At 37.9% G+C, this 288,358-nt stretch overlaps 2 protein-coding genes and 1 long non-coding RNA gene across 3 annotated transcripts; 1 reads left to right on the plus strand and 2 right to left on the minus strand.

Annotated features, from left to right (window-relative positions):
• Window positions 1-87,428: 87,428 nt before the first annotated feature.
• Window positions 87,429-94,625, minus strand: LOC122198740. Its single transcript, XR_006193127.1, has 2 exons — window positions 94,520-94,625; window positions 87,429-87,691 (listed from the first exon to the last, which is right to left on the minus strand). It is a non-coding gene; the product is annotated as an uncharacterized LOC122198740 (long non-coding RNA).
• A 25,417-nt stretch (window positions 94,626-120,042) lies between these two features.
• Window positions 120,043-128,989, minus strand: RAP2B (RAP2B, member of RAS oncogene family). Its single transcript, XM_042955307.1, has one exon. It carries the CDS (start codon window positions 128,832-128,834, stop codon window positions 128,283-128,285), a length of 552 nt encoding a protein of 183 aa, XP_042811241.1. The 5' UTR covers window positions 128,835-128,989; the 3' UTR covers window positions 120,043-128,282.
• Window positions 128,833-187,408, plus strand: LOC122229327 (translation initiation factor IF-2-like). Its single transcript, XM_042954373.1, has 4 exons — window positions 128,833-128,896; window positions 128,941-129,550; window positions 140,304-140,364; window positions 187,241-187,408. Exons 1-2 carry the CDS (start codon window positions 128,833-128,835, stop codon window positions 129,450-129,452), a joined length of 576 nt encoding a protein of 191 aa, XP_042810307.1. The 3' UTR covers window positions 129,453-129,550; window positions 140,304-140,364; window positions 187,241-187,408.
• The last annotated feature ends 100,950 nt before the right edge of the window (window positions 187,409-288,358 follow it).

Consider the following 288,358-nt stretch of genomic DNA (forward strand, 5'->3'; position numbering starts at 1 on the left):
TTGGTAAATTTTAAAAACTTAGGAAGGCACACTAGCATGGACAATTTGCCCCACTTATTTTGTGAATGAAGAGGTGCACTAATACCATCAAAAGGGGGGACAAAACAGTGGAAAAGATCAGGAAAAATGGAACTTCCTAAGAAAACCTCTTGAAAAAGTGAAATCGTGGGTTATTCATTCACCATCAGAGCATGGAACCTCATCACCCAAATGGACTACTCTTTATATATTATTTATATATTATATTTATATATTATATATATATATATATATATATATATATATATATATATATATATATATTATATATATTATATATATTATTCATGTATGTTTACAACCCACTTCCTTTATAGGTGAAGAAACCAATGCAGGTAAGTGACTTGCCTGAATTTATTAAGCTAATACGCAGCAAGTGAGATTCGAATTCAGACAGTCCAACACCACTGACCGCAAGGTTGGTCACAAGCTTCACCACATGTGAAGCGCTCTGAAAGGGGACTTCACCGGAGTGTGGGGGTGAAGTTTGTTGAAGATAGTAAATGTCTAAAGTATATTACTCACCTTGATCTTAATGTAATGCCTACCCACACAGTGGTGAAAAGACCATCAATGTTTCTGCTTCTTTTTCTTGATGGAGTGATTTGGAATAAATATTCCTATTTTAACTTGTTGAAGCTGTGCCTTTGAGTGAAGTAATTTGGTTTTAGTCTATGTAGCCATTGAACGCAGTTTGAAATAGAAGGGTTGCATTTCTCAACAAACTATCAATGTCTTTCAGGGGGTTATGCAGTTAGATGGAGTCTTTTTAACTAGTGAATTTCCTTCAGCAAATTAATTCATTTGTATTGACTTTCTATTGCTGTCAACAAATTACCCCAAAATGTAATGGGTTAAAACAATAAACATTACCTCATAATTTTTTGCGTCAGGAATCAAAATGCAGTTTAATAGGGGCACCTGGGTGGCTCAGTCGGTAAAGCGTCTGACTTCAGCTCAGGTCATGATCTCACAGTTTGTGAGTGTGAGCCCCGAGTCTGGCTCTGCTGACAGCTCGGAGCCTGGAGCCTGCTTCAGATTCTGTCTCCCTTTCTCTCTGGCCCTCCCCCACTCACACTCTTTGTCTCTCTCAAAAATAAACATTAAAAAAATGCAGTTTAATAGTGTGTCTCTGACCCAAGTTCTCTCACAGGGCCACAGTCATCTGAAAGTTCAACTGCAGAGGGTCTGTTTCCAAGACCTGTAATGTTGGAGGGCTCAGGGAGGGCTCAGGGCTCTTGGATCCTGACAAAGGGAATCATCTCTTAGCTGCCTGTGCCTCTCCATTGGGCCACTCACTCCATGGCAACTTGCCTCCCCCAGAATGAGGGCTCTGAGTAGGGCTGATCACAGCAAGACACAAGTCATAGTGATTTCATCAGCTTCACTCAGATGTCATATACCATCACATTTGCTATTCAAGTCACTAGATCCAGCCCACAGTCAAAGAGAAAATATTACAAAAGGCATAAATACAAGGAGGCAGAGGTCATTTGGGCCAGTCTAGAGACTGACTGCCACAACAACATTCAACATTTTGCCCTTTAAAAATATGCAATTTCTTTTTTCATGCATTTATCCATCAGTATTTACTGAGTATGAACTTTGTGCCAAGCCCTAGAAATCTGGGGAAAAAAACAAGCATTCTCATAACCTTCCTAAAACCTACAAGCCAGTGTCCTCGACATTAAACATCTCAATTTTGCTTTGATTAAACAGCAAGAAAGACGTCAGGAGCCTCTCAGTACTTTTTCTCAACTATCGTGCTTATAAATCAAATACTGATGACCTTTTGGTAAATATGAAGAATTACCCTGGTCTTCCTAGGTCATAATTATGTTATAGCCCTTTACTCAGATCTCTAGACTTCCTACCTCAGTCAGAACCCGAGTGATTTACTTTAATTTCTGTAGTGACAATATAATGTAAGGCCTGCAGATCAGAAGTTTGAGCTCCTCCAGATGTAGAAAGAAATGCTGCTTAAGAATTTAGTTCTTTGACTCTCTCTCTAAACTATAAACTGACAGAAAAATCTATGAGGTCAGTGAGGTTCTATTCAGATCCCATGACCACTCTTTGTCCTCTAACAAAAAACTGAAGTTTTTCACAAAAACTGAAACCAGGATGATTTCAGTGATTGCAAAATAAACATATTACCGGTGATTAAAGGAGCCTGTGAATTTTATTTCTGGAATTCTTGAAGTTCTTTCTGTTATCCTTATCAGTCTCTCCCCTCAGTGGATATTTCATCCAGTCCCAAGTACCCATTTCTCACACTTCAGTCTGTTTCTCAAGGGAGTGCACTTAATGGGTTTTATTTTCATTGTAGAGTTGATAATGTTTTCAGATTTTTTAAGTCACCACTGTGAGTAGATAAACAGCAGCGCCCCCCCACCCCACACACACACACACGCGCGCGCGCACACACACATATACCTTGCTCCTTGCTCTTTACTCCTTGCGCTCTGCTCTCTCCTCACCAAAGAGAGGTTGTATGAAAAATGTCTCAACAGGACTTATTTTCTACTTAGTTGGGTTTAAATAATCTGAGTATTTCAAGGTGGCACAAAGTCTGCCTCATAAAAAATTAAAATAGATCATTAAGCTTTGAATAACACCACTGGATATATGTGAAACAAGTTTATGTTGTAAATCATTTAGCTTAAATGCAAATCAGAATGCTGCATACCTCATAAAAAGAGCTATACCATATATTTATGATGTACATGATTTATAGAAGCAAACTGACCAGATATCTGTGCATTTAGAACTTATAAAATTCTCAGGATCCTCCTGCCCCAAACTCTAGCAGTAGCTTCAATTCTGAATGGCTTTCTGACCTGCTACTCTGTTCCAGCTTCGAAAGTTGCCACCAAAATAGTACACATATTGTTCACAGCTCAGCAATTTACTTTTACAGATCTAATCCATGAACAATAATTTCTGCTACGGGAGCAATTTTAAATGTTTTTCTCCACTTCAGTTAAAAGTATAAAGGGGCGGCTGGGTGGCCCAGCTGGTTAAGCGTCGACTTCAGCTCAGGTCATGATCTTGCAGTCTGTGGATTCGAGCCCCGTGTTGGGCTCTGTGCTGACAGCTCAGAGCCTGGAGCCTGCTTCGGATTCTGTGTCTCCCTCTTTCTCTGCCCCTCCCCCACTTGTGCTCTGTCTCTCTCTGTGTCTCAAAAATAAATAAAAAACATTTTTAAAAAGTATACCTTAAAGACACACGTTCTTTTCCCCAAATTAGTGGGACACTGTCAGTCCCATGCTCAAGATATGCTGATAATGAGCCCTGAAATGTGAGAATTCAATTTACACTGATTTGTTAAGAATAAACATGGTTTCTAGAATCATGTCACTTGTTTCTTAAAATTAATGGTCAGATAATTCATATAATTTCATGAAAGCACTTGTAGCAAATGTGGGTTCCGAACCAAATGTATGGAAGCAAAATAATACAGAACTCTGTGAACTCGAAAGATGGGGTACCCTGGAAGTTTATCTGGTAATGACCTGAGAATGGTGAGTTGGCAAATATTTGTATAAAAAACTAGAATAGAAGGCAGGATGACTTCAATAATGAATAAATACAAGATTGGTGGTTGAAGAAGCCTGCAAAATTTTATTTTTAGGATTCTGTCTTCTTCAGAAATTCACATACTGCACAAAGATATATGTGCAAAGATATTTACCACTGTGTTTATTTGCACAAGCAAAAGGCATATAAAAAAGTGGAAAACTTGAAAAAAAAAACTAAACTTCTAGGGAAATGCTTATGATGGTTAAACTCCTATGGGTAGGAGAATAATTATAGCTATGGAATACTTTGCAGCTCTTAACGGAATATGAAGCAAGCCCATATGTAGTGACCAAGGAGAATATATTATGAACAGAAAAAAAAAAAACACATGTTGCATAACCATGTGTATAAATGTAGCATTATCTTATCAAAAATAAGTATGCTATAATACAATCTTACTAAAGTATGTATGGCAGAAAAATATTAAAGACATGTTGATATCTAACAACCTCCAATTTCAGTGATATTAAATGGCAGTGCAATAGCTAAACTGCACATTAAAATAGTTTCAAGTGTACAGTGTAACATTATGTATATATTATTTGGTTTATGCAATAATCCTGAGGCTGCAAATTGTTCAAGAATGAATAGTCTGTGGCTTGGTCCACTAGGCTTCTAATCAGGGAGACTCTTCCTCAAAGGTACATACTACTGGGGCACCTGGGTGGCTCAGTCGGTTAAGTGTCTGACTTCAGCTCAGGTCATGATCTCCCACAACTTGGGAGTTTGAGCCCCATATCAGGCTCTCTGCTGTGAACGTGGAGCCGGATTCGGATCCTCTATCTCCCAGTCTCTGCCTCTCTCTCTATATATCAATAGTTCCCTACAAATCTGGGCTTGATATATTGTTTTATTGTCTTAAGAAATTGTTGTGAATAATGTTAATAGTGCAGATTAAGTCTACATATTTGTTACATCAGTAGCCATTACACTACTGCACATAGTCCAAACTATGTGCAACGGCCCAAAATATGAACCGTTCTTTCAGTATTTAACGTCTCATCTGATTCAGTAAAGTTACATATGTCATTGGTGGTCAAAGTTGCAACATAAGTCTTCAATGTATTACTTCTTATTAATAAAAGCAAAAATATTAACTAATAGTCCTATAGGACCTACTCATTCATGAATTGCAGTCATAAGGCCGATATCAATGAGGCATTCCATGTGAATCAATTGCCTACGTGGAACACACAATAATGAATATTTATACATTTTATTGTTTATAAACAGTGCGCTTCACATCTTTGATATAACACACATGCATGCACACACACACACTTTTTTTTCAGAACCGATTGTTTAACATTTATTAACATACTGCTGAGTTATAGTTGTGTAGTAATGCTCATCCAGCCTGAAACTTCATTAGTAGATACTGTTGATGTATCTGTTCAAAAGAACTCATGCGTTGTGTGTGACCAAATTGGTATAGGTAAATTCAAAACAGAGAAATGGTGGCCAAAGCCTGCATTTTAAGCCTAGCTCCAAATTTTCTGTTTGGCTGCATGGTTTTTAGGACTAGATGCTTAAAATGAAATTATTTTACAAAGGCCAGGAATAGGCATACTTGTACAGTAATTAATTAAAATTTCATACCCACCCACCAAAAACTCTTTGGAAAATATGCCTGAGGAAAATGGTTTTTTCCATAATCACAAATAATTTCTCCATGTTAAAAGAAGTGAACTTTATTGACTTAGGTTTGAACTCCAGAAAATAAAAATTCGACACACACACACTTCTGCAAATAAAACACCATGGACCTGGGGTTAGCCACGGGAAAGCATATTGGGATTTTGCAGCACAAATTTGAGGAGAAGCAAGTATTGAGGGACAGAGATAAACTCTGGCAGAGTAAAAACATTTTGATTTAAAATTTTGGGGGGTGGGGTGGAGTAGGTAAGCACAATAGATTTATTGGATTATCTTTCATTATCTTGGTTGAAATGTCACAAGTTTCTAGGAATTCTTTTTGTCAATTGTGAACATACACAAAAAAATGGCTAAAAATGGAGACCTGTATAATCAATAATAATAAAATAGAATGCAATTCATTACTTATCACATTTAATATTTAGCTCTGTTCTTGCACGTTATTTGGTCCAGAATATATTCAAGACCAATCAGTGGCTCGCTAAACTCCTCTCCTGTATAAACCCCAGAGACTCAGCATGAACAGCACGCCCAATCCACTTTGTTCACAAGCTGGGCTTCCTAGTCCTGCCTTCAGCTACTCTTTAATACCAGCTGTTTGTTCTCTCCAGTCCTCCCCCTTCTCTACCTCCTCCAGGTCTCGTTTTTAAAAACCTACCCCATAGATACCCAATTCCATCCTCTGAGTTGCCTTGGCAACTCTCAAAGATAGGATAGTTCACAGCTTCCCAAACTAATTCTATCACATCCCTCAATTAGTTCAGTCTTTTATGAGCAGTCAGCTATTCCTTAGAACTATAATCAGGAATTGGCTCACTCTGAATTTGTAGATTCTCAAAGGGTGAATTCCTATGCACATCCTCTGTGTTCTCTTCTTACAGGGTCCATTTTCCTAAGACCATAAACCCTGGCCAGATAATTATACAGCCTATTTCCATGCTTCCCTCCACTCTCTGTTGACTTTTCCTTGAAGATTTACTCTTTTAGTCTTTTGGCTGCCCTGCCCTTTGGCATCTACGAAAGGTTGGCAGGGTTCTTGGTTGGCAGTAATTACTAAGGTTGTTATGTGTTCAACTTCAGGTCCTCATCTGAAAATCAAAATGTTCATGTTTTAAGCCAAATATTCCATTGTATACGATGTTTGCAAAGCACACAGACATAGGTCTTTCTTTCCTTATATTGTGAGAAGAGAAAAATCACCTCTGGCTCACCTTTTCACCAAAGTAGTATTGCCACACAACACTACCTGCCAAAGAAGGTCAATCAATCCAAATTATTTCCAACTTTGCTGAAGCTGCCCAGATGGAATTACTTGGCTCTTCAGATCTTTAGAAAATTATGCTAACTTTGAAAAAAATTCAGGTGGGAACAAATTGTTGTCATGAGAATTTGACAGCACTCCTTTGAAAATCCAGTTCTGGTCATTAAATGCATTTAACATAATAAGGCACAGCAACAACTAAGAAGGTGGTTTATTTTAATTCATTGCATGAAATGTATGAATTAATTAAGCATTTAACACCACACTAAAGATGGCAGAATATAAAGAAACATAATCTTGAGCTGGCTTACTGTCTTAAATAAGCAAATGGAATTAGATTTTTATACAGTAATTTATGTTCAATTAAGCCAAGAGTTTGCTATTATACATTTACAGTGAATATAAAAGCAAGGCAACAAACACAAAGTTGTTATAAAGTAATAAATCACACTGAGATGGAGATGAATGGGAACATTTTCTGGAGTATTAATTCAATTTGGAGTGGCTATTTTGGGGATCATGCAATGTTGAAGTGCAGCTAAGATTGCCTCTTCTAGTCTGATGAGAGCTATGAATTCATGCATCACAGAAAGTAAACCTGAGTTTCCAAACTGACTTGGCCAGTGGACATTTAGGAAAACTGAAATCACAATTTGTGGCAGTATCCCCCGTTGCTGAGAACATTTCCCAGTAAAAAACCACTTTGTCTCATTGTTATACTTCTCTCCCTTCAAAATATGTGTACGCTACATATTTTTGACCAAACCTAAGCGAAGGTGATCTGATCAACGTTTACTGCCTGCAATAAATTTAGAGAAAAACAGCAGATTTTCTGTCTTCAGTCCTTGAGGTGGTCAAGGCAACTTGAAAACAACTCACATCCTATTATGGATTCAGGACTTACTCAACTTATTTTTAAAGCAATGAGCCCATGAAAAGTTATTTTTATTGTATGATGGCCTGTGAGGGGTAGTTATATATCAAAACGTCATGAAACTAAAAAAAAAATATTAACACTTACATTGATCTGGAAAAGCTACCAAAGATTGTTTAGTCCATTTCTTAAGTCAAAACACTTCAATTTATTAGTTTAATCATAGGAGGGGCATTCAAAGCATATCCTGGAAAAGAGGTGCTAAAATTTGTTTATATACTAAGCAATCTTCATATATAGTGCCTTAGAAATTGTTTCAACAAATGGCCCTCAAACATTGTCATGAAGCTGTCCGCATTACTAAGGAAAGTTTGCTTGTACTTTCAGATAAATAGAATTATTCCCTGTTCTTTGCCTATGTAATAGTGAGTGCAGGACCAGAGTCCTTAGGAGATAAAATCAAGTTTATTGATTTTAAAAATCAGCCTGCCATATAAAAAATGTTTCATTATAATCCAGTTTAGGTAGTTCTTGCTTTCATCTGCTTGTTTGTAAGACAGATTTACTGCCAAAAACTCTTTCTCTGTGCCTAACTCCAGTCACTATTTTTATAATTTGTTCTTGTTATGTTTCCAGTGAAAAGAGAGGTTAGCAAGTTATTCTTCCTCACATATAACTCAGTGTGAATAAGCCTCCTCTTATTTTTTAAAGGAAAGGAACACTCCCTAGCTGCTGATTTATTTTTTCTATTGTGCATCCATGGAGGGAAATAGAATTTTTAAACTGTAAGTAAATTCTTTTGTATTTATTGAAAACCACTATCCAATTTAGCTTGTTGAGAAGAATATGCACAAAAGACCATGAAGTCTTCTTGGTCCTAAGAAAATAAATCTATATCTTGTTATGAAGTATTTAGTCCTTCTTGCTTATGTTCCCAAAGTAATAAAAATCTTTGTAAATGGCAGCTTCTAACCCGAATGTGCATTTTTGCTACCTGTTATTCCGATAAAGACATTTATCATAATTAAAGACTGAAATCTAGTGGGGTTTCTTTATCAAAATGAATTAACTTTACAAAAACATCCTTAAGGAACTTGTAGGGACTCCTGAATTGCATTAATAGATCATTTTTCTTTTAACATTTGGCATGGAACTTTTATATTAGCCTTCCCCATTTCTACCTTGTTGACCAAGTTGTGCAGACCCAAAAGACCCATAATCCTTGGTTGCTCTTCTTCCCTCAGGCCTCCTCTCAGAATCCACCAGCTAGGCCTGTCTCCTCTTACCGCCAAAGTAGATCCCAAGTCTGATCACTTCTCACTGCCATCACCATTACCATGTTGGACCATGCCAACATCCTCTCTCTCTGGGCTTTCCTACTCTCCAGTCTCCACTCAGCACTCAAAGGGCTTTTCAAAAAATGTAAGTCAGATCTTGCCTCTTCCTCTGCTTAAGCCTGGCCAATGGCTTCCTATCAAGCTTAGAACAAACTCTGATTTCTTAACCATGGCCATCGTGTCCTTTCCCTGCCTACCTCCCCAGCTTCACCTTTTGCCACACCCCTGTGTGCACAGTTAAGCTCAGCCACAATGGTTTCTTCTTATTCTTCACACACCTAAAGATTATGGGTCTCTGAGCCTTTTCCCCTGCTCTCTTTTCTGCCAAGAAGGCTCTTTCCTTTCAACTTCTTATTGTTATACCTCATAATTCAGGTCTCTGCACAAATATTACCTCCTCAGAGAGGATGTTCCTGAATACCTTCTCTACCTTTCTCACTTACCCTGCTTAACTGTTTGCACTTATTACTATAGAAACTACCTTTTCTTTTTCCTTGTCTGCTTCCAAGGAAGTCTCATGAGCACATGGATTTCATATACTTCACTGCTATGTCCTCCAAGTCTGTCTATTACATGGTAAGCATTCAGTAAGTATTTGTTGATTGAATAAACAAATGGGAAGAACTCTTTCAAACATGAGTTCCACTTTTAAAATCCCACTCACTTGTAGTGTGAGTCTTCCTTATTTACCTTATGTCTCTTAGAAACACATAAAATGCACTGATTTTCCTTAAAACACTACTTTAAGATTGCTAAAACAGAAATAATAGGGTTCAGAAAATCCTACCTAATCTGTAGTGTGAAACAAAGTAACGTAAAATCATAAAACAGTCACAAAATTTCTCATGTTAATAGGTTAATTTCCATTGTTCAGATAAGTCTTAACCTCAAAATTACTCACTTGAAGTTAGTGTTTAAAAACATCTCCTCCCTTTGACAGTGGCTTGAAGGCCATTTCTCTCTTTAGCAGTTTAAATTCAATAATTATGTCATTTGTCATTACCAAGAGTGTTCTGAACTAAATATTCTATTAGTAATATGCCAATCTAAAAATTGATGAATGTTAGTCACAAATATTTCTCATGTCATTTTCTCTTTAATATACTCAACAGGGACCATCTGTAAATCCTAGAGGATGGCTCAGATAAGCCCCCAGATGTAGTATATTCTCCCCTAATGTCAAAATAGCTGATAGAAATTCTAGGCAGGTTGAATCTTATTTTTCCTTTATCTAAATCCATCAGTCTATTATTGTGAACTTAAATCAAGGCACTTTATTAAAAGTTTTTATTAAAAGCACTTTATTGAGTTTTCCAACACAATCATTATTGTAAACTTAATATACAGAAAATGATGGGAGGTGACAGTAACTAAGGTAAGTATAATCTTACAGACTCAAAGCTCTGGTTTATTAAGAATTTAAATTGTGATAATAACAATGACAATAAATGAAAGTAATAATAGGTTTAGTTCTTGGGAATAATTAGGAAGAGAAAATACTACCTGTAGTGGTTACTCTAGTACTTCTGGGTCCCTTAGTTATATTTTTCACCCCCTAATAACTTAATGACCTAACCTGAAGTATTTTCTTTTCACCAGTGCATCTGGCTTGCTACTATAAATCAGTATCTCCCCAAGTGTATTCTATAGAACACTAATCTTAGAATGTTAAAAGGCACTTTGCAGGGTGCCTGGGTGCTCAGGCACCTGCTCGGTTAAGCGTCCAACATTGGCTCAGGTCATGATCTCCTGATTTGTGAGCTTGAGTCCTGCCTCAGGCTCTGTGTTGACAGCTCAGGGCCTGGAGCCTGCTTCAAATTCTGTGTCTCCCTCTCTCTCTGTCTCTCCCCTGCTCAGGCTTGCTTGCTCTCTCTCTCTCTCAAAAATAAAAAAACATTAAAAATGTTTTTTTAAAAAAGATACTTTGCAGATGATGATGATGATGATAGTAATAATGAGGTTCTTTGGTCAATGTGTTTAAGAAAGATTGAGCTAATCAAAATGTAGTATCTTTGTGTCAGGACTTCTCAGAGCCTTGAATATGCTAAAATGAATTTTAAATTTCCAAAAGAAATGAAATATCAGTTTCCTAAATCATCTGACCCCTGAACCATTATTTTAAGGAATATCTTTTGGGTGTATATTGTGGAAAATTCTTTTGTAATTCATCATCAACAAACATTTGACACATTGTTGTGACCCTTCTCTGATAGTAAGACATATAGAACTTTCCTTTTTTCTTTTAAGCTGAATGGAGTTTTTATTCATTAATTTATTCATTTAACAAATTTTTACTGAGTGCATTTCTGTGCTAAGGGTATTCTCTAGATATAATAATAATGAATATGGGGTGCCTGGGTGGCTCAGACATTTAGGCATCCGACTCTTGATTTCAGCTCAGGTCATGATCTCATGGTTGGTGGGATTGAGCCCTGCATTGGGTTCTGCACTGACAGTCCAGAGTCTGCTTGGGATTCTCTCTTCCCTTTTCTCTGCCCCTCCCCTGCTTACGTTCTCTCTGTCTCTCACTCAAAATAAATAAATGAACATTAAAAAAATAATAATGTAATACAAAGAGAAATACAGACAGTGGGAGATTCTGTTTACACATTTGGGGTGAAACATAGGTTTGCAAATAGAGATTATGAGTGGAAAACTCACATCAGTTTATAAATTTAATTTTTTAAATTTTGGTTTCAAGTTTCTATTTAAATTATGGTTAGTTTAACATTTGGTGTATGATTTCAGAAGTAGAATTTAGTAATTCATCGCTTACATATGACACCCAGTGCTTATCACAATCATAGAGCTTTCCCATTGATGTAGTGGCCATCAATGGTGGTGATCATAAGTAGCCTCTTCTCCTTTTTGCTTGATCCCTGAAATTCCAATACTTAATGTTTATTATTAACTATTAAAAATTGTTCATTATCCAACAACAACTCAACTCTGTAGTCTTATGACCTTTTCAGAGAGAAATCCAGTGGCTTTTTTACTCCTTATCTCATGTAATGATGTTATTGATCACTCACTAATACTTAAAATTCTTGAATTCTTTTGTTTCTTCTACCTCTTTGACTCTCTCTCTCTGCAGTTTTCTCTATGATTCCACTTGCTCTGTTTACTCTTAGGTTGTGCCCATTTTTTTGCTAGCTTTCTTTTCTCTTTACATTCTCTTGTTATTGTATCCCATCCATATTTATTGTTTCAAATGCCATTATAGGCTGATGACTCACAAAGCTACATCTCAAAGATCTTCTTTCTCATCGGTTGACAGTGAGGCTGTGGGAAAAACATTTAGCTTGGAGATGGGTTTCTTGAGTTTGGGTTGCATGGCTGCCTAATAACTTACATAACTCTGAGTAGGTCAGTTCACAATTCTGGACTTCAGATCCCTCATGTATAAAATATTAGATAATCCAATACTTCTTTGTTGCCTCCTTTCACTGACTATATTATTTCCCTTCATTCTTGGAAGATTTTGGGTCCTAGCTCAATAGCACTCTGTCCAATGGTATCTGTTAGTGCTTCACTTTGTTTGTATTACCTTCCCAACGTCTTTAACACGTAATTCTCAGAATTCCTCTGCTCCAGTGGTCATGTCTTCTATAATACCTCAGCCACTTGTTCCCATTGTTGAATTGTAGACCTTGTCACTACAAATAAAGCAATCCCTCAAAAATCCTAATTCCTAGCACCCATTCAAGCATTTTACTCCCTCAGTCCTTCAACTGTACTGGGATCTACAATGCATTGATCTAAATATTTTTCCTCTGGCATTCTTCCCTCCTAAAATTATTTACTCCTCGCCTGAAAAGATTAAATTCTATGGGCAAGCCTTATGGTACGATCTTGCATACACCCTGAATTATCTTACCTTTGTCTTCTTGGTATTCATGTGGTAGAACTCCTACTCTGGTTACATTCAGTTACATTCTTTGACTGACTCATAACTCCTTTGATGCAGTTAACAAGCCCAGAAGAAAACATACAATTATCTAATATATTAATCATCGATCTTCTCTTATTGGAATGGAAGTTCCATGTGCAGAAGATTTTTTTTGTTGTTGTTTGGCTCACTAATATATCCATAGGATCTAGCAAAGTGCTTTGCATACACTAATTACTTAATAAATATTTGTTGAATATATAAATAAAACGTGCTCATAATTCATGCAATATTTCATTGACTCAACCTATGCCCATATGACTTGGGAAAGGCATGTTTAACTCAGAAGGACAGATGAGTAAATTCTTTGTGGTTATCTTCAAGGCAGCCATAAGCATATTTGTAATTATTGAATCCAAAGTTAATATTTTCACTTTGACTATGGAGCTTTTATATCAAATATGTGATGATTTGCAGCAACTGTGGCATTTTCCTGCCTCAAAGCTTTAAAATAATTTTATCTTTAATTTATTATTGTACCAGGGTAAGTTTAGACTAGAATGTTATAATATTGGTGGTTTAATGATGAGAGAAAGCCAGCAAGACTTTGGTATCCATAGCAACATGGAATTCTTCTTTCCATCTTTCAAGTGACTAAAGGTGAGATTGTTTCTTTACATTATCATATCAGAGTGTTGTCACGGAAGTAAAGAACGTGTTCTAACATTCAAGTAAGGTGAGGTATTAAGGGCAGAAGTAGATACAACTACCATTGGACTCCCCACAGGATTCTTCCCCTCCCCCAAATGAAGGAATTTATATTTCTATTAGAAGAAAAGGGGTTATAAACAAGACTTAAAATATTACTTGTCAATTAAAACTTTCAACTAGTTTGGGTAGAAAATAACTATGGTATGAAATCTTAACCATTAAAATGATGTCATAAAACCTTAGGGAAGTAGAAGGAGTATCAGTGAGATCCATACAAGTCCTAAGAAGTTCAGCCTCTTGAAATAAGACCAAAGTACTTTAGGCAGCAGAATTTACAAGAGATAGAAAGAGAGAGAGACAATGATAGAGATAGAGACATAAAGACAATATGGCAAAAGTTAATATGAGAATGAAAGATTTTAAAAGAGGGAAGTTGGGGCGCCTGGGTGGCTCAGTCGGTTAAGCGGCCGACTTCGGCTCAGGTCACGATCTCGCGGTCCGTGAGTTCGAGCCCCGCGTCGGGCTCTGTGCTGACAGCTCAGAGCGTAGAGCCTGTTTCCGATTCTGTGGCTCCCTCTCTCTGACCCTCCCCCATTCATGCTCTATCTCTCTCTGTCTCAAAAATAAATAAATGTTAAAAGAGGGAAGTTATATTATTTTCACTATTTCATGTACATTTGAAATATTTCATAATTAAAATAACTTTAAGGTTAAAAGAGAAATAATAAGATGGATTTAATTTTTTTTTTAACGTTTATTTATTTATTTTTTTTGAGACAGAGAGAGACAGAGCATGAACGGGGGAGGGTCAGAGAGAGGGAGACACAGAATCTGAAACAGGCTCCAGGCTCCGAGCTGTCAGCACAGAGCCTGACGCGGGGCTCGAACTCACAGACTGCGAGACCGTGACCTGAGCCGAAGTCGGACGCCTAACCGACTGAGCCACCCAGGCACCCCAAGATGGATTTAAAGAAACAGAAAATTGTAGGATTAAAGGGCCCGAAAGCTAAGTTACTCTTGAAACTGTCTTTGTCCTATATGACTTGTTAGTTATGTTAGTTAATAGATGATTGGGGAAAAGTTTATCACATAATGTATAAAACTAGTTTTATCTATTTTTAAAGAATTGACCCAAACCGGGGCACCTGGGTGGTTCAGTCAGTTAAGCATGTGACTTTGGCTCAGGTCATGATCTTGCGGTTCTTGTGTTCAAGCCCTGTGTCGGGCTCTGTGCTGACAGCTCAGAGTCTGGAACCTGCTTCCAGTTCTGTGTTTCCCTCTCTCTCCGCCTCTCCCCCGTTTGTACTCTATCTCTCTTTCTCAAAAAATAAACAAACATTAAAAAAAATAATAGGGGCGCCTGGGTGGCTCAGTCGGTTGAGCATCCGACTTCGGCTCAGGTCACGATCTTGCGGTTTGTGAGTTCGAGCCCCGCGTTGGGCTCTGGGCTGATGGCTCGGAGCCTGGAGCCTGCTTCCGATTCTGTGTCTCCCTCTCTCTCTGCCCCTCCCCCATTCATGCTCTGTCTCTCTCTGTCCCAAAAATAAATAAACGTTAAAAAAAAATTAAAAAAATAATAATAAATAAAAAAAAAAAGAATTGATCAAACCAATTCTTCCATGCGATGAGATACCAAATACTTATGGACGCCTGTCTTTTATTTTCTAGGAACCAGTAGTAGATTAATATGTTTAGGTCCATGATAGACTCACCAAACTTGCAGTTTCCATTTCCCCTTTTATTCTGCCAAAACGATGATTAGAAGAGCAACATCAGCACATATCCTGCCAAGTACACATCATATTTAATTTGATTAGTCCTCACATCACCCTTATGAAGTAGATACTCTTTAGTATCCTATTTTTACAGATCAGGAAACTGACTTACAGAGAGATAAGAAACCTGCCCAGGATCATAGCGGTGTTCTTAAACATTAGTCCATACTGCCTCTTGATCATGGCTCTGGGAAGTTAAGGAGCTTTTATTAATCATACACTATAATTTATTTCATGCCATACATGGTTATTCTATTTCAATCTCCTAGGTTCTAGGGATCTTAGTGAATGAGGAAAGTTCCATCCCTAATCCCAGGAAGAGAGAATTAAATAAACAGTAACAACATGAGATAAGAATGATGGTGCTGAAGCCGTTAGTAATAGCGAGAGCAGCTGAAACTTTGTAAGGAAAATGTGACTTCTTGCCAAAGAATTCATACAAATTAGAAAAGGCAACCAGAGCATCGTTCCATGCGGGTGGCAGTGAGCTCTGAATGAGTGAAGCAAGTGGCCAAAGGGTGATTATGCACCAAGCTACACCCAAAGAAAATTCACCAAGTTTACAAGGTCAGCTAAGAGCATGCCACTTTGCCAGGGTCCCTGCTAGAAGACAGGGAGGGCAGGTTCGGATTTCTTATTGCAGGAGACACAGAGACGCGCTGCCCAGAATTCCCTCCCTGGAAGGACTTGCTGCCCAACTGTGTGAGGTCAGCAACAGACTCCAGATGTTAACTCCAGGTTTGCCCCAGCTGTAAAGGATGACCTTCCCTAAATCCCCTCCTTCCTAGGGTAGCCTACAAGTTAATGTCACGATAAAGGAGTTCAGATAGTTACCTCAAGATAAAAAAATACGTGTGATTTTTATTTTATATTAAAAGCATGTTCACTTATGTAAGTTCCTTCACATCCTGGGTTTTGATTCAGGCAAATTATTTGGATAAGGTTATATTATGTAGTGTCCATAAAAAAGTATCCAAAGAGCAAGTGTAGGTGAAATACTTCAAAGTCTGATGTTCAATGATTATTTTGACATTTTTATAAAGAAAAAAAAAATCTCAATGTTGAGATTTTGTTTCTGTGCTTGCAAAATTGGAATTGGTTTGTGAACGTTCACGTACAATTTACCTGAACACAAATCCCCAAGGCTCCCACTGAAAACAATTCAGATTTGTTTGTCGCACTTATCTTTTCTTCCACCCTGTTTACAAGATCAAGGCCGCCTGCTTCCTTTGTGCCTCATTTTCAATAGCTTTCCTCAACCCATCTTACCCTCATTCTAAATTGTTCCCCTTGAATTCACTTTTATGAAACCAGCATTATATCTATCTAAACTTACCAAAGAATGGAAAAAAATGAAAGAAGACAGAAAATAAATGAATAGAAAACCAGGAAATTGCTCCCCAAAGAACAAGTAAAAGAGACTAGTAAAAAGTAAAAAGCGGATAGATGTTAAATATATCTAGTTCTTTTTGGAGCAGTTCAAGAATAAATCAAAACTCAAAAAAAATCTTCAGGATATATTATAATTTACAACAATTATTTTCTGAGTGCAAACAAAAAGCAATCGCTTATGTTTACAGCCAGACTTCTGGTTTCAATACATTTGGATTTTTCCCATTTGCCTCTCAGAAATCACCCAAAACCCACAAGGAGAACAAGAAACAAAAGCAAACTCCATGCTTGATGATTCTAGAAAATAAATAAACTACAAATCAGGACATAAGGAAAAGGGCTACCAAAATCAGTGAAGGTCCAACAGGCGAGCGTGTAGGAAAATGTGGAAGGAATATTCCTGCAGCTACACATTCTCAGAAAATGATGACAGGGTACTCTTCGAGGAAGGAAGGGAAGGAAAAGAAAAGAGAGCAGAGGGGAGGAGAAGAGAGAGGGGAGGAGAGGAGAGGAAGTAAAAAGATTTCAAAACGAGCAACCTCCTGATCATGACATTAGGAAAAAGGTGAGAACTTGGCTGGTGGCTCTGAGGAGCGGAGGAGGCAGGGCTAAGGGATAAGTCACCTAGCATCAGATGTACAGGAAAGACGTCATCAGTGAGGCAAGGGTAGTAGAGGTCCTCTGCCTTATCATTAGCCCCGTAATGCTAATCCTGGTTGGTCTTGGGGGAAAAAATGTTAAAAGAATTCACATGTGCCAATCTGGAGAGATAACAGAAAATTTCTGTTGCCATAATATAATGGCCTGGCCCCTCCCTTACATGAACTTCTAGCAACTAAATGATCTAGAGAGAATGTACCTAATTTAAAGATTAATAAAAATTAAAAGGAACCAACACAGACATTACACAGGATAATGTTTAAAAAAAAGGCGGGTGTGTGTGTGGGGGTGGGGAGTAATGGGAATAACGAAAATAGAGAGTAAGTAAACTAGAAAGATAGTTGCCTGGAAACAAATTAAAATACAATCAAACTCATTGGTGCGTTTTTGTTTTTTTTTTTTTAATTAAGAGTAGTAAATGATGTATCAGAGTTTAGGATGGTGAGATAAAAAAATGAGATGAAACATAATAAGCTAGCAGGGCTCAAAAAAAGAAAACATAAAATATTAGAGAAATGAAGGCCAAGAAAAAATAGAAGGCAGGTGAAAGAAAATAGAGTAAATCATATAAAGAATATAAAGAATAGAACCAAGATCCCCGGCCCTACCCGCGGGGCATGCCCCGCTGGGGGTCAGGACCCAGACCCGACAGGGAGGGGTGCGGAGAGCTCCTCACTGGAAAACGGGGCGCGGCCAGAAAGGGAGCTGCCCCCTAGCCCTTCACGCAACACACATTCGTGGGGTGGGGAACCTGGTGCTAAGCCATTCGTAAATGACCTGCTTCTGAGTCAGGGTTCCATAGGTAGGGGAGCAGCTCCCTGGCTACCATCTATTGAAAGACCTGTACACAAGGGTTTTTAAAAAAAAAATAGAACCAAGAAAACAAATGACGTAAAATGTGAATGAATAAAATGTTTTAAAAGATTTTTTGAAGAAAAACAATCTGCGGAATGGGCAAAGGATGGGCAGTATGTACATAATTGGTGTTCACAATAAAGGGAACGAAAATAATAACAAATACATAAGAGTTAACCTCAAGAAAATTTTCTAGAAAGAAAAGAAGAATTGAATCTGTTGATTTAAAGAATATAGTGCATCCCAAACCAAAAAATAACCCAAAACACAAAATGGTAAACTGAGATATATGCTGGTAAAATTTGGGGGCTCTAATATAAAGACTCTTCTAAATCTGCAGATATAGTAATCATATCATCTATAATAAGAACACAAGCAGGCTGGCCTCAGATATCTACAAAGAGATAGTTGACTGTAAGTAACATTGGAGCCACACCCTCAAAAGCCACAAAGAAAGTGTGACCCAAACACTGTCTTCTTAGCCAAACCATTGTGCAAGTATAAAGGTCATTGGAAAAATTTCTGAATATGTGGGAATCCATCTTTTATTCAAAACTGTTAGACTGCAATATATGTGTATTAAATCATCCCATCATACACCTTAATTGTACATAAAGTTATAGATCTATTATATTTCAATAAAACTAAGAAAATTAATAAAAATATTGATAGAGGACAAACTTCAGTCAATGAAGAGGTGACAGGAAACACCATGGCAAACTGACTGGAAATGAGTATGAATTCGTTTTATCAGTAGCTGGAAAAATAAAAAAAAAAAGTGGGATTATAGAATATAATACAGAAATGATTAAAAAAATAGCAATAGCCCAAAGTAAAAAGGAAAAGGGGAGAGACAGTAAAAGTATGCTGATTCCCTCATCTATAAGTATCATTGAAGAGTGATGGTCTTTCATATACATAGATCTATCATTTACATTTATCACCAGTTCAAATGTAAATATCAAATATTCAACTTAAGAAATAATTTTATATCTCCTGCAGTAAAATGTCCAAGTGGAATACAGAGCAATAATTGTATTCAACTTATATTTGTCTAGTATTTACCAGACTTCCATAATGATTGCAGATTTTCACCTATAATATTCACCAGATTTCCCTGCAATAAACTTTATTATGCCTATTGTTTAGATTGGGAAATTAATGTTCTACATAAGTGAAATAATCAGGGTCAAGCAGCTAATAAGTTGTATATGACCTTGTATGTGAAGACAAGTGCTCTGATTACCAAATCCTGTTTACTTGCTGGGTTTGGATATTTTTCAACCCAGCACATATGGTACATAGCATGAGAGTAAAGAGTACAGGCTCTGGTGGGGATTCCAGCTCTACCATTACTTGCTGTGTGATCTTGGAAGAGTTACTTAACCTTTCTGTGACTTACCTTCATCATATATTCATCTATAAAATGAGGATTAAAAAGTACCAATGTCATGGATTTGTTGTTATTGGCGTTGCTTCTTTTTTATAACAATTTAGGAAACATTTGAAAATAGAATTCTGTGTTCATAGCTACACAAATAGGGAACTGAAGACTTAAAGTCATTGAACTAACAAAGTATTTTCAATGGATTTTTATTATAAAAGGAATTCAGACATTGTATAATTTAGAGAAATTATATAATTGTGAGTTTATGTAATTATCTAAATTATATAGTTTTTGAAGTATGTCCTCCCAAAATAACTTCAAGGTAGCTATTTTTAAGTTTGTATTTTTCTTTCCAAAACCTTTCTATGCTTTATTTTTCACAGTTGTGATCAAATTATATGACATTTTACATTACATTATGTAAAATTTCCCACACTATTCAATATCTTAAAAGTGATTTTAATAGGTATATAAAAGATGATTTAAAAAATTTTTTTGATGTTTATTTTTGAGAGAGACACACAGAGTACAAACAAGGGAGAGGTAGAGAGAGAGGGAGACACAGAATCTGAAGCAGGCTCCAGGCTCTGAGCAGTCAGCACAGAAGCCGACGCAGGGCTCAAACCCAGAAACCAGGAGATCATGACCTGAGCCAAAGTCGGATGCTTACCGACTGAGCCACCCACATACCCCAAAGCTGATTCTTTAAATATGCTCTCATGTCTAACTATTCCTCTTTTTGGTGTAATATATTTTTAGAATAAATGTTTTTCTTCATTTGTAATTATTTACTTAGAGCCCCAGAAATGCAATTACATGGTTAAAACTGATTAATATTTTTAAGGCTTTTGATATATATTTACAAATAGCTATGTGATAAATGATTTATTTAAAATAGTGCTGGAGGCATAGAAAAATGTAGCAAGGATATTTTTAACTGTTTATTTGTTTTAAACATTTCCCTTTTGGTGGTTTGTTTTTTAAATATACATGTGGTCTCTTTTAAATGTAAAATTTTACATTTTAATTACATCCATTGATCCTTTTGTTTATAATTTCCTTTAATGCTTTTTCATCTAATGAAATTCTCCCCCAGATAGATATCTAATATTTTCTTCAATTTCCTCATTTAATAGCTTAAACCAAAGACTTTATTTATAATCCCACATGATTTAACTACATTTTTCTTTAACATTCTACTTATGCTAATGAGTCTTATGATCTGGATGAAAATCAAAGTTATTAAAATTAGTTTAGACTTAATCAAAATTTGCTATATGTTCAACTCAGAACAAAACATATTTCAGATATAACTTAGAAAGCAGCGTTTCAAGGTTATTCTGGCTCTGTTTTTATTTATTTTTTCTAATCAGCAAATGTTCTCCAAAACTACAAGAGATATGAAATCCTTGGGGCGCCTCGGTGACTCAGTCGGTTAAGTGTCCGCCTTCGGCTAAGGTCACTATCTTGTCGGTCCCGAGTTCGAACCCCGAGTCAGCTCTGTGCTGACAGCTTGGAGCTTGGAGCCTGCCTCAGATCCTGTGTCTCCCTCTCTCTCTGCCCCTACCTCACTCGTGCACGTGCACACGCTCTTGCTCTCTCTCGCTCTCTCTCTCTCAAAAAAATGGATATATAAAAAAGGAGATATGAAATCCTAGGAAAATAGTAAGTTAGATTGCTTTTAGATTATTAGTCTTTAACTCTTGCATTTAAGAGATGAGAAGTAGGGCCTCACTGTTTTGTAAAAAAAAAAAAAAAATCTGATAGGTGTTAAGGTTTATTTATTCCATTGGTTGGAGGATCATCTTGATAGAAATCGTTGCAATTAGAAGGCATCGTCAGTTATCTACTCAGCCACCTACTGTTACCTCCTTGTAATACAGTTAAACATTTGAGTTCAAGGCCTGAATGTGCCAAGAAACTTAATACAAAGAAAAGATTTTCTTATATCCAAACTAAGCAACGAGGTCAGACATTTCATAAACTAGCAATCAAATGAAATTGGATAAATATCATTGTTTCTATAGAGTGAATCCATATAACAACAACCATAAAAATTAGGCTGATAATAATGGTTAGAATATTGCCCCTGGGAAGAAACCTTGGTCTGATTCCAATTTTGTTGTATTAATGAGTCCCCTCAAGAAAGGAGAGTAAGATGATAAGTTAGCTTGCCAGTCACTCTCCTACCGCTTTTGTGGTATATATTTGAAATATGGTTAGTTTGTCAACAAAATGCCCATTTTATTTCCAAAAAATATTACATTAAAATGAAGAGCTTGTAAACCAAGAATATTAAATAATTTTTCAGAGCCCTTAAGCAACGATGCTTTTAGGATTTATATTACATCACATATCCGGCAACCATATCATAATAACCAGCACTTTAGAAACAAGAGATCAACATGTATGTATTTGAAAAGAATTATATTTATAAATATATTTTAACAATAACCAAAAGAACCCCCACTTGAGTATGGCTTTAAGTTACTTGGTACCCCAAAGCTGATAATATTTTTATCTAAGTTCTATTACAAAAATAACTTGACCTATTAGACAAATATTTATTGAGCACTCACTATATGCCAGACCACTGGAATACATCAATGAATTAAACAAACAAAAATTCCTACCCTGATTCTTGTGAGGGACCTATATACGTACACAAATGGATTCGCGTAAAATCATGAAACCTGAATAAGGTGGATGAAGTGCATCAATGTCAATTTTCTGGTTGTGATAGTGTACTATTTTTTGGTAAGATGTTACCATTGGAGGAAACTGGGTGACTGGTATATAAGATCTTTGTACCGTATCTGCCAACTGCTTGTGAATCCACGACCATCTGAAAATGAAAATTAAAAAAAAAAAAAAAATCTTACCCTCAGAGCTTAAATTCTAGTGGCTGAAGACAGACAAAAAATAGCAAACGTAGTAAATAAATTGTATAGTAAGTTAACGAGTTATTAAATGTTACAGAAAAAATAGGGCATGAGAAGGAGATATATTATGGAGTATCCTAGATGTATTATGAAGATGATATCTGAGCAAATACTTAGGAGGTTGGAGTTTGCCTGTGGGAAAAGCATTCAGTGGAGGGAACAGCCACTGTAAAGCCTCTAGGGTAGGAATGAACTTGAGTGCTTAAAGAGCTACAAGTGGCCAGCTGGCTAGAGCAGAGGGAGAGCAGCAGATGATGAAGTCAGAGAATGACGAAGCACCAAAGGATAGAACGCTTAGGAGGCCATTGTAGGGACTTCGGCTTTTTCTCTGAGTTGAGAAGTCTTCAAAGGGGTCTTTGAATAGAGTGACTTATTTGTAAAGGATCACTCTGGCTCCCATGTCAAAAACGGTGTCTAGGGCAATAAAAGTGAAGGCACAGAGACCGGTCAGGAGGCTAATGCAGGCATCCAGATAAGAGGAAATAGTGGTGGATAGGGAACTTAATGAGAACTATAACAAAATCTAGCAATTTACTGATTCTACACACTAACTCACACATCAGTGCCTAATACGGCACTTACGGTTTCCACAAACTCACAATGTATTTCCAAGGAGAACTGTATATAAGTAGATTATGTAATGCCTAATTTGCATCATTACAAATTTTGCTTTTTATAATGAGAAATCATAAAGATCCTATTTGTAAATGGTAAGTCTTTTCTCTACGAAATACAGAAACACGTAATAAAAGTCTTGCCATATCTGATTCAGAAAACTTCTGCTACCCTCTCTGCCCCTATTCCAATTGTTTCGAACACAAAGGAAACTCTGGCTACAATGTTCTTGTCTGATTGAAGCATGCTAGGTCAGGGCCACTGGCTAGGTAACTTTGGCTCCCTCTGCTGACTCGAAAAGAAGGCCAACAAGAAACCAGATTCATCAGCCCCATATAATAAGAAAGCAAAATCAAAAGAAGTTTTTCTGTATGTTATCCAGGTACAGTTTCATCCAAGATAAACATGTTTAAAGCTTTTGAAGAACACAGATGTCTGCATTGCCTATTGTTTAGAAACTGAACATACCTATAAGCCGAATACCACAGATACTGAGCCCCTTCTGTACCATGCAGCCTATTGTTTCTCTCTGTCATTTTATTCTGAGTATATAACAGGTGTCTTATTAACTGTGTATATGGCCCATAAACAATGTCTCTTTAAAATCATGAAAATATACATGCTTGCTACATAACACATGACATTTTGAAACAATTCAGTCTCTTTGGTAGTCAGAAGCAGATGTTCTTTTGAAAATGTGGTTTATCCTGAAGTTCTGCCAGCCAGGTGGAAAAGTTTTAATACAATTAAATGTGCCTAAACTTGAAGAAAAGAAAAATGTACAATGTGGTAGAATAAAATAAAAAGCAACAGTCTACTTAAAGAACTCTTGAAAGTAACAAAAAAGCTGCATATTCATGTATTAAAGATTGCTTCTCTTTTTTTCTTTTCTTTTCTTTTTTTTTTTAGCAACATGATATTGACAATGAAAGTTTTTACCTGTCCTGGACATTAAAAGAAAGTAATCTCAGCGCCATTAATTCTATGAAAACCTCCACATTTTAACATCTCTCAACCATAGCCTCTGTTTTCCTGTTCCTAGACAACACAGCAGGGGGAGTTGCCTCCTGCAAGAAGGTTTCCTGCAGCTTAAAGGTGTTTCATAGGCTAGAATTTTCTTTATGCTTTTCTAGATGTCATAATCTTTAAGAAGTGAAGCTAAGTGAAGATTTTTAAATTTCCATACTTCCCATCCTGCTCACAAATTAATCTATAAAAGTAGATCATAAATCTGACTTAAAAATATACTAAGAAGGAAAAAGCATTTATAACTCAAAGGTACAGATCCCACAAGTTCAGTTTTTTACATAGTAACAAATAAGCTGGTTTTGCATCATTTGTTTATTTGCATACTCATTTTGTAAATTATTAATTTAAAACACATCGGACACTTAACCAACTGAGCCACCCAGGCACCCCGATTATTTATTCATTTAAAACACCGTCATTCTACATCACATTAAGAGTGATACAGGCTGAGACTTTAAATTTGGATCAATAGAATATTTTACCCTTTGGACACATTCATTATATTCGTCAATATTGACAATAGGTCTTCAAAACCTTTTAAACTTTCTGGACATAATGCTTTATTTAAAAACTGTTATAACAAGTTCTTTCCTTGGCTTATTCAGTACCTGATATTTATAGCATAATCAAAAATTCTCCTGTGCTTTTTCTTTCTATCGTATTTCTTCTCAGAGAAGGAAACATGCCTTTATTATGTCTATATCTGAATAAATCTTTTACAATTAACTACCCCAGACCCTGCCATTTAACTCCATTTCTGAAGAAAAAAATGCTTTGGTCTCTATAGTTTAAAAATGTATTTCCTCTCCCTCGTTGCTGATCTCCAAGGGAGTTAACACATCACAGCAACCTGCTGCTAACTCTTCTCCCACAACCACTGTATTCAAACTAAATGAATTCCATGCATTTCCTGCTGCCAGTCACCCTTCTCGCCTGCAGTCAGCATCACATGATGTTTTTCAGTGGTCCCTGAAATGACTCCATTTTCCAGAATCCACTTGAGAAGTCTTTACCCACGCACTCACTCTTCTCTCAGCCTCTTGTATTGGTCACTGTACCACCCCCTGCTGCCTGCAGTCTTACTGCAAACATTATCCTCACCAGCTGCAAACAAAACCTTGTTTCCCTTCAATTTCCTAGTAAACCAAATCCATATGCCGTCCTTGAGAGCCTCTGTTCTTCCCATCCACCAATCTACCCTCTCACTCTGCTTCTCAAATAGAACTTTTGCTAATTCGCCTCTCTCAAACATGGAGGCAGGAGGTCAGGAACCCATGGGGCTACAGTGTTGAGACAGATACAGGAGAGTGTGCAGAACTGACCAAGGGCTTTAGTACTGTCTGATCAGCAATATTTCCTCTCCCCCACAGTTCTCCACATATTCTGAAATCACACTGGGAACCAAAGCAAAACATGAAGTGTCAATAGTTGATATGGTAAATTCCCTTTGACTGCCATACAAAGTAATTACTCTGCTCTACTAATGGGAGAACAACTAGAGAAGCAGCATGTAAATAGCTGTTGCATTACCCTTCTTGGAAATCAGCAGGAGTGAAACAACAATAAAGTTCAAGGGAGCACGAGTTAAGAACTGACTCATGAGTTGGTAGATATGAAAGTATGCTCAGTCGGATTTTCTTGTCCAATTTTAAATGAAGACATAATTGCAGAGGCCACTTTTATGCCACAGGCTTGAGCAATGGAAACTTCAGCAAGGCAAAAGGGCCCACAGTGACCAGAAGCTGAATGCAAACAAGGCTTATTAAGTGACCCACCTCAAAATGGCCATAGGCCCTAACTAGCCAATGGGCTACTTACAACCAGGCACTGTTACCAAAAAGGGAAAATTCCATAGTTCCCATACTTCCTCACTCTACCCTGTAATTATAGCCCCTCACCACACCCTCATGGCAGACAGTCTCTCCTTTGCTCTCCTGCCCTCTGCGCCTTTGCTGTGTAGTTAATAAATTTCTAGCCCCTTCGTCCTACCTTGGGTGAATTCTTTCACCTCCCATTCAACTAGCCCCAACCCAATCGGAATGCACCAATAATTTCTCAAGGGAAACTAAAATTATGAATACTTTCATTTTTGTATTAAGGATCCTCAAAGAAGAAGAAGCAAAACCATAGCCCCTCGGTTTATTCATACTCCGTTGACTCTTTTCAGTATTTATCCTTCCTTGAGAATTGTTAGCAGTGACTCTTTGTCATTTCATCTCAAGCTGCTGCTTAGTGTCACTTACTTTCTGGAAACACAATACTGACAATGAAAATACTTACTCATTTGTTTCTCTGTCTTTGTCACTTTACTCTGAGCGTATTAGAGGTGTCTTAATACTGTATTAAATATAGTCATGTTGTTATAATAGAGGTAACGTTCCATGTGTCAATACCATGCTAGGAAAGAGCTGTTGTTGACTTTACCTCTTGGGAATCCCTCAACACAGTGTTCTGAATGTAATAAACTTATGCTGAATGATAGTGTGCTGTGCACCTGCCAATCATGGGATTTTGGTCCTCGAATCCATCAGTCCATGTCTTCATGTGATTATCATTAAATCATTATTTTGCATATAACTCCTCCAATCCAAAACAATATGTGCATGCGTGTGCACGTGTGTGCATGCGCGCACACATACACACACTTTTTTTTTTTTTTTGTAATTTTTCTCAGGTTCAAGGTTCTCCACACCCAGTTCCTTGTGGATTTCTCTGATCTCATCTCTGCAGATCTCTACACAAATGAGCAGTACTAGCAGCAGGCATGAGGAGTGTGGCTTTTCACCTTTGCCCCATCCAGAGTTTTAAAATTCTAGGACTTCTTTAAATATCAAAGCCAGAGGAGACTAGATAGGACAATATGGATAAAATTCTCCAATTTTATGTACCCAACAATGATACCATCTAAAGCCAGCCACAGAAACAACAGGTCAACAGTGCCTGGAAATTCTCTCTTCTTTGCCCCAGGTCTTATTTACTTTATTTGCTTTTAATGCCACTGCTACAAAGCAGAGATCCTATTGGTGGGGCAAAAAGGAAAATGTGCAAGGCAGTTCTGGCAAAGACTTAACTAGACCTTGTCAAAAGCCCACTGTCTTAGGCTATACTCACTCTTAAAGGAATGCAAACCAGAACAGACTTCTGCATGTTTACTCCACTGTTTTGTCTCTCCTTTCCCATAAAGTCTGGCTGACCTGTAGGTAGTTTTTTTTCTAAATCTATTGGCTTAACTTCTACTAGCTAAACTAGACATCTTTTATCTCACCTTGTGCAATAGATTCATATCATGATAAAAATATCCCATTAACCTATGTATTAGTCCGGGTTCTCCATAAAAACAGAATCAATAGGGAATACATATATATAAAATGTATATATTTGTACTTATATGTAACATTTATAGTATATACAATGTATAATATTTTTATGCACATGGTTATGTGTAGAGAGACGTTTATTATACTATAAGGAATTGGTTCATGAGCCAGTTAAATATAGATGCTGCAGTAAGCAAGATGGAGACCCAGGAGAGGTGAAAGCCCTGAGACATCAGGAGAACCAGTGGTGTAAGTTCCAGCCCAAGCCCAGGTCTAAAGCCTGAGACAGATGTCCCAGATCAAAGACAGGCAGCGAGAGCAATTTCTTCCTCACTTTGCCTATTCAGGCCGTCCATGACTGAGGCTCACCCACACTAGGGTGGATAATCTACTCAGTCTACCAATGTATATGCTAATCTCATCAAGAATCACCCTCACACACCAAGAATAATGTGTAACTAAATATCTGGGCATCCTGTGGCCCTGTCAAGTTGACACATAAAATTAACCATCACAATACATGACATGTTTTCATCTCTACACATTCACTCAAATTCATATACACGTGAAAGGGTGTTGCCCATTATTTCTATTTAAGAGTCCTGCTTTCTTCAAGGTGAAGCCCATGACTCTGTGTTTCATGAAAGTCTTCTCAACCACACCCAACCCCTGGTGATTCTTTTTTCTATTGAATTCTTATAGCATTGATGTGTAGACTCATAGTATACACATGTAAAATGAAAAAAAAAAATATATCCTATAAGATGGCATGTGCTAAATCCCAACAGAACATACATATTAAATAACTACCATATGCATATTCTTCAGACTGAACTACTCTGAGGGCATCAGGTAAGGTCAGACCAAATATATGTTGAACTCATAGCTCCTACAAAATACACTTGTATATTATTTCCTGGAATCAGGCTTTCTTTCAAAGCTACAGACGTTTAATGCTACAGAGCTAACTCAATATTTCTATACTCTGACTCACTATACCAGGGAGTCTGAATGTGAGCATTACAGACTCCAAACTCAATTGGCATTAAAGCATCTGTAAGCTCCATGTAACTCTATACAAAGTATTGTGTTTGTAATATACTTGTGAGAGTTCAGGGCTCTGCTCATATTCTCTAAAGTCCCTGACCCCAAGAGGTTAAGAACGAGTATCATTGGTCATTTCCTATAGTATCTGTTGTGGACATCAAACTTTTTTACCCTAGTATTTTTAATGAATCATTTTTTTTTCTCCTTGGTAGACTGTATGTGCTTGTATTGAATTATTTTTCTATTATAATGAAACAGTTTGATTTAAAACCTATTGAAACATGGCTATTAACCACTGTATCTCTCGGCCATTGCTGTATAATAACCACAAAATCTTGCAGGGTCAGAATAACAGAGGGTATGTATTTTACTCAAGAGCCTGTGAGTCCCCTGGGGCAGCTCTGCTCAGCATGTCTTATATCCTCCTGAGTCCATCCGGGCTGGGTTCTTCTTGGGGGCAATGGCAGAGTACAAGAAAGCAAACCCTATCATGTAAGTCCCATTCAAGCCTCTGCTTGTGGTGAGTCTTTTAGCAACCCATGGCCAAAATAAGTCATGTGGCCAAGTTCAAAGTCAGAGGAGGTCAGGGGTGATGCTGGAAAATATCCACTCTTAGAGGGAGAAACTGCAAAGCTGTAGGCAAAGGAGAGGAATACAGGAAAGGATTTAGACTTGAGCCCAAGAACTTACCACATTTTCTAACTCTAACTGTAAATTAGAGCTACAATTAAAGTATGCCACAGATAATAATAAGAGCAGGTACAATTTAGAGACACAGAGTAATGCATTTTACATACAGCATCTTATTTAACTCACACAACCACCCATAAATAAATCATTGTGAATAAATCTTATCCTTATGACAGATGACAAACTGAATAGAGAGTTTAAATAACTTGCCAAGGACACACAGCTAGGAAGTGATAGAACAGGAATTCTAATCTATATCTACTTCTGTGTTAGAAATAAAGTATTGTGTATGGTAATTAAGACATGATTGTTTAATTTGCAAATAACAAAAACAAACCAGTTTACACAAAAATGTGGGAGGGAAGTGATTACTGGCTACATGTTCAAAATATGGGAAAGGAAAGGGGAAGAGTTGCAGGGTCAGCAGGACTGGGGGCTCTTATCCTGTTGGGCATTTCCCTCTTTAGGTTTCTTTTCCACCTCTCTCAGCAAGTGGGCTGTATTTTCTCAGATAGGCTTTTCTGAGAAGTAGATCTGGCTTCCAGAAGCTTAAGATTTATACTTTACCTAAATGTGTCCAAAGAAGAAGCAAATATTTATCCACAACCCCAACTATAGTCACTTTCTGGAAGGATTTTCTTGGCTGGACTGAGTCACAGGTCCACCTCTAGACCAATTACTGTGCTGGGGAATGTGGGAGAACTATGATTGGACCGGCCTGCCTCCCCACCAATCACCGTAGTCAAGGATCTCATTAGAATGAGGCTCTCATTACAATCCCATGGGCTTTGGGCAATGATGGGGAAGGGAGTAGGAATGCTATTCCTAAAAGAAGAGACAAACAAAACAAGTAATGATAATGATCACTAAATTGCAATAATTATTTAACATCTTTAAAAATTGTTTTGATGTTTATCATTTTTGAGAGAGAGCATGAGTGGGGGAAGAGCAGAGAGAGAGGGAGACACAGAATCTGATGCAGGCTCCAGGCTCTTAGCTGTCAGCACAGAGCCCAGTGTGGGGCTTGAACTCACAGACTGTGAGATCATGACCTGAGCTGAAGTGTGATGCTTAACCCCCTGAGCCACCCAGATGCCCCTAATTATTTAACATCTTATTTCAAACTGTTCTCAAACGGTCAATTGTCCCTTCTCCAGTGTTAAAAAATTATGTTTTCTTCTTCATGTAACAACCACATTCCAGTGCTAATTTGATTAAGAGCAGTCCTGCTTTTGAGAAATGTCATAATCTCAATTTGCACTTATTCTGAGTGTTCCACTAATCAATTCTGAATCTGTAATGTGAATCAAGTGTTCTGATGTTCATCAATAGTAATACAATACAAAACTGTCATTGAAAATAGAAATGGCAAAATTAATTCTTTTAGGGATAAGCTTTATCAGTATAGTGGGAAGAGAAAAATAAGGAAAGATTACACATTTCTAAAAATCAAGTGACTTTGTTTTAACAAATTATATATCCTATAGATATTTAAGAACATAATTTTACTCAAAGCCGAAGGAAGAGAATGTTACATTGAACAAGAAATTCCTTTTAGGAGATGATTTTTCTGCAGGGAAGAGAGGTGTTTATTTGATTCCACCTTCTGACCCTGGTAACGCTACTAGCCTAGCTTTGTAAGCTGTGTCATAAGGCATGTATGTGCATGGTGTAAAACAAACAAACAAACAAACAAACAAAAATGTGTGGAGCATCAGCAGCCTCATCAGGTTAAAAATGTGGAACACATTCTCATTTTTACCCTTCCACTTTACCTAGGGGTCTGAAAGTTTGATCATACAAAATATGGCTATCTTTGCAGATGAGAAATAATGGAAGGATTCATAGAAAAACAGTGCGATTAGGTGAAATGGGCCCAGAGATTTGGTGGTTAACTCAGACCTTATAGTTTCTTTTACCTCTCTGACCTATGGCTCCTCTTGTTTAAAATGGAGATAAGTCTGATAATAATCAGTTTTTAGTATTGTAAAGAATTAAATTATCATTTTGAGGGTATTTGAGGTTGCAAAGTACAAAATACCCCAGAAGTTATGGAGTGAAAGAATATTACCAGATGACACTGCTAATATGAATTCTCTCCTCATCAGACTTGAGAAATACAGGGTGTCCTTTTTTTGCCCACTGATAAGAAGAAAGGGTGTCCTGAACAAATTAATACCATTGATGAGACCACAGAAGGCTTCTTTAATCTTCTTAAAGGAATACATTTTTATCATCTGTTTTTCTTGAATGATAAATTATCAATTTCAAATGATCCATCCCCTTATGGAAACAAATCAGGATCTGCTATTCTAAATGAAAAATTAACTTCATTAGTAAATTCAAGTTACTAAATAGAACTATAAAAGTAAATTTCACAAAATAAAAATAAACTATATAAGTATAAAAGTAAATTTCATAAAAGTAAATTTAACAAAAATAGTGACACGCTTATTGTGGTCATATTTTTTTTAAAAATTTTTTTTTAACGTTTATTTATTTTTGAGACAGAGAGAGACACAGCATGAACGGGGGAGGGGCAGAGAGAGAGGGGAACACAGAATCAGAAGCAGGCTCCAGGCTCTGAGCCATCAGCCCAGAGCCCGACGCGGGGCTCGAACTCGCGGACCGCGAGATCGTGACCTGAGCGAAGTCGGACGCTTAACCAACTGAGCCACCCAGGCGCCCCTTGTGGTCATATTTTTAAAAAGTCTTTATCTTATACATAAAGAAAGATTTACAATTAATTAAATGAAGTCTAGGTTTTCCATAAAAATTTGAGGAGTGAGTAAATGAGTGAGGGTATAAGTAATAGAAGATTACCCATGAGTTGATAATCACTGAAGTACCAGGGCTCATTCTCTGCACATCTGTATTTGCAAATTTTACATTTAAAAAAATGTAATAAACATCCAGCGATAGCATTTTCTTAAATTTGAAATGGCTAATCAGTTTTTATGTGTGTGTATTATTTTATATATAAATGACTTAAGTTTTGATAGGTACTTTTCCCAGTAATTGACATCATAGATAATTTTATATAGGCTAAAATATCTGGCAGTAATCCTACCATTATATCAAAAATTTTTTAAATGTATATATATATATGTACATTTACACACACACACACACACACATATATATATATATATATATATGAGAGAGAGAGAGAGAGAGAAAAGAGAAGGAAGGAGAAAAGGAGGGAAGGAGGGAAATTGAGAAGAAAGGAGGGAGGGAAAGGTAGGGGACAGGAGACAACATTAAACAGGTAGCCTTCATGATACCCCAGGCTTTAGGCCTTAGGTTTCCTAACATTTTGTAGCTCTATAGAACACATTTGTTTTGGTCTCTAGAAAGACTTCTATTAGTTATACCTCCACTAGGGTAGCTAACTCCTCCCTTTAAGCTGGTCTTACAAACAGTATACATGGTATATGGGGACAAAAGTAGGGGGATGTTTTCAGACAGTCCAGCAGAATTGCCATCTGTCCACTCTGCCCCCAACCAGGGACATTTCTTCTTTCCACATTTTTACTCTCCCCTTCCACAGTCTACCTCAGCATACAAAAAGATTCCCCACTGCAGATCTGCCATGTGTGATGTTCCTACTTTTAAGACAATTCCATACAGCGAATGTGTTGAACGCCCACAGCATGTCAGGCACTAAGCCATTTGCGTGGGGTATGATGAAACACAAGATGGATGGATGCCATCCCTACCCTCAGAGAGTGCATTCTCTTGGGAAATGAGTAATTTTTGAGTGTGCTGAGTTTTAAGAAGGTGAGGTGCAGGAAACTATGGGGAGTATACAGCAAAAGTTAAGCTCTGCCGTGTGTTAGACTACAGAGATTTGTTTGGGCCCAAAGAACCCCATGACAAATCTTGGTTTTAGACATTTAGTAAACATTAGTAAACTTGTGATTTGTGAAACTTCAAGTTGCACTATTTCTGATGACATAAACTTTTCAAATCATTCACTAATCAAAATTTTAATTTCATTTGATGATCAAGTTAATGCAGTTTTTGAGTGCATAGCAACCTGAGCTGGTATTTTGGGGGGTGTTGGTACTTCTGGATATTACATTCTGAGAGTCTCAGATTCTATCTAAAGAATGCTACTCCTTTCAGAAAACTTGGCTGACTCCATCCAGCATAGCCTTATCCTTCCAGGTTAGGACTCTGAATCTGTGATTGCATAATGTCCACGGGTGTTCTTTCCTGTATTATATTATTGTGTTAGTCTGAACTCCCGGATGTTCAAGGAAGCAAGAGTAGGAATGCTTGGATATAAGTGATCAAATCATGTCATAATGATAATGTCTCTTTCCGTGTGCTACTTTTAGTTCCCTCTGTCTGTTGTTCACATCCTCAGACTAGCCCTCTCTAAATGGGAGGGTTCTGGTTGTCCCAAACTTGCAGTCCAAAAGGAAGAGAGATATCCTGATACTCATATATCAAATTTTATAAAAGGGCCCTGGGTGAAATTTTTCAGCTCGTGTTTTTACCATTGGACCAGTCTATGAGTTTTGTGAAATAAACATGGAGTGATGGAGGACTTGTTTCTCAAAGGCACATTTGCTGTTCAGACAAAAATGACACTTTATGTATTTTATGACTTTTTGACTGTGTGTCTGTCTCCCCTAATGGACTACATGATAGAATAATGACTGTGTCTTATTAATCTTTATATACTCAGTAACTAGTACAGGACTTCAGTCATAAAAAGTATTCAATAAATACTACTTAAATAAATATGCTATAAAAGAATGTAAATAAGCATCTAAGAAGAGAAGAGAGAAAGGATAGACTGTGCTGAAATAAGTCCTTAAGCACATCAGAGTGTGTGAGTGCCCAGATTGCCAATGCCAGGCAATGTGTAGAGGATCAGAACTATTAAGAATAAGTACCTCTTAACCTTTAAATCACTTTCAAAATGTTTCTGAGAGGATGTACTCCCTTATTACTCAGCTGACATCAGTCACAGAGAGGCTTCATTTATATCTTAATGTCTCTCTTTTTAATAACAACAAGAATGCTCAGGGGATGATTAAAATTGTTCCATGTCCCTATAGCTTTGTGCCAACTCTGCCTCTGTGTCATTGAATATTCTAGTCTGTGATAGTTTAGGGATTGGGGGCCCAAGGTACCACCTGCGAAGCCAGAAGCCTTGCTGACTTCAACTTAACTTTTGGGAACTATGAAATGAAAGCATTCAAAAGCAGAAAATTCTATGCCATTTTTATTATACCCTGATGTTTCTGTTCACATAACTAAATTATTAATTTTCCTAAGTGATGAGCTAGAGTCTAGATGAATATGTCATATTATGTAGGGGGCAGTGGTGATGATTCAAAGTGGTCGAGCAATCGTAAACAGGACCACAATACTATAGTCCAAAGAAAACAGCATTTCGGAAAATTCTAGTCCCTTCAGGAACTAGAAAAGCAAAAAACAAAAAACAAACAAACAAAAAAACTTAGCCAAAAGTTAGCAGAAGAAAGGAAATAATAAAAATCAGAGCAGAAATAAATGAAACAGAGAACAGAAAAACAATAGAAAAGATTAAGAGTTGGTTCTTTTAAAGGATAAACAGAATTGACAAATGCTTAGGTAGACTAACAAAGGAAGAAAAAAGAGGTCCTAAATCAACAAAATTATAAATAAGAAGGGAGACATTACTACTGATACCACAGAAATTCAAAGGATCATAAGAGGATACTATGAACAACGATATAACAACAAACTGGACAACCTAGAAGAAATGGAAAAATTCTTAGAAATGTATGACTTACCAAGACTGAGTTAGGAAGAAATAAAAAGTCTGAATAGACCAATTACTAGTTAGGAGGTTGAATCAGTAATCAAAAATCTTCCAATGAAGAAAAGTTCAAGATCAGATAGCGTCACAGGTGAATTTTATTAAACATTTAGAGAAAAATTAACACCGATCCTCCTCAAACTCTTCCAAAAAAATTGAAGAGGAGAGAATACTCTCAAACTCATTTTAAAAAGCCAGTAATGAGGTACATGGGTGGTTTAGTTGTTTAAGCATCCAACTCTTGATTTTTGGCTCAGATTATGATCTCATGGTAGTGAGAATGGGCTGTGTTGGTTGTGGAATGTGCTTAAGATTCTTTCTTTCTTTCTTCTTTCTTTCTCTCTCTCTCTCTCCCCCCCTTCCCCCTCCCCCTCTCCCTCTCTTCCTGCCCCTGCCTCTCTCTCTCTAAAAAAAAAAAAAAAAAAAACAAAAGGTCAGCATTATCTTCATACCAAGACCAGAAAAAGACACAACTAGAAAACCATAGACAATATCCCTAATGAATATAGATGCAAAAATTTTTAATAAAATACTAGCAAGCTGAATTTGGCAGTACATTAAAAGGATCATTCACCATAATCAAGTGGGATTTATTCCTGGGATGCAAAGATGGCTCAAAACACTCAAACCAATCAATGTGATATATCACTTTAATAGAATTAAAGAAAATAATCACATGATCATCTCAATAGATGCAGAAAAAGCACTTGACAAAATTCAGTATTCATTAATAATAAGGCAGAGACGGAACATATCGCAAAATAATAAAGGTCATAGATGACAAACCCATAGCGTATATCATTCTCAATGGTGAAAAGTTGAAAGCTTTTCCTTTAAGACCAGGAATAAGACAAGGGTGCCCACTCTTACCACTCCTATTCAACATAGCAATGGAAGTCCTCAGTATAGCAATAAGATAAGAAAAAGAAATAACATGTATCATAATTGAAAAGGAATACCTGAAAGTGTCTCTATTTGCAGATGAAATGTTCTTATATATAGAAAACCCTGAAAACTTAACCAAAAAGCTGTTAGATCTGATCCATGAATTCAGTAAAATTGCAGGATACAAAACTAGCATACAAAAATCAGCTTTTCTATACACTAACAATGAAATTTTTGGAAAATAATCTCCAATAGCATCAAAAACAATATAATACTTAGGAGGTAAAAGATCTCTACACTGAAAACTCTAAGACACTGATGAAAGAAATCAAAGAAAACACAATGGAAAAATATCCCATGTTCATGGATTAGAAGAATTAGTATTGCTAAAATGTCAATACTACCAAAAGCTATGTATAGATTCAAAGAAATCCCTATCAAGTTTCCAACAATATTTTTTATAGAAGTAGGAAAAGAGTTTCTCAAAAAAATTTTAAAGTATTTATTTATTTTGAGAGTGTGCACATGGGGGAGGGGCAGAGAGAGAGAAGGAGAGAAATAATCTTAAGTGGTATCTGCGATCAGCACAGAGCCTGATGTGGGCTTGATCTCACAGCATCAAGATCATGACAGGAACCAATATCAAGAGTTAGATGTTTAATTGACTGAGCCACCCAGGTGCCCAAATAGGAAAAACACTCTTAAAATTTGTATGAAACAACAAAATAAACTGGGTAGCCAAAGAAGAATGAAGCAGGAGGCATCACACCTCCTGATTTCAGGCTATAGTCATCAAAACGGTATGGCACTGGCATAAGAACAGACAAATAGACCAATAGAATAGAACCAAGAACCAAGAAATAAACCCAAGCATATATGGTCAACTAATATTTGACATGCGAGCAAAGAAGCCTCAATGGAGAAAAGACTGTCTCTTGAATAAATGATGCTAGGATAATTGGATATTCACATCTTACAAATAAAAGAAATTTGACTCATATTTTACACCGCTTACAAAAATAACTCAAGGTGCATTAGAGACTTGAATGTAAAACCTGAAACCATTAAACTCCTAGAAGAAAATCGAAGAACAAAGCTCCTTGGCATGCGTCTTGGGAATGATTTTTTGGATATGACACCTAAAGCACAAGCAACAAAATAAACAAATAAACAGGTAGGACTACATCAATCAAATAGCTTCTGTGCAGTAAAAGAAACCATCAACAAAGTGAAAAGATTATCTATGGAATGGGAAAAGTATTTGTAAAACATGTATCTGATAAAAGATTAATATCCAAAATACACGAAGAACCCATACCATTCAACAGCAATAACAAATGATCCAAGTAGGAATGGGCTTGAATAGACATTTCTTTAAAAAAAAGACATATGTAAGGCTGATAATTACATGGAAAGATGCTCAACATCACTAGTCATTAGGGAAATGCAAATTAAAGCCACAATGAGATATCACCTCACACCTGTTAGAATAGCCATCATCAAAAAAACAAAAGATAACAAATGCTCTTGAGGATGTGGAGAAAAGGGAACCCTTGTGCACTATTGAGCTTGTAAATTGGTGTAGCCACTGTGGAAAACAATATGGAGAGTCCTCAAAAACTTAAAACTAGAACTACCATATGATCCAGCAATTCTAGTTCTGGGAATATATCCAAAGAAAACTAAAACACTACCTTGAAATGATATCTGCACCCCCCATCATAGCACCATTATTTACAATGGTCATGGAAACAACCTAACTGTCCATTGATGGATACAAGGGCAAAGAATTTGCGATATACATACATACACACACACACACACACACACACACACACACAAAAACATGCATATATAAAAAATGGTATATTTATCCATTAAAAATGAGAAAATTCTACCATTTGTGACAACATGGATTGACTTTGAAGGCATTGTGCTAAACAAAATAATCTCAGAAAAGACAAATACTACATAATGTTACTTATATTAACTGTATGTGGACTCTAAAACAAAAACAGAAACAAAAAACCTTATAGAAAAAGAAATCAAATTTGTGTTTATAAGAGTTGGAGAGTGGAGGGGAGAGGAATTAGAGGAAAGTGGTCAAAAGGTACAAACTTCCAGGGTACCTGGCCGGTTCAGTTAGTAAAGCATGCAACTCTTGATCTTGGGGTTGTAAGTTCAAGCCCCATGTTGGGTGTAGAGATTACTTAAAAATAAAACCTTTTTTAAAAAAGGTACAAATTTCAGCATGGTGACTATAGCTAACAAGGCTGGAAGATATACAGGAAAGTTGTTAAGAGCGTATACTGATCCTAAGAGTTCTCATCACATGGAGAAAAATTTTTCTTTTTTCTTCTTTTTTTTATTGTATCTATATAAGATGATGGATGTTAACCTATTGTGGTAATCCTTTCACAATATATGTAAATCAGACCACCATGATGTATGCCTTAAGCTAATGCAGTGATGAATGTCTATTATTTCTCAATAAAACTTGGCCTGGTGGGGGGTGGGAGGACTCAGATTACAATGGAAAAATTCACTAATAAAAATAGTTCCTTCTAATTAGAACGTAATGAAATGAAAAGGATAATATAAATATAAAATGCACATATATGGAAAAATTAAAATTAAAATATTAGGAAAATTAAATAAGCAGACTATTCAAAAGTGGAATAATTCAGGATATTCAGAGTCAATGCCCTCAGAAACAAAAATACAATATAAAATTATATTAGAACAAAAGTCACTCATAGACATCTGTATTTGTTATTGTGCTGTGGGGAATATTTATTTTTTTAATATTTATTTGTGGGACAGTGCAAGCAGGGGAGGGGCAGAGAGAGGGGGACAGGGAATCTGAAGTGGACACTGCACTGACAGGCTGACAGCAGCGAGTAGGGCTCCATCCAGCTCATGAAGCGAGGAATCATGACCTGAGCGGAAGTCGGAGGCTCAACTGACTGAGCCACCCAGGTGCCCCAGGGATAAAACATTTAAAATAACTTAGTGCCTTTGTTTAGGAAAGTGAATCCTATGCATGTATACACATACACACACACACACAAATGTAGAAAGGCAGGGGGGAAAAACCCCACTTTCTATTAATGTTTTATAAGGGAACAGCCTATCCATACCAAAAACATGGAGAAGGATGGGGGAGGGGAAGGAATCCATTATTCACCCTGGGAAGGTGCATCAGTTCTTTGGGATCAGCTGAGTTTTTCTATAAATTGACTTATTCAGAGCACTCATGCAAACGTCCTTTTCAGTCCAAAGGTTAAACACCAAAACAATACATGAAGGTAGTAATTTGTCTTTAACCCTTATGATGAAGCACAAGTAAATTGAAGGTTTTCTCTGAGAACCAACAAAATATGAAACCATCCGTAGAACAAATAATGCATAACTACTTATGGCAGTTCTTTCTATTTTTATTTCTGTGTTGGAAAAGGTTTTGGTTATATAACATAATAAAAATAAATCAGACAGACATGATAATATTAAAGTGAGAGCATGAGCTAATCAGTCAAAAATGTGCTCTAGTTATTTTCAAACTGGCTCCACACCTGGAAGCAAACTTAGTCATCATCCCCATCTTGTCATCACTATGAGAATTTTTGAGTGACTGCCTAAGACAGGAGCCACAGGATTTCAAAAGACCAAGATTCAGACTGATAAACTGCTAAACCCTACTATTTGATAAAGGGCTTGGCATTTTTTAGAATCAATTAACTTGGAGAAACTACTGAAGATTAACTGTGACTGAATCTTACCCATTTCAAAAGTTGCTGAGTCCATTAAACAAATAAATTCTTGGAATTATCATTTTCCACATATAATTACTGCCAGCCCATGTATTAAGTTCCTCCTGCCGCACCAGTCTGGAGATAAACTGAGGTCACATAACGAAAATTCCTTCCTAACAGAGGTCTCTCCCCAGTATTCTGGGTAGTCCTCAGGGCAACTCTCCATATATACCCACGCCCCTCCAAAAATCAACTCAAGTTCTTCCTCTGCAGCCTCTTGGTGACACCTGTCATTCAAGAAGCCATTTGGAGGACTTTGAGCACCACTGCCTAGGCAGCGCACGAGGTGCCCAAATGTCTCATGAGCCTTCTGACATCAGAGGTGCACAGCACTTGTTCACCAAGAAGCGAATCTCTCCTACCTTACTCTGGGTTGAGGGTGAATATGTCATTTCCTTTAATATGAACAACTCCTTTAAGAGTGAAACAGGACTCTAATGAATAGTGACCCCAAGACAGGTGATTAAGCCGGGTCTGTCCCAGGCAAACCAGGACAAACAGTCAACAAACATATGGTTCCTTTTTCATCCAGAGCTCACAGTTCCATGGGCCTGCTTCCTAGTTCCTCACAGGTGTTGGGTCAAAACTGCACCTTTGGCTTCTTCTTTTTCTTCATAGGCCTCAGACTGAGTCCCCAGGGCTCCGTAGAGGGGAACGCTATCCTGTCCTGTCCAGTGTCCCCCAGGCTTGCTCCAGCTGACCACACATCAACCTCTGTTTCACAGGCTCCCCCTCCCCCAAGACACACCTCAGCTGAGGTGCCCAAAATAAATTTTAAAAGACACCACAGGGTGGCAAGTCCAGTCTCAGCTCAGTGTTACCAACTTACTATCCTGATGGAAATGCAACAAAACAAAGCAAGAGAGGATAACCTTTTCTCTGCCAAGGCTAATTAATAACTTTGCCTATATTGAATGTATAGAAAGAAATCTTGATCATTACCCTTCACTTTGTCATTAAATATTGATAATTGCATCTGCCCTGTATCTGAAAAAATTTGCAGTGAAGCAATATTAGTGAAATAATATCTATATAGCATTATTGAACCCTGGGAAAAGAGAATTACATTAATAGCAATAATCATGTTGTCTTCAAAAGAGAAGTTGAGATTGGCAATAACATATTCCTACCAGAAAATCATCCATGAAATGTCTTTAGTATTGATTATTTAAAAAGAATATACCAGCCACATTTATTAACATTTACTGACTGTGGGTAATCCATAAAAAACTAATGATCACAGTCTAATAGTCAAGTGTGTATGTTCAATAAAAGACTCATATCTTTGAAGAGCATTTTTAATAATGGACTACACAACAGTCTTCTGAAGCAGAAAGCTTTTAGGGACAGATCATGACACAATCATACATACAACTTAAAAAGAAAATAGTTCTAGTGGAAAACTTAACAAAGACCATACTTTACTTTCTATTTGCATTCAAAGCAATTCCACTATATTTGGTCAAACATTAAAGAATCAGACTACCAAGTTAAAGTTTGTTCTATTAATGTGGATTGCCCCTAAAGGTCAGAGAAAATAATGACATTAGGCAAACATTAAGCATGGGACTGCACATTTTGGTTGCTCAATGGATGTTTCTTGATTTGATAACCTTGAAGTATCCTCAACCAGACAGGCAATGTCACATCTCTTGAGATAAGATCCTGAATTTAGGCTAAAAACTAAGGATATCATTTCTGCGAATGGAGGAGTCATGCAATTTCTGAGACTGTTTTTCTAGGCTCAACAAGAAGTTTCACAGGGAAAGAGCTCAGCTCTGAAGCGGGGGAGAGGAGGGACAAGTGATAACATGAAGTCTGTGAATAATAGAACAATTCAGCTTGAATCCAAATCAGAACAGCATGCTGCAGAATTGGAGCTCTTAATGTGAGCTTCCATGGGGTTGGTGAAAGGGTCAGTGTTATCAGGCAGGATACATCAGGCTCCTGCCAAAACAGTCTCTCCTCCTCTTCCTAACTTTTCTGACTTTCTCAGTGCCTGAAATTCCACCATTAGAGTGTCACCCGTGTAGATCATGAGGCCTTTTTGGTCTTCTAGAATTTCCCGTCAAAATGAAAAGCACTCCTGGGAAGATTAGATATTTAATCCCACGTGTCTAAAGGTATATGTATTTCTAGTACCTCAAGATGCTTCATGCTTTAAAAAAAAAGAAATTTGGTAAATTCTCCATATTTTGGTAACTTTTTAAGATTCATAATGCCAGGAGCATATTAAATAAGGGCTCTGAAATATATTGCAGAAAAAAAAATCATAGTGGTTTAAACAAGTATTTGCAAAAGTATTTTGTCGAGAAGATAATTTGAAATACTATTTAGCATCCATAATACTGTAATATCAACTCACAATGAGTCACCAAGGTCTGAAAACATGGACAATGTGATCAGCAGCCGGGGAGCCAGGAATTGTTTCTGGTGACTGGACTCATTGTCATTGCAGGTATTCATTGTTATTATTGAATAATAGCATCAGCCTCAGCGTGTTTTCTAAGTTCTTTGGCTCCATAGAATAGCATATATCATGGCCCATATATTTAAAAATTTACCATCTCCAGGGGCGCTTGGGTGGTTCAGTCAGTTAAGCGTCTGACTTCGGCTCAGGTCATGAACTCGCGGTTTGTGGGTTCAAGCCCCGAGTCAGGCTCTGTGCTAACAGCTCAGAGCCTGGAACCTGCTTCGTATTCTGTGTCTCTCTCTCTCTCTCTCTCTCTCTCTCTCTCTCTCTCTCTCTTCCCTTCCCTTCCCTTCCCTTCCCTTCCCTTCCCTTCCCTTCCCTTCCCCCAATAGTGCTCTCTCTCTCTCTCTCTCTCTCTCTCTGTCTTTCAAAAATAAATAAATGTTAAATTTTTTTTAATTTACCGTATCCATTATTAGAGAAATAAGACAGGCCCCACAAGAGAAATGAATGAGCATATATGCACATATACACAGCATTTTACATGTAGTTTCAGAACTCCTGAGGAGTTAAGGTACATCCTTTAAACTTAAATTAAGTTCAAATTATCTGTGAAGAAAAAAAAAAAAAAAATTATCTGTGAAGACTTTATGCTGAATTAAGCTGAATGAATCACCCACTCGATTTTTTTTTTTTTAATATATGAAATTTACTGTCAAATTGGTTTCCATACAACACCCAGTGCTCATCCCAAAAGGTGCCCTCCTCAATACCCATCACCCACCCTGCCCTCCCTCCCACCCTGCCCTCCCTCCCACCCCCCATCAACCCTCAGTTTGTTCTCAGTTTTTAACAGTCTCTTATGCTTTGGCTCTCTCCCACTCTAACCTCTTTTTTTTTTTTTTTTTTTCCTTCCCCTCCCCCATGGGTTTCTGTTATGTTTCTCAGGATCCACATAAGAGTGAAACCATATGGTATCTGTCTTTCTCTATATGGCTTATTTCACTTAGCATCACACTCTCCAGTTCCATCCATGTTGCTACAAAAGGCCATATTTCATTTTTTCTCATTGCCACGTAGTATTCCATTGTGTATATAAACCACAATTTCTTTATCCATTCATCACTTGATGGACATTTAGGCTCTTTCCATAATTTGGCTATTGTTGAGAGTGCCGCTATAAACATTGGGGTACAGGTGCCCCTATGCATCAGTACTCCTGTATCCCTTGGATAAATTCCTAGCAGTGCTATTGCTGGGTCATAGGGTAGGTCTATTTTTAATTTTCTGAGGAACCTCCACACTGCTTTCCAGAGCGGCTGCACCAATTTGCATTCCCACCAACAGTGCAAGAGGGTTCCTGTTTCTCCACATCCTCTCCAGCATCTATAGTCTCCTGATTTCTTCATTTTGGCCACTCTGACTGGCGTGAGGTGGTATCTGAGTACCCACTCAATTTTTTGATAGCACTTAATTTATATCTCATCTTTGTTACTGTAATGATTGCATTTCTCTCTTCTTTATTAGATAGTGACCTCTGAACCAATGTACTTTGTATTTAGGAATTGATTAAATAATTGAATGAATTAGACTGGACTGGAAAATTCCATGGGAATAAGGGTCATTTCTGTTTTTACTAGTTACTGTATGCCCAGCTCTTAACACAATGCCTGCCATGTAGGGATTTTGTCAATATCTGTTGCATAAACATTGGATGACTTGGTTCTGTTTATTGGAAGTACCTGGTGTTTAGATCTCTCATGAAACTATGTGAACAAATATTGTGTATTTTATGTCAACTTATTCTTGGATGCAAAAATGTCAATAGATGCTCCTACCTATTCTAACCTTGTATCACTGGCCTGGCTGAACATTTCAGGAAACTGTGCAAAAGCCTGAGACTCTTCCTATCCAACTTTTCCCTTTTCTGTCTCCTTCACAGGAGTCAGACCAGTATTTTGATCTGTGGGTCTTCCTTGCCTTTTCCAGATCTTTCTCTTTATCCTTCCCTTTATCTTTCTCAGACATTTCTCCTGATACATTTCCTGCACATCTAATCCTGATTTGGTGTCTTCTCAGAGGACCCCAACTAACACAGATAGCCAACTATGACACAATCCATTCCGACATTCCATTCTTTTGAGCTTTTAGGTGAAATCTTTCTCTCTCACAAGCATCCAAACCCTCCACAATCATACAAAGATCACTCTCTTGATATTGAATTTCAGGGTTAAATCTTCCCTTCCTCCTGAAGGAGATTTGATTTGGAAAGGATTTTGTTTGATAAATGCAAAGGAAAGGAAATTAACTCTGTAAAATTGTCTACTTAAATAGAAGGAAAGAGGATTTACATGTGGAATAGAAGAACTTGTCCAAAATTATCTCTTGAAAAGCCTAATAAAAGGTGCCACTGATTTTTCAGTGAGTGAGAAGTTACTATTTTTTCCATTCTTAGTGTATTAGATTCCTAGGACTGTGTGACAAAGCACCACTAATGAATAGTGCTGAACGACAGAAATGTGTTCTGTCACAGTTCTGGAAGCTAGAAGTCTGGAATCAAAGTTTGGCAGGGCCCTGCTGTCTCTGAAGTCTCTAGAGAAGCATCTGTTTCATGCTTTCCTCTTAGCTTTTGGTGTTGCAGACAACCCTTGGTGTTTCTTGGTTTATCAATGCATCAATTCAATCCCTGAATTGGTAGTCATGTGATTTTCTCCTTGCATGTGTCTGGGTCTCTTCTATTCTCATAAGGACACAAGTCATAATGAAGGGCCCACCCTAAGACGTCATTTTTACTTGATTACATCTGCAGACACTATTTCCAAATAAGGTCACCAGAAGCTAGGATTAGGACTTCCGTATGTCTTTTTGAGACAGACAATTTAGGCCAAACACTTGGGTAAGGATACATTTCTTTGAAGAGAAAAATGGAAAACTGCATAATTAAACAAAATTTCTCAGAGTCTTGGTAAATAATGAAACAGAGAGTTTTAGTTAGTGAATTGTGCTACTTCTTGTTCTGTGTCCTTCATGTATGTATGATGTGTCCATGCCCTTTACCTCCTCAGATGCACTTAGCTCTTTACATCACTGCTGAATATTGCTGGATGGGAAATGAAACCAACTAGACTCTTCTAAATGTCAGCCTGTGAATGATATGAATTGATCGGCATATTTATTACCACTGGTAAAGAACTGCTGGTTTAAGTAGTGACCTTTCCAGCTGAAATTAATTGGGTCTTTTCAATGACACTACTTGTATATGAATACATTTTCCTGATTTAGAGAAAACAGAATAAAGACATCAGCAAATCAATCAGCTAGAGAGGATTTCATGAAGTGCTTTCTAGATAATAAATCAAAGCACACAAAAACTTCACATATATATGAGAAAACATTTTTAGCAGCTTCCAAATTCTTGCCCATCCCATCTGCCACAAGAAAGTGGCTGAACTAGGATGGGAAGCTTAGCCAATATAGTGAATGGGCTATTCAAAAACCATTCAGAACAACTCTTCTCCCTGACATTATGATAGAGACTGAAAGCTGAGCTAAGCCACCTTTTCTTCATGACTAGAGGCAGCCATGTGACACACTTCTGGCCAATAATATGTAGGTAGAGCCACTGGGGATGGCATTTCTTCTCAAGAAAATGCTTGCTGGGAGAGGGAGAGAGAGAATTTTAAGCAGGCTACACACCCAACATGAAGCCCCAAGGCTTGGTCTCAGAACTTTGAGCCCAAATCAAGAGTCACTGGCTTAACTGACTGAACCACCCAGGCACCCCAAATATTACCTCTTTAAGAGGACTGTTCTTGTATGTTATTTGCCAGTCTCCCATCATCCTGTCAGGAATGTATATGTGATACCTGGGATGCAGCAACCATCTTACCACCATGAGTTGAAAAGTTCTTATTGAAATGGTGGAGTAAGGGGCACCTGAGTGGCTCATAGGTTAAGCATCCAACTCTTGATACTGGCTCAGGTTGTAATCTCAGGTCCTGAGGTTGAGCCCCACATAGAGCTCTGCTGCACTGAGTGCAGAGATTACTTGGGATTCTCTCTCTCCCTCTCTCTGTGCCCTTCCCCTGCTCTCTTGCACTCTCTTTCTCTCCCCACCAAAATAAATAAATGAACATTAAAAAAAAAAAAAAAGAAAGAAATGGCGGGGCGCCTGGGTGGCTCAGTCGGTGAAGCGTCTGACTTCAGCTCAGGTCATGAATTCACTGCTCATGAGTTCGAGCCCCACATCAGGCTCTATGCTGACAGATGGCAGCCTAGAGCCCACTTGGGATTCTGTATCTGTCTCTCTGCCCCTCCCCCACCCAAGGGCTTGCACACGCGGCTCTCTCTCTCTCTCTGTCAAATATAAATAAACATAAAAAAGTTAAAAAAAAGAAAAGAAATGGTGGAATAAGGCTACTGAAGGTGGAATAAAAAGCACTGATGTTGAATTTTAATATCGGAGGGTCCAATTATTGAACTTGAACTTGAACTTCTGTGGCAGTGATTATCAAAAAGGACTGACTTTCCATGCCAGGTGACAAATGGCAATGTCTGCAAAAATTTTTGGTGCCACAACTGTATGAGAGAGAAGCTACTAGCATCTAATTAGGTAGAAACCAGATATGCTGCTAAACATTCTACAGTGTACCAAGACAGCCCCCAACAACAAAGTATTATCTGACCCAAAGAGTCAACGGTGCTGAGATTCAGAAACTCTAGGCTATCAGTCCCAATTTCTTTAATGTTAAGTAAAGGAGTTTTTAAAATATTTTTTAAAACATTTTTACTTATTTTTGAGAGACAAAGACAGAACATGAGCGGGGGAGGGGCAGGGAGAGAGGGAGACACAGAATGGGAAGCAGGCTCCAGGCTCAGATGGGTCAGCACAGAGCCCGACTCGGGGCTCGAACCCACAAACTGTGAGATCATGCTCTGAGCTGAAGTTGGACGCTCAACAGACTGAACCACCCAGGTGCCCCAATAAGGAAGTTTTTAAAAGATGACATCTATGGGTGCCTTAAAAAAATAGAAGGTAGTCTGCATAGTTCTGACAAGAGAATACTTGAGTAATCGTTTACCCACTCGATAGTAATTTAAACTATCTTTTAAAATAATACTTATAAAGACTACATAAGAATAGCAAAAGTTGCACACTAAGTGAAAAAAATCAATATGTTAAAGTATAGGTGTTGAATGATTACCTCCATTAAAAAGAAAGTGTAGGGGCGCCTGGGTAGCTCAGTCGGTTAAGCATCCGATGTCGGCTCAGATCATGATCTCACAGTTTGTGGGCTGGAGCCCCCAGGCTCTGTGCTGACAGCTCAGAGCCTAGAGCCTGCTTCAGATTCTGTGTCTCCTTCTCTCTTTGCCTTTATCCTGCTCATGCTCTGTCTCTCAAGAATAAATAAATGTTAAAAAGGAAAAGAAGGAAAAGAAAAAGGAAGTATAAGTGATTATATCAGAGTGATGATAGTAGTTGTATTGAAGATTTTGAGTTGGTTCTTTCCTGTTTTACAAAGTTATTCAATATGATTATGCTGTTTTTATAATTTGAAAAATATTTTTAAGTAATGAATGGGAGGAAAGATTAAAATACTCGAGTGGTGTTGATTTTTCTGACATTTATGAAATTTCCTCCTAGCCTTACAAAAACACTATGTAGGCTAATGAAATATTTTATGCAATTGAATACCATTTACATGGATTCTTTCATGTCAGCAACATTCTTTTTAGTTCTTTATATGTCCCTATATATGGAATTACTGGAATTTAACTCATAGGACTATTCCCCTCCAGGGTTTTATAAAGATGTCAGAAGCACCTGCAACATTAAAATGATTGTGTGAAAAATTGTCACTGCAGTCTTATGTTTGTTTTAGATTCCAATGGCTGCTGAAACAAATGACCACACATGGGGGACTTAAGACAGCAGAAATACATTCTTTTACAGTTCTGGAGGCCAGAAGTCCAAAGCAAACATCATTGAGCTACAATTAAGGAGTCATCAGTGCTGTCCCCTCTCTGGAGGCTAGAGGGAGAAATCCTTGCCTCTTCCAGCTTTGGGTGCCTGCAGGCACGCTTTGGCTTGTGGCCCCTTCACTCCAATCTCTGTCTCTGCCTTCATATGTTTTTCTCCTTTGTGTGTTTCTCAAGCTTCCTCTTGAGCATCTTTTCTATAAAGATACATGTCATGACATTTAGAGCCTATACAGACAATACAGGATAATCCCTTCATCTCAAATTGTTAATACAATGACATGTTAAAGGCCCATTCTCTAAATAAAAGTTCCAGAGATTAGGATATAATATTTTTGGAAGCCATTATCCAAGCCACTAGTATATGATATAAAGAAAAGATAAAGCTCATTGCTAATCTCATCTGAAAATCTGAATTTCTATTTATATCTAGCTAGGATTTAAAATCTGGCACAATTATCCAGGATCTTAATCCTAGGAAAGTAGAGTGGGAGTAAAGAACCTGTTATTCCCTATTAAATGAAAGAAGCCTGAGATGATAAAATTTAGGGAAACTAATTTTTTAAACACATTAATGTAAAATGTTTTTTAATGTGAATTGACCAATGAAATTTGTTTCAGCTATATCAACATTTGAATACATAATGGCCTCTTATATCTAAAAATAAAATGCTTAACATTATTTCACTGTATTTCAACAACTGTGCAGTGTTCTGAAAACTAATTTGAGGATTTAACTTTAACATCACAGTTCAGTAAATATAAGGCTGTGAAATTACTAAAAAGGCAGGACTGTACTTACTTAGCTTGAGTTGTCTAAGAAGCTGAACATACCTTTAACTCTCCAATTAAAAGATATTTTAGCAAAATTATGAGAGTACACAAATAATTAAAGCCTTAGAGCTTTCATTTCTCTTCCCCATTTGGTTATTTTAATTCTTTAGATTTAATTTAAGAATAATTCTGCCAAAGTCTTGAATTTGGAGGTAATCACATGTGATCATTGTTTTTACATTTCTGTTTTCGGCCAGGAATATTCCTAAATCTAAACATTAATTTTCATATTACTCGGAATTTTTTGATCTTGGAGTTTAAGAGCCTTTCACAATACTCACTTAGATGCAATTAATCAGTAAAACCTACTCCAGTTATTTCCAAAGTCAATATTAAGGAAGCTACCTGCTGAACTTTAAATAAGCCAATAGAATTATCCCCAAAGTTAGGCACATCATGATCCAACTTTATTACAGTTAAGACTGTGAGAAGGGCACCTAGATGGCTCAGTGGGTTAAGTGTCCAACTTCAGCTCAGGTCATGATCTCACAGTTTGTGAGTTCAAGCCCTGCGTTGGGCTCTGTGCTGTCAGTTCAGAGCCTGGAGCTTGCTTTGGATTCTGTGTCTCCCTCTTTCTCTGCCCCTCCCCTGCTCACGCTCTGTCTCTCTGTCTCTCAAAAAATGAATAAACGTTAAAAAAAAAATACTGTGAATATGCCACCTAACAGGAGAAACATTCCCTTGGTACAAGATGGTCTTAGTGTAAAGCTAGGTTTATGTCTTTTATCTCTTTGAAGCAAAGACAAATGGCTTAAATGATGTTGTTTTTTTAAAGGTGTATTTAATATTTTATTTCCATGAAATAAAGGTTCAGCAATTAGAAGTTTCAAAAACAAACTTTCAGATCCCCTAAGTGGTAAGAGACTATAAAGGTTAATATATGTCTATCCCCAAACTCCTCCCTGTTTCCAAGCCCCTCCCTCAGGACTACATCCTATGTTCTGTCCCCATACACTTGCTGAGTGATAGATTTCAGTCACTGATTTTTTTTTCCATGTCTCCCATTTATTCTTTAAACCTTCTATAATCAACCTTACATGAGATAATACCTTCATAACAGTTTGTTAAACCTTAGTTTAGTATGTTTTTTTTTTACTGTGGTAAAATGTATATTTTTATACATAACATGAAAGTTTATTATTTTCACCATTTTTAAGTGTACAGTTTTGTGGCATTAAGTACATTCATATTGCTGTGCAACCATCACTACCATCCATTCCCCAAAACTTTTTCATCTCCTTGAACTGAAACTCTGTATCCATTAAACAATAATCCCCTATCTCCTCTATTCCCAGCTCTCCCTCCACACACTCACCCAGTCCCTGGAAACTACTAACCTACTGCCTCTGTGAATTTGACTCATCCTGGTACTTCCCATAACTGAAATCGTACAATATTTGTCCTTTTGTGTCTGGCTTATTTTTCATTTAGCATAATGTTTTCAAAGTTTATGTTGTACCATCTGTCAGAACTTCCTTGCCTTTTAAGGCTGAATGATATTCCATTATGTATATACCACAATTTGTTTATTTATCCATCTGTTGATGGACACTTGCATTGCTTCCACTTTTTGGCTCTTGTAAACAATGCCACTATGAATATGAGTGTACAAATATCTGTTCAAGTCCTGGTTTTCACTTATTTTGGGTACATACCCAGAAGCAGAATTGCCAGATCATTTGGTATTTCTATTTTTTTTTTCTTTTTTCTTTTTTAAAAAATGTTTATTTAATTATTTTATTTTGTTTTATTTTATTTATTTATTTATGTTTTTTTTTTTTTTTGAGAGAGAGAGAGAGAGTGCAAGCAGGGTAGGGGCAGAGAGAGAGGGAGACACAGGATCTGAAGCAGGCTTCAGGCTCTGAGGTGTCAGCACAGAGCCTGATGTGGGGCTTGAACTCATGAACAGTGAGATCAATACCTGAACTGAAGTTGGAAGCTCAACCAACTGAGCTGCCCAGGAGCCCCTATGTTTAGTTTTGAGTGATACAGAGACAGAATGTGAGCAGGGGAGGGACAGAGAGAGATGAAGACACCAAATCTGAAGCAGGCTCCAGGCTCTGAGCTTTCAGCACAGAGCCCGACACAGGGCTTGAACTCGAGAACCATGAGATCAAGTCAGACGATCAACTGACTGAGCCACCGAAGTGCCCCCATTTTTTGCTTTTTTTTGAGTAATTCCTATACTGTTTTCACCAGTAGCTGCTCATTTTACATTCCTACCACCAATATGCAAGGATTCCAAGTTGTCCACATCCTCACCAACACTTGTTATTATTATTATTTTTATAATAACTACCCTAAGGGGCATGAAGTGGTGTATCATTATGGTTTTGATTTAGTGATACTGAGCATTTTTTATGTGCTTATTGGCCATTCATTTGTCTTCTTTGATGAAATGTCTATTCAAGCCCTTGGCCCATTGTTTAATTAAGTCTTTTAATGAAGTCATTCAGTCAAGTTGATGTTGACTCATAGGAGTTATTTGTATATTCTGTGTTCTTTATATATGTTCTCACCAGATATATGATTTGTAAATATTTTCTCCCTTTCCATGTGTTGTCTTTCACTCTGTTGATAGTGTTTTTGGTACATAAAAGTAACATGACACTATTTTAAGCACAATGTATTTAATATTCATAACTATGAGGTAGGTACTATTTTTATTATCCTCATTTTACTTATAAGGATATTGAGACATAGAGGGTTTAAGTATTGTACCAACATCCTATGATAATGAGTGAGCTTAGACTTGAGTCTGTGATGAACTGAATACTTTTGTCCCCCCTAAATTCATATATTTGAAAGCCCATCCCTCCGTATGGATGGTTTTAGGAGAGGGGCCTTTGGGAAGTAATTAGGATTAGACAAAATCTTGAGGGTGGGTCCTCATGAGTGGAATGAATGCCCACATAAGAGTTACAAGAGATAGCTTGCCATCTCTGTTCTCCACAGGTGAGGGTATAATGTGAATTTAGCAACCTATAAACTGGAAGCAGCCTCTCACCAGAACCCTGTCATGCTGACACACTGATCTTGAACCTCCAGCTTCCAGAGCTTGAGAAATAAATTCCTGTTGTCTATAAGCCAATCTATGACACTTTGTTATAGCAGCCCACACTGACTAAAATCGAGCCCATGGTGGTTGTCTCAGAAACACTAGGTCATAGACATGTCTTATAATGGACATCAGTGGCCTTCTAATTACCAAATCCAATTATCTTTTCTCAGTCCTCGTTCTATATTTCCTTTTTATCTATCACTTAAATTCATTATTCTTCCTCTGAGGAACTCTCCTTCCCTTGGCTACTGCACTTTTCTCTTTCTTCTTCTATTTCTGAGAGATCGTTGCACCTCTTTCTTCAGTCTTCTGTGCCTTTCCTCATGCTCACAACTTCAAAGGTCTTACTCCAACTTCTGTCTTGGTTTGTTCTACAGACTTCAAGAGCCATCTTTCTTTTATCTTAAGGGCTGAATTGTGTCCTGCAAAAAGATGTTGAAGTCTTAACTCCTAGTACCTGTGAATGTAATCTTATGTGAAAATAGGGTCTTTGCAAATAATCAAATTAAGGTGAAGTCATTTGTGCAGGTCCTAATTCAATATAACTATATCCTTATAACAGGGAGAAATTTGCATAAATTTGAATATATAATTTTATATTATAAAATTATAATATAAAATATTATAAAATAATCCTTATAACAGGGAGAAAATTGCATAAATTTGAATAAAGGGTAGACTATGATAATGTACAAAGAGAATGAAATCTACAAACCAAAGAACATCTGAGGTTACCAGAAGCTAGGAAAGAGTAATGTAATAGATTCTCCCTTAAAGCTCTCAGGAAGGAACCAACCCTGCTTATACCTTGATTTCAGACATGTAGCCTCCACAACTTAGAGACAGTAAATTTCTGTTGTTTAAGCTACCCAGTTTGTAGTACTTTGTTGCAGCAGTCCCAGGAAACGAAACACTTTCCAAGGGCTTAGAGACAAGGATTCTGTGAACACTTTCTCATACTCCTACCTCTGGTCCTAATTTTCCTTCTGAGTTCTAGGCCTCCAATATCAATAGCATCTCATGACTACCCAACCATGATCCTGCCTTTTGAGAATACTACTCTTCTCCCATGTCCCTTCTTTCTTGCCTTTGGCCCCCACCCTGCAACCTTTGTAAATGAGATATCTGTGGCCCCAGTCACTCTGGCTGAAAACCACAAAGTCACCTTTGAGTCCTCATTTTCCACCCCCTCAAAGCTGTCTCCATTTTTGTAATCCAAGAATCACGTGTGGTCCATTAGTTTAGGAGACTAGTATCAGGTTCCCAGATTTGGCAGCCCATATATCCCAAGGCCAGAGCCCTATCTGCAGCCTCAACCCTCCCTATTTAGTCAAAAAGATTTAAAGCTCTGTAGTCCAAATATTGGGAATCCTTGCTGTTCTCCCAGATAATATTATGACCCAGTGTCTGGACACTGGCCTTGTTTCTCCTTGTTTAAATAACCAAAGTTTTGCCTAACCTCTTAACATTTAAAACTGGGGCTTTCTGCCTGAACCTAGCCCAATGGCTAGAGTTCTGGTAACTGCTCACAGATGTCCTTGAGATCTAAGATTCCAGCTATTGCTTGGATCTGGATTACTCATCACGAATCTTGACCACTGACTAATACACCACTATAATCTCACATCAGAGATTCAGACTCAGCTTGTTTGCCTAATTTACTGTTCACCATCCATCTGTTTTTTTAAATGAGCTTAAATGTATTTAATAATTTATAGTTCACAGAGCATATTTACATCTACTCCCTTATTTAATCCTAGTAGCCTCAAAGAAATCCAGAAATCTGAGAAGTTAAATAAGTCACATGAGCTCATGGAGTTAGCATTTGTAGCACCAGTGCTTAGATCCAGGCCTCCTGGCTCTGAATCCCATGTTCTTTTCACTTCACAACATTGCATGCTCCTGTGTTCCTGGAATCTACCGGTTAGACAAAACTTTGTTCCAGCCCGTGTCAGCCCCATGGGGCCCTCTAGCTCCAGATCCCTCTCTTGCTTCTTCTGCCCTCCCTGCTCTAGATATCTGATCCATATTCTGTCGTATCCTAAGATTTGACAGATGGCTGCTTTTGAAGTGACCTTAAGACTAATGATCCCCTTTCTCAAAAGGCTGAAAGCAGTTTAAGGAATTGCAAAACTACATACTACTATAAACAAGTATGTAAGCTCTCAAGTGTAAGATAACCATGATATCTCTAACATGAAGAAGGCATATTTTCTGAGAAATTAAGATGAGATAATGAGGTTCCATGCAGTGTCAGTGTATGCTGTAATTGCAAGAGGAAGGAGCACAAATACTGACTCTTGAATAAGCGATCGCATAGGACTGATTTCTTTCCCCCATTTTTTCCCCCACTTTTCCATGTCAAGATGATGAATGTGAATCCTTCATTAGTCCTCTCTCTCTTACTTCATACTGGAAGACAGCATGTTGCATTGTGTATTTTCACTTCCTGCCTTGGCGTCTAAGATGCCTGACATGTAGGAAAAAGCAACAGTGGTGAAGAACATGGGCTCTGGAGCAAGACTGCCCAAATGGGAATCCTGGCCTCACCATTATCAGCAGTAACCTTGACCAAGTTGTTTAACCTCTCTACACCTCATTTTCCTGACTGTGAAATGGAGCTATTAATAGTACACTTGCCTCAGTGTTGTTGGAAAGATTAAATTATTAATATAAGTAAAGTGCCTAGAACAGCACTTTGCCGTAGAACTTGCTATTTAACTATTTGTTATTCTGCATGTACAGGAATGAGAAAGTAACATGCCCAAATCCCTGGAGGAATCATTACTGCTGGATAGTCAGAGGAGATTTAAAAATGAAGACTTTAGAAAACTCTATTAGTTGCTAAGGAATGTCTCTGTACTTCTTCCTCCCACACAACAAATGTAAATAATTAGTTTTTTATATGAGACAATCTTTTCAACCTAATAAATATGTATGACCCTCATAGTAGTAGTTTGAAGATGCCAGCCACCTGACTTGATATAGAGTGAGCAAACACTATTGCAGAATAAATAGTTTTTGGTCATTAGGAGAAAAGCTGGCAAAGGGTATAGGGTCAGAGCAACTTGCCAAATAGTTTCTTGAAAAAGGGGAGGTGAGAGCCCATCATAATTTGTCTCTAGTGCCTACTTATAATTGTTAACAAATTAAAGATCTGCGATGAGTTATATCTTCCTGTGTTTTCTTTGAATACTCTTAAAATTTACAACCCGAGTTAATTAGTGCAGAAGTAAAGAAAATTAATCAAAATACAATAGCATAATAGCACCATATCTTGTGCTTCTGAATTACTTCTTTACAAAGAAAAAAATAATATTTTCTATGACTGTGTCAGGCTGTACAGACTCCTTAATAATATACATAGAATTATCCTTATTGTTCTATCTACTCATTTCTGCATTTGGAAACATCTTAACAAACTATATTATATTATTTCTGTGGATTGCAATGTACCTTTTAAAAATTAAAATATGAACACTTTAGATATATGAAGTAATCGTCTATAAATAAAAACTGACATACCAATTATAATGGAAAAATTAAATTGTTAAGGAAAAGAAAGAGCAAAAGAAATATATTAAGTCATCTATATTTCTAGGCATAGAGGAGCTATAGTTTTTTACAATACTCCTTATATATGTACTTTTAAAAAAATTTATGATTGAAAATGGGTGTGCCACTTCTTCAAACCTTCTACACAAAAGGTTTTCTTCTCAAAAAATGTGTAGAGTTACATTACAGGAGAAGCAACCACCATAATATAAACAAAGACCAGGAATAAGAATTTATTTAAAGAGAGAAACAGGAGATATTGCTCATATGAAGTTTCATTGTCTTAATGAATCAATTTCAAAGTTTTCTTTTTGATCTTGACCTACAGAATATTGCAGTACATCATTACCACATGAAGTGCCCTACACATACCATATAGTAATTCCAAGAAAGACCAATTAAACTGGTTCTTTTTGGATTTTTAAAAGCTAGATTGAATATCCAATGGTAAAACTCCCATCCTGATAAACTCCTCTTTATCTACATACCTGCCTTTCTCCTAATCTCCATTGACTCCACCAGCCCTGAAGATAGCAGCCATGCCATCTGATAGAAGATAAACCCTTGTGCCTGTTTTTCACTCTCATTGAAGAAAACTTTGAATTTGTAACTTGGGCCGAAGATACTTATCACACAATCTTCAGTTGCCAGGAATTCAAAAGTGGGCCATGGCGGCTAATGCTGGAATCTGGCCTCTCTGCTTCTATTTGTTTAAAAAAAAAAAAAAAAAAGGCTCAGCCCAGAATACTTAACTGAATTTTAGTGCACTTAACCAGAAAGATCTTACAATACCTTCTGGAGGAGTTTATTTAAACTATGTGGCAGGTCTGCTGAAGAAAAGCTATTCAAATGTTACTGATAGTGCCCTAGATCTCATTACAGTTCTAATTTCATTCAGGCTCTGGATTCTTTTAAAATACTAGGTGTTAATACAGTTTCTAACCCAATGTGACACAAAATAGGCTTGGCTTTGAGAAGTCAACTCAAAGGAGAACCAAGACAGAAGCTAAACTAACATCTGAAGTTAATCTAATCAAAATCTGGTTAGGCTTTCACCTCCCTCCCCAAGTTTTTAAAAAGCAAAATAAGTCAATCAGAGAAAGACAATGCCGTATGATTTCACTCATATGTGGAATTTAAGGAACAAAACAGAGGAACAAACAGGAAGGGAGGTAAACCACAAGAAGCTCAAAGGTAGAGAACAAACTGAGGGTTGATGGAAGGAGGTGGGTGGGGGATGGGCTAGATGGGGGATGGGCATTAAGGAGGGCACTTGGGATGAGCCCTGGGTGTCGTATGTATGTGATGAATCACTGAATTCTACTCCAGAAAACAATATTGCACTGTATGTTAACTAAAATTTAAATGATCAATCAAAAAGTCCAAGTCATAAAAAAAATAAAATAAAATGTGTTGGCTATCACAGGAAGTGTTTTCCAAAATTTTATTAGTATACTAGCATTATTTCCATTGAAATAAGTTAGTAAAAAAGGAAAGGTTTTGTTTCCATGTCCCAAAGACCCAAAAATGCTGGAATTTGAGTGTACCCTCAGGCAAATGTATCCAGTGCAGAATTATTTTCAGCAACTTTTTTTCTCCAAATTTTGCTCTTACCTGCTACTTATTCCCGTTAGGTTACTGTCCTGCTCTCTCTTCCTTCATATGTACATTCCCTTGGCTTGGGACACCAAACTAACCTAATAAATAAATCCAGGCTGATATGTGAAGGAGCCTCAGAAATAAGAATGGACCTGACTTTTTCTTAACTTAATACTTTTCCCCTGTGCTATCAAATCCAACTCTTTCCTCAAATAAGAACTACCCATATTGGCAGTCTATGGGAACTAACATGTCCGCTGGCTTTATTTTTAGTTCACTGGTGACCACCTACATTTATGATGTATTTTCTTCCCAGCATTTTAAAATGCTTGATTTTCTTCCTTTATTTAATATTCACCCAATGTTTATTGAGAACCAAACTTAATACAAAGTGTTGAGGGCTGAATAATTCAGAAATGATATCCAAATAGATCAACAGTATAAATAATGCAGAGAAATAAATGGGAACCACATCTGGTTGTCTTTTGGCTGCTTTGAGGTACCACGGTTCTCATCATTGATCCCCTGTTTTAGACCCATTTAAAAATGAATTTGTAGTACCTGCAATGAGAAGATGAAATGAGTCCACAATGTCCTGTTTAGTAAACTGAAATAAGACCAGGTTTGGAAAGTTGTTATAATCCATAGATAATCAAATCTCTATTTCTCAATTTCAAGGACTTCTGTCAAAATGAAAATAGTAATCAAAATGAAACTATTTTGCTAACCAGAATTAAAAAAAAAATACGAATTCATGAATTACAAATAACCTTTTAAAAAATATCTAATGAGATTTGCATTTGTTGGTTTTAGTTTTACTTTTCTTTTTTCTTGAAATTCAGATTGAATGTGTCTCACAGGTTGAGGAGTTTCCAAGGACAGATCAGAGAAGTTTTAAAATTGTATCCTTCTGATAGGAGCTTCGCTGAACCATTGGCATTTATTTTATGCTAAAAGCTATTTGTTTATCTTTACAAGTGTTTTGCATTCAATGAAATGGTTTAGCTTGAAGTGATACATTTCAGAGTCTGTGTCACTCTCCTTGAAACCCTTCTCTGCTCCCCACATGTGGTAGATACAGAAACATGGTTGCACCAGGTACTACCTCTTAGTCATTAACTTTCAAACAATTGCAATTGACTTGTAGTTGGGCAGTTTCTCTTGCACCTGCTTCCCTCCTCAGACCTGAAGCCTCACTGACGGTGGGCACGAAAATGTTGGACGTGATAGTGAGCCTCTGGGTCCAGAAAGAAGCAAGAGCTGTAAACCATGGGATCCCCTTGGCGAGGGTGACTCTGAGGACAAATGGGGGGGGGGGGGAGGGGGCAGTCGCTCGGTTGTGATGATGGTCCCTGTACTCTAAAATAGCAACTATTTATTTTTTTCTTCCCAAATTCATTCACTTTATTTTACTAGAGGCTGAAACTCTGTCAATTAGAAATTTACGTGAATTCACAAATACATACTTCTTTTTTTTTAATATATCTACAGAATTTATTGAGATTTCCCCCCATTTCACAGGCACTCATTTGTGTGTGTATATAGCTTCATATAACCACCATTTTCTTTATAGCCACAACCTTTTCATCCTACCCCAGTTCTTAACCTCTGGCAACCACTAGTCAAACATATACTTCTAAAAGTGAAAACACCTTGGGAGGATTACATTTAAACCATTTATAGGAACATACTGCAGTCCAGCCTCTGTGCTAAGGTCTGCCGTTAGAATGAAGGTGTCTGTGAAAAAAATCCAATCCCTGTCCACCTAAAACCACAATCTGTTAGGGAGAAAAGGTGAATGAACAGATAGTTCTACAACACTGTCTTGCATGATAGAATAGAAGTAGGTTCTAGGGTTTTTTAAAAGTGATTTCCCGGGGCGCATGGGTGGCTCAGTCAGGTAGGCATCCAACTTCGGCTCGGGTGGTGATCTCATGGTTCACAAGCTTGAGCCCCGCGTCAGGCTCTGTGCTGACAGCTGGAAGCCTGGAGCCTGCTTGGGATTCTGTGTCTCCCTCTCTCTGCCCCTCCCCCACTTGCGCGTGCTCTCTCTCTCTCTCTCTCTCTCAAAAATAAACATTCAAAGAATATTTTTTTAAGTTATTTCCTGAGGTATTCGCAAAGGAGTCCCTGTGAATGTGACTGTGCCTACAGGGAATCAGAATTTGTCAGGAACAAGATCTGATGGGTAGATGATAGCTGGGTTGCAAAGGATCTAACGTGCTAAATTAAAAACATCAAATGGTTTCTTTTAGCCAAAGGAAAGATATGAAAATGCTGAAACTTGGGTGATGGGTCCAGATTTGTATTTTCAAAAGATAATTGTAGTAGTAGTTCTGCTGCTGTTGCTGCTGCTGCTTAATTTTTCTTAAAAGCTAGGTGGGAAGCTATACCCAGGATTCGAGAAAGGCAGAAGGAAAGGTTAGACACATCCAAGCAAGAGATAATTCGGCATAACGTCCTCCTGTAGGGGATTTAGAGCAAAATAAGAGTATAGGGCACATGAGGGAGTTAGACTAGTAGGCAGACAGAGATTTAGCAAATTTGAAGTTAGTATGAGTTGTTTTACAGCAGGGTTGGCAAACTGTGGCGTATGGGCCAACTCCAGCCTTCGGTCTGTTTTTACACAGCACAGCAAAGAATGTTTCTCCATTTTTAACTGGTTGAGTAAAATTGAAAGAAGAAGAATATTTTGACCTGTGAAAATTCCATAAAACTCAGTTTTCAGTATTTGTTAATAAAGTTTTATTGTAACACAGTTGTGCTCATTTACTTATGTATTGCCTATGGCTTCTTTCACACTGTACCAGCAGAGTTGAGTACTCGTGACAGACTGCATGGCCTGAGAAAGCCTAAAATATTTACTATTTAGTTCTCCGTAGAAAAAGTTGTCAGGGATGACTAAAACAAGCTATAAGTCTAGAAATAGGAAAAAACAACTCTCTTCCTTCATCCTGCCATTGGGGGGCAAGGTGCAGTGCAAACCAGGAGCAGTGCAAACGTTTGTGCTCTATATGGTGCTACACAGAATTTGCAGACAGGAGGCTTTGCTCCACTGGTCTATTCAGGCACTCAGGGACACTTGTCCTTCTCTGACAACGTTATCACCGCTCCCCAGTTTCCTACACCAAGGCCTGCAACCTACGGTCCATAACTTTGAATGTAACTATTAGCATGATGATTCAACTACTTTTTAAAAAAGTTTTAAAAAGGACTTGGTGGGCTGATTTGGGAACTTAGGAAAGTGTTCCCCAAGTTGCAGGCACTGATGTGAAAACAGACTTCTAAATACATATAGCCCCTTCGTATATTGTAGACCTGCATATGGTGGCAGAAAGTATCGTGGAATTTTCATTCATGTGGTTGAGCCTAAGTCATTGTGACTTAACAGTGTTAAGGCTCATAAAAGATGACTAGGACTTGGAAGCACGCCAGCAAAGGTTTCCTGATTCCTACACGCTGACTACTTCAGATTATTGTTGGAAAGCTAGTGAATGAGGCAGACAGGATGTAACACTAGAGATTAGTTTTATGAATTGGAATTTATCACTGACTTCAAATTATGTCTGGAAGAAAAGATCCTGGAGTGGGGATCTAAGAAGGTACAGATTAGTTCCTAGGGCTCAAAGTGCCTTTATTTTTTAAAGATTTTTTTTTTAATGTTTATTTATTTTTGAGACAGAGAGAGACAGAGCATGAATGGGGGAGGGTCAGAGAGAGAGGGAGACACAGAATCTGAAACAGGCTCCAAGCTCTGAGCTGTCAGCACAGAGCCCGACGCGGGGCTCGAACTCACAGACCGTGAGATCATGACCTGAGCAGAAGTCGGACACTTAACCGACTGAGCCACCCAGGCGCCCCTAAAGTGCCTTTATTGATAAAATTTATATATAACCACTCTACAAAATCATTTCTAGTTTTTCACATTAAAAGCACTATATTAAGTGTTTTATAGGAATTTTTCTTTATCCATTGCAGAAACGTGGAGTGCTAATGAGGTGCATGGAGCCATGTCAGGGTTTGGTGATACAAAAATAGATAAGATATATTACCTTTCCTCAAAAATCTTACTCTTGGGGCGCCTGGGTGGCTCAGTCAGTTAAGCATCCGACTTCAGCTCAGGTCACGATCTCGCTGTCCGTGAGTTCGAGCCCCGCGTCAGGCTCTGGGCTGATGGCTCAGAGCCTGGAGCCTGCTTCCGATTCTGTGTCTCCCCCTCTCTCTGCCCCTCCCCCGTTCATGCTCTGTCTCTCTCTGTCTCAAAAATAAATGAACGTTAAAAAAAAAAAAACCTTACTCTTACAGAGAGAAAACCAGAAGAGTGAATAAAATCTAATAATAAGGCAATAAAGAATTCATACATGAAAGTATTGTTAAGCTCAGTTTTGACACAAAGAGAACAGTCATTTCAAGATAAGTACATTAATATCTGTAAAGCATCTGGAGTTTCTTGCCAGAAAGGCTCTAAACAAAAACAAAATTATCAAAGATGAAGTCAATCTCTATTTTTAATTCCAGACACAGTAGAAGGGAAAAGACTTAGATGGTCCATGGACTATGGATTTGGTCCATCCTGAAGTTGCGAGGGCAATTATTATTCAAGATATGATGCCAATGTTTGAAATCCTCACTTAGTTAAATCTGTATCCCCATAAGTTAACACCATGCAGCATATACAAAATATGTATAGGTTTGTTGAGTAAATGGATTTCACTACTTTTTGGGAACCCAAATTTTGGATGTGTTAAAAAAATAGAACTGAAATAGGTTTTAGGAAATTCTAGCTTATAGTCAAAATAATAGTATTTTGGCTACATTGAATTACAAAACATTGTGAGGCAAGAAGCTTGCCCCTAGCAATTATTAACTCTCTGGATTGAGCAGGACAAGAGAAGGGAAGTTCCCAGCCCGACCTATCATTTGACTTTATTCTGCACCTCCTTGATAAGCTTAATGGGACTTTCTGAGATTCTTGGGCTTGTGAAAAGAACCTGTTTTAAAATATCCAGCAAGAGCATTATTTACTATCTGTAAAATGGAAAGAAAATAACAAAAGTCATAATAATAATAAACTCTACCTAATATATTAATAGGTATAATGTAATACAACATATCATAGCATATACAAGAGGAGGATTAGTGTATAAAGTTTTGAATGTGCTTACACAATGTCGGAGACATAACAATTGTTCATTATGTGTTTTATTATTGCTATCCACACTTACTGGGAAGAACAATAGTATAAATAGACCAAAACAATTTGGGATTAATTGCATAAATTTTCATTCGACAATAGATTTTCACTCCTCAAATTAAATCTGCCCTGGTTGGTTTTTTACTTGCTCATTCATTCATAAATTTGTTCAATAGAAACCACTCATTCAAACAAACATTTAGTGAGCTTAATCAATGCTGTCTTCCCTTATATTTTGAGGGCTGGACTGAACCTTTAAATACATCCTGGTTCCTGCCCTCAAGGAAATCACAGTTTACTAAGAGAGTCAGACCAACAAATCAAGGATTAAGGTGACTGCCATGACATAGGTATGCTTGAGTACAGTGAAGTAGAACTTCCAGTTCACAATTCAATGTTAGGAAGAGAGACTCTTAGATACAGAGAACAAACTGAGGTTTGTGGGAGGGGAGATGGATGGGAGAAATGGTTAAATCGGTGATGGGCATTATGGAGGGCACTTGTTGGAATGAGCACTGGGTGTTCTATGTACATGATGAATCACTAAATTCTGCTGAAACCAATAGTATGCTATATGTTAACTGAACTTCAATGAATTTAAATATATAAATTAAAGAAGGAAGGAAGGAAGGAAGGAAGGAAGGAAGGAAGGAAGGATCCTCCCTTAAAGAGGCAGTGCTTGGGCATAATTTTAAGAAATGGGTAAAATTTAGCCAGGTTAGGGAGACGGGAGCCAGAATCATCCCATGCAGAGGAAACATGGGAAAATATAATGCTTTAAAAAAACAAATAAATTGTATTGTTTTCTGGGCCAAAACAAAGAATACATATTGGGTGTCTTAGCTTCCTCAAATCAGATGCAGGGCCATGGATTCAGTGTATGGGTGAGGTGTCCCAGGAAACATGGAGAGGACTGTGGAAAAGTAAGCTGGGAAAGGAAAGGCAGTCACCAAGACTACTTTATCAAGCCTGTTTCCACTGTGGGGAAATGGAAATCAGCTACACTGGGGAACCCTAGAAGTTATACAAGACAAAGGCCTCAGAGCTATCCACAGGGAGGTAAGAAAGTTGGAATATTCGTTTATTCAGCAACTTTTGAAATGTGTTGGTGGAAGACTTCTACTCAGTCAGTAGGAAGTCAGCCTCACTGCCTGGTAAGGCCCCAGTGGGGGGTGAGGGGGGTGATGAGGGGGTGGAGGCATCAATAGTACTTCCTGTTTGGGGCTTATCTGGAAGCTGGATTGTAATGGGCATGGGGAGATTTTATGTAATGTGAAGGAACTTGAACTTTATCCTTAATATTACAGGAACTTTTGAAATATTTTTTTAAAGAAGTGAGAGAAATTGGTTGTTTTATAAAGTCAACTCCCACTATCTCTCTGGAAGATGGATCTTAAGGGGCTAGAGTAGGGGTAGATAAGTGGCTCTGGTCTAGAAGCTGCTAAAATCCTCCTGACAAAAATCTTGGTGGTCTGAGGTAGGGCAAGTGTCAGGGGGAAGGTAGAAGAGCAGGCGGGCAGAGTAGAAAGAAAGTAAGGTGGAAAGAAGTGCAAAGCTTGAATTCCGAATTTATACGGAAGGAGGAGAAGGGGAGTCCGGGAGATTGCAGGTTTCTGTCTTGGAAAACTAGGTAGAAGGCAGAACCTTTCACCCAGATTGAGTATTCCAATAGGAGGAAACAAGTGAAGGAGTAATCAGTGAGATCAGATTTGGAAATTCTTTGTTTGCAGCAGCTGTATAAATCCAGAAATGAACAGACATTTCTGAGATGGGGACATAACTTGGAGCATTCTCAGAATGTAAATGCTGGTGGAAACCACGTGTAAGAGACTAAGAAGGTCCTAGGTTCTTAAAAGATAAAAAAGGGAGGTGATGAAAGTCTAATGGGGAGCAAAGCAGGTAGGCAACTACAGGATGTAAGTATTGGCATGAAATGTCACAGGAAAGTTTTACGTTTCCAGGGGAAGCCAAAGAAAACCATACTTAGAGTCTTTGGATCTCAAACAGGAAGAATGAGTTGATGTTCATTAGGTGGATAAGTGGGGGTGGGGGGGTGGGGTGGAACATTGGTGGCAGGGCAACATGTGCAAAGACCAGTAGAAAAGGGCTAATCATGGAATTTGTGATATGTTAATATAAAGCCAGACTGCAGTGTGCCTCTCCATTATCTCTAAAGAAAATAACTCCCTGAAAATGAATGTGAGCTCCCTGAATGCAGGAATAATTTTTTTCTCCCCAATGTCTAGCACATATTAGGTGCTCAATAAAAGTGGGTTGAAATGATAGGGTCTGTTCAAATAAATAATTTAATATAACAATTTGAGAGCACTACTTGCCTACTTGAGAGAAAACCTTGTGATCAGATAAATTTATTTACTTAATAACTGTTTAATTACTATATAAATTGCAAGCCTCCATATCTATTCCCCAAGGAAAGCCCCATAAGAACACCCAGCAAGCAAAGCAATGTTTACCAGACTGTCCTTAGTGAATGGAAACAACAGTCCATTTACACAGGCTCTTCCCTACTTAGTCCTGATTAGAGAAGTTCTATTATAAACATATTCCATCTCAACTAACCCACTTACCATTTGCTTTAATTTGTGGCTCTTGATCTCTAGTAACTTCCTTATTATATCCCTAAAGCCCAATATGGCACCAGACACAGAATACTAGGTGCTATATAGGGTTGATGTATTTTGGGGGTGCTAAGTATTTGTTGATTAACTCTCAGGAATTAGTTGACTTCTGAAGAAAATGAGGACTTTGTATTCAGCCTTCTAAAGTTTTATGTTTTATGGTGAACCTACTATTTTTGACTGTACAGAAATCTTCCTCTACTCTTCTTGTAATGGCACTGCTATTTTGTTTTGGATATCTACGCCTTGGTCACTAGATATAGTTCTAGAAGTTGCCCCTAAGTCACACACCCTCCTCTGGTCAAGTTATGGGCAGATGGCCAAGCTAGGCAAAGCTTGTGCTGTCCCAATGTAATTTGAAATTTGAATAAAATGACATAGGAACTGAATACAACCAGACCCTCCTACTCTTCATATCTGGGGCTCCTCTAGGTCTGATCTGTTCCTAACAGTGAGTCTTAAGATTTATGAGTTACCCCCAGAAAATGTAGTAAACTTTGTTTTAGCCTAACTCATTCAGAATTAGCTTCGGTTGCTTATAACCAAAGAATTCCAATCACCTATACTTCAAAAATTCTATGAGACTTAGCAAGAGGAGAGAGCAGACAAAGAGAGCAGGAAATGACACAGAAGTATACTGATTGGAGAGGCTTAATGAAATATAAATATTTTTTCCCAAAATATGAGTTGTATATTTTTAAGTTGTTATGTATGAGCCTACGTGGTTTGAAAATTTGGCGATCACAATAATCACTTGGGATACTATTTTAAATGTAGATGTCCAGGTCCTGCAAAAGAGGCTCTGGTTCTGTTGGTCTGTGTGGGGCCTGGGAATCTGTATGATTGACACATTTCCTAGATGATTCTCAGGCCGTGTTTTGGGAGACAGTGTTTTCGGTTCTACTGTATATGAAAAATGGCAGGTAATCAGATCTGTGAACACAACAGAATACGCCTGCTCCCTGCTCAGTTTTGCTAAACAGTCCCAAACTTCTAGTTATGACTGTCTCATATAATACCCTAGTTTTGCCAGTGATAATGGCGGCCTTTGAAATAAAGGTAAAAAATTCATTATTAAAGACTATCCCTTAAAATGGAGGTGCCAAGACACGAATACGTTACTAGACCAGTTCCAAGGTAAGATCACACGACAGATCCTGTGTGCTGGTAACAAGCAAGGTCATCTCTATAGGGTCAACATCTAGCACATACCATGTAATTTCCATAGCATTATTTAAAGGATTGAGTTTATTTTTCAAAAGCCAATGTAACAGAAATTAAGGATCCCATATGGTTCACCCAAGCATTTCTACATAACAACAAATTCCAAATACTTTTTTTAAATGTAGTTAATGCTTTTACAGATATATCTTTATATAAAAAGTATGACAGATATGTTACAGGAAACAGCCAAGGCCTGACTGTGTTTGTATGCAATGCCCACTTTTGGTTAACTGCTATTTTTCCTAACAATTTTATGATATTTTATAATATTTAATTTATAATAATTATCCAGTTATAGTATTGTTCTATAGATACCATGCAGCACTTTCCTCCTAGAAACAAAATGTAGTAGTTCAAAATTTCTTTTACATTTTAGCGGCCTATGGGTAGCTCAGTTGGGTAATCGTCTGACTCCTGATTTAGGTTCAAATCATGATCTGTAGGTCATGAGACGGAGCCCTGAGTTGGGCTCTGCACTGACATTGGCGAGCCTGCTTAGGATTATCTCTCCCGCATTCTCTGCCCCTCCCCACCGCTCAAAAATAAATGAATAAACATTTGCAAAATAAAAAGAAAATTTCCTTTTTTAAAAAAAAATTTTTTAACATTTATTTATTTTTGAGACAGAGAGAGACAGAGCATGAATGGGGGAGGGGCAAAGAGAGAGGGAGACACAGAATCAGAAGCAGGCTCCAGGCTCTGAGCCATCAGCCCAGAGCCCGACGTGGGGCTCGAACTCACGGTCCGTGAGATCGTGACCTGAGCTGAAGTCAGACGCTTAACCGACTGAGCCACCCAGGCGCCCCCAAAAGAAAATTTCCTTTAAATTTTAAATTCAACTTAGAGAATTTCAATTCTATATTGAAAATCCACAATTTGCTCATTATTCCACTAGACCCTGGGAGGGATGGGGAAAAAATGGATAAAGTGAAAGATTTTATAGTATAAATATAAAAACCAGGAGATTCAAAAGTAGCTTTTAAAAACCAGCAGCTAGGGGCGCCTGGGTGGCTTGGTCGGTTAAGCAGCCGACTTTGGCTCAGGTCATGATCTCACGGTCTGTGAGTTCGAGTCCCGCATAGGGCTCTGTGCTGACAGCTCAGAGCCTGGAGCCTGTTTCAGATTCTGTGTCTCCCTCTCTCTCTGCTCCTCCCCTGTTCATGCTCTGTCTCTCTCTGTCTCAAGGAATAAATAAACGTTAAAAAAAATAAAAATAAAAACCAGCAGCTATTCAGGGCATCATATAGAGGGATATGAGGTCATGGTTGTAGCATCTGGAGCCCAAGCACACAGAACTGTAGCAAGCCCATGTGATAGTTCTCAAGTGAACAGAAAACCTCTGTGTGCTGTCTGTGTGTCTTACTTCCTGCACATGACACTCACAAGGTTTACAATAGGGGAGAATGTGCATAAAAACTAATGTCTGAGTTAATATTAGGAATTAGTCATGGGCTTGGAGAAATCCTTTTCATCATTTATATACCAGTTTACTAGTCCCAAAGTCAAAGAAATAATATGAAATAAGCATGGGACCTTTTCTTATAACTTCAAGCTTAACCACAACCCCTCCCCCCCCCCCAAAAAATCTCTTTTCCTTCATTCTCCTGGTACATGTGCCAATCACATGATACCATGTTTGTTGTAACTTTTACCAAACATTTACCAAACGTCTTCTGTCTGCAGCAGAGACGGGACTAGGTTAAAAAGAAATCATTTTCCTTCTAATCCTTTTTTTGTACTAGTTTGCATTGGTCTTTGGCTTTTTCTTCCCAGCAATCTTTGTTTACCTTCCTTTCGAGGACAGCTCTCAGACTGTGGAGAGCAAGACATATTCGGCTGCTTCCTTCATTAGCACAAGAAATATGCAGATATTTAATTCAGTATTCAACATGACACCACAATTGCTCATTGAATACCCACGTGTCGCTCAATACACTAGTGGACGCTAGGAAGGATGCAAAAATGGATGACAGGATCCCTGCCCTGTGAGAGCAGAAGATCCTGTTGGCAGGTGGATGGACAAGGAGTAGATGGAGTACTGGGACACTATAGGTGAAGCTCTGGGGATGATGGTGCTGCTGGTGGCACTGTGCCCCTAGCAAAGAGTGGTCTTGCGTGTACTACACTTTTTTTTAATACTCAGGAGAATAACAGTAGGAATACTCAAGCAAATGAGTATCTGCAGAGTAGAAATTTACAAATTATCAGTTGATGGTTGTCTCCTAGTGCTAGGAGACGGCCGGCTTACATAAAGCAGATGTGGATAATAAAGGAAAGGAATTCCATATCTGTTGAAAAGTGCATCTGGAAGATTCCTCTGTCAAAGAACAGTGATCTCTTTTAAGCCTGAAGCAATTTCAAATGAAAATAATACATGGTTGGCCATTTCAAAATCTTGCCCAACCAGTGTCAAACACAGAATTATCAGCAATGAGTAATAAACTGAGAAATGAAATTTGAAGGAGAAGTATAAAATGGAATTGAGTTCCAGGGAAGTGAAATTTTTTTCTTCAGAGCTAAGGCAGCCTTCAGTCCCTTCTGGATTTTGTCTATTTTTTTTGCAAAGACTAAGCATAATGTTGTAACCTACTTTTCCTCTGCTAAAAGTGATTGATTGACTAACTGGAAGTGAAAATCAGTTTGGTACTACTAGAAAAATGGTAAATTTTTATGAATTAATTTTATTCATGCTGCGTGAGAACCATTTTGGCTCTAATATAAAATACTACAGAGCTTTACTGTAGTTTCTCATGCTGCGGGAGGCAATTGGTCTTGGAGAACAGCTCTCTAAGGAGCTCAGGGGTCAGCTTTAACTATTTTGTAAGCAATAAATTAGACAACATTTTAGCAAGCAGAAAGGCTGTGAAAATCTATATAAAAGGAGGGTGACAAACATGTGAAGGCTCATTAGCAATCAAGATAACAGAATACAGTTTTTCTAAAAACAATCAGGAAGTAAATCACCTAGAAAACGAGTTGTAGCAAGCTGATGAGGTAGAACTGGTTAGAATAATGAGTTGGCTCCGTTTCGAGAGTAAAATACTTCCTTCTATTCCATGCTATTTCCCATTTTAGGGCTCCTTCTATATGCTGTGTAAATAATATAGGCTCCCAGACAGTAGAGGTCCCTTGTCAAGCCTTTCAAAGCCGTGTTCTGAGCACCCGTTTTGCTCCAAGAACTACTCTAGTCTCTGAGGATACGGTGGGATATGATGTAATCCATCCAGGGTTCTATGGAATTTTCAGTGAAGATGCAGATCCAGGTGGCAGATTTGCCTGCACTTTCGGGAAATGTGAAAGACTTACCCAAGGACTTAACCATTCCCTGCTCTCCATCCTTGAACTACAGCCACAGCACATGCACATGCTTGTACAGGGGCCTCCGCTTTTGTTAACGGTGGTGTTTTGATTCTTTGTTATGCACCGGGCAAAGCCCAGGGTGCAGCTGGAGGATGCCACACAAAAGATGCAGCTCCAGACTGGAGAGCTCTAGCGCAGGTGGCTTCAGGGAAATCAAATCATCTCTTCCATACCCTGTCAACTTTCTGTATCAAAGTGAAACGTATCAATAATGATGGCAGTGTTCCAGCTCACATTTTTTTTAAAAATTAGCATACCACAATCAGACTTTTTTTTTCACATAGCTGCCCTTATTCCCTCATTAATGTAAAATGTCAGATCTACAGAACAGGTAAAGGAACAAAGCAACATAAATTTTTTTAATGTTTATTTTTGAGAGAGAGAGAGAGAGAGAGAGAGAGAGATGGAGGGGGCAGAGAGAGAGGGAGACAGAATCCGAAGCAGGCTCCAGGCTCTGAGCTGTCAGCCCAGAGCCCGACAGGAGACTCAAAGTCACAAACTGCGAGACCATGACCGGAGTTGCAGATGGACATTTAACTGACTGAGCCACCCAGGCGCCCCACGATTTTATGTAACAGTGCTTCCCAAACTCTATCATACCATGGTACACAAAAAGTCACGATACTTGAATGGCGTACTAGGGTAAAGGAATACCTTTGAAGATGGACTGCTGGGGGGCTCTGATGCCTCAGGTCCAAGGGAACCAATATCTCAGTATACCTGTAACCCCTCATAAACATCATTTGGGAAGCTCTGATCTAAGAATTTAATTGTGAAGTATTTGATTTCATATTCAGAAATAACTGAGGTGCTTTTTTTTTCTTTTTTTTTTTAAGTTTCTTTGTTTTGAGAGGGAGCAAGTGGGGGAGGAGCAGAGAGAGGGAGAGCCAGAATCCCAAGCAGGCTCCACACTGTCAGCACAGAACCCAACACGGGGCTCAAACTCAAGAACCATGAGATCATGACTTGAGCCAAAATCAAGAGTTAGATGCTTAACCAACTGAGCCACCCAGGTGCCCCCCAACGTGCTTTTTCCAACCTCTTCCTCCACCCAATACTTTCAACAAAACTAGAATATGTTGTCAGAGAAGAGGTTCACAGTTTGAAATGGCTGTTGGAATGAGTCTTTTATACCGATGGGACTGTGCCATAAATTTTCAGGTGAGGTAGACAGAAAAAATGAGAAGTACTGAGCAAGAATTTACCAACTCAACCCTTTTTATTTTACAAATGAAGAAACAACGCACAAAAACCATACTTTAGTGTTTTAGTGGAGGGAAGATAGAAAATCAGATGAAGGCAAGATTTCATAGCTTTCGACCACAGGCTCTTTGCTCCACAGCAGTGGTGCTTAAGGGTGCTTTCCAGACTGGAAGCATCAGCATCACCTGAGAACTGGTTAAAGATGCCACTTGTCAGGCACCACCCCAGATCTAATGGATCAGAAGCTCCAGGACTGAGACCCAGTAGACTGTTTCAACACGCCCTCTTGGTGGTTCTGACGTACACTGAAGTGTGAGAAATGACGCACCCCAATGTGACTCTGTCATATGTGGCTGATTGGAACCAAGACTACACCTGTGTGGTCAGAAAGCCAAGCACGAAGATGCAGCATTTGCACATGGAGTGCAGGCTCACTCTGAGAGGGGAGATGGACTTTGGAATAAAAGGTAGAAGTAGAAGGTTACTAGTAGAAGGGAGATCCCGAATTCAGGATCAAAGTGGGATCTCCAGTTCTCTAAATGCTACCAGGTCTGTTATGGCCCAGGCCTTGCCGCCATCTTAACTCCTTCGGAAAAAGTGTCAACTCTGCATATTTGGGAAACTTAAAAGGAAAACCAGTAGAAGAAAACAATTGTACTTTTCACAGTTGCCCTTTGTGGCTTCTTGTGTTAAACATAATTATTTTGAAAATGACAAACCTCTCTAGATTTAGCTTCTAGGTGTTTATTGATTTATTTTGAGAGAGGGAGAGAGAGAATCCCAAGAAGACTTTGTGCTGCCAGCACGGAGCCCAATGTGGGGCTCCAACTCATGAACCATGAGATTATGACCTGGACTGAAATTAAAAAAAAAAAAAAAAATCAGACGCTTAACCGACTGAGCCACCTAGGTGCCCCTAGATTTAGTTTTTATAACATGTGGAAGATTAAAAGGAAGAGAGGAAAAAGAGTATTTCTTAGAGGTGAGGCCAAGTTGAGTTAGCCTATTTTATATCACCACTCTTAAATTTCTTTGCCCTTAAAAACATTCAAGTGATGGGGCACCTGGGTGGCTCAGTCTGTTGAGCGTCCGACTTCAGCTCAGGCCATGATCTCACGGTTCATGGGTTCAAGCCCCATGTCGGGCTCTGTGCTGTGCTTCTGTGCTACAGCTCTGAGCCTGTAGCCTGCTTTGGATTCTGTGTATCCCTCTCTCTCCGCCCCTCCGTAACTAGCACTCTGTCTGTCTCTGTCTTTCAAAAAATAAAATAAAATAACGATAAAAAAAATTTAAAAAAAAACATTCAAATGCCTTTTTCCATGTGACTCACTACCAAATCTCTATTCCTCAGATGTGGGTCCTACATCGTGTGGATCAAGGATATCAAATAACTAAAGTAAAAAAAAAAATGTACAGCTTATTTTTTAGTCTAAGAATAATTCTATCACAAGGAACTAACGAGTAGAAAATCCCCTTTTCATGATTGAAAACTCATGTTAAGCTCAGCAATATTAGTAGCATTAAAATACTTTCATGTTGTATCCTCAGGACATCCATGAATAATAAAAGCTACAACCAACACTGTTGTCATTAGTTAAGATCTTATAAACTGTTCCTTAAAGAGGAAGACACTACATCTCATTCTTTTACCCTCCTTTTCTAAAGACACGGACTCATACTCCTGGACAATGCCTTTTAAACTCTTTGTCAAATACTTACTGAGTAAATGTCAACTACTATAAAAAAAAAAATGCAACTCTCACAGCCCCTGAAACAATAATATACAAGATAATTATCAGGACTGTGTACTCATTGTCAGATAGTTTTTTATTTAGCAGCCATCATTGGAGCCATTTCAGTGGGAGAGGTTACAGGTACAGACAGAGTAAGAATTTTGTTAGGAGATGCAGTGAAATAAAAAAAACAAACCTTGTAGTAAAAAGTTTATTATTATTTAAGGATGTTTATTCTGGCCTTTTGTGTCTTTCCTTTGCAAAGTATATCTTATTTTTAGTCATGCAGATATAATTAGAACCCAGTGTTCGAGGTTTCCAAAATGGTAGAAAAGAATGGTACTTATTTACTAGGTCTTGAGGCCTAACACAACAACCCAGTGCTCCCGTCAACACAAAGCTTGCCTGAAAGGAAACTGTAATGCTTCAGCATATACCAGGTGGTGCCAGTGTTTGCTGAGATAGCTCTTAAGATTGCTGAGCACAAGCAGCCTTTTCAATGCACTAATAAACTCTACATTCATAAAATTTTCCACCAAAAGTACAGAATTTCATGAAGTTTATTGAAAGTGCACTGATAAATATATTTAAAAAAAAAAGGCACTACTATCATTTCCTGCACTCAAATGTGAAATTAGGAAGAGACTGAGAAAAGGGGCTCTTTTTACCAAAATAATTATTTTGCAAGCTGCCCCAGCTTTTATAGATAAAAAGTTTGATTTTGTGAACAAAGTAAAATATTGTAAGTATCTAATTCTTTAATGCACTGTGGTGACCACTGTGCAAATTAATCTCTGTCCTTTAATGAATAACCTGATATATGAGGCTGGGTTTCTGTTTTTCTCAGGCTGCCACTTACTGGCACGTGATTGAAATTCATTTGTATTACCAGTGAGTTCATTGCAAGCCCTAGAATCTACCTCTACCAAGCCTAGAATCAACTGATATTGTTGTGATCGGATGATGAAAAGGAAAAGAATATGCATTTTTAATGGTTTCTCTTCTTTCACAACATTTTTTGAAGTCCCTAACACAAACACTTTATGAGAACAACCAGACTATTTTCCAAATGGGCCACAGACTCGTTCTTCCGTTATATTCTGTGATTCCTCATTCTTATACCTGCTCTTCTTCCTCCTCAGTATTTCTGCAGGCACTTAGAAAAAATGATCAAATACCTAACTAATGATCCTAAAGATCTTTGTCTAGGTTCTATTATCTCTAATAAAAATGGAAAAGAGAAGGGAGTCCATATTTGTGGTGAACCTACTATGTAGCAAACACAGAGTTGTAGAATTTTTAAACATAATCTTTGGGGGGATTTTGGGTTTTCTTTTTTTTGTTTGCTTTAAATATTTACTTATTTTGAGAAAGACTCAGAGAGAGAGTGCACAAGCAAGAAGAGGAGCAGAAAGAAAGGAGAGAGAGAATCCCAAGCAGGCTCTGAGCCCGATGTGGGGCTTGATCTCACAAACCATGAGATCATGACCTGAGCCGAAATCAAGAGTTGGATGCTTAACCAACTGAGCCACCCAGGTGTCCCCAACATAATCCTTGTTAATGCTATAATGCTAAGAGTTAGGCTATTGTACCCATTTTACAGGGGAGGAAATTGAGGCTCAGACTTAGCAATAGTCCTACAGATACTATGGGGCAAAAATATTATTTGAACCTTATTGTGTGTAACTCCAAAGCTCATGATCTTTGTAAATTAAAAATAATATTCCTGGAATTTTTATTAAGGTTAACTATAGTTATACCTTTATATAAAATTAACTTTGTTTAATGACTAATATTTTCAAAGCACTGTCACATACATGATCACATACATGATCCATTTCAAGACAGCTGGTAGAATGGAGGACATGTGGGGGTTGTTGTAAGGATTAGCAATAATGTCTAATGTATAATGTCAGTGTAAAACAACTCAGTAGTTGTTGTTGTTATTATTATTGTTATTATTATTCCCAGCAGGCTTAGAAGTTGTATAGCTTAGCTATTATCACTCCTTCTTGACAGACTTTCTCTACAAAGATTAATCCCTTTCACATTATGCTTCACAAGCAAATATAACTTTAAAGTTTTTATTTACAAGGCATTTACTTACAAGAATTTCAAAACCCCATATTCAACTTCAGTTTGTTTGCGATGCTGGCAGGCAGGGGATGGAAGGGGAGTAGGTGTGAGACGGGCTTACAATCTTTGCCAGCCCAGACAGAATTGGAAATTATGCCTTCAGTCTCCAAAATGAGTGTCCTTTTTCACTGCACCTAGGTGCTCCATACGATGTTCTTTATCAGAGACTTCATTATCTTCTTTCAAGGCACAATGAAGAGCCTTTGTTTCTTGCCTCCACAGTGAGGGGAGTGCATGCTGAAGCGGTACATGCAGACCCTGCTTGGGGTTGCTTATGGGGGGAGAGCAGTTATCAATCACAATGCACAGAGATGCTTGGGGTTGGACTCTGAAGCACATTCCTGCTCTCTGATTAGTAGGCAATGAAGTGCAAGAAGTGCTCGGTATCAGTGACTCACAGTGAGACAGGAAATCTCAAGCGATCCGCCCTTCCTTCCTGCCCTCCAGACCAGCTGGGTTGCAGAACCACAGGCCTCAGCCAGCCTAGAGCATTGGGGAGAAGGGAAGGGCCAGAGTGGGCAGACCCTGGGCCAGTGCACTAGGCTCCCTTAATGGATCAAAAAGGCAGGACCCCCCACAGTCACACTGCTGCAGGGAAGGTACACTCTCTTTATCCTCAAGGATGCTTTTTCTGTTGAGATTTCTCTTTTCCCCTTTACCCCACATCTCCCTGGTATATTCTCGCCTTTGTATTGTTTTTAAATATAAATACAAAGTTTGGCACAACTCAGTTGAGTGGTTTTCATTTACACTATGTTTTAAAAGCATGCAAGAAATGACATTAGTCATCATTACAAGCAATGTCTTCACAGTGGCAAAATGGCAGAATGTGTCTCTCCAGCAAGATGTAAACACATTACAGTAGGCTTTTGAACCCAGTGTAAAATTCTTTCAATAAAGTTATACCATGTTTCTTGTCATGAGAGCAGCAAATAATCCTAATGATGGTAAAGGCTAACAGTTATGCCAAGAACTGCTTTGAGCACCTTATACCTTTTGAGTCATTGAACTGTTCCCACTACCCTTTGAGATAAGCATTGTTGTTGTTCCCAATTTCCAGATGAGAATGCTATCACAGCAAATAAAATCCTCTTCCCTGTCTCCAAAAATTGCTTTTAAACCTCACAAATAGTGAACAAATGAAGCTGAAACATACAATATCATAAATGAATAAAAAATATCATAAATATCATAAATTAAGCTGCCTCTTGCAGGGATTTGTTATAAGAGTCAAATGAATAAATGACACAAAATGGTGATATACATGTTTCCCATATTTGGCCGAGTTCAGCAATATACTTCCAACTCATTCATTAAACTGTAAAATCATTATCCTAAAAAACATCCAAAGTCAAAACTCTGAAATGAGTTGTTACAGCAGACCAATTTTAGCAGTTATCTTTTTTTTTTAGAGCAAAGTTTTCATATTTTATTGGAATGAAGTGATAACATCTGATAAATTCTGATAAAGATACATTTTTTTAAATATGAAATTTATTGTCAAATAGGTTTCCATACAACACCCAGTGCTCATCCCAAAATGCAGTTATCTTTTTCAAGACCACTTCCCTCTCTTCCTACAGGGCAGCAATGTCAGAAAGTGTCAGAAGTATGCATTCCTGTGTGTTCATGCAGAAACTAGGTCTCAGGTTGAAAAACCATTTATTGGGGTGTGGAGATACACACACACACACACACATATATATATATATATATATACACACACACACACATACATATATATACACACACACACACACATATATATACACACACATATATATACATATATATAACCTTTCAATTCACCTCCTTTTATTTTCCTGCTCTCTCCAAGCTCAGCTCACACCCTGTGTTGCAGCCACGCCAAAATACTTCTAATGAATTGTTCATTGTTGTATGCCTTTGAATAAGTGGCTGCTTTCTCTGTTTGAAAAGCCATTGCTCCCCCATTCCACCCAGTGAATCCTCCAACATTCAGAATTCTGTCCATCTTTTCGTACATTCGAATAGTATTTACTGAACACCTCTTGCAAGGCAGACACCAGGTGGGGTAGGAAGGAGGTTCTGACTGTTTTTATTCTAGTGCATAGAGACAGAGTTGAAAGAGAGAGAGAGAGAGCGGGAGGGAAGGAGGGAGGGAGGAAGGAAGGAAAGCAAAAAAAACAAAGGAAGGAAAGAAGAAAAATGAAGAAGAGAAGGAAAGGAGCAAGGGAAAGGAGGAAAAGGGGAAAGGCAGAGGGAAGGAGGGAGGTACCTACCTACCTTGGTTTGTGTTATGCAGAGCTATATGACATTAGGTGATAAGTGGTTACTTATATCAGGTGTCAGGGATCCAGCCACAAGCTCTGAATGGCAAGAAGGAGACAGTCAGACAGAGGTAGACACAACCAGTTCCAAGGTGCTAAGCTCTCGAGAGCAAGCCCGGTTTCCCAACCAACTGAAAGGAGCTGGCGTGACTGAGGTGCAGTCACAGAGAAAGGCAGCCACCATATTCCATTGGTTTTGTAATACCTGCCAGTAGTTCAAAGTGAAAATTTAAAGCAGAGAATTGATATGATCTAATATATTCTAATAAATCCCTCTGGCTATTGAGAGCACATTGGAGTTTAGGAGGTCAAATGTGGAAGCAGGAAGACAAGGGAGGATACAGGTAAATGAGTCAAAGCAATTCTTTCTTCTCTTTCTTTGTGCTCACACAGCATTTTGTAAAGACTCAATGTTACATGTATTTTAAAAACTGATGTATGTGTTTTCTCCTCTACTTAGACAATAAGATCCTTGAAAGTAGGAATGAACCATCATTACACAAAAATAACAAAGAAAAAATTAATAAATTAAGCCTCTGAAGCTTAAAGTTTCTGAAGACAACAGTCATCTATTCAAATGACCGGATTGCAAAGTAGGTTATTTACATTGCAGAAGAAATAGAAAGCATTACAGTCCAGAGCAGAGGAGGGAAAAAGCATATTATCCAACTGAGGGTATAATACGGAACCAGAACATTAGGGTCTGGTGTTCTTTAACATAGTAGGATGTTAAAACAAGGTGACAGAAGTTTGACAGAGAACAAATCGAGTCAGCTTTCCCTTCTGATGTTTCAGTTTCAGATAATGGCTGTATTTAGACTCAGGGTTCTAGGTCAAGATGAAACTCAATGAATATATTGAGAAATTATTTATCTGTGCTGGACTATTAAATAAGAAGTAAACAAAAGTGTCCGATCGCTTTTGGATTGTTCAAATTACAGCAAAACCCTAACACCGAAAAAAAGTGCTGACATTCTAAATGTTTCTTTTTGGAGCTATAAAAAGATCAATCATGAGGAAGGGTGAAGCTTGTTTTTAATGTATTCCCTTCCTCCTTTTCTGTATGTCACTCTCCTCAAGGGATCCTCTGCCTCTACCCATTCAGAGCCCTCAGGGGTGCACAAATTTAATCAAGGCCTTTTTCCTTCAGTCTTTCCCTTGGTGTCTCATGCCCTTTCCCCAACCTACTTCAACTCTAGATCTAGATCTAGATCTAGATCAATCTGTATATCTATAATTTATCCATAAAACATATATATAACTACAAAACAATATGATTATATATGTGGTATAATATATAATATATAACTATATGTAATATATATGACTATCTTTATACATACAATCAGTTAGCAGTTGCCTCATAATAAAATGCCACAGAACTTAGTGACTTGAAACAGCCACCATTTCTGTCTCACAATCCTGTAAATGATCTAGCTAGTTCTTTTGCATTAAGCTAGCTCATTTGGGGCTCAGTGATCTAAAATGGTCTCCTCCCCTTGTCGGAGGCTACAGCAAGAACAGCTAGGACACCAAAGGCCTTTTTTCACATAGCCTCTCATCTTCAAGGACGCTTCTTCACATGGGAGCAGAAGGGTTCCCTGCAGCAGTAGGCAAATTCTAGTTGCAAGCACTTTTATGTCCTCTGCACTACATTTTTCTAATGTCCTACTGGCCAAAGGAAACTACCTGGCCAAGTTCAGTTTCAAGGTAGAGAGAAATAAACTCAGCCTTTTGATGAGAGGCATGGTAAAAGTCTCCTTGTAAAGGGACATGCCTATGGGGACATAAGTAATTTGTGACCATTTTGTGATACATTGCACTATCATTTTGAAGAAATCCCATAATTTCATTCACACTAAGGTAGGTGATAAGGGCTCCTAACAAGGTCCTGTGCTTCTTAATGTGGCAAAATATTTCACCTCAAGAGTGTGAACCTTGAGTCAGAATTGCAGACCCAGTAGCAGAGGAGGAATTCTTCTGCAAAGGACTCTTCCCTAGCATTTCCAGGCCTGATCTAGAGGCAGTCACCCACCTGAGCATAGATCCCATACCTGGTCCCCATATTCCCTAGGCAGTTACATCATGGTGTGCTTGAGAGGCATGATTTGACATATGGAAGGGAGTATGTCAATCATGTGACTGTACCAAATAACCTAGTACATAACTGTCCAATAAGTATTAGTTGAATTGGTTAATTCATATGTGCGTGTGTGTTTATGTGTGTGTGTGTGTGTGTGTATGAGTGTATTGAGAGAGAAGGAGGGAGGGTGAACATGCACAAACACCAGTTCCATTCCAAATACTCAGGCGTCAAGAGAAAACATGACAGAATGGAGCTGACACAGACTTTAAAGCTAGATGCACATACTACCTGTGTAACCTTGGGCAAATGTCTTAATCTCTCTAAGCCTTCGTGTCCTAATCTATAACACTGCCATAATAATACCTTTGCTGCAGGGTTATCATAAAAATTAGATAGAATGATAGATGTAGAATACCTAGAGCAACACATGACATATTAGGGGCATTCAGTCATTAGGGAACAGGAGCCAAGCCTAGCTTCCCACACAAATTCCATTTCTCATTCCTGCCTTCCTTCCGCTCTCGTGCTACTTTCCCTTGGTGATCGGCCTTCTGCCTGCCAGGCCTAGACCAGACCAATCAGAGAAATGAGCAGGGCCAGGAGTAAGGAAATTCTTCTGCATCTTTAGGTTCTGTCAACACGAGGTTTTTCCAGCCATGACAGAAGAGGGTAGTTAAAGCAATGGGAATGAGTGACCAAAGCAGTGTTCCCTCTAGAAGTAAGCCTCTGGCTACCCCTTGTCCGCCATTGTGGTGCTACATAAACTCCCAGCCAGAGCAACTGTACAGACCCAGATCGGCCAGCAGGGTTTGTATAGTTAGCATTTCAGGAAGTATGGATAGATTTCAATTAAAGGTTGCAGACGGAACACATGCCTTCTCTTTGAGGCCTTCACCTCTCACATTCCACAGAAATGCCTATTTTTAAAACTATGTGAAAGAAAAGTTCATAATAAATCCCAGGATCAGGGACTCAAAGATTTCTATATATTTCTCCAAGATGTGTGGGGGATGGGATCACAGACTGTCTGGATTCAAATGTCATCTCGGTCAGTCATAATCTGTATGAATTTGAACAAGTCTGTTTCCTCATTATAAAATGTAGATAATTATAGGACCTCCCTTATACGGTTGTTGTGTGGATTGGCCAAGTCATGTGAAGCACCTACAACACTTCCAGAAACACAGCTCAGTAACAGTTAAATTGTTATAAACCGAAGCCAAGGAATTTACAACTAAGAAATTGCACGGAAGAAAGTTGGAAGTTCAAGCTGGGAATTGGCAAGAATCCAGAAGAAAGTGAAGCAGAAATCAAGGGTATTGGTTTAATATCTACAGAAAAGCTATTCAGTCCGTCTTCCAAAATTCTCTACTCCCACATCCACGTGCAGGGGTGATGTGTACCCTAAGTTAGCTCAAACCAAAGCTGTTCTCTCTAAAGAAGTTGAATAACTCACCTCTGAGGGGCTAAGGCTCCTGTTGTGGCTGCTTGGTACATAAAGGTAGTCTCTCTACTTTGCTGACTAAATGAATGGTTTAACTTAAAAGGATCACCAAGTGATGAAAAATCAGAGATCCCCACACAGGCACCATTTCTGAAACTTAACCATGTCAAAAAATAAGAGCCAAACATTTTCTGAGAGAAGAAACAGGTTATCTATAAAGAAATGAGAATCAGACTGGTATCAGTCTTCTCCCCAACAAAATCAGTTGCTAGAAGATAATGGAAAATGCCTTAAAAGTTCTGAGGAAAAATTCGTTTGAAACTAGAATTATATACCTGTCTAAATTATTTTTCCAGCCCAAAGACATTTTCAAGCATGCGAGAGCTTAAAAAATTTTATCTCCTCTGCATACTTTCTGGGGGAAAAATATTGGGAGATATATATTAGAGCAAAAGAAAAAGTAATCCCAGAAAAATAAGGTCATGGCAGCCAAGAAAAAAATGAACTTGACTTAGAAATTTATGAAAAATAATTATTGGATGAAAGCTGTTCAGCAAGCTTAGAAAATCAACAATCCAAATAGTAACAGGAAATCTGAAGGTTCTAAAGAATAAGTCCTCAAGTGGAAAATATTACTGTAGGAAATATTCTTACTGATAAACTGTATGATATTTGACAAGATTAAACATATTCTAATTCTATCCACAAGAAAAAGAAAATTAATTAGAAATTTCAAATAACTGACATGATGCATGAAGAAATCATGGTCTAAATAGGAAACAAACTATAATATTGTGTGATATTTAGTAAATTGAAAAAGAAGAATCAATTTGACCTTAATACTTGGAATATTCTTCTTCAAAGAATACAGATTTATTAACACAAAGTTAGATCTCCATGTATCCTTTTAATTTCTAAATGTAAATTTATTGAAAAACAAAAAGAATGCATTTGAAAGACAAATTTCAGACTTATTCAATAAATATTGAGCATCGTCTATGTGCCAGTTATATCCACCATGTTTGTGATGTTTTTTTTTTTATTTTTTATTTGAAATGTTCATTTGACAAATGTGCTTTATTTTGTATATTGGCCTTGTTTCCCAGCCCCCACACTGTATTAGACAGGAATGTTTATTTCACAACATATAAACTACTAGCCCTTGTGGTTTACTCCAAAGGGGGAAAAATACAAATGTTCTAGAAACAAATGAGACAAATTATGCCCTGGCATATTAAAGGATATCAGAATTCCTATATTGAAGTCACTTATTTACTTTATTCTAATTCACTGTTACCAAATATAAGCATAACCCCCCCGCCAACACACATACACAAATGGAATATATTGTGGGAATTGGAGATTTATGCTAAGGGATTTTACAAAGCATAAATAATAAAAAATGCTGGATGATTTAGGATAGTTTTTTTTTTCAAAGTGGCATTTGCAGATATTTAGGGGGTATGAATACATTCTCAGTAGTCCATAATTTCTCTGGAGAATTTTGAAATAATGTGACTTTAATTAAATAAATCTCAAATATTAATATAAACACATTCCTGATCGTGTTGATGAACACTTTTGAACACAGTAATGCTATATGACTTCTCTTAAGATTGGCTTGTAATTGTCTTACAGTGATTTTTTAAAAAATTATTGAATTTATTGAAACAAACAAAAATCACCCATTTCTTCAGATCTCCTTTATAGGCCAAAGCATGCTACTTTCTGCCTTAGGTGATAATACTCACATTATTATAGCATTCCAAAAGCTTTTTACTTTAAAAAAAATGTTTTTGACTGAACCTATTGGCAAAACACAGAGTAATCAACCATGTAGAAGAACGCAAGTGATACAAACATTGACAATGTAAAAAGATGGGGTATGTAATTGGGCAGAGATGGAGGGAAGTATATGGGGCATTAATTGTCTCATTTTATGTGAATCCAAATTTCTAAAGTTGATAAACCAAGAAAGAAATATTAATATTATTTACAGATATAAAGGTCACCTCTCAGGGCCTGTTTTGTTTCCTGAAAAATTGGATTGATGAAATATGCCTTATGTATCTCACAGCAGCTTTCCCATGAATGTCATATAAAATTAAAGGTATGGGAGCACTTGGAAAAATAAAAGTGTTTTTAGCATCAAAATGAGTAACTTCTATAGAAGTCTGACCATTTGCTTTTGCGTTCTAACTTCAGATTATCAAAGGATATTTAATATATCCAGTATTTTCATCAGCCCTTTTAGTTTCCATTCTGTGTAGAATCATAGGCCTTTCAAGGTGAAAAGGCTTTCAGCAATCCTAAAGTTCACCTTCCTCCTTTCACAGGTGAGGAAACGGAGGCCACACACAGTTAACTGACTTGATTAAGTCAAACAGCTCTTAAATGACAGAACTCATCCAAAAATTAAGTGTCACGAGCTCTAGGGCAATGTTTTCCTACTACATAGATACATGGCCTAATACAGTAATAATAAGTCCAGATAATAAATCTGATTCTTCAGGACTTTAGGAAAAACTTAGAACCCTGTAGTTTCATATGATCAGAGAATGTCCATGGTATAAATAAATGTGCCTTCCTATCTTATGAAGGTTTATTACATAACTTGAATACAGACCTTACTATATTATTACATAAAAGTTACTTGATTAATAATTTTATGTGCTAAGGTAGTATACTTTACTCACGTTTGATTTAAAAATTCTAATGGAGACTTTGATGTTTCTTAGTTCCTCTGTTTTTTAGAGTAATGGGGCTATCGTAAGCATTCTATAAAAATGGGTTGGCTTATTGTTTCTCTTCTGTTTGTTTTCCTTTTAAGTTTGTGTTTGAAATCATTTCAAACTTATAGGAAAGTTGCAAAAACACTACAAAAACACCTGATTACTCATTACTGAGATTTACCAACTTTTAACATGTTCTTGATCTCTTTCACCCATCTACATTACATACTAAACCTTTAAAAAATATACATATTTTTTCTGACTCTTGTGAGAGTAGGTCACATGTCTTGCCCCTTTATTCTCAATATCCTATATACTTTTTACATAATCACAGTACAATTATTATATTTAAGACTCTTGATATCGATACAACATTTTAAAACCCACATTTCAATTTTATCAATTGTTTCAATATCCTTTATACATTTTTTTTTCCCTTGAGGATATTGTCTAGGATAACATACAGTGTTTAGTTGTAATGTCTCTTTATTCTCATATAATTTAGAAATATTCCTCAGCCTCTTTTTGTCTTTCACGTCATTGGCATTTCTGATGAATACAGCCCAGTTATTTCATTTAATATACTGATTAAGGATTTGGTTTTCTGATGATTGAATTCAGGTTAGCCATTTTTGGTTGGATAGCTACACGAGTGATGTGTCTTTCTCATGGTTTCACATTTGGAAACACTGGATGTAACTTTGCCTCCTATTGGTGTTGTTAATGTCAATCCACTTGATTAAGATGGCATCCTGTTTCCCCACTATACACTGTTTTATTCCTTTATAATTATTAAGTAATTTGTGGAGAGATATTTTGAGACTATGTAAATATCTCGTTCTTCATCAAATTTCCTTCCCTTAGATTTAATCTATTGATTATCCTAGCTTGAATCAATTTTACTGGGAAGGTTACAAAATTGGCAAGTTTTTAACTCTGTTTTATTTATTAGTCTTCTCTGTTTACCAGGTAGTAAGGAATAGCATTGTATTTTTCCTTATGTATTTATTATCAGTTTGGACCTATGAATTCTTGTTTTATTCAATTTAATGCACCTCTGGCTTTCTTTTTCTTTTTTTTTTTTTAATGTTTACTTATTTTTGAGAGACAGAGACAGAGAGAAAGAGATAGGGCGAGAGTGGGGGAGGGGCAGAGAGAGAAAGAGAGACCCAGAATCTGAAGCAGGCTCCAGGCTCTGAGCTGTCAGCACAGAGCCCGTTGCGGGGTTCAAACTCGTGAACTGGGAGATCATGACCCCTTGAGCTGAAATCCAGTATCAGACACTTAACTGACTGAGCCACCCAAGCACCCCTCTTTTTTTTAATGCCCAAATTGTCCTCGATGCCGCCTGTGGGAACTCATTCAGACTGTCTTTTTGTACCTTTGACATATTCTCATCATTTTTTGAGAATTTCCCTATTTCTGGCATAAAAAAATCTCCTGTTCATCTTGTACCTTTACTGCTGCTGCTGTCAAGGAATCAGCGATTCTCAAAAAGCCCTCATTTCTTTTAATGGGGAATGGTATTTGGCCTGATTGATTTTTGAAGTTGACATCATGGAGGTCAATCATGTCCTTTAACAACTCATCTCCTGGTTTAAGTAAAAAAAGCTAGAACTTAAAAAGTATTAGGTTTCATCCAGAATGGAAATACTCTGGGCTTGATTTTTAATTTTTTTTTCTTAGGCTTAGGAAGTAAATGTGAGAAATGAATCCATAGCAACAAAATGTACTGAAGTGTGTATCAAAGAAACATTTTAATTACCACATAAAATACTACAAAACAAATCAATTTGATTAGAAACCTAGCATTTTGAGTTGGAAATCACTGATTCCATTGAATACTGCAAATAAAAATATAAGCTGTATTTTGGAATTCTTCAAGAAAGTCAAGATTGCTCAGCTTGAAAATAGTACATAAACACAAACTCAAAATATGATTTTAAATACACAATATGAAAGTCAATAAGAAAAAAACAATTATGAGATATGAAATTTAAAACTCTAGTATCTGGCATATTATAGCTGCCAACATTTTTATTGAATGAATTTAAGAGATTTAAGAAAAAGATAGCCACTCATAAGAATCCAAATAAAACCATGCATATGAAAAGTATAAAACTGCATAAGTATTTGTAGTAGAATGCTACATATGTCCTCCCTACCTGAATACTGTGTGGTCAATTTCCGATGTAAATACCATTTCTTTTAAATTTTGAGGTGTGTGTGTGTGTGTGTGTGTGTGTGTGTGTGTGTGTGTGTGTGTTTTAACAGGCAGTGGAGAAAGCAAAAAATACAGATGATGCCCAACATGGTATTACAAAAGCAGACTGGACTTCACGTTGTCTTTGCTCAAGAAAAGGAGGCCAGCCTAAACCAGAGCATCCGGGCAGTGGCTTTTCTTTGTGAAACCAGCCTGTGGCAATACCTATTCTCCAGCCGTGAGGCAATTAAATATCTAAGAATGGACCATCCTTCAATTGCTTCGCAAGTGTGAAATCAGCGCTGAGCATGTTCTAACTCACCATATGTGGTAATTAAATGTAGGAACTCACACTTCTGTGTGGCCATAAAACCTCTATTTGGGGAGGGAGGCCGCAAGATCTGCAGTTAGCCAGCCTGAGATCAGATAGCGATATGGGAGACATACCTAGCTTCACGCACTTACAAACACGTCCTCATACACTCCCTCGGTTTATTTCAGAGTCCCCAGGCTTCTCAGCTACTGCATGTAATAGTGAGAAAGAAATTTAGATCAAAAGAGACCGCAGGGCAAGACAGGAGTCCAAGAGCATGACTGGACTGGAGTTTCCAGGTCCTGCTATTTCCTTTCAAGTAATGAAATAAGTGAACATAAAAGAAGAGACCAGGTTAAAAAACAGAAAGGAGGCTGGGCAAGAAGCAGCAATAAGACACCAGCTAGGAAGGATCAAGGTTAGCTCTGCCAGACCTGCTGAGTCTTGCTCATTTAGAGGGAGGCTTCCTCCTATCGGTAAAACTACAGAGCTTTAAAAAAAGTTGTTTTTTTTTTTTTTTTCTAGTGCTCAAGGAGACCGTAGCATACGACAGGAAAATATTTCAGGATCCAATTGTGACTGATGGAAATATCCCTCAGACAAATGGTCTCAGCTGGAGGAGCTATTTATTAACTGGACTCACTGTGAGCAGCACCTCTCATCAGGCATTCAGCAGGAAATGAAGCCTTCCAGGAGGACTCAACCCAGCAGGAAGCTGCAGCTTGTGAGAAGAAATACCTGATTTACCTGCCCCCAAAAAGTGGTAATTCTGGCAACACAGCCGATAAACCCTAACTGCATTTTGAAACGGAATGGGGAGGAATCAACCCAGAGCAAAGCGGGGCCCAGAAGCTGCAAGGCTGGCTCTCCCCTCTATACTTGGGGATCTAGTTGAGGCCCCTGGGTGGCTCAGTTGGTTGGGTGTCCGACTTCGGCTCAGGTCATGATATCACGGTCCGTGGGTTCGAGCCCCGAGTCAGGCTCTGTGCTGACAGCTCAGAGCCTGGAGCCTTTTTCGGATTCTGTGTCTCCCTCTCTCTCTGACCCTCCCCCATTCATGCTCTGTCTCTCTCTGTCTCAAAAAATAAATAAACATTAAAAAAAATTATACTTGGGGATCTAGAGAAGGGAAACCTTGCCACACTGGCTCATCGCCTGCCACGTTCCCAAGAGAATCAGCGGGCCTGAAGGGAAGCTGGGGATGACTCAAGATGACCTGACACCCTGCACCATAGCCCTGCAAAGTGTCTATCTTTGCATAGTCTAGCCAGCACGAAATTCCAAGGGAGGCAGGGAATCCCTGTGGGGTGGAAGGAAGTGACAAGAGAGATCAAGTTAACCGTCAAGTCATGACCTGGTGAGTAAGCTTGAGAGTCTTCCATTTATTGTTTGACTTGAACTCCCTAGGAAAGAAGAGAACAAGTTGGCATTGTCTCATCACAGAGACCATATAACACGACTCACTGTCACGCTTTCTGTCCCTGCCTCTGATTACATTTATGGTGGATACTTGTGGAGGCTGGCTCCTGTCGCTATTTCTTTTATACTTGTAATACATTTACAAAATAAAATCTACATCCCACACACCCATCGCCCTCAGCTCATCATCTACCAATTCCTCACTCCCCTATGTCTTCCCCTACATATGAGACAAGTAAATGAGTGAGAGAAGCGTTCCATTTTTCAAACAACTTGCGGAGTATTAAAGGACGAAGGCTGTTTCAGTCCATTTCCTATATTTTTTATAGCTACAACATAATTATCCTTGATGTTCATAATGGAGGTCTGCACAACTGCAAATTCTACATCACGAAGGACTAAATTATATTCATTGTAGATGTATTGCTATTCATTTTATTGCATTCAAATTTTTGACAATCCATGTGTAACATATTCGGTGGTAGTGATAATAGAGTGGAAAACCCCATTCTTCAAGTAAGCTTCCTGAATCAATTACTGAAGAAACAGGGGAGAACAATGATGGTCTGGAGTTCCTTTGGGAGGGCTATTTTACACATAGGATGAATACAGAGCAGCTCTTCTTAAGGTCTTTGTGTGGATGAGCAAGGCCAGAATTCTCATTCTTTGCTTGAATCTTTAACTTTAGAAGAAAGGTAAAGAACGATCATTTTGAAAATGCTGTTCCAAGGGTAAGTACTCTCTGTAATTATAAACCTCAATTCTTGCTGCCATTATTAATTTTTGTATATATTCTCATGAGACAGGGACGGGATGAGAGTCAACCGTAGCATTTGAAAATAATTGAGTAAACTGAGGGATCACCAAATATGCTTTTTCAAAGTAAGGGAAGAGAAGGCTAAACTTGTCTGGCTTGATTGCCTGGCTTGGAATGGGAAGTGAAAACTGGATTTAATTACAAAAATAGTCAATATTGGCATCAGAAAGTAATGAAAATTTAACGTTAAGCCTAGTGCATAGAATTACAGACCTGCGCTTTTCTTAAATAGCTACCAATTGCATGAAAACCTTTAAGAGAACCTCCAAGCAAATTTTCAATCACAGAATTAGTGCAACAAAGGCTAATTACGCTTTTACCTCTTCTTTGAGTCTTGTGTATACATAGGCACTTAACACCAACAACCATGCAAGCTGTTCTAGAAGTCAATATGTGAAGAGGTGCAAGTTTTTAGTTGATTCAACCAAGCAGATCTTACCAGGGGGGAACCAAATTTAGAATGTTAAAGGTACATATGTGTTGTTGAAAAGTCAAAGGCAAGATTTTCCTTCTCATAATTTACTATTGTTGGAAAAACTATAGGTGATATTTAAATTTTGACAACAGGATTTAAAAAATGTTTACAAATGCTAGTGGAGAGGGCTGGAGTCACAGCTCAACCTCTCCTTGCCCTGGGAAGTCTTCATAAACTTTCAAAGCAATGCTCTCAAATTCAACCTATTATTGGCCACAGAGTTCCTTAGGGCAAAGTTTTCACACATCTCTGAGACAGTTGGTGAATCCCAGTTACCTTTGAAGTGAGATGCCCGAAGTCAATAACCAGGTTGACCTGGTGTGGTCCTGTCTTCACATTCACAAGCAGGTGAAAGGAAGAGTGACACCACTTGTGTAGACAGAGATTTTGTGCTAAAAGCTGGGAGCCGAGCAAGTGAAGCTTTGCTGTCCTGTCCGTTGCCTTCTGTTTCTTTTCTATGGCAGAGGGATTCTAGACTTCAATTCAAGGTTAGGAATGATTGAAAACTGAAACCAGTCCTCCAGATAAATAGGCTCAAAGTATTAGGCAACTTCATAATTCATAAAAATAATAGTTTAGTAAGTAGTGTTAATATGGACTTGAAGAAATTATAAATAAGATACTGTTAAATGTTACTGTTTATTAAAAACATTAGTCAATCCTTTGAAAACTTTGGGTTCTCAAGAATTCTGTTTGCTTTAAAACTGCCCAAATTTCCATTTTGAATTTTCTGCTAAACTTCATTTTGTCTCACTAATGCTAAAACGTGAATTTCAAAATGTGGATTTAATGTAGCCAGCTCTCATATATTTGTCCCTAAAAGTAGTCATGTAGGGATATGATGTTAAACTTCAGGTCCTGATTTTGCTTAAAAATCATGTCTATGTTAAAGTAGTTACAACACTGAGAACTGTGACTGTAGATTATTTTTAAACTCTTATTTGTTCTTCCTTGTGTTTTATCATCATACATTTATAATTTGTATAGTCACATAAAAATATGTTAATAAAAAATGTCCAGTGCTGAGCCAAATCCTGAAAAGAGGCTTTACCCTGCCCATGAGCACATTTAGAGGTTCCCCGTGCAAAGAACAGCAGACATGGAATATACACATTATTTAGCAAGTATTTCCTAAGAGCCCTGTTGTATGTCAGATGCTGCGTGAAGTCCTAGGTAGTTATGGAGCCACCTTAACTACATCTCCTCTTTCGAAAACACTCTCTTTCCACAGCTTTTCCCCTTCAGAAGAGGAACAACATCAGTAATTACTACCTAGACCCAAACTTCAAATCTATGAAAGCCTCTACCAAAATATAAAATAAGATCTCCAAAGGAATTGAACGCTAGATCAAAACTAGGGCAAAGCAAAGTAAAAATAATCTAAAATAAGTATGTATCCAGAAGTGTTGTGTTTATTAGTGTTACTTTTTTAAGGAAGAACTAAAAAAAGGAGAACAGTTTTTATTAAGTATCAACTTTCTGCCAGGCATTAAGCATTGCAATTTATAAATTGAAAATAATTTAATCCTCACGATAGTTGTGTAATATACATCATTACTTATTTTTCTAATGAAAAAACGGTCCCAGAAAGCTTAAGAAACTTGCCCACATCACCGAGCTGATGAAAACAGAGCTAGGATTATAATCTACTTGTTCTGATTTCAAAAGCAAACTGAATTGGTCAGTTTCTTAAACTAATAAAATGAGGAGTAAGAGGGTCATGATCTAAGAAACTTGCCCACATCACCAAGCTGATGAAAACAGAGCTAGGATTATAATCTACTTGTTCTGATTTCAAAAGCAAACTGAATTGGTCAGTTTCTTAAACTAATAAAATGAGGAGTAAGAGGGTCATGATCTAAGAAACTTGCCCACATCACCAAGCTGATGAAAACAGAGCTAGGATTATAATCTACTTGTTCTGATTTCAAAAGCGAACTGAATTGGTCAGTTTCTTAAACTAATAAAATGAGGAGTAAGAGGGTCATGATATAAAGTACTAAATACTAGATAAGTAGAAACGATAATCATTAGGGAAAAGTTTCTGGTTTAAAATTTTTTCCTCAATCACTTCTTTTACCAAGGCAACCAAAGAAACAGAAACTAAGTGAGTAGTTTTGGCCTTTCTCTGTCCTTTGGTAAATAATGTCTTAGGGATCTTGAACCCACAATACTAGAGCAGAACAGAGGCTGGAGTTTAAGCTCCCAGCTAACTAGCTAACTCACACACACACACACACACACACACACACACACACAGATAGATTAAGAGTGTTGCATGATAAAATTGCATAAAATATTAACACCTCTTGCTTTAATTAATAATCCCTTCTGATAGTCACTTCAACTTAAAAAGCTGGGCTTTATAAGACACTGAAACTAAAAAACAACAGCAACAAAACTTGAGCTTCACTCATATAAGTTCTCAATAATTAAGAAGTATTATGTGACTCAAATGTTAAAATGCAGATAAATTCCAAATATCTGGTCCAGCCATACTCTTTTAAACTCCAATTGTTTGTTTTTATTGGGAATCCATTTCATTTGGCCACTAAGTATGTGATTCCCTTTTTGGAATCTATTCCAAAGTCTGTTCCCTTTCTGGAATATAAATTTCCTATTTTAAAACAATGTGGATTGTTTTAAGATAAATAAATAAGTAAATAAATAAATAAAATTCAATGAATCTGAAAACAGTAAGCCTATCTCTTTTATTCTGATTTTCTATGTCAGTGTATGGAAAAAAAAAATAAGAGTTTCATTTGTTCCAGAACTTTGTTCATACTGCATTCTATTGCATGATCAAGAAACATAAGTACAATATCTTTTGGAACGTTTAATTCAGTTATATTATCACATATTTGAAAATGGACTTTATCATCTTGATATACTACCCAGAGCTTGGGGTGGAGAAAGGCCTCAAGGAAGGCCTGGTGTTCTCACAAATGCCATCAATCTCGCCTCCTGCCATTCTCAACTCTTCTACCATCAAGGACAGAGAGCGAGCTCAGGCTCATCCATTTAGCACATATCCCTCTAGCAACATGTTGTCATTTCCCTTCTCCTTTGACACAACACTTACTGTTCCTTAAAATGTATTCCACCTGGAGGAGTAAGGCATTTGCCATTTGACTATAGAAAGCTACAGTGTTTCTCTCAAAGATGGTATCATCGTTATTGGCATTTGGGACTTATTTAAGCAGGACTCACTGGCTGGGAAGTCATTTAGCAACCCTGACCCTGGGGTACTGAATGCCAGCGATCCCCCTTCCCAACTGCAACAACAAATTCAGTAGAATAAAATGCCACAATATATATATTTGCACAAACCCCTCAGGAGACAGTATTTCCCTAACTGCCAATCACTAATTTAAGCCAACTGCCTCACTAAGCCACAGATAAATGAGCAACTTGCTCAAGATCATAGAGATAATGAATATTTTTTAAAAATGTACTCTTCTTCATATCAAGAAAAGATTTTCAGTGCATAACTGGACAGTTATTTGAAGTACTTCTTCCAGTTATGCATATGGTTTTGAAAGTAAATATTAACTTTTATGACAGTAAGTGAAAGGCAGAAAAGTAGGCACTGTTGTAATGTTTACTTAAAGGAATTAATATCAAATATCTGTGATGTGTATGATATAAACAATATTCCCTTAGAGCAATGATTCTCAAAGTGAGATCTTCAAAGCCTTCAGGTCTCTGAGACCCTTTCAGGGCCCCAATGAAGCCAAAACTATTTTTATAATAATACTAAAACATTTTTTGCCTTTTTACTATGTCAATACTTAAACTGAAGGTGCCAAAAATAAAAAAAAAAATAGTTGGGAAAAATTTTGTGCTAGTGTCTTAGCACAAATCAAGGCAATGACACCAAATTGGGCTTACTAGTAGTCATTGTATTTCATACTACCAGAGAGATAGAAAGAGAGACAGAGGAAATTTGATAACATCTGTGTGATTCTTCAACAAAGTAAGAACCATGCTAGGAGAAATTTTCAAAGGCTTTTGCAAGATTTACTACCGTTGAGTCAATAAAAATAACTAAAATTAATTTTCATGTTGACTTTTAAAAAGACACAGTCATTGACAAATTTCTAAGGTTTTCACATTTTATGGGAAAATTTAGTCAAAACTTCACTACTTCCTGGCATCTCCTTCAAAGTTCATTGATTGGGGTCCTAGAAAAAAGCTTCAGCTACCTCGACAGCTCTTTTACCACTCTGTGATATCACTGTAGGTGAACACTTTAACTCTTACAAAGGAGAGAGAAATTCTACTCTTCAGGTTACATAAGGCTTCGTGAGAGGTCATACAGTGTTGCACCCATAGCCAGAATGCCTTTACTTAAGACCTATGTGTTTGTAAACTTAACTTCCCTTGACTCAGCTTACTTATTTGTAAAATAGTGCCAACATCCAGGTAAATTGTTTGGAAGAATAGTGGCATATAGAAATACTCAGTAAGTACTAGCTCTTATTTTAAGAATAAATTAAGGAAAACACAACTTTCAAGAATGAATCCATATTTGAATTATAGAAATGTAGAGATCATCTATAAATATTATGTTCACTATGGGACATTTGCAAGGACAGATTGTGTAGAAGGGCCCAATGATTTGAAGATCTAGAAATTAATATGTAATGAGAAGTTTGTATCTAATCAATAGTTGCAAAAACATTTTTACAAATTCTAAGTGTGAAGAATGTCTTCATTCTTAGGTAAATGAATACCAATATTATTTTTAGAGATTTTAGTCTCTGGACTACCTTTAATATATAATGAATTAAAGGTAAACTTCATGAGTTAAAGTTAAAAGCCAAATTACTATGCACATCAATTTTTAAGAATATCAATCTGGGGCGCCTGGGTGGCGCAGTCGGTTAAGCGTCCGGCTTCAGCCAGGTCACGATCTCACGGTCCGTGAGTTCGAGCCCCGCGTCAGGCTCTGGGCTGATGGCTCAGAGCCTGGAGCCTGTTTCCGATTCTGTGTCTCCCTCTCTCTCTGTCCCTCCCCCGTTCATGCTCTGTCTCTCTCTGTCCCAAAAATAAATAAACGTTGAAAAAAAAAAAAAAAAATTTAAAAAAAAAAAAAAAAAAAAAAAGAATATCAATCTATACATTTGATTGTGTATTTATCTGTAGCAGATATATTTTACCAGGTATTTTCAGCCTACATAAAAAATTAATATGATTCGTCATCTCAAAGTATTATACACTGTCATATTATAAGTGTTTTCTACCTTGCTATGTTTCCACTCTTTGTCTTACCAAATGACTTCAATTTGTCAACACTAAAGAAAAACATAACAAAAACCTTTCCTAGTCAGTATTCTTGTTAATATAGCACATTAAAATGCACCTTCTGTATCATAGGAACATAGCATGCTGCTATTAGAGATCACATTAATTTTAATAGACAAAAACAAAAAGAAGCACATATAAAACTTGGTATACAATATTTTTTATGTAACCAAATGTTTCAGTATCACTATAGATAAAATTTGATATAATCTTGACCTTATCACATTTTAGATTATAACATATATGCACTGCTCTCAGCAATGAACATAAATTCCATCTTTCTGCTCTGTACCTTGTATACACCACATAAATGATAAGCTGGTTCTGAGGGGGGGGGGATTGTTATATTGCTTTCTCATCCTTCGGATGAGCATATTTTAGGCCTGAGTGTTACACCCTGTCACCTTGAATAAATGATTAATAATTTTTAGCGTTACTGAAACTACTTCCGTTATTGATGACCGCTCGTTTGGTTTGCAAACTTTAAAGTTATGGTGGTGAACTGTTTAAAGTTATGGCTTATCTTTGCCAAAAACCGCTAACAAATTAAAAAGCAACATTCTTGGGAGCTGCTGAATATTCCCCCTTCCTAAAATTCAACAGAGACATGACTAGTGGAAGCACAAGATGTTCCAAAGAACTATCACATGGAACAGTAGGAGAGTCTCCATTTCAACTTTTACAAATAAGCATTTGAGCCAAAGCCTGACCTGCAGATATCAAACAAAGGAGTATCTATATATTCCTTAAAAAATAAAGGCCTGATTCTTAAAATCATTTCTTTTTCTTTTTATAAATACTCTTATTACTCTAGTACTTTAGTTACATAAATGAATTTTCAAAAAGAATGACATACATATTGCTATATCAACACCCTAAACATGGTGTGAAAACAATATAAGAACATTGACCTGAATGATGTTTAGAGAAAAGTTAAATATATTAAATCTATGTTGCAGACATGTTTTTTATAGCCTGGCATGTCTCCAGAGCTCCTCTCCCCTGCCATTCTGAATCTTTGTCCTTCTGGAGTGGTAACCTCAAACCTGAATCCAAAAGAGGCATGTGAGAATTCCAAATTCTAGTAGCAAAAGCCACAATGATGCATTTAGCCAGAGCCAATCAGAATGAATCCCAATCACTGGCTGGGATTATGAAAAAATCTACAGTAGCAGGATAAATGACTGCCCAAGAATAAAGCCAATCAAGAAGCATGCAGTGATGACCTCTGGAGAATGAGAAATTGAATCCTGAACCATTATTTGAGGACCTAGATTTATCACTGCTCAAATTCAAATCACCTCTGAACTTCTTTAGTCACATAAGAAAATAATTCTCTTTTGTGTTTTAAGGGACTTTAAGTTGGTTTCTACTGCTTGCAAGGCAAAGCACCCTCATTAACATGATCTATTACTCTAGCTATTTAAAGAAGAAAAAATAGGGGCACCTGGGTGGCTCAGTCGGTTAAGCAGCCGACTTCAGCTCAGGTCATGATCTCGCGGTCCGGGAGTTTGAGCCCCGCGTCGGGCTCTGTGCTGACAGCTCAGAGCCTGGAGCCTGTTTCAGATTCTGTGTCTCCCTCTCTCTGACCCTCCCCTGTTCATGCTCTGTCTCTCTCTGTCTCAAAAACAAATAAAACGTTAAAAAAGATTTTTATAAAAAAAAAATAAAGAAAAAAAAGTCTCAGGGCACCTGAGTGGTTCAGTTGTTTAAGTGTCAGACTTTGGCTCAGGTCATGATCTTGTGGTTTGTGAGTTTGAGCCCCATGTGCCTTGTGCTGACAGCTAAGAACCTGGAGTCTGCTTTGGATTCTGTGTCTCCCTCTCTCTCTGCCCCCTCCCCACATGTGCTCTCTCTCTCTCTCAAAAATAAATAAACATGAAAAAAATTTTTTTAAATAAAATATAAATAAATAAATAAATAAACATTAAAAAAATTTAAAAAAATCTTTATACTCCATATAGATGAGTTTGTGATGAACCTGATTCCCCAAATACTCCAGGGGATTGTAAATCATTTTAAAGTTTTGGAAAGCAATATGAATATAATGACCTATATACATATTATGTTCTAGTATTTTGCTTAAGAATACAATATGGCAGGTGAATAATTATTAAATGCAGTGTAATATGCCTCAAAATATTAAATGCAACAATCTAAATCTTAACTATAGCACAATAAATAAACATATGATAGTATATTAATACCATATTATGCAAATCTTAAGTTATAAAGATTATGCAAAAAAAAGAAATATTTGTGATATAATATTAAGTAAAAAGGATAAAAAACATTGTACTTATTATAATAATTACAGCTATATAAAATGATATATGGATGGAGACAGTGATTCTCAACTGTGGTTCCATATTAGAACCTCCTGGGGAGTGTTGTTAAAAATGTAAAAAGTGTTGACGTCTTAGAAATTCTGATTAAATTGGTTTGGGATGGTCATTGGTATTTTTCTAAAGCTCTCTAGGCGATTCTTATGTGCCACCATTAATAGAAGTTTTAGAATAAGAAAAAAAAAAAGAATAGTAAGCCCCTCCCAGTAAGTCAAGACATAGTTCATTTTTATACATTCACTTATTCACAACTTGTCATATTCACATACTCATAAATTCTTCTTTGTGTTGGCATTTCTTATCCATGGTTAAACCTGAAAACGGTTCAGGTTTTGATAGTTTCTCTAGTAGCTGAGGAAAAAAATGGCAGCTTAATTATGTCCTAGAGTAGAACAGAGGAAAAAAGGATGGTTGGGGAGCCTATTTTCAGGTATAAATTAATTGCTGGATACACCAAAACCTGACATATCCCAGTCTCTTGTGTTAATAATTTTAATGGTTTTCCTATGGTATTTGCTACTTGGACTTTTTTTTTTTAAAGCAGGTGGCCTGCTGTGTGATTTGCATATGTGTACATGGATTTCCTCTTATCTCCTAGTGTCTCTGTCCTAAGTCTCTTTTGTTGGACCATTCTCCACTCAAGGTTAGAGAAACCCAAAGTTCAGGCCTCAGCTCTTCACACCCTCACCCAGCCTGGGTGATGGATGCACATATGACTTTCAACTATCTATCTCCAGGCCTGACCTCTTCCCTGAACTCCATACAGCCAGCTGCCTCCTCAGCATCTCCATTTGAATGTCTAATAAGCATCTTGACCTAAAGCAGAGCCAAACTCCTAGTTTTCCCCCCCAGACTTAATTGTCCCTGAGTGTTCTCCATGTCACCATTCACCTATCTGAACCAACCATCAGTCTCATCCTTGATTCTCGGTCTCAACACTTGTCCAGTTCATCAGCAAATCCCTTTGGTTCTACCTTAAAAGTACATCTTGGGTTCAATTCACTTCCCATCAATTTCAATTTATTCCAAGCCATCAGGATCTAATAGCCAGCCTGCTTTTACTCATGTCCCCCATTGTGTAAATTAGGTCAGATAATTTTTTTTTCTAGCTGATAGCCCTCCAGTGGTTTTCTATCACAATCAAAATAAAATCTATATCTTCACCCAGCTGGCCAGGCTCTGTATGATCTGGACTTTGTCTCCCCTGCTCTCCCATGACTCACAGAGCTGCAGGCTTCATAAGCCTTCCATGCTGTTCCTCACGGGCACCAAGCCTTTTCTAGCCTCAGGGTATTTTCTCTCCTGCCTAAATTTCTCTGTCCTCAGATTTCTGTGTGCCTCAGCATCTCATACTTCTCCCCAGTGTCTATCAAAGTTCACCTTCTCAGAGAGGCCTTCCCTGAACACCTATCAAAAAGATATCAAAAAGAGAAGATCCTTGAAAATCATCCAAAAGATTCCTCACCACCCACATCCCTTTCCATCCCTTTAAGATGCTTAATTTTTCTTGATGGTACTTACTGCTATCAGTGTCACATATGTATCTGCTATTGTCTGACTTCCTCATACTCTCCATGAAAATGGGGATTTGATGAGTTTTATTTGCTGCTTTATCCTCCAGCTTTAGAACAGTACCTGGCACATAGTAGGCAGTCAATAAATATTTGTGGAACTAATGAATCAATACAAAAACAATGAATCAGTGATACACACACACACACACACACACACACACATATAAGTATATATATTTTTTAGGACAGTATAATTTTTTAGGACAGTTTTAGATTTACAGCAAAATTGATCATGTTTTTGAGTTACAGAGAGTTCCCATATATCCCCTGCCCTATATATCCCCACATATGCAGTCTCCCCCACTACGTACATTTGGTACCTAAGTGGTACTTTTTTTTTTTTTTTAAACTTCCCAGCAGTTTTTTCTTCTAATTTTATTTTTTTAAATTTACACCCAAATTAGCATATAGTGCAACAATGCCCTCCAGTAACCCTGTTTGTTCTCCACATTTAATCTCTTACGTTTTGTCCCTCTCGCTGTTTTTATATTATTTTTGTTTCCCTTCCCTTATGTTGATCTATTTTGTCCCTTAAAGTCCTCATATGAGCAAAGTCATGATATTTGGCTTTCTCTGAATGACTAATTTTGCTTAGCATAATGCCCTCCTGTTCCATCCACACAGTTGCAAATGGCAAGATTTCATTCTTTGTGTATATATATACCACATCTTCTTTATCCATTCATCCACTGATGGACATTTGAGCTCTTTCCATACTTTGGCTATTGTTGATAGTGCTGCTATAAACATGGGGGTGCTTGTGTCCCTTCGAAACAGCACACCTGTATCCCTTGGATAAATGCCTAGTAGTGCAATTGCTGGGGCATAGGATAGTTCTATTTTTAGCTTTTTGAGGAACCTCCATATTGTTTTCCAGAGTGGCTGCACCAGCTTGCATTCCCACCAGCAGTGCAAAAGAGATCCTCCTTCTCCTTATCCTCACCAACATCTGTTGTTGCCTGAGTTGTTAGGTTAGCCATTCTGACAGGGGTAAGTAAGGTGGTATCTCATTGTGGTTTTGATTTATATTTCCCTGATGATGAGTGATGTGGAGCATTTTTTCATGTGTCAGTTGGCCATCTGGAAGTCTTCTTTGGAGAAGTGTCTATTCATGTCTTTTGCCCATTTGTTCACTGGATTATTTCTTTTTTGGGTGTTGAGTTTGATAAGTTCTTTATAAATGTTGGATACTAACCCTTTATCTGATATGTCGTTTGCAAATATATTCCCCATTCTGTTGGTTGCCTTTTGTTTTTGCTGATTGTTTCCTTTGCTGTGCAGAAGATTTTATTTTGATGAGGTCCCAGTAGTTCATTTTTGCTTTTGTTTCCCTTGCCTCCGAGATGTGTTGAGTAAGAAGTTGCTGCGGCCAAGATCAAAGAGGTTTTTGCCTGCTTTCTCCTGGAGGATTTTGATGGCTTCATGTCTTACATTTGGGTCTTTCATCCATTTTGAGTTTATTTTTGTGTATGGTGTAAGAAAGTGGTCCAAGTTCTACTTCTGCATGTTGCTGTCCAGTTTTCCCAGCACCACTTGCTGAAGAGACTGTCTTTATTCCATTGGATATTCTTTCCTGCTTTGTCAAAGATTAGTTGGCCATACGTTTGTGGGTCCATTTCTGGGATCTCTATTCTGTTCCGTTGATCTGAGTGTCTGTTCTTGTGCCAGTCCCATAATATCTTGATGATTACAGCTTTGTAGTATAGCTTGAAGTCTGGGATTGTGATGCCTCCTGCTTTTTCTTTTTCAAGATTACTTTGGCTATTTGGGGTCTTTTCTGGTTCCATACAAATTTTAGAATTGTTTGTTCTAGCTCTGTGAAGAATGCTGGTATTATGTTGATAGGGATTGCATTAAATATGTAGATTGCTTTGAGTACTATCGACATTTTAACAACATTCATTCTTCCTATCCAGGAGCATGGAATCTTTCCTTTTTTTGTGTGTCTTCTTCAATTTCTTTCATAAGCTTTCTACAGTTTTCAGTGTATAGATTTTTCACCCCTTTGGTTAGGTTTATTCCTAGGTATTTTATGGTTTTTGGTGCAATTGTAAATGGGATTGATTCCTTGATTTCTATTTCTGTTGCTTCATTGTTGGTGAATAGGAATGTAACCAATTTCTGTGCGTTGATTTTGTATCCTGCAACTTTGCTGAATTCATTAATCAGTTCTAGCAGTTTTTTGGTGGAGTCTTTTGGGTTTTTCATATAGAGTATCACATCATCTGCAGAGTGAAAGTTTGACCTCCTCTTGGCCCATTTAGATGGCCTTTTATTTCATTGTGTTGTCTGATTGCAGAGGCTAAGACTTCCAATACTATGTTGAATAACAGTGGTGAGAGTGGACATCCCTGTCTTGTTCCTGACCTTAGGGAGAAAGCTCTCAGTTTTTCCCCATTGAGGATGATATTAGCACTGGGTCATTCATACATGGCTTTTATTATCTGGAGGTGTGATCCTTTGATTCCTACTTTCTTGAGGGTTTTTATCAAGAAAGGATGTTGTATTTTGTCAAATGCTTTCTCTGCATCTATTGAGAGGATCACATATGGTTCTTGTCCTTTCTTTTATTGATGTGATGAATCACATTAATTGTTTTGCAGATATTGAACTGACCCTGCATCCCAGGTATAAATCCCACTTGGTCATGGTGAATAATTTTTTTAATGTATTCTTGGATCCAGTTGGCTAATATCTTGTTGTGGATTTTTGCATCCATGTTCATCAGGGAAATTGGTCTATAGTTCTCCTTTTTAGTGGGGTCTCTGTCTGGTTTTGGAATTAAGGTAATGCTGGCCTCATAGAAAGAGTTTGGAAGTTTTCCTTCCATTTCTATTTTTAGGAACACCTTCAAGAGAATAGGTGTTACCTCTTCCTTAAATGTTTGGTAGAATTCCCCTGGAAAGCCATCTGGCCCTGGACTCTTGTTTTTTGATTACAATTTGATTTCTTTACTGGTTATGGGTCTATTCAACTTTTCTATTTCTTCCTGTTTCAGTTTTGGTAGTGTATATGTTTCTAGGAATTTGTCCATTTCTTCCAGATTGCCCATTTTATTGGCATATAATTGCTCGTAATATTCTCTTATTGTTGTTTTTATTTCTGCTATGTTGGTTGTGATCCCTTCTCTTTCATTCTTGATTTTATTTATTTGGGTCCTTTCCTTTTTATTTTTGATCAAACTGGCTAGTGGTTTATCAATTTTGTTAATTCTTTCAAAGAACCAGCTTTGGGTTTCATTGATCTGTTCTACTGTTTTGTTTTTTTTGTTTTTTTTTTTTGTTTTTTTTTTTATTTCTATAGCATTAGTTTCTGCTCTAATCTTTATCATTTCCTGTATTCTGCTGGTTTTGGGTTTTATTTGCTGTTCTTCTTCCAGCTCTTTAAGGCGTAAGGTTAGGTTGTATATTTGAGATCTTTCTTACTTCTTTAGGAAGGCCTGAATTGCTGTATGCTTTCCTCTTATGACCACCTTTGCGGCTTCCCAGAGGTTTCGGGTTGTGGTGTTATCATTTTCATTGGCTTCCATATACTTTTTAATTTCCTCTTTAACTTCTTGGTTGGCCTGTTGATTCTATAGAAGGAAGTTTTTTAGTCTCCAAATATTTGTTACCTTTCCAAATTTCTTCTTGTGGTTGATTTTGAGTTTCATAGTGTTGTGTTCTGAAAATATGCACGATATGATCTTGGTCTTTTTGTATTTGCTGAGGGCTGATTTGTGTCCCAGTATGTGGTCTATTCTGGAGAATGTTCCATGTGCACTGGAGAAGAATGTATATTTTGCTGCTTTAGGATTATATGTTCTGAATATATCTGTTAAGTCCATCTGGTCCAATGTGTCATTCAAAGCCATTGTTTCCTTGTTGAGTTTTTGATAGATGATCTGTCCATTGCTGTGAGTGTAGTGTTGAAGTCTCCTACTATTATGGTATTACTATCAATGGGTGCTCTGATATTTGGTGCATCGGGGTTTACAATTGTTAGGTCTTCTCGTTGGATAGACACCTTGATTATGATATAATGCCCTTCTGCATCTCATGATACAGTTTTTATTTTAAAATCTAGATTGTCTGATATAAGTATGGCTACTCCGGCTTTCTTTTGTTGACCATTAGCATGATAGATGGTTCTCCATCCCTTTATTTTCAATCTGAAGGTGTGTTTAGGTCTAAAGTGGGTCTCTTGTAAACAGCATATAGATGGGTCTTGTTTTCTTATCCATTCTGTTACCCTATGTCTTTTGATTGGAGCATTGAGTCCATTGATGTTTACAGTGAGTACTGAAAGATAAGAATTTATTGCCATTATGTTGCTTGTAGAGTTGGAGTTTCTGGTAGTGTTTTCTGGTCCTTCCTAATCTTTGTTGCTTTCGGTATTTATTTATTTATTTATTTATTTACTTATTTATTTATTTTTTCATCTTTTCTCCCCTCAGAGAATCCCCCTTAAAATTTCTTGCAGGGCTGGGGTGCCTGGGTGGCTCAGTCGGTTAAGTGTCTGACTTCAGCTCAGGACATGATCTCACGGCTTGTGAGTTCAAGCCCCATGTCAGGCTCTGTGCTGACAGCTCAGAACCTGGAGCCTGCTTCAGATTCTGTGTCTCCCTCTCTCTCTGCCCCTCCCCCTCTTGTGCTCTATCCCTCTCAAAAATAAATAAACATTAAAATTTTTTTTTAAAAATTCTTGCAGGGCTGGTTTAGTGGTCACAAACTCCTTTAGTTTGTCTGGGAAACTTTTTATCTCTCCTTCTATTTTGAATGACAGCCTTGTAGGATAAAGAATTCTTGGCTGCATATTTTTCTGATTCAGCACATTGAATATATCCTGCCACTCCTTTCTGGCCTGCCAAGTTTCTGTGGATAGGTCTGCTGCAAACCTTATCTGTCTTCCCTTGTAGGTTAAGGACTTTTTTCTCTTGCAGATTTCATGATTCTCTCCTTGCCTGAGTATTTTGTGAATTTGAGTATGATAGGCTTTGTTGATGGTCGATTTTTGTTGAATCTAATGGGGGTCCTCTGTGCTTCCTGGATTTTGATGTCTGTGTCTTTCCCCATGTTAGGAAAGTTTTCCACTATGATTTGCTCACATAACCCTTCTACCCGTTTCCTCTCTTCATCTTCTGGGACCCCAATGATTCTGATGTTGTTCCTTTTTAATGAGTCACTGATTTCTCTAATTCTTAAATTGTGCTCTTTTGCCTTAATCTCTCCCCTTTTTTCTGTTTCATTATTCTCCATAAGTTTGTCCTCTATATCACTGATTCTCTGTTCTGCCTCATGCATCCTTGCCGTCATGGCATCCAATGTATATTGCAGCTCAGTTATAGCATTTTTTATTTCTTTTATCTAGCTTTTATTTCTTTTATCTCTGCAGAAAGGGATTCTAATCTATTTTTGACCCCAGCTAGTATTCTTATCGTGATTCTAAATTCTGGTTCAGACATCTTGCTTGAATCTGTGTTGCTTAACTCCCTAGCTGTCATTTCTTCCCATTCTTTCTTTTGTAGTGAATTCCTTTGTTTCATAATTTTGAATGGAGAAAAAGAATTAGGTAGAAAAATTAAAATTGAAAAAAATTAAAATGAAAAAACTATTAAAATTAAAAAATTAAAAACAAACACACACACACACAAAAACATCAAATAAATGATGCTAGATCCTAGGTGTGTTTGGTCTAGGTGTTGAAAGTGGCTTGATAGATTAGCGAAAAAAAGGGAGAAAAATTGAAAAAAAAAGGAAATTATTTGAAAACTTGAAAAAATACACTGAAGTAGACTAAAATGAAATGATAGAAGTAAAATAGAATTTTTAACTTTTTATACAAAAGTAAAAAATATAGTAGAAAAAAATTAAAGAAGAATATTTTTAATAAAAATTGAAAATAAAAATGAATATTTTCTCTTCCTGCTGAAATCTGTGGTTCAGGTTGTGCAGATTGCTGTGTTAATCCTCAGATCAGTTTTCTAGGTGTGCAGGATGGTTTAGTGTTGGTCTGGCTGTATTTCATGGATGTGAGACACACAAAAAACTTCCATGCTGTTCTGCCATCTTGGCTCCTCCTGCCCAGTGGTACATTTTTTATAATCTATGAATGTACATTGACCCATCATTATCATCCAGAGTCCATAATTTCCATTAGGGTTCGCTCTTGATTCTGTACATTTCATGGTGGGACTGGGAAGGATTAAATCACTGCTTTTCTCTGGCCAGCTTGAAAGCCATCTTCAGCAACTCTCAGCATCACTGCTTCTAGTTTTGGTGACTCAGTCACTAGTTCAGGCCACATGTAACAATTTGTGATTCATCTCCCTACCTCTAGCGTGACCTTCTCAAACTTACCCGCCACACTGAGAAGTAAGTAGGACTGTATTATCCTTAAATGAAACCTTTCCCAAGGACCCCGGTAGCACAGGACACTGTTACTTGCCCCACCCCTCACTTACACCATTCCTTGGGGGATGCAGGCTCGCTAGTCTTCTCTGACAGAAGGGCATATACAGCTACAGTTCAGGTGTCCTCCTCTGCAGTTGCTTTGTCTCTGTCATGGCACTTCATCACAACTCGCAGAGACTACTACAAGAGGAACCAACAGAAACACAAGACACTGAATGGAGCATTGATCCTGGAACTAGATTATTTGGGTTCAAATCCTGTTTGCCCTTTAGTACTTGTATGGCCTTGGCAAGTCACTTACCCTTTTTTGGCTTCAGTTTCCTCATCTGTAAAATGAAGATAACTATAATATAGGTCTCATAGACTTGTGATGGTTACAAGACCTGATACATGTGAACTATTCAGAAAAGTACATGGCACATGGCAACGACGATACACATTAGTGATTATTTTATTATCACTACATCAGTCTCTGATTTCAACTTCTATGTGTGTTTTGACTGGGTTACACTGTACATTTTCAGCAAGTTCGTATTCTTCCTCAATGCTTCTTACACAAATCTGGGTTTCAAATTATTTGACTCTCACATTGGATGGTTATGCAGGTAACAGCAACAAACAAGGAAATGATGTTGTTTAAACTTTGTAATCCCAATTCTCATTGTGACTCATCTTTTATTTTTTGTTCTTAAAGATGGTCTTAAAATTTTTTATGAATTCGCTCAGTCTCCCACAACAAAGTACCGTGGGTTAGGTGACTTAAGCAACAGAAATCTCTTCTCATAGTTCCAGAGGCTAGAAGTCTCAGATCAAGGGGTCTGCAACATTGGTTTCTTCTGAGACCTCTCTTCTTGGCTTGTCAAGGTTCATCTCTCGGTGTCTTCACATCTCTGTGTCCTAATTTCCTCTTTTCATAAGGACACCAGTCAAATTATGTTAAGGCCCATCCTAATGACCTAATTTAAAAAAAAAATTTAATGCTTATTTATTTTTGAGAGAGAGAGAGAGAGAGAGAGAGAGAGCACAAGCAGGGGAGGGGCAGAAAGAAAGGGAGACACAGAATCTGAAGCAGGCTCCAGGCTCCGAGCTGTCAGCACTGAGCCCGAAGCAGGGCTCGAACTCACAAGCTGTGAGATCATGACCTGAGCTGAAGTCGGACGCTCAACTGACTGAGGCACCCAGGCGCCCCAAATTTTTAACTTAATTTCCTATCTAAAGACTTTATCTCCAAATACAGTCACATTCTGAGGTACTGGGAGTTAGGACTTCAATATAACGAATTTTGGAGGATACAATTCAACTCAGAACAATGCCACATCACTTATTTCAAGCCACTTTTCTGCAGAGCTGACATAAATTATTGATACTTAAATATATGAACTCTATCATAAGTCACAGTCCAATGAATTAAAAATTTTGGAAAAACACAGTTATTAATACTTAAATCCATGTGAAAAAAAGGTATTTTTAAAATTAAATATAATAGAATGCCAAGTCACAGCTTAAATGTTAAGGGAAAAAAATAGTATAGATAAATGAGTCATCCATAATTGTTTCTTTATTCAATATTGATAAAATTATATATTTTAAAAAGAGAGGTCATTTGCAAACTGTCAGCAATGCTATGGTCAAGGCCAAACAAACCAACAAAATTATGAAGTTAAATTATTTTCTCAAGGCTAATTTAAAAAGCAGTGACCTAAAAATTAGTAAAACTTGAAAATGCAATACATAAACTTGATGGCACCACAGACACTAATTTAATTCTAAAAATTATGTTAGCTTAATAAATATTTTAGTTTTTTAAATTAACATCATGACTTTATAAGCCCTAAATCAACTTTTTTTTCTTGCTACTATCATCTGCCAATTTGCAGATGGATTGGTCCCTGAATCTGTGTCTATGTCAATGCAGACCTGGGAAATAACACAAGTAATTAATAAAATGTTAAGGGTTATATATCTCAGTCCTAGATTCCAACCAGATTTATTCTTGTATTATTTAAAAGTTTTGAAAAGGAATATTTGGAGGAAAAAAATGAATCAAAGTAGGTATTATAAACTTTAGGGTAGGGTTTATCTGGTGTTAAATAAATTTGCTTAGGAGCTCTGCTCAAATAAGTTATTAGGTAGTAAATCATTTTAAAACAAAGACAGACTGTAGTGCCACCTGCGCTCCTAATACATCATTTGTTTTGTAACATTGAAGGACAAAGATCATGTTATGTGTTTTCTTGCTTTTAGTGACAAATATAAGATATGGATAATAAATCAGGTTTCTAAACCCTTTACCCTCTGCCACTACAAAAATAAAACATATTGATAAAATTCCATAATTTGTAAAGTACAAATGACTTTGCTATGAAGTGAACCTTCAAGAATTTTTGAATGAAAATTTTAAATGCTGTAGGAGTTATTGGTGTAGGGTTTAATATATTTGCAACTAATAGCCAAAGAGATGAATTCTGAAGTGCCAGGCCTGAGGTATTCACCATAAAATGCCTTGTTTAATGTTTCCTTAATGAAATCAAATCGTTAAGATAATGAAAATAAAGAGAAAGGTCAAGTCACTGCGGATAAGCCACTTAACCTTATATCTTATTGCACATAACAGCACCGAGTAAGAAACCAATCTTCATAAATTGGATTTATTTCATATTCCTAATGCTTATGAATAAATCATCTTCTGTAATTAAATAATGTGTGCTTCTTTTCTGAAAACCCTGCTACCAGCTGTTAGGATAGGTTTGGGTTTTCCTGATTTGATATACGTCTGCTGGGGCCCTTCCTATGGAGTCAAAGTGAGGGCTATACCCTTCTGCACCTACTGAATCTGAGTATTTGAGAAACGATAGAAGGAGAAGCTTATTAATAAAGATTCCAGCAGTAAAACAGCTCAAGATAATGCTCTAAATCCCCTAAGTTAGCCTGGAATTACGTGTCATTTCTCATAAAAGAAAGCAACAGGTCATGTCACTGTACTGTTATAACGGCCTCCTACACATTCCATTTTTTCCAGAAATCTAATTCAGATGCTGTAGTTGTGGGTTCATGGACACATACCCTCATAAGCACACAATAAAAAGCCCCATTCCTTTGTCTTTCACTCCAGATAATTTTTCCTATGTCTGTAATACAATTCTCCCCCAATTTTTAAATTCTAAAATATATTCAAAAGTAAAGAATTCAGAGCTAAGGATAATATTTCTTGTTATCTTTAGCAGCATGCGTAAGGCACATCTAAAAATCCTCTTCATCCTTCTGAAATTTTGTTGATTTTCACCCAAAGTATATAAAAATTTGAGGCGTTTCTTTTATTCAAGGCCCATTCTTTATTCTGAGCCAAATGGGGTGGTTCAAGCCTATTTTTGGTAATTAAATCAAAAGGAAAGGTAAGCATTTATTTTTACCATGTAAAATTTATCCCACTTCCCATTGTTTTCTGCACAATAGGACATTTTGATTTAAAAAGCAACTTTTTGGGCGCCTGGGTGGCTCAAGTCGGTTAAGTGTCTGACTTCAGCTCAGGTCATGATCTCACAGTTGGTGGGTTCGAGCCCCGCATCGACAGCTCAGAGCCTGGAGCCTGCTTCGGATTCTGTGTGTCTCTCTCTCTGTTTCTCCCCCACTCACATTCTCTCTCTCCCTCTCTCTCTCAAAAATAAATAAAGCTTAAAAAGCAACTTTCACTGTGACCATAGTTCTCTGCCCTTTTTTTGCCGAAACTCTGAGGAGTAATGATGCTCCCACAGCAGATACACTCCTAAGTTAAGTTCCTGGAATGCTCATTCTAACTCTATTCCTATTTTTTCCTCTCAAGAGAGTCCATCAGAATGCAAATGAGTGAGAATAAGAATGGCCAGCCTTGAATATCACCCCCCCCAACACCCCCATCCTCGCTTTGTAGCTTTGTAAGGAAAACAAAGTAACCATTCCTCAAACTGTTATAACTGCAACCACTAATGGTAAATAATTAGGTAGGATACACTGATGTATTACAACCCTTCAGGGGAGAATCATATTTTAGATTTTGTAAAATAAGATTTTCCTGTGAATATTCAATTCCAAAAGCTAGACCCCACTCTTCGTGTTAAATATACCTGCATTTCAGACTTCTATTTTAAAGCTATTAGAAACAATTTCTCCATGCAGACTAAGAAAATGCATTCGGTTGTGCTTCCCAGTATTTGGAACTGCAATATTCATCTTACTGTGTTATTTCAGGTTATGTCTGCCATTTGCACAGCAATCTTTCAGAATTATCTGACTTTGACAGCAATTATTTAAAAATCGGAAATGCTTGAATGGGTTGAGTTCTTAAAATTAATATTTTATAAGCTACTTCCTGTTACTCTTTTAAACCTAAAGTATAACTGATGCTACGCTCTAATTAAAATATACACATTACAGTTTGATTCGACAGAAGAATAAATGAAAAACTTACTGTAATAAAATTAAAAATCGCAATCACATTTACAAATCTCTACCAGTGTATTTATTAAAAAATTGGACTTCTATCTTTTAACTCTGGCCAAGGAAGCACTTTTGTTAAAGATGGTTAGGCACCCACAATTTCATTTTTATTTTTGAGAGACACAGCGTGACTAGGGAAGGGGGAGGGAGGGGGGACAGAATCTGAAGCACGCTCCAGGCTCTGAGCTGTCAGCACAGAGCCCCACGCGGGGCTCGAATGCACAAACCGCGAGATCATGACCTGGGCCGAAGTTGGATGCCCAACCGACTGAGCCACCCAGGTGCCCCCCTCAATTTCATTTTTAGAAAGGGTTTGTGCTTGAAGCATTAACAATTGGACACTTCTGTTGCATTGAAATAATTATTGGAAACTAACAGTGACTCCATTGATGATATAGGTCAGAAAGTTCTAGGGGCACCTGGGTGGTTCAGTCGGTTAAGCATCTGACTTCGGCTCAGGTCATGATCTCACAGTTTGTGGGTTCAAGCCCCGCGTCGGGCTCTGTGCTAAGAGCCTGGAACCTGCTTCAGATTCTGTGTCTCCCTCTCTTTCTGTCCCTTCCCTGCTCATACTCTTTCTCTCTCTCTCTCTCAAATAAACATTAAAAAAATTTAAAAAAAATAAAAGTTAAAAAAAGTAAAAAGCCCCACTAATACATGCAAAAGAAATCCCTAAGCAGTGAAGTAAATTTAAACTAAGAGCCAGAATTGGGGCATCTTGCCTAAGTGAACGTAGGACAAACATTATTTTCCTTCAATCAGGATGATGACACCAATTGTCTAACAAACTAATGGGGGAATAAAGAATAAAAGCATATCAGATTAATGTGTTTGATAGTCAGTAAACAAAGTAATTTGCTGAACAATGTTTACTAGATTGCATTCCCCTTTTTCTCCTTCACAGCCATATGATTCTAGGTGATTGTTTTACTTCTGCAAAGCAGACATAACTCCTGGGTAAATATTCTAGCTATGCTTTAAGCCACAATTACTTGAATAAGAGTTGTAGAAGTATGTGGAAAACTTCCTTAGGAAAAAAAAATTATAGAGATGCCTTCCTGGACAAGTGATTTGTTTGCTTCAAAAAAATCTATGTTAGAGTAAAAACTCATTTATTTAGAAATTAATTCATAGGTAAATGAATTAATTCACCATTTTTCAACTGTTACCCAAACGTGGTGGCAGGGTTTTACGAAAGGCCTTGTTCACTGGAGTATATTGTGTAACAAGTTAGAGTTAGATTTTAAATGGAGATGAACAGAATGGAGGAATCAACAGGAAAATATAAGCAGCTTCATCAGCTATAATCTGTATTCTTTCTCCTTGCCACTCTGTGCTCACCCTTGGTTATATAAATAAACAAGACAAAAAACTCTATCCTTAGAAAGTATTGAAGAGGAGGGGTGTCCAAGTCGCTCAGTTGGTTAGGTGTTGTATTCTAGATTTCAGCTAGGGTCATGATATCAGGGTCGGGGAGTTTGAGCCCCACATCAGGCTGATAGCTCAGAGCCTGCTTGCAAATCTCTCTCTCACTGCCTCTCTCCCACTCATGCTATCTCTCTCTCTCTCTCTCTCTCTCTCTCAAAATAAATAAACTTAAAAAAAAAAAAAGAAAGTATTGAAGAGGAAACTGCAGAAACAATTATAAAAAGGTTAGTTGTAACATAGTCGTTTCATTTGAGAAATTATACTTCAAATGAATCTATTTACTTATAAATTAATGTTGGAATTATTTTTACAATGAACATTCTTTGCTCTTACAATAAAAAAAAACCTAGAAAAATCATGAAGAAATGCTAGTAACTATATCCAAGGCAGAGACTCAGAGGCAGTATTCATGTTGCCTCTAATGAACTACCAACATTGGATTAGAATTTTTAAAACAATTATTATGAGGATTGCATAATGAGAAAAAAAATAAAAATAAGTATCTTTAACAGAATAAAACAATAGAATGGGAAAATCAAAACTACAACAATCACAACATACCAATGATCTGATATTAAAATGTAATATAACTTTTTTTTTTCCTGCAATAGTAGTGACACGAATCACATTTGTATTCTTTGTAGGTAAATATTTAAAATTAGTTGGCATTTCAGGAGCATCAGTACGGGAGGCACCTGACAGTAAGAACATAATCTTGGAAGACGGAGAACAGATATATTAGAAAACCAACTAAGTGTCTTTTTATCTGGACAGCCTCATAAATTACTTAACTTCTCTGGGTTTGAAAAAGAAGAATGTTACGTACAAGTAGAATCATTCTGATACTTACAGGAGATTATATATGTCAACTATTTGGCACATAGTGGGTGCTAAATAAACCATTGCAACTGATCGTTGCAGTTGATAAATAAATATGTCTGTAAATCAGCCAGAAATCCAATAGAAGACCACCTAAATGTTAGCAAAGGCAGCACAGGAGCCACCAAACATTAAACACCCATATTTAAATGACATACAAAATAACTTCTCATTCAATAAAAAGCTGAGACATGTACATAGGGAGAAATGAATATTTTCATAACTCATTGAAAATATAAATATATATCTATATTAAGAGAGATTTAATTCAATCATGAACATTCAAATAGACCCCAAATAAAACAATTAAAATCTTTTAAAATGTGTCTTTCAATTGTATGCGAAACCTATGTTATGCAGCAATGAGATTTTTTTTAGTTTTCTATTACAATGTAAACATCTTTCAATGAGAATATAAGGAGCAGTGTATCACTTATGTATTACCATGCGAGACTGAACTATTATGGAAACTAGTTATTTTTAAATTTAACTTCCTTAATTACAAAGCATTTTAAATTTAGATTCAAAACTTAAAGTTTATGTAAATTATTAATGAAAAATCCACAGCTCTACTGGCTTAAATTGTGTTATATCAGTAATGCTCAAAATTCTATCTGCAATTCTAAAAGAACTGTAAAATTTCATTGATGCTTATTACTTTACGTAAATCACCAGGTAGATATGAACAGCATAACCTAAATGACTTACTCTCATCTGTAAGGTTTTGGCCAACAATTTTATTATAAATTAGATGCTAAATATGCCATTCCTTCACTGGTGTGCCAAATCTCCTGAGTGCCTAATATTTCTTCAACTTGATGTAAAAAATTTTTTTAAACATTAAAAAAAATGTAATGTTTATTTTTGAGAGAGAGAGTGTGAGCAGGGGAGGCACAGTGAGAGAGGGAGACAGAATCTGAAGCAGGCTCCAGGCTCTGAGCTGTCAGCACAGAGCCCGATGTGGGGCTTGAACTCACGAACCATGAGATCATGACCTGAGCCCAAGTTGGGCACTCAGCCGACTGAGCCACCCAGGTGCCTCTCAAGTGGATGTTTTATTAAGAGGAAAAAAAGAATATTATAACAATTAAGCTGGCATTGAATTGTGGCATATTTGGTTGATATCCCGACACTTAAAACATAACATTCTAAAATTCAATTTAGTCTGAAAATCACTCACTCACTAATATTCATAAAATGGAACCTGCTTTTGAGTGACACTAAATTTCTAAGTACTGACATTTATTTCTCAATGAGAACTGAAGAATTCAGGATAGTCAAAATGAATCATTAGGAATTAGACACATTTTCAAACTTCTTAATTTAAGAGATGCCAGGCTTTTAGTATCTTGCTTGCATTATTGAGAAGAATTATATCACCTAAGTCCAAATTTTTTACTGGGAAAAACAATTCTCTTTCAAGCTTTTTCTCATAATCCTTTTTACTACAATGCAACCTGTGAACTCCAGAGACGTTATTTTATCTTGAGAAATTGTGTGCATGTAAATCAAAACAGGTAGGAAAAAGAACAAGATGCCTAGTTATAAAAGTCACTTGTGTGTTGCTCTGTGCACACTCTGAGATGCTCAGTGGGATCCATGGCCAGAAGCATTAGCATCATCACAGAACTTGTCCAAATCACAGAATCTCAGACCTACTCACTCTGAACCTGCTTGTTTGTAAGATCCGAGGGTGGTAAGAGTGATTTATGTGCATAGTAAAGATTGAGCCACGACAGTAAAACAACTTGGTACACTGATATTAGAAACATCTGATTCTTAGGATTATCAATAATGAAATTAAGTTTGTCCAGTGACGAAGTTACTCTATCTACTTAAATGCTAGGAAATCGAGCTTGAAAGGCACTTTAAAACTATAATTTCCCCTAAACCTCCACCCTTAGAAGAAATAGGAAGAAGAAAATAAATCCTATTAGAGATCTGTTACAGCCTTAAACTATCTCTCCTCTCCACTCTACCTTCTCTTTTCTCTTCTTTTCTTTTTTTCTTTTTCTTTGTTTTGTTTTGTTTTGTTTTGGAGCCCAAGAAACCAATTTCAGGAAACTGAGTCAATTGCACTAGAAAACAGCTAGCTTTCTACCGAGTAGGCTTATTGAAGGCATTAACACTTTACTTCAAGAAAGAGATCCCACAATTATTTAGCTTTATTCCACAGAGAGAGAACAACTTTGTGCTATTTCTGAGCACATGGTATCTACACTGAACCAACTTTTCCAGGTAAATCTAAGAATGCAGTATTTAGGGACAAAAGAAACCAGTTGTTCTCCTCAGCATGAAAGCAGTAAATGGTCATCCAAATTACTCAAGAAAGTAATACTGAGTGTTTGTCTTCTTTTAAAGAGTGGATGATTACTTGAAGTTCTAGAGAATCAGAAATAGTTCAAAAGGAGCTCCACAGGAAGTAGGAAATAAGGCTCATCATGTCCTACCCATGAGAGTCAGAACAGCTGTTCTTTAATTTGGGGGACTGGATGATGACTGTGACAAGTGAAAGTGCCTAAGATTTAACTGCATTGGAGTCTGAATATTTTCTATACCCAACTTGACAAAATGGGAGAAAGGAGATATTAACTACAGGGAAGAAGAGACTTGGAGACAGAGATATTTCCTCTGTCCTTTGTGTGTAACATTGATTCAGTAGTAGGAAATTAGTGTGTGTGTGTGTGTATGTATATGTGAAACAAGTGTCTAAAACATGCTCTCATCTGTTGATAGGCCATTAATCACAATGGGATTAAGCAAATCATCCCTCTAATATCCACAAGGATTCATCCACTGAGGCTGCCCTACCATCTGGCTGCCCTTCCTCTTCCTCATTTCTAGTCCTTCTTCAGTGCTAACCTTCAGGTAATCAAAAGAGTTTTCCTACAAGACTTCATTTAAAGTGAATACAATTAAAAATAGATTTTGAAGTTTTCAGAGGAAGCCGTATTACAATTCAAAATAGATTATCTTCATCCATGCTCAATTTTTCCACATTATCACTTAAAATGCAATTACATGATTTGTGCTGAGGGGTCTGAGTTTTTCTTGTAATCGTTCAAGAATGCACAGTAGATTAATTAAATTTGGGGGAAACCTATCCTTATCACCACTCAAAAGGAGATTAATATATTTTCTCTAATTTACAGAATTAGAGAACTTAATCGTGGATTTATGGATAAAGCACTCATGCTTCTGAAATAGAAGTGAATTATCGGCAGTCCAAGAACTCACAGCCGGTGATCTCCATTAATTGTCTCCCAGTACATATTTTAATCCTTTACTCTTAGCCAACATGGTAAGTTTTGTTAGCTCCATAATTGGTCATCTATTAAAGAGGTACTACTTACAGAGTAAAGTGCTTTTGTAATAGAAGACCTTTGTTCTGGGGAACCTCCTATCATCAGGAAGATAATATTAGTAAGTTTTAGAATTGCCTTTTAAAAATGATACTGTGTCCGAAATGTTGATTTTATATACAGATCAGATCTTTATACACAAAATAGAATGCTTGGTGGCTCAAAATTGGGATTGTAGGTGTAAATAACATGGCTGATTTTGGATAAGGAGTCAAAATACAGTATAAACAAGAGCTGGATGAAATATCACCAAATTATGAGTTCTCTACTCCTGTAGTTTTTCTTAGAATCACTGCAAGGTCATGCAGGCATCCTCTTTCAGGGGTCACGCATTGGAGGTTATGATGAATTGAGACTTGATAACCTGGTTTTATTTCCGTTTTAGCCATTGGCTAACTTTGCTGGTCAAATGATACTTCAGGGCATTAGTATTACCATCTTTAACTTGAAGGGATCGATTCCATCAGTTATTTGCAAGTTGAGCACCTGGACAAACAGCAACAGAATCTCCTGGGAATTTGTTAGAAATGCTATTTCCAAGGCCTTCTATCCTGACTACATTAGAAAGTCTGGATGTGGGCTTTAGCAATATGCCAGCCAAATGATTCTGATGTACTCATATTGGAGAGTGTTGGATTCTGTGATTTCAAAAGTTTTTCTAGCTGTGAATTAGTAAGTAGAATAACCTATTAAGTCAAAGATTTAATGAGTTAGGTCGAAGACTTTGTCTTTCTTAGCCCCAGAATCTAGAATGCTTCAATGAGTGGATGAGTGATTGGCGATATTCTCTCCATAATAAAGTAATCTGTTTTCCCCGGAAATCCCAATTACACCTATGACTATTTTATGGCAAAAGTCATCTTTTTATTATTGCTGCCTTGTTATTACTTTCACTTGTGTATATGTCTTTTCTAAAAAAAATTTTTAATGTTTATTTATTTTTGAGAGAGAGAGAGAGAGAGACAGAGCACTAGCGGGGGAGGGGAAGAGAGAGGGGGAGACACAGAATCTGAAGCAGGCTCCAGGCTCTGAGCTGTCAGCACAGAGCCCAACGTGGGGCTTGAACCCATGAACTGCGAGATCATGACCTGAACTGAAATCGAACACTTAACTGACTGAGCCACCCATGCACCCTAATGTCTTATCTTTTCTATAAAGCAGGCACCATTCATAGCAGATTTTCCTTCCCATAGAGCAGTGGTTCTGGAATTTCACCAGGAATAAAAACTTATGGAGGGTGCATTAAAACACAGATTGTTGAGTCCCAACCTTAGAGTTTGTGATGGAGTAGGCCTGAGGTCGGACCTGCATTTTTAGGAAGGGAATGCTGAAGCTGCTGGTCTGGGGATCTCACTTTGAGAATCAGTGGCACAGAGCAAAGCCTACCGGGCACATGGATGACCTCTTGTGGAGCTAACAGAAAGCTGATAGTATTTGCTGGGAGTAAGGAATTAAATCAGTTAAGTTATACGGTATTTTCAAAATTTAACAAGAAGCCTAAAACAAGTATAAAGTAGATATACCTGTATGTTTATAATATTTACAATATTTAGATGTAACCTATTTTCCTAAATGAGAACACTTACTACTAACAGTCTTTGATAGACACAACATTGCATATCCTTCTTATTACTCTTTTTCTAAATGGCATATTTCTCCCACAGAGAAATATTTTTGGGTGGGAGGGGAATCAAACCATTTTACTGAGGGGTTTCAGGGGGGGGCAAATGGCTGGTTGAACAATGAGATTTGAAGTCCTCAACCTGGCTCGGATCTCCCCAGTTTCACAGACACACACAAAGAAACAAAGAAACATCTTAAAAATCTTAAAGGGTAATAAATAAAATTATTTTTAGCATGTTATAATATGAAAATTCAATTTGCTTCTATTAGTTTGCATATTTCTAGATTCTCTCTCAAATGAATTACTCTTGAAAAGTTTTGAAACTATTGTTTAGAAAGCAATTCCATTCAGTATCGGTTATTCAAAAATAACTCCAAATAGACCTGAGTTTCAGCAAACTTCTTAGCCTTAGGAAGACACAGAGATGATTAGAAAAAATCCAGGCAAACATGACTGGGGTGAACTCTACTAAGTTTAATAATAAGAGTCTGCCATTCTGAAAAATAAAATTCCAGGTATTCAAATAAAAAGATAAAGTAATTTAAGAAACAAATGTCTAACATAAGAAAAATCCAGTATGTGATAATAGAAATTCAAATTTTTAGCTAGTGGTTATCTGTATTCTAGAATAATTTATCTGTTTTCAAATGATTCAGAGGTGGGTCCACTAAAAAGTAAGTTTCTTAATTTTACCTTAAATATGATTAAATTTATATATAGTTCGTTGATAATCATACCCACTGCATAAACCAAGGCATACCTGCATTTGGAAACAAATGCAAAGCAGGGCACAGGTTTATAACAAAATATACTAATTTCCCAAAAGTTCTGTCTGGAACTCTTTTGACTTTGCTCCTGACAACTTTACAGACAATTTGAGTCCCATTAACACTATAATAGCATTCTTATTCCAAGCTATAAGTTTTCAGGGTTAATGAATAAAAGAACAGGCCACACGTTTTCATTCTATAATATTTGTCCACAGTTGATGCAGAATTTTTAAGTATTCTACCTTTTCTGGTAATTGTAACCTATTTTTAGCGTTCTAGTCAAACTTACTTCCTTTCCCCTTGTGACTAATTCTTCCTTTCTTCCTTCCTTCCTCCTAACTTCCTTCCTCCCTTCCTCCCTTCCTTCCTTCCTTCCTTCCTTCCTTCCTTCCTCCCTCCCTCCCTCCCTCCCTTCCTCCCTCCCTTCCTCCCTTCCTTCCTTCCTTCCTTCCTTCAACTAATACTGAGTGTTGAATGCCAGCCTCTCTTCTAGGCAGTGGCGATAAAAGAATGAGTCTTCGCCTTTATAGACTTAACTTCTAGTGAAGGAAATCAATGAAATTTAGTATATAAACATATTACATGTGTTAAAGGCATAGATGGAATCTTATTTTTGGAACAGTGCTTATTTGGTGCTCCATATGTAATTGACTACATGAATGCATTCTTCATGGTTTACAGGTAGCGAAAATAAAATAACTACTTAAATATATATTTCACTTCATCATCTTATATAATAGTATTCTAACTATGTTTTCTGATAATTATTTTTTGAGACTCTACATTCAAGATCTATAATATCAGTTAAGAAACTTCATTCATGCGCACTACACATCATGAATTTAAATGTGCATTTTAATATAATTTCTTTTCACGATTCAAAATGTAAAATATTATGGTTGAAATCCTAAGTAAATCCTCCTTCTATTACTTAGCAATCTTCCTGTTCTCAATCTGCAGATTCTACAAACACAGCATCAATCTCCACCTTCCTCCACCTTCTATTTCTGGAAACCACACACTTAATCTAAAGAAAGATGAAAGTTAATTAGAGTTATATTGCATATATTAACCATGGCATGAATCAGGGAGTTATATAAGAGAGTAAATTATGGTTGCTATAGGAACTATGATTTAGTATTTTGGGCAAAAGCTTTAGCTCTAATCAGGTCAACTATATTTTAAAGAATAATACCAAGAGAAAAATACTCTGAAAGATCAATTTTTAAAATAGCAAGCTTACAGATAGTTTATTTTTGTTCTAAAATGCATATAAAGAATAGCCAAGAAAATACCTGTTTCACAAATTGAATAAGGAAATGAAATTTCAGTGGCACTGGTATGGACAATAATCATAAAATTCACTCACTCTCTCTACTATATTCCTTATTTGATTATTTTGATAGAATGTCCTACTGCTTAGTGAAGCCAGACTCTATACAAAGTTTGTATGCTGATAGTAGAAATGTAAAAATCAGGTTCTGGGTATGTAATACTTTAAACGACATTTGGAATTAATTGCAGACAACAAAATCTGTTCAGATTCTCTGGCAAATGAAAGACTGTGTGTTTAATAGTCAGAATGAGCCACACTTGGGAAGTAAGGGAAAAAAAAGAATTTGGATGGTCGGAAAATTTTTGTAATGTAAAAACTGGCATTTCTCACTGTTTAGCACTATGATATCATGCTGAAAATTTTTCATCATAGAGTTTTTAAATTGCATTTTAAAATGACTAAACAGAAATACTTTCTAGGAAGCCAACATTTTGTTTATTTATTTCTAGTGTGCTATTACTCTATACAGCATCCAAAATTGTTAACAGCAAAATGGCACTATAGTCCCACTGTGCATGCATTTTTGATGCTTCCCTATAGGCTAGTACAAATCAATTATGTTACTTGTAATTAAGAGGGCAAATATTTTGCCAAAACCACCACCGCCATGATAAATCCAAACAACTACTGTATGACTTTTGGGTAATTCCATTCATGCTTTTTTTTCTATTCATAAATGATACTTCTTTGAGGAAAAGGTTAAAAAGAAAAGTTGTTAGTAATTTGCTACAAAATGTAAACTAGAGAGCCTTCATGATAGTACTTTAATAATTACTACCTTTTTTTTTCAAACTGTAGTCAAATGGTAATTAATCAAAGAAAAGGGAGAATTTCCTTTCCATGGAAAGCATCACATTGGAAAATCATTCTAAGCTATAAAAGGTAAACACAAATAATGACATTGCAAAAAGATCCTATACAATTAATTTATGTGTTTAAATTTATGAACACATATATTTTCTTGGCTACTGGCTATAATGATTCATAACTGAATATTTCTATCATTATAAACTTTTTAATTAGACAGAAAACATAACACTCCCCAAAGCCAATAAAAGCTAGAGATAAGAAAAAAAAAAATGTTGCAGAGCAGCACAGATGATTATAAAAGAGGAAAACCAAGTATAAGAAAAACAGGAAATTTAGATAAACCAAATCTGTTCTCTCTATCTAAATTGTGATCACATTGCCAATTAAATCTGATGTTTCCATTTTCAACTTAATACAAAGATACTACAGAGAATGAAGGATTTCTGTTAACACCATTTGTTCTAATACAAGATTATTCCTAAATTTGGGAAGCAAGTTTGTAAAGCATCCAAATCACTCATCCACTCTCACCAAACAGTACTTTATTGTACAGAATTATTTCATTTACTGCCTACCTTTCTTACAGAGCCCCTTCTGGCTGCTTGGAGCCTTTTGATGGGCTTGGAGATTGTTCTCGCTCAGTGACAAAACTGTTATGTCTCCTACTTACTAGGAATGTTAGGTTTCCAAGTGTGTCCGCTATGAAATGGAGAATCACAGTTGTCCCACCAGGTAGGGTGTCTAATTGGCTGGCTGCTTAAAGTTTTTAGGGGTATATTGCACAGGTTTGAAAATACCTATTTCATTTAAAACTTAAGAACGAAAACAACCATGTCTGGTTCAGAGTTAATCAAATATCCGTGGTCAGTGAGTTAATTCCACATTAATGAACTTGCTGACAGGATACTTAACGCTGTGTTTCAGAGTTTGGCAGCCAAAGCATATGTGCTGGCTTGAGACTCCAGATTCCAGAGGCACTTCATTACAAAGCAATCACCACTGCCTTTGCTGTCTCCTTCCTGACAGCCCGGCTAAGGGGTTTGGACACAAGTAGGTGTGTGCAGTTAACCAGCAGGAGTCCACCCTGGACACACGGTCATTTATTCTGAAGGTAGCTAAGAAAAAGGAAGGAAGGAAAGGGAGGGGGGGAGGGAGGAATAATAAGGCAAAATAAAGAGGGACAGGATGCATAAAACACATCCTTTCTCCCCCAAAGTGAGGAGTCCAGATGTTGAATAGGGGCCTGGATAAACAGGGAAGAGATTGTGAGGTGAAGTGGAGGAAGCTGAGTAAGGCTGAAAACCTCCCAGATGTCTCCTGATGGAGGTTTAAGGGACCCCAAACAAAACTAAAACACTGTTGCCCTTGATCTCCCTTTCAGGATTCCTCCTATACATCCAGGTTCCTCTACTTAGTTGTCAGCATGCCCTGAGGTGCTCTCTGACCATCCAAGTTTATCACCCCATCCAGAGCAAACCTTCCTTCCAGGTAAGTAAAATGCCCAATAAATCTTAATCCCTGAATACTGTGTTTGTCTCTTTCATATGGGTTTAATGAGCTGATCAAAGTGATTATTCCCCCCCCCCTTTTTTTTTAATCTTGGATTTCACAATAGTTTCTTGGAGTAAGGAAAGTCTTCTAAGTTTACTATAGGTCCAACCTTTCTCTCCTCTGATTTATGCCTGCCTCCTCCATTTTTACGTGGACAAGTCCAGAGCAATGGTTCTCAACCAGGGGCTTTTATGCCCCTGGCCCCAACGAATGATTTGGCAATGTTTGCAGATTATTTTTGATTGTCACAGCTGGGTTGCGGGGGTTATACTGGCATCTAGTGGGTAGAGGCCGGGATGCTGCTAAACATTCTAACATGCACAGGACAGCAGCCCTCCACAGAAAGAGTTATCGAGCCCAAAGCGTTAATGGTCCTGAGGTTGAGAAACCCTGAGTTAGAGTCAAATTTATTACAGTAGCATTACCACGCCATCCCATAGACTTCTTCACCCTTGGCTAGTAGCAGAACTAAGCCTCACTAAATCCTGAGTCACAATGAATCACAAATTTGAACAGGAGGAAATGCTCTGTACTGGAGGCAGGCAGGAGTGCGGGTGTGATGTGGAACACTTCCATATCAGCCTGCCCTGCGGTTGATTCCCCTCTCAGCGCCATCACACTCTCCTGCCTTAACGTCAAGGGTACCAAACCACCTGCTGAAGGCTACCAAAACGACTGAGGAAAATATTTTATCACCCTTCCCACTATTTATGCTTCCTCAATAATAAAATAAGTGCTGGTTTATACAAAAATGTAGGAAAAAGTCTTGTTCTTTGGGTTAGGCTTTTGTTTATTGTTGTCCCTGCCTTTCAAGGTAAAAGATTCCCTTTAAATAAGAGAATGCATTTGGGTTCTCATCTTTTGACCTCTGCCCAACAGTGACAAAGAAGAGATAGTCTGGAAATATTTTTAGGCAGTCCCAAGTACTTTAAAATGAGCATTCCCATGACTGAGTGCATTTTTAAAAAAACTTCCTTCATTAGTTTTTAAAACGAAACACAGGTTCTATACTCAAACCTGAAGGTAATGTCTGTTTAGTGGGCAGTTTTTTCTAACTAGTTGGATCTGTTTCAGTCTGGACTACATAGTGTGAAAAAGACTTCTCTCTTTACACTATTACACAGAAAACACATTTATATAGTCATTAGGTAATCAGTTCTTAGATTTTTTTATATCAATTAATACAGATTACATTTGTGACAGAGAAAACCATTTGCACGAATCACATGTGGATGAATGGAATGGTATACACAAAGAAAAACAGCAAGTACTATGATGAAGTAAAGCTAAGATAGCCAAATTCAGAGTAAAGAACTCCAAACTCAAGCCTTTTTCTACTAGAGGATAGATGATGTTGAAATCAAACTTAGAAATATACTTCTGCAGTTCCCTTACCCGCTTATAATGGATGTAGAATGAAAAACTGTCTAAAATATATTTTAAAACAGATTTTGTTGACATGTATGTTCATATAGAATTATGCTAGTACAGATTTCCTTGGAGGCTCTTTTCTTGAATGAGATATAATTCAATATAAGGTTAGTCTTTGAAGAGAATGTTTAAAAATATTATATTAAAATGTATAATATTAAGGAACATTAAAATATTCTGAGTTCATGACTAAAACCAAATTTTGAAACTTTTTACAAATGGTCAGATGTAAAATATTAAGACCTTTGCTTTAGCTATAAAACTATAAGTAATAAATTTGCATCTCGTAAGTGGTCCTATAATCAGATTAAAAAAATACGCAGTGAAGTACCTTCAGATGAACTATTCTGCTCTCTGTAATTCTCTAAATTTCCACATTTGAAAAAGTATCTTGTTAATTCAGGAGATAGTCTACATAAAACAGTCACTAGAAATCATCTTGCAAACTGCAGGAGGTTAATTGTTACAACTCCCTTCAATTTATATGATTTTACAATAATTGCTATTATTGTCACCTCTTACAGCTTGTTGCCCAACACTTCCTTCTCAGAGTTGATTGCCTTCTTCCAATAAGTACCAAAGACGTGAGAACAAGAGCTTTTGTAGAAAATCACTATACGCTTAGCAAACTTAAAGCATCAGCTTAATTCTTTGGCACACATTTTTAGATTATCTCCTACAAAAGAGATACCCTACCCTGAATCTTCTTCTCATGAAGAACACCAAAAGACTGTGTGCCAACAATTTCTTCTTTCTGTAAAGAAAATAATTTCAATTGTATTTTCTGTTTTTGTGTGCTCATTTTTTTTTTTTTTGACAAACAGTAACAACGAATCTCATGTCTTTTGTTCCATTTTTCTTTCTTCCCTTTGACATGAAAATATGGAAGCAAACTGATCTCCTATTTCTAAATGTTCAAATTTAGCTAACCTCAAAACGGAAGTTGGAAACGATGCACAAAATTACAGAGTTCCACATGCAACAAAACAACTATTAGTTACTCAAACCTCATGGGATTCATTTTTATTTGCAATATCCATATATCCTTTAAAGGAAAGTTCCAATTCTCAACAAATTTGCCTATTCTCTTGCCTGCCAGACAGACTCACAGTATTATATTATAATTGATGGCATGTGGAGCTGAACTTTTGCATATACTCCTATTGTTTAATATATGCTATTTTCACAGCTGGCCGTGATAAAAGGACTATGTTGCTCTTTTGCCTGGCTCCCTCCTATTTAAGCATTAGTCCTTACACCACAGCTAATGGTATGTGCTCAATAAATACTTGTTGAATAATGAATAAATCAGTTGCAGCTATGTTTACAAACTTCCACTGCAAAGATATTTTTAACAATCAAGAAATAATCTCAGGCCTTTTTTGGTCACCGGTATTCTAAAGGCATCACTCATCTTTCTTTTTTCTGTTAAAAAAAGCAATGTTTTTGTGACATTTGCGCCATTGCCACAAATAAACCAACTAAACATATTCAAACCCCTGATAAACATAGCCACATATAATTTTGTCAGATGATTTACTTCAAAAATGTGAGTTTAGTCAGTGGGACGAGAAAGCACATACTTTCTATTCTCCGATTCTGAGAAAATATTTCCTCAAAGGTGTCTGTTTAAAACGAAAGGAAGTCTACAAATAACTGCCCCCTCCGATTTACAAACCAGATTAACAGGTCACGGTTCCAAAAGATTAGGATGCATAAGAAAACAAGATGCATGGCAGTTTATGGTATATGCTGTCCCAGAATGAATAACTGCAACTGTAGGACAATGAACCAACAAATTCCTGGAAAGTCCATCTAAGAAACTGAGTGCACGTATTTATGTACAAGCATACAGACACATGCATGTGCTCACCACGACACGAAGACTTAAATTCTCTAGTTTTTCTTTCACTTTTTCTTTTTAGAATCCTTGCTAGGATATGTGGAAAGTTAAAAGCCTTGGTTTTTAATCTTGAAACAAAGAGACAACAAATACTAAGAAATTCTTTTCAGTATTTTCGAGGGGAAGAAAAGTTGATTCTGATTACTGAGGCCACGCCCCTATTCTTATTACCTTCTCGTTTTAGTCAACTTCTGAGGTTAGCACTGAAAACCACAGCCAAACTGTTTACGTAATAGCATGAAAATGGTCACACACTCTATCTGCATTGTGGTTATACCATTCCACACTCCACAGTTTAACAGTCTGAGTGTAAATGGTCTATGCCCTCTTCAGCTGTAAGTTTCAGTCAAGATTATTCTGTGACTTTATGGTAGGCAGCACTCTAAAATGTATGACCTGGGTCTCTGTCCCTAAATGTCTACATGGCTCTTGATGTAGCACTCATTTGGAATTTGGACTAGTTTATTGGTTTTCAAAGTGTGGTCCCTGGAACAGCAATATTAGCATCACCTAGAAACTTGTTAGAAATGAAAATTATGAGATTATATTGAAACATACTAAATAAGAAACTAGAAGAAAGACCCAACAATACCTGTTTTAACCTCCGGGTGATTCTGATATGCAGTCAAGTTTAAAAACCTCTGGACTGGATGGATAGTCCTGAAGCCTTCTCAAACCATCATAATCCATTGTTATTAAATATATTTTCTGGAACTAGTACCATGTTCAATCAAATGCACTCAATTATTCCTAGCAGTCTGAGTAAAATAGTGTAATAAAAAATACCACATTCTACTAGTAGTATTTAAAAATTTGCTACATTTTCACAAGGACATTTGTATTAGCAAGGTTTTCCCAATTAACTGACAGTGGTGATCTCTAAATTAAGTCTTTGTTTATTTTATAAGTACATGGTTCATTCCAGCTATTGTAAAAATGAATACACACTTTGTGATAGTGGAGGTCCAGGCATTTTGCAACTATTTCTCAAGACCAGCTGCTACAAGCAGTGTTCTCTCACTTTCCCATCCTACTGGGAGGAATACTGAACTATAACTCAAAAGGCACACTAATATGTTGGTGAAAACACTTTTGAAACTACCAGAAAAGGCCAAAAAAATGAAGCATTTTAGGGTCCCCTCCTACAGAAAGGTTAAAAGTGCACAGTCTCACAGATTTAAAGAATTCTAACCCCAAAGTGATCTGATCCTAAAACGCTGATTCAATGAAGTCTATTTCTACAGTTAACAACATGGAAAATTGTTTTACTTAGGAACCGTAACTCCCAAACATGACAATGTTAGACTTCTGATGATACCTTCAACTTTTCTAAGACTATTACCAAGGAAGGACAAAAATAATACTTTGAAATGACATAAAGCTTGGATGACAGGGACCAAAAGGAAAAGCTGTTAAAAAGCAGCAGGGGACAAGTTTAAAAAGTTAACTTTTGCTCTCCAAGATAAAGGTTCCTTTCTCACCCAGTTTCTCTTGGGCAGGTGATGGCCTCACAGCAAGCTCCCTCATTTCCTTGAACACTCTCAAGGCTGCCCAACTTTTCCATGGAAACAAATGCTCTTATCTTTTCACACCATACTACTACAAGGGGTTCTTGGTAGCCAAATAAACCGACATATTCTTTAAAACAATGCCCCCAATGTCTCCCGATTTTGTCAAGAAAATAATGGAAGAAGCTACAAAACTCAGAACTACTACTTTTCTGCTCCAGGCACACACAAAATTGCTTTCATTGAGAATCCAAAAAGCATTTATTTTACAGTACTCAGTAAAAGCATATTAAAATCTTCTGCCCTGGCATCTTAGACCTATAAAGAATTTAGTCATGCAAGTGACTAAATCCTGTGTGAAGATGATTAATGCACCCAGCAAGCTAATTCATTCCCCAACTTCCATGTTCAAATATTCCCTTTCAGGACTATATACGTGTCTTAAGTTAGTTAGATAGCTGGCAGCACTTTATGTCAAAAGGCTTCTAAACAACAAAACAAAACAAAACAAAACAAAACAAAACAAAACAAAAAGAAACAGTCACCAAATGCCTTTAAAAAAGTTCCTTCACATAGTATTTGGTATATGTCTTCAGAAATCTCAACACTTTAGACCTACTGAAGAACTAAATTTACTCAAATGCGAGACTTAATATTTGCAATACATAAATTTGAGTTGTTTCCCTTTTCTATTTACAGTATACATACTGCCTTCCAACTGAGTCTGATTCTAAACTTATGGGAGATCATAAGAATGAAAAAAAAAAATGGCCATAGGACCATCACAGGCAAACTCTCTATTCCTCTTCCACTCTGGAAGAGTGAGTGAGAGGTCACCTGGTCAAAGGACACATTTTAAGGCAAGATGTTAGTACAGCTTTATAAATGCCTGTGGCCTGGAACTTCTTTTGGCTTCCCCAACAGTATAAATCTGTCAAAAGACCCTTCAGAAGACTTCAGCTACACTTCACACAGCAAAGATGTATAATGTGCTCTTGATATATAGTTCTATATCTTTTATTCTTTAGAGGTTATATTAGTAAAGCGGCCTTTAAGTAAAACAAAAATCGAGTCAGAAACTCACACTGCCTCCTACTGTTAGAAGATGTCACCAGGTCTAAATGGTACACAAATTGCAGTTTAATGAGTAAGGGGTTTGTCTTAGTTTTTCTTTCTCTTCTTTTTTAATCTAATGATCTATTTTCAAATCAAAACCTTAAGTGTTGAGATACTGTCTACAACCCATACAAATGTACTGCAGAAAACACTACTGGGTGCGACTTCAGAATGGGAAGTCCTCTTCCTCAAACGTGTTTTTGACTTGGTATGTGATGTAATCAAACAAAACATTAAAGAAGAAGAAAAAAGGAGAAAAAGGAAAGAAAAGTTAAAAGTGCTAAAGAAGAAAAGGAGAAGAAAAGTTAAAAGCGCTACCCTGCCTGGTCAGGTGGATGGTGACTTCACCAAATCTAAGGCAGTATTAGCAGCCGGTTTCTCCCCTTCCCTACCGTAGTGAGGTAAACTGCACCATGTCAGCAGAACAGACGCAATATCCTGCTTATATTATAGTAAATGGTAATGGCCATACCCCCAGGGCTTCCTAGACCTTTATCATTTTTTCCATATTTAAGGAGTTGGGAATAATGTCACCCAACTTGTCACTGAGATACTTCCGTGGGGTTGGGGTGGGGGGAGGACATCATGCACCTGCCCCTATCCACCTCGGCCACGATCCTCTATTAAATCACTGAATGTGAAACACAAAAACACAAACAATAGTTTTGGGTTTGTTTCTTTAGAAATGACATTTGTATTAAAAGTCTTAAAACGAAGAGACAATGATTAAACGCCGTGTCTGGAATTAAAAATTACAATTACTTGGAATTTTCTTGGTACATCACAACAGTAAATTTTGCTCTTTGCTTCTGGAGGAACACTCTAGAACAGATAACCAAAAAAATTTTTTTAAAAATAATATAAAAGGGGAGCTAAATACCTGAACATTTGAACAAAATGAAGCAAAATTAAAACAAAAAAAAAAAAAGGAAAAAAAAAAAAAACATTGCAAGACATGGAAATTACATTTTAAAGTCTGGAAATACTAAAATTCACCAAACAACAGGCCCTATTGTCCTGGCTCCTTCAGGAAGATTACAGAAAGGAAACTGGGAAGTGGTTTGGGGAATAGCAGATTCTGGGACATGGTGGGGAGTTCACAGGTTGGCACCGGCTGGAACAGCTGAGTTTTGAAGGCACTCTGCAGACACAGGGGTGCTGGGGGCCCTGAATCACATTTTTGAAGTCTTTGTACTGTATTTTAAAGAGCTAGTCATCAAAACCTGTCACTGCCAACCAAAAAGAACAAAAGGCTAAACTTAAACACACACACACACACACACACACACACACACACACACACAATAGTACACACAAAAAATGTGCAGATCTGTAACATTTTTTTTCACAGCTGATTAAAAAAAAAAATACTACCGTTCTCCCCCAGACTCCCCTTTGATACAGTAGGTAAACAAAATAGATTTTTTTTTTCCACAAATATCAGCAGACACTTTCTGGCACCCCACACTGTATTGGCATCAGTGTTTACAGTCCCAGTTCAGATGTGCATACTTCAGATTGGATACACCGTAACAAGAATCCAACTTTGCATAGACATCCTTAGAATCACAATCAGTCACAGGGTTGCCCTTCCAAGCTGGCAGAAAAGGAACCCGATCTTAATTTCCAGCTACTCCTGGAAAACAAGGAAAAAAAACAAAAGTTTCTTCCCTTCCTCCTGCTCCTTCATTTGGTTCTCCCGGACTTCCTTCCATGTATTTAAAACTTGGAACTAGAAAAGGGCTGTTGGAAGAAAAAAAAAAAAAAAAAAAATCCCCCCTCCCTTTCCACCTTCTCCCCGTCCTCTTCCTCCCCACCCCATTTTTTTTCCAGGCTGAAACTTTCGCTTGCCGGTGTCAAGCTGCCAATAACACAGAGCCCTAACGGCTATTTAAACGGGGGAAATATGCGTCAACCAAAATCAATGAGAAACGTACATGCTGCCAAGAGCCACATTTCCACCGGGTCTCGGATGGTGAGGACGGGACACCCCTTCGGACACAGGGCGGAGGCAGGGGACGCCGGCCGTAGAGGCCAGCCGGGCTCCCGGGACACCCCGGCCAATGCAAAGTCGTCTCCAATCTCAAAGCAAGAAGAGGAATCACATTTAGAGTCGGGTGCGTTTGGCTTTTGTGCGCAGAGCGCGGCCGGCGCGCGGCAGCCGCGGGCGCCTCAGAGGATCACGCAGGCCGAGCAGCAGCCCTCGTCGCCGTTGGGCTGCGCCGCGTAGTTCATCTGCCGCACGATCTCGGCGAACAGCTCGTCCACAGAGGCTTTGTTTTTGGCCGACGTCTCCATGAAGGGGCAGCTCCACTCCTCGGCCAGGGCCTTGCCCTCGCCGTACGAGACCTCTCGCTCGCCCTCCAGGTCCACCTTGTTGCCCACTAGGATCATGGGCACACGCTCGTACCGCTTCACGCGGATGATCTGGTCCCGCATGGGCTTGATGTCCTGGAAGCTCTGCTGGTTGACGAGGCTGTAGACGAGGATGAAGCCCTGGCCGTTCTTGATGTACAGGTCCCGCATGGACGCGAACTGCTCCGTGCCCGCCGTGTCCAGGATCTCCAGCACCGACGGCGACGAGTCCACCTCAATCTCCTTGCGGTAGAAATCCTCGATGGTGGGGTCGTACTTCTCGATGAAGGAGCCCGTCACGAACTGCACGGTGAGCGCGGACTTGCCCACGCCGCCCGAGCCCAGCACCACCACTTTGTACTCTCTCATGGCTCCGTCGGCGCTCTCGCCGCGCCTGCCGCGGCCCCGTCGGGGCTGCGCGCGGGGGAAAGGCTGGGCTCGGCTGCCGGACTTCTCCTCTTCCTCGGCTCTGCAGGAAAAAGCTACGAGAGCGTGGCTTGGGAGCGCCAGGCTCAGAATTCACCAAACGGGGGGCCGAGAGCCGGCCGGCGAAGGCGGCGGCGCGTCCCTGGGGCGCGGGTCCGGGGCCCCGCAGCAGCCCGCGGCGGCAGCGGCAGCCTTGGCGGCGGACCGGGAGGACAATGCCGGCAGCCCGTGCGAGGCGATGGTTGCAGTTCCTCGCCGCGGCCGCCCGGGAGGGCCAAGAGGCGGTGGCGGCGGGCTGCGGAGGTGGCTGCTAATTGCGCGCCGGGCCGGGACGCGCGTGGCATGAGTCCCCGTAGAGCGTGCACCCACCGCCGCGGCCCATCGCGCTCTCTCCCGCAGCCTCCGCGGGGCGAGGGCTTCCTACTCGCCGCGCGCAGCCCGGCCCTCCCCGCCCCGGCGAGCATGCCCAGTGCGCCGGCGGCCGCGCCAGCCGGATCCGCCTCTCCGGGTTTTCCTGCGGGCCCGGCGGAGGCGGAGTTGTGGGTGGGGCTAGCGATTTGAGTCTGCCGGAGCGGACGGCGAGGCTCCGGTCCAGGAGCTGGCTGAGAGATGTGTGGGAGTGTGTAGGTGATGCGGGGTGAGGTGCTGGGAAGGCTCAGGTGAGAAGACGAAAGTGTGGGAGGCTAGGGGTGCATAAGGGCGGCGCGAGAGGCGTGTGGGCGCGGTGGGGCGCCTCGGGAATGGGGTGCGCTGTGCTCTTGCCCACTCCCGTTATCAAAAGCTCATGGACTGCGCTCTCTGAGGCCCCAGAGGCTGTGCGTCTCAGGGCCGGAAAGCCAAAGGGCATTTGGGTAGGAGAGTGAAGGGCGGAGCGTTTTCCTCCACCAAGGCACAGCTTGTCCTAAATCCTTCGCCTCTGAAGCACTACTCGGCCTTCCTCTGGCCACTCCTCCTTGCGCTTCATCTCCCGGACAAAGAAAACGGGAACTCTAGGCTGGAAATGCTGTCCCAACAGGGAAAGGATACGCCTCTCGCGACCGGAGCCCTAGCGGGCTGGGACTTGGCGGGTCCCACCCACGTTGCCACTCGGCTGGGGCGGAAACCCGGAGGTCGGACCGAAACCCGATCCCAAAAGTGGCGGCGCCCGAAGCTAGTCAGGGCATGCTCAGTGGGCAGAACAGGTTTTCGGGCTTAGAAATAGGAAGCTTTTGCACCGCACACCCACACTCCAGCTCAAATTACCTCTCCGAGACTCGGGACCCATTGGTTCCGGGGCGCAAATCTCACACCCCTAGCTGTTCCTCCATTGGCTGCCGCCAAGGTTTTACCAGTTTGGGTTGCTTCATTGGCTAAAAAGTAGTCTAGGCTGGTGATTGGTTATTTATAGAGATTGAGTTGAGAGGCGGAGGCACAGCTGTTCTTTCTCTGCTGCTCCTCCGCCCTCTTCCTCCCACTTCCCCAACCTAGTCGTTTTGAAGCTCCGAGTGAAAAAATAAGAGGAATTTAGGCGGAGAGCTCAGAGCTAAATATAGTTCTTTGTTGGTGTTTTCGAGAGAGTCTGACTTCTCGATGTCCAGTCACGACCGTCCCTTAAGGGAGGAGAAAGGTCTGGTTACAGTTCTTGGTCCACAAGCAAAGGCAAAGTTTGCAAGTGTTTTGCAGGCAGGGAAGTGGGGGGACTAGGTGTGGAAATGGGCTTCTTTGAGTTGGTGTCACCGGGAGGGGTGGGGCAATGCCCGGGCTTGCCCTTATAAAACATCTTCGTTTTGGGCGGGCGGTCTGTAAATCTGGCTGGGCTCGCACTCACGGGAGGTGCGCGGGAGATGTCTCGACTTGCTCTCAGTCTCCCTCTTTGCTCGCGGAGGAGAGATGTCAAGACCTGTCAGAAGACTCAGCGAAGTTTGCGTGAGCGCCAAAGTGAAGCGGGTAGGAGGGGGCTGAGCTGCGTCAACCCCTGCTCCGTGCCCTGCTTTTTTTTTTTTTTTTTTAAACCCGATGCCACTTCCCAGTGGTGTAACCCTGCGCATCAGACGGACGAAGCAGGCTGTGTGCTAAGGTTTGGTTTCAGTTCCTTAGTCTCGCAGTGACTCATGGCCACGTTTTCGAGTTAACGTTACCGGAGCTCCTTGGCTGTAGCTCACAACGTGCAGCGTCTGCTGCATGAAGTCCCCTGCCTCCGGATCCGGCGGGACGTGGGCGGCAGCTGAAGCGTTGGGGTGGGGTGGGTGGTGCCCGCTCTGCCCCTGGCCCCCACTGTTTAGTGGAGAGCACGGTTTAACCTTGATTATCGGAGAGCCTGGATGTAACTATGCTTATGTAATTCTCCAGAAAAAACTCTCAGAGGCACATTCACCTAATGCAGCTGAAGAGAACCCCCCCCCGCCCCCCGCCCCGCAACATGTACCCAACATTTAACGTCTGCCAGAGGTTTTACAGGTCTCGTATACTCTACATATTAATTAATATGGTGTCTATTGTAAAGGTAAGGACACCGAGGTCCTAGGATGTTCAGTAACTTGACTGCGATGTCACAGCTCGTGAGTGGCCAAGCTAGGATCCCAACCCAGGTGTGCAGCTGCAGAACTTGGTTTGTAACTACTAGGCCATACGACCTTCTCACAAGAAAGATCTCGGAGTTTACACTTTCTTAGGTTTAATCTTCAGGTAGTGTGATCAGACTGTCTTGTACACCCAAGCAAGAGGGACCTCTGCCCACAGCCCTGTGGTTCTCTGGTAATGCCCCCTTCCACGGGGTCAAGGAGCTTGAACCCTCTTCTAGACCATGCTCCAGGGAGTCAGAATTCTGGAATCCCCTGGCCAAATAGTACCAAACCCTCCTCCAGGATTTGTTTGGGCCTTTGAACTCTGTCTTGTGTCCAGGAATGGCTCTTTGTTTGGGTGTGTATAGTGCTTGGACCTGGGGGCTGAGGTGTGTGCTCCCAGGCACTTTGGGCCCCTACCGGGTGCGGGAAGGGGGCCTCTTCCTTGGAAGAGTTTGGGAATTCATGAGTCACACCTGGCCATCCAGGTCCCTGTAAAGAAGTGTTTGTCAGGGTGAGAGCAGAGATTACATTTTGTTAACAGTTCATTATCTTGATTTATAACTTAAATACATAGATTAAATGCTATGTGGGCCTCTCTTTGTCCTCTTGCCCACAGATATGATATAGTAGAGCATGATATAGTAGAAAATACTTTGTCTCCAGGTCTGAGGTCTAATCTCAAGAATTGGTTATCAATTATTACCTGGGACCTTGGGCAGATCCCTTGAGCTCTACTGGCTTAAGTTTCCCTGTCTATAAAATGATGATAAAATTTGCCCTACCCGCCTAGCTACACATGGAACCTTGGAGACAAACAAATGACCAGACTTCTCGTTTTGCATCAGAGAGAACTGAGCAGAATTAGAACCCTGGTGTCCTGGCTGCCCTTTACATGGTGCCAGACTGTCATCAGGGATAATAATTAACAGATAATGGATGGAAACATGCTTTTAAAGCTGCAGTGTCCCATAAATGCATGGCAATTACTACCCTGCCCTGGGTAGCCTGACAGCCCCATCTAGAAGAATCTGGAAAACCACATCCTCAGGACTTTAGGTAGCCTTGTGGACAGATATTATTGAATCTTGGCCGCCCCTCCAGTACCAGAAAGGTGCCATAATTCAAATAATTTCTATTAGAGATTCTTCAATAGTGATTTTTATTACATTCAGATGATCTCCACAGAAAGATTTGCACTAGGGTTTTGGGATTCAAAATGAAGTAAGGATATTGCTGATGCACACATTTTTAAGGCTGGTCACTTCCTCCTATGAAATCTTAGATGTCTTGACCTCACAGCATGAATCATTATCTATCTTGTACCATAATTGTTTACATGTTTGTGTCTTGTCACCCAGCACCATGTGAATTCCTTGAGGGCAGAGTCCATATCAGGCTTAACTTTGGAGCCACCTGTGTCTATCTAGGCACCCGATACAGTGCCTATATAGGAGTCCCTCAATAAGTATTGATGAATATATGAATTACATTTTATTCCTTTTCCAGACTCCACTTGTAGTAAAAGGTTATTTTAATCTTTGGTGAGATGTAATGCTTCCTAGAGCCTTAGAAAAATGTATACTAATGTTTCAGTCTCTCTGAGTCATAACAATGACTTTTTAAAAATAGTTTTTAAAATGTTTATTTCTGAGAGAGAGAGACAGAGTGTGAGTGGGGGAGGGGCAGAGAAAGAGGGAGACACAGAATCTTAAGCAGGCTTCAGGCTCTGAACTGTCAGCACAGCGTCCAATGCAGGGCTCAAACTCAACATTACAAGATCACGACCTGAGCCAAAGTCAGATGCTCAACTGACTGAGCCACCCAGGTGCCCCTAACAATGACTTTCAAGATGAGCAGAGTCTACCTTTATTTGGATGGAAGAGCTAAAACAGTGCTATCTTGGAGAAAGATACCAAAGTGTCCAAGGATAAGCCCTTTCTCTGAAGAAGACTTAATTTTGCACATAATGTGAAAAGGCATCTCTAGAAAACAATCTAATGTAAAAGTTACCAGGTAGGGACTGCTTAACCATTGACACTGTATGTTGCATAAACAAGGGTACCATTCCTTGGCCTTTGCTCACACAGTGGGACTGCTGAGCTTCTGTGACACTGAGGTTGGGCCTTCAAAGAATTAGATGGTTTGTTAGAATATGAACCTTCTAAGTCCTCAAAACATAAGTACCTACCTGTCCTCTAACATAGAAAGTAGAGGTTTATTTCATCATGTTTGTAGTTATAGCCGATGCCATCTATAGGTAAGCATTTTAACTAGTGTTTTTTTTTTTTTCCTAGAGTTTTTAAGGTTTCATTTTTTATGGTCACCTTTCAGTTTTTAATTGGAAAGGAAGCATCAGTAAAGATGGAGAGATTGAAATCTAAGCAATAGGATGTCCACTGAATGGAAGTTTCTGAGGAGAGGACAGAGGAGGAGTCTGAGGACCCTTGTGGGAATGCTGGACACATCCTTTCTCTCCAACAGGCAAGAAAAACCAAGAGACTGAGCTGGGGTTGAGAGGGTAAACAGTTGAGAAAGTTCAAGTTACAAACAACCTTTGCTCCTTGAATAAAAATGGCAAGGCACCTGCTGAAAGGAGGGAGGTCAGGTGTAGGTTTGGGAATCAGGGTAGAAATGAAACTGTTTTTAACAGTGACTGTGCAGCTACACAGCATGAATTCGCTAGGCTGCTAAATTTGGGTTACATGAATTTGTGAAGATGCCAGTTTGGCTTTTTTTTTTCTTTCTTTTTTAAGAAGGATCGTAATAACTCTTCTTAAGTCTGTCCGATCAGGTTCTGTTAAGATTCCTGAGGGCTTTGGATCAATACATACAAATAATTATAAAATCACCAAGTATCTCCCATATGCCAACCTTAGTGAAAATAAACACAAAAACCACTAACTTATGTGATTAAAAGTTTCATTACTAATGGGAAATTAAATGAACTCAATAAAACTGCCTTACCTACATAGTCTCTTGAGTTTTTCTTTCTATTGTCTCCTAAATTAAAATCAAACCTTGAGTACCTAAGCTCAGAAAATGATTCATTTTGAGTAGTGGAATATTTGTCTAGAAAATGTTATACTTGTATAGGGTGTTCTGTCACAATAAGAAAAACAGTTATTATTTTCATTATATATATATATAGTTCTTATATACATCCTAATACATGTTCTTATATAGCTATATCTCTATAGCTATATATTCGTATGTAATGAATTTGGAATGTATAAAAGAGCAGAAGGAATAAAGTAAAAATAACAAATTGCTGCCCCCCCCCAAGCCCCTCATGTTCTATTACAGTTTTCTTGTCTTTATTATAGAATTATTTAAAATGTGGAAAACGAGTTCTAGTTTTCTTGTGGCTCCTTTAACTTAAAGCTCAATGTAGGCTTCTGGTGTTCTATAGATAAGAAATGAAAAGTTGAATGAGACAACTATCTTAAGTATTTATTTCTCAAAGAATTCTTTTTACTTAATGGGTTTTGATGGGAATTTTTGTTTCTCATGTATGAAGTCCCTTTCTTGACAAAGTCCCTGAGGACAGCCTGGATTGGGGTTATTTGCCTGTTTGTCCAGAAGGTGGGATGAAGCATGTTCAGGTTCATGACCTCTGGGCGGCAGAACACAGCAGCCTGTGTGCACAATTAACTAGTGAATCAAGGGCTTCGGCTGTATTCTCCCAAATGGTTTTGTCCCTATCCAGAAATGATCTTCCTCTTTGTGGCAAACAGTGCCCTTTGATGTGTCAGCACCATTCAAAGCCTGCAGTGACTTCTGCATCATTAACACATTTGTGCTGTCTTTGTCACTTTGCACCCAGGCTTCCGTCTCTTTTGCCCTAAGTTTCCCCTGGGGCTTATAAGAGATCTGCCCCTGACTCTTTCCATGTCTCCTACTGTGTTTGGGAAAGGAATTATTCTCAAGGCTGCAAACTCTTTATCAGGAAAAAAAAAAAAAAAAAGATACTTTTGCTGACATGGTTTTAGGCTAAAATTTTCTCTAAACTCTTCTCAGCGTTTGATTGAATAGAATACCAGGCATAAGCAACATTTAAAATTGTATATTCATTGTAATAATGGAATAGGAATTTCTGAAAATTACATGTCTGATAAATCGACTTTCTCATTAAACCTCATATGGAGTAAAAGGCCCTATCTTGAATAACACGTTTTGTATAGGCTGACCCAGGGGCTTAATATTGGGTGGCTGGAAGATAGAAATAATGTCCACAGATACCACTGTATTTCCTCTGGGTAAGCTGAATAATTTTGTAAAACAGAATAGTTTTGTTATCCTTGGTGAGCCTGTGGTTCTGGAAAGATCCTTCATTAAATATAAATTAAAATGGAGTGAAGAGGTTGAGTTGGACAAGCAAGACTATCTTTGACTTTCCATGTGTTACTTGTGCTCTGTAAGCAACAGGTGACCTCTAGGATGCTTTGGGACTGTGCTATGTACTTTACCAAATATTAAATAGCCTATTTTTATTATGTTTAATTCAGATACACTTTATTAGTGTATAAAGCTACAAGTTAAATCAGGCCAACTTTATGTGACTTTTATTCTTCTTTTTTTCAAGAATTATAGCTTGAACCTAAGGTGTGTGCAAGCCAGGAGAGGAAGGTCCAGGACAGTAAATCAGGCCAGTGAATGCACTACTCTGAAGTAAGAGAAGAGATGGTTGAGGCTCATAAATACGATTCAAGGACAGCAGAAATCATCAGAAAGGGAGATGTCTGGCCAATAGAATGTCTACCTCTCAGGTTACCTTTTGGGATTGCCCTGATGAGACTCCCTAGGGGAAAGTGACTGCAATAGAATAGCAAAGTCTCTGGACCACTAAGATGGTAAGGTGCCAGCAGCATTTGGCCCACAGCTTCTGCAACATTTGACGCCAGGGCTTGCAGTTTTGGTGGCTACGGCAGCTGCAGAGGGTCCTGGGATGGACCTCTATGGCAGCGCATATCCTCAGTGGATACCAGCAGAAAAAAGCAGTCACTTTGGGCATCGGCAGCTGCAGCTGCAGCTGCAGCAAAGACTTCAATATAGTGAGCTGACACAGAAGCAAAGGAAATGGTCCAACCCACAGAGCAGTCAGGGAAAGGGCATGAGAGATACCCCTAGAAGTTTACAGCACTATCTGCAAAGAATTAACTTCCCACACTGTTGTTAGAATCTAAGGAAAAATAATAATTATAAGATACATCATTGTGGTTGTCCTACCCCTCGGCTGGTATAATGTAGGAATTTAGGTTACATGGCAAATTGTTTAGAACTAAGTTTTCTTAACAAGCCACAAAACTTTTCTAACCCCCCCCCCCCTTCCCTCAGGATTTGCTGATTTTATTTTTAATGTCTTCTAAAGTTGCCTCACACTGAAAGAATTAGAAATACTTATGGCTGCACTTAACTGGAAACCCAACTAAGGGATGAAGAGGCTAAACAAATAAAAGTTTATTTCTCACATAACAAGAAGTCTGGAATTGGAGTTCTTCCGGATTTGGTTCAATAGTTCAGTAAGGAGAAATGAGACACAGAGATCAAGTCTGCTTTTGTGGCAGGAAGAAGGTGGAGCTGGGAGGGCGGGGCCGAGGATGCACAAGGAGGACCTTCTGTTTTATTAAGAAACAAAAGCATCAAGAGACTTCCATTTAAATTTCCTTGGCCAGTACTGCATTGAATGCTCTCTTAGCTGCAAAGGAGCCTGGAAAATTTCTCATTTAACTTTTCCACCTTTTACAGTGATGGAGACAAGAGAGAAATAGAGAATGGTGTTGGGTAAGTCAGCCTACAGCGTTTACCCCAAACATCAGATCGATCTTCAGAAACTGAGGATTTTTCAGGCAATTGAATTTGCACATCATTTTTTCATGCCTGTTCAATAAATACTTGGTGAGAGATAAGTACAATCCCTTATCTTTTCAGTGAAAATCACATTTACAAAGCCTATTGGTTTTCAAGTCTGGTTGTGTATATGATACAACATTTTGGGTAACCCAACTTTACACAAAAATCTGCAAAAACAAAACAAGACAATTAGACTCCTGATGTTCAACAACTCCTATAAAATAGAAAGAGCATTAGAATTTTAGTCTGACATACGTATTTTCACAATCTGGTTCAGTCACTTTCTAGATGTGAAACTGGATAATTAATTTCTGTGGTGGCTGGTCTCCAGAATGGTTCCCACTATTCCCACCTTCTGGCATTCATACCCTTGAATAGTCACTCCCTTTGCCCAGTGTTTCAGTGTTGATCTGTATGACCAATAGACCATGATAGAAGTTCAAAGGTTAAGTTATCTTCTAAGATTAAGTTATAAAAGACTGCAGGTTCTGGCTTGGGTTCTCTTTTGGGTTTCTCAATCTAGAAGAAGTCAGCTGCCACATCTTCGGGACATCCAGACAACCCTATGGAGAGGCCTGTGGGACTAGGAACTGAGGTCCTCACTCCAACTGCTGTGAGTAACTGAGGCCTGCTAGTAACTCAGAAAGCGAACTTGGAAGTTAACATCCTCTTCCAGCATTCAGATGACCGCTACCCCAGCCAACAGCTTGACTGCAACCTCGGGACGGACCATGAGCCAGAACCATTCAGCTAAACTGCTCCCAGAGTCCAGACCCTCAGAAACTGTGAGACCGTGAAAGTTCCTTATTTTAAGCTGGTAAATTTCGGGGTAATCTGTGGTATAGCAAAAGGTAACTAATACAACTTCTTTAGACTTTAATGGCATCATCTGTAAACTGGGGATATATCTGCCCAGTGCAGTTCCTGCAGCATAAGAACATAGAAAACTTAACAAATATTATTTGTTTGTAGCCATTTTCACATGGTCACCCTTCTTAGAACTCCTTTTTTATTTTTAGATGAGCACAATTTTTAAAAATGCTTCTGCCATTTGTTTCTCCCTCGTGCCAGCATGGAATACATGTTGTGGAACCCAGCAGTGCCCTAGCACTCTACTGCATCGGGGATGGTTTTGTTAGTTAAGTGTTTAATAATGAATGTGTTTTCCAGAATGCTAACCTGTAGTGTCTGATGTATCTTCAGTGGGCTACTAACTAAAATATTGCTGTAAATAGATCCTGTCTTCCACTAGCAGCCTTCTGGTGATTTTAACATCACTCAGAGAACACACTCTCAACCATGGATATAAGGGGTACATGATAAAAGTGCCCACTCACCACACACTCTGCAGAGTCATCCGGCCTTACTTTGCTTTGTCCCCAGTCCTCGCCCCTTTGCCCTCCTCCATCCATTTCTAATCACGGACGCCAGGATCACAGCACAGCTGCTGCCAACTTTGCCGCACAGCCTCAGGTCATCTCTGCTGTTTTTTCTCTTCCTTTTAAAAAATTACTTTCTTGGGGCACCTGAGTATCTCCGTTGCTTAAGCTGAAGACTCTTGATTTTGGCTCAGGTCATGGTCTCCCAGTTTGTGAGATGGAGCTCCACAGAGGGCTTCGTGCTGACAGTGCAGAGCCTGGTTCTGATTCTCTCTCCCTCACTCTCTCCGCCCCTCCATCGCTTGGGCTTACTCTCTCTCAAAATAAATAAATAAACTTAAAAAAATTCTAAACAATTGCTTTCTTATTTTTTGTCTATGCTACATCTATACCTTAGTTTGTTTATGCCATAAAAAGTATATATGGGAATTATAAAAATGTATATATCACCCATATATGTGTATACATATAAATGTGTGTGTGTGTGTGTGTGTGTGTGTGTGTGTGTGTGTCTGTGTCTGTGTATAATTAGAATACTCTATTTTTTGGCCAACATAGCATGCTGGCAATAATTTTTGGTTTGTCGAACTAACTTCACTGTCATCTGTTGCTAGATGCTCAGGACCTGCTTCTTTGCCCCAAAGCAGGGTTTTATTGTTGCTGTTGCTTTGGATTGAAGTTTGCTCTGCCTCTGCAGTAGTTCTGAAAGTTTGAGGGTTCTGGGATGCCTGGGTGGCTCCATTGGTTAAGCATCTGACTTCGGCTCAGGTCCCGATCTCACGGCTCATGAGTTCAAACCCTGTGTTGGGCTCTATGCAACAGCTCAGAGCCTGGAGCCTGATTTGAATTTTGTCTCTCTCTCTCTCTCTGCCCCTCCCCTACTCATGCTCTGTCTCTCTCTCAAAAATAAAATAAAAACATTTTTAAAAATTTGTGAAAAAATAAAAAAAAAATAAAAGTCTGAGGGTTCTGAAATACTGGTTTCTAGAGAGCAGAGATTTTTCCTGTGGTATTATTTATAGGTCCCAGTCTCTCACCCTGTAATTACCAATACGCCCAGCCTCTCATTTGCTGGTCTCTTTGCTCCCTGTCTTGCTCTTCCCCTCATGCCAAACAATCTTGTGTAATCTAGTAGATAGAGCTCAGTAGAAATGTAACTGAGAAAATGAATGAATCACAATATGACGATTCTTTACCACAAAATGTTGAGTGAAAAAAAGCCAGACACAACCAAATACCCAACTATTTACAAAATGTTCATAAAAAATTAAAGTATTTTGTTCATTCTTGTGTAAACAGGAAATAAACTATATAAAGAAAATAAAAACTAATGGTTAGCCCTGGGGGGGGGGGGGGGCGGGGCGGGAAACCATACATTTGAATGTGTTGCCAAATGAGGGGTTGGGGACAGGAAAGGCTACTTAAGTTGTGGGACCAAGTGCAAATGCAGACGTGGGGTATTTTGTTCAAAATTATTAAGAATTTCAAGATGCAACAGTAGAGCGTTCAGACAAGCGAGGGACCCTGCTCAGTGCCAAGCCTGATGCCACCACTCATTCATGTTGTACCCCCATGAAGCCAGCCCTGACTCCGGAATTTCAGGATTCTGCACTAATGCTTTATTTTTTTCCCCTTGGTAGGAGAAGAGTCACTTATATAAGAATTTGTTTCAGAAAAAGCCAGATGCCAAACATTTATAAGGTATGTACTTTTCTGTAAGTTTATTCCATTTTACAACTTTTTAAGACCGTGAAAAACAAAAACAAATCCGAACTGATCAGAGCACTTCCTGCCCCAAAACCTATAGGTGGTTTCCCGTGGATGAGAATGGCTGTGGCCGGATGCTTTCCCCTGTATCCTCATTGTTGCCAGCCCAGCTCACATGCCAGCTCATCTATGAAACATCCTCAATTTCTTTCTTCAAAATTAACCATTTCCTTCCTTCTGCTCCCTGTACACTTTCTCCCTTTAGTATAGCATTTAACTTCTCTGCTTCAAGGTTGAGCTCTTTGAGACTGTTTTTTCTAATGGACCTGAAATCTCGGGAAAATATTTCATTCTTCCTCATCCTCATATTTCAGACCCTACGGGGAGTAAGATAAGTGATTGTTGAATTTAATTAAAATTATATCTAAAGATGGTCATAATCCATTGTAAAACCTAAAACACTCAAATTCCCACACAATGCCACATCCTTAACTATTCAATGATACAGGTTAACAAAGGTAAAGGTTCTACAAACTAAGATATGTTTATTCACCTGGTGAAAATTTGAAATAGGTACCAAGTGTTTAATGATCTCATCCAACATTTTTCTATTTCACATCTGAGATGAATCTCTTAGCCATCTTTTTTAGCACTGTTTTAACATCATAAATTTGGTATTGTGAAGTACTTTGTATGTAACAGACACCCTAGATACCATTTTCACCAGAAATACATTTTAAAAACTACTGCCCACTAATTTCTTTGATATTTGGTGTTGTTGTTCTTGGCATGTTTTAGCTCTCACTAACACTTAGGGCTCTCTTGATAAACATGTGACTTGGAAATTTTCTTACAACAGACAGATGGGTGTGTTCACTGGGTATTATTTCTAAAATGAAGAAAATGTTCCCCTTTACCAGCATCTGGGTAAGATTTGGAGTTCTGTCACGGATTTAAAATATAGACAGAAATAATCATCTCTCTTCCACATAAGGTGTCTCTGCAAGTAATTTTTTCTTTCTTTTCTTTTTCTGTGCCAGCTTTGAAATCACAAATGAAATATGGGTTCAGAAAAAAAACACTATATAAAACAGTATTTGGACATTTCTTTTCATCATTCACTTTTATGGATGTTCTCCAATCGTACTATCCAGATGGCCAGGTTACAAGTCTGCGGTAACATAAAAGCCTTTTATATATACGTAAAACACTGATGAATAGACTTCTAAATGCATATACAACTAACTATATTTTATTCATCTTTGTACATAATCTCATTGTACAAAGCCTACCCAAGTGAATTATAACATTTGACTGGCAAACATATGGTTATGAACTCAATGACATAGACGTACAGTAAAAACATTCAATGAAAAATGTCTATCATTTCTACAGGATAATTCAATTTAATTGACAAGCAGATTTTGAATGATTCTCCTTTTACTCTGCCAAGTAATCATAAACAAAAGAAAAAAAAAATCAACTCGTCATTCTTTGCCAGAGATGATCACAGAGAATGTGAAATTTCATTAAATTTCATGGTTATTTATGCCATCCCTTTGACAACATTTATCAACAAATGACTGGAGATCAATACCCACAGGTGCAATAAGACATCTATTTTTAGGTTGTTTTTTTTTCTTAAATGTTTCATTCCTTAATAAACCCCAAAGTACAACATGGGGATTCTGGGCTTTCACTGCTTGGGGTTTTTCATTTGCTATTTCCTCTGCCCAGGATACTCTCCTTCCAGCTCTTCCCACAGCTGGTTTCCTCTCATCCACTGAGATGTCACCTTTTCAGAGAAGCCGTACCGAGCTCTACCTGAGTTAATTGTTTCCCTTCTCCCTGAATCACATAGTCAGGAGTTTACACAAAGGGCATGCCAATCCATTTAGGCTACTCTAACAAAGTACCACAGGCTGGGTGGCTTCTAAAAAACAGAAACTTATCTCTCACATTCTGGAGGCTGGAAGTCCAAGATCAGGGTGCTAACAGGGTTGGGTTCTGGAGAAAACCCTCTTCCAGCTTGTACACTGCTGACTTCTCTCTGTGTCTGCACATGTTGGAATGGGCTAGGGAGATCTGTGTGGGCTAGGGAGCTGTCTTTAATGAGGCACTAATCCCATTCATGAGGGTGGACCTAAGCACCCCCTAAAGACCCTACTTCCGAATACTATCACATTAGGCATTAGGATTTCAATGCATGAGTTTTGGGTGGAAACAAAACATTCAGACCATAGCAAGGCATGTTTACAGGCCAAATCTGACCCTCCACTTGACGTTGTATACTTCACCAAGCTAAGAAAGGTTTTAACCCTTTTTAAATAGTTCATAGTTAAATAAGTGCTATTTATCATATGTGAAAATTATAAGAAATTCACGTTTTAGGGTCTATTAATAAAGTTTTATTGGAACACTGCCAAGCTGTCCATATATAGAGTATATGGCTATGTTTAGGTTATAAGGGAAGAGTAGAATAGATGCTACAGAGACCATATAGTCCACCCACTGTCTACGTGGCTCTTCACAGGAATAGTTTGTCACCTTTTCAGGTAGGCCGTTTCAACATCCAGCATGTTAATTTAATCAGCTTGTTTATTCAATCTGTAATTATGATTTTTAATTTATTAATTCACTTATTTATTTATAAGCCTATTGAGGACAAAGACATTGTCTATCTCCATTATGCCCAGATCACTAAGCAAGTATACTAAGAGAAGTATAATAAATATTTGTTGACTATAAATCAAAGGGACTACAACCTCTAGGACAAAGCGCCTTATTTTATTTCCATATTGCTCTGTATAGGTGAGGCAGAATGGGGGGGGGGCATTTCTTATTATAATCAAAAGAAGCCATTTATAATATTTTAAACGCCTTACAAAGGTATCTTCATAGAACAGGAACAGCACTATTTATGGGCATTAAATTTTACTTTGAGTTCTCTAATTTCTGGAAGGCTTCCAGAGTATGAGGCATGCTAGAACCATATAGAAGGTGGGTGATTCCACTGTGGTTTCAGTTGTGGATCGAATGTAAGCTCCCAGAGAATAGAGATCTTCTCAGGTTCCATGTCCAAGAAAATTCCTTCCCCGCTAGCAGTGCCTTTCACTGAGTATACTCTTTTTGCTCATTTAGAGGCCTGACTCCCACACCTTCCCTATTATTTGGAGCTGATCTGTTTCCTAGCAATGTCAGAGGTCTTGAGTTCTTACTCATTAGCAATTTAACCTTAGAAATTAGCCGGAGTCAGTAGCACAGACATGTGTCTTTTAATCTGGATTAAGAGTCAAGAGATTTCCTGCATAGACCTAAGTTTCCAGAGGCCCTTTTTTCCAACATTAAGTGGGGAATATACTGTCCCATGTGCTAATGAGACTATGCTCAGATGTCTTTCCATTACCCACACTCAGGCTCCACTCTGCCCTGCCCTTTATGAAACCCATAGAGTCTAGGGAGTACAGTGACCTTGATGCCAAGGAAACATTGCTATTTAGGATCACAAAGTAGTGTCTCAGCATCATAGTTGGGAGTCACTATTTTGGGAGGCAATTTCATGAAGAGGAAAACTATACTCTCACTTAAATAATGGCATGAATATGGACTTGATCCTGTTCCTGTGAAATCTGACTAATGGGTTGTACTGTGTTGTGGAGCTGTGTTGGGAAGCAGGTCATGCTAAAGGAACGCTAGAGCCTCATCTACCTAGGTGATTTTTATTTATATTCACTTAAACATATGGAATATTAGCTGCTCTACCTGGTGCTGTTAGGTGACTCACCAGCCATGGTTTAATAAAATGTATCCCTGCGGCTTCTGTTGAGCTTTGCTGCATGTTCATAAAACCGTGGGTTGTTTTGTCTGTGCCTAGCCCCTTTTTAATGCAAAGAGCATGTCTATCTCTAGTGTTCAGTGGGGAAGCTGTGGGGAAAGCTTCACCCAGAGCCTTTGCAAGAAGGTGACTGGCTATAAATTTGAATAATCCTTAGGACCCCTAAAGTGAATTTCATGTATGCATATAATAGAAACCAGAGCATCCCACATATACTCTCCAAGTTTCATAAAAGCAATCTGGCCAGTCATTTTTGAATGATGGGTAACTGAGAAAAATCTTTCATTTGTTTGCACATATTTCATGGCCTTAGAATTTTATAAGCTAAAATGCATAAGAAAGGCATATATGTGTACTCAGGGGTAGGGTGATTGCCTGTACCCTCACTTCAGATGTTCACACTTCAGCTGAGTGTACAACTTGTGAGATGTACAGTACTGAGAAGTCTGGGTTTGATTTTAGGGAGGAGAGGAGGGTTGGTGACATTGTACATGATAACTTCTCCTTGAGCAATTGGTACCTTTTCTCCTTGTGGACAGTGTGAATCATGTATCCCCTTTTTCTTTGGCCTCTAGGAGGTAAATTCAAAACTCAACTTTAATTCTGAATTCTTAAATTGTTTAAAACCTGAGGGGCTGTCTCTCTGGGCTCTGACTTTTCCACTTAAATATCCTGGAGAGTGAGCGTATCACTCAGCCTTACGAGATCTCACAGTTCTCCTTTAGTAAAATAAAAGCATCAGGAAACATTAGTGGTTTTCAAGTCATTTTGGAAAAGTGTTCTTCCCATGGCCTCCTCCAAAAGGAGAAGCTTTGGGACCAAGGATGGAACTCAGGTTCTTCCTTTTCAGTTTGAAAGCATTGTCAATGTTGCTAGTTTACACTCTCAGTAAAGACTTTCTTGGAACAAAACATAAGTAGAATTTGAGAAGTCTTGTGCCCCGTAAGTTTTAAGTCCTCTTTCAGCATTAAAAACTTTGAGTCTGAGATTAGGAATCAAAAGACTGGAATTCTAATTCAGGATCTTCCACTAACTCCCTGTGTCATTTAGGCAAGTTACTCTTCCTCTTTGGGACCTTGATGTTTCTCATCTAGAAATGTAGTGAACCGAATACAGTGATTTTGAAGGTTGCTTCAGCTTTAAGGTGCTTTAACTATTCTCTCTTATCTGATTGCCCCAAGTAACTGCTCCTGTGGAAAGTGGTCTCAGGGAGGGGCGCGTGGTGGTTCAATCAGTTGAGCTTCCCACTTCGGCTCAGGTCACACTCTCGCGGTTCGTGGGTTCTGGCCCCGCGTCAGGCTCTGTGCTGGCAGCTCACAGCCTGGAACCTGCTTCAGATTCTGTGTCTCCCTCTCTCTCTTCCCCTCCCCTGCTCATGCTCTGTCACTCTCTCTCTCTCAAAGATAAATAAACATTAAAAAAAAATTAAAAAAAAAAAAGAAAGTGGTCTCAGGTAGAGGGATGGGTGGACGTCAATAGAGGAAGACTACACAGTTTCCTCCCTTGTTTTCTTCTCTGTCACTTTGTATTATAACTGGATCCATTTCAAGGAAAGTAAATAAAGGAAAGGATAAGAAGAGGATTAGATGAGCAGAGACGTAACATTTAAATATGGCATTATTGTGAAACTATTTTATTTGCTCAATGGGAGATTAATGAAAACGGCCTGTGAGGTTCTGATAGAAGTGAGTCAGACCAGGATTACCTCACAACATTGCAATCTTACTTGTTTATAGCCAAACTGACTGCTGACCTGATGGAACACGTTGGGGTTTTCCTCCCTGCTGGCTTCCGCCTTGGTAAGGCTTGGTCATGGTTTCCCTAACCATCCTGGGTTTCTGTCACACACCACACTGTGTGTCACAGGGAGTGGGCAGGGCAGTTTCACCTGAGCTCTTTGCAAGAATTTCCTTTAACAAGCTTCATACACTGTATCCTTGGGGCAACATTCTAGTAAGTTATGAATGACATGGTACCAGAAGGTTATCCCAAATTATATGTATCCCTTCCCTCACTTGCCCCTGTGTCAACGGAGGGAGGAGGAAAATATTTTGGCCTGAATGTAGAACTTATGAAGGAAAAGCTATTGCCTCAGGGGATCTCAAGAGAGCTCTAAAAGTGACCCCAAAATAGGTACTGACTCAGGAAAGGCAGGAAGACCTTTACAGTTGTTCTTATTTGTTATGACATAATCTGCTCACGTGCCCACACCCACTGACTATTGGGGTTAGATTTCAGGACCTCTGAGGTTCTTTCTAAAGGTGTCTAACCCCGACTTTCTCTAATCACTTCCTTTTTGCATCAGGATATGTCCCTTAAAGATTTTTCTCTGACGAAGAATTAGCTTTATCTACATTTCCTCTCTCTCCTTTAGTACCTTCTGTGCTTTCTCTTTTGCCTAGGACTTTGACCTCCATCTCCTTGCCACCTATGAGATATCAGATCTCGCCACTTTTTCGTTAGTTCTGTGATCATACAAGAGAATCCCTTCCTGATATTGATGAAAGTTAGACTACTACAGTCAGATTCATCCCATGGCAAATGGGGAGGGGGTGCTTTTCATAAACATCAGGTATTTACAGGCTGGGCAGTAATTACAGAAGCAAGCATTGGAAGATAAGTAGTTCAATAGAGCTTGTAAACATTAATCACTAAGTCAAAGAAATAGAGTAATTTCTTCTCCTTCTACATATGTACAGGCTCTGAATGATCATGTTAAGTTTTTGTGACATTTTCTTTCCTTCCAAGTTGTTCTTGAAGATGTTCATTTCACCTATTGTTCGACCAAGTTCAACCTAGCTATTTAACTAAGATGTTCATTGAACCTAACTTTAATTTAAAAAGAGGAAACTATCAGATTGATTTACTTGCAAACTCTTACTTCATTACATTAGCTTGGGATACTCATGATTTATTAAAAAATCTACATTTGGTATTGCGTCTACTTTATGGCATCAATTTGACCTGCACTATTTCTAGACCATCCCAAGAATAAATTTGGAAGTTAGTTCTGTGTAAAACAATTACAAAGAATCAAGTCTGCTTTAATTTTGTTTTAATAGGGGCAAGTTTTCTGATGAAAAAGTAGAATTTAGAAGAAATGTTATCATTATAAAGAAGAAGCAGTCCAAAGGAGAAACAAAAAATACTTTGTGCTTTTATTTACAAAATATTTTCCCTTAACTGTTTATACAATATGCTAATAGTCTGCTGAAATACTCTATTTTTTTTAAATGTTTATTTATTTTGAAAGAGAGAGAGAGAGAGCGTGCGCACATGTGTGTGATTGGGGGAGGGACAGCGAGAGAAGGAGAGAGAATCCCAAGCAGGCTCTGTGCAGTCAGCACAAAGCCTGATGCAGGGCTTAATCTCACAAACCATGAGATCATGATCTGAGCTGAAATCAAGAGTCAGACGCTTAAGCAGCAGAGCCACCCAAGTGCCCTGATAGCTGGAATACTCTAATCCATATATATTCCATATGAAAACCACTTAAACCATTATTTTGAAATGAGTCATTGTATTTTTCTATTAGCTTACAAGAAGGGGGCCCTAAAGTTTCCTTATTAAGATATCTTTGTCCATAGTAGACCAATCGACATTAACCAGTCCTGCTTTAGCTAGCAGGTTAGCCAGAGGACAGTTTCTAGTAGTACTCCCAAATAGTATGTTTCAGATTGAAAGGCAAAGCTTGCTTAGACAACACACATGGAAGACAGTTCTGAGAAGACAAGATGCTAAATCAACACAATACTATAGCGCTTAAGCAATCCTATGATGCAGTCAACAAAAATTTATTAAGCAGATATTGACCAATATATGAACTGGCTGGCTCACTGGGACTGGTGCGCTCTACGGATCCTTGAATCATTAAATTCTGCCCACAATAGTTCCCTTTTTACTAATTTGTCTCTCCAATAGATCTTCAACTCCTCTGCCTCCCTAATCCATATTATCACCAATTACTTTCCTAAACAGGTTTCTCTCCCTCATTTCTCTCAACTGTTCTTGATTTTTATCTCTCTCTAGATGTACCCACCAGCCCAATTCTTCCCTCCTCAGATTTTATTATAGCTACAAGGTAAGGGAGTGGGCAAGCAGGTCAGTGGGCATTAAAACCAGGGAGAGATACAGCATTAAAAAGTTGTAAAGGCAGTTTTTAAACATATTAATTTTTTCTACTTAGATAGATTCCACATAGTCTGGTCAGGGTTATCTTTTACAGGAAAATTTCCTGAAATTAATTTATTATTCAATAAAATTGGTATTTAAATGAGACTAAAACACTTTTGTAGATGAGATCAAGACAAACCACCTAAAATATGATCATCTCAACTATGGGAATAGAGTTCAGGCTAGAAGTTCATGTTTGGAGATAGCATTGCCTGAGAGGGGCTCAAGGAAATTTTCTGAGTGCTGGATGTGTCCTGTATCTTGATCTGGGGGTGATAGTTACATGTGTATATACCTATGTAAAACCCACCACACTTTACATTTAAGACCAGGGGCTTTGCCATAAAAAAAGCTATATCACAATAAAAAATGTACAAGAATATAATCAATGTAAAATGAGCTATGAAACAGAATCCTAACCCATTGTGACTGTCGTCTGACAGAGCAATGATTTGTATAATAATGACACCAATAAGGGGGGAAGTATACACCCTAAAATCTTGGAAAAACAGCCTGAGACCCATAATTTGGTAGCATGTCCCAGGCAATTTCTAACATGGAGAAATGGTCTCTGAGGGTCCCCAATATCCAGAAGTAGAAAAGAGAGTCAGTCTACCAAGCTCTGTTCAGAGATCTTTTTTTTTTTAATTGCACACCCAACATTTTAGCCCCTATTCTAAACTAATAAGTTACTTTCCTAGTAGATATGCTTCTGTTGAGTCTGAATGGCTTCATGAGCAGATTTTTCTGACTCTGCTTCATGTACAACCTTCATGTACAACCTTCATGTACAACCTTCATAGATGTGGTGTTACCAGGATAAGTATATTTCCTGGACTCATAATGGCCCCACCAACCTGAGGGCTCCATTGTCCTATTAGTTTTCCTATCTTAAATGTTACAGGTAGAAATCCTCCAGCTGAGGATTTGGGCAGAATCGGAAGGGGAAGTAGACTATATGGAATGCCGTGTCTTCTAATCTTACAAGGGGGCAAAAAGGATGAAGCTAATTAAATTGGTGTTAAAAATGCAATTCTCTAAATTCACCTTTTTCCCTTGTAAAGTAATATTGCTAAAGACACTAAATATGTTCCAAAACACTTATTGTACAACAGTTGGTAGGTTGGTATTGCCCATTAAAAGGAATATAAAGAAAAGCCTCTGGAAACATGTAAGGATGGACTTTATTTCATTATGTTTAAAATATAATGGTTACCAGATGTCAGTTTTAAGGGAATTTTGAAAGTAGTATCTTTTATAGGACTGTGAGTTCATTCGATATTTTCTTTTCTAAAATTTTTCTGACCAACTTTCTGCAATTATTTCATTTATGGAGTTAATGAAGAAATATATTTTAAGCATATATCTAATGCCAAAAAATAATACAAAACCTCCTACAACAAAACAAAACAAAACAAAACAAAAGTAAAATAAGAAGCCTCCAATAAGAGGCCTCAAAAAATAATTTAAAGTACAGAATTAGAGGCATCTGGGTGGCTCAGTCAGGCGTCCAACTCTTGATTTTGGCTCAGGTCATGATCTCACTGGTTTGTGAGTTCCAGCCTGTCCCTGTTGCATTCTGTGCACTGACCAGCTGGGAGCCTGCTATGGATTCTCTCTCTCTCTCTCTCTCTCTCTCTCTCTCTCTCTCTCTCTGTCCTTCCCCTGCTCACACTCTCTGCCTCTCTCAAAATAAATAAATAAACTTAAAAATAAATAAAAGTACAGATTTACATTTATTCCAAATCCCAGTAGACCAAACCTAAACAGAAAGAGAGTGGAAATTACCCAAGGTCCTTCTGCTTAAACATCCCTATATTTTAATTTATTCAATGTGGTAAAATCAATGCAAAATTACACTCTCTCCTGCTGACATGTTTTGTTCATTGCCAGACGTGCTTCTTTATTAGCAATGACAATATTTTAGACCTCTTCCGTCTGTGTCTCATAAAATCGCCCCAATTTCATTCATTTTGTTGGTCAATACAGACCTGTAACATTTTTAAGAAAATGTCAAGAGAAAAGTGTTCTAGTCATTTACTTCCTAGGAAATAGTTTATGTATAGATACTCCTTACACATTTGCTGACTGGCTGAAAGGGAAATTCATTTCTGAATGATATGCTGACATGCCCAGGAAATGGAAAACACTCAGCCATACGTGGTCTAGGCAGTCATTTATGTGTAAGGAGGTGAAAGGGATTTGGGAGAATAATTCTCTCAAATTTCATAGCCTCTAGAGAAGGCCATATGCCACAACTGTGAAAAACAGATACTTGTCATTTAAACTGTCTTCTTTGCTATTCTCTTTTGGGAAAAAATAATGCTGAAAAATATATGAGAAGCTAATAAAAACTGAGCAAAAAGAAAATAATTTATATTTTATAACTTGCATCTTAAATGTAAAAAAGAAACAAAAGTTATAAAATATTCTTTCTAGCACATTTCAATAACTTTGTTAAATTGTAATAATGCAGATGTCTTTGTTATCATGCAATCTCAGGAAATTATATGTGAGACAGAAAAAATAGTAAAGAACTTTTCAGTGCTGCCTGCAATCCCAGGAAAGCTAGAGCTTGGGTAAAACTGAAATAAAATGGTTTGCTCCGTTTTAACTATGTTACGGCTTTATGTCTGCTAAAATTCACCAGTGATGTCACAGGACAAACACAGGCTGGTCCAGCCCTGAGGCTCTATTTCTGAACTGTGATTGGGCCTGGAGGTCTCTCTTGGCTCCTTCCCTTATCAGTCTAGGGAACCAAATGAATTTTTCAAGCATTTATTAGCTACAGTTTGGTGCCCCCCAGGACTGTGCAATGGGAACTGCTAAAAAGGAAGTCAAAGCAATGTAAGTCACAACCGCAAGAAGCTTACAGGCAAGGCAAAGACCCCAGGTGCGGAACTAGAAACCTGGCTTCTTGTAACTTCCTTGTAATTGAGGTTTGGGGGAAGCCTCCAAAAAATTTGGTGGGTACTCATTTTGAGGTACATAGCTGTTCCTTATCAAAGAGGCAGAATATACTGTGCCCCCATTTACAGCATACTCCCATTGAAGGTACTAATAGACAGCTAGGTCATAAGAAGATTGTGAAATCCTGGACTGACACCCATGGTCTAACAAGAGGAGAGCAAACCTTGTCATTCCCAAAGCTTTTTTAACAAAACATTTTTTGCATGTGTCGAAAGAGTCCAAACTTTTCTTCAGAAAACAAAAAATCTAGAGGTCTTCAAAATAAATTGACTATATTTCAGTTGGGCCTGAGGAAGTATTCATTTTAAGACTTTAAGAACAGGCAAGCTTGTTAGAGTTGTTTCCACCCAAACTTCCCAGTGGGAAAATAAAATCGAATCAAGAGCTCCTTATAAACAGGCATTTAACTTTATATAAATGTTTTAAAGGAAGTTTATGACCTAAACTAAATTTTTAGCCCAGACATTTCAATAACTTGTTAAAAAAATTTTCCATCGTTCAACACCACATCATTTCTTGACACTGAATCCTTGAAAGAATGCTATGTTGGCTGGGTGATCTTATTGTTTTTATACAAACACATGAATATTATACTTGTGTATGATCTATACATGAGATTTATATAATAAACAGTACATTGATATGATAAATATTTTATCTACAAAAGAAATATATTTGTATATTACACAAGCATATATATTTATAACATAACTATAAGTTTTAGAAAGTTCCACAGAGACTGAAGCTCAACACTCAGAAGGTTGAAGTGACTTGGTGAGGCTTTTTTGATTCAAATTTTTTAGATTCTCTTGGAATTGAGCACACCATCTCCTAACTAGTGGGTAATTTCAGCTGGAATCTTCTCTACTGTATTTCTAAGATTAGAAAGAAAGCCGTCTCATTCACAGGAATTCAATGATTGAAGACCATACCAAATAAATACTGTGAAAATAGAAATGGTATTCTGGTTCAGGAAGTAAGAAGATAGTACGTTCTTTGACTAAATACAGAGTAATGGAGCTTCACCTACCGTGCTGGTGGTTTGTTACTCTGAACCAGGGTGTGACCAGATAGTCTTGCTAACGAAAAGTCAATATTTGACCAACATTTTGGCTCAATGCCCTGGTAAATTAGCGTGAGTCGCACTTCAGGGAAGGAACATGGCAGAAGACAGGCTGCTGAAAACATTTCCTCCAGCTCCTTTTCTTTATCCACTTCCAGCGTCACTCTATACAACTCCTTAATTATCCTTTTTAGGCTCACCAACTGCATGCCCTTTATTTCCTCTCGACATGTTTTCTAGTCATTGATTTTCAAATAGGGCAACTGATTATAATAGTCAAGAAGCTAATCCATTTAATGTAAAAACCCTGGCTGAAACTGGAAACAACAGCAAAGGAAGGAAGCTGATGAACTGAGTAATTACTCATATCCTGTGGTTAAAAAGTTACAGCTCTTGGAAATGACAGCATCGTATCAATACATATTACAACATCATGGTGTGTTGTGAGGGAGTCAAGGTGCATAGTAAATTGATCTTCTCAGATTGGTGTGGACAAATGAGATATAATACACATCCTATCTCCCATTGGGTTTGATTAAAACTACCCATATTATTTATACTCAAAGTCTGTGGTCTTTTCTGGGCATTTCTTTAACTGCTTTTCATGTTTCCTGGGCTGAAGTAAAGTACATTAAACACTAAGACAGGCCATGTTGCCTAGAGAAAAGAATCTGAGCCAGATTCCTGTAGTTTTGACTTTGCAACTAACTAACTCGGGCAAGTTAAAATCCCTCGGTATCTCATTTTATCAGTCAAATGAGGATAATAGTGCCTACCCTGCCCACTGCCTCACAGGGTGATGATGAAAACCAAGAGAGATAAGAGATACCAAAAGATTTTGAAGTTAAAAGTGCTGTGTAAATGCAAGTGATTATTATGAAAAAAAAAAAAAAAAGCTGTGGTAGGTAACTCAGCTGGAAAAACTGTAGGCTGGTAAGGCTGTAAGAAACCTGAGAAATTGAGTCCAGCCCCCTAATTCTGCAAATGGAAAAACTTTGACCCAAAGAGTAGTGAAATACACAGACAATTTCCATTATTTTTTATTTTACTTTAATATTTACTTGTTTTTGAGAGAGAGCAAGCAGGGGAGGGGCAGAGAGAGGGGGACAGAGGATCCAAAGCAGGCTCTGTTCTGACAGGCCGACAGCAGGGAGCCAGATGTGTGGCTGGAACTCACGAACCATGAGATCATGACCTGAGCTGAAGTTCAATGCTCAACCAACTGAGCCATCCAGGTGTCCCTCCATAATTTTATGTAATAAAAATAATAATTAGGGCTTACTCTGGACCAGCCAGTGTACTAAGTGCTTTACATACATTATTTCATTTCATCTTTTCCATTTCCCCATTAGTGAGGTACATGATTAGTAACTGGTAGGTCCGTGATTCCAAGTTTTTGCTGCCAAAAGCAATGCTCTTAACCAGCTTGCCATATTGTCATAGTTGTGAGCTTTTTCTTCCCGGTGGCTAATAAGCATGATAAAGGAACTTCTCTCAAGAAGCTGTTCAGCCAATAGACAGAAAGCTAGCAGTGCCCATGTATGGTAAATTACACATATAGGACAAGGGATATATTCTATTAATTAAGCATTGGTTATCCTTCCTTTTGGTATTCTAAAACTACTGCCTAGGTATCATTAACAGATGCTGTAGCACACAAGCCACACTAGTTCACTTAGTTATAATCTATAAGTCTCTTAACATAAAACATAAACAACTGAAAATGGTAAGCTTTCATAAGAGTTTTCTATGCTTTGCCATTTGCCAAGGTAGTGGCCAACATCCCACACCAAATAGGTCTAACCTCTGTAACCAATAGGATATTGCAGAAATAATGGAGTGTTCAATGTATATGGAAATTTCAAATTCAATGTATATGGAAATTTCCAGTTCCAATATTGGCCTCTTTTTAGAACTATAAAGGACCAGTTATCCCTTTTGTGCCTCCAGTTTTCCCCCTTTTCCAAGGGGAGTGTTCTTTGTTCTACCATTGTTTGCTAGGTATGGGAGGGAGGGGGCAGATAACTTGTTTCAGGGCCTTCAGATCGTGGACTTTAACTTTCGACATTAGATCATGAAAGTCATTGCAGTTTCCGCTTTGCTTCCTATTGGTTTACTTGCTCAGAGGGAAGCCAGCAGTCATGTCAGGAAGACGCTTCATCCACTCTCTGTGGAGGTCCATATGGGGAGGCACTAAGGCTTCCCACCAACAATAAGCCTTTAATTTGCCAGCAGCCATCTTTGAGAAGGATACTGTAGGTACAGGCAAACCTTCAGATGACCACAGCCTCAGCCAACATTTTATTACAACCTTATGACAAACACTGAGCCAGAACCATCCAGTTAAGCAATTCCTGAATTCTGACTCTATATGAGATAACAACTTTTTACTGTTGTTTTAAGCAGCTGAGTTTTGGAGGTTACAGAGAAATAGGTCAGAATATTCAAACATGCTTACCTCAACTCATCTTAGAGATTATTTTTCAGCCGTAATTTTAGGACTGAGGAAGTTAAAAGGGCAGGTTGAAATATTCATTTCAAGTGTAGTTGTGTGTGTGTGTGTGTGTGTGTGTGTGTATACGTGTGTATGTAAACTACTATAAATCATTATGGGCCCAGATGCCCTTAGGTTTGCCTTTTTTTAAAAAAAATATATGAAATTTATTGTCAAATTGGTTTCCATACAACACCCAGTGCTCATCCCAAAAGATGCCCTCTTCAATACCAATCACCCACCCTTCCCTCCCTCCCACCCCCCATCAGCCCTCAGTTTGTTCTCAGTTTTTAACAGTCTCTTATGCTTTGAGGTTTGCCTTTATTTTATTGTTACCAATTTTTTCTGAGGTGGCCTTGAGGATGACCAGTTACCTAACTATAAAAACTCACCAATGGGGGCGCCTGGGTGGCGCAGTCGGTTAAGCGTCCGACTTCAGCCAGGTCACGATCTCGCGGTCCGTGAGTTCGAGCCCCGCGTCAGGCTCTGGGCTGATGGCTCGGAGCCTGGAGCCTGTTTCTGATTCTGTGTCTCCCTCTCTCTCTGCCCCTCCCCCGTTCATGCTCTGTCTCTCTCTGTCCCAAAAAATAAATAAAAAACGTTGAAAAAAAAAAAATTAAAAAAAAAAAAAAAAAAACAAAAAAACAAAAAACTCACCAATGATAATTGTAACAAATAGGACCATAACAGTGATGAGATTAAAAGTAATTTCTGTAACTAAACTCATTCATAGGTTTCTGAACAAAAATTACCTCTTTTTACTCTTCTTGATAGAGGTAATTAAGGGAATGTCATCTTCCCTCAGAATTTTTAGAGGCAAAATTAAATGTGTTAAGGTATAGCCAATAATTAAAATGTAGCATGGGCTTTTTCTCTCAGGGCTTGCCCCTCTCCCATCCCTTCATTTTATAAAACTTTGGAGCAGTATCCTCTCCCTAGAAATCACAAATTTAAAAAATCTCCTGTTTTTGTTTTTTGCTATTCCTTTTTAAAAAGGACTTATTGTCTCTGTGAACAAGATTCTAAAATCTTTTAGAGAAGATTGTTGACATTGGCATGGCAGGATTCATTTTGTTTTGGGTTAGAAGATCTCTCAATTCATAAAATATGCTCAACACATTTCAGAAACTGTAAATTCCCCAAATCCATGTGGAAAAAAAGGAACAAGGTCTATGAATCAAAATAAGAGGTGATGAGAATTGTTTAAACAACCAGAAATACTTAAAGGGGATTTATGATGATTTTTTTTTCTCAGACATCTCAAAAAATTTCCCATAGGTGATAACTTTTTTCCTAGCTTATGCCTAATTTACTTTCTATATTAAAAAAAAATAAACAGAAAAGCAAAAATAAAACAACAACTCATTGGGCTCTTTCTAAGCCCTAAACCTTTTGATTTACACACAGCCTAGATTCTCCTAATACTCCTAGCTCAGAAAGCAGAGTTAGAGTCCTGAAGGTTTTGCTCTGTGGTTCAGCTTCAGCTTTGTCCTTTTTAAAGAAAGGGCAAATGACCGCCATTACTGAGAAAAAAGAATAGCTTTTCTGTTGCTGAAGAGTGAGTGTGGACAACAAAAAGGTGGATAGAAGAGGCTAAGAAATGCAGGCTATGATACTGTACAGAATAAATATCTAATTTGTCCCCAAATGAGAGTTGAACAAAAAAAGAAAATTGATTTCACTTTAACAGATATTACTTTACTATCGGTTAATAAATTTCTATCCAAACATAACATAGACTTTCCGTCAAATATTATTTATTAGTATTAAGTAAGAACTGACTATTGAGTCAGAATAATATGTCCCTGTAATACACTTGTGTCTGATTTTCATCAAAGCCTAAAGTTTTTTTGTTAAATTTTGGCCATGATACATCATGAGTCACACGTGTGCGCGCGCGCACACACACACACACACACACACACAAAGGCTTAGGCAAAACACTAAGCTGTTACTGAGTATTTTATTTTTAACTTTTCTCATCCTTGGGAATAACATAAAATGGACCTCTTCTGGAAATGTGGTAAGGATATAGCTGGTGCATTTTTCTTCTGCAATATTCAAAATAGATTTCCTGCATCAGCAGTGACAGTGTTCTCCACACCAAGCAAGTATATATATAAAAAAGGCACTGGCCCTACCTGTATAGCTAGATGAATTGTACATAGGATTCCACCTATGCAACTACCACCCTGAAGATAAGAAGAAGCTCCCTCAGCTCCTTTCCTGTCAGCAACTAGCCACACCTGCACCCCCAGGTAATAACTATTCTTACTATAATCACCGAAGATTGGGTTTCTGTGGTGACTTTTTAAGATACAATAAATATTAACACCTCATAAATAATGTATTTGTTGTTTCATGGCTTATATTATTGGAAGAGATCACTATAAAGCTTCTGAAGAAACATTTACTGTAACATCTCCTTGTAGGATGCTGCTTCCTTGTCATTCTGACGTTGCAGGGAGAACAATGGAAACTATTCAAAGTTCATACTTGTCTGTGGGGAGAAATGAAAATGCACATTTTGTATGGTGTACAAGAAACTTTACCCTTGTCCCGTGGGCGATACTTGGACCTTGTAAGTAGGCAGAATCTTGTTGTTCAAGGTCATGATGAGTAAAAGTAGAGCCACACTGCACATTACCAAGTGGTTGTGCATTTCTTTTTAACAACAAGAAATCTAAAACCCAGACATGCAAACTTTCCAGAGAAACAGACAGAGACAGAGAGAGACCAACATTTTTCAAAAAATCTAAACACTATTAAGAATTTTTTGTTGTTTTGAAATCACTTCACATAGCTTACCCTTTATATATTGAGGTTGATTAACCCTGCGTGCGTTATGTTCAGAATGTACTTGGCTGATGCTTGGTTGAGAGAACACTGTCATTGCTGATGCAGGAAATCTATTTTGAATATTGCAGAAGAAAAATGCACCAGCTATATCCTTATCACATTTCCAAAAGAGGTCCATTTTGTGTTATTCCTAGGGAAGAGAAAAGTTAAAAATAAAATACCCAGTAAAAGCATAGTGTTTCACCTAAGCCTTTGTAAATAGCCTGCAATTTAGAGACAGTGAATTAAGAATTCCATGTTGAATTAGAAATTAAAAATAGATGCAGTAGTGAGAAATGTATTTAAGGCCCTGCCTACACTGCAGTAAAAATTGTGTTTGCAAAAATTAGGATGATTCTTGCTAGCATGCTGTTAACACAATTTCTCTGGCCAGGGAAGATAAAAATATAAGAGATTTTTTTTGGTATATTATTTAAAAACCTTATCGATTTTCTTACTGTTGTAAATGCTAATGCATGTATTTTTCTTTTATCATGCACTTATCTTTTTGTCTGTTTTATAATGAATTAGATTGAAGGGAGTATGAATTAGTGACATTTAAAATACATGTGATATTTCATAGAGTATAGCCTTATATCAATAGGTTCGAGTTCAATTCTCATGATCAGTTTTACATGTAGAGTCCTGAAGTGCAACTCCAGTGAAATAGAGGCGTGTTGAAATTATGATACCATTGTCCAGAAAGAACGTGGCATGATCCTTCTGCTCATACACACACATATAAGCAGGTATAAACTTTGGAATATATTATCAAATACTAAAGGAGACTACTTCTATAAGAACACATAACTGAGAATTATATACCCCCTAATATCCTATTTCATAAGAGTAAACAGTGCTCACAAATTAAAGCATGACAGTGTTTTGCCAATAGATCTCAGAAAACTATCACTTGCCTGAATAGATGTAGTTAATATCTCAATATATTCTAGAGTGGGAAATTGCTTGACACCATTGAAAGAAGTTTAAGTAAACACATTTATAATTTTTGTCCCCTAAATTTCAGGAAGGATCTTTTAGTCTTTATTAGCTCCAAGGGCAATCTCTTGATAACTCACAGCATAAGGTTTTTCTTCATTAACAACCCTATCTTCTAAACTTACCATTTATATATTTTATTGGATGGGTCCCCCACCTCTCATCCCCCAAACTGTGAGATGCTCATCATCCAGTCATTTCAAAAGTTGTTGTTTTGTTCTGTTTTGTTTTCACACTGATTCTTTCTTCCCACTTAGGTGGGCCAGGCACATTTTGTGGTCTCCCTCTTTCCTATCTCCCACCTTTCATAGCTCAGTTAACTCCACTTTAGCTGGTGTTAGCTATGTACACAACATCCTCTTTAATTGCATTCCTCTCTCAGCTTTATTCCAGCTCTTTCTCTTTTACCTCAGGAGAAAAACTCTTACCATGTTTTTCTCTCTCAGATTCTCCCCTTCCCTTTGTAATATCAAAGACTATGTTCATCATGGACAGTAAACCCCACACTCTTACAGGGGAAAGTCATGAGTTTTAAAGTAAGAGTAAATATGACTAAGAACTATTCCTTTGCCCTCTCAAGCTCTTGAAAGTATTCAGAAGTTCCCAACAACCATTTTATAAATCTCTACCTAATTCCAAATCTCTTAATGAAGCCAGCTTTTAATAATAAACCGTATTAAGTGGTATTATTTTCTGTTTTATTTCATACTTCATTACCATTATAGAAATAGTGCTTCTTTATTTTTCACTGTAAGTTAAATAGCTCCATATATATACTATATATATTAATATTATATTATATTATATTATATTATATATTATATATTGTATTATATTATATATTATATAATATTATCATATAATATTATATATTATATATTTAATATATATTTTATATCATATAATAATATTATATATAATATATATTTTATATAATATTATATATAATATATAATATATTATATAACATATGTAATAGATATTATAGAACATATATAATATAATATAATAAATATATATAATATAATATATTATATTATATATTTATTATATATTATATAATATAATATTATATTTATATATTATATATTGTATATATATTATATTGTATTATATATTATCTATACTATATTATATATAATATAGTATATACTATATATATTATATAATATAGTATAGATAATATATAATTATCTATAATATATAGTATATATATTTATATACATTGTATTATATATAATATATATTATATATGTAATATATAGTATATATTTATATACATTATATATAATATATATTATATATATTATATACATACAGTATATATAAATATATAAATATATATATATATACACACTTTTTTTGAGAGAGAGAGAGAGAGAGAGAGTGCACACAGGTGCACGAGTGGGGGAGGGGCAGAGGGTGAGGAAAAGATAGAATCTTAGGCAGCCTCCATGCCCAGTGGGGAGCCCAGATGAGAGGCTCCATCTCATGACCTTGAGATCATGACCTTGAAATCAAGGTCAGGCACTCAACAGACTGAGCCACCCAGGTTCCCCATATTATGGTTTAAGAAGGCATTCGTGGGCTGGCCTTGACTCTTACTATGCATTCACTTCTAATCTTTTACCTGGAAGCATACAATGGCATACAGCTTAGCTGTTCTCCCTATACCTGTCTTTGCTTTTCCTATTTTTTTTACCCAGCAAAGTGATTATTTAAAAGTGTCAACAGAATCTGCTGCTTCCATGACCTCAAACCTCCAAATGTATCGTATTTTGAATAAAATCCAAAGGCTTCATAAAATATATAGCCCATCAGATGCCAAATAATGTGGCCCTGCATTACTGCTCCAATATTATGTCTTTCCATTCTCCTTTCTCACCACACTTACAACAAACGGAACTATTTGCTATTCTTCCAAAAACACCAATTTTGTTCACTTTCTCTAGAAGTCTCCCTCCAGATTTCCTATAGATTGCTCATATGTCACTTGAGACTGGCTAAAATTTCAGGTAATTCTTGAATAGCCAGGTAGTGAAGGACTGGATGATGTGATAGGGGCCTGATCAAAGAAAGAAAAATCTGGAAATAACACATAGATAGCTCCAAGACAGAGTTTGTCTCACTGTCTAAGAGAAATCATGTGAGAGAGTGCAGACAGGGAAACTGTCTTGGGAATGGCCTACAGTTAAGGGACTTGGGAGACAGTGAAGGAAAGAGGGAAGCAGGAAGTAGGAAGTAAAAGAATCCAAAATTGCTATGTCGTTGAATATCTACGATGTGGGAATTGGAAAAAAAAAAAAAGAAGAAGAATAGTAGATAATAAGTCAAGTATAACAAAGTTTAGGAAGTGTGGAGATCAAGGAAAAAGCCATTGAATTTACTGATTTATTACATTGTTTGAGTTTGGAAAATATCTTTTGTACTTAAAATATTTGTCTTAACTAGTGAATTTTTTAGCAACTTTTTGAAATGTCCTGTATATTTATGGAGCAAACTTTCTATATGCCTAACACTAATCTTATTTTGAAGATGCTTATTTGTTTTTGATCATATGCACAGTAGTAAGAAAGTCTGTCCATAATCCCATTGTCCCTTGAAGGTTCCTATGAAATTGTTGCTTGTAAAAGATAGGAGCCAAGATATGTAAAGGATTTGGGGTTATCAAGAGATAGTCACAGAATAAGACTCAAATCAGAAAGAAAATATAGTTGCTTATTTTAAGTTAAAAATATCTTGTATGTGCTGGTTGACAAGTCTATAGAGCTAGGATAAAGTCATGTAAAACATTACCACAAAACCCCTCCTGGGATGTCGCAGACTAAATCAGCACACTATTAGTAAAAGAACCATTTTTTATCTACTGTATTATGGAAGTCCTATACTCAAGCAAAGTTATAATTATATGTAATTAACTTTTCCATTTTCAACTAATTAAATTTAAAAAAGACCTGAAAACCCATCATCCCTGTGTAACAGAGTGTACTGAAGCTTGAATGTTTGAACATTTCATCAAAAAAAGGATATCAATTTTGGCTTCTTCTTATCCCTCTTGTTAACAAAAATACTCCACTGGCTCTAGAATAGAAATGCCATGCTTTGAAATTAGCTGGTGTTAGGCTGAGTATAAATTTGCTGTCATACTTCTGACATGCATTTTTAAATTCAGATCTCAAAAGAACTAAGACGGTGTAAGTTGTAAATTGAAAACAACATAATTAATACAAAATTATTGAAAGAATCAAAACAAAACAGAAGATAAATCCTCTGTATAATAACATCTAAACAAAGACACGTGAAGAGATATCACATCCTTACTAGTTGACAAATGTACTCTCGTGCGTATACTCATTTAATTTACTCATTCTTATGTCTACTAAGAACCAGATTGCCTATCAAATGTTACTAATGTTAGAATTTTAGACAACAAATTCTGTGTTACAGATAGGGAAACATGAGAATACCTTATATTTTAACATGATACAACCCCAAATATATAGAAAGAGCATAACTTTCCCATCAAGATGGACTTTATTTACAAAATATAAATTAAAATTAATCATGCAAGAATACCTAATATTGTAGAAGGGAAGAATTATTGTTGCAGAAAAGGACTTTTTGATATGGAAATATTCTAAGTGAAAAAGTCTACAAATATAATAAAGAATGATATTTTGTGTGTATGGGCATATGTTTATTAAAGAATGAAATGATGCATACCAAAACACAATATATTGGGATTGCAGATTAATTTTTTTCTTATTTGCATTTTATGAATATTCTGCAATGTACCTGTATTACTTTGGCATTCATTTTATAATCTTTTATGAAACTATGTGTCTGGTACTGTGTAAGACAGTGTATTGAAAAGTAAACCCAACAGACACAATCCCTGCCTATATAGTGTTGATATTTATAGCGTATGGTTTATTTTAGAATTTTTACTTCCTACTGATTAAGAGCATAGACTTCAGAGACCAATTTCTTGTATTCAAATCCCAGCTTTGCCACTTACTTGGTAGTGACTTCAGACACGTTTTAACCCATTCCATGTTTCAGAGACCTCATAAGTAATAGAGGAATAATAATACTGATCTGACAGAATGTGTTGAGAAATAAGTGAGTTGATACCTGCAAAGCACTTAAATCAGTGCTAGCATCTGGTAAACCTTTTGCAAGTGTAAGCTGTTATTATTATTACTATTACTACTATTACTATTAATTGTACTCTTAAATCCCTGATAATACACGGATGAAGAGTTTCATTGCTCCTTTATTTAAAAGGAGAAAGATGTGCAGGCAAAATCAAAGCATTCATTCTACAAAATCTATAAAGTACAATGGAATATAAGGCGTGGTAGTTTTATTGAGAAAAGAGAACTTTAACATAATCCAAACCTTGTTATGAGGAGTGTGTTAAAGTTTTACTGTTAATCATTGCAGATACGTTATTGCATTGATGTTTCCATTTCTGGTTTACACCGTAGTCAGCACAAATCTGGCCTATCGGGAAAATAAGGAAAATTTTTCCTGCCCATATTCAATAGGGGAGGAATAATTTTACTTAATGGACTTTATATGAAAAGTCCATTGAACAAATTGACAGAATGTGAGGAAGTTACAAAATGTGAGGAAGAAAGGATGCTTTGAAGATATAATGTAATTATTATTTTAAAAATAGGTATAAATTCTGTGTCCCTATTATCAGGTTTAATTGATTACTGTGCTTACCATACTCTCTGATATGCAGTTTAGAGCCGTGAAAATTGCCTGTTCCTTTTTTTCAAATTGCTTCTTGGAGTTTTCAAATTTTATCCCAGTGGGAATAAACAGGGTTGGTGGAATGGTATGAAGGATGGGATAATAGCCCTAGTGAGTATTTTGCCTTTAAGTTCAAAATAGCACATTTTATTTTTTGAATTAAAAAAAAAAAGAAAAGGGGGAAAAAAGAGGACAATTTCTCAGTCATGTGTTTGCAAATGAAAACTAACCTGAAAAACTGAGCCTGAGGGTTACATACTATTTCTTATGGTTATTTATTATTCAATCATTTATCATTAACTACCTATGCTAGAGTGTACACGAGAGTATTATCCAGTGCTTTGTTTGGCCACTCCTTTTTTTTTTTTTTTTTTTTTTAATGTTTATTCATTTTTGATAGACACAGAGAGACAGGGCCTGAGGGGGGAGGGGCAGAGAGGGAGGGAGACACAGAATCCAAAGCAGGCTCCAGGCTCTGAGCTGTCAGCCCAGAGCCCGATGTGGGGCTTGAACTCACAAACCGTGAGATCAAATGCTTAACGTACTGAGCCACCCAGGTGCCCCTTGTTCAGCCATTCTTATTGGGAACTTCTTTTTGTGCAAGCAGTGTACTAAAGCTAGCTTCTCTGTCAACAAAGAGCAATAAAGTCTAGCTCCTGCCCTCAAAAAGTTTACAGTCTAGAAGCAAAGCAGGCATGTAAAGAAGTCATTCCTGTTCAGTACATAATTACTAGAGAAGAGTTTAAAAGAAGCCATGCATTTCTTCCTGGCAATGAATATGTGAGAGATGTTCATGGCACCACTTGTTATCATAAAACTTCTGGAGAACCTCCACATTTCTATGCATATTAGCACTGGTTTCTATAATGCATGTGTGATCCAGACAAGTAATCAAGGTCTAACACAAGGATTGAATGGGAGGATCATATAATGGGGTCTGTAGAAAGACAGTTATTCCTAGGCAGGGCATTTGTTTGGTAAAACATATAGTACCAGTACTCATATCTTCATGTGCTGTGCTCATTTCTTGATGGATTTTTAAAGCCTTCTCCCCTACTTCCACTGTCCTCTGTGTGACCCCCTCCTAACACAGGGTGTAAAACTTACTGCAAATGAATCAGTCAAAACAGAAACATTAATTTTTTAAGCAAAACTGTATCAATAAAGATGTAAAGTTGTTGGAACTTCAAAACAGGGTATAAGACCTCTGCAAAAAGAGACCGTTGTGAATAGGGTAATGATCTCTCTTTAAGCCGGTATATGGGGCACAAACTTCCTAATTACGTCATTGATCAAAGTTTTATCCCACTAAAAATATGATAAACATAGACTTTCATTGTTCACAGTCTAATCACCTCTTCTATACTTAAAAACTGAGTGTTAGCTTTGTGATAAACTATTTCGTATAAACTGACACATGTACAAAGCAATGATTTCTTTTATCCAAATTATCTTATTCAAAAAATCCCACCAGAATGTGTAAAAGAACAATCTATGATAATTTTATTTTGAATGTAACGTCAATTCTCATTCTTGATTTAAAGAGAAATAAGAGAGTCAATACTTTTGATCTGCGTTTTGATGTCAACTTGGCCATTTCTCCCACTTTATGCAAGCTTAAAGATTAAATACTTTTTAATTAGCAAAATCACAAGCAAAATGAATACAGAACAACAAATGGACCACCCAGAGTTAAGCAAAAATGTCTCACAAATTTCTTCACATGGAAGGAATAAGAAATTGTTAGGAGTTCAGTATGTAAATATATATACAGAAAAAGAATGAGTGCTTCTGTTTAAGAATTCTGCTTTATGGTTTTATTACATGAAATGTGAGTTTAAAGAGTTTTTAAATGTTTCTAGTAATTCTAGAGTGAAGACTGCCCAGAAAGAAACTGGAATAAAATCCTTTAATTATATAATGGAAGGAAGAAATATCTATTAATCTTTCCCAAAATGACTGTATTACCATCTTTCTCCATCATCCCCCCACACACTTCCCACTCATAAAGCTGATAATTCCTGGTTGTATGGGCACAAATGGTGGGATCTAGGTAGAACAGTCACATTGAAGAAAATGTTCAAGTCACTATGGTCAGATCAGTCCTGAGAAACATTAGGATATTTGTTATGCATGAGGATGTTTTTCCATAGTATTTTTAATAGAACATGATTGTTTTTGACATTTGCTCCTGTAGTGATGGTCAGTTTTATGTGTCAGCTTGGCTGGGCCAAGGAACCCAGATATGTGGTCAAACATTCTAGATGTTTCTGTGAGGGTGTTTTTGAATGAAATTAACTTTTAAATTGATGGACTTCAAGTAGAGCTTTTTGCCCTCCATAATCTAGATACGTCCCATTCAATCAGTTGGAGGCCTAAATACAACAAAAAACTGACCTTCCTTGCTCAAAAGGGACTTCTGCCTATAGATGATCTTCCAACCTGAGCTACCACACTGGCTCTTCCCTCGTTTTCCAGCCTCATGGCCCACCCTCCAGATGGTGGACTTGCCAGCCTCCATAATCATGTTAGCCACTTTCTTAAAATAAAATCTCTCTCTGTATACGTATACATCCTATTGTACATATACTCATCTGTTTCTCTGGAGAATCTTAATACCATTGTCTAGATAAAATTCTGATATTGAATGCTGGAAAATGAGAGACTTGACATATATAGTGGCACCAGAGTGAGACAATGTCAGAAATTCCTTTAAAACGTATCAGAGAAGTGGGTGAACAAATTACTGTTTGGTCAATCCCCTTTTAGTATGGAGTATAGTTAGTGCAGAGGCTGGGAAACTCAAACACCCTCAGGTGGCATGACCAGCATGGAGCAGGTAGAAGGTCCCCACTTAAGACAATAGTGTGTCCTGTGGTGTGTGGTAAGCATCTACTGGATCTAGTCTCGTTTCCCTTTTCTTCCTCTTCATTCTCATTTTTGTTCTTCATAAGTTAATACTGTACTAGTCAAATATACAAAAAAGACATTTGGAGACCACATTAGGTTATTAAATTTTTGACTCCAAATAAATTTGAACTTGAAATGTCAAAGGAGCTGGATCTCACAGATATTGACATAAGACTGATACAGGACAGGGGTGCCTGGGTGGCTCAGTCGGTTAAGCGTCCAACTTCGGCTCAGGTCATGATCTCACAGTCTGTGAGTTCGAGCCCCGCGATGGGCTCTGTGCTGACAGCTCAAAGCCTGGAGCCTGCTTTGGATTCTGTGTCTCCCTCTCCCTCTGACCTCCCCCGTTCATGCTCTGTCTTTCTCTGTCTCAAAAATAAATAAGCGTTAAAAAAAAAAAAAAAAAAAGAAAAAGACTGATACAGGACAATATAAGGGCATACTTTGTGAAGAAGTAGCAAATCTAATAAACTGCAGGGAAAATAGCATTGTAGATGGGTCTGTGAGGGCAGAGGCATTAGAAAGGCCAGAAAGAATGAGGGGGAGACACAAAAAAAGTTACACAGAAGTGATATTATTAGAACCCCAGTGCTTGAATTGGAAGGTTCTATAAATCCAAATCCTCCAAAAGCTAGTGACTTTCCAAAGTTCACAGCCAGCTCTGTGTAAGGATATTAGGAAATAGGAGAGTCAACAAGGACAGATGCAGAGTTTAGTTTGCTCTAAGGAAAGAATTAGGTAAAAGTTCAGCCCTATTAAACCATAAGTCCCCTGAGAGCTTATGTATGTACAAGTAGCAGCTTTATTGCAGTGCCTTGTACAAAGTAGATGCTTGATAAACACCAGTTGTTTAAAATAGAGCTTAATAATAAATAAGTAGTCAGCTTGCTTGCAAAGGCCTTGTCAGTCTAAGAGTAGAGGAAGGGACCTTCCTGTAAGACACAGGGATAGCTTTGGGGCAGTGAGCCTTGAGGCATATGACTGCGCATGGCTCCAGGCCAGGACCTGTCTCAAAAATATCCCTCCTTTAGCACTCTGAGCTTTTTGTTTTTTTATTTTTATACAAAATTCCAAATTGCCCCACCTGGAGCCTCCACTTTGTTAGGGCACCCCCCCCCCCTTAAAAATCAATCCACATTTTTAGGGGTAATGTGACATGAGTCAGATGAAGATAAAGAGATTGAAATTAGGTAGCTATCTCTTACACATTAGCTGAAATCTTTATTTGTAGAGATTGGGGATTTTTGGTTAATTTGGGAGTAGGAAATATTTTAAGAGGAGAGACAACAGGATGTCACAGAAATTGGGAGAACGATCAATAAAGGGGGGGTTGGGCAGAGGGATTGCAAGTACAGATGTCTCATGACTCATGGTAATCTAAGATCTTGTCATTCAAAGTATGGTTTGAGGACCCCACTCTGGCATCACCCAGAAGCTTGTTAGAAAAGCCAAATCTCAGGCTCCACCCTGGGCCTCCTAAAGCAGAGGGTGTGTTTTAACAAAACCCTCAGGTGTTTTTATGCTCATTAAAGTTGGAGAACCCCTGCTCTAAAAAACTATTTTTTATTATTTCCAAATATTACCTAAGGGAGTCTCTGTGACTAGGAAAGTCAGGATTTGCTTCTAATCTTCCTTCTGTTCCAAATGACTTCCTTCTAGAAGCCAGGACTCATGCCTGTGCTGTTACTAATGTATTTGAATTACCTTGTGGGTTAGGTAGGTTTTGAAACTGGCCTAACAGTGACACTAAGGCATGCAATATGGCACCCCTAGGGAAATGTGTTCTGATTTGGATAGCTAACTACAGTAGGCTGTCAGAACATGACTCCTTTATACACTTGAGTTGCCTTTGTCACCCACAGGAAAGTCATATTAGTTCAGGGACAAAACTAAATTTTCATGCACCAATTCATAAATAGCAGAAGTAGCAACATTAAAATTTCCATATTCAGATGTCTGTGACAGACAAAATCAAATATCTAAACAAGAAAAATCCCTCAATAGCATAAATTTATGTATGATATATATTATAAATCATGCTAAAAAACTTAAAAATCTCCATTGAATGAAGAAATAAAAGGAAGAAAACAACAACCAATGAGTGAGGAGGTAAGATTTTTTTCTAGATGGCTCCTGTCTTAGAGACAGAGTGAAATCTTATCTATCCCTAATATCCAGAAATGTGCGTGGAACAAAGAAAAGTCTCATTAGTTGTGAATGAATTAATAAATGAGTAAACCAATACCTAGTACAATGCCATATTCAAGTAGATTCTGGGGCGCCTGGATGGCTCAGTGGGTTAAGCGTCTGACTCTTGATTTCTGCTCAGGTCATGATCTCATGGTTTGTGAGTTTGAACCCTGCATAGGGCTCTCTACTGTCAGCACAGAGAAGGCTTAGGATCCTCTGTCTCCCTCCCTCTCTGCCCCTCCCCTGTTTGCACTCCATCTCTCTAAATAAATAAATAAAAATAAATATTTTAAAAAATAAAGTAGATTCTAAGAAAATGCTTGTGAAATCAACAAAAATGTACAAGAGCACACTAAATCAAAAGAATTTTCCAGTAAAGAGAAGAAGGTGAGTCAGGGTGACTAACACATATATACTAAATCAGAATGGCATGTTTTATGCCAGGAGGATAGAAAGTGGAAAAATAAGATTTTTTTTTTAAACTGCACATTTTTGTTTAGATGTAATGAAATAGTCTCTCAGCAATAGAGGCAAAATTTGTAAAGGATTACCAAATGCATTAATTTTCTTTGCAGATAATCTCTCTTGTGGAGTGCTGCCATCCATGTTCATTGTCAAATTTTTAACATCTAAAAATATAGAAGAATAAAAACCAACTTGCTGATTAATATGCATTTTGAATATTTTTTTCTAAGTTGTATCTTCCAATATGTAAGTGTGGAATTAAATAATTATAACAAAGTTAACCCAGGAGTTCTAGATCCTAACCTAGTCTTTTTAAGACTTCTAGCACATTAGTCTCCCATGGCAAATCAATTAAATATCTGAAATGTGAAAATTTTCATAAGCCTTTACCTTTAATCCAATTCAGATCAACTCAGAAATTTGACAAGCTAGTCAGTTTTATGAATGGAGTGAAAACTTAATAGACTATCACTGTCACCAGTAGCCAAGGACGAGGCTGCTCTTCATGTTGATTTTTCCCAAAACTGAATTCAGGATTGGAGTTTGCCTCTCACTGGTCTGTGTACAGTAAGCATTTCTTTCCAAACAGGAATCCAGCACCTAAATCATTCTGGTGTTTACCCTCAACAGCAGCACAGTTGATCACAAGGGCTATATCTCCAAGAAACTAAGCACTTGAATCTGTGTACTCGGACTGTCTTTTGAGTAGAAGTAGTCATTGCTTTTGTTTATTGGTCGTTATTTTTGTCTTAAAACTACCTCTGTTAAGAAGTGCCCCTCTTAAGCCTAATGCACTGCAATTGTGTGAACGGTGTCCAGAGTCCATGTTCACACTAAGTACACTTTATTTTTTTATTATTATTTTTTTGTTTATTTATTCTTGAGGGAGAGAGAGAGAGAGAGAGACAGAGTGTGAGTGGGGGAGGGGCAGAGAGAGAGGGAGACACAGAATCTGAAGCAGACGCCAGGCTCTGAGCTCTCAGCGCAGAGCCTGACTCGGGTCTCGAACTCACAAACCGCGAGGTCATGACCTGAGCTGAAGTTGGACACTTAACCGACTAAGCCACCCAGGCTGCCCCTCACACTAAGCACACTTTAAATATGCAAAGTGTCCTTTCTGCCACCGAAGGCCTTTTACCTTTCCAGAATAGATTGCCATACATTTGTGTCTACATCAATACCCTGACTAAAAGATGTTGGCTGAGTGCCCACTGTGAGGTAGGCACTTTGGGACCTCGGATATAGCCATGAACAAGACAGGCTAGGTCCTGGCTCTCAGGGAACACACCTTCTAGAGGGGCTAGAGTGGGCAGAAAAGAGACACAAGAAAACCCAAGCAAATAAACTCTTCAGCAAAACCAAAACAAAACACAAATAAGGAAATACTAGTTAAGGAGAAGTGCTATGATAACAATAAAATAGACTGATATATGGTACCAGGTGGGTAACTTTAGACTGTGTTCTCAGAAGAGGTTCATCTCAGGAGATTACATTTAAGCTGCAATGCAGAGAAGATGTCAGGCAGGCAAGCATCTGGGGAAAGGAAGTTCCAGGCAGAGGGAGAATATGTAATGAAAAAGCCTTACAATGAAGGGAGAGAAGCTGGTCTTGCTTACAAAAGAGAAGGAAGTGGGTGTGGAAGACAGTGATTGGAAAATGAGGTCTGCGGGGTAGGCAGGAGTGAGATCACAGGGGGCTTTACAGACAAGGTAAAGGACCTGAATTTTTTTCTTTTTTTCTAATTGAAAATAGGAAATCTTTGCTCTAGTTTAAATACAGGAATGATATGATCAGATTTAGGACTTAAAAAGATGACCCCGCTGTTCTGTGAAGGATGGACTGTAGAAGGGCAAGGTTGTCCAGACAGGAGACAATAGGGCTTTGGACAGGGTGGTGGGAGTAGACAGGGAGTGACATGGGTGTATTTTAAAAAAGGATTTGGAGGTAGAGGCAATAGAGGCCTCTACAAAATGCAAAGATTTTGTAGCTTTTCGCAAGAGTTTGTTGTTCTATTCCTAATGCCACGATTAGTATTATTAGAATTCTGTTGACATTCGTGGACCAGGCTGGTTCATAGCATCAATGCCTTCATAGAAAAGTCTATGTAGACTTCTAAGTTTCCTTCCCCTTATACCTCTGGGCAATGAGAAACCTCATAACTCACCACCTTTTTGAGCAGTTTGGGATAATTTTACAAAAATGCATGATTTACTGTTTACCTCTGAGCTCTTTGAGAGCAGGGACTGTGAAAAGTTTATTTATCACCTAGGCTCAGCACAGAATGCACTATAGATGCCTCATAAATACATATGCAGTAAATGAATAAATGCTGACATATTAAATTTCATTTAAAGTTTCATTTCATTTCTACTTACATAAACTTTACATGGGCTCCTTAAAATGTATCCCATTTGCTATTCTGTCACTCAGGTAAGATTCCTTTTTTTTTTTTTTTTCCCCAGGAGAATTCATGTTTATGGCTACTTTGGGATTGTTTGACAATGCAGTATTTTATTTTTAAAATATTGAATTAAATTGATGTCCAATATCTGGATAACTGTGTTTATAGTTTCTATCTCTTTGCTAGAGCTGCCATAACAAATACTACAAACTGAGTGGCCTAAACAACAGAAATTTATTTCCTCACACTTCTGGAGGCTGGAAGTTGAAGATCGGTGTCGGCAGGTTGGGTTTCCACTGAGGCCTCTCTTTTTGGCTTGTGGGTGGCCACATTCTCACTGTGTCCTCACACGGCCTTTCCTCTGTGTGCACGTATGCCCCTGGTATCTCTCTGCGGGTCCAGATTTCCTCTTTGTTTAAGGACACCAATCTGGATTAGGGTCCACCCCAAAGGCCTCACTTTAATCTAATCACCTGTTTAAAGGCCCTATCTCTAAACTCAGTCACCTTCTGGGGTCCTGGAGTTAAAGCTTCTACACAATTTGGGAGGAACACAACTTAACCTATCTTTCTTTGTTACAAATGCTAATTCATTAACAATAAGAAACTAGACACATTTTTCAGTAATGACTATATGCCTGTCATTAGAATACACACGTGTGTGCATACACATATGCGTGTGCACTAGCCCCATAAGGTAAATAGTATTATTTACTAAAGAATCTGAGGCCCAGAGAAAACAAATTGGTAAAGATCCCAGAGAGATAATATGGGGGCTGGGATTTAAACCCAGATCTTTGTGATTCCAAGGCCTGTTTTTTTAACAACTGTAGAGTGCTGCCATCCCTAATAGAATGATTGGGAATGTATCCAATAAAATAGTGCATGTAAAGTACTTGGCACATGGCCTGACACATAATGACTGGACGAATGTCAGGTTACTGCCCCTAACACTACAGGCTTAAAGGACAATAGCATTTAAATCACCTCTTTCTGGCTCTCCTAGCTTTTCTGGAATGCGAATTTGGAATACGCTTTTTTAAAAAGACTGGCCATAATGGATATTTCTCTCGACTCAGTGTCAAAGCCTGTTCGCTATTTCAGTAGATGCCTCTGTGTACATAGGAATTCATAGGAGCTAGATAATGAAAATGCTTTTAAATATAAAAATAGTTTTCACAATTCTAATGCTTAGCAACTAGCATTAAAAAGGGAAAGAAAAGCACAGTAACATTCCTTTTCCTTTAAAGACCATTCTGTTTATAAAACCATCTCTAGCTGTGAGTGCTTTAAATCAGCAGGAATTAAGGCAAAATATAATAAACTCCAAGTTTAACATATAAGTAAATTAACTATTCAAGCCCCTACCATGCATATATACACCAATTTATAGAGGTAAAGGTTGATGGTAAAATGAAATGTATATGCTGAAAAGAAAATCAACTCAGAACTAGAAAACACCCAACAGCTTTAGAAATGCAAAGAGAATTAGAAACAGAATTTCTCCTTTTGTGATTTCACTGGTTACTGCTTTCCGTGCGATCTCAAAATGCCTAATAATAATAATCAAGGCTTGTTTATGAAATCTGTAATCTATTTTAAAATGTTCCAGCATAGATTCTATAGTAGCATATATGTGTTCATTGGTTTCAGCTTTAACCCAAAGGGCAGTCAGTTGCCTTCATAGAGATTCCAGAGACAGGAGGCAAGCAATTTATCAGAAAAATGCCACTTTTCAGAGCGAACTAGTACTGCTTTAGCTATCTGCATCTCAACACCTGAGACTTGGCTAATTAGCATACTAAATGTCAGAAGTGGTTTTTATCTGGGAAATTCATGGTTTATTTATAGGTATCATGAATGTTAGAAATGGTCCATCATTGGTGATGTTAAAGGTATTTATGGATCGCTGAGGAATTTTAGAAACACTTTTCTACTTTTGTATGAATCTGGTGAATCCCAAAAATTGTTCCAGAATGAAGGAGCCCAAGACTGGACTCCTAGATGATCTTGTGTCCATTCAGGTTCTGCAGTTTACTGGCTGTCCCTAGCTAGGACAGAATCCTGCGCGTGCGTTTTTGGTATTGTTTTTGTTTTTTATCTATCTAGAGTAAACTTCCAAGCCAAATACCTAAAGAATTCCGCTGGCACATCCTCAAGCTTTAGAAGCTGCTAGTTATTAAGTATTTGTTAAATGATTGTCTACATGTATGGTAAAACTGGGTCTGAGATTTATTTTTCATTATAAAGTGGTAGCCAGTTTGTTGGGGAGGGGTCAGCCCTTTCCCACTCAAAGTCTTTTGGGGTCAAATAGAATTCAAGATATATATGGGTATAATCCAAATGGCTTGGGTCACTCAGAGCAGCATGTTAGGTGGTACTTTTTATTTCATTAAAAAAAAAGTTTACTTTGGTGTTATTTATTTTTGAGAGAGAGAGAGACAGAGCACAAACAGGGGAGTGTCAGAGAGAGAGGGGGACATAGAATCTGAAGTAGGCTCTGTGAGCACAGAGCCTGATGTGGAGTTCAAACCCATGAACTGCTAGATCATGACCTGAGCCAAAATCAGACACTTAACTGACTGAGTCACCCAGGCGCCCCTTTTTATTTGATTTTAATCTTTAATTTTCTCTGGGAATGTTGAGATGACTCATAAAAAATAAACTATATTAATCTTATTAATTATGTGATTCTAAATAGACCCTTAATGATACTAAACATGAAACCACTTGAATGACTATTTTCCTTATTTCTTAGTTTTCAATTAACATTCTTTTACATCTTTCCAGATAACAGGGAAAAAAACAACAAAAAGTTGCTTTGAGAATTTAGATATTATACACTAAGAAAAGCTTTGTCCTCAAGTCAAAGAATTCAGAGAGAAAAAAGCAGGAACTAGTGCTTTAACCTTAGTTAAATTTCATAAACCATTTTGTCCTGGATTTGGCAGAACACAAAATGCTTTTGCCAAAATTTTCCCTCATTATTTAAAGCCACATGTTCTACTAAGGGAATTTAATGCATATGTTACAAATGTTTTTATAAATATGTTTTACTAGTAGAGATTACTAAGCTAAGGTAACCATGCCTAAACATTAGCCCATTATAACACAAGCCATGGGATTGTTTTAATTAATCAATCCCTTTCCTAAAGTATGATGGAATGGAGTTTACATACAGAGGAAATGGATTTTAGTTGAACCATGAGGAACTGAGGTTGAATATACTTATCACCAGTGAGATTTATTAAGCCTTACAATATATAGAAGGCTTAGGAATGTAGATTCACTAGACAAATAAAAATTCAGAGTTGGAAGGGGATTTTGGCAACTTGCAGCCTCATTTGGCCTCAGTTTCTGCTTCTGTAAAATTTAAGAGTTGCTGGATGCTGTTGAATCCCAACCTATTAATATTAAGGACCACCTTTATTATTCACTTGCTCGCCATGGGCCCTATATTTTGAAAATTTTGCTAACCAAGTTGCATCTAATGACTAATAAATCCTTTCTCAGATTTTTATTAATGAAACATATTAATCACTTGTTCTGATCAGTAGAAGATATCCAGGATTACCACACTGGGTGGGTATACTGTTGGCCAAAGGCAAAGAAATTTGATACTTTAGTTAACCTGTGCAGGTTGACTGTGGTAAAATTTATTGTTTCCATCAGACATTTTAAAACATAGGCAGTGCTGATTATACAAGGATAATTGATTCCAGAAAAAGGCCATTTACAGTGAGTCCATGTAAATCAGAGGTCATTCTGCCTTGAAAGTTGAAGTTTATAATTATGAAAATGAGTTTATTTATTTCAGTTATACTTGTAGTTAAGGGTATATGTGTACTTGCATACATCAAAGAATAATAGAATGACAAGAATGTTGTTTTATTTTGATGTTCCGACAAGACTTCACCTCACATTTAATTTTGAAGTTTGCAAGAAGGGTCATTTTGAATGGGGGAGGGGTGGTGTGAGGCATAGTGGGTGCAAAATAATCAAGGCCCAAAGACTTCCTTAATCCTTTGGTCCTTAATCAAATTGTTCTCTCTAGTTCCCCCTGATCATCGTTGTCCCCAGTCTTTGACTTCAGTTTGTAGTTGTTCTTTGCATTGTACTTGCATTATGTGGTTGAAAGATTACAAGCATCAAGTAACTGTCAAAGAGAACAGAGACAGTGAAGCCAAAGGCAAGGCTAGATCTAGTGATAGCATGGGAATAGAATGGGAATAGAGGGAGCTATATATATATATATATATATATATATATATATATATATACATATATATATATATTTTTTAAGTTGTTCATTATGAGTGATGTTTTCCATGTTACATCTACTTTCTTTCCTTTGCAAATTTGTAACCTTGTACCCCTTCCAGGGGTCTCTGGAGGAACTCCTATAAGGGAAATATCTCACTGTCATCTATTGAAAAGCATCATTCACCTGGCTGGCCCAGGAACCCTAGATTGGGGATCAATCGATCTTTATTGTAGTCCTCTGGTCTCTGATATTCTACACATTTGGTTATACATTCTTTTTTCCTGATGTGGAAATTGAGAGGCTCAGGGGTTATTATTTGCTATAGGTCACATGGCTACCAGTGGCCAAAGCAGGTCTAGAATCTGGGCTCCTGACTTTTTTTTTTTTTTTTGGACACTTAAACATAATAGTTGTGGTTGCAAGTGTTTGTGATTTTATTAATTCAAATCATGCCTTGTCTTTAAACTCTAAGATATTATAATTCAGTTAACTAGAAATGCTGAATGTCAAGAACAATAACTATCTCTTCTTCAAGAAACCTCATGGGTTGTAAAAGAATATCTCTAAAAAATACATTATATTATGTTAATTTTAATCTTTTAATCACATTTTTCTTGTCTGGAGATCAAAATTAAGCTACAATTTCAGACATTGGCACTCCAGCACAGCATATTTGATACAACTCAGCCAAGGGAATTTCATTTGTTAAAATGTTTTGAAGAGATAGTGTCATGTGGTCTAAGTGGTAACAACACCCTACATGCTGAACCTTCAAGATGGGTACCTGGAGTGGGAGGGAAGGAGACAGTCTTCAGGCTCCCACAGTGGAACCAGGGGAAAAGGGATGAGTTTGAGTATTAAAATCTGGGGTGAAATTCAGTATTATTGGTCTTCAACCTTTTAAAACTTACCCAGAGTTTGGATTCACCTTAGATTAAATTATGGAACATTTCCTGTATAAGTTGATTGATGTGACATGTTTTTTTCATGGATATCTTCAATGGAAACTCCCAAATAGCAAACACATTATTATTTTTACTAATCTTCCTCTCTGAGGAACTATACTTATTTCTTTATTTTTAGAGGGGAAGAGAGAACGTGTGGTAGGGAGAGAGGCAGAGGGAGAGAGAGAGAGAGAGAGAGAGAGAGAGAGAATCTTAAGCAGGTTCCCCACACTCAGTGTGGAGCCCAACACAGGACTTGATCCCATGACCCTGGGATCATGATCTGAGCCTAAATCAAGAGTCAGATGCTCAATCAATTGAGACACCCAGGTGCCCTAGAGCTTTTTTTTTTTTTTTTTTTTTTTTTAACAGAAAAATGGAAGAACAAAACCTTATTCTGCCATAAGTCCTATCTGAATAATATCACAGGAGAGTTGTATACATGTTCTAATTAGCCTTGGTCAAGTTTTGATAACCTCACTTGAAGAGTATTAGGATTTTTTTCTTTCCTTTTGTTTCCCTAAATTCATGGAGAGCTTAGCTTTCCACTAGCCATTAATCCATCTATCTATCATATGATAAATGGAAGTGGAGCCCTTCTTGATTTACAGTGGTGGAATGGGTAGTCAGGAAGAGTCAGGAGATTTAAAAATATTTGAGTTACTTCTTGCTTCATGGTGAGACTGTTCAAATTTAGAATATACTTATAGTGTAATTGTTGAATATCTCTGGAAATTCAGAAAGGTTTTAAAATTTAAAAATATCACTAATAGGTACACTAAGAGCTTCAACCTTTCCAGGTCACAGTAGAAAAGAGAGTGGTTAGGTGCCTGGATTTGAAACTGGGCCCCGTCACTCGCCCAGTGATGGCTGGGCCCCATCACTCACCAGCTGGGTGACCTGAGGCAAGCTTCTTAACCTCGGTGGGCCTCAGTTTCCCTCTTTTTAGGATGGGGATGATAATAGTACTTACTTCATTGGGTTGTTGAGAGGATATAAATGAGCTAACATATATGGAGCTCTTAGAACCATGTAAACATGGCACATGTTAACTTCCATAGTAGTGTTCATGTTACTGTTACCATTTTCTCTCCCTGATAGACACATAGATGAATAACTTCACAGATGCTATTTTAGAATTTCACTAAGAAATAACCAATACTATGTAACGGATCAAGGCTAATCTGTAGCTTTGTATCTGCAGAAACCGGTGTCATTAAAAAAAAAAAAAAAAAAAGAAGAAGAAAAAAAGACATGACCAGACATTTTTCTTGTGAGAAATATGAACACCAAATGTGAAAAAGGATTTGGTGAGATTGGTGGAGAAAAGTTCAGAGTTGATTAGTGGTTAAGAAATGAGCATCACAGTAATTTGGGAGATTTCATAAAATGCAACCACTTTCTTGATAGTCTAATGGGAAAGAGCAGTGGTTCTCAAAGCTGGGTCTCCAGTCCAGCAGCATCAGCATCACTGGGAACTAGTTAGGAATGCAGATTCTTAGGCCCCACCCCAGACCTAGTGAATCAGAAACTCTGGGGGTGGGCCCAGCAATCTATCTTTTTAGAGAGAGCACACTGAAGTCAGTGAGCACTGGAATAGAGAGATCACATAAAGATTGAAAAACCACCTCTTGTGATTCTCATTCTGACATATATATGCATCAACTGCCCTAAGTCAAGAACCACTGCATGGATGGAAATCACCTGTAAATTAAAGAAAAAGAAAATTCATTGTGAAAAGAAATTTTATCAGTGAGGCAAGAGGGTTTTAAAATTATTTATGTACTTATTTATGTATGGACCAAAGGCCCTTATTGTACTAATAAATTAAATCTGAATTCAAAGGCACCCAGTTCTGCCTTAGAAGAGACCAAAGTAGTTGAAAAATCTCTGAAGGGTTTTTGTCTCTATAGTTCTACTTTCTGAGCTGAATTGGATGTGTTTGCTTAACTACCAGCCTGCAAGGTCCATAGCAGTTTCCATGTCTTAGACATCTCTCTATATATATTTTTAAAGTATTTATTTTTGAGAGAGAGAGAGAGAGAGAGAGAGAGAGACGAAGATGGGGAGGGGTAGAGAGAGAGGGAGACACAGTATCTGAAGTAGGCTCCAGGCTCTGAGCTGTCAACGCAGAGCCTGATGCGGGGCTTGAACTCAGGAGCCATGAGATCATGACCTGAGCCAAGGTTGGACGCTTAACTGACTGAGCCACCCAGGCACCCCAGACATCTCTATACTTTTGATGCTGACCTAATGTAAGCACTGATAAATGTTTCTCAAAATAACTAATTAATTAATTGAACCAGATGCCTGTTACTTAAGGAAGATTAGTGGCTGAATTAATAAAGAGATGGCAGAAATGGCATTTTAATTTTCATGTATAATTTATTTTTTTTTTAATTTTTTTTTTTTAACGTTTATTTTTGAGACAGAGAGAGACAGAGCATGAACGGGGGAGGGTCAGAGAGAGAGGGAGACACAGAATTGGAAGCAAACTCCAGGCTCTGAGCCATCAGCCCAGAGCCCGACGCGGGGCTCGAACTAGTGGACTGCGAGATCGTGACCTGAGCCGAAGTCGGACGCTTAACCGACTGAGCCACCCAGGCGCCTCTTTCATGTACAATTTAAAAAGCAATTGTATAAAGCTGCAAAAGGAATTATGTTTTTTTTAGCAGGCACATTGTTTTAAAATAGGTGAAGAAATTAAAGTGTCTGATTAAAGCAATATTATCAGATTTTTGTTTTTAAAGTGACAGTTGAAATTGACTACTTTCCAAGTATAAATATCATAATTCTTAGCAGAACTTATTGATATTTCCATGATGTGACATAGCAAATCACATGGAAAAAAAATGTATGTATATATATTTTACCTTCAATCTGCTGGTAAGACAAATTGAAAATGTTTTCTATAATTAAAAGGAAATTTTGTGTTTTTATTGATAGCTGGAACTATAATTATAAAGGCTAGGTGAAAGAACAGTGAGGAAAAAATAAGTTTAGATTCAGTTGAGTCACTGGGCAAGAATCTGGGAGATACGCTGAGCTCACAGCCTTCCAGGGAAAAGACTGGTGTGCGCATGTGCATGCGTGGGTTCTCAGCCGTGCGCACAGCCGATGGCCAGATGGTGACAGTTTGGGGAGAGGCAGGGCTGTCAGCCCTGAGAACGTTCAGGTTGCATACAGATGTTCTATGTGGGCTGCGACAGAGGGAAGCCTTGCCTGAACAAAGATAGACCCTTGGTTAAATAATTGTTTAGGAGCAAGCAATTCAACCTAAATTATGGAGAAAATAGAAAAAATGTTTTATAATATTTAATGTATTAGTAGCTATAATATACAGGAAACCACGTCTGAGATCTTTGAGGTCATAATTCTTGAATTTGAGTCAATGAAGTAAGGAAGATGTTGCTTTTAGTCAGCTGACTGGAATGTAGCAGAGTGCCTGGGGAATCTTACAGGTTAAAACACAACAAAACAAAACACCGGATCTATATACTGTATTCCCAGCTTCACTGGATTCCAGCCTGTAAGTTTGCCAATAGGCTTTTCATGCACCAGCTAATGATAAAATCACTCTGAGGAACAAGTACACTTGGTGCAATGGCAGTTTCCAGAGTCCAGAGAATCCTATTTGGTGCTACATGGTTAACTTTGCCCTTGTCCCTAAACCTTGCTCTTGGCACAGAGGCTAAAACATCTATTACCAAGTTGAAGTGTGCTGAAGAAAAGAAGGGAGCTGAGTGAGAGAAAGAGGGTGATGAGAGCAAATGGCAGGGTACTGGTAATTGAATCATAAAAAAATAAAGCTAGAAGGAACCACTGGCTGGAAGGAAATTCCAGGAAAATCTCTGTTAAGTTGGCTTGTCTTGGCTCATTGGAATGATTTTCCCTTTAGATAGTTAAATGAGTAGGAACTCTGTGGGCCTAAAATGGTCATGAATTCCATCATGATGTGTATGTGTAGATGTCAATTTTAGCCAAATTACATGGCAGAATAAGGTCTATGCTATCAAGACTATGTTGAGCACCCTGACTACACCCACCGAACTTCAAAAAAGAGGGTGACTTTCAGTCTTCTTTTGAGGTAGACTCAGAGATCTGGTCTTTGTAATTCTGCAGCCATTGACTACATGGCTTCATTCATTGGACCAACCTTGAAAGTGCTATGTCCCTTCAGAGGGCTGTGAGATGGTGAGATTGTGGGACATGCCCTTTAGCTAGCAATCCCCCCTCTCCTCCCTGTCATGCCTGAGGATGGTGATTGGAAAATGTGGTTGCCTGAAAGTATGTCCACGTTCTCCTTGTTTTTGGAGACAACCTACATGTAAACAACATTATATAGACCTGTAATTTTGTTGACTCTTGGCCATCAATGAAACAGAAACTTGGGGGGGGGGGGCTGCTCTAGTTGAGAAAGCTGAGGCCAAGCAGCTGTCTCATGACAGACTTCAGGAGGCAAAGCAAAGGCTTCTGATTGTAATGTTTTCTAAGGCTAGGCATTTCCAAGATTTTGGAGTTTGGAGGGTGTTGGGATTTGACTTTGGCTCGCCACTACTTTTGGCCCAGAACAAGTGTATAACCAGCTTTCAGTATGTTCATGCTTGGAGGCAGGAGTAGAACAATTCCTACCTAATCTACAGAGAGACAGAGTGTAAAGGAAAGAAATGAACATGCTCTTTATCCAAGGAAGGGGAAAGACCGCTAAGTAAACAAGCAGGACACTACAGATGTTAGCTGATTTCCTCCAACAGAGTTTTTGATTTAAAAGTCTTTAAAAATTACACTTTTGGGGGCATCTGGGTGGCTCCATTGGTTTAGTGTCCGGCTTCAGCTCAGGTCATGATCTCAAGGTTCATGAGTTCAAGCCCCACATAAGGCTCTGTGCTGACAGCTCAGAGCCTAGAGCCTGCTTCAGATTCTGTATCTCTCTCTCTCTCTGTCCCTCCCCCACTTGCGCTCTGTCTCTCTCTCAAAAATAAACATTAAAAAATATTTGTTTTTAATTGCACTTTTTCTTTCATATGCTTAAACTTTTTAAAACCCTTTCCCATATATATTCTCATTTTAACCTTACTGTTTGTGCTCTGAAGAGGCTGTATATATCACTGATTAAGAGCACAGATGCTGTGGCCAGTGTTCAAAACTTGTCAAGCTGTATGATCTTTGGTGAATTATTTAGCCTATTGGTACCACAATTTTCTCATCTGTAAAATAAGGATTATATTAGCAAGCTCTTCATGGGTTGGTTGTGCAGGCTGTATAAATTAATACATGTAAAACACATAAGGTACCTAACTCATACTAAACCATCAGTAAGTGTGAGCTCTTATGAAGAAACTGGGGCCCTGAGAAGTGAAATGGTTTAGAGGCTAAATTCCACCAAAATCTCAAGGTCACAAGACCAGGAAGTGGTGGTGTCAGGACTTGAATGCTAGTTTAATCATATCAGCTCTAGCATTACATTTCAACAATAAAACACAGTATGAAAATTTAAATGCACACAAGAGAGAGAAGGGAGAGGCCCAATGCATTTATAGAAAATCATAATGTATGTCATTGTCTTATAATTATGTGTGAACATTTTGTCTGTGATTCTGAGCTTTTGAGGAGATAGGAACTCTGTCATTTTCTTTCATTTTACTGGAACCAAGTACATAAAGTGCCTATCTGTATGTATAGATGTTATAGAACAAAAGAATGGAAGAATGAATGAATGAATGAATGAACACACATGATTAGCTAGTAAAGTAACACTCTGTGTCATAAATTGAAGCAAATTGTTTGGAGAGATTGGTGTAATAATAAACCCCAAACCATGTCACCAGGAAAGCACTTGATGCAAGAAATGTCTACCATCAACACAGCCTCAAGTGGTGTTCTAAGAGCACTTAGTCTTAGAAAATGATAATGAAGGGGACTAAAATGATCAGGTGCCTTAAAACATTGGGATTTAGTGTTTCTTCAGCATAGCGCCCCCACCCACCTCATAGCTGTAAAGACTCAGATTTCTTTTTCTCAGCTAAGATTTTCCTTTTAGTCTGAAGTCTTCAGTGGGAGGATGAAGGGCCATAACACTATTCTTTAGCGGTCATCTAGCTCTGCAGCCTGTTTTCGGTCTCGTTGGTCACTCAGATCCCTGTTGCAGCCTGCTAACATACAATGAAGGCTTCTATGATCTGTCCTCCCACCCCCCCTCAAATGAAACCATTATTTCCTATCTTTCCATGGCTGGCTACTTGGTGAGCAAATAACTAGCAGCAAATAACGATCTGAACTCTGTAAATGAACAATCTAAAAATAAAAGTCTAGGGGCACCTGGGTGGCTCAGTCGGTTGAGCATCTGACTTCAGCTCAGGTATGATCTCACAGTTTGTGAGTTCAAGCCCCACCTCAGCTTCCTGCTGTCAGCACAGCGCCCACTTCAGATCCTCTGTTTCCCTCTCTCTCTGCCTCTCCCTCGCTTGCCCTCTCTCAAAATAAAAATTTTAAAAATTAAAAAAAAATTAAAAATAAATAAAAATACATAAAAGTCTATAAGCACCTTCTGGAATTCCCTAAGCCATCCATCCTTTATTTCAACTTTTTGTTGAAATTATACCCTATCCTAAATGGCATTTCATTATCAGAGCGATAGATGGCATGGAGCCCTGCCGCATCCCACTTGTTAAGATGTATGTTACTTGGCTATGATTTGTGGATCTGCCTGATTTCTCCCAATTTTACTTTTCCAAATTAAGTTCATTAGTTCTCCCTATAAAACCATGATAACTAAATTTCTGCAGCAATCTGCTTCAGAGACACATAGTAAATTTCCCCTCCACTCTCTGCTTCTTTCCCAACTCCTCTGGGGGCTTAATTTTTGCCCCCTGCTTCAACGTTTAACAATTGAGAAAGTCAGATTTTAAGTTATTGTCAGGACCTTCATTTTCACTCCCATATTTAAGTAGTTTAGTCTATAGGATACATTTGCAAGATTTATAGTGATGAGCATGTGAGTGAACTTCTTAATGCTAAATGTAAAAACTTGGGTCAAAATATGCCACCAACAGTCTGGAGTTATTTATTTATCATAGGTACGAGAAGCTATTCATTATAGGTACAGCTATTTATTATAGGACAACTCCAGCATGGACCTACTGAAGATCTTCGGATTTCCTCTGGTTTACAATAATTCCAAAAATCAATCTGCTTTTTTTTTTCATTGTAAATATCATTTAGGAGGGTGCATGAGTTAGTTTGATGGCAAGAACTCAGGATAAAGAGTTGGGAGATATAACTTTAATTTCTCGTCTTATTGTTGACTCTTATTTTGGCTTAAGGCAACAAGGTCACCACGATTTGTACAGAGAGGGTAGATGTTTACAAAATGTAATTTGGGAGGGTACTAGTTCTGTTTTCATACAAGTGCCAAAGTGCCTGTTGTTCTATTTTGAAAGGTCAATTTACTTGTGTTGTCTTTCTTTCTGTTTTAAAAAGCGAAAGGAAGTAATGCATTCAGACCCTGATAACATGCTATGATTTACTATACAATATATTCTATTGCTGGGCTTTTAGCCATATGACATCAGTGTGGTATACATCCAGGGGAGGGAGTGTTAGGGTTAGGTGTCTAAGAGGGCAAAAGGGGAAAAAAGATTGTTTTACAACATTAAGGGCAAATCACCTTTTTCAGTTTCTTAAACTATAAAACAGAGAAGAGCCCTGAATCTATACAGTCATTTGAAGATTTGTCTGCTAATGGTTGATCATGTATTTAGAAATGAGTGGGAGACATATACAAGGTATCAGTTATCCAGCTGAGAACATCTGACATTCCCAGTGACTCTTGACCTTTCATGCCTGATAGTGAAGAGAGCTGTTAGTGCCGTCAGGAAGCACACACACGAGCACGCACATGCACACAGGCACACACATGCACACACCTAATGCTGTTATAAAATACCTTTCATAGCGAGCCATTTAAGCTACCAAGTAATCATGGCAGTTAAAATAACATATTTTTTTAAAAGACCAGAAGTTGTGTCTCCTCCTTAGATTTATAGTTTTGATAAAATGCTATTTTGTTTTTTAGTCCTTCCAGTACAACTTATGGAAGATAATGATAGGTTGCAGTTTTGAATCCATTTAGTTTTCTTTCCTCTGAATAATCCTATTTGACAGGCTCCCCTCTGCCCCTTTTTCTTGTCATTAAGAACAGCCTCAGTGTGGTCTGAGTAAAAAGTAGATTAATTGTATAGCTGTAGGAACATGACTGCTGTGTTCTGAGAGGTAAAGAAGGAAATTTCGGAAAGGGATCTGTCTTTAGCAGGAGTAAGTACACCTAAAACACGTCTGAGCTATAAGGTAAGAGTCATCCATTTGTATCATATTAGTGGAATATTACATGCCATGACTTCATTTGTAGTTTGAAATACAGACAGGTATTGTTCAAACCTTTTGGTCAGGATCTCAGTCTTCCCAGAATTCTGTTTTGCCTTATCTTTTGGAAAGTGACAAGAGCAGTAAATACTTATCATCTTGATAAGTTGTCATTCTTTTAATGTTTGTTTGTTTATTTATTTATTTAGTGCAAGCAGGGGAGGGGCAGAGAGAGAGAGAGAGAGAGAGAGAATTTTAACCAGGCTTAGCGCTGTCAGCACAGAGCTGGACACTGGGCTCGATCTCATGAACCGTGAGATCATGACCTGAGCCAAAATCAAGAATCTGATGCTTAACCAACTGAGCCACCCAGGCACCCCCCAAAATTGCCATTTTTAATGCAGTTTTTAATTTGGAATTGACAAATATTTTAACATCTTACACAATTATGGTGTATTCATTCCCAAAAGTTATCCAAAAAGACCATTTCTCATAGGAAATATATGTTTTTTCCATTTCAAAAGAAAATGTAAAAGAACAATTTTGAGATGAATTAGTTGATTACAACGGGTGTATGCATTTTCACTATTTTCTCCACAAAGCTCCATTTGGGTTTATCTAACATTTCAGAGGGTTTGGAAGAGGCATGTGTTACTCCTGGTGAAAAAAAGCTATTATGGCATCTAGACTTTAAGTGGCTTGCCAAGATCACTAAGTCAAGCAGCGGGACTGAGGCTAAAATGAGAGGTTTCCTGCCTTCCAGATGGAAGCAGAATGAGATGAAACCTATATATCAGGTGTTTCTACACAGGAGGAGGGGAGAGACAATCCTTCAAGAGCAAGGGCCTCACCCTCTTTCCACAAGGCAGCTGAAATTTGACTTTCTTATTTGAGCCCAAGAAGGCAGGGAAAATTGCACTTTAAACAATCAGACTGCCTGTGAGAGAATAGCCTGGGATTTACGTCTTGAACAGGTGTTGCCCTCAGCAGCTTCTACCGCCTCTTCAGCACTGTCTGCAAAGGAGGAACTATCTCCAGGTGGAGGAACTTTAGACCTGTTGCTTTCCTCCCTCTTCCTTGAGGGTTGAATACTACTAGCACACCGGAACATGTTACCAACTTTTTTTTTTGAGGGGGTGGGTGGGTAGTGGTACTTTAGGGTGCAACGGAGTTTAACACAAATGTACAGACAAAGTCAGTTTTCCCAAGGCAGCCCTGGAGGGGGGTGGAGGGAGTGGTCCCAGTGATTTGAAAAGTGCTTACAGCTTGCCTGGCCCTCACTTACTCCCCGCCAGAGTCCCTGAGTCGGGAGGGAGCCATCACTCTGAAACCTGTGGTAAGAGACCACCCGGGGCAAGTGGTTGTTCAACAACTGAAAGAGAATAGAGAAGGCTGAGGAGGGAGGGAGGTGCTGAAAGGGTCAAACAACAGAATCCCAGTGCTTGTGTAGCTGATCCCATCCCCCCCCACCCCCCCCCACCCCCCCCCCCCCCCCGCTGAAATTGCATATCTACCTAGAAGGGCAATGACTAGATTCCTTTTGACCACACCTGGTTTCCAAAGATTAGAAAGGTAATTTAGGAGATAGGAAGTGTCTCTCTAAGGTTTGCTGGAAAATTCGATTCTGGTTAAGCAGCTTTCATTCAGTAGCTTCCTGTTGCCCATGCTGTAAGAGATTGGAGGAGGAAGCTACTGGGAGAAAGTGTAAAGCCTTTAACTCGATTTATAAAGCCCATCCCCCTCCTTACTTAGGTATTTCTCTAATTAACTCTCACCCTCAGTCATCCTTCCTTGCACACTCAGACACACTCACCGATCCAAATTATTTGCAGTTTCCCAAACCTACTACGCTCCCTCCCTTCCTGGGGGTTATCTTCCCCAATCTGTCCTTGTTGGCCTGCAAATATCAACCAGTTTATCTTTCAAGATTTAGCTCAAGCTTCACCTCCTCTGCAAAGCTGAAGCTGGTCCCCACCACACCAATAAGACTAACCATTTTACTTTTACACCCCCATGTAGCTCAATTGATTATGCCTATTTCTTTACAAGTCCATCTTCCCTGGCTAGCTTGAGAGTGCCCCTGGGGTGGAGCCTAAGTCTTATCTTTCAGTCTCTTGAAACAACACTAGTGTCCCAGTATGTAAATATGTTTGTTGAATGAGTGGTGGTCAATATTCTCTGCTGTGTTCTGTCTTCCTAGAGAGAATAATTCATAGTTGCAGATTTTTAAGCAGTGGAGAATTTGGGAGAATGGCATGGAAGGATTGTGGAAACTCCCAAGTCCAGCTCTGATTTTCAGGCAAGTTTTTGTCAGGGTGGAACAAATTCACTGCGTGAGAAACATTCTGCTGATTATAATGAACTACATTTAAGTCATGTCCTAGCTGTTTGGACTTGTTAGCTGAATACTAACTGTTTGGAAGCAATTTATTCTTTCTTTTTCTCCCTCTTTTTTTTTTTTTTTTTTTTTTTTTTTTTTTTTTTTTATAATTCAGGGAAGTTTTAAGACAATATTGATGCCTGGATCCTACACTGTATATTCTGGTTGAATTGGCCTGGAGTAGGGCCTGGATTTGGGATTTTTAAGTTTACCAGGTGATTCTAACGTACAAACAGGCTTGAGAACCGCTACTTTAAGAGAACTTATCCAGGACTAGGGCTTACATAGCCTATGCATATTGACAATTACCAACTTTTTAGGTCCAACTTAAACCTAATGGATATCTTCACCTCTACATGTCCAAAAGCAAACACTTTCATGCATTAAAATAAATGGCATCTCCATTCTTCCAATGGCTCACACCAAAATCCTTGCAGCTGAGAAGATGAAAGAGTAAATTGAATGGTGGGGGAGGAAGCCAGATACATTTTAATGAGGACGAGGAAATCGCTGATGTAGTAGAATAAGGTAAATGCTGTAAGAATTATACAAAGACCTAAAAGTGTTCAAAGAATGAGAATTGTTCACGTGAGATAAGAGTCAGCAAAGACTTCAAGGAAGAAGTGATGTTTGAGGTTAGTTCTGAAGAACTAATAGCATCCCTATAGCCAGTAGGACTGAGGAAAACATTCCAGATAGAAAAACTATCTCGGCAACAGCACAGAACTGTGACAGGACCAAGAATGTTCACCAGTCTGGCACTGTAGGCTCATGGTAACATGGTAACATAGGCTATGTGTGTCCTAGGGGTCAGAAACAAATCTAGAAAGTCTGGTCTTTGTAGTTAGACAGGCCTGAGTTTGGACACTGGTGCTATGCCTCAATCACTGTCCAATTCAGGGTGAGTTACCTGACCACCCTCAGCCTCAGTTTACCCATTTCTAAACTTGATCTAATCATGCATTTCCTGGGATTGTTTTGAGATTATCTGTTCTGTAATAGTTGTTTAATAAATGGTAGGTATTATTATTTTGCAGAGATCTTGAATAACAGGATAAAAAGTTTGTGTGTTTTTTTGTTTTTTTGAGTTTTTTTAGTGAGCTAAAGGAAGATTTGCAAAAGGTAACTACAATTGGAACAATCTGCCAGCCATATAAAGGGGGGAAAGAATGGGGAGAGGGAAGAAGCAGGAGAGAAGTTAGGAAGCTGTTTTGTAGTTAGTTAGGCAATCTGCAAACCTCAGGGTGATGCTACTTCATGGTCAGTTAATGATTTCAAAGTTTTATCTTTGAGTTTTCAGAATATACAGATCTTGTTTATTTTATTCCCATTGGGTTTTTCTACCAGCAGGTAAAAGGAAAATCAGCTGGAACTTCAATCAACCAATGTTACCATAAACAAAAGAGGAACTTACATATTTGGGGTTAATATGTGAAGGTAAGCATCTTTGAAAGATTTGGATGTAGCAGGCTAAAACTAACAACTTGAATTTAATATTTTACAGAGAGTATATGTTCCAATAATTCTTAACTTCCTTGCGTTCCAAACAATACAGCTGAGTCATTACAGTGTTCTAAGAGCTTCTATGTAAACACTTTTCTATCAGTTAATTTAAAAAGGCAGTAGGGCAGGGCTCATTTAGAATCAGAAGATTTGCCACTGACTTGCCCCATTGGACCTTGGGCAAGTCATGTGATTTCCCTGAATAACAGACTCCACATCTGTAATTTTGGAAAGGTAATTTATTTCCTGCCTCCTTCTCAGTGTTGTTGTAAGGATGAAATGAAGTAACTGATATAAGAATGCTTATGTTTTATAAGCCACAAGTGCAAAGGATTATTATTAAGACAAATCTGCATCCATTTCAATTAGACACAATCATCGTAAACTTCATTTGAAATGTTCCCGCTTTGTTTTCTTCCCTGTCCTTTGAAGATCTGCTTGGTTTGTCTTTAGGTTGGTGAACATTTTTACTTCCCTATGTTGACCACAGTTAATTTCGCATTTTTGGTGAAATGTCCAAAGTATAATTTCAAACTAAGTAGCCATTTCATCCTTTTGAATTTGTGTTGTCTGTCCTCCCCTGTGTTTTGGGATAAGTATGGGAGGGTTTGGTTTCAGACTTCGGTTATTTCGCTAAGGGCAATTTTGGAAGAGGAGAGGTTATTTTTCAGTCATTTAATAAAATAACTTCTTGTACAGCAAATTCTCTCTCATTAGGGGCTATGCTGTAGACTCCAGGGATGATTTAAGAGACTGAGTCAGCATCTTTATCTTGTGATGCATTGGAAGATGTGTTAGTTCCCCTCGGGAGAAAGAAGGGAAATTGAAAACAAAATCTTATTGCCCCCTTTTTGGTTAATTTCCTGTTTTTGCCAACAAAATGAAGCAGTTACTTCTGAAATATAGACACACAGATGAGAAAATGTGCGTAATTACTTAATAAGAGGGGAGACTTGCATAATTAAATGGAAATTCAATGCATTTTAAGGAAAGAGAAAGCATTCCAACTAAGTTTCTGGCAGATAATAATGAGGGAGAAAAATTAAAAACATTTGAGGCTCTGAAGTCACACTTCTGTTGATACATATGGCGTTAATGGATTTTGAGCTCCTCTGCCTCCTGGTAAGCAGATGGTTTGATACTTGTTCTAAAACTAGAGGTTAGATGGCTTGGTGGAAAAAAGCAATGACCTTTCAGCTCAAGTTTAGTTTTGGACCTAATGATTTGTGGATTTAACTGAGCCAAAGGATGAAGACAACAAACTTTTCAAACACATATTCTCCTGCTTAGTACTCTTTGAGATACCTGAACACGGACTGGGCTTGGAAAATAAGTCACACACAGTTGATCCTCTCCTCCTGGCTGAAGCTAAGTTTTGTAACAGTTATTTTTCTTATCTTATCCTGGGCACAAGGTTAAATCAGGGAATTGTTATCTCTCCTGGGATTACCTGCTCAAGCGTGTAAGATGCAAACAATAATAAGATCCTAAAAACATACACTGGTTCCTTGATAGGTTAACTAGAAAGTAATATTCCTGTAAGTAATTATGCTGCCATGGAAGTATAGTAATAGGCTTCCCCCTTGCCTCCCACCACGCACACATATTTTATTAGAACATTACTGGGCTCATTCCAAATCCTAACTAACTTAATTTAAAACTGTATGTTCTATACAGTGATCACATATATACATATATATATTTTTAAGTTAACTAACATCGGACCATCAGCTCATACGTTTTATGAATGGAAACAGCACTTCTCATTGATAAGCATAGCGTGCTTGTAAAAGAAGCTTAAACAACATTGACCCTCTGGGAAACAAATGTAGCCATTTTACTACTTTCCAGAAGTAGCCTGTTTAGAAAAGATCTAAGAAAATTACATATCTCTGCATTCAAGACTGGTGGCTGGAAGCTGAAATGTACATGGAAGACCAGAAAAGAAGGAGGAGCTGATCCTTTCCTTTTGGTCTTGCGGAGGCTCTAGGAGCCAACTAAGGGGACAGGATGCCCTAGATAGAGCCTAGAGAATTATATCAGGAAACACATTCTCACTCGGGCTCCCTGGGTGCCAGGATGCCAGGACTCTTTCAACACCAAACACAATAACTAAGAGACAACTCCATCTAAAGAAGCAACTCTCACCTTCTTTACTGTTTAGTGTTTACAGAACACCCTGGCGAAAATATATAATACCTAATTGATTGAATAAAATTATTTGAGTCAAGAGAAGATTGGATAGATAAAATGTATTATGAGGGAAACAGCATGTGCAGTAAGTGTAATTCATTTTTTTTTGTGTGTGAACAATAGTTCTCTAAATGTACATAAGAAAGACTACAACGAGGCATTCAAACAAACAAACAATAAGGAGGAGGGAATACAGACGATTTTCATTTTCTTTTGAATTAATATGCATTTTCAAACAATCATATATTACTTTTAGAATAAGAAAAAAGTTCTTAAAATGACTTATGGGAAGAAAACTTCAAGTTATGAAAGCATGGGACAATAATTATTACTTAGACTAGTAAATAAATCTTTAGATTTAAGGGAATAGAAAGCAATTAAAATGTAGACATAAAGAACACAGTATTTATATTTCCTTTCATACCCTGGAACAATACATATTTGACAAATGAAATATTTAGCTAGGTTAGGCTGTATATATTCAAAGAATCCTGTAATATAGAATGATTAACTGAAGAGTATTACACTAAGCAAAAAAACCCAATTCATATGCATATCATCTTATATAAGAATAAGTTAGTTTTGAAAAATAAAAACTGGTCCTTATCTCTCTGAAATAACTCAGAACTTGAACTGAGAAGTATTGCCATTAATAGCTAGAATATGCTGAGACCAAAAACCCTCAGAAACCACAAGGATTAAAGAAAATTATAATGTGCAGTGATGGAGAGGATATTGGGAAACAGGCTCTCACACATGTTACTGTTGGAAATATGTTTTTACCACACTAAAGGGCTGCCTGGCAATACTCTTCAAAAATCTTAACATTGTGGTATCTTTACAACCAGCATTTCTGTTTCTAGGAACTTATCCCACAGATTGTATAAGAATATGAACAAGCCAATAGGGATGCTGATAACAACCTTCTCTATGACAGTGAGGAGTTAGAATTAGCTTAAATGTCTCATAGATGACTTTTTTTTTTTTTTTTTTTTTTTTTTTTTTTTTTTTGCTTTCATCCTTGGTCAAGTCATAGTAAGCCATCTGATAGTATACCATACAGCCATTAATAAGAGTTGGTGCACGATTGTATCTAATAAACACAATGCTGAACAAAATAAGCCAGATGCAAAAGAGCATATATATCATTTATATCTAGCTCAAATGAGGCAAAAATAACTACTGCTTAACTTTCACAGTGCATCATGACTGCAGGTGAGCGCAGGAGTTCTATCAATGCTGGTTTCTTGGTCTCAGACTGATACATAAGGATGTTCACTTCGTGAATGTTCATCAAACCTCATGATTGTTTACTTTTATGCATGTCTTTCAGTCTTATCAGAAGAAAGTTCGTAAGAAGTACTAATTGCATAGAAAGAAGTTCAGCTTATAGGACTGATATAAAAAATATTAGAAAAATCCTTTTCTGTCGTAAAGGATTTTATAGACAAATAAATGGATGGATGTTTACCATGTAGCATTGGTGGATATCTCTGAGTGATGGGTTTAAGAGATGATTTTAATTTCAATGTTTTAAGTTTTAATATATTCTTAAATTGTTAAATTACATGCCTATTTTGTACAAGAGAAAAGTCATAAAAATATCATTATGAAAACCAGGAAAGTATGTGTAAGTTTGTTGAAACAGAGAACAGAATTAACAAGAATATGTGGATAGTAGGACCTAGAGAAAGAGTTGCTATAGATCAGTTACAATTTAGTAACCTGGCATTTTACAAAGCCTTTATTCAGAAAGAGAATACTTTCATTCTGAAAACACATAACATGTAGCTTCAAACTGAAGGTAGGATATTAAAATTCTAACACAAGTATATAATAACTAACTCTGCCCCACTAATTTGTTAGGTGATACAGAGCAGTCTGGATTTCAGTTGTCCTCTCTGTAAAATGGGTTTAATGATACCTTGTCTGCATCCTCCCAAGGGTATTTTCAGAATAAGTGATATAAAGATATATCAAGAGCTTTGAACTTTTCAGAGATCTTGGTTCAAGGCATTATTACAAGGGGAGTTTATGAAAAAATATGGGGTTTGATTCACTTGAAAACTTTGTGAACTGTGTGAAACTATATATTAGAAAGATCTTAGGATAACACCATATTGAGACTTCTTTTTTTTTTTAACATTTATTTATTTATGAGAGACAGAGGATGAGCAGGGGAGGGGCAGACAGAGAGGAAGACACAGAATCTGAAGCAGGCTCCAGGCTCTGAGCTGTCAGCACAGAGTCTGGCATGGGGCTTGAACCCACGAGCCATGTGATCATGACCTGAGCCAAAGTCAGGTCACTTAACGGACTGAGCCACCCAGGCACCCCACCATATTGAGACTTCTGTACAAGAACATTTTTATAAAGAAAAAAAAATGAACATAAATTAACCTATTTTCAGCTTGAGAAAAGTAGAGCCCTTTTACAGATCCAAATTATTTAAAAAATTGGATGATAACACTAATTCTATGATTCTTGTAATCAACTGACTATTTCCTACTAGACAGAGATAAAGACGAATGCTTTACCCCAGAAAACACATTTGCCTCAGTTCCTGTTGGAATCTTATATATCTTCTTATTGCCTGTTGTCTTTAATTTCAGACACATGGTCTTCTAGGATTGATTAGATAAACACTAAAGAGCTGACAAATAAAATAGTCTGAAGCCTAGAAACTTCCCTCTCTACCCTGACTCCTAACCCACCTCCATTCGATGGTCTTTATTTCATTACCTAAGGGGCTTGGTGTTGATATGCACTTAATATTTTACAATGCAATCTCTTTTGAGCTGCCACTTTTATTTAGCAAACAGTGTCTCTATTGTTTGCCCATATCCACTTTGTGCAGAAGGCAAAGCCATGTCTATGGCATTCATTCAGTCTAGTGGCTCATTGAAATGGATTTCGTCAAATCGTTGTAATAACCCCAGCAAATATATCTCTGCAGCATTCTCTAGAGCAGTGACTCCAAAGTGTGGTCCTTGGACCAGCAGCAGCTGCATCTGGGAACTTGGTAGAAATGGAAGTTACTGGGCCCCGCTTCAGACCTACTGAGTCATAAACTTGAGAGGTGCTGTCCAGCAATCTGTACTTTAACAAACTCTCCAAGGTAATTTTGATGCATGAAAAGTTTGAGAACAGCTGCCCTACAGGAATTATAGGTGCCTATAATTATATATAATCATGTAATTATAATAGAGGCGCCTAGAGGCAAAGTATGCTCCCTCCAGGGATGTGATGAAAATTACCAGTATACACCGGCTTACTTTGAAAACAACATTGAAATCTCAAGATAGCTTTTTATCATAAAAACACGTGGTAGTACCAGCAGACTCACTTTGCAGCCGTTTGACCATTTTTCAGCTCACCACTATGGTAGATCAGAACTATTCCCAATTTACAGACAAAATAAAATCAGGGCAGGGAAAAGACTCTTAGAAGTTTGGCACAGCTTAGCATCCTCTGAGTTTTTCTGTGAATTGGAGTAGAGATGGCTGTTACATCGCCTTTTCAAACCCTTCTCCATGGCAAAACAGAGACTGAAAGCCTGAATACTGGCCTTATTTCCACCAGTAAGTCATCCTGGTCTTTGAAGTGCGATTCAGATATATGAAATTCCCGAAGAATGGAAGATCTGTACTACGAAATTGTCTGTTCCCCGTTCAGTGTCTTAACCTAACCACCTCCATCTGTATCAGTGAGATTTGGTTTGCCTAGAATTTCCTGGAAACCAGTCACAGAAAAAGGCCTCTTCTCTCTAAAGTAAACTCAGTTTACACATTATATGATTGCTCCTTGTCTTACAAAGGATGTATAAGGTAAAACCAGAAGAGACATGACATGAGAAACACTATTATTCCTACTGAAAAAACTTTTGCATTGAAAGAATACCATCTAACTGACTCATCTCTTTACTAACTTTAACTTACTTTTCCTATCATATAAAGATTTTGACGTACTAGAGGCCGTACCCAATACCCTGGATTTGATCATCTGCCTCTTATTTAAATAGAATTGTGTAAACTGAATAACAGTGGGGGATATAAAAGGATTAATCTACTACTCTGAATTTGTAAACAACTTCTAAACAAAATCTCTATCTTGACTCTGGTGAAGAATCAGTATAGTAACTGTTTTCCTAACAAAGATATACCTAGGTAATAGCTTAAAATTTTTAATAATGAATTAATTCTAGAAAGTCATAAAAACAGTGCAAAGGCTCTGCAACAGTTACTTAATTGTCTGAGCCTTGGTTGTCTCGTCTGTAAAAGGGAATAACAGGATAGTTGTTAGCATGAATGAGATAATTCACGTACGTTGCTTAGGACAGTGCCTATCACGTAGTAAGCGCTCGAAACGTTAGCTGCAATTGTTATTGCTGTAACTGTCAATGCTGTTCTATTCTGATTTCAGATTAAATTAACTAAAAAACAAAAACTATTCTTAAGCCCTTGGAATAATCAGTTTTAAATTCATGGACATATATAGGTCATATTTAAAACAGAAAAGCTGGGAAAGGGTTATCCATAAGGTATTTGGCATTTATCCAGGTGGCCCCTGATGTGAAGAACTCTTATTTGGTCTGGGAAATCTATAGCAAGAGGACAATGGTCCTAGGATAGAGTAGCATGACAAAATCTCTTTTTCCTAATTCAGTATCATTCTGTAATGAGGTCCCTGTTACCAAAATAATGCACAGATACATTTTAGTTTTTTAAAAAAAAATTTTTTTAACGTTTATTTATTTTTGAGACAGAGAGAGACAGAGCATGAATGGGGGAGGGTCAGAGAGAGGGAGACACAGAATCCGAAACAGGCTCCAGGCTCTGAGCTGTCAGCACAGAGCCCGACGCGGGCTCGAACTCACAGACAGCGAGATCATGACCTGAGCCGAAGTTGGCCGCTTAACCGACTGAGCCACCCAGTCGCCCCCATTTTAGTTTGAATAGAATTAAAATGCACACATTAGAAAGGAAACTAAAGGAAGAAAAGAAGCCCCTTTTTACAGCTTGTCTCAGTTAATCCATATAAGAATATTGAAATATGTTTTGTGTGTGGGTGTGCACGTGTATGTATGCACGCACACACATGCAGTTTTATAGATGAGAGAACTGGAGTGCTGAGAGATTAAGGACAGGAGGGGCAGCAACCATACAGAGAACTCACTAGACATCTGGGAAACAAGCATACCTTTTAGAAGGAAACCTGTCCTGTGCTTGGAACAATTTCACATTTCACAACCAAAGAAAAGCTCTTTTTTTTTTCCCCTTTCTTTCCTTCTTTCTTCTACCCACCCCCTACCTCTCTCTTTCTTTCCTTAATTTTTTGTAATGCTTATTTATTTGAGAGAGAGAGAGAGAGAGAGAGAGAGAGAATGAGTGGGGGAGGGGCAGAGAGAGAGGGAAGCACAGAATTTGAAGCAGGCTCCAGGCTCTGAGCCGGCAGCACAGAGCCTGGCATGGGGCTTGAACTCCAGAACCATGAGATCATAACCTGAGCCCAAGTCAGATGCTTAATCAAATGAGCCACCCAGGTGTCCCTCTTACTTTCTTTTTTAAATAGATGATAAGTTGGGAGGCTGGGGGGCTCAGTCAGTTAAGCATGGGACCCTTGATTTCCTTCGGGTCATATCATGGTTCATGGGTTTGAGCCCCTTGTTGGGGCTCTGTGCTGACAGTGCAGAACCTGTTTGGGATTCTCTCCTTCTCTGTCCCTGCCCCGTACAAAATAAATAAACATTAAAAAAGTAGGTGATAAGTAAAACTTTAAAACCTACCATTCAGACCTCCCTGCCAGCATATCACAAACTGATCTCCAGGATTTACTGATCTTGAATTCTAGAAAGGTTTTAAGGCAATGCACATTTCCTAACTTTGAAGTCTGAGGATAAACAGCTTGGCTCAGGCATATTCTAATTTGGCACTCAGAGTGCACATTCCTGGGTCCAAGTCTTGGCTTTTCTCTACTCCTGACTGGGCACTGAAATATTTAATGTATTAACATAGGATGCAGATAATTGGGTGGGTAGGAAAACATGCCGAATTAGAAGGTATTACCTAACTGTTATTTCTTGTTATATTTTACAACCTGAAAATCTTAGTAAGTGATACTGGTTGATTTCTGAAAGAGGAATCTTTGAAAGATGTTATTATATAGACCTTTGGTACGTCCGATGTTATAGTTTTAGTGATCTCTGTTTTTCAGACAATAAGCATTCAGTGAGAGTACCACATGTATATCCTATAGTCTAAGTACCAAACAAATATGTACTCAGCCAGTCAGAAGCCTAATACAGAGTTTTAGCCTTAGTTATGGACTGAAATTAATGGTAGTAACTATAAACAGTGACAGATTGGATGGCAAACCATCTACAGTCTCAATTTGCAATTTTATTTTTGGCAGAACTCATAGGTTTTATGACCAACAATATATTGCAATCCAAGGGAAAAAATGGAAGCATTATGAGCCATTTTCAAAGGCTGTCTCACAAAATGCATGCTGTAATTACTGGACTGAAGAGAATGATTCCTTCCTGATATGACAAGGTAGGGGCTGTTTATAATGTTGCTGTTATTATTTGAAAGACAGGAAGTATATATAATATTGCATCTTCCAAAAGGGAGCAATGTGAAAGCTGTGTGTTTGGATATAGCCAAAAGTTTGCCTAGTACCATTCAGAATTAACAACAGACACCCCAAAAAGGAAATTCTGTTTCAGGGAGTGGCTCAAACATCAAATGTTTAACAAAGGTGTAGTTTTGATTCATAAACACGGTTTGAGGGAATACTGATATAAAATAACTGAAGATAAGACAGATCACAGCAGATTTATTTTCAATTCTTCAAGCTTAAACTCCGGGTTAGTACATTTAAAATTTAACATTGAGCTACAGACACGTACAAATTTACTCTTCCATATTTTAATCATATAAGCTGTGAATTCATGAGTTATTGAAATGAAACACCACTGGTTGCACTCTTATTTACTGTTTTCTGGTAGGATTACAGTGATATTCAAGGATTAGCTCAGATCTGTAAATAAAATTAAGCAATATCTACACACAGATCCCCATTCTCTTGTTTTACTTCACTTAATTATTCTTAGGTCCCAGTTAGATTGGCAATGTGGGAAGTACTTCTATTCAGAAACATTTCCACGAAAAACTCACAGACAGCAAATATCTCAGAGATAAATTTCCCACAAATTGCAAATCTGATTGTATTTGGAGGGTAAAAACAAAAACAAAACAAAATAAAAAAGTCTGATTGACATTTTTGTATGACAAGTGTAGAATATGAAAAGCAGAAAGAATTTTCAAGTTTGGTGAAAAGTTAATTTCATGTAAAACTTAAAAGGCAACACAGAAAGTGAGATATGCTTTTATTTGTAACCAAACCCTTAACTAATTTCTACTCCAAATGATTCATTTCACATCTCACTTTTTTTTTACTGTCTATCAAATCACCTTGTTTTATTTTCTTCTCAGCACTTATCACCATCTAAAATTATCTCTGTGATATCTTTACTTGTTAATTAGCAATTGACCTTGCCAGCTTTATTCACAAATGAATCCCTAGCATCCCGCACAGTAACTGATACACAGGACCTCAAAAATATCATAACATTAAACTTATAATTAAACATCAGTGGGGCATTCTCTTTAGATGTCTAGTCTCCGAAAGTTTTACAGATTCCATTCTAAACTTTTTTTTTTCTTTTTTTAACTTCTTTCTTTTTCTCACTGTCTCTTTCTGGCTAGGAAGAAGAAGAAACATTTTGTTGTGAATGTTGAATGAAAAGTGTTCCTTGATCTGAAAATTTAAGAATAGGCCACAGAAACATGGGCTTCTATTTACAGATCATAGAGCCTATGAAAAGATACATATTGTTACATTATTTCCACAAAACAAAACCGAAACAGACAATAGCCAGGCTTCTATTTAGGTAAGCCACTGGAAAGTTTGACTTCTTCAAAAATCTGAAATCCAACTGCAGGTATGGATTCTGATTAAATACACATGTTATAAAATAAGCAGATTGTAACTGTACTTCTGTCTTTTGAATAGCAGTTCAGGAGAGGGGCTAAAACATGGGCTCATTTGACTCCTGGCCTTTCTGTTCGGTAGCTATGTAATTTTAGGGAAGTTAAACAACCTCTTTGTGCTTAGGTTTCCTTATCTGTGTTATGGAGATAATAATGGAAGTTTCTTTTTAGGGTTGTAAAGATTAAAGGCGTTAATACATGTTGAATCTTTGGAAAAGTGCATGGCATACAGAGTGTGCTTAAAGTTTTCTATTATTATCTATTCCAAGATAAAGTATCCAGAGTGGTATCAGTAGTACAAAATTATTTACCCTAACAAATATCAAATTGTCTTCTTAGAGAAACTTCAGACCAAGAGTAGTTAAGAGCTTTTAACACGCATTACCTGGTCACCATCTACAGGCCAAACAGACCCACATTTCTCAGACTGAGACTCATTTCAGGGAATAACTAATATTGGATAACTAATGTTAGTTGGGTGACAAATGACAGTATTTCTAACTTTTTCGGTTGCTAGGAGGATTTAATAGCGTCTTCCAAGGCAAAGTCATAGAAAGATAGTAAAAAGGGAGGTTTGAACACTAAACCAAGATTTGTGGAGTCTCCCTTTCTGGCTACTGTCTTCTAAGGTAGACCTGAGCAAACAGAAAAAAATCGCATCTACCCTATCAAGTCTCCATGTCGAGGTATCATATGAGGTATCATATGTCCTTCCTAGTAAAGGATCGTTCAACTCTGGTGTCACCTGAATATGCTAACATGCAGATCTGAATCCTTGCTTATTCAACAAAGACTTATTAAGTGGCTACTTAATGTGCCAGGTTTAGTGCCCAGCTCTGGTTCTAGCCCTGGAAACAAAACAAACCCCAAATATCAAGCCTCTCTACTACTGTTTAACAGCTTAGAATGTAGTCAGATAGAGATGAGCAGTGGGCACATATGAGCCAAAACGAATCCAGTTCTGGGAGAAGTAGGGGCTTTTGATTTCAGAAATAAGAAATGGCAGTTCAGTAAGCTTAGTAAGGAGGCAGGAGGGGAAAACTGTTGTCAGCAGAAGGAAGAACACAGAAAAAGCTCAGAGGCCAGATGCAGCAAGGTGGGTTCTGGAACTGCAAGTAATTCAGATATTCAGGACTCCAGTAGAGACTCATGATTCTCGTTACATAACTGAGCCTCCTGAGGAGTTGGGTTTTTCTCCCTCTGGTCTTTCTTTCTTTCCCTTTCTTCCTCCCTCCCTCCCCACTTGCTTGCTTGCTTGCTTTCTCTCTCTCTCTCTCTCTTTCCCTTCTCTCCCTCCCTCCTCCCTTCCTTCCTTTCTATCTTCCTTCCTACCTTTCTCCCCCTCCCTCTCTCTCTTTTTTTTTTTTTTTACCTTTCTCTTCCTCCCTCACTTCTTTACTTTTCTCTCTTTTTCCTTCTTTCCTTCCCTCCTTCCTTCCTTCTTTCCCTCCTTTCATACTAAAACCCTCTTTGGATTCTTTCCCCTTTGCTCTCAAAGATTTTAAAGTAATGGGTCAAGGGGTAGTGCACATGCATTGGTATTTTTAAATGCATCCTAGGTGATGCTGCAGTACAAGCAAATGAAAACAACAGAAGGTGGTATCAGGCAGAAGGCTGACTTTAACTAGTACAGACTGTGCCTTGAACCATCTCTAGAGCAATAGGATGACCTTGAAGAGTTTCATGCATGGGTGGGATATACTCAGAAATCCACTTTGACAAAATTACTCCTGCAGACCTGTGGGCTGAAGAGGAATGAAGCAGAGGCAGAGGCCACTTAAGAGGCTCATGTGGTAATCCAGATTACTGCCTATGGCTTTCCTGGTTATTTCTTCACCCTGGCCTCAAGTGGAGGAGCGTCCTTTCAAAAAACACATAGGCTATCCTTAAGTGCTCAAACGTGAGGGGAAGCCACTGAACTATGAACCCTCACAAAGCACAGGGGCAATCATTCAAACAGGGGTTCATAGCTCTAATGGGTTTCAGCCGTCTACCGACTCCCAAAAATTGTGTGCAAACTTTTGACTTTTCTGGGCATGTGTGTTTTTCTAAGAGTGGGTCCACACTGTTCATCAGCTCTGCACAGGCTTATATGATCCCACAAGTCAACAGCACATGAGAAAGGAGCATGTAGGGCCCTGCTGTGGATGAGATGGGCTTATTTAGAAATTAGAAATTCTCTTCCCAATACAGCCGATCTAATGTATGGGTATTTTAAAAACTGTCTCTTAACTTGAATTCTCCTGTGGTTTCTAAACTGAAAAAGCATCAGAATCATCCAGGGAGATCATGAGAAGTATAGAGTTACAAAATTCATCTAAGAATTATTGAATAAGGACCTATAGCGGAGGACTGGAGTGATTTGAATAGGTAGCCAGGTTTGGGAACCGCTGAGATGCTTTTGTACTTACAGAAATAGTTACTTATGGTCTCTATTATCTTGCCTTTATTGTTATACATCTTCATTATTTATGCACACAAACTGAACCAGGAGCTTTTTAAAAAATAATACAACATCAGTAGTAATAGTAGTAATAATAAATAAATAAATAAATAAATAAATAAATAAAAATACTATCACATTACTAATTCTATAACTCTCCATATATGGGAGCATATTGATAACCCGCTTTATAATTCTGAAGAATTTTTTGAGTTGGAAGGTTTTTATTGTTTTGTCTGCATCTCTGTCTCCCCTCTCTCTAGCAAGAATTGCCATCCAATCCTTTTCTATTAGTACTGTTATCTACTTAAGATTTTGGTGCCAAGGTGAAAATCATTCTAAATTGCCTTATCTCAGCACTTGAAATAAATGGATACTGTTTTTAAGAAAGAGGCTTCCTGGTTTGAGGAAATTATTTTTGCTCTCCTATGAATCTGGCCCTCCCATGAATAGCCTTCTTATTTTCCTCTCCTTATGCTTAACTGCTCCACATCTGGTATCCAGTACAAGGCAGAAACAGCATGTTATCAACCACAAGAAGAAAGAAACATAAGGCTCTTAGAAATCTTGGATCTCATTTATGGCACTATTGAAGGCGGACTCTGGAGTCTCTGAAAAGCTTTAGATGATTAAAAATGAAATGTAAGAATGCGTTGTCCTGGACAATTATGAAGGCAGAAAGGAAACCTTTTGTATGTGGTGGGGCTACTGTTATCTCCAAGGACAGCTTGGAATAGCAGCAGGAACGTTATGATATTCAGAAGGGCTGATTACGTAGGATTGATACAGTTTGTGGTATTATTTCTTGTTCTACCAGATTTACTAATAGAAATTTGACATAAAGTTAAGTATTCTAAATCACAGCAACACACTTGCTGTTTTGATGCACAACTTTCTAAAAGAAATACTTTGAATAAGTTCCACAAAAATCATCCAATCTGGAAAAATCTAGGTTTTTGAAAATTGGGTTTTTTTTTTTTAAAGATGTCTAAATTTTTAAGTCATCTCTACAGCCAGTGTGAGGCTCCACATAACAACCCTGAGATCAAGAGTTGCTCACTCTTCTGCCTGAGCCAGCCGGGCGCCCCTAACAATGGTTTTATTGGGACTCGGGTTAGAATCTTCTGGCAAGTTTTGCTTTATACCTACTTCCCATTTTGTATTTTTTCTCCTGCTTCCTCTCAGGTTGCTTTTCCCCGTATTTCTATATCTCACTGTAATCCTTCTTCTCTTCTGTGGCTTATCCCGCTTTCTGTCTGAGTTCAGCACCCATAGCTCTATGGAGCTTGGCAGAGGCTCTCGGGAGAAAGAATGCTGTGTGCTCCTTCTATAAGAACAGCCACGAGAAAGGAACGACCAGGACTTTGAAGGGAGATAGTCTGTATGTGCACTTTTCAATGTTTTACTTCCTGTGCCCTCCCTATTGTCATTCCCTTGCATTATAGGACTTATCTTCCTATTATTTTTTTTTCTTATTTAATGTGTAATTTCTTATTGTTGTGGTAGTCACAAGGTATCAGACTCTTTTAGGTTTAGTCTTTGCTCTCAACCTAAAATACTATCAGGTAAGGAAATAAAGTCTGGCTCTAGAAGCCTGACAGTTTGGTAATTTGCCTGAAAAAAATGTATTCCACATCCCAAGTGTACTTCACGTCTGTGTGCAAATCTTTCCTCTTCCTGCATTTAGGATCACCCTGTGAGAGAAAGACCTAAACCCTGTGGTTTAAGGACTGCCCAGTGCAAAAAGGCTTTTCTCATAGCAGTGGTTCTCAGTGGGTTGATTTTGTCCTTACCTCTTGCCCTGAGACATTTGACAATATCTGGAGACGTGTTTAGCCATCAAAACTGAAGGAGTGCTACTGGCAGGGAACAGGTGGAAGCCAGGAATGCTGCTGAACACCCCACAACACACCCCAGGAGCTCCCCCCTTAACCCTCTGCCACTGAACAAAAAACGGCCAAGCCAAAATATCAATAGCAATGAGGTTGAGAAACCAACTCTGTTCTCGACTTTGACCAAGAACGGGCCCTGTTAACAAGCCTTGCTTGATCCATGGGCAGCAATAGGAAAATGTGTTCATGAGACCTGATGCTGAGTCACTGGTGATACTTGTGTGAACTTTGGGAAAACTGGCTGCGCTTGTTAGACTTGATGGGTGTGTATGTGTCTGCCAGACACTTGGTTTGTTTGTAATGGAAAGTGAAATGGAGGCTCTTAAGCAGGGGTTGGGGCGGTTGGAGCACAATCTATTTAAAGACAGTAGACATGTCTACCGCCATACCACCCTGAACGCACCCGATCTCGTCTAAAGACAGTAGACATACTGCCCTTCCATTGGTCTGCTTTTGGTTGGTGGGGTCTTGAGCAAATCACCCCTTGGGGCCTCCATTCTCTTATCTATCAAATAAGGATTTGAACTAGCTTGTTGTTCTCTGTTCCACAATTGTAGAATGAATGAAAAAATTACCTCACAATTAAATGGAACTATTTAATATAATTTAGACCGGGCATCTCCTTAATCTGTAGTTCCCTAATTTATTTTGTCATCAAAGATGAGGGTCATCTTTAAATATCTGTACTCAAGATTTATTGTGTCAAATCTGTACTCAAGATTTATTTTATATTCTAGGAAGACAGAGTATCCATTGGTGTTTAAAGGTTGCCCGTCTGTGATGTGCTTCTTATAGAAAAATCTAGTTGTCTAGCTACTTGTTTTACCACTTACCTTGAAGAACTGTCAGTGTTGCTCCACCAGAACTACATCGACCTGGCTGACCACTAAAGCTCCCTGGAAAAGATAGTACCATAGAATCAGGCCTGAGGAGAGAGCCGTTGGGAATTGTGGCCTGTAATGACCTCAGTCTTTATGCAGTACCACACCCTTTTCTGAAAACTCCCTGGATCAATGGAGCATTGGTCTGACTCATCAGTGCCCAGAAGTATGTAAGATGGGAAGAGGAAATGAAAAGGAAACGGGCTCAAATAGTTGCTGAATGGTCAGCACATAGCATACTTTACAAAAGTTATCTGACTTAATCATCACAAATACCTGACACAGGGGATTATATTAACATCCCTTTACCTGATACGAAACTAAAGCTCAAGAAAAGCTGATCTATTTACAAGCTATAGAAAACTGACTCAAGGGGATATAAGTAATAAAATTAATTCATTGGGTCGTATAGCCAAGAAGTCTAGAGGTAGAAATGGAGCTTGTTCCAAAACCTTGAGATATATCACCGCTGTCCCAGTTTCTATTTCTCCTTTGTGTTTTCTCAAGTCTTGGTTTTGGCTTTAGGCAATTCTGTGCCTCCCAGAAGCCCTAGGTTCTCCCAGCAGGACCTCATACCTCATTGCTGGAGTAGACTGGAGTGCCTGCACAAGCCCTCTTCACTCTTTGGATTCACTCTTTCTCAATGGCTCTTGTCAAGTCACACACATTTTTCCCAGAACTAAACACTCTGTTGAGGAGGGTGAGTTGGTACTGGGAAATGATGCCTGGAGTTTCTCATACAAAAATTATTTTATTTTATTTTATTTTATTTTATTTTATTTTATTTATTATTTTTAGAGAGAGAGAGTCAGGAAAGGGCAGAGAGAGAGAGAGAGAGAGAGAGAGAGAGAGAGAGAGAAAGAGAGAGAGAATATCAAGCAGGCTCCACACTGTCAGCACAGAGCCCTATGTGGGGCTCAAACTCATGAACCATGAAATCATGACATGATGTAAGCCAAAATCAAGGGTTGGGTGCTTAACTGAGCCACCCAGGTGCCCTACAAAAATAATTTTTAAAACAAATCTAAAATCCAAGTTGGAACTCAAGTATCAAAGAAAAAATTTATTGTCAGAATCTGGGCGGCTAAGCTTTAATTCCCAATCACGCTCTAGAACCTCTTGAGATTTTTATTAGTAATTTAGAGTTTATTATTTAGTGATATTTTGAAGTTGGTCTAGATAAGGTATAGAGACTAAACAACCTTTCCACTAGTGTAATTTTTGTTCACTGCTTATATTACTGGATATATTTCTCTCCCTGATTGGTGGAAGTCCTCATGAAAAGATAAGCAAGACAGATTAATTCCCTGTATCCAACACTCTGATCATCTTGGAAAGGGGTCATAAGAAAGAATCGGAAAGATCTCTAGATCCATCCTGGTATCTTTTGCTGCTACCCATCTTCCCAGTTTCCAAACATGACTCCTTTGTTTTCAACTATGAGTTATTTCATCATTATTCATATGACGATTTCTAAAGCAGTTTGAGTCAATTGCATAGGATTTAAAAATAACGAAGCTAACAATTTTAACAGGAAGACTACATTACTGTTCCTATTGCAGAGATTTTTCTCTCCATAATATAAAATGTAAACATCTTCAATTAAGAGAATTCATATGGGCTGAGGAAAATTGTCTGAGCAGCAGCCACTTATTCTGTAGAAACAAAGACCATGGAATGTGGATGTGAAACTTGTTTGTCCTCAAGAAGTGAAGAGAAATCAATAAAATTTATTCTGAAATGGAAGGATTTATATTAGTTGGATGTTTCAGCCTTTACTTGTGCAGATGCATATCAGGCAAAAACAGGTTTCTCATCCGTCACATAACTATCAATATGCCAAAACCATCTTTGATTATCCACAGCCCACCCGGATGGAAAATGCATTCCCCCTTTTTAAAAATTACTTGTTTTGCTAGGTCAGAAAACTAACGTTGAACAAAACAGTGCTTGTGAAGAAATTAGCTCAAAAATGTCAAATATTAATTTTTTGGTTTACCTCAGGCTACCTTTAGACCACAGGGTAGAAATGATTTAAAAAACAAAACAAGACCTCCTTTATAACATTAGATTTGAAAACAGAAAACAGACCACAATACTGAAACGATGGTGAATTCTCTTTATGGACTTATTTAGAATCACTTATTGTCTCTGGGCAGAAGTCAGAGTTGGCCTCCTGCTGATCCGTCTTTTCTTGGGTGCAGCTCAGGACATCACAGCTTGAGTGACCAAGAGGTAGATGGCATATTCAGAGAAGAGGGACTTTGGTAGCGAAAGGCCTCAAAATGAGGTCATGACCAGTCTGGATTTGTTGAAGGAACTTGAATGTTTAACCTAGGAAATGGCAAGACGTTGTTTCTTTCTCCAAATAACCCAGAGGTTTAACTTGACATAGAGAACTAAGTGCCCTATTCTGTAGATCCTTAGGGAAAACCAGAAGCAGTGAAAGGAGGCTCATGAAAGTGGCTAAGTACACAAATGATAGAGTCCAAAGTCAGGGTTCAAATACCTGTTCCACCACATACCAATTATCTAAGCTTGGCAAGATATTTGCCACTCTGAGCCTCAATTTCCCTGTCTGATAAGTAGGGAAAATAACAACTAACTTGGGGGGTTGTTATGATAATCAAATGAGTCAACAGTGTATGCATAGTGCAAAGTGTAGCAACTGGTATTAATAAGGGTTTAACAAATGGTGGCTGAATAGTTGCTTCATAAATCATCATCACACTGTTACTATTACTTGTCAGAAGTATCCAATGATAAAAATTCTTGCCTTTGGAAGCAGTAATTTCAGCTATCACTAGAAATATTCCTTACCTGGCAAATGGGCTTCAAGACTTGAAGTCACCTGATCTGGATTTAAATTGCAGTTCTAACATTTACTAGCTCTGTTACCTTGGATAAGGTATTTAATTTGCATGAGCCTCAGTTTTCTTGTCTTATATGATGATAATAACACCTCTTTCACAAATTTGCTTTTTTTCCTGAGCGATAACTATAATAGTCAAAACAAGAGTATAATTTTTAGCATGTTCTTAGTTCCAGACACCATTCTAAATGCCTTCTATGCATTCGTTTAGGTAATCCTTTCAACAAAACTGGAGGAGCTTATGACTGTTATTCCCATTGTATAGATGAGGAAACTGAGGCACACAAAACTAAATCATTTCCCCAAGGTCACACAGCTAATAATAAAGGGTAGAACAGGAATCATGAGTCCAAGATGTCTGGCTCCTGGGACCATGTTCATGAGCATACCCAACACAGTGCTTTACATTGAACATATGTTTGTTCATTCCTTCCCCATGCACTGGAAGATCACTTAGCTGCCATAGCCATACAAAGGGTCAAACTTCCCAAGGGTGGTAATTCAAGAATCCAGACCTACCTTTCTTGAATGCCAATACATGAACTAGGGTCTGATTGCCAGTTCGTGAAAGATCACTTTGAACAGTGCTAACGGGAAGATTAAATCTAATGAATATGTTCAAAACCCGAGTGTAAGCCAATCCCACAGTCTCCAGATATTTTGGATAGCATAAATAAACAAACAGAAGCAGTGGTGTGTGGGTGGCTCAGTCAGTTAAGCATCTGACTTCAGCTCACAGCATGAGCTCATGGTCCGTGAGTTTGAGCCCCTCATTGGGCTCTCTGATGTCAGCACAGAGTCCACTTCAGATCCTCTGTCCCCTTCTGTCTTTCCCCCTCCCCTGCTCGCTCTTTCTCTCAAAAACAAATAAACATTTAAAAGAAGCAAAGATGTAGGGCATATTGAGTGTAAAATAAATGGGTATGGAAACTCTACCTCTGCCTCAGGCATGCAAGGCTGCGCAATTTAGAAGGAGTAGGAGAATCAACATCTGGGTCCAGGGCAGATTTTGTCTGTGAAGAACATCCTTAATTACAGCATGTATACAATAGGAAAAAGGTGAGCTTTCAGCTCAGGGCATAATACTTAGGAAAGAAAAATAACTGGTTAGGAATAGGGATCAAAGACCCTGATTCAAGTCCTGTAAAGGGGGGCCCCCTGAAGGGCTCTTTTCCTATAGTTGAGTGACTGTGACACTGTGTGGAGTTGACAAAGAGCAAGATTGTGTGTGTGTGTGTGTGTGTGTGTGTACTCTCACACACATATATAAATGCACATTAATTCATACACATACATATATATTTCAAGATCATACCCATAAAAATAATTTTAATAGATCATCTGTCAGTTATTCCTTAACTAATTATTTAGGCAAAAGATTTTCCTCCAAGTTTTAGTACAGAATACAGAAGGGGAGAAAAACTTTTGTGATCCTTCAGTTGGAATTTGATTCACAGCCAAATTAATTTCTCTTTCCAGTGTTTTGTTTTTCCCCCCTTCCCTGAACAGTGCTTGGGAAATGATGAATATTTTTTCGTGAGAGCAAACACACATATTTTGGTTCCCTAGATTCCAGCATGGCGTAAATACCTAAAGGAGATATCAGTATTGTGAAAACTCCAAAGTAGCTGGAAGGCAGACGTGCAATGGGGAATTTTCCAGAATGCTCTTTGACAGCAAGTTGTGGTGGAATGTTCAGCAGGGAGTAGAAGATGACATTTGGTAATTCTTTAATTCCCGAGAGAAGAGAATGACTCAAGTGTTTCTAAAGAAGCAGAACAGTGTATGTATCAGAATAAGAGAAGGGCAAAATAAATAACTGCTTTTGTATAAGATAAAGGAATAGAAATGACTTATTGTGAAGGAAAGGCCTTTACAAAATTGTAGTGGACTTGAAAGACTATTTTTAAAATTTACTGTGAGTGCCAGATAATAATGAAAAACATCTGTGCATCTTTCCCCAAATAACAGATAAATAAAATAAAAAAGTGAGCAGAGAGCAGAGATTTTGTCCCTTTTACACTGGGAAGAGTTACTGTTTTACTTGTGCATTTTCTCCTGCCAATTGGAAGGAAATAGATTCTTTGGGTGCCATCTAGTGGCTAAGTGAAGGAAGGCAACTAAAAGAGTTGGAATTTGTTTTATTTCCCACACAGGGAAAAAAAATGAGTATAATGAAACAGGGATAAGGCATTAATTTGAATTAATTCTTTTTAAAGAAATCAACACTCATTAGTATAAGCAAGAATTTGGAGGTGATTTGGAGAAGGCAGGGACTTTTGCCTCTCAGTTTTTGCTCAATTCCCAGCACCTAGAAAGACATCCAGCACCCTGTATAAACATTATGTTAGCCTGTTTGAAACAAAATGAATAAATGGAGACAAACGTTATAGGATTTGAGAGACCATGTATATCTTGTTCTGCATAGATATTTCACCTCCCCAGATTTTTTAAAGGGATGGTGCAACTTTTACAAATGATTTTAAATAACAAAATTAGAATTCTTTGCATTAAAGCATTGTTATTGTAGATTCTTCAAAATCATGTCAGGAATTCTTTGCAGAGTTTGAAATGGAATACAGCAAATCTAGACTATTAATCCCTAAAATTCATATTACTTGGCATTATCTGCTAATTTCTTTGTTTCTTTCTTTGTTTCTTTCTTTCTGTCTTTCATTTTGCACATTTTCAGGAATAGAAGGAGATTAATACACATTGTATCTCTCTGATGAGCTAGCTGTCTTGTTTATACATTAATTTATGTAATCTTCACAAAGAAGACAATTTGGTAGCTTAAAAACCTGAGGCTCAGAGGTTCAGTCAGAGTCCACCCAAGGTTTTTGGCTTGAAAGCTTGTCATTTTTGTACCATTGCCTGCATCCAAGAAGTTGGTTTAGAGTTGGACATGTAACCAGTTTATGGCCAATGACACAGAGAAGAGGTCTTCCAGAAAAGTTTCTCATCCATCCATCCATCCATCCATCCAGAAAAACACTTTCTTTTCTGCTTCTTGACATTGGTTTCTGAAAATGTGATGTCTGGAGCTGCTGCAGTCATCTTGTGGCCATGAGGGGAATGGCTTCACATATCAAAGGTGACAAAGTAAATAGATGAAAAAATGGGCATTTTTGACATTATAGGAGCAACTAAGCTAACCAACTCAGAGGCTGCTCTACCTTGAACTTCTTGTTACATGGATAATAAAGAACCTCCTTTCAAAAGCCATTGAGAGGTTATTTTTCTGTTACTTGCAGGTGAAAACATCTTCATTCAAACAGGCAAATGGAATAGAAGAGATAAATAATCAGAAATTGTTTAAACACTGTTAGAAAGGAGAATTAATACAAGTCTTGTCTTAATAAATCAGAGAGAGAATCCTGCATTTAAAAAAGTCAACAAATGACACATTGAAAAAAGTCCAACAGAATGTACTTGGTGAACTTTCAATTGTGGAGGAGCTACATTCCATACAGAGAACAATAAAAAGACAAGAAAACAGAAACCCTGAAACAGGCTCCAGGCTCTGAGCTGTCAGCACAGAGCCCGGGTGGGGCTCGATCTCACAAACCGCAAGATCATGACCTGAGCTGAAGTCGGACGCTTAACTGACTGAGCCATCCAGGTGTCCCAAGGATGCCCCTAATAGACTGTTCAAAACTAAGCTTTAATAACTTTCTCAAATGCTCTTTCATGCAAACAGAAAAATAAGTAAGCCAAACGTCAGCACACAGGATCCATATTGCAATAAGCATGTGGTTAATTGTAAGTGGTGCTCACATATTTTTATACAGTGATATAAATGTTAATCCAAATTCACTTTGTTTTTCCCATCTCAGTTTCCTGATTACAGGAGATGATTCCAAAAGTGAATTTTCCACACTGACTGGTGAGTTCCAATTACTACATGTATTTCCCACATAATTAAATGAAGCTACTTTTTAGCTGTCTACCTTCATTTTCTGGAAAACAAATCTAAGTATGAAACCACCCCCACCCCCGCCAAAAAAATAAAAACAAACACTTCTAATTGAAGTGAAAATTACAAATAGGGGCACCTGGGTGGTTCAGTCGGTTGAGTGTTCGACTTGTGAATTCAGGTCAGGTCATGATCCCAGGGTTGTGGGATCGAGCCCCATGTCAGGCTCTGCACTGAGCATGGAGCCTGCTTAAGATTCTCTCTCCCTCTCTTTCTCTCTCCCCCTCACTCTCTCCCTCTGCCCGTCTCCCCCATTGGTGTGCGGTCCCTTGGAAGTAAAAAAAAAAAAAAAGTTTATTAAAAGAAATTCAGATAAAAGATGAAAATAAGTGAAATAGGGGGCACCTGGATGACTCAGTCAGTTAAGCCTCAGACTCTTGATTTCAGCTCAGATCATGATCTCCCAGTTTTGTGAGATTGAGCCCCATGTCATTCTCTTCCCACTGCTTGGGCTTCTCCGCCCCCCCCCCCCTTTCTGTCCCTCTCCCACTCCACTATCTCTGTCTCTCTGAAAATAAATAAATAAACTTTTAAGAAAGAAAATAAGATAAATATTTTCAAAGTTAGCTGAGGTGTTGATTTTAGTAAATATACAATTACTTGGATTACATCTAAATAGCAAGACTTGAAAGTTATAGCTGTTTGCACTGTGTTGTGTCTCAGCAAACACACACACTCACACACACACAGACACAAAAACAAAAGCAGCACAAAACAAACTGAAATGATCATCTCTTTTAGGATAAGATCTGAATCATTTCCTCTGAAATGACTTTTTTGGGGTAAAAGATTAAAAAGTAAACACTTTAGGGACACCTGGGTGGCTCGGTTGGTTAAGCATCCAACTCTTGGTTTCAGCTCAGGTCATGATCTCATGGTTCGTGGGTTCAAGCTCCACATCTGGCTTGTTTGGGATTCTGTCTCCTGATCTCTCTCTGCCCCTCCCCTGCTTGCTCTCTATCTGTCTCAAAATTAAACAAATAAACATTAAAAATTAAAAAAAAGTAAACACTTGATTCTTCTCTTTGCCTTTCTCAAGAAGTAGTTAACTGGAAAGGGTTAGCGGGGGAAACGGAGGCACCTCCATCATCCTGTTCCTTTTCTTGCTTCCATTTGGTCAGTAGAGCCATCTTGTCCATCCAATCAACTTTCAATAAAATTTAATTTCTTCTTACCTCGGGCTTAGGAAAGTATGGTTTACAATTTGGTATGACTTTGAAGAGGTTATTCTGTTACCGTCCTACATTTCAAAACATATTTTGCCATTATTTCACTGTGATCAGTAATGTAATAAATTCCAAGTCTGAAAGAATTTATGTGTAAAACCATCATTAAATCACAGCTTAGAGACATTCTCAGAATGTTTTTCTTATACATTGTTAGACTATCACAATAAAGTGTGTGGTATTTTTCATTAACCTCATATATACGCCTTTGCAATTATGTCATAAATAATAATAAATCAAACAATAATTGTACCTTCAGAATATGCATATGAGATAGGTATATTATTATTCCCATTCTACAGATAGAGAAACTGAGGCTGAGTGGAAGAATAACTCATTTGAAATCACACAGCTATCAAGTGGCAGAGCCAGGATTTGAACCCAGGCAGACTGAACATAAAACCTCTGGCAATAGCAAACAGTCTTAATTCCCTTGCTCTGGTGAGACGATAGTTATTTTAATTAGCTTGTTAAAATTATGTCAGAAAGGATCACTCATGCATGCATGGCTGGTGGGAATGTAAAATGGCAAACCCTCTTGCCAACAGTTTAGTCATTTCTTATAAAACTCAACATGCAACTACCATATGGCCTGGCAATTGCACTCTTGGGCATTTAGCCCAGAGAAATGAAAACTTGTATTGATGCAAAAATCTGTGTACAAGTGTTCATACTGGTTTTATTTCTAATAGCCCCAGCCTGGGAACAACCCAGATATCCTTCAGCGGGTAAATGGTAAACAATTCAGCCATACCCTGGAATACTACTCAGCAGTAAAAATGAATGAACTGTTGATACACACAGCCACTTGCACTCATCTCCAGGGAATGATGCTGAGTGGAGAAAAGCCAACCCTAAAAGGTTCGATACGGATTTTACTTGCATAACATCTTTGAAGTGGCAAAAATCATGGAGAGCTGACTTGTCAGTGGTGAGGGATAGGGTGACAGGTAGGAAGACCGTAGATGTGGTCACAAATGGGCAATGCCAGGGATCTTTGTGGGGATAGAATTCATTTGTGTCCCTACTACACTGGTAGACCCAAGGATCTACACAAGTGATAAAATTACATAAAACTAAATACACACACATACACACAATGTAAGTGAAACTGGGGAGATTTGGATAAGATCTGTGGGTTGCATCACTGCCCATGTCCAGTTTTGATATTGTAGTATGTTTTTGTAGGTTATCATTGGAGGAAAACTGAGTCAAAGGTACATGGGATCTCTGTGTTATTTTTTTACATCTACATGTGAATATATAATTATCTCAAAATAAAAAGTATACTTAAAAAGTATTGTAGATAATCCTCTTATCTTCACTCAAATTATTTTGCCACGTCCCTAAGAAAAGTGAACTAAAAATTTTATAGTACATATTTTTAGCCGCAAAGTAAGCTGAGCTGTAAAAATAAGGTTCCATTCATCAAGTAAAGCAGCCATCCTTCACTGATGCACTGCCTTTGTTGTTAGTAATGCATCCACTAACAAGTGATTCAGTAATACCACATCTTTGTGCTCCACGGACATGCATTATACAGTGTGTTTGTGTGTGTGTGTGTGTGTGTGTGTGTGTGTGTGTGTGTTTAAGTGTGAAAAGAAATCCCTTAACAGTACAGCTTTCCTCTTGCATTAATTCATTATCTGAGCTTGGGCATATATGTCTGGTTTTTGTTTTCTTTGTGTGGCCAATGTCAAAGTCATCAATTTTTAAATTTAAATCCAGTTTATTTGTCAATGCCCACTGATTTTAAAAATATACAGAATTTGAACCACTTCTTTTTCTTTAAAAAAATGGCATGATGGTTTCTTTCACCTTTGATTTGAATGGGATGGAGGGGAAGTATCTTTGAAAAAAAATAGCTTTTAAAGTCTGCTTTCTTCAAGCACAGTACTAATGAATCAAGGCGGTCTGAAGTTATAAGCTTCTGGTTTTGAGCTGTCATTTTCTTCACTCACTCTGGCTCCAAATTCCCCAGCTTCTGCTCCCCTGCCACTTTTGTTCAACCTGTGCCTGTTGTTATTGGTGTTGATATAATATACACAAAGCGAGATTTGCCTTTATGGTTGCCATGGAAACACTGCTTATTAATAAAAGTCTTTCTTCTGAAAGGAATTGTGATGTGATGCATTCACCCAGGTCTGTAAGTAAGTTTTCTACATTCTGAAATTACATATTTAATAAAGACCTAGCTCTGAAAAATTGACCTCTGGCATTTACTGTCCCCTTTAGTGACCTTGTACTGTTTCACAAGATACGCACTATTTTTCCAAAGTTGTGACCACATCCTTCTGGCCACAGAGAACTAAATATAATAAGTAAAGCAGGGAATAATTCTCTTCTTCCTTACACCACCCTCCTTCCAATTTGAAAACTTGTGACAATTATTTACATGTCTCCCTGCTCTATGCTCCAATCAAAATTATGGCTGAAAATACTTTGTAAATTTATCCAATAGCATGGTGCTTACAGCTGGCATGATCCAGTTGAGAAATTTATTGCAGATTGTCTTATATCGTGTGTTGTGTCCTATATATTTACATTGTCACTTCCACTGACTATGAGTCAAAGGCAACAGCACCCTGTCCTGTGCTAATTATATATTCCTCTCTTTCTTCCCTCTTGCTTGCCTTACTAGCTTAGGGATGAACAGTAAATCACTCAGTTGACAAATGTTTATTAAGCTCCTACTGTGTGCCTAGCACATTCTAAGAGCTAGAGATACAGCAGTGAATAAGATATGTTTCTAGATTTTAATTATATCTGGAGAAAACTTTATTTGCTTTGGGTATAAATAATCTTTTCCTTTTTCCCCTTTTGATTAGAAAAAAATGCCACCCAAACTGTTTTGTTGGTGCTGTTCATCACTGAGACCCTTTTGTTCCTCATTTAAACACATAAAAGTGACAGTTGTAAATGGAAAAGTTAAAAAGATGCAGCATTGCTCAAAAGCAGTATCAGTAACTTTGATGAAAAAGTAGTGGGGCAGAAGCTCTGGAAATAAAAGCTAGAAAATGGCTGGAATTTTAACTCCTGCAGTGCGAGACCAGAGTCTGCCCATTGCTTGAATTAGAGGCCTGGGGTAAGGAGCACCCCAGCCCATGAAAGGAAGAGAAAAACAGCTTTTGACCAAACATCTGGGGTTACAGCTTATGTAAAGTTACTTAACCAAGATGATCCGGCACCCAGGTCTCATGCTCACCTGCCTACTGACACAGTGCCTTCATCTATATTTGTTCCAATACAAATACAGATGAGCTCAGAGTAAGCTCGGAGTCTGGACTGGGGTTCCCAGTCGTCTAGGCGGTGTATTAGTGGGAAAGGTAAATATACAGAGAGCATATGGGATGCCTGGGTGGCTCAGTGGATTAAGCACCTGACTTCAGCTCAGGTCATGATCTCATAGTTCATGAGTTCGACCTCCACATCAGGCTTTGTGCTGACAGCTCAGAGCTGGGGGCTGCTTCAGATTCTGTGTCTCCCTCTCTGCCCCACCCCCCCCAGCTTGCACTCTGGCTATCTCTCACAAAAATAAATAAACATTAAAAAAATTTTAAAAATATACAGACAGCATAAGAAAACAAGTAAAGAACATGGGAGGAATAAAAACTTCCCTAAAAATGAGCTTGAAAACCAAAATTCCAAAGTACACCAGAAATATAACTGAAAAGATAACCAAGAAAGTTAAAGATTGGGGTAATCACTCTGAATAAAGTGAAAATAACAGAGCAATCTGAAAAATTAAAGCAAGTATGTTTAATATTTTAACAAGATATTTCAGAGAGAAAATATAACAGTCTTAATATAAAGATTATGAAAACAAAAGCAATAACATGTAAAGGAATCAAGTAAAAACTTTTGAAAGGAAAAATATTATTATAGACAAAATAACAAACAGAATGAACTCAAGACTAAATGCAGTTGGAAAGAAAATTTTAAGACATTAGGAAAGGGGCACCTGGGTGGCTCCATTGGTTAAGTGTCTGACTCTTGATTTCAGCTCAGGTCATGATCTTATGGTCCATAAGATCTAACCCCTCCCATTGGGCTCCATGCTGACAGTGCAGAGCCTGCTTGGGATTCTCTCTCTCTCCCTCTCTTCCTCTCTCTCTCTCTGTCTCAAAATAAATAATAAACATTTTAAAAATTAAAAAAATAAAACATTAGGAAAAGTGTGCTTAGAAATATACACAGAATGCAGCCCCAGGAGGTAAGACATTGAAAATACGTATATTAAATAGCAGTTATGGTATTATACAGAACTTAAAAGAATAAAATTTCATTTTGAAATACCACATAATACATAGCAGGATGTATTTAAAAATAGACAATTATTTATTTCAATGAGAAGATTCCCCCAAATAAGCCTTTGTCCATTGTGACAATGTAAACCTCAAAGGATGTTGGCGAAACAGTGAATTGTCTACTTACAGAATTTATTACTTTATTCACACATGTATTTAAATTACATATTAAAATACAGTAATTTAGAAATCTTGTTTTTTCTTCCCTACTTACACTTTAAAAAAAATTCAACCTTTTCAAATGCATCTTTGACATCAGCATCTTTGTTAGTAGAGTTTTTTAAAGTTTTTAAAATGTTTATTTGTGTGAGAGAGAGAGAGCAAGTGGGGGAGGAACAGAGAGAAAGGGAGACACAGAATCTGAAGCAGGCTCTAGGCTGTCAGCACAGAGCCCCATGTGGGCTCAAACTTACCGACCAGCAGACCATGACCTACCTGAAGTCAGACACTTGGCCAGTTGAGCCACCCAGGTGCCCCTGTCAGTAGAATACTTTTCAAGCATCATAGCAGCATCACCTGTGCCTCAGTTGCTCTGAGATAGTCTTTTATGACTGTATGTACAATGTTGGCACTAGACGTTCCCATTCACGTACATTAGTATAGTTTTAATTTTTATTCTTCTTCTGGGTTTATATTCCTCATCCTCATAATGCAAGAACCACTTCTGATTTTTTTTTAAAAAGATGTATTCATTTATTTTGAGAGAGAGAGGGAGAAAGGGTGTGTGTGCATGTGTGTGCATGGGGGAGGGGCAGAGAGCGAGGGAGACAGAGGATCCAAAGCAGGGCTCCGCACTGTCAGCACAGACCCCGATGCTGGGCTCCAATTCAAGGTGCGAGATCGTGACCTGAGTTGAAACTGAGTTGGACCCTTAACCAACTGAGCCACCCACGTGCTCCTAACCACTCTTGCTTTTTAAAGTAATCTTTAACAGCCTTATATCTGATGGCCTCCAAACCTTGCGAACATAAACTCAATTCCAGAAATAAATATTGAAATTGTTCATCCTCCTTGCCTTTTTAAATACTAATTTTAGCATATGATCTTTGTAAACATCAAAACTGACATTAATTGTAGAAAAGACACCGTAGGGTAGTTTCTGGCTGACATGTTGTCCTAGGCAGTATTTTATGGCTTATGGAAGTGATCCATAACATTAGAGATTGTGTAGGGACCCATATCTATATGGTATTCCTTTTCTATAATTGTTGGGGGAAATTTTACCTTATATTTGAGTTACGTCATCACAAGCCTGGCAGGCATGTCTCTCATATACACCACACACACACTTACACTCACCCCCTCATGCTCACGCACACACACACACCTGTTGTGTGCTGCCTGGAACAGGTCCCAGCAGCTGCTGGGGTGGGTGGAATAAGACAGCTGAAGTTGCCTTTCTGTCTCGTAGAACAGCTGGTGGTGGAAGGAGACATGTTGGCAAAGATGCAGGTGAAGAGTCCAGTTTTTCCTGCCAAGCTTTTGCCTGAAAACAGTGGCAACAACACCAAATAGGCCCCACTTGAACTTCATGAAAAAGGCAAATGTGTGGAGAGAACCTATAAAGCTCAAACTAGGACAAGTCAGGTGAGGCAAATGCAACATTTAAGGTGGCCCTCAGTGAAGGTGCTGACTCTGCCCCTGCAGGACCTTGAGGGTGAGTGCCACCTTAAATTTTGTGCCGCTCCTCTCATCCTATCCCTGCCAACTTTGCTCTTTGATGTGTAGAGTCTCTAGGCTGTAAGCCACCCACGACCAAGAATAATGTGACAAGAAAATCTCAGTGAGGTAGCAAGTATAGTTTTCTCCCATTGATGCATCTGGGAGGTATTTGATAATGGACTTGAAGGACTGCGTTGAGAATTCTGAATATCAGTGTTCTTCTAGGTTAATTAAGGTGTGTTTTAGGGGCACCTGGGTAGGTCAGTTGGTTAAGTGCCTGACTTCAGCTCAGGTCATTATTTCGTGGTTCCTGAGTTCTAGCCTGCGTTGGGCTCTGTGCTGACAGCTCAGAGCCTGCAGCCTGCTTCAGACTCTGTGTCTCCCTCTCTCTGCCCCTCCCCTGCTCACACTCTATTTTTCTCAAATATGAATAAATGTTAAAAAAAATTTTAAAAAGTATGTTTTAAAACTGTATTTTATCTGCACACATACTCATCTGCGTGAACAACAGAGAAACGCTTAAGTTGATCAAACTATTCTAGCCTCTTGTTTGTTCTTTGTTCTGGGTTGGTATCCTTAACTGATCCCAGCTAGGCTGCTTTTTTTTTTATATCATTGACTTAATCACCAGTTACAGAGAATGTTCTCTTCATCAGCAATTACTATGAGTTAGTGTCTAAGTAATGTTTGTCTATGGCTACAGTTACCTGTACTCAGAATTTCACAGGGCTTAATGACATTCTTTTGCTCCCAGCTATATTAACAAAATGCTTGCCCTAACTATTTATTCTCCAGGAATGATATCTCTGTATTTGTGCAGCATCCCACATCTCTGATTGGTCCCCCATTGAGAATGTCTCATCCATTTCTGGATTTTAGCCCAACAACTTCCAGGTTTGTTGTAACCTGAGCAACTCGTCCAGTGCATGAAACAACTTGACTCTCTGTTGCCCTCTGAGTTGTCTGCAGAGAATACCATCGCTGGGTTCTAATATTTAACCATTTCATGTTCATTATCATGCTGGTTTTCCATATGACATATGCCTGTTTCTGTTCTAAGTTCTGTGAAAAATGAGAGTCACCAAAGCACAGGTGGAAAGTCTTTTAGCTCATTTATGCTTCTGACCATGAGATCCTAAAGTCCTATTTAATGCCCTTAGGGCCAACCTGGCCTCCAATGTATGAATTAATCATCCATTCATAAGACAAACTCTTTCCTGTCTGCCTTTTCGCCTGTGTGCCCCTGTCCTTCCTGGCCTGATTCAGAATCCCTAAGGCAGGAATCACAACGTCAAATGCATGGGGTCTGGTCAGAATATATGGATGAATGAAGCTGACCGTTGGAAGAGAAGGGTTACAGCTGTGGCAAACTGGCTTACAGGGCTTCTCTACAGGTCCTGCATGGACTCCAAGTTCAAACCCAGACGTAAATAAGATAGCACAATCCATAGATATAAAATAAATACGTCACGTAAAAGGTGCTTATGCACGTAAGTGTGCACGCACACGTGTGTCTGTGTTGCATTCAGATCACCCCACTTGGAAGGGGGCATTTGTTAATGTAAACTATTGTATATTATTAAATTTGTGGGCATAAGATACACCTCTTTTTTTTTTAATGTTTATTTATATTTGAGACAATGCATGAGACAGAGTGCAAGCGGCAGAAGGGCAGACAGAGGGACACACAGAATCTGAAGCGGGCTCCAGGCTCTGAGCTGTCAGCACAGAGCCTGACGCAGGGCTGGAACCCATGAACTGTGAGATCATTACCTTAGTCGAAGTCGGATGCTTGACTGACTGAGCCACTCAGGTGCCCTTGATATACATCTCTTAATAGAGCCAAGTAAAAGTGAAAATTTGGAGTCAGCAACATTTCACAGTTGATCCAGAAGTCCTGGAGGTAAGCTAAGTATAAGCCAGTAGTGTCTCCAGGAAGGAGAAGCCACAAAACTCAATTTCTAGATGAAACAAAATGCTAAAAATAAACTCAGAGCGGTGAGCCTGCGAGGAGGATTTAACAGCAGTGTCAGTGTCTCACTCACGCTACCGGGGAGATCAATGAGAAAACATCTTTCCCTCCAATTAATGGTTGTAGCATTTCAACTTGAAAAAAATTCCAGAGCAAGCAAAAGCACCCCTGAGGCAGTACTAAGAGCAAATACACTGATGATTCTGCTGCACTGGTAACTTTCCATACTAATTCTTAAGTAAATATACCCGATTCACTTGGAATCTTGAGCTATGAAAGCAAATACCACATGCACAAAAACATTATTCAAAGCCCCATACATTTTATTTATTTTGAAAAGCAAAGCTCAAAAATTGGGGTGTCCTGAAATCAATCTTCTAAGTGAAAACTTAAAAAAAAAGTTATTTGTACTAATATTCCCTAATAATTAACTAAATTTTTGGTATTATTCATAAAAAAATAGCATACAAGCTTAAATGACCAAGGACCAAAAATTTAATTTCAGACAGTAATATCAATATAGCAAGATGATTTCATTAAGTAAGCATCAACAATGGTTAAATTATATGTAGAGCCGGGTCTGAACAACTATTCTTAAATTGAAAATGTATCTACCTTTAACGAGGACATGGGAAGCAAAACAGAAAATAATGAAAGAGAGTTTGTTTTATAATGCCATATTTCTTGGTAAAACAAACAAAAACACAGTTGTTCTCACAGTATTTCTTGAAGAACTCTTTCAGACAGGTGAATTAATACTTGGTACATAACAGAAATGATCTGGAGCCACCTTGTGGTAGTCACCTGTAACTGGCTGTGGTTTTGAAAACCATCCTAGAACTGTATTCTAGAATAAAGGTTTTTTTACAGCTAAAAAATTATCTAATTTCTTTCAGAATGCTAATGTTTCAAACGTAGACAACATATTTATATGGCATAAGTGCCAAACAAAAATATTTTTGTAATGGAAAGTGGTAATAATAATTACAGTAGCTGTCAATCATTTATTCAGTGCCTTCTGAGTGCCAGAAGATACAGGTCTTGTGTATCTTCACGCGCCGGATGGAAAGAAGTTTTTAGGGAAAAGCAAGGTAGACTAAATCACTCTCTTACCCATGGCCACACAGATTTAGTAACAGGCGTAGCTGAGATTTGGAGGTCAAGTGCTTAGTAACTACCACCCCTTTAAAAATGCCTGCTGTATATCAGCCATCATGTTAAGCATTTTCTATTTGTTATATAATCATGATAATATTCTTATGGGATAAATATTATTACATACATTATATAAATGAAGAGATTCAGGCAGATTATATAAACCTGCCTTAAGTTTTAGCCAAAACTGACAAAGCTGGAATTTGAACCCAGGAAAGTTTAATCCTAAAAATCGCACTCTTATACTGTTCTATGTTCGTCTACATCATCTACATCATAATACTTTAATTGTTTATATATGGATTTATTCATTCATCACTCAGTCACTCATACACACACACACACACACACACACACACACACACACAAATGGAGGGTGTGGGGTAAGGAGAAAGAGAGAAATATTAAGACACAAGCTGCTGGGTTTGAGGCTCCAGGGTCCATCTGACAAGGTCTAGGAAGAATCTATTTTCTGCAAAGCTGGTAAATATGTTTAATGTGGCTTCATTTATAAAGGAGAAAGGTTGAGGGAAAAAACACACAGATATAGATACATCTGGTTATTATGGAGGACATGTTGAGTTGTTCTCTCTCTCATTTATGCACAGACACACACACACACGCACGCATGCACACACATGCTATGGTGCATCTTTCTTTAGCTGGCATACTCTCTCCTCCTTCCCTTGTGTAAATATTCCTTTCCAAGTTGATACTTAGACATTGGTTCCCAGAGAAGCTTCCCTGGCCTGCTTCCCCAGTCTACATGTCTCTGTAGCTTCCACACACCCTACCTTCTGCTTTTCCTAGCACTTTGCACACTTCACTGATTGTATTTTCCTATCCACCATCAGACTCCAAACTCCGGGGGTCTTCATGCCATTTCCTCCCTTGGTGGACCACCAGCATTCAATAAAAGCTTGTTGGCAACTGAATTAAGATGCTCAAGGAAATCAAAGTATAGGTCACAAAAATAAAAGCAATAAGTACCAGAAAATGCCGGGTACAAGTATAACTAGGGTAAAGCGGAGGCACGGAAGGGGCAAAGGATCCATTTTATTTGAGGAAAGAGAAGGTTAAAAAGATTTTTCTTAAGGAGATGATATTTGATCCGTGGAAGGGGCAGATGGAAAGGACAGAGGTGTCACCAAAAGGATTGAGATGTGGCCTGCAAATATTAATGTACGAGAAAAATAAATTGCCTGGAGAATTTGTTAAAATGTAGATTCCTTGGCTAAATGCCCAGGAATTAGATTTCAGTAGAACCTCGGCGTCAACATTTCTAAAAATACCCCCAACTGATTGTAGTGCTGATGATCTTTGGACCTCATTATGAGGAAACCAGAGGCATGAAAAGCATGTTGTGTCTGAGGCCATATGCAAGAAGTTCATTGTGGCTGGGGTTTGTGACACAAGGGAAGAATTTCGGAAGGTGTGGTTAGGAAATAGTTGAGGCCAGATTATGAAGAACCTTGTGGGTCATGCCAAGGAATTTAAGTTTTATTCTGTGGTACTATGGAGCCATCAGTCACCTAAAAGAAGAGAGGAGATAAGAGCGAATTACATTTGAGTTCACTGTAGAGTGTGGAATTCATGGGAGAGACCTTAGATGCGGTGCTCACCAGACACCTCCCCCACCCATTGCCTCAATGGGTGTTTTTTCTTTTTTTATTATTTATTTATTTTTTAAATTTACATTCAAGTTAGCGTATAGTGCAATAATGATTTCAGGAGTAGAATCCAGTGATTCATCCCCTATGTCTAACACCCAGTGCTCATCCCAATGTGTCTTCCCTAATGCCGCTTGCCCATTTAGCCCATCCCCCCACCCACAAACCCTCTAGCAACCCTCATTTTGTTCTCTATATTTAAGAGTCTCTTATGTGTTGTCCCCCTCTCTGTTTTAATATTATTTTTGCATCCCTTCCCTTATGTTCATCTGTTTGGTATCTTAAATTCTACATATGAGTGAAGTCATATGATATTGGTCTTTCTCTAATTTCGCTTAGCATAATACCCTCTAGTTCCATTCACGTTTTCGCAAATGGCAAGATTTCACTCATTTTGGAGTAATACTCCTTTGTGTATGTATGTGTGTGTGTATGTGTGTGTGTGTACATATCACATCTTCTTTATCCATTCATGTGTCGATGGACATCTGGGCTCTTTCCATACTTTGGCCATTGTCAATAGCACCACTATAAACATTGCCAATGGGTGTTTTTTCAAAAGCCTCCAACTTCCCAGGCATATTCTTGGGATCCATAAAGTTTCTATGATCATCTCTTTTGCTGTGTCAATAATAGTTTAAAAAATATTTTTATGTTTATTGTTGACAGAGAGAGAGAGAGAGAGAGAGAAAGAGAGACAGAGTGTGAGCGGGGGAGGGGCAGAGAGAGAAAGGGAGACACGGTATTGGAAGAAGGCTCCAGGCTCTGAGCTGTCAGCGCAGAGCCCAACATGAGGCTTGAACTCACAAACCATGAGTTCATGACCTGAGCCAAAGTTGGACGCTTAAATGACGGAGCCACCCAGGCGCCCAAATAGTTTTCGATGAAGGTAATCTTCCCCCAAGTCATCTCACTGGTCGTTTTATGACCGATACCTGTAGAAAATTCTAGTGGCTGTTTGCATTTGTGTTTCTCTCTGCATCAGGCCTGTGAACCAGTAAGACAGTTCAGTGTGGCAGATATGAGTGTGCACAGTAGTTCCAGGCTACATAGGTTTAAATCCCGACTTGGTCACACTCACTGGTCGTGTGCCCTTGAGCAAGTTATACACCTCCTGTACCTCAGTTTCCTCACCTTTATAATGGCAATAATAATAGTGCTACCACACAGAAGTGTTGAGACGATTAAATGTGTCAATAGCACACATGTGAAGTGTTAGATTAATGCCTGGGACAGACTAAGGACTATTTGAGTTTTCACTGTTTTTGTTACTGCTTTTTGTTAGAAAACTCTCCTAAGCTGTGGGACTTCGTTTTACTGCCATAATCGCAGTTACTTCAGCAGCTGCCTGACGCAGCCACAAACCCCTTCCAAAGCCTGAGAGATATGTTCCGACTTGGCCTTACTCACATTTACTTTATTATTACCTCACTGTTAGGGAAGGAGCCTCTTGACTTTGTAGCTGAGATCCCTATGCAGAGAACATACATCTCTATCGTGACCTCGCTTACATGATTAATTACCCAGGGTCATAGTGCCAAGCTTGAGATAGTAGGGAGCTTGTTTGGGCACTAAATTTTATTGTCTTCTTTCCGATATCTGAGGACTCCAAATGGTTACCGTACGTGTCCCTTATCGCTTCTCCTCTATCTGGGTTGGCGGAAGTTTATAGGAATAAGGCATTTGGGAATGTGGGATTTTGTAAGGTTGAGCATGTGAGGGTAAGTATCATGAACTCCAGACTCTCCTCCTAAAAGAAGTTCTTACCCTGGGGCGCCGGGGTGGCTCAGTTGGTTATGCGTCTGACTCTCGATCTCGACTCAGGTTATGATCTCATAGTTCGTGAGTTCAAGCCCTGCTTGGGATTCTCTCTCTCTCCCTTTCTCTCTCCCTGTCTCTCAAAATAAATAAATAAAACATTTTTTTAAAAGGGCGGTTCTTATCGCTCATGTCCACTCTATTGAGGCCAACACCTTAATGTTCATGGACTAATTAGAAAGCAACAGAAGCACATGTGTTATGTGTAACTCTTGTACTTATGTGGAATGATAATAAAAGGGTCTTATCACTAGCAAGTTACACACACACATAGAACCCTGGAGAAAGTTCTACTAGTGTGTTACTTCAGAATCAAGGGACCTACAATAACTCATCCAGGGTTCTCCAAAGAATTAGGACTGGTTTTTCTGTTCTATCCAGCTTGCCCTGGGCACCAGACTTTAGCCCTGGATTTTTGGCACATCTCTGTCTCTTTTTTTAATATTTATTTTGTTATCTTTGAGAGACAGACAGACATAAGGCAAGTGGGGGAGGGGCAGAGAGAGAGGGAGACACAGAATCTGAAACAGGCTCCAGGCTCTGAGCTGTCAGCACAGAGCCTGGCCTTTCTGTAGGACAACTCCCATCCAAACTGGCCCCAGAGTTAGCCTGGTCCTGACTCTCTATTGAATGTTGACTCAGCTACAGCCCTGAATGCCCCCCTGCCACTGCCCTCCCCACTTAGAGGGCAGCCTATACACCTTTAGTGTTCAGACCATACCCACACTCAGCTATGTTTGGCTATTAGAGTAGAATGTCCGTTACCTCTGATCTATATGATGATGTAGTTCAGATAAAGCAGAACACTGTAAAAAATTTCCAACAATTCCACACAGTAACTTTTCAAAATGTAACTTCAGCATATTGCCCCTGTACTTCATTGCTAGAAAAAAATAAATACATTAAAAACATCTATTTCCTTTATTATCCTTGACAGATATTTCAAAAGTCCTCTTCTATTGCTTTAGAACTCCTCTTTGGAGCCCTTCTTCATTCAATTCAAATAAAGTCATGACAATATAGTCCAGGAGGTCATCTGTCTCACGTAACTAGCAACCTGGATGTAATTTTAAGCTCAGCTGGGAATCTCCATGTACAGAAATATTTATTAGTTGGCTGACTGGAAATAGTGATGTGTTACATAAATGAAGTGTCCATTTCTTTCCTCTGAGTGGACAGCCTGTAGCTTACTTAAACATAGCACTTCTGTCTCCTTTGTCCTTTCTAACATAAGCTGCTTCTCTGTTATGCATACAGTTTTAGTTTTCTACACACAGAGATACATTCCCTCTTCATAAACAGTACTTATTTGCCTCTGTTGCTTTTGAGGAGACAATACTATTACATTATTTTATTAGTTAGGATGCTTTTGATACCAACTACAGAGACCCTAACTCAAATTAGGTTAAGCATTAAAAACAACTTATTGGTTTATGTAAAATAAAATCAAGAATTAGTCTAGGTTCTAGAAAGGGCTTGATCCAGTAGCTTAGCAAATAACCTGTGACTGGACTGCTTAGTTATCCTAAAGTGTTACAAATGGCTTTCAACTGGTTCCAGTGGCCATATTCACACCTAACAGTAAGGATTCTTCTGTGGATTTCTAGTAAAAGCAAAAAAGTTATTTTTTTCAAAATCCCCAGTGCACGTTTTCTTGTGTCTCAGTGTCCGAGTGGGTCACATGCCCAACTCTAGGCAATCGGTTTTAGCTGGTAAATGGCACATGCTGACGGGCTTAAACTATGCAGTGCTCACCTTTGATAATGAAAGTGGGATCAGCTTTTGCCAGGCACAGAGGCTGTATTGAGGAATGTATTTTCATAGGAGGAAGTAGAGCTTGGATAGAGCAAACTACCCTACCATAACCACAATTGTACCGTAAATCTAATCCCGCTAATCTTCAAGGAAGCCTATGAAGTTTACTTATCAACTCTTGATAGCGTGTGTTCCAAACGTGCTTTGTATATTTCCCATGTTCTTTGCTTTGGTATGCACAGATATCTGAGGCCGTAAGCACTCTTAGTGGAACCCTTCTCAACTATTCTCTTTGTGAATGGCTAGGTCCTGAGCCAAGTGCTTTATATGTTTACACATTAGAATTTCACAAAAGCCTCGTGCAACAGATGCCATCAACTTCTTTTTACAGATGAAGAAGCAAAGTTAATTAATTTGCTCAGTGTCACATAATTAGTAAGCGAGGGACTCAGGATTCAAATGGAGGTAGACTCCAAAACCTGTGGGCTTAATTCAGGACAGTCCATACCAACTACCGTGTCGCTAATGACCTGATATTACCAAAAGTGCTAGAAGAGCAACATGCACTATTTAGTTATATTCAGAAAAAATCAAGAAAATAAGTAAGTTATAATCTGTTAGTTGGGGCTAATAATTTAGTATTAAAATTATTAATTTTAACGAAAATGGCAAAGAGTAAGTAGAGCTCTTTTATTTCTACATTGCTTTTCATCTTTTCTGTTAGGGGAGTGATTTTTGGTCTGAAATAGTAGCTCAGTGGGGTGCCAGCGTGGCTCAGTGGGTTAAGCATCCACTTGGGCTCCAGTCATGGTCTCACAGTTCCTGAGTTCCAGCCCCGCGTTGGGCTCTGTGCTGACAGCTCAGAGCCTGGAGCCTGGTTCACATTCTGTGTCTCCCTCTCTCTCTGCCCCTCTGTGCTCTCTCAAAAATAAATAAACATGAAAAAAAATGGAAATAGCAGCAGCTCAAATACTGGCAATAAGGAATAGATTTTGAAGCTGGGTGAAGACATTACAGGAGAATATGCAGCCACTTCTGTGAGTTCTTGTCCTCATGCCTAGACAAATTCAATCCCAGGACCTGAGAGAAGCTGTGCCTGAGGCAGACTGCTGAATCAATGGCTGATCTATGGCAATGGAACCTACTCCTGAAAGCTAGAGACTGAGAAATGTAAAAAAAAAAAAAAAAAAAAAAAATCCTAAATAAATAAACAAATGAACAACAAACAAACAAATAAAATTTTATACTAAAGATTGAAGAGGTGTTGATTGTGGCCAAGTGCTAAAGTAGCTACCAAAAACATAATTTATTAGCACTGAGAAAAGAACCAGCTCTTCTAAATAAAAAGGGCAGACTGAAGATGGATGTTTACTTCCACTTCTTTCCTAAGGCTTAAAAATCACCATAAAAATTTTAAAATGCATACATCTGAGTATATGTAGTAGCAGATGAGAGGGCCTCATGTTTTTGAAGCTAAAAATGAAATACATGCACTATTACTAACCTAGACGTCTATAGAAAATGGAACCTAAGGTTCTGATAAGGCCAAAAAATCAATGAGAAGTAGGTCTGTCCACTGCAGACCTAAAATGACTTGCGGAAAGGAGACAGAAGTGGGGATAGCCATCATGCATAAATGGGGGATTAATTATAAGTTATGAGGACTCCTTTTTCCTGCTTGGATCATATAGTCTGGGGTCATATAGTCTGGGGTCCAACTGTACGCCATGGGAACCTCTACCATGCCCGCAGTTGGAATATTTCTCTCTAGGAAAAATGACATATTCAAAAGAAAACCCTAATAGTTGCATAATGGAACCACATTGCTTTCATTATTTGGATTCAGGTGTGTCCCCCTTCTCATTAGGCCATGGGTTTCTCAAAGATAGAGACCATATTCTCTTCCAGTCTGTATTCCTTCTTCTAGCCCGATATCTAGAAAAAAGAAGAAATGTATCATAAAATATTTTTATTGTTAGTTGGATACAATGGGAATTTATACCAGCTGACTCAAAAGAGTTCTCTTTGAATCCTGAGATACAATGACTATAAAACAAAATTAGTCTCCCAGGAAATTATCAAGATTGTGTGTAAATGGAATGTGACATTTAAAGTATATAATTGAGAAAGTGGGAATCCATTGGAAATACATGGTATAATATTTCACACAGGAAGTAGTGAAGAAAATTCAATCATTTCCTCAAAATATTAGTTTTTTTCATTCTCCGTTCATATATAGTTTACTTTTTCCCTTCTCTTCAATCTGTTCACTACTCTCTTCACATTTAGAGAGCATGTAATTTTGTTCTGTGTGTATGATGGATATTATGCATATCAGTGACTCTCAGTCTTTCAGAAACCAGATAGTGCCTGGTGTCCATTGGTTAGTCATTCCTTATGTTTAGAGTTGAGGACTTTGAGGACACAATCTTAGGAACCAGTTTCTATTGGAAAACTTTTGTGATTAACTCTGGGGAGATTTTGGGATTTATGAGCCATGAGCCATGTGTCTATAGCATGTTTTCTTACAGATAGGCCTCATGGAGTTGTAGGAATAGAGTTAATGGGCTTTTATTTTCTTATTATGACTGGCAAGTCTACAAAATATCTCTTCCTAGCTACATAACCCCACTGATTTATCTGGATCATCATTCTTGTTTTGGAGATAATTCAGTTCCATAAAATTACATAGACATATTAGAAAAAAGTAGGTATAATACAAGTAAATGAGCCATATTTCATTTAACTGAAAGGTTCATGAGGGCAGGAATCATATGTGTTGTGTTCCCCACTGTATCTCTAACATCTAATACAATACAGAGTACATATAATACAAAGTAATAAAGGGTAGACACTCAGTAAAATTTGGTAAATAAATGAAACACATAATTATAGTGAGCCTTTAAATTATCTCCTTAGATATAAATTTACAATGCTATTATAAATTCTGAACCAGTTTGATGTTTTTGATTATTGTATGCATATAAACAAAAATCTCTTCCATAATCAGGACAGTGTGCTATTGGCACAGATTAAGCAAAATGATCAATGAAACAGAACAGAGAGTTCAGAAACAGACCCACATAAATAGAGTCAACTGATTTTTAAGAAAGCAGCAGAAACAATACAATAAAGATAGTATTTTCAACAAATGGTGCTAGAACATCTACATGCAAATATATATATCTCATTCAAAAATCATCAAGAATTAAAAGGTATACACACAAAAAAATCTTCCTTCCTTTCATTGACTCCATACACTTCTTATGTATCCTTCTAGAGAGCTTCTATACAGCACATAAAAATAAATATTCCTTTATTCCCAATTTTACACAAAAAGGAACACGCCCTGTATAATGATTTGCACCTTGCTTTTTTGTTTGTTTGTTTATTGCTGTAATAATATACCTTGGAGCCCCTTCCCTCCAGTGTATAGAATGTCTTCATTCTTTTTACAGCTGCCTAGAGTTCTTTGTGTGAATATGTAGTTTATGTAACTGTAGGAGCGCTGACGACACCGACTCCATTTTTGGCCCTCCATCTGTTCCCCCCTCTGACCAAAAGGTGGAGCCAGTTGAGATTACTAGTAGAGATCCTTTCCTGCCAGATGCTGCTACTTTAGATAACTAACTACCCCGTGACCTCATTACCATACCTCTCCCTATATAAAAGCTGTGGGTTGAGGTCCAGGCTTTGTAGAGACTATGGGGGCAGAGGATAGGCATGGAGAATGTCCAAGTACTGCCTTGATCATCTACCTGCCCACTCACCCGCTGGATACCTTCTGTGAGTAAGTTACTCTGTATAAACCTGTGTAAATGGTATGGAGTGGCTTGCTTTGTTTTTTAAAGTGTCTTTTCTTTCTGCAGGATACATTACTGACCCTCCTCCATTTTCTAACATTAACGAGCCTCCTATTGGCGGGCACTTGTTTATAGCCTGACTTTACAAACAATACCACAATAAAGAACTTGGCATGTATGTGGTTTTACAAATACTCGAGTATTTAGAATCTTATGAAACTATCTGACTTTTGGAAACTAATGGATAAAAATGGTTATCTCAGTGAGTTTCAATTTGCATTTATTTTATTATCATTGAGTTTAAGAGCCAGTTGTACTTTCTTTCCTATGGTTTTCAATCTTCCCTTAATAGTTTGTATTTTATATGCTGGAAAAGTCATCTTTTAAAATGTAATAAATGTTTTTTGACTAATGCATAACACCAGGGTCAAATTTTAATGAATTAATTTTACCTAAGGTTATATTAATTTTACCTGTGGCTATATTAATGAGGTTCCATTGTGCTAAGTGGCTTAGGGTCACAAATATAAAATGTAGCATGCCTTCATTCTTGATCTCATAATTTACTAGGGATGATAAACATATTTAGAGATAACTTGGATAAAAGGTGGAGGTGGGTAAGGGAGAAGTTAACCCTGACTAGGGAATCAGAGAAGACTTGTGTTGGAAATGTGGACAGGGGTGGGTAGATTTTGTAGAGCAGACTTAAAGGAGGAAAGATCTTAAGTGACCCTTGAATTGGGGGTCTACTGGGGGTTATGTGAGCACAAATTGCTGGAGAACAGGTCTTGAGGTGATGGTCTGTAGCATGAAAGACAGCTTGATAAGGAAACTCAGTGTTTGAACTTTAAAGGATCATAATGCTCATTAAAATCATTTTGCAAATGAAGAAACTGAGGCCAGAGAAATCAATGGCTTCTCCTAATATCTGAGTTATGAAGAGACTGTGCTGGGACTCAAAGTATGGATTCCTGCCCCATATTTTTTCTCTACTTATACTCCCTCTAGAAGACAGTGGTCACATGGAAGGAGGCTCTGAATGCCATCAAGGAATATGGAAAGGACCTGGGTTGATAGATTTATAGTTAGGGTATATTAGAGGGAAGAGAAGGTAAATGTAGGAATTAGGTGAAATCTGCATTATCAGAAAAGCCAACCTCCGTTCCATTTTGAGGTCTCACAATGTCCTGCATAGGAAGCATTTTGTTACATTGCTTTCTACCCTTCTGGTTGGAGGAATTGTATGCGCATGCAGGAAAATCTAAGTGTCTGTGTCTGTATTTCCTATGCGGGGTCATTAGCATGAATAACGGAGTGAAGACTATTTAATATGAACGTCCAGCTTTGACCTTTTGAGTCACCCTGGCCGTGTCCCATGTATTACCATCAATCTAAGGACACTCATCCGAAAGTTCACTCCTCCCCAAGATTGCCCCACAGGAAGGAAATAGTAATCTAAAGCAAATGACTACTTCATGGGCATAAAGTCAACACATGTAATTTGATACTAAGTCTGAAACTCATTTCTATGAGCTTCATTCAATATCAGCACATAAGTACAGGCTTTCATACTTTATCACTTTTTTCTCCATCAACAGCTGAATGTTTCAAGTTCATCTTTTGTACAAGCAATCAATTCTCAGGAAAACTGGCTGTCAAGCCTAGAGCTTGAAGGAAATAAAAAGGGAAGAATATCAATAAGCTTCCTGCTGCTTTGTCCTTTATAAATGGTCAGATTTATGCCTTGTATGCTACCTATTTTCTGAAGCTAAAGCAGTTGGCTTCCAAAGGTGGAAAAAAAAGCCCATGAACTATCCACTTGAAAGATCTTGCCATTTACCTCTGGGACTAGTTAATTAGCTTTTTGGCTCTTTGCATTTAGATGAAAGACAAATTAGAATCAAGAGGAATAATTACATTCACTGGCATTATAGATCTGATTTTATTATTACTTTAGGCTTGCTCATTGTTGTGGTTGGCTGTTAGGTCTAACAGCCAGAAAACAGGATTCACGGTTGAGACAATTGAGTAACCATAGGAAGTATAATTACTTCATAATCGGGTTTTTATATTCATGACTAATGACCATAATTGTTCAGTTTAAAAGTAAGGAAAATAATATCCATAGTTGGGAGCTTTACGATGAAATACATAAGTAATTTGCTAATAGTGGGAGCTCTGTGGTGATTTCAGCCACGGAGAATTTAGCAATAATTAAAATAACCTTGCATTACAATCAAACAATTACCTCTGGGGACTGATGCAAGCCCATAATCCATTTGATTGTTGCCACAATCATGCTCTAAGAAAAACCTTTTCAGATGGTACCAAGAAATTTACTCTCATTGAGAGCTCAAAATTTGGAGGCTTATAGAACATTCAGTTTAGTCAGCACCCAATCTGAAAGTAAATGGAATCCTTTCAACTTCAAAGTTTGATAAGCTTGCAGACGGGAACTCCACTAAGCTATTGATTTGCCAGTAAATTGAATAAAGGAAAAACAAGAGATGTTGTGACTGCATTATCTTCATCCAGACAGATTAAGGCTTCAGTACATAAATCAGATTGTTCTCTAGCAGCTGCTTATTTAGTGGATCAATCCTTGAAAAATGTTTCGGAAATATGCGTCACAATAAGTTGAAAGTTCAAGAAAATGTGATCTTGGAAAGCTTTAGAAAATCAAACACACTTTTCCCAAATATTCATATTTACTAGGAAAATGATATACTACTCTAAGAAGGTAGGTTCTGAGTTAGGAAACATAGAAAGGCCATATGATTATGTCTTTTTAGTTCTCTAATATATTACCCATTTGCTTAAAATGTATCTCACCTTGAGTAAGTAGCTTAATTTTCCAAGTCTGAATCTATCTTTATGCGTAACAGGAGAATACTGTTTATGTATAGGTGTAAATCCAGGCAAGAGTGGATGATTCACAAGAGCAGCTGCTATGTTTGCACTGGGATGTGAGTTAAAGGGGTCCAGTATTGCACCCCAAAAATGCAGAAGGAAGCCTTCTTTTGGAGCCATTCATGTCAGTATTATGGTTCATATATTATCTTTACCACTTGGGAGTTAGATGGAAGTTTAGTTTTCTTCTCAACCTCCTCTCCACTAAAATTTTTGATTTTTTGCAGTTACTTTGAATGCAAGAATAATTACTTTTCTCTGCAGGAATTGGCAGATTACAGCCAAGGGGGGTCTGTATGGCCTGAATCTGTTTTATATTTTTAAAGGATTGCAAATAAAACAAACAAAAAAACAAAAACAGAATATGTGCATGGTCAAAACTGTACAGGCCTACAAACTCTAAAATACATACTATCTGGCACTTCACAAATATAGTGTGTTAACCCCAGCTCTATGGGCTTATATAACTTTCCAGGATCCTTAAATGAGAAATACTAGATAATGTATTTTTATTCTTGATTGTTTCAAGCCCCTGTGGTAAAAGTGCTTTCCTCTCTTTCAACCTGTCAATATTTGCATTCAGGGTTGTGGCCACTCACGTCAAAGATGCTGTGTTTGTTACATGAGTTCATTGCATATCAAATGTTTGAAGACTTCGGACATTCATATTTTATTTTATAGTTTGAATCTATTAGGTTTATATGTGTATCTCTTCTTCAGATGCTCAACATTAGAATCAGTCAATTATTGGAGTGGCAGTTTGGCCAAGAGCTAAAAAAGTACATGATGTCAGGGAGTCTGATTTGAATTTGAGCTTTACTACTTGTCCAATGTGTGACCTTGGCCAATGTAGCTAAGTTCTCAGCTGTATTTCTACACGAGCTACACAGTCTAATAGCACCTTCCAGAGTGGTCTGCCTTAAAAAATTTTTTTTTATGTTTATTTTTGAGAGAGAGAGACAGAATGGGAGCAAGGGAGGGAGGGCAGAGAAAGGGAGACACAGAATCCAAAGCAGGCTCCAGGCTCTGAGCTGTCAGCATAGACCCCGATGTGGGGCTCAAACCCACAAACTGTGAGATTATGACCTGAGCTGAAGTCAGACGCTTAACTGACTGAGCCACCCAGATGCCCCAAGAATTATGTGACCTTTAATGAGAAATCATAATTGAAAGCATCTTGCTCAGTTTCTAATGCATAGATTCCCCCAAAATATTAGTGAACTCTGAATTTGAGGTCAGAACAATGAATGAACATTCACAGATTTAACTCCATTTTGGACCAAAAAAATAATACAATTTCTTACAAGTAAGAAATTGATTCATGATCTTTTTATCTGGTTGAATTTTATCATTTTTCTTGTAGTCTGAATTTATTATGCATGACAAGTTTTATGACCTATGTGTTTTTCTATATTCTTTACTATGAGAATCTACCTTAAAATGTTGTTTAATACATAAAATGATTTTATTATCAGGCACATTATTTTTAACTGGGAAATAAATTTATAAAGTGAATATTTAAGGGGCATATCCATGAATATTTGTGTAAATGTAATGAGTGATGCAGGGTCACTGAGTGCCTTCAGGGAGATCTGTTTCTTCCCACATGTGTGTTTATTTTTTAACATGGATTCGTTTGGAAACATGCTTAAAAGCACAGTACCAGCAATTGCTAGTGGCTTCCCAATATCTATTCTCTCTGTTTCTTTTTAGTAAGAGCGCCCTTATTTTTAAATTTACATATTAGTACCTAGGAAAAGACTACAGTATTTGATCATGGATGATTGCTGAAAAGTTGGTGGTAACTTCTAGGTAATTTCCTACAAGAGAATGGTTATACCTTTCTCTCTCCTCCATCTTGCTGCCTGGAATGAAAATGTAGATGCCTGGAGCTCTAGCAGTTAAACGGGAACAGGAACAGGAGGACAAGCATCGCCCTTGTAGGGAGGGCAAAGTAGGGAGGGCAGAGAATGCCAAAGTGCTTGAATTTCTGAATTTTTCAAAGTCTTCATAAAATCTGTATTGTCTTCCTCCAGACGTACTTTATGTGGGATGGAGAACAATCTCTATCTTGTTTCGGTTACTATTTTCTTTTCTGCCATAGGTGGTAAAATCCAGTTCTATCTGGTATAGATATCAAGAAATTTAATTTATTCATAGTAAAAATGAAACATCAATGTATTTAAAAAGTGGGACCACACTGATACTATAACAAGGGTCATGAAAAGAAAATGTATTTAAATTTGCATCTTGACATTGTCTTTAAACCCATCATTCATACCACTTAATAATTGTGTGTGTGTGTGTGTGTGTGTGTGTGTGTGTGTGTGTGTAATGACTAGAATACAAAAAACTTCTGTAGACCACTGTATTAAGTTACTTGAAGTTCTGTTGTTGTACCTGTTCTTGGGAAGAATGGATTAGTCAGTCAGAGACCTTACATCCATGAAGCAAGAATAAATATTATCCAGGTACATTTCTTTAGCACTAGTCAACTTTATCATAGAAAGAGTTAAGAAATTCTGCCAAAAATGTGTGGGTTATATTACTTTGAAAGAAAAGTTATGCTTTCCCTTTTATTTGCATTTTGTTCCTTCATTTACAACACTTGTCAGGTCATACTAATTCATTAATTGTTACCAGTGAATAAAACTGCTATTTTTGTGAATAAAACTGCTAACTAACAATCACAGAAGATGTCTTCAACAAATAGATGGTATAGTTGTACCTCTGCAAATAATACACACTGACCATATCATAATTTTAAGTATTTGTTATCTATGAATTTTAATAACCAGGCAGTGTAGAAAGGTGTTAGATCTAATTGTGAAATAAGAAAAAATACACATGTGTAATAATTCCCAGAAATTTCTTTCTGAATTTTTATTAGGAATAATGGATTCAAAGATGAAGTACAAATGATTTATAAAATACTAAAATAACGAACTGCCTTGTAATTTACTCAAAGTATAAGCATGAATCTCCTAAAAATAGGAAGCATCTCCTTTTTAAATATCAGAAAACTGAAGCATAGTAAGACTTAAAAGTCAAATTAAGTAAACACTAAAAGTAGATGAGAATTCATATTTCTTCATTTCCAAACTGGTGCTCTCTTGGATATGTTACACAAAGTCTTAGAAATGAATTATTGATAGATGTCACACTGTTGTTGACTCTTCTGAGCATGAGATTTAAAATTCAATTCTAGCTTATACAAAAGCTTTGGAATTAATTGTAGACACCTGCCAATTTCTTTGCTCTGTCCTTTACCTGAGGAGATTATCACTAGACCTCTGCCATTCCTGTCATCACATTCTGCCCCCAGCTGGGTTCCACTACTTACTCATCAGAGAAGCCACGGAATCCCCCTACAACTCAGAGGCTGAAAATGATAGGGAATCAAATCATACTCAGGGAAATAGGAACCCTGAAGTTTTAATGAAACAGCTAGTTTTGGTATTTCAAATTCTCTGCTTCATTAATAAAAACCTTACATTTGCTGCTACTATCCCAAAGCCTATAAATATTGTAAAAGATCAAATGCTTCTCAAAAATATCAACATTACTAAATTATTTACAAAGTAACCAATGATATTAAACTACAGAAAATGGAAAGAGGGAAGCTACCGGACAAAAGTAAGTCACATGGGAAATATTCTGGCCAGTTGGCCTGGGACAAACTCAGAGAAAAGCACTAAGGAGGTAGTTTCATAAAGAGGAATGAGGTCCTAGATAATTCCTGGATGTTTGTTGCTACCAGTAGTACCTTCTAGAATAAAGTCACAGATAGATGGGTGCCCAATGGGAGACTGTAGGCAGTCTAAAGGGGGAGGGGCAGAAGGCCATTTTCGGGATCTCTCTTGACAGCCTTCCCCTGGACAGCCTTCTAGTCCTTCCTTGACTCCACTGTCACTATTTCTGTGTCTCTAGGCAATAAATTTTCTTTTCGCAATGAGAAATAAAACCATATCAGCTGCTTTGTTATCAGATGGTCAAAGTTGTTAACCACTTCTTTCTCTTCACTATTTAAGGCAAAGATGTTGTGTGTGTTATTGTTTAGTGAAGGAAATAGATAAAATGAGCTAACTGGATGATACTGAGGAAGTCTGCTGGCATCTGCCTCCAGGCAGTGGTACAAAAGGCCAAAGGCTGGTAGAAGTTCTAGAGCAGGGGCACCTGGGGGGCTTAGTCAGTTGAGCATCAGACTCTTGACTTCAGCTTGGGTTGTGATCTCACGGTTTGTGACATCAGATGGATCCCCAGAGGGGCTCTGTGCTGACAGTGCTGAGCCTGGTTGGGATTCTCTCTCTCCTTCTCTCTCTCTCTCTCCCTGCCCCTCCCCCACTCACTTTTGCATGCATGCATGCTCTCTCTCTCTCTTTCTCAAAAAATAATTTTTTCAAAAAGTTTATAAGTAAACACAAGTCCAGGAATAATGATTTGACATACATGATGTCAGTGGGTGGAAGAGAGAGAAACAAAAAGACTAATCCAAGAGGAAAAGTAATGTTACTATTATATATTGATCATACACAGATAACTGTTGACAATAACTATATATCATGCACAGGAAGAACTGTTCACCTGTACAGTCCATAGTTACTTCAAGTGTGTCTTTGTGCATTCACATCATTCTTAGGAAGAATGGATGAGCCTACTGTCAGAGGGGGAATATGAGCCAAGTTTTGTGACAGGGTTCCAGAAAAGTAAACTTGTTAATGCCTTTGCGGAAGGTGGAGGGTGGAATGGAAAGTGTTTCTTACAGGAGAAAGGGGAGAACAACAGAAGGAATTGAGTGACAATTCCACTTCCCTGGTCTACAGAAATGACTTGCAGCTGTGACCTCAGGGTATCCAGGAATCAAGACTCAGAAACGGGAGGAACAAGTGTGAGGCTCAGAATGTTTAGAAGGAGAGTTACTGGCCAAAGAGTCTGGATACCTGAGAGAATAAGGATGTTGGCACTGTGTGCAGGTTGCATAGAGTAAAGCCTGGCCCCAGCACTCAAATATTTCAGAGTTAAAGTGAGTTTCTGGTTTTCTGTGCCATTCACATAACTAATACTTGTTGCGTCTTTAGTCTCCATTACTCCAGTTAAATGTCTAATGCACAGAAGTGTCAAGTAGCCCCTGTAACACCTCTTTGGAGATTGCTTGGAGGTGAAGGGTCTCCACATTCAGTGAAGCACTTGACTTTCCACCACATAACTCAGACTTGAGCAATTTCAACACAGTGGTGTCTATTAGGTATGAATAACTCTTACTCTTAAGGGAATGGTCTTAGATTCTCAAATTGAGAGGTGGGGGCTGTGTCTCTGCCTTTGATCCTGGGCTCTGTGGCTAATAACGCGCAGCATAGGTGACAGAGTGCCAGTGTCAGTCTCCAAGATGAAGAAACTGGCAGCTCCCTCTACCTATCTCTTGGGCTAGTGGCTCTTGATACCCAGCCATCATTCGATGAAGAAGCCAGTCAGTCACAGGGGAGATGACATGGGCATACATTCTAGCCAACAACCCCAGTGGAAGTCCTGGCCAAGAGCTAGCATCAACCCCCAGATACTGAATGGATGAGACTTCAGATAATCTTACCCCCAGCCCTTGAGTCCGTCTGGTCTTCCAGCCACTAGAGCTGGCAATGCACGAGCTCTGTCCAAAAGGCAGATTCATAAGCAGCATAAATAACTGTATAACTGTATTTTGGTCCAATAAGTTCGGTGTGCTCTGTCCTACAGCAGTAAATAATGAACACTAACTATCCTAGATTCTTAGTGGCTACAGAAATCTATCTAGGTACATCTCTCACTGTGGATACTGGATTTTTCTGAGAGAAAAATTTTGCTCTGTCTTTCAGGATACAAGGTGGGAGACATTGTAGATTTCTTCTTAGATTATTAAAATTGAGGTTTGGCTAATGGATGCATTTTGTGAATCAACATGCTTCATACAAAATGAGAGCAAAATTATGTAAAATGTATTCCTAGAGCATTGAATAGGTCTGAGAAGAAATCTAAGGATTTTTTAGTCTAGATTTTCAACCATCTTATAATTGTCTACCTCTGTCCTTCTCAGAAACTTTATGCTCTCTCATCAGCTCCCTTCACACCCACCGTGGTCTATTGCCTGTATCACTATGTTAGACAGACTGCTACTTTGATAAGCCTTCTGTTTTCCTTCAAGTAGCACTACCACATTTTCCCTATCCTTCATGTCCCACCTTGGAAAAGTATGCTTGACTTGAATCCATACAGATTTATCTGTTTTGTTAGCTTCCAAATAGCACTTAATTCTGTCTGGATGTCAAAGTTGACATGCTAAAATTGCGAATTTAGTAAAAATTGCACATTATCAGGAAGATTTAGGGCTTATCAGTATCTGGAACTCTAGAATATTGGGTATTTATTTGGATTAAGTATTCCCTATCCAGCTTTTACGGATTTACTTCATTTTCTTCTTTGTTTATAGTTTTCCTGGACTTCTAGAAACCAAAGAAATTAAAATAGGGGCCTAATTAACAGAAGCAGATTAAACCACTGAGCTATATAATTTGTAGTAACAAGTTCAAAACTGATTGTGCACAGACTTCTAAAAAAAAAAAAACAACAAACTGTCAGACATTTCAGTTTTCAGATAAATACTTATTGTGACTGGAAGAAAAAAATGAATATGTGATTCCATGCAGAGTTATTTTTATTCTTGGCATTTATATTTTTAAATGTTTATAACATTACTTAATTTAAAAACATTTATGTAAGTAAATTGTGTGAATAATTTACATGCTATATTCTTTGTTAAAGTTTGTTTCTCTTTTGAAAATTACAAAATACATATGGTAGAGAATCCAAGCAATATATAAAAATATGATATTAACAGAAAAAATCTGTTGTAATAACTCTGACCTTCCCTATGAAATCTTCTCTAATTTGTTATTCCTATTCCTACCTGGTGCCCAAACACACCTGCCAAATTAAGTCTTCACTGTGGGAAAATTCATGAATCCTTTTTACATCATGCCTTTGACATTCACTAACAATGTAAACATGACAAACCATTAGAATCAATTTGAAGAAGTTTATTTTAGAATGACATACTTTGTAATCCATAAAGTTAACTGTCATGTCTGAAGATGGAACTGAATCTTGTCTCTTTCCTAATTTAAATGTCAACAGATGAACTTTTCAGATTTGTTTCGCAGTAAGCATGAGAATATTTTAAAATACGTTGTGCCTTTATATGCATTATCTTAAATTGTCTAAGGAATTTATTTCAAAGAAATGAGCACTGTCACTTTACATGATAAATGGGGGGCTCAAAAAGTTAAGCAAATCTTCCACATATATAAGTAAAAAGCAGAAATGGCAGTAACCCAGAGCTTCCTTGCTCTCCCAAGTCTGCATTGCTGAGCTGACAGCAATTAAGTACAAGTTATCATTGGAGAATTCAGGTAACTGCAGTATAAATAACGTTGTTCCCATTCTGTCTGTTGTCATTAAATGCTGCTTGTTATTCATAGAGTAAAACCTGTCCCCTATTGAACTTTTTTCCCAAAGAGATGGGACAAATTGAAGGAACACCTAAATTCACACTTTGTCACAAAAAACTTCTGTTGTAATTTAAGCCATGGACTTATATTTCAGGATTTCCCATAGGTGATATAGAAAAAAAATTACCAGGATGACATTTTTATCACAACTGAAACTTGATGATATTGCCATAATCTTATCAGATATTAGAGCATCTCTTAAGGGAGCAGTGGCCTTATGCTAGTTAAGAGTGTATGTCATCTGGGGAAGGAAAACACCTGATCACAGTGTATTGTACTTCATTCAGCAAACTTTTACTGAGTACTTACTACGTGCCAGACACTGTTACAGGCAAGGAGGATAGAGCAAGGAACAAATCAGATTTAGTCTTAGCTCTCATGGGGCTTATAACCTAGCAAAAGGAAGCAACAGACAACCAAACAACAAACATGATAATTATGGATCTGAATAAATTCAGTCAACAAATAAAGTGGTGAAATGGGGAGAGGAGGACTAGAATGCAGATGGATTGGGGAAGGCCTCTTGGAGGTAAGAACAGAGCAATGTCCTTGAGGAGGATGAGTTTCAGCCCTGACAAGCGTAGCAGGGGACATTGAGGCAGAGCTAATCCAGGTCTGATACTGGACACAGGAATGTTTCATAATCATCACATGCCTAAATTTGAACACATTGTTTTCTATTTTCCAGAAACTAGCTTTCTTTACCAACTATCTCATTTTCTGTCACTGATCCTATAATGCATTTATCATGAGCAGAAATGGCTGATTTATAAATCTGTGGCAGCTAAGTTGCCCTCTCTTGCTGGTTGGTTCAGGAGTAAATTTCGTTATTGAACATTAATGTTCCCTAGTGAAAAAGCAGAAAATCTAATGCAGGATAGATAGTTCTGGCTCCTGTTAAAGAAGGAACAAATCAGATTGAGACTCAAAAGAAAAATAATCTAAATCAGAGAAAGAATTAGGATGTCAAAAGAAGATTATCTAGCCCATTAACAAAGACCATGCTCTAAAATAGGTTTAGAATAAGTTAGATCCATAATATAAGTTAAGCTATCCTATATCCCATTTATAGTTATATGTACCATGTGAAATAATTGTTGAATTAGTATACAAATTATCCATTTAAAAACCTGTGGACAGTTCATACATGGTGTTGACTTAGGTTTTCCCCCCTTTTCACAAGTAATCTTTTTCATGATCTGTTTCCAGAATTATAAAGCAGCATTATTCCTTCCAACCACCAATTGGGCTAAATATTCCATATCTGAGCTCTTAAAGTTCTCTGCACAAAGCCCTTTGCCTCTTGCCAAAGCAGAGCAAGATGAGGCTATAGCTACTTCAAAGACTGGGCCGGAGCCTTACCAGTCATTGTATGTAAATGGTGCTTGATACCGTCTCTGTAAGTGCTCAGTACATGTTAATTGGAAATGATGACTCTGACTCAACTGGCATTGCAATCGCTATTTCTATGTTCTGAAAAGGACTCGTAGTTAATCGAGACTTTTCATAAGAAAACATGGGAGAATTCGTTTAATTGATCGAGTAAGGAAGACCTGTCTCAATTATGGCTTGAAATTCATAAACCACAAAAGAAAAGATTGGACACACATGCACGCACACACACACTTTCATGTTGCAAGAAAACCTTACAAGCAAAAGCAATATTCCAAGCAAAAGCAAAATGTATATTCCAAGCAAAAGCAAAATGTATATTCCAAGCAAAAGCAAAATGTATATTCCAAGCAAAAGCAAAATGTATATTCCAAGCAAAAGCAAAATGTATATTCCAAGCAAAAGCAAAATGTATATTCCAAGCAAAAGCAAAATGTATATTCCAAGCAAAAGCAAAATGTATATTCCAAGCAAAAGCAAAATATATATTAAAACCCCAGGGAAGATATTTGCATCTTGTACTCTGGATGTAAAGACAAATTTCCCTAATTTATGAAGCAATCCTAGAAAGTGAGAAGAAAGCGAGCATTGAATACAATAGAAAAGAGGTAAGAGGCAAGGATGGCCAATTCACAGAAGTAAATGAAAAAAACAGAACACTTACTAATAAGAGAAATAGGAAGTCCACACTGAAATGTCACTTCTCAGATTGCCAAAAATTTACAAGGTTGAGAACATACTCCATTATCAAGGTTGTGGGGAAAGAGGCCCTAAGGAAGAGAACCTGGCAATGTCCTCTAGGTCTGAAGATGTATTTACCTTTGACCCAGACATATCACTTCTGGAATTCTATTCCACAATTATGTCTATACTTGTATGAAATCATATATTTATAAGGTTGCTTATTGTGACATTATTTTTAATAGCCAAAGATAAGAACAAAACCCAACTGTATATCGAGGGAGCACCAGTTACGTGAGTTATAGCCTATCCACACAGTGAACTATTAGGCAAATGTAAGAATGCAGAGGACATCTAGTTACTGATACAGGCTGAGCTCCAGCATAGATTGCCAACAAAAAGACCAAGATGCAGACCAGGATAGAGAGCATAAGAGGGAGGAAAAGGCTACATATTCATATTCTCTTGTGTTAAAGAATCATGGAGGCCAAACAGCAAACTAATAAAATCATTACCTAGAATGGGTAGAGGAAAGAATGAGGAGAAAAGGCAGGGGTGGGGATAAGACTCTGCTTTCTAGAAGCTCCCTTCCTTGCATATAATCATATACTATGACAATTCTGACACCAGGCATAGTATTTTCTTGCTTTCTGGTCATCCTAACAACTCTAAAAATGTAGCTGAAATCCTACTTCCAGCATGAAGACTTCTTTCATAGGGATTCGATTCCATTTATATTTAGGTATACAAAATTTATGAGGTTTTTGATTTTTACATACTATTTGTCTCTTAAAAACCATAAGATTGTTTTCTTTTCCACATTAAAAAAAATAAGCACATAAAAATGCTCAATAAATTTTTGTTGTCTATTTTTTGTGTCTATATAAGACAGCCTGAATATTAAGTAGTGAAGCCTAACTTAAGTCTACACTACCAATTATTTTATTTTTTGATCTGTGCATCCTTTAAATAATGACTCTTTGCAGTCTGCTAAATGTAAATTTTTCTCTGTATCTAATACTTGCAATTATTAAGATTACTTTCAATCAAAAAGTAGTGTGCCCAGGAATTACTAAAAGCTTATATTTTGGGCATAATAGCATTCAAATATTTTCCATGCTAGTGTTTTATATCATTATAAGTAAGGTTTTAGCACCATAGAAACTGACATTTAATTGCAAAAATGGCTGGGAGCTTGGGTGACTCAGTCAGTTAAGCATCCAACCTCAGTTCAGGTCATGATCTTATGGTCCATGAGTTTGAGCCCCACTTTAGGCTCTGTGCCTATAGCTCTGAACCTGGAGTTCTACCTCTCCATCTCTCTCTGCCCCTCCCCTACCCGCATTCTGTCTCTCTATCAAAAATAAACAGGAACTGTAAAAATGGCAATCATCATAATTTTTTACTTGTTGACTTTTTAAACATTTATTTTTCCTTGTATTTTTGAATAAACTTTATTTTTTTAGAGTAGTTGTAGATTCACAGCAAAATTGGGCAGAAGGTAGAGTTGCCATATATCCCCTGCCCCATTCATTCATAGCCTCCCAACATCCACCACAAAGTCATCCATTTGTTATAACTAATGAAACTACATTGATACAATCACCCACAGTCTATAGTTTACATAAGGATGCATTTTTGGTTTTATACACTTTATGGATTTGGACAAATTTATAATGACCTGTATCTACCTTGATAGCATCGTACAGGGTATTTTCATGGTCCTAATTCATGGTCATAAAAATCCTGTGCTCTTTTTATTGATCTTTCCCATTCCCTGAATCTTCGGAAACCACTGCTATTTTTGTTGTCCCCTAGTTTGGCTCCTCCAGAATGTCCTCTAGTTGAAATCATATAGTATGTAATCTTTTCATCTTGGTTTCTTTCAGTTAGTAATCTGCATTTAAGTTTCCTCTCTGCATGACAGCTTGTTTATTTTTAGGGCTGAATAATGTTCTACTGCCTGGATGTACCACAGCTTTTTTTTTTTTTTTTTTTTACCCACTTATCTACTGAAGTACATCTTGGTTGCCTCCAAATATTGGCAATTATGAATAAAGCTGCTATAAACATCCATGTGCAGATTTTTGTGTGAACTTAAGCTTTCACTTCATTTGGGTAGGTCCCAAGAAGTGCAATTGCTGGATCATATGGTAAGAGTATGTTTAGTTTTGTAAGAAAGCATCAAACTGCTTTCTAAAGTAGCTTTATCATTTTGCATTCCCACCAGCAATGAATGAGAGTTCTTCTTATGCCATGCTCCTTCCTCTCGTTCTCCTCACCACCATTTGGTGGTGTTAATGTCCGAATTTTGATCATTCTAGTAGGTGTGTATCTCATTGTTCTAATTTGCAATTCTTCGATGACACATAATGCAGAACATCTTTTCAAATGCTTATTTGCCATCTGTGTGTCTTCTTTGGTGAGGTGTCCAAGTCTTTGGCCCATTTTTTAATTGGACTGTTTGTTTTCTTACTGTTGAATTTTAAGAGTTCTTTCCATATTTTGGATAAAAGTCCTTGATCAGATGTGTCTTTTGCAAAAAATTTTTTCCAGTCTGTGGCCTGTCTTTTCATTCTCTTGACATTTTTTTTTCCACAGAGCAGAATTTTTCAATTTTAATTAAGTCCAGCTCATCAATTCTTTCTTTATCAGATTGTAACTTTGGTGTTCAATCTAAAAAGTCACTGCTAAACCTGGGATCCTCTACGTTTTCTCCTAGAAAACATCTTCTGAAGTTTTATAGTTTTGCGTTTTATATTTAGGCTTGTGACCCATTTTGAGTTAATTTTGTGAAGGGTGTTAGACCTGTGTCTCTGTTCGTTTATTTTGCCTGTGAATTTTGTTCCAGCACCATTTGTTGAAAGGACTATCTACTCCATTATATTGCGTTTGCTCCCTTGTCAAAGATGAGTTGATTGTATTTATGTGGGTCTATTTCTGGACTCTGTATCTGTTCCATTGGTTTGTCTGTTCTTTTGCCAATACCACCCTGTCTTGATATCTGCATTTGATTACCCTTTAACATGCACTTACTATGTTTTAGCATTTGTCATTCTAAGTTACCTACACAAATATTTAGCAATCCTGCAGAAAATGGCATATTATTAAAACTAAGTCAGAGGAGTGGGCCTATCCCTTCTTAGGAAATTTTCACATCTTACATGTAGTTCTCAGTTTCACTGTTTCATGTTTCTTGAATGTCAATTCAGTGTTATTTTTTGTTCCTTTTTGTTTTTTATTTAAGCGTTTATTTTGAGAGAAAGAAAGAAAAAGTGTGTGAGCTGGGGGAGGGGCAGAGAGAGAGAGAGAGAGAGAATCCCCAGCAGAGTTTGTGCTGAAAACACAGCTGAGATTGACAGGGGCTTTGAGATAGTGACCTGAGCTGAAATCGAGTTGGACGCTTAACTGACTGAGCCACCCAGTTTCTCTGGCAGTTCAGTATTATTATAACTTTTTCCATCTTAACTTGGCAAAATTGAATTTTTGTTTTTGTTTCTGATAGCATAAAATTATAGTTGAATTGAAAGAACACCCAAGAAACAACTTAGAACATAAAATTAATACCGAGTTTATATAGACGGGCATGTATTTATTTCTGCTTGATAGAGTACAAATTGGGGTGAAAATTGGCAAATGACCATGGGATACAGACTTAATGCTACTCCTCAAAAACCCTTTATTTTCTTCTTTTTAAGCATACTCTCATATTGCAGGCATACAAGTGTGTGCCCTTAGACACTGAGAACTGACAAAATCTAGTTTGTCTTTGATGTTAGAAGCTACTTCTTTATATACTTCTTTGGGTTAAAGAACTTGGTGAGGTTGGAAGGTCAGGAAAGAGCACACGTGGGGGAAAATCAAGAGTTTGCTTTGCTATGTTACTTTCTTTTTTGTTTGTTTTGTTTTTTGTTTGTTTTTGCCATGTTACTTTTGGAGATAACAGACAGCTAGAAATATGAGCCTGAATTTGTGGAGTGTTTCAGGGCTGGTGGTAAGAAGCTGATAGTCATTGGTACAGAGATAGTACTTAGAGCCTGAGGATTGAATGAACTCACCCGGTGATAGTACATAATGGAGAAGAGAAAATGTCTTGTCTCTCTCACCAGGGGGCAGTCATCTGGAATGGTCACTGTGGATAAAACTCAGTATAGGCTTAGTATATTTTTTTCAAAATAAATGGTGCAGTTTGGGCTTGTGTGAACAGCAAGTCTGATTGAGGTAGAAGGTGAGTGTCTGGTACAGGATGATCTACTCCCAGAACCCTCACTGAGATAGAGCAAAACACCATTAAAAAAATCAACTTTGGATACGTCTTGTTTCTCTTCATACATATTTTTATTCCAAACCCACTTAATAAACTCTGAATGTTCTTCTTAATGCTTTCCTGTTACTTCTTGTGCCCATTACTCCTATGAAATTTGAAGAGACCTTTGAGGAAAATAAAAATCAGACCTTTTAAGTTAACAAATTACATACTGCCTCTTGCCAGTATCACGTAGCTCAGTCCAGCCTCCACTCTTCTGGAAGAGGATAAACAAGGGCTGATATGAAATGGAGTTAGTTATAATGACCCACTGAATTGAAACAGGAAAAAAAAAATGATTCATGATTCACATTAGCCCTTTGAAAGTGTGACAAAATCAAATGCAATTCAGAATGTGGTCTTGGAAACTAGAAGTGGCTCAAGCAGAAGATATTTTTATGATTACAAATCCAATAACTTCATTCACTCATTCAATATTTCTTTTTTTCTATTTCTTTTCTTTTCGTAAACAGCTTTATTGAGATAGAACTCATATACCATACAATTTACCCATTTAAAGGGTACAATACAATGTCTTTTAGTACAATCACAGAATTGTATATCCATCATCACAACCAAATTTATCATATTTTTATTATCTCAGAAACTCCCCATGTTAGCTCCCACCCACCAATCCATCACTGCCCAAATCCTAGGCAGCTAATAGTCTACCTCCTGTCTCTAAAGATGTGTCTATTTTGGATATGTCATAGAAAGAGAATCATAAAATATGTGGTTCTTTGTGACTTTTTTTTTCACTTAGTATAATGTTTTCAAGGTTTATCTATGTTTTTATTATTTTTTTATTTTTTAATTTACATCCAAGTTAGCATTAGTGCAATAATGATTTCAGGAGTAGATTCCAGTAATTCATCCCCTATGTATAATACCCAGTGTTCATCCCAACAAGTGTCTTCCTTAATGCTCATCCTTAGCCCATCCCCCTACCCACAACCACTCCAGCAACCCTCAGTTTGTTCTCTGTATTTACGTCTCTTATGCTTTGTCCGCCTCCCTATTTTTATTATTTTTGCTTCCCTTCCCTTCCATTCATCTGTTTTGTATCTTAAATTCCACATAACTCATTCAACATTTATTAAGATGCAACTATGTTTTAAGCATTTCCCTGCCATCCAAAGTGATAAGGGAACATGACAAGCTGAAGTCTAACCAAATGTTTCTACCTGGAACATCGAATCTGGAGCGTATGAAGCTTGTAGCTTCCTGTTAAGACAGTTCCAACAAATAGACGGTATTTTACTTGTTCTTTATGATTCTCTGATACTATCCTAGTTCTTATTTAGTTCCCAAACTTTGGTCTCCAGCTTTCCATTAACTCTGTGAAATTTTGTTAAGTCTTATAAAAATCTTTTCTGCTTAAGAGAACAGGGTCCCTTTCTGTCATTTGAAAACATGAGTTCCAGTTGCCAAATGTCAGAACTGGAGAACTACAAGGGGTTAAATGAGACTTTCAAAGACTAAATGTATAGACACAGCAAATGGCTTTATATCAAGAATTAACTATCCAAGACTCAAAATTTTCTCCAGGAAACCATTTACCGATTCAAGAATAGGCAGAAGACAAACTCTGCTTACTACCCAATTATTTCTTGCGTTAGCTCTCTTTTACTGAATCCTAACAGAAAATGATTTCTTAATGTTAGTCTTGCCATAGTTGAAGACTGGAAATTTGGGCTAAAGGATGGAGACAAGTATAACTAATTGCTAAGTCAAGCAATGTAAATTAGATGCAATGTCTAAGGGCTATTAATAGAAACTCTCCCCAGAACCTTGGGGTTATAGAGCTAAGTGCCACAGAGAATAAAACATTGAATTGGTCTAGCCAATCATTTCCAATTTGATGATCAAGAAATGAAAACACTTGGGGGAGTCTATTCACAAGCTCAAAATATTTCTAGTTCTCTTTGTCAGATCTTTAGGGTAGACTTTGGGCTTTAAAAGCCAGGAGTGATAGCAAGTCATTCTAAAATGTGCAGAAATGGAAGCATGATGAAGCATGAGCACCCAGTTTTCTCGTTAGCCTTCTGGGTGGAAAAGATAAAGAAAACCAGAAAAAAAAATGACCATATCTTTTTTCCGGCAGCCATAGGCACCTTCATTTTTTTGCTCTTAAAAGAAATGCCACCAGAAGGCATTTATTTAAAAGGGGAAAAAGTGTTCTTTGTAACTTTGGGAAGTTAGAAATAAAAGGAAAGAGGTCTACTTTCCAACTTGACCTGCATGTTAGAAATAATTCTGTTGCACACATTTAAACCAATAGAAGCCATATATTTATGCATCATTTTACAGCTTTTAACACTTTTTTACGTCCATAATCAAATCTGAAATATGAGGTAATTCTCCAGGGATTTCAGTAAAGTTAATATCTCCATTTTGTAGATAAAAACTCTCAGCTCAGAAAAATCAACTTGCCCTAAATAATACAACTAAGGAATTCTGGAGTCCAGATCAGAAGATGAGTCAGGATCATAATGATTTCATAAAGCAATATCTTTAGTTTGCATTAGCATAGATAAAACATTTTTATTACATATATAAATTTATAGTAGTAACTCCAGAAGAGACACATGTGACATTGTCAACATCAAGTCACCATTTCTGGCCTAATTGACCACATGGGTTTATTACTATGCATAACATAGAGTCATGATAAAATAGGATGCCATAGTCAAAACAGTTGTGGTGCCTACCAACAATTCCTCAAAGGCCTACTCTTAGGAGATAATTAGAATGAAGATTCTAGAAAGAGAGATTTGACAAAATTGGACATATCCTTACTGGGCTGCCACTATGTGTTTGGTTTCAAAATATGAAATTGCCTGTTTGTTTTATAGGGATAGATGATTTTTTTAATTAACTAAAATTTTAAAATGGACTTGTAAATTATTGTATTCTATATTATAGGTTAATATACATCAGTTAATTATCAATGGACTCTACTTGACATTGTCATGGGGTTGGATCTACCAAGAGACTTATATATTGAGTGCTAATTTTTCGAGAAAGCTTACAGAAGATATACTACCAGCTCTTGCAATAATAACAATGACAGCTAGTATTTATTATTTAATATGAATCATATCATTTAATCCCTAAAGCAGTCTGTGAGACTGGTGCTATTGTTCCCATTTTACAGTTGAGATAACCAAGTCCCAGAAAAGATAATTGTCTAAATTATCCAAAGTTATGCAGCTGGGAAGTAGATGAGTGGAGAATTTGAACCCAGGTAGCTTGGTTCCATCATCTCTCCTCTTGATAATTACTGCCTTTATCAGATACAACACAGGTCAATAAAGGTGGATTCCATTTACTAGACAAGAGATGGATTTTAATACATTACCTTATATTTGAGATAGTGTGACCTGAGAGATGTATAAATAGCTCGCGCACCACCATGTGCTATTGGAGTGAAAATAATCCCAAGCTCTCATCTTAAAAGGTTGGGATTTCATTTCTTAACCCGCTACTTAGGTGGACTGCCAAGGGCAAGTCATACAGGTTCACAAGTTGCTGCTGTGGGAAATAGATGTAGTTAATCATTGTCATTGTCTTCACCATCATCATCCATATCTCTTAGGAGATAATATATGAGAAAATATTTTCAAAACTATAAAATACTGTATGATTTAGAAATTATTTACTTAAATGATAAGAAAAACTGAGCCTAAGAAAAATAATGTGGGAAGTAATATGGCTCAAAAATATGTTTAGAACTATTTGTTCTTAGGGATTCCAACTTGCCTTCTGACAACCTTATTTTCTCACTGTCAGTAAGATTAACAAGAGTTATTTACAGTAGAGTTGGCATTCATTGAGCCATTTGTTATCTGTGCCCTGAAACCAGCCAAAATATGTCAGATGGGGAGGGTACCAGGACTTATAGTCTGGTCAGTGGTCTCTTTAAAGAATGGTTACCCAGTTGCATTATTCTGATAATGCATATCTTCAAGAGAATGAACTGCCATTTTCATATTAGGCATTGGAAAATCTGGAGGTAAAAACAGAAGAAGAGATGAGAAAGATGAGAAGTGATTTTATTCCAATCAGGAGTAGAGAGCCAATGAAAAGGGTTGATGATACAGATAGAAAAGGAGCTCCATGTGGTTTAGAAACAGAGAAAGGGGGCAAATGAGATGGCAGATGAAGAGAAGTGGTAAAGTAGAGCTGACATTTAAATCTGAAAACTCAAATAACAATTATATGATGAGTGAAGAACCTGAAACTGACATACCATCCTAAATTATGGGAGTGGTGCTTCAACTAGTAGGGCCTTCTCATAAAGAAATGAAATCCAAGCCTTCTAAGATGAGAGCTTGAGGTTACTTTCGCTCCAATATCACATGGTTACTTACACATCATTAACTATTGTGCTGAGAGAAAGTGTTGGGTTTCCGGTTTGAGATGCTTGGGGAGGGGGATGGAATTTCGAGGGGGGGGGAGAAACTATAGTGACTCAATAACTTTTATTGCCACTGTAAATCCCTAAGGGAATATTTTCTATATGTGAGAACTGATAACCCCCTTCTCCCCTCCCACTTTATCCTAAAATACACTTGATCTCAGCTTCAGAAAGCATAGAATACATTTATGTGTGCACACATACATTCATATATTTGTATACACACATAAATACACACCTACTCATCCAAGGCTTCAGAGAGTTCATTTGGTTACATATTCATTTGGGATTATATTTTTTATAGTGGAGAATGTAAGCTCTGTGAATACCGAAACTAATTGTCTTATTCATACATGCCCAGTGTCAGGCAAAGAATCCTATAAATAAAGATGCTCTGTAGATAATAGCTGAGTGAGTGAATGCCATTCATTCTTGGTCTTGTAACAAATCCTCTAACTTTCTGAGGCGGACATTAAAATCCCAATGTTACCATGGAATTACTATGGAAGACCTAATTTCGAATGGTAACCTTCTTTGGAAAGAGTTAAAAATAAATGCACACTTTAATTTATGAAGAAAATCTTAATACTTAATAGTACTCTTTAGTCCTATTAGTAGGGCATGGTATTAATAGGATCCATATGATAAAATGTCCAATAATTCAACAATTAGGAAAATGTTTACATCTGTCCAGAATATACAGAAATTGATGTGTTAATTTGCAAACATATTTCTTTGTGAGCTAAAGTATTACTGAAAGCCATTGTCTTTTACAAATTGGAAGTATGCAAAGCTCAGTTAAATAAAGATATAAATGAAAACTAACTTTTAGGAACTAATATTGAAATGTCATTGATGTCAGTTTAGCAGTGGTGGAAGATATTAAAAGCTTCTCAAAACTGACATTTTTAATCAAAGTAATATTTTTCATAATAGCTCCTCCGTGATCATGGCAATCACTTGTGTTATTCAAAGTCTATTTTTTGACACACGTACATAGGTGCAGCTCTAAATGTGGGTGGTGTAGGCAGCACATAGACAGTGTGATGTGAAGGTCACCGAAAGGGCTGCACCCTCAAATCCATCCATACAGTCAATAATATGGTGTTAGGTTTGTAAAGAACTCTATAATATTATTTGAATATATTATTATATTAGTCTCAACTCCAGCACATCAAATAGGGTAAATAGTAACAGATGCTTGAACAGTTTAAGTGACTTGCTGAGGCCACATGGCTAATAAGTAATGGCACTGGGACTGGAGCCCAGGTCTTCTTACTCCTAATCTAATGTTCCTTTCACTGTAACACATCAATTCTTGGCACCTAAATCCCCTGTGCTAGGATTCTTCCTTTAGGTTAGGCCCAGTTGTGTCTCCAGAAGATCCTTGTCAAAGTTCAAGTTGATTGACAGATGTAATGCATTGAACCAAAAAAAAGCATTCTTTCTAACCCCTAGAAAGAAAAATGAGTAGTTAAACCAGATTAGATGCAAAAAAAAAAAAAAAAAAAAAAGTCAGTTTGGAAAAATTCGAAGCTCCACAAATGGAGCACTGCTGTTGCTGGAGACTCTGGACCAGCCAGGTAACACCACGGGAGGCCGTGCATCCTGGTATGTAGGTCTGGAAAGCATACAAGTTCTGGAGATTCCCACAGGAGCACAAGGAACCGGCGTATTTGGGAAGTGGGTCTGAGGAAGTTCTGAAGCCAGAGAGCAACACTTACTTGTTTTCAATGAGAAGTTACCCACATGTATTTTTATGAAAACAAGTAATTTGCTTTGAAGAGATACCCTTTTTTTTTTCCCAAAAAGAAAAGTTTTCTAAAGGTCTAATTTTCAAATGTTAGACATTTTAAACTCAAATTATTATGATTTTCTAGATGGTTGGACACTTTCACCAAAGTTATTCCACAGGGAATAAAAAGGAAAGACCACCATAAATATGTATATCACCGCCACCCAGCTGTTCCCCACTCAGCAAGGCACACACATATCTAGACACTAAGGGTGAATATATTCCTTGGGAAAAACCCGGACTCTATTCATCAACTCACTCTATTCATCCCCTAGGACTTCCAGAACCCTACAGGGATTTCCATGCTAAAGTGCCATGTTTACTGATCTAGACATCCATGGAAAGTATTGTCCATGTGCAGGGGTGCCAGAAAAAGAGATTTGAGCCCCAAAGTTGGCACATGAAGTCTTCAGGTCCAGTCACCGTAGGTGACCAAGTATTTGTTCAGAAAAGCCAAATAAAGAGCTAACATTTAGTGCCTTCTGCAGAGCCTTTTAACCTTCATTTCATGGCCTGATATTAAAACATCTTCCGTTAAGATACTAACAGTTGATAAAAAAAACTCAGATTAGGTTTTGCTAAGATAAAATCTAAGTTAATGTCAAACTCTGTCTTTTTTTCTTTATTTTCTTTTTTTTTTTTTTTTTTTTTTTTGCATTATCATTTTGAGGAAACTCTCTCGAGACAGAAAGTGTAAGGCTGTGAATAGGCTGTTTCCTGAGGAGAGGCCAGGACTGTTAATGGAATGGCTTTATGTATGTAAAGTATTTTAAGGCTGATTTTAGAAGCAGCATTTGTAGTTTAGTTTCCATTGTATATTTTATTCTTTTTCTTTTAAATCAGTTTTCAGTGTGGCTCACCAAATTTCCAGCAATAACTTGGCATTTTATAAGATGCTATAAAGACAGAGGCTTATTTTCCTAAATCTGACCCTTTTTTTCCCCCACATATTTTCTTGAGCAGCTAGTAGATAAATTTATGAGGGAAAATGAGATAAAGAACTTTCATTAACATGGAATCACCATTCATTTAACAAATATTTATTGAGCACCTGCAGTATGTCAGGTTGTTCTAAGAGGTAAGGATACATCAATGAAAAAAAAAATCAAAACAGAAATCTCCACCTTTGGGGTTCTTTTTTTTTAGCTGGGGGAAGACAGAGTTAAAAGGGAAGTAATTTACACAGGATGCTAGAAGATGGTAAATGATATGGAGAAAAATAAAACTTGAAAAGGAATAGGGAGTGTCAAAATCTGGTGTGGGTTGCAGTTATGAACAGGACCACTGGGACAAGCCATGCTGAAAAAGGGATATTTGAGCAAAGACTTAAAAGAGAGAGCAATTACGTGGGTATCTAGGGGAGGAGGTTTCCAAAGAGAGAAAATAGCAAGTGCCCAAGAAAGGAGGCAAGTGAATGCCTGGCAAGTCCCAGGAAGAGCAAGGCAGCCTGTGCAGCTGAAGTAGAATGATCCAGGGGGAGAGCAATAGGATATAAAATCAAAGAGGTAATGGATGGCCCAAACCACATTGGGTCGTGAATGCCAATGCAAGGTTTTAAGGCTGAACAAAGTGGGGAGCCATTATAAGGTTTTGAAAGAGAACTGACAGACTTACAGTTTAACTGCCTCCTCCTGGCCTCTGTGTGGAGAACAGACTGTAGAGGGAACAGGGTGGGAGCAGGAGACCAACTCCGAAGTCATTGGAATAATCCAGGGGAGCGATGATGCTGGTTTGAAAACACCGTGAAGTGGTCAGATTCTGGATATATTCTGACCAAAGCGCCAACAAGATTTGCCCAGGATTTGAATGTGATGACTAGGGTAAAGAGAGCAATCCAGGAGGACCCTGAGGTTTGGGTCTGAGCAACTAGAAATATATTGTTGCCATTTATTGACATGGGAAGGACAGTTTGGTAGAGAGACCAAGTTCTCACTCAATTTGGACACAGGAGGTTGAGATGTGTGTTAGCTGTCCGAATGCAGATCTCAAGCAGGAGGTGGTTAAGAGTCTGAAGTTCCAGGGAGAGGTCAGTGCTAGAGATTGGGGATATGTTTGGGGATTGCCAGTCTGTGGGAAAGTATTTAAGGCAACAGAACTGGTTAAGATAACAGAGAACGAGCGAGAGAAGACACAGGACCAAGTGCTGAGCCCTAAGACACATGGATATTAAGAAGTTCAGGACAAGAGCAGAAATCAGCACTTTCTCCTGAGATAAAACAGCCAGTGACCAATGAAAGAGAAAAAAAATAAGAGGGAGGGTTATCTTCCAGGCCAAGTGGAGAAAGTGTTTCAAGGAGGATGGAGGGATCGGCTTGGGAAATACTGCCCATAGGTTCAGTAAAATGGCCATTGGCCATTGTATTTAGCACTGTGAACTTACTTTTGGGGTTAGATGTAAAGTTTCTTCTACTTTGGCTTTTTCTTGGCATACTTTGTGACAGGTAGTCTTGTTTTCTGAAGCTAGGTTTGACTCGTCCTGGAAATAGAGCTTGCAAATTCTGGCCTGGTGCGAAGTCATGTGCCAATTTTCTCTGCCTCTTCAACTTCTAAAGCAGCCGATCTCTCTGACAGGGTTAGGCCAAAACCTCTCCTACGTCTGGTGGGCAGTAGCACAGAAAAGGCCAAGAATAATTGTATCCCATTCTCCTGGTGTTTTTCTATTGTGGCTTACTTAGGTGCAAGCTCAGGAAGATATAAAGGACATGAGTCATTACACTTCAACAGCAACAGGGTAGGTGACCTTGTGATGTTGTATTAAAAAAATATGGAAAACTGAAAAATACGGGGGAAATACAGGTGTTACAAACTCGGAATTTAAACAGTAATGTTGTACATCATTTATTATGTCATAGGTTGCTCAACATCTAGTCTAGTCACCCAGCTCGTAAATCGGGCATTGTAAACTATATGAAACTATATATAAACTATACACAAAATATGAGCAAAAAGCACTTAATATGAAGGAATTTAGAACTTCTTTATAAGTAAAATTTCCTCAGGAAAATAAATTTTTGTTTTCAGCACAGTGCAAACAACAGATAACTAAATTCTAATAGTTTGTAGGCTGGTGTAAAGAGAGCTTATATGTATTTTGACTGAAGAATGAAGTTAGGGAGAGGCAGGTCACAAGTAATTTTATTATAGGATTTTATTATATTTGTACTTTTATGCTAATTTTTATAATTACGGTTTTGCTTTGTATAGGATTTTAATAATGGAAAATGAATACATAGGTCTCAATAAACATGTTTGAATTTTGCAAATCTATTATAGACTAAAGATCCAATTTCAGAATACAATTTCGTTTTCATTTATCTATTGTTACATAATAAATCACCCTAACACTTAAAGGCCTAAACCTACAATTTTTTAAAAATTTATTTATTTATTCTAAGAGAGAGAGAGAGAAAGAGAGACGCAATAGGGGCAGAGAGAGAGGGAGAGAGAGAGAATCTCAAGCAGGTTCCACACCATCTGCACAGAGCCCAGTGTGGGGCCTGAACCCAGGAACCGTGAAATCATGACCTGAGCTGAAACCAAGAGTCGGTTGCTTAACCGACTGAGCCACCCGAGTACCCCTAATTTTTTTTGTTTAATATTTGGGATTCTTTTGTTTAACTGGGTTCAGCTTAATTGTTCTTCTGTTTCATGGAATGGTGTCTAGGGCACAGCCCTGGGATACTTGGTTGAGTTAGAACATAAGTCTGCTCACTCACATGGCTGGCAGCAGTGCAGGCTCTTCTGAGGAACTCAGCTGAGGCCATAGAATACCTTGTTTCTTCTGCATGACCTCTCCATGTGTTGGGGGATTCCAAGAGGCAGAAAGTAAAAGCTGTCAGTGATCTTAAGGACTGGGCTTGGAAGGTTAAGAATGGCATTTCTGCTTCATGCTCTTGGTCAAACCCTGATACAGGATTAGCCCAGATTCAAGGGGATAGAAAATTAGCTCTACCTCTTGTTATAAAGAGTGGTACATGCATTGAAAAAGGGAAGAAATGGTTGAGGACCATCTTTGGAAAGTAGCTGCCACAGTTTGTCCTCTGACCCCAACAGTCCATGACCCTACATGAAAAATACCCTCTTCCCTAAAACCCCCAAAGCCTCATACTGTTATGACAGAGCTCAAAGTCCAGGATGATGTAGTCTGGTCATCTAAATCTGGTCCATGTGTGGATGGGGCTCTTCAGGTACAGATCCTGGGTTGCAGAGACCTTTAATAGACAAAGTATCTGTGGTCCACACTCCTAACTTAAAAATGATAGTAAGCGCAGCACAACTGCAACAGATACCCCAGTTGAAAAAGGGAGATAGCTAGGTGGCCCTTAGAAGTCACCAGTCCATAGAAATTTTCAAATCCAGCTGGGCACATGTTGCCATTTCCTCTGACTCCAGGGAGGTTCTGCTCCCTACAAGTGAATTCTATTGTTTTATGGTTCTTGGGTTCCCCCTGGTCCTTGGACTCTTCACTCTATCCTCTGAAGCATCCTTCTCTTTCCATAATAAATTGCCTACATTTACAGTGGAGTAGCTTTTCAATCTGCTTCCAGTCCATAGGAGGGTATTGGTGGGGGTTCCAGAAACCCCTCAATTTTCAATTCTGTACCATTTGACTCAAGTTTGTATAATTCTTTTAAGAAACGTAGGTCTTCTTTGCATCAAATTAAATCTTCATTAGACAAAAACAATACCTGTATACTCCTTTCAGCAGGCTCTTCTATCCCTTAAGCTATGGGAAAGCACCTTCAAGAGTCTTAAAAGCCCCCCTCCCTGCTTTTTTTGTAACAGAAAGAATATAAGAATCGCATCTTTATGATTCCCGAAGGGCCAATTTTTTAATTGAAAGGGTCTGTAAGACATGTTCTTAGCTTCTTAGAAGTTCTGTAGTCTAGCTCAGATGGTATACAAAGTACTCCATTACATTTTTCTGAAGTCCCAACAAAGGGTCTTACAACAATACCCCCAAACTGATCTTGACCCTGGGGCCATGTTTTACTGGCTGGGCTCTGGCATTCCCTTCAGGTTTTAATTTTCTTTGAGTATATTTTGTGAACTGGGATTTGGGGAATGACAACAAATTTTATTTTCTAAACTAGTAATTCTGGGATTGGAAATTTTTCTTCCATATTCTACTTGAAAACCTAACAAGTCTTTATTCAGTTCATCTATTTTTATCTTACCAAACACAGTTAAAAGGAAAACATTTGGCACTTTAAAAATAGTGCCTAGAAATGTTCCTAGCCACATTTGCAGTTTTATGAACAATATACTCCTATTCAGGGCGCCTGGGTGACTCAGTTGGTTGAGCATCTGACTCTTGATTTCGGCTCAGGTCATGATCTCAGGTTTCGTGAGATTGAGCCCCACGTTAGGCTCTGTGCTGACAGTGAGGAGCCTGCTTGGGATTCTCTCTCTCTCCTTCTCTCTCTGCCCCTCCTCCTCTCTGTCTTTCAAAATAACCATTAAAAAAAGAATATACTCATCTTTATTATTATAGGTAAGAATGTTGCCGAACTTTGTCATTACATAATGTGGGTAATACTTTCATCAGTCTTTAATAATAGTGTCCTTTGTCTTCCCGGGGAACAATTTGCAATCTCCTTGACGCCGTTCTGGCCTATGCAAGCTACTAGTCATAAAGCCAATGTCACATGTTTAAGGATTTTGTTACAGCAACCTACTTTTAGGTATCCATTTTAATTTCAGTTATAATGGTACTGCTAAAAAAAAATTAAGGGTATTTAGAAAAAAAAAACTTATCCTTAGGAATAGTAATGCCAAGAGAATGAAAATTCACAAATTTGCTAATCATTTTCCATGCCTCTTGATATCAGAGTTAGTCTTTTACCAATAATATACACATGAGTTACATAGCCCAGCTGTGAATTTTTGTCCAGTGATGAATTGGCCTATAAAAATTATTAAGCCAAAATCAGGGCATCAAAATTATGGTTTTAGGGACTTGTCTAAGATTATTTTCTGTTAAAGATACTATATTCTCCTCTATTCTCTGAGTTACCTTTAGGCTCAAAAATGTGAAACTTTCTTGACTTTTTCTGTCCTCAAGCTAATCATCTATTAGGTTCTCTAGATGCAACCTTTACAGTATCTCTCATAGCTATCCCATCCACATCATCTTTCACCTCAGTTCAAATTCAGCCCTCCTTGTCTGTCTAGTTCAATAGCCTCCTCATTTCCAGCCCCTTGCTGTATCTATTTCCCCTTCTCACCATTCATTCAATAAATATTGAGAAGTGATATGAAGCATGTGCACTCTAATGGGCTGTAGACATTAAGTGAACTAACTATGGTCCTTTATCTTGAGGAACTCAACCCTATTGACAAAGGAATTTTCTTTAGTGGTGTCTGGGTGGCTCAATTGGTTAAGTGTATGACTCTTGATGTCCTCTCAGGTCACGATTTCACTGTGAGATTGAGCCTCATGTCAGGCTCTATGCCAACAGCGTAGAGCCTGCTTGGGATTCTCTGCCCCTGCCCACCCATGCTTCCTCACTCTCAAAATAAATACATAATTTTTTAAAATGAATTTTCCTTAACCACAAATTGAATCTCTTTACTCACAATTCAAAAACAGTAGAAGAAAATCAGATTCACATTTCATTCACTTGAATAGCTCCTTAGTCTACTCTAATCTGTGACCATTCCTCAGTCTTTCCTTATCTTTCATAATCTTGACACTTTTGATCAGTACTCACCAGTTATTTCATAAAATTTCTCTCAATTTTTTCCATATAATGTTTTTTTCATGATAAAATTTTTGTATCTTTGGCAAGAATACCACAAATGCCATGTCGTGTCCTTTCCAATGCATCATATCAGGGGGTACATGATGTTGATATGTCTTAACTACAAGAGATGTCAACCTTGATCACTTAGAGTGGTGTCTTCAAGGTCCTCCAGTTACTATTTCTCCTTTTATTATATATCTTGGAAGAGACTATAATAGTATACTATTTCTCCTCAAATCTTCACTCACTGATTTTAACATCCTCAGTGGATTTTGCTTACAACAGTTGTTACTGTGATATTTGCTGATTTTGTATATTCCCCATTCCCTCTATATTTATTAATGAGAATTAGTCTGTAAGGAAAAGCTACCTCATTTATTTATGTATTCAAATATATCTTGGCATAAGTATGGACTCCAGCATATTTATTTGTTGAGGAAAAAAATCAAATGCTATATTTATTTTGTTGCTCATAGTTCAATAGTCACCTTTTTAAAGAAAGGTTTTTTTCTCAAATTACTCCAATTGGATGTTACCGTGCTCTGCTCTGAACCTGAAGAGCATTTCATCTGCGGTGTTCTTATGTTTTCCCTTACGTTTAGCGTTATATTGTAGAAATTTCTGCATATGGCCATTCTCCTAACCCCCCCTCCACTTCCTGCACTAGATTATTGAGGTTGGAGATGACATATTACTAACTTTCTATTCCCTCCATGGTTGATGCACATTGTAGGAAATCAGTAAATATGTGTTGAATTAAATTCAATTGGCTAAAATATTCTTGGACAGAACATAATTTAGCAACACCCCTAAGAGCCTGACACTGATGTCTCACTCATTTTTACACCTGCTTTTATCTCAAAGTTTCATTGTCTTTGAATTCTTAAATGTTTTTATTTATGTCCCCATCTCTCAGTGTTCTATAATATTTGTGTTTAAAAAAGAAAAAAAAAACCTTTCTTTCAAATACTTAAAACTGTTAATAGAAAGATGGGAAGTTAAGCAGGAACATCACAATTCAAAACAAAGTAAACATAAGACATAATTAGGTCCAGATAAAGACAAGGGATGAGGGGAAAAAAGCAACTAAAACACAGACCCTAAAAAGAATCAGACACAGGCAGTAAAACAATAACTAGAGAGCTAACTTCTATTCAGCTAGAACAATGTGGGTCTGAAATGTGGAATTTGGATTTTCACAGTTTTGATCTGATTCTCCTGACTGATTTACTTATCTATTGGCTATATCACACAAAATGTGAGGATTGTGTCCGGGTAATATTATAGTACAATGTGTGTGTGTGTATGAGTGAGAGAGAGAGAGAGAGAGAGAGAGAGGTGTGTGTGTGTGTGTATGTATATACACACATATGTATGCTGAGATTATTCTTTATATCTGTGTAATTAGTCTTATGGAACACTCTTAATTAATTTATTCAAAAGTATGTGCTAAATACTTATTAAGAGAATACTATGAGCTATTGATGTTCGGAAAATACAGATACCTTGCCTTCCACATAGCTCTCCAATTAATCATGTTTGTACCATTTTAAAAATACAGAGTGAAGTTACTACTGGTAATCTGGGATTTGAACACAGTCTGATCCCAAAGCCTAATCACTGATTCTAAACTGCCTCTTACTAGATATTTATTAAAATGTTAGGAGCACCTGGGTGGCTCAGTGAGTTAAGCGTCTGACTTCGGCTCAGGTCATGATCTCACGGTTGGTTCATTGGAGTCCCACATGGGGCTCTCTGTTGTCAGCACAGAGCCGACTTTGGATCCTCTGTCTCCCTCTCTCTGGCCCTCCCCCACTTGCACTCTGTCTTTCCCACTTTCTCTCTTTCATAACTAATTTACAAAAAATAAAAAAATAAAAAATAAAATGCTGTGTTCTTTGTGAACTACAAAAATAATTGTATATAATATTAGGGGGCAATTCTATATTTTGTGATCTCCTAAAAGCTGGGTGAAGTATGTAAACAACTGTAACCCAGTGTTAAGTGTGACCTCCTGTGAGGATGGGCACTACAGTGAATTGCTACAGGAAATCAGAGAAGAGAGTATGTTCTGTTTGATAAAGTGTAAAGATTTTGTGGAGGAGTTGACATGAGAACATTTGATTTGTACATACAGAGGTGGGCATGAAAGAACATTGCTAGCTGGAGGTTGAGGGGGGCAGACTGAAAAGCAGCAGGTAGATAATTTTGCTGGAGCACACATTGTGTAAATGAAAACAAGGGAAAATAAGGTTGGTTAATACTATACAAAAACATTAAAGGAGCTTCCATGTGATAATGATTTACTGTGTTAAGGAAAGTAAATGAAACATCTGGAAATATGCTTAAAAAATTAGATCTCCCACAGCGTTTTGAGTTAGCAACACGTTTTAGATTTATAGATTGAGAGTTGAATTGATCAGGTGTTTATTTAAATACAGGAATATTACAGCTCGTATTTAGGTAAACTACCACCAGGTGGTAGCAGATAGGCTGATTTTTCAGTCCAGATGATTTAAGCTACAAACATATGTGCATGAGAGTCCGTTCAGAATTCTGTCATCCAGGCTCTTATGTGTTTGAAGGTTTGTTTGTATAGCATATAATTATATCAGGGCCCAGATTTGTATAAAATAATTTACTTCTAACAGTATAGTAGCAGCCCTATTTCAAGAAACAATACATGTTTCTTTGCCAGACATTTTTATTCTTAGAAGTAGAATGTACAGGGATATACACTAATCCAATGGGGTGGTTGGAAATTACTATCCTAAATATCATTTCAAACAAATTAGAAAATATAATATGTTTATCTGGAAGTCTTGTGTTTAAAGGAGTGACGCTGGAAATTGGGTTAAGATTGAGAAAGAGAGAGAGAGAGAGAGAGAGAGAGGGAGGAAAGGCACTTGGCTTATTCACAGATGGTGGGTGGAATCTACAACGCTTCAGACTGTAGGCAGATCTGCCTTGAATACACAGCTATCATCTTCTCCTTTTATCATCTAATTTAATCCTCCCAATAGCCCTATGAAGTAGAAAGTATTATCTTTATATGAACAGAAGGAGACTGTCGCCCAAAGAACTTAAGCAATTGCTTAATTTATTTATACAAGTACATAACATCTGCAATTTGAGCCCCCATCTGCTTTCACTTTCTGAGCCCTCTCTTCTCAGTACCCAAGACCTACATACTCTACCTATTTCAGAAAACCACAGGTCTTTGTCTTCATCAAAGCAGGAGAGGAAGTGATAATATTTTATAGTGGGTAATTAATCTCTGCATTTGCTCCACATTTCATTAAGAGAAACTTCAAACAAAAAATGTTTAAAGAATTTTATATGGCACCCTTCATATATCCACAACCTAGATTCTACAATTTGCATTTTACCTTGCTTGATTTATTACATATCTATCCACCTTTTCATCCCCCTGTCTAATCATTGACCCAATTTTCTATGCATTTTACAGTAAATTGAAGACATCAGTACACTTCACCCCTAATCACTTTGGCATGCATATCATTAACCAGCACTCAAAATTAACTTAGAGGCTTTTTAAATTTTTGAGATAAACTTTGCATATAATGAAATGCACCAATCTTAAGAGTATCATTCAATAAATTTCAGAAAAATGCATGCAGTTATGCAACCCAGATTTCTCTCCAGATACACAACATTGCTCTCAGACTATACATTTGTTTTATGTCCCTTCTCAGTCAAGCTCCATTACCTCCATCTCTCCCAGGACATCGCCATTCTGTTTTTTAGTTGGCTGCTTGATTATAGGTTAATATTGCCTGTTTTAGGATTTTTAATAAAATAAATGAAAGAGTATGACAGTATGTATTTTCTTTTCTATAAGGCTTTTGTCATTCAGTATGTTTTTTGAGAGTCATTCATTTTGTTCTATGTGTAAGTGGTTTATTCCTTTTTATTCCCGTTGATGAACAGCTGGACTGTTCTGGTTTTTGTCTACTGTGAAACAAAACAGATGTGAATATTCTGGTACCAATATTTTATTTCCTTTGGTAACTACTTGGAGGTGTAACTTCTGGGTTGTAGGCTAAGTATAGGTTTAGTTTTATAAGCAACTGCAAGAACTTTTTCCAGAATGTTGTACCACTTTACACTCCCACTAACAGTGTATCAGAGTTATGGTTGCTCCATATTCTCATCAACACTTGATATTGTCAGTCTCCTTAATTTTGTTCTTCTGGAGAGTTTGTATTGTTTTCTCATTGGGGAAGAGAGCCATGCACACTCAGCTTTGGCTGGACCATTTATTCCATTTGAGTCACTTCCATTGTGAGCTTTTCCTACATTTTTTTGTCCTACCATGTAACTATTCCCCAACTTCCCATTCATATTTTTTCTGCTTCCTCACAACATTTTGTTTTGGGGGAATTCTCTGACTTCAACATATTCTAGTTCTCAAATCTAGCTCTGTTAATGCCTCTTCTTTCAATGCAATAGCTTATTCCATTTGTTTAATATGACTTGTAATTTTCATGTTTCTTATTGTTAGATGAAATAATTTATCTATGCAAGCTCTTTGTAGTCCAAGTTGTACAGTAGTTAAGCAAAGAATTCTGTTAGACATTTGAATAGGATTTCAGGCTCAACATTTTAAGTTATATAGGAAGGAACTGCTTTCATTTTCAATGAACTTCTAGGGCTTGAGTAGAAGTAGAATTGTTTTATGGCAAAGTTGTGATTGGAAGTTGCTTGATCAGCTCAATAATGGTTTATGTGAAAAACTGGTAAATGAAAGAGTTAAAGGTGATGAGCGTCAGGTTTTGTTTGTTCTAATTTGGCAAGACTCAAATGAGCAAAAAAGCAAAATCTAGGGATTGTCTATGTTAAACTTTGTTCATTTGATTGTATTGGTAACACGTTGTGAGTGACAGGGGTTCTTTGTTTCTTACCTGCTTGGGACTTAGAAAAATCTACTGGAAGCCTTCTTGAGAGAGTATGTTGAAGTCTGAATATACTTTTAAAAAAGTTGCTACTTTGTAATTTGTAGTATTGTGTACTTTACCAATAATTAAAATAGTTTTATCTGATTCCTAAAAGGCACCTACCCCTGCTAGAATCCACATTTCAAAATGACATTTAAAAATTTCATGACAGTATGCTTTACATTGAGTAATGCTCAAAGAAGCTGGCAGCATAAATTTATATTTTCATTAGGGAAACGTTTCACAACAACTTATACATGTGTCTACATTCATCAAGAAAAAGTAAAAAGAAACATGAAAATTTCCTGGTCTGAAAACCTGGCTTGAAATCAAGAGAAAATCTTACTAGTAACAGAAAAAAGAAACAAACTTGAATTGGATGACTGGATAATAGAAGTTACAAAGCATGGAGATAAAAGTAAATGGATTTACAAAATAATACTTTGGATATCAGAGCAATCTCTTCCACTTTTTAGCTGTGTGATCTTGGACAAGATTTTTAAATTCTCTGAACCTCGTAAGGACTTTTAAAATGAAATAAAATGACAACCTACTTTCAAATATGCAATACATAATGATTATAGTCACAATACTGTACATTATAACCTCATGACTTTTTTTTTATTTTATAACTGGAAGTTGTGCCTTTTGACCCCTCTCACCCATTTTGCTCATGCCCAGCTCCCCCTCTCATCTGGCAATCACCAATCTGTTCTTGATATTTATCAGCTCAGTTTTTTGTTTGTTTGGTTTGGTTAGATTCCACATATAAGTGAAACCATATGATACTTATATTTCTCTGACTTGTTTCATTTAGCATAATGCCCTCAAGGTTCTACTGATGTTGCAAATGGAAAGTTTCCATTCTTTTTTTCTTGCTAAGTAATCCTCCATTGTATTTATATACTGCATTTTCTTTATCCATTCATCTATCAGTGAACACTTGGGTTACTTCCATAGCTTAGCTGTTGTAAATAATGCTGCAATAAACATGGGGGGGGGCATTTCTTCTTGAATTTGTGCTTTCATTTTTAGGGGCTAAATACTCAGTAGTGGAATTCCTGGATCATAGGGTAGTTTTATTTTTAATTTTTTGAGAAACCTCCATACTCTTTTCCATAGTGGATGCCCCAATTTACATTCCCACCTTTTCTCCACATTCTCGCTGACACTTGTTATTTCTCCCCATTTTGATAATAGCCATTCTCACAGGTGTGAGTTTATGTCTCATTATGGTTTTGATTTGCATGTCCCTGATGAGTGATGCTGAGCATCTTTGATATGTGTCTGTTGGACATCTGTACATCTTCTTTGGAAAAATGTCTATTCAGGTTCTTGGCCCATTTTTGAATTGGATTCTTTGTTTTTGTTTTTGTTTTTTGTTTTTTTTTTTTGGTATTGAGTTTATAAGTTCGTTATATGCTTTGGATATTAACCCCTTATTGGATATATCAGTTACAAATATCTTCTCCCATTCAATAACTTGCCTGTCATTTTGTGGAGGATTTCATTCACCGTATCGAAGCTTTTTATTGTGGTGTAACCCCAATAGTTTAGTTTTTGCCTTTGTTTTCCTTGCCTCGGGAGAGATTCTAGATAAATGTTTCAGTGGCCAATGTCAAAGAAATTACTGCCCATGTTTTTTTCTAGGAGCTTTATGGTTTCAGGACTCACATTTAGGTTTTGAATCCATCTTGAGTTTATTTTTGTGGATGGTATAAGAATGTAATCCAGCTTCATTCTTGTGCATAGGAAACTGTCTAGTTTTCCAGCACCATCTGTTAAAGAGACTGCATGTTCCCCTTTGTATATTCTTGCTCCTTTGAGGATGTGTACTTACAGTGAAATGCAATTGGGATAATCATGAATAGGAAATAATAAGGTGATATTATGAAAAACAATGCAAAAGAAATGAAGAGTCAAATGTTTATTTTACCAAAAACAGAACTATCATGACATTTACATTTTCCCTCAAATAATGTATTTTGGAGCAATGTAAGTGATAACAGTCATCTATTTCTCAGGACACGTTAAGTATGAATTGTGCGTACGTCAATAAGTTTTGTGAGAAGAGATCTTTTAGGTGCACTTTGACCAACTGTTTCATTGATGAAATAACTGGGCATAGTCTCCGAATATAGCTAGTGGTTTGTGATTTTAGAACTGCGATTTCAGGACTTCATTTTCCCTAGTCACTTTTTTTTTTCACTATTCTACATTTCCCCTCATATCATTTGCACAGCTTTTTGTGTACTTTACATAAATTTTTTAATTTAACCTAACCTATGCTTTAATCAGTTGTCAGAACTTCCTTCTACTAATACCAAAGATTCTTCCTAATTGTCCATAATTGGAGATAAACCTACATTGGCTGCCATACTAAATTTTTCTCTATTCAGATTGAAAGCATTTTTCCACTGTTACAAAATACCCCAGATTGCTTATTTAGAATCAAGAGAGACATGGTTCAGTGTAATAATGTGCTTCAACTCAATTAAATGTAATTACATTCCCCAACTGGAAATGACACTGTAGAAAGGCAGTCTGCACTATCATTAACTTTACTTAGTACATGTTTAGCTGTAGGCACTGAGGCATGAAATGGCTAACGATGTTCATTATTGTTTTGGGTTTTGTAGGATTCTGTTCACAATTTCCACCAAAGCTACATTACCAGAATAAATAAAAAATGTACTACTAATCACCATCTTATTATATTCCCAATACAGTAAGTACCTCACAAAATACTAATTTAAAGTTCGAAGTGTGTGTGTGTGTGTGTGTGTGTATTACATGAAACATAGGTTTATTTTAGTATACAAACTCTGACTATCTGAATATTCCTATACATTATAACAATACCACACCAAGCTACAAAACTTACAAACTACTCACCGTGCAAACCAAACCCTGCTATAATGAGTTTGCTAATGCAAGCCAGCAAAAACATTTAAGTTGTGCTGGAGTTCAGTGAGGGAAGTGAGTGCCCGATGTCTCCGTTTTTCTCCTGATGAGATCCAGTTCATTATCTTCATCAGCTTCTGTGCCCTTTCCTTGACAGATCTCCTAGGTACTAGCTTGTTGCAGCCAGTAATTCTAAAATGCATAGGGAGGGGCACCTGGATGGCTCAGTCTTTTAAGCATCTGACATCAGCTCAGGTCATGATCTCATGGTTTGTGAGTTTGAGCCCTGCTTCAGGCTCTGTGCGGACACCTCAGATCCTGGAGCCTGCTTCAGATTCGGGGTCTCTCTCTCTTTCACTGCCCTCCCCTGCTCACGTTCTGTCTCTCTCAGAAGTAAACATTAAAAAAATTAAAACAAAATGCATTGGGAGATGTAAAAAAAAATGTTTAATAGCCAAGGTAATGTTGAAGTGTAAACCTGTACACTTAAACTGTCATAAATCAAGACGTATTGTAAAGCTAGATTCATGGAATGTGATATAACGCAGCAAAAACATGGTAATACATTACCAAGATGTGCTGCCAAGATCCAGGTTATAAAATGTTTCTTATATACAGAGGAACTTGAAAAAGAGACTTTCACTTACCCCAATGTAGTGTGATATTAATCCCACTTTCAGATAATTTGTTTTCAGGCTTTTTTTTTTCTTTTTTAAATCATGCCCTAGGATTGACTGATGAGTCACAAACAATGCAGTCAGCAGGCAGCTTCCACCTGTTCACCTCTTTCAGCATCTGCTTCAATTGCAAGTAGTTGCTTTGCCTGGGGCTTGCCCTTCGCACAGCCCCTATCTGGGAACTGAATAAGGAAGAGGAGTAAATGCTTAGACATTTCAGCTCAACGCAGGCCACTCTATGGGCAATTTTCACTTGAGCCTTTGTCAGGTCTGCTTCACAGTTCAACTGCTTTCTCTGCCCAATCTTCTTTCCTTCTTATGGAGCAGTAACTAGCATGTTGCAATCCATACAGCTTCTCCGCATTGGTCTTTGGAGAACCCAGCCTTCAATGGAAAAATAGTGAATGAATTGTTCGTACCTAAATTTGCATAGGAGAGGGGCACCTGCGTGGCTCAGTCAGTTGAGTGACCAACTCTTGGTTTCAGCTCAGGTCCTGATCTCATGGTTTGTGGGTTTGAGCCCCATGCACTCTGTGCTGACAGTGCAGGAACTGCTTGGGATTCTTTCTCTCTCTCTCTCTCTCTTGCTCTCTGCCCCTCCCCCACTCACTCAAACTGTCTCAAAATAAAAAAAATAAATACATTGCACAAAAGAAACCAGACACTAAAAGGAATATATTATATAATGTATAAAAATTCATTTCAAAAACACATACATTAAAAGAATCATACAGCATGATTAAGTGGGATTTATTCCAGGGATGCAGGATGGCTCTACATCTGCAAACCAAGGTGAAATACAACATTAACAAAATGAAGGATAAAAATCCTATGATCATCTCGATAGAGGCAGAAAAAGCATTTGGCAAAATTCAACATCCATTTATGATAAAAAACTCTCAACCTAGTGGGTATAGAAAGAATGTACCTCAACATAATAAAAGCCATATATGACAATCCCACAGCTGACCTCATACTCAATGGTGAAAAGCTGAAAGCTTTTCTTTAAAGATCAGAACAAGACAAGGATACCCACTCTCACCACTTTTATTCAACATAGTATTAGAAGTCCTAGCCAGAGCAATAAGGCAATAAAGAAATAAAAGGCATCCAAAGAAACAAAACAAAGGAGCTAAAGGGGGAAAAAAGAGAGCGGGAAAACCACAAAACAGACTCTTAACTATAGAGAACAAACTAATGGTTACTGGAAGGGAGGTGGGTAGGGATGGGTTAAATAGGTGGTGGGGATTAAGGAGTACCCTTGTGGTGAGCAGTGGGTGTCATGGAAGTGCTGAACCACTATATTGTATACCTGAAACTAATATTACACTATGTATTAACTAACTGGAATTTAAATAAAAACTAAAAAATTTTTAGAGTCAATATACAAAAATAGGTTGCATTTCTATGCACTAACAAACTATCAGAGAAACTAAGGAAACAATTCTATTTATAATACGTCAAAAAAATACCTAGGACTAAATTTAACCGAGGATAAAACATCTGTACACTGAAAGAAATCAAAGACTACGCCAATAAATGGAAAGATATTTCATGCTCATGGATTGGAAGAATTAACACTGTTAAAATGTCCGTATTACCCATAGCAATCTACAGATGCAGTGCAACTCCTATCAAAATTCTGATGCTATTTTTTAAGAAATAGAACAATCCTAAAATGTGTATGGAATCACACAAGATCCCAAATAGCCAAAGCAATCTTGAGAAAGAAGAAAAAATATAAAGGCATCATGCTCCCTGATTTCAAACAACATTACAAAACCATAGTAATCGAAACAATATGCATTGGCATAAAAAGACATATAAATCAATGGAATAGAGCCCAGAAATAAACCCAGACACATATGGCCTGTTGATCTACAACAAAAGTGGCTGAAATACATAATGAGGAAAGGGCAGTATATTCAATAATGTCGGAAAAACTGGACAGTCACATGCAAAAGAATGAAACTAGACTGCTATCCTATACCGTATATAAAAATTAACTCAAAATGGATTAAAGACCTGAATATAAGACCTGTAACCATAAAACCTAGAAGTAAAATGGGCAGAGAACCTGAGTAGACATTTTTCCAAAGATTATATACGATGTCCAATAGATACATAAGAAGATGCTCAGCATCACTCATCATCAGGGAAATGCAAATTAAAACCACAATGAGATATAATTTCATTGTGAGAATGGCTATTATCAAAATGACGAGAAATAACAGGTGTCAGCAAGAATGTGGATAAAAGGGAGTCTTCACACGCTGTTGCTGGGAATGTAAACTGGTATATCCACTATGGAAAATAGTATGGAAGTCCCTCAAAAAATTAAAAATAGAACTACCCTATGATCTGGTAATTCTACTGGGAATTTACTCCTCAAAAATGAAAACATGAATTTAAAAAGATATATGCACCCCAATGTTTATTGCAGCATTTTTATTTACAATAGCTAAGTTATGGAAGCAACCCAAGTGTTCATTGATAGATGAATGGATAGAGAAGATCTGGTATCTATACAATGAAATATTGCACAGCCATAAAAAAGAATGAGATCTTGGGGTTTGTGACATCTTGAATAGATCTAGAGGGTATAATGCTAAGAGAAGTAAGTCAGAAAGACAAATACCATATGATTGACTTTTCTCATTTAAATGGAACCTAAATGAGCTAAGAAAAAAAGATACAAACAAAAAACACACTCTTAACTATGGAGAACAAACTGATATTTACCAGCAGGCAGGCGGCTGGGGGGATGGGTGAAATAGGTGATGGGGATTAAACAGTATGTCTATGTGATGAGTACTAAATAATGTATGGAGTTGTTGAATCACTATTTTATACACCTGAAATAACACTGTATGTTAATTATACTTCATTATACTTCAGTGTAAATATACACATACGCATACATTGGTATACAGAATTCATGCCCTACATAAACTCACCAGTTTTGACTTTTTCATATGAGGAACAGGATATAAGTGACTAAACGAGAGTTTCAAACCGTTAGCATTTGTTATTAGTTTCCCAGGCTTAAGAGTGCTCAGCATACCATCAACTTTGATAACCACAGAGCATAAGGAGAGGTATTAACAGATCAATTGCTTCGTTTTGCTCAGTGATTGTATCTGCCTATGTTTAACAATGCTCTCCCACCTCCCGTTTGCAACTAATAATTCTATAGTTCTGGGTTGACCTGTGGTGCCAACACTAATTTTGGAAGTGACTGGCTTTAAGGCCATGTTGAAAAGAATTCTGAGGCCCCCTTTGGGCTTGGAAGAAAAATGCGATGTAATCAATAAATGACAACTGCTCTAGGCATGGAAGGAAGCCATGGCCACACGTGTGCTACAGATTGGCCAGCCCTCCTGCCTTTACTACTTCATGAATCACGGTGAGTGTAATGATTTCTGAAGTGGAAAATACGTCATTATCATTTGTTGGATACATTATATATCACATAAATTATATTAACAGTCTTTGGTCCCTCCTCCTGCCTTTCTGCCATCCAGCTGGAGTGGGACATAGGTTTATAGTCATGGTAACACTGTATCTACCACTCTCATGGGAGAGCCCTGAATGCCTTAATTTATAGTAAGCATTGTAGCCTGATGCGATTCAAATATTCCATTTTCTTCTCAACAGGGTTAATGTCTCAAGAGTCTCATTCTTTTCTATACACAAAAAGAACCCGAACCCACAAAACCTTAAATAGCATTTAACATTTCTTTAATGTCTCTCTAAGCACCAATTGTTCTGAGTGCGCTGAACGATGCTTCAGAAGCAAAGTTGCCAAAATACACAGGTACTGAAGAGTTAGGATTCTATCTGTTGAAGTAAAAAGACCCAATTTCATGAGGCTCAGTAAATACACATATGCTCTGAGACACAAACAAAATCCACATTTTCAGACTCCCCATTTCTTAATTCAAAGATCATCTTTGTTTTCTAACAGCTAGAGTAGAACATAGCAAGAGATCATTTTCCCTCAAGACGGAAGAAGCTTGGGAAAAATTACTAAGAAGTCACAGCAACATGCTAGCAAAGCACAATAATAAAAGGCTGAATATAAGGTACTTCAACAAACATTATACCTAATGGCTTGCTCCAAGCCTGCTGTGGGTTATACAAAAGACTCCTCTTATCTTCAAAACATTTATGGTATTATTGAGTGTACAAAAAGTATTCCCCAAATTATTGGAGAATTAAAGACAGAATTATAAGCCAGTAAACAAGGAAGAAGAGAAATGGGCCACGATAGAAGTTGCTAAGAATATCCGCAAATAGGGGCGCCTGGGTGGCGCAGTCGGTTAAGCGTCCGACTTCAGCCAGGTCACGATCTCGCGGTCCGTGAGTTCGAGCCCCGCGTCAGGCTCTGGGCTGATGGCTCGGAGCCTGGAGCCTGCTTCCGATTCTGTGTCTCCCTCTCTCTCTCTGCCCCTCCCCCGTTCATGCTCTGTCTCTCTCCCAAAAATAAATAAAAAACGTTGAAAAAAAAATTAAAAAAAAAAAAAAAAAGAATATCCGCAAATAAGTTGTAAATAATGATGTGTTAAAAATCTAATGTAGCTTTCAGGGATCTATTAATGGAAACTTTTCCATGTGTGTGGTGATATACCATTGCACGGAAGTTAATAGTATATGCTTGGGAAACAAAACCTGTGTTCACAGTATGACTCTATCAACTAATGTTTTTTGACCTTGATTAAGTTACTTAACTACTGAGCCTATTCATTTATAAAATGGACATAATATCAGTATTCAAAGTCTTAGAGTTTTATACACAGTAAATGAGATATTTAATACTACATTAACTGAATGTGTACCATATACCAGACACTCAAGAGCTATGTAAAATAACAAGGCAAAACTCCTGTCCTCATGGAGAGACTATTCCAGAGAGTTTCATTAACTTACCAATTCATTTAGCGAACATTCATTAAATGTGTGTCACTAATGAAGGGGATCATATTTGGCAACACAAACAATTAAGAGGTTATTGTGGAGGTCCAGGTAAAGATTTAAGATTTATATTTGGGTGGAGGTGGTATATTCTTTTTTTTTTTTTAATATTTATTTTTGAGAGACAGTGAGTGAGCAGGGGAGAGGCAGAGACGGAGGGAGACAGGAGATCCTAAGCAGGCTCTGTGCTGACAGCAGAGAGCCAGATGCAGGGCTCGAACTCGAGCACCGTGAGATTTTGATCTCACGTATGAACTGACTGAGCCACCCAGGCGCCCTGGTGGTAGATTCTTAAAAGGATGGGTTGAAATATGTTTTGGAAGTAGAATTAAGTAGTGGATAGTACATGAGACTTGACGGATGGTAAAGAGTCCACTAAAGAATGGTACGCAGGCATCTGGCTTAAACAACAGGGTTAATGGTTTTGAAGTGTACACAAAATGCTTGGCACAGTATCTGATATATGTTAAATGTGCGATAAACGTTAGCTTTGGAAAGGTGATTGATAAAATGTGACTTAAGAAATCAATTCTTGTTAAGAACCTTGCTTTACCTTGAAGTGTAGCACCATGATCCAGAAACTTGCTACTCAAAGGTCAATAAATTAGCAGTGCCAGCATCACCTGGGGATGTGTAAACAAATCAGTCCCAGGTCCTTTCCCAGATGTAATGAATTAGTCTGTGCTTTAAAAAGACGGTCAGATGATACTTAGGACACTCAGGTACGAGAAGAATTGGCCTGGTGCGAGTAACAGAAAACTGTGGTCTGAGGGTCTGACCTCTCTGCCTGTTTTTGCAAACAAAGTTTTCCTGGAAGACGGCCATCCCTGTTCGCAGCGGTTACTGTGCTCTGTTGACTGAGGTGAGTAAACATGACCTGCTGTATAGCTGTAAAAACTAAAATGTTACCATTTGACCTTTGGTAGAAAAAGTGCATAGATTCTAAGCAATGTGCGTTTTCATATTCGCTCTTTAAAATGTGTAACATTGAAGAAATTCTGTCACTAATCTGTGCCTTAGTTTCATCTCTAAAATGGAGATAATAATAGTACTGAACTTGTACGGTGGCTATTATAAGGAATAAATAATAGAACTCTAGTAACTTATCTTGCATATGGAAAACATTCAACAAATATTAGCTGAGTTTTTTTTCCCTAGTTAACAGTGAGATTGTTTTTTTTTTTCCTAGTTAACAGTGAGATTGTTTTTGCTTGCTTAAAAATTTTCTACATGTGTTTCATCATGACAAGTGTATTCTTTAATCGCCATCACCTATTTCACCCTCCTCCAACTAACTCCCTTCTCCTCTGGTAACCATCAGATTGTTCTCTATAGTGAACAGTTTGTTTTTTGGTTTGCCTCTCCTCCTCCCCACCCGACCCATGTTCATTTGCTTTGTTTCTTAATTCCACATATGAGTGAAATCCTGTGGCATTTGTCTTTCTCTGGTTTACTTTGTTTCACGTTATACTCTCTAGCTCCATCCATGTCATTCAAATGGTGAGGTTTTATTCTTTTTAATGGCTGAATAATATTCCATCATTAGCTATTGTTGTTTTTCACTTGCCATACCATTTAACTTATCAGAACATGTAATATTTCATGATGAACACTGAATGGGAACAGAATGTGGACCAATAATGCAGGTCACAATTTTCATGTCCTGTTGATATCTGCACAAAATAGTTCTCTAAGTCTGCTGCAGGCAAACTACAGCCTGTGAGCAAACTGCAGGCAAACTACAGCCTGCCTATCTGCTGCAGGCAAACTACAGCCTGCCTATTTTTGTATGGCTGTCAGGCTAAAAACTTTTTTTTTTTTTTACATTTTTAAGAGGTTTTGAAATAAAACAGAATAAAGACCAGATGATAGAGGATATTCATGGCCCACAAGCCTAAAATATTTACTATGTGGCCCTTAAATGAAGTTCTTTATTGTTTATAGTTTTAAACTTAATGAATTAAAGAATTAAGAGCAGAGTTAAAAATCCAAGTTTGTTTTGAAGCTCCTGGGTGGCTTAGTCGGTTGAATGCCAGACTCAGCTCAGGTCATGATCTCAGGGTTCATGGGATTGAGCCCTGTGTCAGGCTCTGGGGGTGTGTCCCTCCCCCACTCGCTTGCTCCTTCTCAAAAATAAATACTAAAAAAAATCCAAGTATGTTCTGTGAGACTATTTTCTCTTTTTGGGTTATTAGATTTATGAAATTTGTTTTTACTTCGTCTACCTATGACATGAAAGTCAATCTCCTTACTGAGGTTCATGGTCTTTCTCATGGTAGCATCTCGCCAAAAATATGCATCTGTTTCATACTGTACCATTTCTTTTAATCACTACTATAAAAAGCCAATCTACAGCTAGTAGATCATTTATCTATTATGCAAATTGTATCTAGATGCAAATTGTTCGCATCTGGATGAGACTAGAGGGGTTTAAAATGGCACTCTTGTTGTTTTTTTCTAAGTCTCTTTTTTTGCTTTTGAGTTTTTTATTGCCTAATTGGTCCCACCTTGGAAGTTAGCAAAGCTAGAAAAGTAGTCAGAATTCCTAAAGCAACTGTCCAGTGACTCAAGAGAAGGATCGTAAGTAGGTGGACAAGCTGGCAGGAAAAAAAGGGCGAAGGAAGGAGAAAGAAGTAGACCCTTGAGGACTGCTTCAATATTGCCTCAGCAGGACTCCCAAAAGCCCACCTGCTTCCACAGTGACCTCTTTTTCAATCTCTCAGGGTTTCAGATTCAATTCAAGTAAGGATAGTTTGCCTGAGTCTCACAGGACTGGCTAAAAGCTGTTGTGACATAACCGAATCTGCAATCTTTTCCAAGATACCCACAGGCGTTTCAACTATGGGTCTACGGGGGCTCGCTTCACATCAGGCGTTCTTTTTTCTGAAGGCATGTGGACTGTAGCTTATTTGATGCCACTCTATCAGTAAAGATATGCATGATAGGGGCGCCTGGGTGGCTTAGTCGGTTGAGTGCCAGACTTCAGCTCAGGTCATGATCTCACAGCTTGTGGGTTCGAGCCCCGCGTCGGGCTCTGTGCTGACTGCTCAGAGCCTAGAGTCTGTTTCGGATTCTGTGTCTCCCTCTCTCTCTGACCCTCCCCCGTTCATGCTCTGTCTCTCTCTGTCTCAAAAATAAATAAACGTTAAAAAAAAATTTAAAAAAAAAAGATATGCATTATAAATCTTCTTAGTTATTTTTAACAAGTGTCTGCAAATTTGGAAAGAATGACAAACTTAGGTCCCTGACATAAAGAAATTTGTGATAAATACCCTATAAACTATGCGAGATGCTTGAATAGTATTCCAAGTAACTCAGGAATTGACAACATCTGGCAAATAAGCCTAAGGTTTTCAAATGGTACTCTTATCAAATATACAGCAAGCTTATTTTTAAAAAGTCTCCTCTGTTCTTTATAACTTGCCTGTTAAGACATGTGAATTGGAGATAGAATTCTGTCCCAGGGTATAAGGGTAGAAATGATGAGTAAAAATACAGCATGAGAGAGACTTTGGCTTCTGAGAGGTAACATCTAGAACTACATTGTCTATGGTAGCCATTAGCTACATGTGCTTATGGAACATTTGAACATAATTTGAGGAACTTTTCAGTATTATTCAATAGTAATGAATTTAAATTTTAGTTTATAGGGGTACTTAATTATTGGGAAAATTTAAAATAAGTTGGCAACAACTTAGTATGAGAATCTACTTTTTTAATGTAAGTTTTATGAAATTAAAATACAGATCAAATATCTTTTTAAAAGGTAGCTGTCCGGGGCACCTGAGTGGCTCAGCTGGTTACGCGTCTGACTTTGGCTCAGGTCATGATCTCACGGTTTGTGAGTTCGAGCCCCATGTCGGGCTCTGTGCCGACAGCTCAGAGCCTGGAGCCTGCTTCAGATTCTGTGTCTCTCCTTCTGTCTGTCCCTCCCCAGCTCGTATTCTGTCTCTCTCTGTCTCTCAGGAATAAATAAAACATTAAAAAAAACCCAAAACTTAAAAGGTAGCTGTCCTATGGGGCACCTGGGTGGCTCAGTCACTTAAGCATCTATCTCTTGATTTCGACTCAGGTCATGATCTCACATCTTACAGGATTCAGCCCTGCATCAGGCTCTGTGCTGACAGGTTGGAGCCTGCTTGAGATTCTTTCTCTCTGCCTCTCCCCCGTGCATGCGCGCGCTCTCTCTCTCTCTCTCTCTCTCTCTCTCTCTCCTCTCTCTCTCTCAAAATAACTAAACTTAAAAAAATAAAATAAAAAGCTGTCCAACTTGAAATGGGTTGAGAATTAAAGATACACAACGGAATTAGAAGGCTTAGTATAAAAAATGTAAAATAGCTTATTAATACGTTTTTATATTGACTTTCATTGACATTTAGGGTTACGGTGAGTTCAATAAGATGGTAACAAAATTTCACCCTGTTTTTCCCTTTTAAACATGACTATTAGAAAGTTTAAAATGACTTTAAGTGGCTTGCAGTACATTTTCATTACAGTGCACTTACCTGTAACAATTCAAAATGAAAGACTGGTTTCCAGAGACAGTGAGTTTAACATTGCTAGATGTGCTTAAGTTATTTCCTGAATGCCTGAGACCGCTAAATTATCAAGTCCTCAACTCTCCATCAGTTCTGTGTCATCCATTCATTCATTCAGCATGCATGATTACTTGTCCACCATGTGTCATCACGTTGCTAAGAATCGGCCCCGATAGCAAGATGAAAGTGTAAACTACTTTAATATAAACAGTGGGTATTATAATTGGTATGCAAAAACCATGGTGTTAAGAATATCAGAGAAGTATGAAGACCTTCCTGAGGAGTTGTCATTTTGAGCTCCCAATTAAAGAGTAAGTAGGAGTTTTAAAGGCGTAGAGGGGGGAAGGGGGATGTCAGAAAGAAAGAAAAATAAATGCAGGAGAGGGCTTGGAATGTGGTGGAACTGTGGGGCCAGTGTTGACGTTACTCAGCACAAGGGCAGGAGACCGAAGCTGGCGAAGGAGGAAGAAATCGATCACGACCGACCTTCCACACCATTTAAAGGACTTCAGGTTTTACTTTGTAGGCAATAAAGTCACTGACACTCTAAATGTGGTGACATGATTATAAGAATTAAGTTTCAGAAACAACATTGTGTTGATTCTGAGGAGGATGCACAAGGCGTACTTTTGGCCAGAGGTAGACAGTTTGGTAAGCTATTGCAGTGGTCCTGGCAAGAAATGATGCGGCCCTGAGCAGGGGCACACACAGAGGGCAAATGATCGCTAAGGGAACAACAACACGCTAGCCCAGGATTCCAGTTGGGAAGGTTCCTTTTACCCAGGGCACAGGAGAGATGAAGACATCTGGCGGAGTAATAGTTCAGTCTTGTGCATTTGAGATTGAAATACCTATGGGGAATCCATACGGAGAAGTCTGTTAGATCATTCTCTGTACATTATCCAATAAGGCAAAGAAAAATGCAGAGGGAATGGGAATAACCTTAAAACTTGAAGCATCACAGAAAATCCCAGTATGATTTCATCTTGAAATGAATGGTCTTAAAAGTATATTATGTACTTTGTCTTGCTTCCCAAGCAAGGAAATGTAAGGAGAGATTTACTCTAATTAATGTTCTGTATAAGCAACTGCTGAGAAAGTCAGTTATACAACAGGGAAGCTTTGGCAGCCCCCTAAATGATCAGTGTTAGGGCAGGGGTTAAGTAAACAGCAATGTGTACTATCTTTGGAACATTTTGTACATTGAAATTATATTTCAGAGAATACTTAATCAGTAAAATATTCATTATATGATAAGTGAGAAAAAAAGCAGGATATAAAACTATGAGCAGTACAGTCCTAATTTTGTTTAAATAGATATCTAGTGATAGAGAAATAAGGGCAAGAACTCCCTTTATGAAATAGGATTATAGATAACTTTAATTTTCCACTTTGTTTTTACTAAATGTTTGACACTTGAAAATGTACCAAAGACTAGGGAATAAATGGTTTCTGTAAAAAGGAGTATTCAATTCCACTGAATTTTAAAAGTAATATTACTGAGTTATAGACAAAAATAAAACTGAAATCCATTCGACCTCTCATTTTGGATATGAGTATGGCACGCTCTCATTTTATGTCACTGTTATCCTGGAAGTAGAAAAGTTCATTTATTTATACAAGTTAATATACGTGCTGTGTGCACATTATAAGCTTATTACCCCAAATTAGGGAAAACTTTTGCCATTCAAACCGAGACAACTTTGAGAATTGAAGGGCCAGTAATAATTACTCTCGGCAACAGGTACCCATCTAGACATATGGTCACACATTCACCTGGATTAAAATTTAAGGTCTCAGATTGTGAATAGAAAGTTAACCTTTAATATTATGTAATTTCCTTTTACTTTTTTTTGTAGGAGTAAATATTTTGGGGCTAACATGTATGAATGAACTAAATCACAAAATGTCACTTACAGGCAGCTCTTTTTCCAACAATTGGCTTGCTCACTAGATTGCAAAATTCAGGTGTGAGGGTAATTCATTCTTGATGGGCTGATATAACAGGGCAAAGGGGTAAAAATCCACCTGTTTCAAAATTGATTTATACTATGTTGGCTTTTCTGGAGTTTATAAAGTTCCATTTGAAACAGAGTGTGGAGTACATCATATTCTGACCTTTGAACAAATTTTATCTTCTGGCTGTTTTCCTAAACAAATGGAAAATCTTTTGATGGTAAGCATTCACAAGTATTAATACCTGATGCGCTAAAGTGTATTACAAATGGCATGAAGTTTCACAAGGACTGATGTGACTAAATATATATTCATACAGTCATTTAAACAGCTAAGATTTGTGCTAACTTCTGTAGTTAATGAAAGTAAATGACTAGGGGGAAAACACTTTCCTAAACAAGTATAGTAAATGCTAGAGAATACATTAAAAAGATCATGTCTCCTCTTTGTCAGTAAATACTGTCAAAAAGAGGTGACAAAGGAAAAGAAAACCCAACAGTCCATAAAATCATACGCTTAAATTTATGCATAGTGCTTTGTACTTTTTAAATTTTTTAAAATGTTTATTTTTGAGAGAAAGACAGAGTGTGAGCATGGGATGAACAGAGAGACACAGAATCTGAAGCAGGCTCCAGGCTCTGAGCTGTCAGCACAGATCCTGACATGGGGCTTGAACTCCTGAGCCATGAGATCATGACCTGATCCAAATCGCTTAACCAACTGAGACACCCAGGCACCCCTTCGTTGTTTTTTTTTTTAAAGCTTATTTTGAGAGAGAGCACGTGTGTGAAAGTAGGGGAGGAGCAGAGAGAGAAGGGGAGAGAGAATCCCAAGCAGACTCCATACTGTCAGCTCAGAGCCCCACACAGGGCTCTATCTTAGGAACTGTGAGATCATGACTTGAGCTGAGATCAAGAGTCAGACACTTTAACCGATGGAGCCACCCAGGTTGCCCCACTTTTAATTTTTTAGTAGAATTAAAATCATAAGCTGCTTAGTTTTCTTAGTTAAATAGAGCTAGTAAAATACTAAGTGCACTTTATAATTTGCTTTTAACAAAAAGTATATTAAAAATGATGACAAACAAGCTTATTAAATATTTTGAATTTTAGAGTGAATTTTTGGTGGTATTGGGATTACTGGATGGAGAGAGACTAAGATTTCCACAAAGGGAGCCAAGCATTTAAAAAACCTTATTTTTGTTAAAGTTGACAAAAATCTGAGAGAAAGCTTTACAAATAAGAAACCTGACAATTGAAGTATTTACATGTTCTTGCTAAAAATAAAACCAAGAATTTCAAGTCTTGATACACATGTGGTTAAAAATGCATTGGATTGTCTGTTGTTTTGAAACACAAATAAATTGGTAGGATAAACATAACTCGGCTTTGAAATGTCTGATGGACCCATGTTCCCCTACTTTCTATAAATGTTACCAGGATGTTAGAAGTTTAATGTTGTCATTTCAATGCTAGAAATAAGTTTATGGTAGCTTTGGAAATAACATTCCTCCCACTTGGATAATGATGTTTCAAGCTACATATCCATTCAAAAGCCTCTATCAAGAATTAAACAGATTTAAACACCACATCAAGGCATGAAAGCCAACTTTGTGTTGTTTTGATAACTCATAAGATAATTGGATTTTAGAAGTTGTACTGGAATGTTAACAGAGAGAAGTCTCTTGTGGCAGGGACATCATGGCATGACAAGAAAAGAGGGGCAGCTTGATGGAAGACGCACAGCAGTGAGAGAAGACACCTGGATTTGAATCCACATTTTGTCTCCCCAGTTTTCTGACCTGAAATTAAATGCTGGTCGCCAGTGGCTTCATACCTTCCTGTAGATATGATTTCGGGCTCCCCACCCCCATAAAGCCTAAACTTCTGAGGAAGGAACTCACACATGAAAATGATAACCAAGTAGCTTATAAAGTCCCTGGAGGAGATAATGACTGTAGTGATCATACTGTAATGCTCTCTAAGGTTCACCAAGCTTTGAAAGTAGAGTATTCTATGGTTTGTTCCCAGATTTGTTACAAGAAGGTAACTAGTACTTAGGAAGCTGGTCTGTGATTCTATCCACTAGAGGACAGGAGTAAATGTGCATACCCATATTTGTAATCATCCTAGTGGGGCCCACTGAAATAAAAACCTGTGTTGCAGAGACATGCGTTTCAAAGAAACACGTGAATAAAATTAGGGTCAATATGCTGAACACAGCCATAAGCATTGTTACAGGGTTATGGAAACTCCTGATCTAGAAAATATTTAAATACCATAGTACAATAAATAGGCAATTACTCTGAGACTAGGTCCCCTGGAAGAAGTCTGCTGGTTGAGAAAGACCCCAACACTGGCAGTGAGGTGACCCATGAACAGCTTGGGGTTGTCCCATCCCTAGGTGGGGGCTTGAATCTCCCTGCAATGTGCTATATACTGGTTTTTTCCATCTTTGTAGCTCAGCCCAGTACTTCGTGTGCAATAAATGTTTAATTAAAGCTTGTTAATCAATTGGAGGCATTCCTGGGAGTTGGTTCTCTGTATGGCCACTTGTCAGATTTTTGATTTTTGATAAATCATTGATCTCAGACTCTGTTGGCTTTGTGGATTAAAGAATTTCTGAAGATCTTTCACATCCTAAATTGTGTATTTAGCACTCTCACCTTTTCAGTCATTTTATCTATTTTTTTTTAATGTTTATTTATCTCTGAGAGAGACGGAGACAGAATGCAAGTGGGCAGAGAGAGAGGGAGGCACAGAATCCGAAGCAGGCTCCAGGCTCTGAGGTGTCAGCACACAGCCTGACTTGGGGCTTGAACTCAAGAGCTTTGAGATTCTGACCTGAGCCAAAGTCTGATGCTCAACCAACTCAGCCACCCAGGTGCCCCAATTTTATCTATCTTTCCTGCCCTTCTCTGTTTGAGAATAAGGCCTTCTTACCATGATTTTTAATACATTTTTATCTCTGATTACTTCATTTTCTGTTACAAAATTTTTGCAAAGATGAAGTAAGTTTGCTGGCAGGTAGACTGTACCTATGTGTAAATTTCTTAATCTTCCTGAGATTCACTTTCTTGAATAGCAAATGAGGATACTATCTGTATCACAATGTGGTCAAAGATAACATGAGATGTAATACTTAAAGTATCTGGTATAACCTTTGTTTGATTTCTCACAAATATTCTGTATTTTTCTCTCTGATAGGCCTAATTGTGTAGTGCTATATTATCTTCTCATATATAAGTAAGAATTTATGGGGAATCTTGTTAAAACAGACCATTTTAATGCATGGTGGGTCATATTATGTCCTCCATAACAATACACTACTAAATATAGAAATACCTTGATATCATTAGGACATAGGTAAGCAATATTCACCTTCTTCAATAATAATAATAACAGGAGTCTAAATTTTCTAAAAGAACTGGAAGAAACATGTGTTCTATGTATTAACCAAATGTGATAAATTGATGAATTTGCAACAAAATAGAAATATTTTGCATTTTCAATCATTTCTGACTGAAACACAGTCTTCTCTTTATAAAGTACTCAGTCATGCTGTAATTTCCTGCATATTTAAATGTTCATTTTGTTAGAATTAGCAAGTATTGTCATCCTTACTCCCGATGTGATGAGATGAAAACGTCTCCACTGTCTGAATCATTTATCCATTAGTGGCACTGAAATAAAACCATAGCTGAAATATAATTAAGAAATTAAGTGTTTGAATTCCAACAAAGGCAAAATGACAGATTGGTTTTGGAATAGCTGTTGGCAAGGCATAGATATAATGCCTGTGACCAATATAGACATGGCATTTTATTATTTTCTGGCTCTGTATGATTTTCTGGCTCTGTGTGAAAACCCTGATTCTTCTTGCCCCATCAAAAGGAATGAAGAGATGTCTGGACTATGGGGGTTGTTTCCTACTAAGTGCCTTGTCTCTGTAGGAAGAATCAAATCACAACAATAGGACAGCAGAGGCCCATGAAAGAGGGTACTCAAAGTGCAGAAACAGATTTTCTTTTACCCAAAATGTGTTTCATGCTTCTAGACCAACTGTCTCACTCACTTTAATTCAAGATCTCCCTTAAGAATGGCGTCTTTCTTCTTAGCCATAAGATGACTATAAAACATTTTCCAAGGAAATGTCTTTTTTGAGTAAATCCACTCACACCATAATAGAGGATGTAGATTATGTTTGACTGGAGCTAAAGAAAGGAGCTTCCTAGATACTCTGATGAAAGCCAGGCAGATGCCCAGAGCGCACACACCACACCAAATCTACAAATTTTTGAATCGCTCAAAATACAAAATGGGACACCAAAAAGCCAAGATGTAAATGGTAACGTGAAGAATAGCACTGTTTTTCCCATGAGGACTATCACCAAGAATCTCTAAAATAGAAGACAGGATTCTGCTTTTGACACTTCTCTAATGCTCCCAGGGCCACATATCATGCAGCCTGGCCTGTAGGCACCCCATAGTTACGCCCTACTTGAAGTTGACAGCTCTGTCCTGGCCACTTCCAGGGCCCCTTCACACCTAAATTCCATGCCCACACTTCTGTCCCTGAACCTTTGTTTGATTGCTTCCTCTTCTTGGAATATCTCTCCTCTGCTTCTAGTGAACTGTGACTCAACCCTCAAAGCTAGCTCAAATGTCAACTCTGAAATCAGTCACTTTCTGGAACTCTTATCTCTATCCACAAGCAGAATTAAGTTCTTCCCTCTTCTGTGTGCCTGTGACTCTTGTGCTTACCTGCACATGGCACTTGACACATTGCATATGACAAAATACAGTATCACTAGTGCCATTTGTATTACACTTTTTTGCATGTGCCCGTCTCCTCTATTAGTGAGTTCTCTGCACTTCCCCCCACCCCTCCCCACCCCTTCCCACCCCTTCCCACCCCTTTCACAATCCAGTGCCTGAAACATAGTAGTCATTAAATCACATCATGTATATGTGAATATTCTCAATGGAATTAGTAAAATCCACACCATGCTTGTGTACAAAAGTCTAAAGCCCTCACATGCAAATGAAGTGGTCTCTGCTCATCTGCAATTAAAAAAAAAAGCAGTGCTATCTTTATAGATCTATGTTTTCCAAGGATTTATTTACTGATGAATCATTAAGGTGCTTTTAGCTTATCAAAATTGAATTGGTTGAACTTGGCAAAGTGATTTTCCTCCTCCTATTTCCCAAGCTAATTTTTTGTGTTAAGAATGAATTCTCAGTAGTTCAGTGTTGCTGGAGGGAATGCTAGATGAAGGGATTGGTTGAGATGAGGCCCCAGAGGCAGAAAGGTCCAGAAGTTTGTTCTGCCACATAAATATCTGCAATGACGTGGCTGCCTGAAGTGGCCTATTGTGTGGAGAGAGAGAATAGTTGCGGACATGTGCTTTTGATATCCAAACAATATTGAGGGTTATTTTCTGGGTTTCTTTATGTGTCAAAATTTGACAAAGATAATCTTCTGGGAGAACTTTATCCCTGCTCTCATAAAATGTTTACTCAAATGCATCTAACAGTGTTTCATGTCTCACAGTGTGAGAATATCACCAGGAGCTTTCCGGTAATTGTTAGAAGCCTTTCCACATGTACAATAAGGAGGGTGTGGTTTATAGGGCACACAGAGCTATTTCCAAGAAACAAAATTCTGCCCAACAGGTTTAGACACAAAGTCTTAGCTACACAAATGGCTAAACATGCTTGGTTATGACATGTACAAGGAGTCATTCCAAGCTAGCAAAACCTGCCAACTTGAATGCAGAAAGGGCTGAGGGTCAGTCTTAGCCATTGGCGGCTCCATTTATGAAATGCACTCCAGTCTGTGTAGAAAGCCAGTTTTCCCTCCTTCTGTGTTACTTAAGTAATCTGAGAGAATGTGGGGTACCATTGCTTCCAGTAGCTCCAGTTAAGGCTTTCTGTAATGATAGGTTTCTACTGAAATAATAAGTTTATGCTCATTTACTCACCAAAATCCCCTTTGCCACAGTCTTATGAGGATCAAAACTATAAATGGTAGAGAAAACAAAGACAGGATATTTTAAATCCATAAATCTGTTGTCTGGACATAATTGCCCTTGTCCCCCGTTCAGCTCTTAAAACAGCGAAAACATAAATATAGATCCTTAATTTCTCCCTGCCGGTCTCTTAAATTTACACATATATTTACACACACATGCATGTGCATTTGTGTGTGTGTGTGTGTGTGTGTGTAGTTCTCCCATAAATAGGTCTGATGGCACATTAAAAAGGGAGTGCCTTTGGCTTTTGGACAAACCTACCTTTTCCAGATAATAGATTCTCTCCAGACAGGTTTAAACACAAAAACGCAGTCACCAACTGTTTATAGGAGGCAAAATGAAGTCTATGAATGTGTAGAATTCACTCTTTTATTGGTGTTTTATTCTTTATTGGTGTTTTATTGGTGTTTTATTTTTTTTAACGTTTATTTTTGAGAGAGAGAGAGAGAGGCACAGAGTGTGAGCAAGAGAGGAGCAGAGAGAGCGGGAGACACAGAATCCAAAGCAGGCTCCAGGCTCCCTTGGAGCTATCAGCACAGAGCCCGACATGGGGCTTGAACTCACGAACAATGAGATCATGACCTGAGCCCAAGTCGAACCCTTAAATGACTGAGCCACCCAGGTGCCCCTGGAATTCTTAACTTAGATGTAATTTTATTATGATTTATTTGGCGTGACAAATTTCAATGCCAAAAATATTATAGGAAAGCATTAATTACATGTAAAAATACATCCAAAGAATATAGTAATTAATAAGGTGTATCTGCCACATTTAGTGTGTACACATACACAAAGTCCATAGTATGGACCATTATTACATCCTAGAATGGTTTATATGCCTTATCTTGCTCTGTAGAAATGAGTCTTTGTAACCATAAAAATGACTTTTGTTAGTCATCCAAAGGGAAAGTTGGGAGATGGTTCAACTAATTGTAAAGAAATGACAAGTTTTTGTTTTTTGTTTTTGTTTTCTGAAATTCAACTCCTTGGTAATCTTGATTCCCTAACTCATTTGTGGCAACAATCACTGTTGCCAGGGCAGCAGCCCATCCCAAGTTTCTCTGCTGACTCTATTGCCTCATCCTGGCTCAGAAGAGATGATGTATTGGATTGACCACTGGATAAGTGGTTCATTACCATACTGACAGAGAGAACATGCCAACTCTACAGGAATTATAAGCCTGAGACAAGAAAAGAAATGGTAGTGGTTACCAGGTCCAGGGCTCTAGTAAATTACTCATTCATCTTCTGATACCCTTCCATTTCTTCTGGGAAACCTCTTCCTTTCAGGCTATGTGGTTTGAATAGGGTTTTCCACACCCTCACCTTCAGGAGTGAGCCTTAGGTTGGTTTAAGCCAATTAGCATTTTGAGTGATTAGAGTAATTGATGTGGGGATTTACTTGCATCCACATTTGAACAGTAAGCAGGCTCAATATGTTTACCTGTTAATAGACAAAAGTTCTACTTTGTGAACTTGAAGCTGAAAAAATATAAATTCTCTTTTTTCAAGTTTTTATTTAAATTCCAGTTAACATACAATAGAATATTATTTTAGGTATTGAATTTAATGATTCATCACTTACATACAACACCCTGTGCTCATTACAAGTGCCCTCCTTAATACCCATCACCTATCCCTGCTTATCTTCCCTCCAGTTACCATCAGTTTTGTTTCTTCATTTGCCTTCTTTCTTCTCCCACTATGTTCATTTCTTTTGTTTCTTAAATTCCACATATCAGTGAAATCATGTTTTTTGTCTTTGACTGACTTATTTCACTTCGCATAATACTCTGTAGCTCCATCCATGTCATTGCAAATAGCAAGGGTTTCATTTGAAGAAACATAAATTCTGAAGCTATCTAGATCCCAACAGAGGAAAGCTTACTTGAGAATGCACTGTATTGAAAATATCCAAGTTCAGAGA

Source organism: Panthera leo, chromosome C2 (genome assembly GCF_018350215.1).
Source record: "Panthera leo isolate Ple1 chromosome C2, P.leo_Ple1_pat1.1, whole genome shotgun sequence".
Lineage (NCBI taxonomy): Eukaryota > Metazoa > Chordata > Mammalia > Carnivora > Felidae > Panthera > Panthera leo.

What these genes read in the sequence shown, in the direction of transcription:
- RAP2B (XM_042955307.1), bottom strand. Translation starts at nt 128,834, where the DNA reads ATGAGAGAGTACAAAGTGGTGGTGCTGGGCTCGGGCGGCGTGGGCAAG.
- LOC122229327 (XM_042954373.1), top strand. Translation starts at nt 128,833, where the DNA reads ATGGCTCCGTCGGCGCTCTCGCCGCGCCTGCCGCGGCCCCGTCGGGGC. An exon ending in GGGCTGCGCGCGGGGGAAAG is followed by an intron (nt 128,897 to 128,940) that starts GCTGGGCTCGGC and finishes TCGGCTCTGCAG; the next exon opens with GAAAAAGCTACGAGAGCGTG.